Source organism: Rhineura floridana, chromosome 2 (assembly GCF_030035675.1).
Source record: "Rhineura floridana isolate rRhiFlo1 chromosome 2, rRhiFlo1.hap2, whole genome shotgun sequence".
In the NCBI taxonomy this organism is placed as follows: domain Eukaryota; kingdom Metazoa; phylum Chordata; class Lepidosauria; order Squamata; family Rhineuridae; genus Rhineura; species Rhineura floridana.
Genome location: NC_084481.1, coordinates 88,949,803 through 89,238,160, shown reverse-complemented (window position 1 = coordinate 89,238,160; position 288,358 = coordinate 88,949,803). Strand labels below are relative to the sequence as shown.

At 42.4% G+C, this 288,358-nt stretch overlaps 5 protein-coding genes and 1 long non-coding RNA gene across 12 annotated transcripts in view; 3 read left to right on the top strand and 3 right to left on the bottom strand.

Moving 5' to 3' along the window:
• The first annotated feature begins 11,498 nt into the window (after nucleotides 1–11,498).
• LOC133378197 (uncharacterized) lies at nucleotides 11,499–14,176 on the top strand. The gene is made up of 2 exons (XM_061612980.1): nucleotides 11,499–13,375; nucleotides 13,713–14,176. The coding sequence occupies exons 1-2, from the start codon at nucleotides 13,008–13,010 to the stop codon at nucleotides 14,101–14,103; spliced, it is 759 nt and encodes a 252-aa protein (XP_061468964.1). The 5' UTR covers nucleotides 11,499–13,007; the 3' UTR covers nucleotides 14,104–14,176.
• Nucleotides 14,177–45,763: 31,587 nt separating this feature from the next.
• LOC133378196 (uncharacterized) lies at nucleotides 45,764–50,332 on the bottom strand. Of its 2 annotated transcripts, none has more exons than XR_009760914.1 (4): nucleotides 50,286–50,332; nucleotides 48,412–48,662; nucleotides 46,247–46,407; nucleotides 45,764–46,127 (listed from the first exon to the last, which is right to left on the bottom strand). It is a non-coding gene; the product is annotated as an uncharacterized LOC133378196 (long non-coding RNA). The 2 variants fall into 2 exon arrangements; XR_009760913.1 differs by lacking the exon at nucleotides 50,286–50,332 and adding an exon at nucleotides 49,410–49,485.
• A 15,239-nt stretch (nucleotides 50,333–65,571) lies between these two features.
• IGFBP2 (insulin like growth factor binding protein 2) lies at nucleotides 65,572–161,636 on the top strand. 2 transcript variants are annotated; one of them, XM_061609227.1, is made up of 4 exons: nucleotides 65,572–66,076; nucleotides 148,596–148,654; nucleotides 155,619–155,759; nucleotides 158,837–161,636. In XM_061609227.1, exons 1-4 carry the CDS (start codon nucleotides 65,665–65,667, stop codon nucleotides 159,002–159,004), a joined length of 780 nt encoding a protein of 259 aa, XP_061465211.1. In that variant the 5' UTR covers nucleotides 65,572–65,664; the 3' UTR covers nucleotides 159,005–161,636. The 2 variants fall into 2 exon arrangements, with proteins under 2 accessions (XP_061465211.1, XP_061465210.1); XM_061609226.1 differs by having other exon boundaries at nucleotides 65,579–66,076; nucleotides 148,596–148,789.
• A 4,058-nt stretch (nucleotides 161,637–165,694) lies between these two features.
• Nucleotides 165,695–171,345, bottom strand: RPL37A (ribosomal protein L37a). The gene is made up of 4 exons (XM_061609228.1): nucleotides 171,240–171,345; nucleotides 169,213–169,341; nucleotides 166,766–166,848; nucleotides 165,695–165,845 (listed from the first exon to the last, which is right to left on the bottom strand). Exons 1-4 carry the CDS (start codon nucleotides 171,240–171,242, stop codon nucleotides 165,782–165,784), a joined length of 279 nt encoding a protein of 92 aa, XP_061465212.1. The 5' UTR covers nucleotides 171,243–171,345; the 3' UTR covers nucleotides 165,695–165,781.
• Nucleotides 171,346–174,740: 3,395 nt separating this feature from the next.
• SMARCAL1 (SWI/SNF related, matrix associated, actin dependent regulator of chromatin, subfamily a like 1) lies at nucleotides 174,741–236,426 on the bottom strand. Of its 5 annotated transcripts, none has more exons than XM_061609230.1 (17): nucleotides 235,931–236,426; nucleotides 232,802–233,718; nucleotides 230,435–230,485; nucleotides 229,224–229,481; nucleotides 226,468–226,518; nucleotides 224,044–224,227; nucleotides 222,948–223,098; nucleotides 221,078–221,236; nucleotides 216,351–216,416; nucleotides 203,959–204,099; nucleotides 190,147–190,365; nucleotides 188,960–189,030; nucleotides 188,226–188,328; nucleotides 182,827–183,009; nucleotides 178,499–178,599; nucleotides 175,866–175,965; nucleotides 174,741–175,271 (listed from the first exon to the last, which is right to left on the bottom strand). In XM_061609230.1, the coding sequence occupies exons 2-17, from the start codon at nucleotides 233,691–233,693 to the stop codon at nucleotides 175,077–175,079; spliced, it is 2,925 nt and encodes a 974-aa protein (XP_061465214.1). In that variant the 5' UTR covers nucleotides 233,694–233,718; nucleotides 235,931–236,426; the 3' UTR covers nucleotides 174,741–175,076. The 5 variants fall into 5 exon arrangements, with proteins under 5 accessions (XP_061465214.1, XP_061465213.1, XP_061465215.1 ...); XM_061609229.1 differs by having other exon boundaries at nucleotides 232,802–233,696; XM_061609231.1 differs by having other exon boundaries at nucleotides 236,278–236,426.
• A 33,996-nt stretch (nucleotides 236,427–270,422) lies between these two features.
• MARCHF4 (membrane associated ring-CH-type finger 4) overlaps nucleotides 270,423–288,358 on the top strand; it is a 179,408-nt gene continuing 161,472 nt past the window's right edge. The window contains exon 1 of the mRNA XM_061609225.1: nucleotides 270,423–270,929. Within this exon, the coding sequence (XP_061465209.1) occupies nucleotides 270,423–270,929 (507 nt within the window). The remainder of the gene's footprint in view (nucleotides 270,930–288,358) is intronic.

The window sequence follows — 288,358 nt, the reverse complement described above, 5'->3', positions numbered from 1 at the left end:
GAAGTGTAGTCTATTAAGGATGCTGAGAGGTGTTAGGAGATCCCTATTCCCCTCACAGAGCTACAATTCTCAGAGTGGTTTAACTGTCTATCTCTCAGGGAACTTTGGGGACTGTAGCTCTGTAAGGGCAGTAAAGGGCCTCCTAACAACTCTCCGCACCCTTCAAAAATGACAGTTCCCAGGATTCTTTGGAGGAGGCCATGACTGTTTCAAGTAGTATCATCAGTGCTTTAAATGTATAGTGCAGATGTGGCCTTAGTGCCATTCATAGAAACCCCCAGGAGCACATGACAACTACAATAAAAATACGCCATATGACTACAACTAATGTTAAAACAAAATAAAAAATGGCAGCAGCTGCTATACAGTATTACTTTTCACCACATGAGGGAAGCATAGACCAGAGCTACTTTGGGGGGGAAATAACACTTGAAACGTTGGTGCTGGGAAACAGCAAGTTAAAGGGGGGCTCTGTATTGTGCCAGTGCCTCCAGAGCATTATATAAGAGATGGAAACAGCTATTCGATACTCTGAAGGTATCTTTTAAGATCTCGTCTGAAAAACAGCACAAAGGAAGTATGGTATAACGCTCCCTGGACTTTCTTTTATAGTGCAAGGGCATAGTAAGTCTAGCCCAGCCTTTCCCAACCAGTGTGCCTACAGATGTTGTTGGACCACAACTCCCATCAGCCTCAGCCAGCATTGCCAATGGTCAGGAAAGATGGGAATTGTGGTCCAACAACATCTGGAGGCACACTGGTTGGGAAAGGCTGGTCTAGCCCATCTGTAAGTCAGAGTGCTTCCAGATGTGTTTATTGTAGAATCAGTGCTGCTCATGCCCACATTTTTGTAGTGTTCACACGACATTGTCATCATAAAAATGCCAGCCCGCCCCATAGTTACATTTAATTTGGATTTCTCCTTGTGGTAGAAAATCCCATAAGTAAAAATATCCCATTACAAATCTGTAGTTACTGCTGGTGTGGAAGCTTATCAGCACTTTTTTTTTTTTTTTTTTTTGGTAGGCTGTTTGTCACACGTGTGATGACATTTTGATGGGTGGGCTCTATCGCCATACCAACTACTTGTATACATTGGCATTTCAAGAGGAAGCACCACTAGTTTGGGTTAGGACCATCTAAACAACAATATATTTTGTTTTATATCCACAAATGAATCTGAGAACTATTCTTCTCCCTCCATCCAGCTCTGTGAAACCTGTCCATGACCTTGTGGAATTTCTGAGGTCTCCAACAGACCTTTATTGGCCATTAAACCTGGTCAAATGACTCTGATGGGCTAACAATGACCTACAGCCCCCTAGAAGATTCTCCCCTTCAAGGAGGAGATTGAGCCAGACTAAACTAGTAGATACTGCTTGGATTGTCTTCCACATTTGTGGATGAGAGGTACACAAACTTTTTCGCAGTGTTGCTATTATTATTATTATTATTATTATTATTATTATATTGGATCTAGAGTTAGTCCAGCTTAGAGTAACTCTAACTTGGCTAACTTGTTCCATTTATTTCAGTGGGTCTACTCCAAGTATGAGTAAGTCTGGATCCAACTCATTATTTCTTTCTGGCAGCATTTTAAAGTTTTCAATCATCTTATTTAAGAAGTAAATCAACTATTTCTACATCTAGCCTCTTCAGACCACTGCAGCTTAGCTAGCTATCAAATACCATAGTGTACTGGTAATTTCTGAAGAGCAGAGCTCATCCTGGCAGCCCCTATCACCATGCCCCAATGAGTCCATAGCCATGCCCCACCAAAAAAGACCAAAAATACAGGCAGCTGCATTGATTCATTATCACTCTCTCACACACACCAGAGTATAACAGTACATACCATAGGGTTGTATCCAACTAAGTTCTACTATGAGTAAACCCATTGAAATTAATGGGCCTCCATTAGTCATTATGGCTATTAATTTAAATGAGTCTACTCTGTGTATGTTTAACATTGGATACAATTCATGCTAGCCAATTTATCAGGATGAGAATGATTGCAATCCTATGCATAGCTTCCTGGGAGCAAGCTCCAGTGGACTCAGTGATGCCTACTTCTGACAGCATATGTTCAACTTGTATAATACATTGTGCTTTAACAAAAGAATCTAAACCAGCTGAAATCCAGCCTTTAGCTTTCAATTTACAAATGCAATTAATCTTGCAAAGTGCTACCATTTAAATTGCTAGCATGACAGAGGAACCCCATCAAATAAAATGGAAGAAGTATCTAGTCTGTACCTGACTATTTTCTTCATTCTTTGACTTCCTCTACACTAATCTGGCACAAACTAGCATTAAAGCCTCTTTATCATCCTATTCACTTGCCTGGGCATAGAGAATCCATCAATTATGCTGACACTGCAGCAGATGACATCTTCACTCTTGCTTTGAAAAAAGATACACTCGACGGTGTTTCCACAACACAATTAGTTAAATATCACAGATGTACATACAACTTTATAGATCCGGTTTAATATTTCTGTCTTCTCATCAGCGAACTCTGAAATGTTTCGATCTGTGGGAGAATGTCAGATTTCTTAGGGGTTAAGGATGTATGGGGGCAAAAGCAATGTATTGGTACAGCTAGGGAAGGCTTATTTTAAACATATAAAGGCCTGGCAAGATTAAACACAGCTACAGAAACTAGGTGGAGTGGAGAAGTGACAGGGAACAATAGCTTTTGTTGCTCACACTACAGAGAACCAAGGAGGTTTGGGAACTACATGCGAGGAAGTAGACTCCAGTCCTTGGCACTCGAGGGTCCCCTCCTGTTTCAATCTCCAAAGACAGCTTCTAGTAGAAGTACTTGAGGCCAGCTGATGCGGTGGCACAGAAAGTATGAAACTGATGGTGACCAGTTGCAAAGGAAGATTTGGGGCATGCACTTTTGTGTAGAAGAGAGAATTCCAGCAGGTGTGACTTGTCTTGCCCCTGAATTGCAAGCTCTGTCCACTAAAAGACAAAAACAAAACCTTATTCTCCATAATTATCTGGAGCACAAATGGGGACTTAGATCTGCCCAGTGGACCAGACCCTTATCTTTCCCATCAATCATCCAATATCAGAATGATGCCAGGTGACCATCTATGCCCGTGATGACAGAATTGCTTTTTAAAACAAATGAAGCCAATGTTTAAACATAAAGAATTTTATTGGGGAAAAGGGGAGTGAGGGAGAAGGGAAGACAGACAGACTTGCAAATAAAATCAATCTAACTTGACTAATCACATGTTACATGCTTGAGAGACTTGAGTTTCAGAACATGTGCAGAGGTCCTTGCAGAAGAGAGGTTCTGAGAGCAAGCATCTTTGGACTCCTTATCAGATGTTTCGAGGAATACAGACTGAAAGTAAAATTTCATATATTTATGGGAATTTGAGACTAGTAAAAGCCAACTTGGATTGTTTGGCCCATTCATGAAATTTGCTCCATATCTGATGTCAGTGGTCTCTGTGGCCAGTCAGAAAGTTACTATGCACTTTCCTAATGACTCTGAATTTACATTACAGAAGACCTCGCTAGCTCAGACATGAAGCCATTGAACAGAAAGGCTTAACTGGAGCTTGCAAATTCAGAAAAACAATACAACGGACAGCTGTTTATTCAAGGGTACAGAGGTTAAGAAATCCCAAATGCTCTAGGTGGCACTGTTGAGCTACTTCAGAAAATAGTGGTTTGTAAACAGTACTGTATCATAAAATGAAGCTAAGAAGGCCACTCCAGGATAAGGCAAGGGTAGGCATGCACTACCCTTATCTATTGTCTGTACATTTTGTGTAGTCTCCATTCCTTCAGACAAACACAAAAGTTGATACCTGGCATAGAACTTGGTATTCCAAAGCCTCTGCTAAAATTTTAACTCAAAATTTTAAGCTCATGAAAGCTTTAATTAGCTCTCATAGTTATAGAGGAAAAGCATGGAAAACCTATCTGAGCATAGTTCAGAAATCATAGCAAGGTTGAGCTTCCAAGAGTCACTGGACAGGACTTCAATGATCTGCAGAACATAATTTTCCTCTCTAAAGGTTATTATTGCCTCACACATATAATTCCAATTCCCCATCCTGTTGTTATGATTGAGGGCAGATACAGTAACATTTCCTTACTATTATTCCCATTTTACTGATGCAAAATCAAGTCTGAGGACCACAACTAGATGAAGCACAGCAGGGGAAGAGGAAGTTAGCCCTTTGCCGCTATGCATAGTCCCATACAGTGGTAACAGTGTCATATTAGAACTGGGGGAACTTGAGTTCAAAATCCCGCACAGCCAAGAACCCACAGGTTACCTTAGGTCAGTCACTGTCTCCCAACATAACCTATCTTGAAGGGCAGTTGTGACTGATGATAGGAGAATCATAAAATTGTAGAGTTGGAAGAAACTTTGGAGGTCATCTAGTGCTGAATGCAAGGTCTGTAATGCAGGGTGCAACTACAGCATCCCTGAAAGATGGCTCTCTGGCCTGATACCTCCATGGAAGGAGGGCCCACTGCCTCTCAGAGTAATCTGTTCCAGTGTTGCACAGCTCTTACTGATAAGACATTTATCTCCATATTCAGCCAAAATGTGCTTCTCAACCACTTTGCACCCACTGGTTCTAGCCCTGTCGTCTAGAGCAGACTTCTCCAACCTGGTACAGTTCAGATATTTTGGACTACAGCTGCCATCATCCCAGACCTTTGGCCAAGCTGACTGGGCCTGTTGGGAGTTGTAGTCCAAATTGTCTGGAGGGCATCTGGTTGGGGAAGGCCACCCCAGAGCACAAATCTGCTCCATCATCTACATGGCAGATATTTGGGTGGTGGGGAGAGAGAAGCATGCATACTGCCCTAAGCTCCTTAGCACAAAAATGTTAAAATGCTATGTAATGTAAATGACCTCCCTAGCCATGTAAGGAAAAACATTCAGGCACCGGTATGTTTTTCTCCCTGTGCCTTTGCTTCTGGGGGAGCAAGAAGAAATAATTTGTTATCAGGGAGCTTGTGTCCAGCAATGGGGGGAAAGAGTTAGAAATGCCTCCCTCAGCGTCACGGTCCTGGTGCAAATAGTGGGGAGGAAACATGGCTGCTTACAGCGTCGTCAAGAACAACAAAAATAAAAAACATCAAGGGATGCATCCACATACCTCCGGCATGACATCTAGGTTGATTGTAAAGCTTGGCAATTTGTCCAAGTTTACGTAGCGCTGTCGTGGCTTTGCTGTGATGGGCATCCCAGTCTGCTAGATCCAGCTGCCAAGGGTCACGGCCTGCTGATGCAGCATGTGCTTTGAACATATCTGGTCACTGGTCAAATTCTAGATATAAGAGGTCTTAAGGAGCAGGATAGGGAAAGATATCTGCCTGGAGCCCCAGAGAGCTGCTAGCATGGCACCTAAAATTATAGTACTTGACCAGGTAGGCCAGGTCAGCCATCTCTCTGTATATCACAGGAAGCTGCTTTGTACTGAGTAAAGACCACCGGTCCAGCTACCTCAATATTGTCTATACTGATGTAGACATCTGTATGGAAGGGCTGTAGCTCAGTGGCAGAGCATCTGCTTTGCATGCAGAAGGTTCCAGGTTCTATCCCTGGCAACTCCAGGTACAGCTGGGAAAGACTCTTGCTTGAAAACTCTGGAGGGTTGCTCCGGTCATTGTAGACAACACTGAGCTACATAGACCAATTGGTCTGACTATGTATAAGGCAGCTACCGACACTGGCAGGCGGTGGCTCTCCAGGGTATTCCACAGGGGTCTTTCCCAGCCATGCCTGGAGATGCCAAGGATCCTCAAGTCAAGAGTGTCCACTGGACAAGATTTATAACCTGCTGCTGGTCCCCTTCTAGTCATCTACAAAAAAGAAGGCAAAAGCAACAGGTTAAAATGGTGAGCAATTAATAATTATCAGTTGACCCTGAAAATGCTACCAATTAACCCTGGAAATGAGCTGTAGAGCATGGATGGGGAACCTTAGACCTCAAGGCCCTTGAAACTCTCCCCAAGTCATACCACTCCCTGTCCCTGCCTCACACTGAGTGTTTTTGCCTGGCTGGAACGTGTGCTTGAATTCTGATAATACCTCTTGCTTGTCTGCATAAAGGAGAGAGAGAGAGAGAGAGAGAGAGAGAGAGAGAGAGAGAACCTACTGTACAAAGTAAAAATCTGCCTTTGCAGCTGTGCCTGCTGTCACCTCTAGCCCCGCCCACCCTGGCATGTGGTACTCAGAAGGAAATTCAGGCATCAGGCTGAACAGGGTTCCCCACCTGTGCTCTAGAGCCACAGGGAAAACTAAAGGCAATCACAAATTTCTAGTGGAAATTGTATTTCTCCTTCGGATGAAAGAAGGCTACAGCAGCCACATTCTGCTGCAATGAGTGAAACAGTGGTGGCTGGTGTCTATTGGGACTGGTGGGGTAGAAGGCTCTTGCACTCAGGTCCTGCTTGTGGGCTTCCTATAGGCATCTGGTTGGCCACTGTGCGCAGTTGAAACCAGGAGTTCTTTCGTTTCTCTCCCCCTCCCCCCTCCCGTTACTTGGGGAGGGAAGCAGGGGAAGTCTTCTGCTCCTGTGATTGGTGGGCAAAAGACAAGTGCCTCACACTGGGCTTCTGCGCAGCATGGCTCTTCCCTTGTGCTCTGTGTTAGGAGGCACGAGGGAAGAAGTGGAGAGCCAGGCTGTGGGAGACAGAGAGAAAAAATGGACGGTGGAGTGAGAAAGCCGGAGGGCAAGGATGACGGAGAAGAAGGCAGCAGCAGAATGGTGGTGAAGGGCTGTGGAGGTGATTGAAGATGATGTGTGTGTGTGTGCGTGCCCACCCGCCCCGCTTGCTCCTGCTCGTCCACCCGCGTGTCCTGCCACCTTTTTGTCATTCCCTGCCACCCCGCATTATTCAGTGCTCGCCCCCTTGGTCGACCCACCCATCTCTATGCTGTAGCAGCTCTCCTGGCCCCACCCCTCCCTCTCCCTCTCCGACCATCTCATTTCTCTAATTAACGGCCGGGGCGAGGCATCCATCTGCCGTTGCCTTACACCGCAGTTCCCATGCATGCCTTCATTAGCAGCGAGAGTCCCTCTAGTGCAGGTAGCATAATCCCCATTACAACAACACATGCACTGCATCACAGCCCTTTGAGGCTTGCAATCTTGAGCAACCTTAGCTTAAGGAGTGCGCCCCACTGAACTCAGCAGGATGGGCTCAGAATGCCTATGCGCCTCTGAAAAACCAGCACCTCCGCCACCCCCTCTAGTGCAGTCGCCTCCTGCTGCCTAGATAAACACATTCATCTCGCAGACCACACTCCTTCCTACTCCCCCGATCGGAAACTAAAGTACCTTTTAAAAAAGCACCCAGCCTCTCCAAGTTAGAATCAGTTCCACAAAGTGCAATGCCCCCCCGCTCGTCCTGCTACCGCCCCCCCCAACTGTGATAGGGTCTCTACTTCCGGGAGAATGACACATTTCCTGTGCCTGATGTCATATGATGCCATGCATGGGTAAGTTGAAGCTAACTGCACAGGAAGAATAGGGAGCAGTGTTAGACTATCCAAAATCACTCGGAGTGGAGCCAGTCTCCATACCCATATTCAGTTATATTCCTCCCCACAGCCAAAAACCCTGATTGCACCGAATTTCCAACTACAGGGAGGATTCTAAGTGTGTTCAACTTAATGCGATCAGAGTCCTCCTTCAGACCTTCACAGTCAACCCATGAAAAGACCTGTGTGCTCAGAGATGTTGGGAAGTGGGACAAGCATACATGCCCCCTTTCCAGTTTGAGTCCTCACATGCTCCTTTGAATGCCTGAAGGGACTATAATATTAAATTGTTTTATTGGGCAATAAACATAATAATTATCCTAACAGATTATTTTACATGAAGACAAAAGGAAAGGAAGGACATTTCAGGACACTCAGCAAAAGTTACTTCAGCATTTTCTTGTTAATATGGCTTAAAAAGACTTAAATATTTCCATTAATAGTTTCATCCCCCCCACACACAAACACATACAGGTACGTTTGAGAGAGAAAAGCAAAGACTTATTAAGCTAAAACATGTCAAATGCTGGACAAGATGTAAATGAGCTTTTACAGTCCTAACAATCTGTAACTGTTATAAATAAAGAATTATCTTTCATTTGAAGTTTTTATGAAGTAGGATAGTTTCTGAAAATGTCAAAAGAGGATTATTCTAAAATAATATCAACTGGATTTCACTGGCATTGATGGTTCTGCAACATAAGGACTATTCATACATATACTTCCTGCTTCTAGAATGGGACAGATTTGTAGGGAATTTTGACAGCTTAGCTCCATCACTCAATGTAACAATGAACTGGTTTTAGCCAATCAAAGGAGCATGTATTTGAATATTTGTTTATATAGTCAGAACTTAATTTCTTATGTGGAGTAGCCTTCTAAAAACTAAAGTTGTCTCTCATATGTAGCTGTCGCAGTTTTCCCCAACCTGGTGCCCTCTGGATTTTTTGGACTACAACTCCCATCAGCCCCAGCCAGCACTGCTGATGGGTCTTGTAGTCCAAAACACCAGATTGGGGAATTCTGATTTATCACATATTCTGTGAACCACCTCATTACAATTTCCATTACAATTAACCACAACACTTAAATTGGCATAAAGCAGTTCTAAGGGTCTTGGGCATATCCTAAGAAAAACATGGGCGAGTGTTGGAAGTGGGGTAAGACCAACTCCTCTTTTGTTCTTTTGTCTATGTTCCAGAAGGGAGATAGAGTTACGGTCCTCCAGCTGGCTAGGCTTGCCTACCTTTACCTGTGATTCTCTGACTGACTGACTTCCATCACAGACTGATATGCTTAGGGAAGCTTGTCTGCTCCTCCTCCTTCCGCCCTTTCCTCTCTTCTCTTTTTCGACTGTCTGAGAGAGAGGAGACACCTTTGTCTCTGCTCTCTGCCTTCTGAGCCATGAGGGGAACTCCCAAACCTGGGCATTGCTCCTCCAACTTAGTCAGTTAGAACTAGGTATGCCTTTCCTATCTACTATGTATTTCTATAAATAAAATAGCTTTTCTTATTTTACTAAGCGCCCACACACGCAGCGAGAGGACCCGTACTTCTCGCTTTTTCCCAGCTCCGCCCATAACACTCCCCCCTATCAGCCAATTGGTCCGCAAAAATATGACGTATTGTCCTCTCGCCCTTTGCAACAAAGCACAACAAGGCGCATGCGCTTGAACATACGAGTGCGAAAGTTTGAATTTCCTGATGGTTTGGTAGTACTGGCTGTAATGGAGTTTCTTGTTGCTCATCACTCTGGAGCAGCGCCGGCCAGGGGGGTGTCTCCAGGTGCCCCTGACCATCCAGGGGGATTGTGGGCAGTGCAAGGGATCAGCGCTTGTAATCGCCGGGCGAATCCCCCCGTAACCCTTGTGCTCATTCACTGCAGGGTTCAGCCCCAGACCGTTATGTGGCTTGGCGGCAGGAATGCTGCCCCTGAGGGAAGCAAACAGGCCCCCCCCACGGGTGGCCGCTCTTGGCTCGGGCAGGGAATGCAGACAAACAGCCCCACGTGTTGCTGTGTCAATCTGCGCTGAAGCGACCAGCACAGGCTTTGCGGTGTTCCCACTGATAAAAGAAACATGCAAACCACTTATACGCCTATAATTCCTGTATTATTGTTTGTTTATATTTGTGATATTTCGCAAAATCGACTGTATGCTTTCCTACCTTTAACGTTTCTGGAGATACACATGATTGCAATTCCACTTATTTCTCCAGAACAGCGGGTAATGATGTGTCATGTCTAGGAAGGTAGACCACCAGTCTCTATGGTTGCGGGTGGCTGAGACACTCTAGCAAACCACTTATATGCCAATAATTCCTGTGGGTTTTTTGCTTGTATTTGCGATATTTCGCAAAAGTGACTCTATGCTTTTCAGCTCAGCTGGGCTGCAGAGAACCTGCAGGCTGTGGTTGAAATTGACAAGACTCAAAGAGAGTAGCCTTGCAGGCAGGAAAGAAAAATTGACTAAGGGTGCGTGAGTGTCTGTAATCCAAGAGGAAAGCCTCTATTTCTCTTCTCTCTCCCCCCCCCCTCGACTCTGGATGCCTGGACGCAAAGACCAATACGTTCAAGAAGGGCATTTGATGCGGGGGGTGAGGGGTGGGAGGTGGAGGTTAGGCAAAAGTAAATATTTTCTCCCTTGAAAAAGTTTACAAACAACCACAATTGCAGATCTCACCCTGAGCGGCTGCCCAGTTTGCAGGCTGGCTAAAAATTAACCACTGTTGCTGCTTCTGCGCAAATGCACTTTTTTTGCATCTGCGCAGTAGAAGTTGCAGGGGGGGGCCCAACACCACACCATTGCTCTGATAGGTTCCTTTTTCCCAGGCTTTCCCGGGACATTCACACACATGCGCAACAGTGGAAATACGTGATTGGCTGAGAATGAGGGAAGGGGTATGGGGAACCGCCCAAGAACCGCCCATCAACCGCCCACAGCTGTAAAGTCCGCAGTATTGCATCCGAGCGCCTGAAGGTACAGCAGATTATTCCCAGTTTAGAAAAGCAAATCGCATATTGCAGGAGTGGATTTAACCACGCGAAAATGCGCAAAAGCATGCGGCGTCATATGGACAACCGAAAAATAATGAAAACACAAAGCGATCATGTCACACATTTTACAGTCATCTGGATGAGCCCTAAGTCTTAAGTCTCAGTGATCTCAAAAAGCCTGCTATTTAGGTAAACACACACACTGGCACACGCATCTCAGACCGTTGACAATCACTGCTAATATCTATACAGATTTATATAACATGCATCACCTGAACTCACATGATCTAGAGTTACCTTAGATCTTGCAAGATTTGAAAATGAGAAGAGATAGGATTTATTAGTTCTGATTGTCTATTGAGCTACCATAGGGTATGTGTTTTTTGCCTTTTCTATGGCAAAAACTCCAACTTCAGTGGAGTTTATGTGATGTAGTCTAATCATTTGAATTTGGCTAATGAATGCTTTGTTCTTTCATCAGAACTTTAGCAGTAGTACTAAAATAATAATAAAAAAGTAAAGGGAAAGTGAAAAATGCTTTACATACATCATTCAGCTATATTGCTAATTATAGATATAGATATAAAGGATAAATGGCATTTTGTCAAAAGTATTTTTGCCTATGTTTTATGCCTCCTCCTTGGTTTTCCAAGCTTGGCATGGAATGCTTCTCATAAGGAATTAATTTGAAATGCTGCATATTTATTATGATAATCGTCATCTTCAAATCTTACCACAATTCATTGTACGTGGCTCCCCCCACCACACTTTAATTTTATTCTCACAACAACCCTGTGAGCTAGTAGGCAGGCAGGGTTACTCAGTGAGCAAATATTATGCAAATAGGATCTCTTTTAATTGTGCTATCAACCTGCTTACTTCCACTCTGACTGGGGGATCTTCACATGGCATCGCAGCTGAAGTTCACCCATATAGGAGCATTATCTCTTGTTTATTACAGACAAGGCTGTTGCAGTTTTTGCTGCTGAGAGCAGCAGTCAGTTGGTGCAGCCACTTGAGTCACAGCTTGTTGATCCTGAGGAGGCAAAACTAGAAAGTGAGGTTCAGAAAGGAGGCCCTGTGCACGAGGAGGAGGAGGGCATGAAGCAGTGCCAGTTGCCCACAGCCACATCTGCAGAACAGCAAGTACCATGGTTTGGCTTTGAGAAAGCTTGTACATTTGTGAGCCAGAGTGGGAAAAATGTTGTTGTACGATGCAATTACTGCCTTCCAAGGATCAAAAATCTGAGATCAGCTGTTTCCTCCTCATCCAATGTGGAGAAGCATTTCGAGGTCAGCCTTTATCATGCTGGTCCTCAAAGAGTGTCCATTGTCTATTTATGTTTAAATTGTGAAGTGCCTCTTCCATTTTTTCTTGGATTCATGCTTTGTTCTTCTTCCTCAGAGGGCACACCCTGAGAAGCTGAGAGCAATTGAAGAAGCAATAAAGGCAAGGAGACATGGCCATCCTGAACCAATGCATGATGCCCCTCCTTCCAAAATGCTGAAGCAGCAGCAGACAACCCTTGAGAGGTGGGGATCTGGCAGGGAGGCTGTCACCCAGAGCAATCTCGACAGGAAAATCATTGATTTCATTGTAGAGGAGACATTACCACTTCAGACTGTGGACAAACCATCATTCATTAATCTGGTTTGCATTGGACTCCCCAAAGATCTCACCATCATATGTGCCAAGACTCTGAGAGGCAGAATTGAGAAGAGAGCATGCCACATGAGAGAAACTCTTGCAAACCGAATGGGTGCTGTGGCATATATAGCAACCACTGCAGATTGTTGAACCAATGGCAAGAAGAGTTACTTTGGGGTAACAGCCCACTGGATCAACCCAGCTACCCTGAAACGTGAAGTCAGGGCCTTGGCTTGTAAGTGTCTGAAGGGGTGCCATACATATAATGTCCTTTCAAAAGCACTGCATGATGTACATGTGCAGTACAGTATTCACAACAATGTTATGTGCACTACTACAGACAATGGCTCCAACATTATGAAAGCATTCAGAGTTTTCATGGCCAAAGAACCAGCAGAAGCTGCAGGCACCAGTGCAAATGATGGTGATAACCAGGAGGAGGAGACTGAGGTGGAGTTTGTGCCTATCTGTGAGATCCTGGACACAAGACCTGAGGCAGAGGAAGAAGCTGCAGACTCAGATGATTTTGTTTTACCACCACACCAGGGATGTGCTAGCCACACCCTGAACCTTGTGGCAACACAAGACATAGAGGCCATGCTTTCTGACTCCTCCAAAAGTAGTCTTCTTGGTTCTTCAAGAAACAGTTTCGTTTCTTGATGGGAAAGTGCAGCAAGTTGTGGTCCAGGCAGAACCAGTCAGCACAGATTGCTGAGTATATCCATGCATAATGTGGTGTGTATCTGAAGGTACCGAATAAGACCAGGAGGAATTCCACCTTTCATGCGTTGAAGCAACTACATGAGCTCCTGTCAACTGTGCCACTAAAAATGCATGCCATAATGGACCACTGCTCCTTGTCCAGGATCACAGCTGCTGAGATTGAAGTGGTACAGGAATACACAGAGATTATGGGGCCACTAGCCCAGTCCCTAGATATCCTGCAACGGGAGAATGGCATGTTCATGGGGTATTTGCTACCAATTCTCTACAGTCTCGATTGCAAGTCAGAAGGGCTGGAAAACAAACCTGAGAGGTACACATACTGTTTTCAGCTGCTGAGAGGTGTGCACGAAGCCCTGAGAAAGCGGTTTGCAGCTATCTGGGAGGACAAGAGGCTTCTTCTGGTGGCCTGCCTACACCCTTGCTTCAGACTAGAGTGGCTGGAATCGTGCCAGGCAACCACCCATACTAGCAAGTAAGAACATTAGGAAAGCCCTTTGGGTGGATTACTCCAAGGGAAATGTTGTCTCAAGGGAGGCATCAGAGGGCTTAAAGTGGTAGGCAGGGGCTGGGCCTTTTCTACCTGGGGCTCCTCATCATAATCTTGGGTTGCTGCAGGTAATCCTTAAGGGCTTGCTGTGCTGCCCCATGAGTGTGGTGACTTGGTCACCTTCCTACCTTTCATGTCATCACCCACAGGCTCAGGCTGACCGTTGGACCCTGAACCAGGGGACATGACAAGCATCAGGAAATCAAGAGCAGATGGTGGTTTCCTAACATATATGTGTTAACATATCCTCTCTCTTTCTTAGATACACAATGGAAGCCTTGTTGAAAGCTGAAATAAAGATGGGTGCACTTAATGAGGACAGTGATCAGTCTTCAGACAAAGACCAGGAAGGAGATGATTTGGAAAATGACTTCTTTAACTTCCAGCCCCAGGGCAAGACGTCAGCAGTGGACACTGTTGATGAGGAATTGTTGAGGTACCTGAGGTCTCCCAGCTGTGACCTGTCATCACTCTATGGTTTTCCACATGTGCTGCGTTGTTTTTTGCAGCACAACACGGGCATGCCTTCAAGCGCCGCAGTAGAACGCCTGTTCAGTACTGGTGGCAACGTAATGACTGTAAAAAGACATTCCTTGTCTGACGTGCTCTTTGAGCATCTTGTTCTTTTGAAACATAACAGAAATGTATTATAAAAACAGCATTTCAAGTGTAAAATTTGATTTCAAGTGTTGGGGTATCATCATTGCTTGGGGGGGCATGTGAGATTCTGTTATGCCATTCTGTTAATCTTATGGATAAAAACATTTATTCTACTACCCTGTGTGTGTGTGTGTGTTTATTTTTAATATTGTTTTAGGCTACTTAGATGTGCAGTAGCCAAGGCCAGTACGTTGTAGGCATTTCTTTAAAAAAGTAACTGAAATGTAATTGTATTTATTTTATTTATTTATTTATTATACTTGTATACCACCCCATAGCCGAAGCTCTCTGGGTGGTTTACAGTAACTAAAAACAAATACAATTTAAGATACATATTTTAAAAAACAATTTAAAACACAATTCAAAAATTTAAAACAATTGTAGTGATTACTTTTGAGAAAAAGTAATCAGTTACTTTCAGAGCAGTTGTAACTGTAACTGTAATTACTACCTTTTTTGCCAAGTAATTGTAACTGTAATTTATTACTTTTTAAAAGTAATCTTCCAAGCTCTGATCAGCACCCTTCACTAACTACACTTCCCAGGATTCTTAGAGAGAAGCCATTACTGTCCAAAGTGAAATTTTTGTACACCGCCCAGAGAGCCTTCGGGCTTAGGGCGGTATATAAATTAAATTAAATAAATAAATAAATAAAGGCCTGATGTGGATGTAGCCAGGGACAGCTTTGGTTTAAATTTGGATAGGAGGCTACATGTGCCTGCTATAGAATAAAAAGGTGGGGGAAAGGCTGAAAAAGAATTATTCTGTTTACAATGTTTTCCTTTTGGAAAGGAAAGGGGCTTCCCTTCTGCCCAGTGCCCACCCACCCAATCTCCTCCCTTCCCCCTCCCCCTTCCCCTCTCCCTCCCCCAGGTCAGTGTTGGACTATGACCTGGGAGACCAGGGTTTGAATCCCCACACAGCCATGAAGCTCACTGGGTAACCCTGGGCCAGTCACTGCCTCTCAGCATCAGAGGAAGGCAATGGTAAAACCACCTCTGAATACCATTTACCATGAAAACCCTATTCACCATTAGTCCGGTCAACTTGAAGGCAGTCCATTTCCATTTTCAAACATGATTGCACAGAAATAAATCCCATTGAACTAAAAAAGTATGCAAATTATCAAACCCACCCTCCTGTCTCCTCCCTCCTATCCCCTCCCTCTTGGCCCTTCCCTCCCCCTTCCTTTGCTCCTCTCTCCCCATCTCCTTCCAATCCCCTCCTTCCCCTTTCCCCTCCTCCCCCTCCTCTTCCTCCTCCCCATGGTCAGTTTTATCTATGTTAAGCATGATTGCACAGAAGTAAATAACATTGAACTCTATAAGCATGCAAATGATCAAACCTGCCCTTTCCTCCCCCTTCCTTTAAAAAAATGTAAATGTACTGCCTTCAAGTCGATTCCTACTTATGGTGACCCTATGAATAGGGTTTTCGTGGTAAGTGGTATTCAGAGGGGGTTTACCATTGCCCTCCTCTGAGGCTGAGAGGCAGTGACTGGCCCAAGGTCACCCAGTGAGCTTCATGGCTGTGTGGTGATTCGAACCCTGGCCTCCCAGGTTGTAGTCCAACACTCTAACCACTCCGCCACACTGGCTCTCCCCCCTTCCTTTGCCCCCCTCCAATACACTCCTTCCCCCTCCCCCTCCTCCTCCCCCATGGTCAGTTTTTCCTATCCTAACCATGATTGCATAGGAGTAAATCCCACTGAACTCAATAAGCATGCAAATGATCAGACCTGCTTTTCCCCTCCTTCCCCTCTCCTCTCCCTTCTTCCTCCCCTCCCCTCTTCCTCCTTCCTCCTTCCCTGCCCACTCCAGCCCTCCCTCTCCCCCCCATCAGTTTTACCTATCCTAAGCATGATTACATGGGAGTAAATCGCACTGAACTCAATAAACATGCAAATGATCAAACCTGTTCTCCTCCCCTCCCCCTCCTGCCTGCTCCCATCCCAGTCCTCCCTTCCGCCTTTCCTCCCCTCCCTCCTCCTCCTCCCTTCCCATCCCCTGTGGTCAGTTTCACCTATCCTAGGCATGATTGCAGGGGAGTAAATCCCACTGAAATCAATAAGCATGCAAATACTCAATCCATTCTCAGCAGACTTGGACAGGATCCCATTTCTTACCTCCCAGATTAAAAAGCAGGGAAATTAACTAACAAGCAAAAAACCTTGCACTTTAAGTACGTACCTATAGCCCACAGATATTTCTATCAAATTTTTTAAAGTAGGGAAATTGGGCAGCTATAGTGAATGCACCAGGGGAGCAGGAGACCTGACCTCCTCTCTGAGATATTGGACTGTCCTACAAATTTGTCAAAATGCAAACACAATTTGGCTTAGTCTTTCACAGTCCAATCCACTTCCTGTGTGGCTTGGAAGAATTTGGTAACATGTCCCTCTCAGCATATGGTGAGTGGTGGCAACACCTGCAATCAGCCCAAATAATAGAAAGAAGACACGTGCTGTGCTGATCTTGTTTTAGCAGGAAGGAAGCAACATTATTAAGACAGTCGATATAGTTCAGATGGTCACTTTAAATATGTCTGATTTACTTTGCAATTAGGAAATCATTTCCATTTGTTTCTATTTCTGTGAATATGTGAAGTACAGCAACACTGCAAAATTTACACTAAAAAAACTCCAAACATAACTGTGGAATAATTGCAGTGACATCTGCAGAATAGTCTCCAGTGGACCTCAGGAGTGTCTCAATTTGCACAAGATAAAATGGTGGGAGGTGAAATACATTCTAGCAAAATGCTAGGTGTGCTCTGTTTTCAATTCACCATGCCCACCTTGCCTTAAATGAAGTGGTTTAAACATAGCAGGCTGAAAACATGCATCCTCTTTTTTCCAACAGCTAGAATCATTGCTGAAGTAGCAACATAATGTAATCAGTCTGATTTTACATCAAACTGCAGTTTCAGATTCCACTGTTAATGCACCCAAAATAGAATGTGACCTCCAATTTGAAACACAAAAGGCTGTCTTCACCATCATATGACATTGACCAATAAAAAGGCTTTGAAATCAATAAAAATAAATTTGACACAGATTTCTAGGATGAATAATGAGGGAAATAAAATTTTCTAGTTTAGATTCTCTGTAGAAACATTAGTAACACAGGAAAGAAGCAAAGTAAGAACACCAACAAACATACAAAAATATAATTCTCCATCTTAGGAGATGGCAGATGTTGCCACCACTCACCATATGCTCAGAGGTACATGTTACCAAATTCTTCCAAGATACACAAGAAGTGGATTGGACTGTGAAAGACCAACCCAAATTGTCTTTGCATTTTGACAAATATGTAGGGCAGTACAATATCTCAGAGAGGAGGTTAGGTCTCCTGCTCCCCTGGTGCATTCACTATAGCTGCCCAATTTCCCTGCTTGTTAAAGTTTGATAGAAATACCTGTGGGCTATAGGTATGTTCTTAAACCGCAAGGTTTTTTGCCTATTAGTGAATTCTAGTTTTGCCCTCCCTACAGAGTCTACAAGGGCAACACTGAAGTTACATTCACACCATACATTAGAAACACTTAAAGCACATTTTTTTTCTCCCAAAGAATCCTGGGAGTTGTAGTTTACCCTTTACAGAGCTAACAATTCCCAGCACCCTTAACAAACTATAGTTCCCAAGATTCTTTGGTGGAAGCCATGTCTTTTAAAGGCATGGTGTGAATGTGATCCAACACAAAGGAAGACGAAGCTTGCAGCAATGCAAGTGCCTTAATTTGTTGTCAAGCAAGAAGGCAGGCTGTTGGGGGGGGGCTGGCTGAGAGCAGATTGAGGTTGGTGGGGTGGTGCCCCATTTGCCCTAATGGATCAGCCTCCACTGGAGGGAAAGGAAATGCTTCCTAAGGTGTGTTAACATACACATATTTATTTAGTACATTTATATCCTGTTTTTCTTTCATCATGGAACTCCAGGCACTTTCATGTAGTTCTGCTAGTCAACCCCTGATCAGACCCTGCCCTGCATAGCTTTAGCAAGGTGGCTGCTTGCATCATGTGCTACAGTCAAAACAATACGCAGGACCCCATTCCCTCCAAAACAGCTTACATTGCTACCCGCAGGATCTACACTTCTCCATGACAATTAGAACAAAAGGGTAGGTAAGGGCTCTCAAGCAATGCTGTAATTGATGCAGCTTAGCAAAGTGGCACTGTGCTCTTGATAAAATGTACTGCCTTCAAGTCGATTCTGACTTACGGCGACCCTATGACTAGGGTTTTCATGAGGCTGAGAGGCAGTGACTGGCCCAAGGTCACCCAGTGAGCTTCATGGCTGTGTGGGGATTCAAACCCTGTCTCCCAGGTTGTAGTCCAATACCTTAACCCAGCCTTTCCCAACCAGTGTGCCTCCAGATGTTGTTGGACCACAATTCCCATCTTTCCTGACCATTGGCAATGCTGGTCCAACAACATCTGGAGGCACACTGGTTGGGAAAGGCTGCCTTAACCACTACACCACACTGGTTGTTGATAACCAAGCCATTTTATCACAACAGAAGCACAGTGAAGGGATGTAATAATAATAATAATAATAATAATAATAATACAATTTTGGCCCTGTTAAGAAAGCAAGAACAAAAATGTGGGCAATTCCTTCCAGCAGAAATCTCTTTCTACATTCCTGAAGACATTGTTTTGTGTGTCCTGGACTGTGCGTGGGTCTGGGTGTTTGGGTGGGAGGACTCAGCTGTCAAGGCAGACAGTGGAGACAGGACCATGGCAAAGCTTGAGCTCATATATTTCATGTTAATAACAAGGATTTTAAAAAAAATCCAAACGAATGGAATATTTCATTCTGGCCCTGTTAGGCTTTTCCAAAGGTACCTCTGTGCTTGCCAAGGCATATTTATTTATAACTCATGCCTTTGGTTTCAAGAATTTGCTCCATGACCCCTCTCTATTCCTTTGATTAAATTCTAGTATCAAGAGAACAACATTTTCTTTTTCTTAACAGCTGGCCATTAAACAACCTGCTTTACTGCCATTCCGGTGACCCACCTGCATTCTGAATTGTGTCCCCTCTACTACCTCAGGATCCAGAAAATGGACTTTATTTTATTTGTGAAAGGAAATGAATCACTTCCCATGCAACATTCCCAAATGATTACCAATAAAAACATCAACAATAAAAATATATATGACATATATGAACAGGAAAACACCTTTTCCTCAAACCAACATGGATTTTCATAAGACCTCCACTGATTGTTTCAGGAATATGTTTGTTCCACAATATAAATGCCACACAAATTGCTGCCTGTTGATTTGCCTCACCCTTGACCTTCAAGGACTAGCTATAAGTAAGGGTAGAAGAGTGCACACATTCATGGGAATGTGGGGAGGAAGGGGAATATTAAGCCTCCAAGGGTCACCCTGATTTCTCTATGCTGCATGTGGCAGTATGTTGTTGCAGTCGCACTGTTTGATGGGGAAATGTCTGTAGTTCAGTGGTATAGCATCAGCTTTGCATGCAGAAGGTCCCAGGTTCAATCCCAGGCATTTCCATGTAGGACTGGGAAAGACTGCAGCCTGAAACCCTGTGGAATTGCTGCCAGTCTTTGTTAACAGTACTGAGTATAGGGCAGTTTCCTATGCTTTAATGCATTTTATTTTGAGATGGAAAGATTAAATGCTTCTAAGATTACAAAAACAGTGGAGTGACAAATCTACAGTGCTCTGCTTGGGTTAGACAACTCTGAGTTTGTTTGTGCTTATTCAAGAACGTGGGGGCACGGTACCAAAGGAAGATGTGGCTTATTGAAGGAAAGCTACAGGGAGCCCCAGCTGGCAAAGCATCTCTGTCCCAGCTGACAAAACATCAAGGCGAGTTCAGCAGCTGAGTGAATTCAGCAGCAGGATGAGAAGGCCAGGGCATAATACTCTGCCCCTCCTTTCCTTGAGTGAAACAAAACCTAAGCTCTCAATAAACTACAAAAATAGTTCCGCAGGAGAAAAGCCAACAGGGTGTGGGGGCTTTCCAGTGTTTTGCACTGTTTGTCACCTGTGTGACTATCTGCCTTCAGGGATGTTATAGCTATGCTCCACTCCCAGGATGTTGCCTGCTGTCATGGAGAACGAGGGTCTCGGGGAAGGAGGATGTCACTCTGAGGAAGAGGAAAACAATCCCTTAGAAGGGACCCATTCCTTGGGGACAAGCAGCTATCCAGTCATGCTGATGATACTTCTCCGGGGTGGGGGGTGGAGGGATCCTGGTAGTGGATGATTCAGTCATTAGGAACATAGTTGGATGTGCAGTGGGTGTTCAGACTGCAAGGTGAACTGCCAGCATGGCACAATGGTTGCAGTTCTTGCCCATCACCTAGACAGCCTGGTAGACAGCGCTGGGGAGGAATCAATGGTTGTGGTGCATGTTGGCACCAATGACATGGGGAAATGTAGTTGTGAGTTCCTGGAAGAAAACATTAGGATTACTAGGTAAGATGCTGAAAGCCAGGACCTACAAGATAGCTTTCTCTAAAATGCTACTGGTTCAATGTGTAGGGCCAGCTAGACAGGCACAACTTTATAGTGTCAATGCATGGATGAGACAATGGTGTTGGGAGGAGGCATCTGGAATTGTTAGTCATTGGGGAACATTTTGGGACAAGGTGGACCTGTACAAAAGGGGCGGACTTCACTTGAACTAGAAAATTTAAATGGGGAAGGTGTAGAACTGGGCTTTGTGAGTGCAGGGGCCCAGGATAGCAATTCAGAGAGCCCAAACACAATTACCAAAGATGTTTGGAGAGACAGACTGTATGCAAGTGTTCATACACTAATGCTAGAAACCTCTGAGCCAAGATGGGTGAACTTGGTCTTAGAGGACAACACTGATATGGTGGGCGTAATGGAAATCTGGTGAAATGGAGAGAACAAGTGAAACACAGTTATCTCTGGATATAAACTCTATGCGAAGGACAGGGAAGGATTATTAGAGGTGGTGTCACTCTGTACATCAAAGAAGACACTGAGTTCAAGTTTGCTCATGATATTAAATTGTTCAGGATGGTTGAAACAAAAAAGGATTGCAAAGGGCTCCAGGAGGAATTCTCCAAACTGAGTGAATGGGAGGTAAAATGGCAAATGCAATTCAATGTAAACAACTGTAAAGTGATGCACGTCAGGGCAAAAAATTTTTTTAATTTCACAAAAACGTTCATGGGGTCTGAACTGGCAATGGCTGACCAGGAGTGAGACCTTGGGGTCGCAGTGGCTATCTTGGTGAAGATGTCAATCAAGGTTGTGGCAGCTAAAAAAAAAAGCAAATTCCATGCTAAGGAATCATTAGGAAAGGAACTGAAAATAAAACTGCCAATATCATAATGCAGTTATACAAATCTACGATGAGAGCACATCTGGAGTACTATGTACAGTTCTTGTTGCCTCACCTCAAAAAGAGTATTGTAGAAAGGAAAAGATTTCAGAAAAGGGCAACCAAAATAACCAATGGGATGAAGCAATTCCTCTGTGAGGAAAGGTGACAGCATTTGGGCTTTCTGAGTTTAGAGAAAAGATAAAAGATGTGACATGATAGAGGAAACACGCATAAAATTATGCATGGTACGGAGAGAGTAGAGAAAAGTTTTTCCCCCTCTCTCATAAAACTAGAACTCATGAACATCCAGTGAAGCTGAAAGTTGGAAGGTTCAGGACAGACAAGAGAAAGTACTTCTTCACACAGCACATAATTAAATTATGGAATTTGCTTCCACAAGAGGCAGTGATGGCCACCAACTTGGATGGATTTAAAAGAGAATTAGACAAATTAATGGAGGAAAGGGCTATCAATGGCTACTAGCCACGATGGCTATTTTCTGCCTCCATGGTCAAAGGCAGTATGCTTCCAAATACCAGTCGCTGGAAACCGCAGGAAGGGAAAATGCTCTTGCATTCAGGTCATCCTTGTGGGCTTCCTATGGGCATCTGGTTGGCCACTGTGAGAACAGGATGCTGGACTAGATGGGCCACTGGCCTTATCCAGCAAATCTCTTCTTATGTTCTAATGGCCGGCTAAGTGCTACATGGTGCCAGTGTTCATGCACATCCATATACCTTTAGGTGTGTTGTATTGTGTAGGGATGGCATGATGCACTTTTTCAGAGATTTTAAGTAAACCATGGTATAAAATGCTGTTCATTCACAAGTGCAAGTTGTCACTGGATGCTGCACCCATCAGATGATAAACCTGCAAATGTGAACCAGCACTAGCTCCCCTTCTTGCTTCTTCTACCATATACCAAGTCAAAGCCATCAGCAGCCAGGAATCCAGGATGTTTTGCTAATTCTTGGGAAGGAGGAAGGTGGGTCAGTAAGTGAGATGCTATCATTTTGGGTAAAGCAACCAGTTCTTATACCTTGGGTCTGCCTGGTTATGCCCATTTCACTGCAGAGCAGTCCAGAGTAGGAGATGGAACAGAGTGACCTTTAAAATGTTAAGTCCTCTACTTGGGGGAAACATTGGTTCCATTAAAAGTGCCAACTCATCTGTTCTGTTTCAAATACTAGCAATGTTTTCACATCCAGGAAGCAATGGAAGATGAAATGTTCCTTGGTACGTTAGGTCCTCCACCCACAAAAAGATGGAGGGGAATGCCCTTGATAAACATTTTGAGTTAATACATTCTATTTTTTGTCTTATAAATTGAGTGTGCCAAGTCTTGAAGAGGGGAAAATATTTCACATAACTCTGAAATCTGTGTGTCTCAAAGGTTAGCTATGGTCTGAGCTGACAACTCTTTCCATAACCCTGGGCAAGACTGGAGAGAGCCCATCCACCCCAAAACTTGGGTGTTAAGCTTTATTCTCTTTTACTGCTTAATTTAAGTCAGTAGATGTTGTAATATATGTATGTACCTGTTCCAGCAGGCACATGGACAGGAATGTGCATGTGAAAAGTCCAAGTGTTTTCAATCAATTATAACTTTTCTGCAGTGTTACAGGGCAGACTTTTTCTAACGGCTAGACCGTGTTACATTTGCCATTGGATGCCAACAACAGCCTGTATCTGTTGGAGACAACAGAATGCTTTTTTCAACCCTAATGGCAACAGAGGAGGGATGCTTGCAGCTGGGAAGTGAAGAGTAAATCCTTCCCTTCCCAGCTCAACCCATACACCCACAATTGCACCTCCTCTGTTGTAATTAGGCTTTCATTCCTAATTGTGGTGCAGGGAGGGCATTTTCTGCAGGACAGTCAAAGCTGGTCAGGGGAAAGTTAACCTCCCTCTCCCCAGCTGCAATTTCCTCTCTCCCAAATCATCTCCCCCCCCCCCCCGCTGCAATCAGGCTTTTAAAGAGCCTTCTATTGGCTACAAACAAACAGGTATAATATCAGGGCTGAAAAATAACAAATGGCTACCCAGTTGGGGGCTTAAGCAATGGGGGAGATTTCAGGGCAGGAGGGGAAAGGACTGCTCCTGGGGGTACTCTAGGCCCTCTCCCTGATTGTTCCACCTTTAATAATAAAAAAGTCTCTAGCCCTTTTGCTTGTGGAGGAATGAAATGTGCAGGCAATATTTTATCCAATTGCTCACCAAAAAGTAATTAAATAAATTTTAAAATACTATTTATGGTCTGGCTATTCAGCAGTAATTACCCAGCCTCTTAAACCACCCTCACTGACAAAGGATTCTGGCTATCGGGCTGTACTCAGTGAACTCATTGCTGACCTAAAAACAGAATCCAGCTCCAACACTGATAGGACCCCACTGACTCTCTTTAGAAACATCCCTAGAAAGATATGCATTACGTGCTGTAATAGTTACAGCTGAATTGGACATGCTTGCTTTGGAACTTGGCAGACATAATAGCTTTATTTATTTATTTGTTGCATTTGTATACCGCCCTATAGCCGAAGCTCTCTGGGCAGTTTATAACAATTAAAAACATTAAAAACAAATATACAAATTTAAAAACACATTTTTTAAAAAAGCAGTTATCCTGGTTCCTTCACAGGAGCCAAAACACAGATCCTTTCTTCTAGTGTCCAGGTGCTGCGAGGATAGATTTAATGGCCTCTTCCCTTAAGTCTTAATAGATTCAAACAGCAAACATCTTTAAAGGGGGAAAAGTAAGAGGAAAGCCTTGGTGTCTTTTAACTGACTGAACAACTCTTTGATCAATTAGAATTTAAGCTAAGAAGCTGGAGATATTTGCTAAATCATCTTCCTGGGCAACAAACCAGTCACAAGCTGGTTCATGGATTTTGCAGTGTAGTTCACAGGAACCCCCTCACCCTGTGTGTGGCCACACACATACCAGGTGGGATCTAGTTATTAATTTGCAGTTAACTAGTAGTGCAGCACAATTGATGAACAGCAAAATTGAAAAGAAAAAAAGAGTGTAAAAGCAACAATAACTAACCAATGAAGGTTTAAGGTTATAGGGAAAGCCACCCTCCCTGTGGATTACAACTCCTTGTACACTAAACCACGCTACAGAGTTCATTGGCTGGCAATTCCACTATTAAAAGAGCACGGCCTTCTCTTTTCATTTTAAAGGGATCAAAGCCTTTCATTTCCAAACAGTGCTGTTGAGGCTTGATCATTAAGTATGTAAGAACTGACTTGCCAAGCTGAGCATGCTACCATTGTCACTTCATGTGGGCTTCTGGGAAAGTTATCCACAGATTGACTCATCCCCCCCCCCATTCTCTCCTTCGCTACAAATATGGGAGGTGTATTTTGTTCATGCCTTGTTAGTGGGCTTACTGGAGACATCTAGCTGGTTTCTGTAGATAGGCCTTTGGTCTGATCCAGCAGGACAATTCTTATGTTTCCAGGTATAATCATCTTTAGGATTATTATGGGTCTGGATATTGGGGGCTAAAAAAACAAGAACAGCAAAGGTGTTCATGGCGTCTCACCAGCGGCAGGAGTTCCTCTGCTTGTCCAACCTACCTACCAGGGGGTAAATTTGTGAAAACAACACCAACTTACAAAAGTAGGCAAGCTTGTTCCTTTAACTTACATTAACTTACTTCAAAATGTGGCAAGATTCCCCTGCTACATTTGGGGGCTTTCCTGTTCATTCTGCTGAGTGGGGTCTGGACTTCTGCCCAAAGTCCTGGCCCTGATGACACCACGGGGTAACGTTTTTGAGAGAATAAAGTCTTCATTGGCCACAGATGAATTCTACACACCCTGTAGAACACATGGAAGCTTCCTATCCTGTTAAATCTCTGATATGTCCATTTGCCTTCTCTTGAGCCTGGGCACTCCTCACTGTGTTTCAATTTATAAATTGTTTTGAAAAGGGCAAATCTGATAAGTTCGCCTTTAAATGTGAACTGAATAAAATTTCTTCCCCCACCCTTAATTAAAAGCACTTTCCCCCCCAATTGTATCATTTTCAACTAAGCTTATGATGCTGCAGGAAAGCCAGGCAACTGCTGCGCTTTCCTCAGGCAACTGATTTTGTCTGGATAAGATGGAATTTGAGCTGAGAACCTCCTAGTCTGTGTTCAAGTAGCACTCGAAGGTGAGACACTGAAGGCAAATGGCCCTAGCAAAGTTCCACCACCATCTTCACTTTACTCCTGGCAGCCTCCTGGCTCCTTCTGAGTTGATCTTGCTGTTAACTACTTCCAAGTCAAAAGTAGTTGCCTAGGCGACAGACATACACTGGCCTTGCTTCAGTGGCTCCCCAGCCTCGCTCCGTCTATGTCTGCCTTTCGGCACTGAAACAGCAGAAGAATAGGCTGGTTCAAGATGTAAATATTGTCAAACCGAATGGGAGCAGTGACCATCGTGCCATTAAATTAAACATACATGTAAATAGCCAGTTGCCGAGAAAATCCAACACAGCCATATTTGACTTCAAAAGAGGAAATGTCCCAAAAATAAAGAGATTGGTAAAAAGAAAGTTGAAAGGGAAAGTCCGGAAGGTCAGTTCACTCCAAAATGCCTGGGAGTTGTTAAAAAACACAATATTAGAAGCTCAACTGGAGTGTATCCCACAGATCAGGAAAGGTACCTCTAGGGCCAAGAGGATGCTAGCATGATTAACAAGCAGAGGCAAAGAAGCTATTAGAGGTAAGAAGGCTTCCTTCAAAAATTGGAAGTCTTGTCTGAATTTGGAGAATAAAAAGGAACACAAACTCTGATAAAAGAAGTGCAAAAAGATAATAAGGAATGCTAAAAAAGATTTTGTGGAGCACATTGCTAAAAACATAAAAACCACCACCAACAAAAATATTTAAATACATTCAAGGCAGAAGACCATCTAGGGAGGCGGCTGGACTCTTGGATGACAAAGGAGTCAAAGGTGTGCTAAAGCAGGATAAGGAGATTGCAGAGAAGCTAAATGAATTCTTTGAATTTGTCTTCACAGTGGAGGATATAGGGCAGATTCCTGTACCTGAACTAACTTTTGCAGGAAGGGAGTCTGAAGAACTGAGGCAAACAGTGGTATTGAGAAATGAAGTTTTAGGCTAAAAAATGACAAATCACTGGGTCCAGATGGCATCCATCCGAGAGTTCTCAAACAACTCAGAAGTGAGATTGCTAATCTTCTAACAGAACTTTGTAACTTGTCCCTCAGATCCTCCTGTACTGAGAAAACTGGTAGAAAGTATTGTTAAAGGTAAAATAACAAAGCATACAGAAGTGAGAGCCTTGCTGAAACAGAACCAGCATAGCTTCTGCAAGGGTAAGTCCTGTCTCAATAACCTACTAGAGCTTTTTGAGAGTGTCAACAAGTATATAGATAGAGGTGATCTGGTTGACATGGTGCACTTGGATATTCAAAAAAATGTCAAAACGCTACTTCACCAAAGATTCCCAAGTAAGCTTAGCAGTCATGGAATAAGAGGAGAGGTCCTCTTGTGGATCAGGAATTGTTCAAGTAGCAAAAAGCAGCAGACAGTAGGAATAAATGGACTGTTCTCCCAATGGAAGGCTGTAGAAATTGGAGTCCCCCAAGGATTGGTAATGGGATCTGTGCTTTTCAACTTGTTCATTAATTACCTAGAATTAGGAGTGAGCAGTGAGGCGGCCAAGTTTGCTGATGATACTAAATGGTTCAGGGTCGTTAAAACAAAAAGGAATTGCGAAGAGCTCCAAAAGGACCTCTCCAAACTGAGTGAATGGGTGGTAAAATGTCAAATGCAATTCGATGTAAACAAGGGTAAAGTTATACATACTGGAGGGGAAAAAATTAATTTCACATTTATGCTCATGGGGTCTGAACTGGTGGTGACTAACCAGGAACAAGACCTTGGGGGTCATAGTGGATAGCTTGATGAAGATATTGACCCCGTGGGCAGCAGCTGTGAAAAAGGCAAATTCCATGCTAGGGATCATTAGGAAAGGTATTGAAAATAAAACTGCCGTTCATAATGCCCTTATATCAATATATGGTGCAGCTGCATTTGGAACATTGTGTACAGTTCTGGTCACTTCACCTCAAAAAGGATATTGTAGAGCTGGAAATGGTTCAGAAAAGGGCAACAACAATTATTTATTTATTATTTGATTTATACCCCATCCTTCCTCCCAGCAGGAGCCCAGGGTAGCAAACAAAAGTACTAAAAACACTTTAAAACATCATAAAAACAGACATTAAAATACATTAAAACAAAACAACTTTAAAAACATTCTTTAAAAAAGCTTTGAAGATATCTTTAAAAAAGGGTTAAAAAGCATTGTTTTTTAAAAAAAGGTTTAAAAACATATTAAAAAGCAATTCCAACACAGACTGGGATAAGGTCTCAACTTAAAAGGCTTATTGAAATAGGAAGGTCTTCAATTGGCACTGAAAAGATAACGGAGATGGTGCCTGCCTAACATTTAAGGGTAGGGAATTCCACAGAGTAGGTGCCACCACACTAAAGCTCCGTTTCCTATGTTGTGCAGAATGGACCTCCTGATAAGATGGAATCTGCAGAGGCCCTCACATGAAGAGCACGGTGATCGACTGGGTATATAAGGATTAAGACGGTCTTTCAGGTACCCTGGTCCAAAGCTGTATAGGGCTTTGTACACCAAAACTAGAACCTTGAACTTGGCCCGGTAGTAAATGGGCAGCCAGTGCAATTCTTTCAGCAGCAGGGTGACATGTTGGCGATACCCTGCCCCAGTGAGCAGTCTCACCACCACATTTTGCACCAGCTGCAGTTTCTGGACCAATCTCAAGGGCAGCCCCACATAGAGCGCATTACAGTAATCCAGCCTGGAGGTTACAGTGCGTGGACAACAGTTTCAACAACTGAAAATTATCAAGGGTATGGAGCAACTCCCCTGTGAGGAAAGTTGCAGCATTGGGGGCTTTATAGTTTAGAGAAAAGGTGAGTCAGAGGTGACATGATAGAAGTGTATAAAAGTATGCATAGCATGGAGAACATGGATAGAGAAAGGTTTTTCTCCCTCATAACGCTAGAACTCATGGACGTGCAATGCAGCTGAATGTTGGAAGATTTACGACAGATAAAAGACAGTACTTCTTCACACAGTACATAGTTAAACTATGGAATTTGGTCACACAAGAGTTTGCAATAGCCACCAACTTGGATGGATTTAAAAGAGGACTCACTAATAGGCAAAAAAACCCTTGCGGTTTAAGAACGTACCTATAGCCATCAGATATTTCTATCAAACATTAAAAAGCAGGGAAATTGGGCAGCTATAGTGAATGCACCAGGAGAGCAGGAGACCTGACCTCCTCTCTGAGATATTGTACTGCCCTATAAATTTGTCAAAATGCAAATACAATTTGGGTTGGTCTTTCCAATCCACTTCCTGTGTAGCTTGGACGAATTTGGTAACATGTAGCCTCCCACCCAAATTTAAACCAAAGCTGTCCCTGGCCACATCCACACCAGGCCTTTATATCACTTTGGACAGTCATGGCTTCTCTCAAAGAATCCTGGGAAGTGTAGTTAGTGAAGGGTGCTGAGAGTTGCTAGGAGATGCTCTGTTCCCCTCACAGACCTTCAATCAGAGCAGCTGACTTAAACCGCTCTGGCCACTGGAGCTCTCTCAGGAGAATAGGAGTTTCCTCTCAGCACCCTTCACAAACTACTCTTCCCAGGATTCTCTGAGGGAAGCCATGACTGTCTCAAGTGAAATCAAAGTCTGATGTGGGCCCGGGCCCCTGATTAGGCAAGCCAAGCAGTTGTGAGTCTAGCTTTTAGAACACTGACAACTGGTTCTTACTGAGCATGCCCGACACTATCATTCAGTTCAATGCAAAAAAATTTAAATTAATTAAAAATCAGTCAGGCATTTTTTTTTTACTTTTTAACTGCAGAAGATGAAGGTCAGAGTATGGGGCAAGGTCAGCAATAGAATTCCAGGTACTCTGTGAACATGGCTGATTTTTAATTAATTTTAACAGATTATGAGACCTCTGACAGAAAAAAGTCGAAAAGGGCTCTGGGGTTTTTTCCTCTCTTTTTAAACTTTGAACGCTCTGTTCTCTCTGACTGTTTTGTGTATCACCATGAAAATTTAAAGGGTTGTTAAGCAAGCATTTCTGAATTCAGAACTATAAGGTCTGTAAGGTTTTGTTTTGAAATGAGCTTATGGGAAGCATCAGAATGGCATGGGGGGCTATTTTCAATTTAACATTGTGGAATGTGAAAAATCCACTCTGGCTATAGTATACAGCTACTCTTGTGGCTGTATAATTAGGCAAATTCATGGAGCAAAATGCTATCAGTGGGACCTAGCCAACTCAGCCAGAGAACCAACTCCCTTCAGCCCAGCATACACAGCAGTTGTATTGTGCCCTAAGTGAGCTTGAAATGAACTTCTAAAAATTGATTATTTTTAAGAGTTACAGCAAAAGTTACCAAAAGAAGAAGACTTCATTCAAGCACTCCTGGCAAAGTGCCACAGAAGAGATGGTGTCAAGAGACTTTCACAGATATGTTTTATTGTACACACACACACACACACACACAAACACACCATTATTGGGCCTTACATGCTCCATTTACTCCTACCTAAATGGAGATTTATTTTGGTTCAAATTGCAATGGCTCTTGAAAGAGGAAAAAATAATAATAATATTCTAACCTACTTGACGAAATGAAGAAAGAATCTGTGTGTGTGCAACAAGGATTAATTATATACCTTAGAAAACTCCCCTGACTTTCATAATTATTCATCAAAATCATAAAATTGTGGTTGCAAAATTCCAGACTTTTAAGCATATTGTTCTAACCAGTGCCCGCCCCCTACTATCCTGCTGGTGTGAGTCAAGATACAGCATATACCAATAATAGCATTAGAAAAAGCAGACATACTGTACACGAGTGTCAACTAACCTCCATCAATTACCACTTTGACCAGGTCATACTAAAAGGAAATTTTTCCTAATAGGAAAGCATGACTCACAGTAGTACTTTAGTCCTAACAGCACACAACAATGATAGGAATGGTGAGATGGAGTTTTAATAATACAAAGGAAGAAAAACGCTTAAAAAAGAAGAATTAAACTAGTATTTATGTTGATTTAATCAATTTTGGGGGGAATTTTACAAAATACCTAAGCAGAACACAGAAACCACTAACTCAGATATTTTAAAAATCTGAACAGAAAGCCAGTCCCAACGCACAGCCAAACTGACTCAAAGGAAGCCTAGAGTAATAGGAAAACCAACCATTTTCAGGCCAGCCCCAAAAACAGGAGGTATCTTTTCCACCTCTGGCAAAAAGAATGATCCACAAACTAGATTCACTTCCCGCTGCAAAACCACAGTCATCCACAGAAAAGATCCATTCCTCTTCTGGTACACTAGCCTGCCAAAGAGCAGATTATTTTCCCACAAATTGCAATGGATTAAAAGCACTTTTTTAGACATAGTGTTCAAAAACATTCTAGGGTTCAAAAACATTATCCATTCATAGCATGGCACGGCTGGCTAGATCTACAGCATAGACATCTATAGCATAAATATTTATAAATATGGTCCACTATAGCATAGAAAATAGATATTATAGTCAGTTCCCATAATTCTCTTTGTCATACTGTGTTCCCAACATTCTGTCATGCATGTTAACATGATTAACAAGAAAACCCAGAGTGTGGCTATGCAGAGGAAAGGCTGGGGTATGAAAAATAGATGCTGCCTGACCCAGTTCTAGATTGCTCCTGTATACACTACAATGCTCTTTCCAAGCACATGAAGGAGATTTGGGGGAACCCAAAAGTTTGCAGTAGTAGAAATAATCAAGAGTGGGTGGGAGTTCTTAAAGGGGAAACCCACAAAAGAGGCCACTGAGCAGAGAAGGCCAGCTGATTGCTGTGGATGGGGAATGGCAAAGTGTGAAATGGAGCATCCTGAAAGAGGGCATGGCTGGCTGGCCAAAACCCTGGAAGGAGTTCTCCACACTGCATCATTTTGTTGCAAGTCCCGTTGTTGAGTTTCATGCATCAGAGTCATAGGCTTCAATCTAGGACACTGTTGATAGGAGCAACGCCTGTTTTTCATCAACAGAGGCTACCCCAATGGTGACCATGAATGCATGCTTTTGCTTTCTCCCAAATAAACTGCTACTTATTCCTATGTAAAGTAAAACCATAAAACAATGCATTGGGGGAGAGGCAAAACCTGCCCACCATCCCTGACTACACAGCTCAGACACCACCATTTGAGATCCCATGGTTGTGGTGGTAGAAATGTCTGCTCCTAAAGGCCACTTGAGGATTTTAACATGCTTCCAGTGCCTTCTCACTCTCCTCCATAGAAACATGAAAAATGTTCAGGAATGGTAAAGCATACTTAACCTCCTGAGCACAGTATCTGGTCTGGGAGTGGGAGGAAGCTCTCTTTACTTCCTTTCATACGGAGCTGCCTTATATCAGGTCAGCATATTTGTCCATCTTTTCTAGATAGCATCTGGACCACCACTGTTGGTGGTGCTCTCCAGGATCTCAGGTAGAAAACTTTCCAATGCGTGATTCTCTAATACTTTTTTAACTGGAGATGCCGGTGATTGAACCTGGGACCTTCTGCAAACAATGCATGGGATTTACCACTGAGCTCTACCTAGTACCTACCTACTCAGTTTGGAACACTGCAGCATGCTCAGAGATGGCCTTTGTGATGGAATGAAGATATAGCGGAGTGGGCTGATGTGTGTGAATAGAAAGTGAAACTAAGGAAAGGACTGGAACTTGGTGAACTAGTTCAGTGTTTATAGTACTTGTAAAAAGAACAACATTCAGTTCAAAGAAGCTGCTCTCTCCTAGCTTGGTTGCCAAAGAATAGGCTGGTACTCCATTTGGGATTAGGAGGAACTGTTAGAAACAGTTGTTTACATCATTTTTTTTTAAATTAAATTAAATTAAAAGTTTCAGAATGCACACAAGATCCTCATTCAGGCAAGACCAGGTGAGGTCTTCAAAAAAACCAAAAACTTTGGGATTTATATCCCACTCTTCAACAGGTTTCCAGGGCACCTTGAACAAGAACATTAACACACCACAATATAAAAGAGGAGCATAAAAGCAACCAGCAGAATGAAAACCAAACACCAAGCAGAGTAAAAGCAGTGCCGAGGATTAAGGGCATGAGCCCATCACCTGTGTATCAGGTCTAAGTGGATCATATGATTGTGAATGGCCAGAAGGTGGCAGTATTTGCCTGCCCAAATGATCATTTTCTATTAAGATGTCCTGATCTCTTGAGTGACCCTAGGGTTTCCCCCATCTCTTCTTTTTAGGATTTCCACAGAACTTTTAACAACTTGCCCTTCTTAAATAAATTTTGAGGTTTTATTGTGAAAACCATCTTCAAAAGCCAGCTTCAATCTCATTTTATTGTCTCTGCTTCTTTCATGGCTTCTTCCTGCCACCCCTATTGTTAATCTTTATTTGCATTTGGAGTGTGCTTGTTAGAACCCAGCATCGCTGCAGAATCTAATGTTGCATAAGAAGAGCACTGTTGAATCAGATCAAAACTGTCTCATGGCTTGCCAATATGTGGTGCTTTCCAGATGATAATGGATTCCCATCAGCCCCAGTCAGCATGGCCAATGATCAGGGATGATAGAACTTCTACTCCAACTACATCTGGATGGTACTTCTTTGACTATCCCAGACTACCTAGTTCAGTATCATATTTCAGGGAAGCCACATGGAGGGCATGGAAGACTTTTGCCATTGTTTGTCTCACACCCCCCAGCAATTTTTATTCAAAGATGCACAGCCTCTGGACAAAAGAGGCTGCATTTAAATATGTTGGCTAATAGCCTTTGATAGATCTACCATTCATGAATTTCTCTAATCCCCTGTTAAAGCCATCTAAGCCAATGGCCTTGACAACATCTTGTGTCAGTTACCAAACTCAAGTCAAAAAGGAAATAATCTTCCAAGGAGTGCCATGTAGATTCTGCAAAGGCAGCCCTCAGAGCCCCACTGAACTATTTCAGTGGAAACAGTAAAGCAGCAGTGTTTGGTAAACTGCAGTCCAGATTTCTGTTCTCCGGGTTGTTCACAATTCCTCATAATTCTAAATTAGAATAGTATAATTTCTGATCACATGCCATTGACTCCCTTCAGCAAATGTTTCATTTACATTTTATTTTAAGTGCATGACACATCATACCCCAGTATTATTTTATTTGTTGCAATGATTTATTTCTTACCATTCAGGTCTGGAGGCTTCCAGTAAATGAGGGTATGGAAAGGCAGCTAGTACTGCTAGTGCTATTGTTTTAACTTGGGGTGGGGGACAACAATTTCCAGTGGGGCAGCCGTGTTATCCTGTTGCAGCAAAAATGACAAAGAGGTCCCACAATTCATTTGTTTGTTTGTTTGTTTATTTCATCTTTCCTCCAAGGAGCTCACGGAGGCTACATTGTTCTCCTCCCCCCATTTCATCCTTACAACAACCCTGTGAGGTAGGCTAGGCTGAGAAACAGTGGCTGGCCTAAGGACACCCAGTGAGCTTCATGGCTGCATAAGGATTTGAACCCAGATCTCCCAAGTCCCCTAGTCCAACACTGTAACTGCTGTTTTTGCTGCACGAAACTAAAGACTAAGACTTTAATATTAAAGGTTAAGAAATGTATTATTCCATCAGCTTTTGTGGCCTAGAGTCTTGTGTCTGATAAAGTGGATTCAAGCCCACAAATTATGTCACAATAAATTAGTTAATCTTTTAAGGCACAGACAGAGAGACAGATAGAGAGAGAGATTTGAAAATGTCTGGAATCCTGGTTAGTAGCTAATTCTTTTAACGGGTTATACTTTTATTTGAACGATACTGGCTCTGCACTCTGACTGACTCCTCCACTTCTCCATCTGCATCATCATCGCCTTCCCTTTACCAGCAGGTCCCCGGGATTGTTACAACAGTCTAAAATTCAGTATAAAAGCAATTAAAACAAATTACATTCATAAGGATAGGGTGGGTCCTGAAAACATACATCTCAAGTGCCAAAGGCCAAGGTAAAGAGCATTTTTAGCATTTGCCGAAAACTGTAGAGCAAAGATGCTCTGTGGGGAAGGAAATCCACAACTTAGGGACTGCCACAGAGAATGACCTCTCCCGGGCCACCACCACCCAAGCTTTTGAGGGTGGTTGAACTACCAAAAAGGCCCCTCTGCTGATCTTAACACCTGACAGGATCTGTAGGGAAGGAGGCGGTCTCTAAGATATTTGGAGCCTGAGTTGTTTAAGGCTTTATACACATGTGTAAGCACCTTAAATTGGGCCTGGAAATGAACTGGCAACCAATGCAGCTGTTTTAAAATGGGTTGTGTGAGATCTCAAGGGAACCCCAGCTAGTAATCTGGCTGCTGCCTTTTGGACCAGTTGAAATTTCTGAGTAATCTTTAAGGGCAACCTCACATAGAGCGCATTGCAATGATCCAGTTTTGAAGTTACAGAGCATGAAGTACCATGGTGGCCATGTTGTCTCAGTTCAAAAGGGGCCGTAACCGGGGAACTGGCCAGAACTGGAAATAGGCACTCCTAGCTATTGAGGCCACCAGGTCCTCAAGTTATAGAATCATAGAATCATAGAGTTGGAAGGGGCCTTGTAGGCCATCGAGTCCAACCCCCTGCTCACAGCAGGAAATCCACAGCTAGAGCATCTCCCGCAGATAGCTGTCCAGCCTCTGCTTGAAGACATCTAGCGAAGGGGATCCCACCTAGGACTCCCCTAGGCAGTCGGTTCCAATGCCGAACTGCCCTTACTGTCAAGAAGTTCCTTCTAATGTCCAATCTGAATCTACACTCCTGCAACTTAAAACCATTAGACCTAGTCCTACCCTCTGGGGCATCAGAGAACAAATCTGTACCCTCCTCTATGTGACAGCACTTCAGGTACTTAAAGAGTGCAATCATGTCACCCCTCAGCCTTCTCTTCACCAGACTGAACATGCTGAGTTCCTTCAACCTTTCCTCATAAGACTTGTTCTCCATACCGGCTATCATCCTCGTCGCCCTCTTCTGAACCTGCTCCAACTTGTCTATATCTTTCTTAAAATGAGGCGCCCAGAACTGAACGCAGTATTCCAGATGAGGCCTGACTAATGCAGAATATAGTGGGACTATTACTTCCCTCGACCTGGAAACTATAGCTCTGTTTATGCAGCCCAAAACCACGTTTGCCTTTTTTGCCGCAGCATCACACTGCTGGGTCATGTTCAACTTGCGATCCACTACAATTCCAAGGTCCTTCTCACACGCACTACTGCTAAGCCGGGTATTTCCCATCCTGTACCCGTGCATTTTGTTTTTGTGGCCTAAATGCAGAATCTTGCATTTGTCTTTATTGAATTTCATTTTATTAATTTCAGCCCAATTTTCTAGTCTATCCAGGTCCCTTTGGATTTTATTCCTGTCTTCCACTGCGTTAGCTATTCCTCCCAGTTTCGTATCATCCGCAAACTTCATAAGGCTTCCCTCCACCCTGTCATCTAAGTCATTGATAAAAATGTTGAAGAGTATCGGCCCCAGGACAGAACCCTGTGGCACTCCACTCGAAACCTCCTTCCAGTCCAAATCAGAGCCACCGACGACCACTCTTTGAGTACGGTTTTCCAACCAGTTGTGAATCCACCTGACAGTATTTCCATCTAGTCCGCATTTGACCAGTTTGCTAATCAAAAGGTCATGGGGGACTTTGTCAAACGCTTTGCTGAAATCTAGATAGATGACATCTACAGCATTTCCACCATCTACTAAGCTAGTGACCCAATCAAAAAAAGAGATGTGATTAGTTTGACAGGATTTTTTCTTGACAAACCCATGCTGGCTCCTACTAATCACAGCATTGTCATCTAGATAGTTGCCAATGGACTCTTTTATTATCTGTTCTGATATCTTTCCCAGTATTGAAGTCAGACTGACCAGCCTGTAATTCCCCGGATCTTCTTTTTTACCCTTTTTAAAGAGCGGGACGACGTTTGCCCGTCTTCAATCCTCCGGCACCTCTCCCGTTCTCCAGGATTTCTCAAAGATGATGATGGCAAGAGGTTCCGAGAGTACATCAACAAGTTCCTTCAATACTCTGGGATGCAGTTCATCCGGCCCTGGAGATTTGAACTCATTTAGGTTAACTAGGTACTTCCTGACTATCTCCTTATCAATCTTGAACTGCAATCCTGACCCCTTACTGAGATTGCTACTGATGGAAGGTTGCACACTGTTCCCTTTTGGGGAGAAAATGGAGGCAAAATAGGCGTTGAGCAGTTCTGCCTTTTCCTTGTTATTTGTCAACATTTTTCCATCCTCATTGAGCAGCAGTTCCACCATTTCCTTGGTCTTTCTCTTGCTTCGAACATATCTGAAAAACCCCTTTTTGTTGTTCCTCGCTTCCCTCGCCAGCCTCAGCTCATTCTGGGTTTTAGCTTTCCTTACGCTATTCCTGCAAGCCCGAGCCGCTCGTCGGTACTCTTCCTTGGTGATGCGTCCTTCCTTCCATTCTTTATACATGCTCTTTTTTATTTTTACCTCCTCCACCAGTCTTCTGTGTAGCCACAGTGGCTTTTTCCAATGTCTTCCGTTTTTCTTCCTCTTTGGAATTGTTTGTGATTGCGCTTTTTGTAATACCTTCTTCATGAACTCCCACGCTTCTTGGGCTCCTTTTTTCTTTAGTCTATCTAGCCACGGGATCCTACCCATCATTTCCCTGAGCTTGCTAAAATCGGCTTTCCTGAAATCCAAGGTCCATATTTGACTATATTCTTCTTTGGCTTTCCCCAGAATCCCGAATTCCAGCATTACATGGTCACTTTCCCCCAAGGTACCGACCGCTTTAATTCCCGTGACTAATTCGTCCGTGTTAGTTAAGATCAGGTCCAGGATTGCCGATCCCCTTGTTCCTTCTTCTACTTTTTGAAAGAGGAAATTATCAGCAAGGCCCATCAGGAATTTGTTGGAGGTTTTGTGCTTCGCAGAGTTTGTCTCCCAGCAGATATCCGGGTAGTTGAAGTCCCCCATCACTACTACTTCTTGCCTCCTTGAGATTTCAGAGATTTGTTTGAGAAAGGCCTCGTCTACCACCTCTTCTTGGCCAGGGGGTCTGTAGTAGACACCTACTACCATGTCGGTTTTATTTGTTTTTCCATTTATTTTTACCCAAATGGTCTCTACCGGACCACTTCATTCGTTCTCTTGGATTTCCATAGAGGTGTATTTGTCTTTGACGTATAACGCTACTCCCCCTCCTTTTCTGTTGCTTCTATTCTTTCTGTAGAGTTTATATCCTTGAATGGCTATATTCCAATCATGGGAGTCATCCCACCAAGTTTCTGTTATCCCTATGAAGTCATATTTGCCTTGATGCACTAAGACTTCAAGCTCCCCTTCCATGTTTCCCAAGCTCCACGCGTTGGTATATAGACACCAGAAGTCTCTTTTGTCCTGATTGGATTCCTCTGTTAATATAATGTTGGATCCAGGAGTACTCCCAACCTATGGACCAGCTCCTTCCAGGGGAGTGCAACACCACTCAGAATATAGGAAGCTGCCATATACTGAGTCAGACCATTGGTCTATCTAGCTCAGTATTGTCTACACTGACTGGCAGCAACTCTTGAGGATTTCAGCTAGGATTTTCTCCCAGCCCTGTCTGGAGATGCAGGGGATTGAACCTGCATGCAAAACAGATGCTCTGCCACTGAGCTATGGCTCTTCCCCAACAGGCCGCCTTCCCATCTCCTGCACTTGAGAACCTGGAACACATAACATTTCTGTCTTTTCAGGATTCCATTTCAGTTTATTGGCCCACACCTAGCCCATCACTGCTTCCAAACACCTGTCTCCCAATTCAGATGGAACAGAGAGAGAGAGAGCTAGCCAAGACACAAACAAATGAGAGCAGGCAGCAGGTACATAAGTAGGGGAGGCCTCTGACAAAGCCTCTGCTGCTTTTCAGACTGGAGAGGAGGGGGTTAAAGGGCCCTTTGCCTATATATCAAGGGGCATCCAACGTGGTTCCCCTCCAGATGTTGTAGAACATCACACCCAGACAGTGTGGTCAATGATGATTAGGGATGATGGCGTTGTACTCCGGCAGCATTTGGAGGGCACATCTGTGACTTCTCCTCCTGGCCTATATCAGCTCATGTGGGAGAAAGCAGTTGAGACTCATAATAAGTCATTAAGATTAGAGCCTATGCTGGGGCTAGACTGAATACTTTGGTTTAGAGAAAACAACAGGTATACAGATGTGTGGACAAATCTTGTCACAGCTAGCATCAGAGGTTGGCATCATTTGGCATCTGGCAATCTTATAGTCCTCTGATGCTGCAGCTCACTCACCACTCCTTGCTGTTGGCTTCTGTCCAAATGTCCTCTCCAAACAAATGAGCAGTGTGATAAGAGTGAAGAGAGAAAGCAGCAGCCTCTAGTTGTCTTGTCTTCTTCTGAGCAGAGGTGTAGACTGGGCCCAGAGAGACAGAATGAGCAGCAGTGAGGGGTAGGTGGGGCTATTCATGGAGGTGGTGAGGTCTCTGAAGGCAAGATTCCAAGGTGAGCCACCTCCAAAAAAAACCCCAACCCACAGCTGGACATTGCAATGGCAAAAGGCCTTTGGAATAATGTGTAGATGTTCAGTTTCCAGTTCTGTCTAATTCCTGCTTCTGACACACATCCTCTATTAATTTCATTTCTGTGCCACAGGTGTCATAATTGTTACACATTGGTGCTTGAGGTTTGGGTCCAGTCTTAGCAATGTCCATTCATCACTGCCCCTGTTGTCAGCAAGGAGAGTGGAGGTCCTGCTTTCCCTTCTGCCTGATAGATGCCAGTGGGGACTCTGATGCTGGCGACCGGGTCTCTCTCCCCTGACCTTTAACAATAGGAGAGGCAGTAGCAAAAATTGCTGGTTCTCACAAGGACTGGCCCATCTCTCAAGCACTTGCACTGGATCATGTTATCATCATCTGTCTGGGTTAGCGCTAAAGGCTTAGCCCACCAGACATACTGAAACCAAGTTGTCATCACTAGCACAGTGCTGGCTGTCATCATCTCTATCAAAAAAGCTGGGCCCACGCTTAGCCTCTACAGCCACCTACAGGTGGCAGCACATGCCAGTGATGTCACTGACCCACGTGGCTTTGCCGAAAGTCACTTGCATAGTCATGGCCACTAAAAATTGATGGATTCCACTGGGGTGGAACTGAATTCCATTGGTGTAGATTCTTCCATTGGGAAGTATATTCAGCTGCATCCCTACTTCCCGATAGTCTACTTTCTAATTTAAGATTCCTCCTAGCCATCTCCTAAATTCTTTGTAAGGTGAGCTTTGATAGCAACTATAATGTTTACTGATTGTTCAAGAAAAGCCCTGTGAGTAGCTGCAGACATCCTTCACTACCCAAGAACTTCCCAATAACTATCTGTGCTAGATCAGATCAGGGACCCATCAAGTCCAGGACAGTGGACAACCAGATGTCCCTGGACAGCTCACAAGTAGAGGCATAATGGTTCTTGCCATTCCCAAAGATTTTTAATCCCACCCTTTCCTCAAGTAGCACAAAGGAGAGAGACGTAGTGTACCTTATCCCTGGCATTTATCCCTAGAGATTTACTAATAGCTCTTGCTATTAGTGATTTACAGATATTTTAGTTAAACACTATTAGCTTTTAATAATATCTCTTGCTGATTAGCTAATAAACGGATCAGTGTATTAGATGAATAAACATTCTCCTGATTCAGATGGACTAGTGACTTTGTTAGGTATACTGTTCTTATGGCCTTCTTTGTCAACATTTACTGAGTCAACAATGTAAAGCATATCGCTGAATTCATGCACTTTTGCTCCATCATACCTCCTGCTTGTGGCTTGGTTTGATCACAGGATGCATTCATTTGCATTGGCTAATCTCTTTGTTGTGATGGATCTTGCGTCACAGCAGGTTATGCTGTGTGACCTTTGAAGTCATACCCAAACTCTACAGTTCTGTGATTCTATAGTATCAAGGCAGTTTCTTTGATTTTATGCTCAAATGAGACAGAGATGATGGAGCCTCTTAACTAATTGCTCCATATGTGGAATGTGCCTGCTTTGCCTTCTCTGGCTAGTTGTTGGAAGTATTGTGTTTGACTGAATAGCTCTGCTCGAAAAGCCAGTCTTTTCCTAAGGCTGTGACTTAAATCTAATGGGGCAGGGAGGGAGGAGTGGGGAACATTGTGCAGGCTGCTTTTATTATATGTACACAGAGACCCTTAGTTCCTATGCCCACCACATGCTGGGAATAGCTGACCCCCACCCTGATCTGTCCCCTGGAATTAGAAGATGAAGAAGCTATTTATTAGGGGACCTTTCATCATTTGGCAAGGCTGAGTCGGGCAGGCTAACAGGGAGCCAAAGGTTTTGTTTGTGTTTTGGTAAAGAGAGGAGGGAGAAGGCCTCAAAAGTCAGTTTAAATATAAGCTGAAGTCCATGGGGCATGGCTGGAATCCCAAAGCGGCATTAAACATTGCTTTGCACAAATGAGCGGAACAGAGCACGAAAATGTACAGATCATTCAGCAAATGTAGCACAGAGGCTGAGAAAACTGAGCAGAGCATGAGTCACATCCACACCATATATTTAAAGCACATTTATACCACTTTAATGGTCATGGTTTCCCCCAAAGAATCCTGGGAACTGTAGTCTAGCCCCCCCCACAGTGCTACAATTCCCAGCACCCTTAACAAACTACTGTTCCCAGGATTCTTTGGAGGAAGCCATATGCTTTAAATGCATGGTGTGGGTGTAACCTCACTTCTGTCATGTACTCACATAACCTTAGGTGAACCACTGTCTCTTAATATCAGCACTACACCATCTGCAAGATGGGTATAATAATGGGGGAAAGGGGCCTTCAGACACTCATGATGCAGTTGCAAGCCTCAACCACCAATGTCCCTACCAGCCACACATTAGGCAACTGTGAGAAGGGCCCTTTTGCACATATTGATGAAGGAATCTGCATAGAGCTCCTTGATGTAAGGGGGGGATCCTGGACCAATTAGGTCCTTTGTGTGAAGGAGCTCTACCTGCATACACTGATGTGTGTGTATAGGGCCTTTTCTCACAGTTGCTGAACATGTAGATGGGGAGCATGGTTAGCAGATGTATCAGCAGCGGGAGCCAGACTCACCCATGTGACCACCTCATATGAGCTTTTAACACATATGGGGTTCCTCTAAACCCTCCCCCAATACTACCTGACAGGGATATTGAAAAGATTACTGAGAGAGTTTATGTGAAGTGCTTTTAAAAACTTGAACAGTACTCTGTTCTTCACATCTGTCATTCAGATAGTGGGGCAGCATAGGATAAGCACTGAGAAATTCTTAAATGCAATAGGTACATTCAGTTCCTCCACCCTCCAAGCCCCAAACAACTACATCCCTACCAGGGAGAACATGGGGAGCAATTGCATTCCTTTTATGTTTCAACTCAAATGTGCTTTTCCCCTGTGAAGCACCTATATGTCTGAATATAAAGAGCTACAAAAAAAACACCTAATTACAACTATGATTTTAGAATACACTTCTTGTTGATCTTGAATATTAGGACTGGCCTAGAATGACAAACAGGAAAGTGGAAACATTTTATCCACTTTAAAATTTGCACTTTGAATCCACCTTTTCATCTTTTTTATTATTTATTTTTAGGAGAAGAAAAATAACTTTGATAGAATAGAGAGTCAGGGGTCTGACAGTATAAGAAGCTGGCTTTTTTTTTAGTGCACTTTGGAGGAATCAAAATGGCTGCTGCAATGAAAAAACTCCTTTCCCACTCACTGGGACCACCATTATACTGGACAGCAATTAACCACATACATGCAAGGAAACGTTTGACATGCATAAGGAGAACTGGTGGGGCAGGCATGTATAGTATGACTATGATTCCACCCAGATCAGTCACAACATTCCTTCCTAAGCATGTTCAATCATGTTGAAGAGATTGAAAGGACTCTGAACATGCTCAGTGAAACCACAAATATTTACTATATTTAAATTTGTTTATGAAAATATCTCCTTGCTGCACCTTGTAAGCAAGCACAAACCCCCATGTGTGATCAACTAAGGCCTGGAACAGTTCAGTAACACTTTGAAAACTTCATTTTTTAAAAAATGAACATTGTGCTAATGGCCAAGATCTGCAACATGAACCCTGCTGGGGCTCATTCATAAGGAATGCAGTAGGACAGCTTTCCCCAACCCTTTAGGTCCCCAGATGTTGTTGGACTACAACTTCCATCAGCCCCAGCCAGCATGGCAAATTGTCAGGAATGATGGGAATTGTAGTCCAGCAACATCTGGAGACCCAAAGGTTGGGAAAGGGTGCTGTAGGGCCAGTTATGGGGAAGGACCATAGCTCAGTGGTATGGGAACATTCAGCACATGTATAAACCTAGCAATGGCCCAACATGAGGGGTGACAAGATAGCATCATGCCCAAGTAAAAATGCTTTATAATAGCAAAACGTATCCTCATGAATGTTGGAAGGGGTGTGGCAACAGAGGAACATATTTACATATTTCTTGGTGATATCCAAAGGTGATTTGACACTGGGCAAGAATCCTTACCTGCATTACAAGGTATATGGTCACCCTGAACCTACTGACCTTTCTGCTGAGTTCCTTAGGGAATGAGAATATTGCAAGAAAACAGTGTGAACACAGAGCGAAGTTAATAGCCTTTTTGTTAATAGCACCCAAATTTCAAATTTCAACTGGCTTCACAATGGAAATGTCCCCAGGTAGCACCTCTTTAAGAGGTGGATTGACAAAGAATGGGAGTTGGCTATCATGGACAAAATATTTATGAAATGAGGACTGCTTTGCACTCTAAGAAAGGTTCCTATTGCTGTCATGTGTATTGCTCTCTTGTAATGAAAAATCTTCAGTGTGGGAGGAAAGAAAGAAAGAAAGAAAGAAAGAAAGAAAGAAAGAAAGAAAGAAAGAAAGAAAGAAAGAAAACCTGCTCAGTAAAGAGGGAGGTGCTTCTGGTCATTTTCAGAAAAAACAGAGCCTACCACTCAGCTCTTGTTTCTTCGCTTCGCTGGCCCAGACATTTCTGAGAGGAAAAAGTGATTAAAAATACTTCAGAATGATACTCTATACAACTGAGACCTTTGATTATTTTGTTAGGTTACCTTAAAGATGATGTTAGTCCCAGTCATTCAAACTTTGTAAGTAACTTTTTATCAGCAATTAAAATCTTAATTGCATCAACATGGTGTTTATCCAATGTATCCACTGAAAAGGAATGGCTTAATAAGGTTTGGCACTTAGTTAAAAGGACCAAACCCACTGAAAATATTTGTTCAAGAGACGGAAGACAAAAGAGAGAAAAGTTTGAAAACTGGAACCAGTGAATATCATTGATAACTGTAGGGTGATAGCCAAATGTGTCAATCCGTGAGCAGAACGGACTTCTGCACTCAATAACAGGATTTTCCTGGTCCGCTTCTCCCCCCTCCTATCTGCTCCAGAGGGTTTAGAGACCCTTTGGAACCAATTTCAATGGCTGGCAGGAGAGAAGAGGGGATGGGTAAGTCCCTTTCCCTCTTCCCCTACATGTAGCAGAAATATAATTCCCTATGTAATAGAAATATATTTAACCATTATAACATTTATACACCACTTCTCCTCCAAGGAGCTCAAGGTGGCATACACACACAGTTCTCCCCCTCCCTGATTTTATCCTCCCAACAACCCTGAAAAGTATGTTAGGCTGACAGACAGTAAATGGCCCAAGGTCACCCAGTGAGCTTCATGGCTGTCTGGGGACTTGAACCCTGGTATGAATGAGTACAAAGCCTTCTCATTGTGGAAGACTATTTCCTGTGACTCAAAGTCTTAGTATCATGTTAATTAGAAGGAAAGTGGGTAGGTATAGATATAGATACATGCATGCTTATGTTGTACATTATGGAGTCTCCCTCATGTTTTTGTGTTGTGTATTGTATGTAATTTGGATACTTTATATATTTACAAAATGGAGTGCAGGGAGAGAAAATATCTAAGAATGCCACATGAGAGAGGGGGCAATGAGGAAAAGGTTGTCTTATGGGTGAAATCTGTTTCTTATATTTGTTTTAAAGGTTTGGGAATGATAAAGCTTTTAAATGGGAAAGGGAAAATGTATTTTTAAGTACTTTGATTGAGAACAAATGGTCATTTATGAGATATTGCAACCATTACTTTTTCATTCCATCCTATTTTCTTTGGAATCCAAATGCCATTTTTGTTGATATTTCTTTAATTTAATTTTTCCTGCGTTGTCAGACTTGCAACCCAAACAGATGGGCTTTCCAAAGGAAAAGAAAACCCCCTTGATCTTTTATTAGGAGGCTCTCAGAAAGCAATTTGAATGAAGTGAATCATTGTGCTTTCAGGATGATCCAGTTGTGTTAAAGGTTATAGATGTGCCCTTGAATCAAAGACAGGATTGTAGGAAGCCCATCTTGTTTCCCCCCTCCCCCAATGATGTCACCTGAGGCCAGAGGCAAATTTGGCCCCTTCTCAATTGTATTCCAGATTGTAGCCCATTCATCCAGTCTCTATATGCATACATCCACCCCAACCTCTACATGCCTTCATCCAAGTCATATTTCTTGGTCAGAATTAGACCTATGGAAAGACATAGGGAGCTGTGATGATGTGCATTTTCATTTTCAGAGAAATGCAATTGTGGTTCCATTGTTTAAGAACATAAGAAGAACTCAGCTAAAGGTTCATCTCATCAGCATCCTGTTTCCTATGGTAGCTGATGAGATGCCCTTGGAAAGCTAACAAGGTAGGTCATGAACAATAGCCCCCAACAACTGGCATTCAGTAGCATGCTTCCCTCACCTAAAGCAGGGGGAAGGAACCTCAGACCCAGGCCGCAAATATTGCCCTCTACCTGTCTCTATTCATCTCCAGGGGGTCTCCCCAGACAATGCCATCTTCCCAGGCCACACTCCTCACTGCCCCTACTCCGCTCCCTCTTTCAGTGCTTTTGTGTGCCTGGAACGTATATTTGAACTGTAATAATGTCTACTAATTAATGGTGGATGGAAAGAGAGAGACAGAAATAGAGAGTAAACTTCTGACTTTTGCATGGCTAGAATTTATTTATTTATTTATTTATTTTTAAAACTTACATACCGCCCGACTAGCAATAGCTCTCTGGGCGGTGAACATAAATACAATAAAATACAATAAAATACAAAAACATCACAATCTAAAATCAAATTTCACAATCTAAAAAACTGGATAAGCTAAGATCAAATTACAAACATTACAATCATTAACAAAGAATGTAGCATATTGTATAAAAGTAAGAGTCACATCTGTTGCTTCATCCCTTTTTGCCTCTGGTCCACACCCACCACTGACATGTGCCTGTCAGAAGGTTTCACATGAGGGAATGTGGCCCTTGAACTGATCTAGAGGTATTAGCCATTGATAAACTATTCTCAATGAATTTGTCTAATCTTTTTTCAAAGCCACCTGAGTCAGTGGCCATCACTCTATCTTGTTGATTATACATTATGTGAAGAAATACTTCTTGGCAGTCAACTTCATTGGATGATTCATTGGAAATTCTGTGGAAAAGAGAAAAAAATCTCTCAGGCCATTTCCTCTACACCATTATGGTCTCCCTTAAGCTATCTCCTTACGCACCTCCAAAACAAAAACACTAAAAAAGCCCAAATGCTTTAACCTTTCCTTGTAGGGAAGATGCTCCAAGCTCTGCACCTTTTCATGCTCAGTGATATCCTTTTTGGGATGTGGTGGCCAGAACTGTTCACAGAGTTGTTTCAGCTGTGGCCACATGGAAATGGAAATAGATTGTCTTCAAGTTGATCCCGACTTATGGCTACCCTGTGAATAGGGATTTTCATGGTAAGCAGTATTCAGAGGGGGTTTACCATTGCCTCCCTCTGAGGCTAGTCCTCCCCAGCTGGCTAGGGCCTGCTCAGCTTGCCACAGCAGCACAAGCCAACACCTTTCTTGTCCGCAAGTGCCAGCTGGGGGCAACTGGGCTCCTTGGGACTATGCAGCTTGCCCACGGCTGCATAGGTGGCAGGGCACGTAACCCCTGAGGCACTCACTGTGGGGTGATCTTTACCTGGCCCTTGACACCCAGGAGACACAAGCAGGGATATGAACTCACAGACTCTGGACTCCCAGCCAGCCTCCCCACTGTGCTATACCAGCCAAATAAATTTATATAAAGGCACCGAAGGAAGTGCTTGAATCATTCCTGTTGAAATCAATATAATTTTAAAATAATTAACTTTAGCTGGATCATGCCCATATTCCAGTTTCTATGTCCTTCAGGAGAGTTTGTTTAAATCCATTCTTGGTGTCTTGTCTATTTGCCTGGAAACACCAAAACTAGCTTAAAGGAAGAAAAGAACAAGAAGCCTCTATGCTAGACAATTTAACAGTCCACAATATAAGGAAGTTTAAGAATCATCCCTGAACCCTGTTTTCCTGTGTGGTGCTGCTATATCATCATCATCATCATCATCACCACCATCATCACCATCATCACCATCATACAAACTGCTTCACAGCCTGAAGCCATCAAAGCAGTTTACAAGATAAAATTAAATAAAACACAAAAAGTACAAGTTCAAAAAAAACCCCATTAAAAACATTGCTATAAAGTCTAAAAACAATAAACCATTTCTACAGATGTACAGTTAATATTTTATAAATGACTGGGTCACACCTCAGGGAATGTCTTGAACAAAATTGTCTTCAGTAGGTGCCTAAATACCATGATGCTAGTGCCTGTCTAATTTCAGCTGGTAACTGATTCCAGAGGGCTGAAGCTAGAACACTAAAAGTCCAGTTTTGAAGACAAACTAAGTACACATTTGGGATATGTAGTACTCTCAGCAGTGCTCCATCTGAGGAGTATAGTTGCTGGGCAGGGATATATGAGGTTAGCTGGTCCCTTAGGTAATCTGTTTCTAAATTGGTTAGGGCTTTAAAGGCTAAACTTTGAATTGTGCCTGGTAGCATATTGGCAGCCAGTGCAGCTCCCTCAGCGGAGGTGTTGTGGGACACCCCAGCCAATAACTTACCTGCTGCATTCTTCACCAGTAGCATAAGAACATAAGAAGAGCCTGCTGGTTCAGGCCAATGGCCCATCTAGTCCAGCATCCTGTTCTCACAGTGGCTAACCAGATGCCCATGAGCCCACAAGCAGGAGCTGAGTGTAACAGCACTCTCCCCTCCTACAGTTTCCAGCAACTGGTATTTGTAAGCATCCTGCCTCCCCTATGGAAGCAGAGCACAGCCATCATGGCTAGAAGCCATTGATAGCCCTTTGCTCCATGAATTTTTCTAATCCCCTTTTAAATCCATCCAAGTTGGTGGCTATCACTGCCTCTTGTGGGAGCGAATTCCATAGTTTAACTATGTGCTGTGTGAAGAAGTACTTTCTTTCATCTGTCCTGAATCTTCCAACATTCAACTTCATTGGATATCCATATGTTCAAGTTATGAGAGAGAGAAAATTTCTCTATCCACTTTCTTCAGGCCATGAATAATTATATACACGTCCATCATGTCACCTCTTACTTGCCTTTTCTCTAAACTAAAAAGCCCCAAATGCTGCAACCTTTCCTCATAGGGGAGTCGCTTCCAGTTAACTTCCAGGTTAAGCCAAAGGGAAGTCCCACATAGTATGCACTGCAGTAATATACAAAAGCCAACATTACATTAAAATATAATTCAGCCAGTATAGAAACCATTTCCAGAGCCATAACAATACAGCAGCAGCTTGACCTATATACAACAAACCAATTTAAAGCCATTCAAAATATGTGGGTTTTTAAAAGCCTTTTAAAATATGCAACAGAGAGGACTAACCACACATCCTTGGGGAGGGAGTTCCATCATGCAGGGGCCACTGCTGAGAAGGCTCTGTCCTTCTTGCCTCCCAATCTAACTCTGCTTCAATGTGGGTCAATGAGCAGAGTCTCCAATGCTGATCTTAAAGCTGGGGTAGGTTCGTGTGGATGCAGGTGATCCTTAAAACAATCTGGCCCCAAATTGCCAGCTCTTTCAAAGCTAATGCGCTCCAGATGTTTTGGGCCGCAACTCCTATCAGCCCTGCTGCCCTAAATAAATAAACAAATAAACAAATAAATAAAACCTTCTGGAGGACACCAGATTAGGGCTTTAAAGGTTAAAAAAAACTTTGAATTGAGTCCAGACATGCACTGATAACCAGACATGATGATGCCCAAACATATATGGCTACATTTTACAGGGGAGAGGCCCAGAACTTGACAGATGGCATAATATCCAGTCCTGCTTTAAGATGTTGGGGGGGGGCAGTAAAACAAATACGTTCTTTTTGCATTATCCAAGTTCTGTTAAGTTATATCTCCCCCTTTTCAAAAACCAATAATGTAAGGAGCATCTCCCTTCTTGGTGTCTCTCCTTTGCTTTGCCCATTTACATTGTTCAATTCTTCATTGACAAAGCAGAGCCATAAAATAATCAATGGTAGATGTCTGTGGGAAAGTGCTGCTTTGAAAGGGAATACTTTTTTTTCCAGACAATTGCAAGACCTAATGCCTCAGGGAGGAGGTGCAATCACAGTTCCCCCTTTAAAAAAAAAACACCAAAAACCCCCCACACCAAACCTTTTCTTCCCCTAGGAACAAGCCTACTTCTGTTTGGCAATGCCACATTTTCTGGAGTAAAATAAAGACAACTAACAACTCGATTTATATATGGAGGGTAACCACTTAGGAACAGAGGCCCGCTTGTTAAAGCTTAAATCTGTCAGAAATCTGCCATTCTCCTCACCACTGCCCCCCACCACTGCCCCTTGGGAGAAAATGAAGCCTGCTGCTCACATGAATTGTGTCCTACTCTTCACATCCAGGAAGAAAGAAAAAACTCTCAACAGCTGTAACTTTTTTCCTCTTCAAGAATGCATAGGCTTTAGAAAGAGGAGCTTCTTTTTCGTTTTGCATATCTCAGTGAAGCAACACATATGTAATCTGAATCTGTCTAATTTGCTTCCATCATTATGGTTTCAGCTGGAAACAAAAAACACCAAAGGAATAAGAGCAACAGACAATGGCTCAAGCAAGTACCCACCACAGAATGATATTCAATTGCCAAAAAAAGGGAGGGGGGAAGAAAAAATATGCATTGACTCCAAAGTTAAGGCAAAAAGTTAAAACAATGTATAGGAAGGAAATACAAAGCTGTGAGAGCAATTCCTGACCACAGTGAACAAAGCCATCACTATAGCAAGAGTATACAAGTGCAACAGTTGCTGTTAAAAGAACAGGGATTTACAGCCTGTTATAACACTGCACACTGCTGGGTTTAGAATCATAGAGCTGGAAGGGACCTTTGTGGTCATCTAATCCAACCTCCCTGCTCAATGGAAGATCTGCAGTGCAGGATGCAACTACAGCATCTCAACAGTTGGCCATCCAGCCTACTCTTCAATATAGCTCTGGCTGAGTAAAGCCTATCATCCACCACCCAAGGCTGTCTGTTGCACTGCTGAACATCTCTTACCATTAAGAGTTTTCTCTTAATGTTTAGCAGAAATCTGCTTCCTTGCTATTTCCACCCATTAGTTCTAGTACTGCCCTCTGGAGCAGCAAAGTACAAGTCTGTTCCATCTTCTGTGTGACAGCCCCCACCCTATCCTCGGAATCTGAAAACAGCTATCACGCCTCCCTTTAACCTTCTCTTCTCCAGGTTAAACATACCCAGCTCTTTCAGTTGTTCCTAATAGGACTTGTTTCCAAACCCTTGCCGTCCTGGTTATCCCCCTCTAGACATGCTCCAGTTTGTCAGTGTTCTAAAAATGTGACACCCAGGACTGGACATAGTAGTCTAGATATAGCCTGACCTTAGAAAGGGTAAGAGACAGGAGCCCTGAGCTGTGCGTTTATGTGATTATTTCTCAGGATAGCTTGTAACTCTGGCTAATTTTTTATACACATTAGGGCAGTTCAGAATGCTAAATTTCTGTGTGGTTCTGTAGGCATATGGAGAAAGGCTAGTTGTCCAACTGGACTATTCACAAGGAGAGCTGGCACCCATTCTCTTACCTTGGCTTTATTAATTCTTTCCAGCAGCCATTATCATGGAAATAGCTACTAGTACATCAGATGAACATCACACTTTCCATTAATGTTTCCCTGCAAGTTGTATTCCTGTATGTATGACAGCAAGGAGGAGTTAGCAGTATGAAGCAGTTGTTGTTCGTTACAAATAATTAAATGGATCCATGTGTTAAGTGAGCATCCCAAGAGTGCAATTCCCTTTGCTTCAAACCCCTTTTCCTCTCTGCCCTCCATGTGGTGATTGTTTCTCCTGTGTTGGCAATTGTAACAAATGTATGTAAAAATGGTTCTTCCCTGCTCCCTGCATTATTTAACCTTAAATGCATCCAAGAATGAGACCTTGCTAAAACTTACCACCTTACCAAAACTTCTCTCCTCCCACACCCCCATCCTCAGCTGAAATCTGAAATTGACTCTTTATGTCACACTTTAGTGACTCAGGCTGTAATCTTAACCCCACTTTCCTGGGAGCAAGCCCCACTTAATTCAGTAGGGCTTTCTTCTGAGAATGGTTAGGATTGTGCTGTCAATATGTAAAAATATAGGGCTGCATCCAATTAAGTTAGAGCAGATCCACTGAAATCAATGGACTTTACGTTGATTTTTTCCATTGATTTCAATGGATCTCCTCTGAATATGATTGTTGGAGATAATCTAACAATGCTATGGATTACTGGATTATTCAATCCATACAATTTAGTTTCAATTACCTCCTCTCAAAAGTAATTGGATTTATTTCAGCTGAATTTACATGTTTCTTAGAGTTTTTAGACATGTGTCCATTTCTTTTCTTTTTTAAGAGGTTGCACTTCTTGTTCCTACTTAATAATGGAGCACAAAACATAAGTAACAAAGCTGGCTGCTGAGGATAGTGGTACTCAGTATGCATCCTCACATCTTTTTGGCATTTACATTGCCAATATAATTTTGGCATGTGTGTTACCTTGTGCCTTAACATTGCACTTACATAGCTCTGTGTTTCTGGGGTTTTCTTGCCACTGGGTGCTTCTGGCTCAAGAGGATACACATCTATTTCTAGGGTCCTCTTACTGCTGTATTATTATATGCTGGAATGTATTATTGTCAGCTGAAGTATTCCCATCATTTAAGGATCCATTTAGTTGCTTAAGATTATAAATATAATTATATTAATTCTCCCTTTTTAAAAGCATCCATTCCCTGCCTTGTTACTCTTTTTTCGCTTACACTACCTTTCAGAAAATCCATTTTTGAATTATTTTTCATAAGAAAAATATCTGTAAGCCACACTTTATTTTCAAAGACAGCATTGATAGCCCCATCACTATCCAAATAGAAGTCCCTTCCTTTTATCGAAACAGAATATGGACCCATAACTAACTCTGGGGTCAACACCACTGTCCAAAACGAAAGTCGTGTTTATTTTAACTGAACTTATTGTCCATGCTGCTATTACAATTAAGTTTTATCTTACACGTTTTTGTTGAAATCGTCTTTGATATCAGATGCAAGAGTTTCCATGCAATTCTATATGTACCTCCTCAGAAGTAAATCCCACAGAGTTCCATGGGATTTACTTCCAGGAAAGCAGATATCGGATTGTAGCCTTAGTCATGCATGTTCAATAGCCTCTTTGTTTTATTTATTCTTTATCCATTTATCTGGCTCACAGACTCCCATTCCTGTAATATTTGAAGACATCGAGAAGTCTGGCAATTATACAATGGCATAGGAAATTTTTCATAGTATAGGGCTGGTGGGCTGTTTGGTGGACTGGTTCCAGCCTGTGTGTACAATGGTGTGGGCAGGCTTGCATCAGGGGACAGCTAGTGAGGCACCGGGTAGTCACAATGCTAGTGAATACTGCAGTGCTAGTGAATGCTGCGCAATGCAACAGCACTCAGCATGGTGATTACATCATTGGCCCATGACCATTCACCAACTGCATATCCTCATGGTGCCTCCTTACCTGCTCCCTGCCTTCCCCGTCATCAAGCAATTGTCACTGGTAAAGGTGGCTGAGGCTCCATACATACCATACATTTAAAGCACATTGAAAACACATCCCCTCCCTGCAAAGAATCGTAGGAACTGTAGCTTGTTAACAGTGCTGGGAACTGAAAGTCTGTGAGGGGTAAACTACAGTTCCTAGGATTCTTGGGGGTGGGGAACGTGCTTTGAATGTGCTTTTAAGGTATGTTGTGTACGTAGCTTGATTCATTGGCCTCCATCCTACCTCACAGGTCACTGTCTTTCAGCTTCCATTGCCCATTTGAAAAATGAGGATAATACCTCATAAGCACTGACAGTGATAAAACACTTTGCAAATGAGAACTGTTTAAGATATACCACAAGCAACAAGAGTCATCCATTTGTTGGCATTAGAAGGCTCTGAAACTGCTGACTCAATATGTACTGGTCCGCAAGGCATCACTCAACATCTCCTGCTTATAAGACTTAGGAGGACTGCTACCTTAGATCCACCTATTTGGGAGTAAGCCCCATTGAACTCAAAAGGACTTATTTCTGAGTAGACATCTGTAGGATCATTTTAACAAATGATTTAACAGAGGTTGCTCACTGGCATTTCTCTCAATCCCTTTATCGTTCACCCCCCCCCAGCCAAATACTCCCCAGGCATTCTGTGACATCAGGGCAGCAAAGTGAATAGCATCTAAAGAGATGCCACACCCCACTAATTAAAGCCATTCATTGCCTAACAACTCTCACGGTCTGAGAGCTGCGATCATGCCAGTCAAGAACACAACAAAATGGGGAGGGGGGAATACCACTGTGGTTTTGTTTCCAATTATGAAAAAGGAGCACTAGAATTGCTCATCATCCCACCATCTCTTTTCCTGAGTCTGTCCAAGCCTATTCTTCCCTCCTGCATAATGTGAGGTCAAAGCAATGAGCCATTCAAAACTTTCCCACCCCAATTATTTGCAGCACTCTGGGGAAAAAAATCCCTCCATTTAGAACGTCTGATGACTGTCTATAGAATACCTCCTCCACAGAACATAAGCACCTCCTATTTTTGTTATACTTGCGTATGGGAAAGCTGGTCAGTGTCATGGGTTGATATGATGTAAGGAAAAGCCAGGGAACAAGTCGGAGTCAGCTTCTGTCTGTAAGGACGAGGGTAGTCAAGTTTAATTGATTACAGAAAAACTAACCATTTGATTGACTAAAAACCAACCCAAGCCACAGTGACCTTGCTTTGTAAGTGATTGCTCTTTTGTACAGGAAGGAATAGGGCCAGAGTCAAAAACACCATTGGTCCCTGTAGCTCAGTATTGTCTGAGAATGTAGATTGTACACTGACTGGTAGCAATTCTCTAGGGTTTCAAACTGGGGTCTCTCCCAGCCCTACCTGGAGATATCAGGAATTGGACCTGGGGCTTTCTGCAAGCAAAGCAGGTGCTCTACCAATGAGCTTCTGCCCTTCCCCTTTCCTACAATGACGCTGGCTACAAAAACACATATGCACATCATCTAAAAACAAAGGGTGGTACCCAGTGTTAGTCATACTGAAAGTAGACCAACTGAAATAAATGAATTTAAGTAGCATAATCCAAGTGATTTCAACGGTACTAGTCTCTGAGTATATCTTAGCTGGATATCACTCAAAGTATGATTTTTCTTTCAGTGCTATTGTTTTTACTTATATGTATCTTTCTTTCTTTCTTTCTTTCTTTCTTTCTTTCTTTCTTTCTTTCTTTCTTTCTTTCTTTCTTTCTTTCTTTCTTTCTACATTTATATCCTGCCTTTCCTCCCAAAGGAGACCATTAATCAATGACTTTACTAAAAGACATGACCAACAGACACACAATATAATTCCATACATGTCTATTCAGAAGAAAGCCCTATTAAATTCCATAGATCATACTCCCAGGTAAGTATGCATAGGAACGTACTGTCAGTTTGCAATCCTAAGCACACTTACTTAGGGGTAATTCCCATTGAACTCAGTAGAATTTCCTGCTGAGTAAACATGAATAGCACAGAATTATAACAGGGATGGACAATCTGTGTTTCCCCCACCCCATGTTGTTGGACTCTAACTTCCATCATCCATGACAATTTACCATGTTGGCTGGGGCTGAGGAGAGTTGGAATCCAACAACATAGGCTCTCCATTTCTGTACTATAAGGCTGCAGCCCTAAGCATTCTTACGAGGAAGTAAGTCCCATTGAACTCAATGGAATTTACTTCCAAATAAACAAACAGAGGGTTGTACTGTACAATTTCTTTTATCAGGTGACAGCCCCAGTAAGAACTAGTCTTACACAATGGGCTCTAAAATATTGTACACTGCAGCCCTCTGCATATTTGCTCAGAAGTAAGTTCTATGATGTTTAATGGGTTGTACTCCCGATAACACTGCAATCAAACCCCCACTTACCTGGGAGTCAGCCTCATTAAATCAATGGGAATTACTACTGAATAGATATGGTTAGGATTGTACTGTAAGTGCTCATAGGACTGCAGCTTTAATGGGAATTTTAGTGGTTTTTCAAGCAGAACACCAATGCTGGAGGCAAATCATTAAAAAAATTTTTTTTTAAAAAATTGACTTATTACTACCAAGGAAGAAGCAAGGTCCTTAAATCAAAGAAATGAGTGGCACAGAGACAACTGTGTCTTTCTACTGATTGTTCACTTGACTCATATAACTAGATCTACTATTTATACAGCCACAAGAGTGGCTGTATACTATAGCCAGCATGGATTTTTCGCATTCCACAATATTAATTTTAAAATACCCCCATGCCATTCTGATGCTCATTTCAAAACAAAAGCTTACAAAACTTATAGTCCTGGACTCAGAAACGCTTGCTTAAGAACCGTCTCAATTTTCATGGCGATACACAAAACAGTCAGAGGTAATCAAGGGTTCAAAGTGTAAAACAAGAGGGAAAAAACCCAGAGCCCAGTTGGACTTTTTTCTGTGAGAATTCTCATAATGTGTTGAAATTCATTAAAAATCAGCCACAGAGTACCTGCAATCCTATGATTGACCTTGCCCCATACTCTGACCTTCATCTTCTGCAGTTTACAAGTTTTAAAAAAATGCCTCACTGATTTTTAATTAATTTAAGAAATTTAGCATTGAAGTTAATGATAAGCCTGGGCATGTGTTCTAAAAGCCAGACTCACAGCTGTTTGGCTTGGGCCACACTCTTGCCAGACCTTGATATCACTTTAGACAATCTTGGCTTTCCCTAATAAAGAATCCTGGGAAGTGCAGGCTGCTGAGAGGAGACTTCTATTCCCCTGACAGAACTCCAGTGGCCAGAGTGGTTTAACAGTCAGCCACTCTGATTGAAGCTCTGTGAGGGGAACAGGGCCTCTCCTAGCAACTCTCAGCACCCTTCACTAATTACACTTCCCAGGATTATTTGGGGGAAGCCATGACTGTCTAAAGTGAAATAAAGGCCTGGTGTGGATATACCAGAGACAGCTTTAGTTTAAATTCAGGTGGGAGACTACATGTGCCTGCTGTAGAATAAAAAGGTGGGGGAAACGCTGAAAAACAATGATACTGTTCACAATGTATTCCTTTTGGAAAGGAAAGGGGCTTCCCCTCTGCCCAGTGCCCACCCACCCAAACTCCTTCCTCCTCCCCTCCCCGTTCCTCTCTCCCTTTTCCCTGCTCCCTCCCTCTCCCCCAGGTCAGTGTCACCTATCCTAAGCATGATTACACAGAAGTAAATCCCATTGAACTCAAAAAGCATGTTAATGATCAAGCATGCCCTCCCCCACTCCTCCCTCCTATCTTCTCCCTCTTGCCCCTTCCCTCCCCCTTCCTTTGCCTCCCCTCTCCCTTCCAATCCTCTTTTCCCCTCCTCCTCCTCCCCCTCCCCCCTCCCGCTCCCTCCCTCCCTTTCTTCCCCCTCCTTCTCCCCCATGGTCAGTTTTACCTAGCCTAACTGTGACTGCATGGGAGCAAATCCCATTGAATTCAATAAGCATGCAAATGATCAAACCTGCCCTCCTCCTCCCTTCCCCCTCCTTTCTGCTCCCCTCCCCCTCCTCCCCACTGCCCTTCCTCCCTCTCCTTCCTCCTCTCCTACCTCTGCCCTTCCTCCTCTTCCCCTGCCCATCCCCTGTGGTCAGTTTCACCTAAATTAAGCATGATTTTAGGGGAGTAAATCCCATTGAACTCAATAAGCATGCAAATGATCAATCCATTCTCAGCAAACTTGCACAGGACCCCATTTCTCACCTCCCAGATTAAAAAGCAGAGAAATTAACTAATAGGCAAAAAACCTTGTGGTTTAAGAACATACCTATAGCCCACAGCTATTTCTATCAAACTTTAAAAAGCAGGGAAATTGGGCAGCTATAGTGAATGCACCAGGGGAGCAGGAGACCTGACCTCCTCTCTGAGATATTGGACTGCCCTATAAATTTGTTAAAATGCAAACACAATTTGGGTTGGTCTTTCACAGTCCAATCCACTATCTGTGTAGCTTGGAAGAATTTGGTAACATGTGCCTCTGAGCATATGGGGAGTGGTGGCAACACCTGTAATCAGCCCAAATAACAGAAACCAAACAAGTGCTGTGCTGATCTTGTTTTAGCAGGGAGGAACCAGCAACAGTAAGAGAGTTGATATAGTTCAGATAGTCACTTTAAATGTTTGATTTACTTTGCAATTTTAGTGACATTTCCTATAGTAAATCATTTTCTTTTGCTTCTGTTTCTGTGAATATGTGAAGTACAGCAATACTAAAAAATCTCCAAGAACAATTGTGGAATAATGGCACTGACTATTCTGCAGAATAGTTTCCAATGAACATGAGGAGCGTCTCAGTTTGCACAAGACAAAAAAGTGGGAGGTGAAATATATTCTAGCAAAATTCTAGATGTGCTCTATGGTTTCAATTGACCATGCCCACTTTTCCTTAAATGGAGTGGTTTAAGCATAACAGGCTGAACACATGCGTCTTGGGTAGGCCAAGTTTGTTTTTTTCCAACAGCTAGATACGTTGCTTAAGTAGCAACATATTATGATCAGTCTAATTTTATATCAAACTGCAGTTTCAGATCCAACTGTTAATGCGCCCAAAATAGAAATAGAGCATAACCTCCAATTTGAAACACAAAGGGCTATCTTCAGCATCATATGACATTGACCAATAAAAAGGCTTTGAAATCAATAAAAATAAATTTGACACAGATTTCTAGGATGAATAATGAGAGAAATATAATTTTCTATGTTAGATTCTCTGTAGAAATAGTAGTAACGCAGGAAAGAAACAAAGTAAGAAGAACACCAAAATGTACAAAATTCAGTTTTGTACACCAAAATATACAAAATGTAATTCTCCACCTTTGGAGATAGCAGGTGTTGCCACCACTCACCATATGCTCAGAAGCAAGAATGTAAATGTACTGCCTTCAAGTCGATTCCGACTTATGGTGACCCTATGAAGAGGGTTTTCATAAGGCTGAGAGGCAGTGACTGGCCCAAGGTCACCCAGTGAGCTTCATGGCTAGGTGGGGATTCAAATCCTGGTCTCCCAGGTTGTCACGTTACCAAATTCTTCCAAGCTACACAGGAAGTGGATTGGATTGTGAAAGACCAACCCAAATTGTGTTCGTATTTTTACAAATTTGTAGGGCAGCACATAGCACAGCGGGGAGGAGTGCCTGGCTGGGAGTCCAGAGTCTGTGAGTTCAAATCCCTGCTCGTGTCTCCTGGGTGTCAAGGGCCAGCTAAAGATCACCCCCACAGTGAGTGGCTCAGGGGTTACGTGCCCTGCCACCTGTGCAGCTGTGGGCAAGCTGCATAGTCCCAAGGAGCCCAGTTGCCCCCCAGCTGGCACTTGCGGACAAGGAAGGGGCTGGCTTATGCAGCTGTGGCAAGCTGAGCAGGCCCTAGCCAGCTGGAGAGGCCTAGCCTCAGAGGGAGGCAATGGTAAACCCCCTCTGAAAACCCTATTCATAGGGTAGCCATAAGTCGGGATTGACTCGAAGGCATTCCATTTCCATAATATCTCAGAGAGGAGGTCAGGTCTCCTGCTCCCCTGGTGCATTCACTATAGCTGCCCAATTTCCCTGCTTTTTAAAGGTTGATAGAAATATCTGTTGGCTGTAGGTACATTCTTAAACTGCAAAGTTTTTTTTTACCTATTAGTGAATATACTTTTGTTTATCTGCAGGCACATCAAAGGAGGAGAAAAAGAAAGTGTCTTAACATTGACTCTGTGTCTTTCCCTCTGGCATGATGCAAGAAGAGTGGGAGAGAGGTACACAGTACCTTGGACAGAAGAAAAACTAGTATTGTGGGAAGACCCTCATGCCAGTGCTCTTCTGTGCATATGACATTTGCTCTGATGGTGTAAATCCTGCTTGAGCCTCAAGCTGAAACACAACTTGAAATTGAGCACCATTTCAGATTTAAAAATGTGCAAAGTTGCACATTTTACAACTGTCTGAGGCATACTTTAAACAAAAAAATTAAATGTAAGTCTTGGTGAATTTAACATACTAATAGGTATCAACTTGCCAAATCAAATTTAAAAATGGTGCACCTGGTTGTTTTTCTGAAGCCCTTACATCCAAAATAATTCATTTCAGCACTACCTGAGTATCTGTATGCAACTCAGGCCCCGACTAGATGTTACATGACAGACACAAGTCACTGTAATCTCCCGATGGTTCTGAAAAGGAGGGGCTATTTAACACGTTCTCTTCTGGCTGTTTCTTTCTATCCAGGATTGCTCTGTGGGGTATGGGGGGATACGGGTGCCCAAGGCCTCAGACAGGAATGTTTCCTACCTCCTCTGTTGATATAATTTGGCTGGAAATGCCAAGGAGTGAACTAAGGATATTCTGCAGGAAAAGCTTATGCCTTATGCTACAAGCTCTCCCCTCTACCACTAAGAATACTGAATTCATAATCACTTAAATTATTCTCCTCGGGAAATAAGAATTTAAGATTGCATGAGACATTCCAACAATGAAGTGAACCCATGGTATATCAGTATCAGGCAGATCACATGGCTGCATCCTTAAATTAACCTTAACAGTTAAAAAAAAAGCTCACTGACTCTGTATTTCATGGCTGCCTAACTCTGTTTTGCTCATTTTACAATTTCAGTAAAAATGGCCATTTGGCCCTTGGTAGCTGTTTATAAACACATCACAGTGTGACTGCAGCCAGGGGCATAGACTTTCCCATTTCTGGGGGCGATGGGGAGGAAAAGATGGGTCAGATCAGTGGTATCATGGTTTTCCACTATGTCCTGTCTTTGAAATTTGCTTTTAGGATGGTTACTTTAAGATCTGAAAATGTACATGCATGTATGGAGGATAAACTGGTCAGTCTCTACGCAAGAAAATAAATTGACACAAATTTGACATTAAGGAAGGTAACACAGAAAAGCCTTTAGGGGAACATTTTAAACTTCCTGGCCATTCAATTGCAGCACTCCTGTTCTCCTTCATTCAGAATGGTGACTTAGCAATATGAAATTTTATTTCTTTATTCATTCTATTATTTGATTTATATCCCGCCCAAATTGACTAAATTATAGCATCATGGTTTGTAGTATCTGAGCCAGTGCAGAGTGCAAACAGTTGCTGTGCATTAACTCAGTTTCTGAGCAATATACAGAGTTCAAAGTAGTGGCAATCTTCTTTTCAGTTTGACCCTTAATATCCTATAAGTGAATGCAAGCACATTTTGGAGGCAATTCCTAACAATTGTGAAGGGCATCATGACTGCCCCATACCCATGCCTCCAAGGAAAATCCAGCGTTATGCCACCAGGATTTTATACATCTTGCTTTTCTAACACGCTGCTTAAAAACTCCACCTTAAAAACACAGACATTCAGAACAAACAAACTACTAATAAAATCTCATAATTAAGTTTATGGGGCATGACTGCAATTCTCTGCATAGTTACCTGGGAGAGCACTGTTGAACATGCTGTGCAGGCTTTCTCCGTTTACAAAGAATAGGACGTTTTAAATCTAAGTCTTTTGTTGTCATGACAGTCTGTGACCAGAACTGTTCAAAGTTGTTCGGCAGTTGCTTTGTACTCTCCTTTGTAGAAGCAAGAAGCTCTGCTTGATGAAATTGTAGGGTGTTTATTTACAGAGCTGTATTTAATGTGTCTAAATGACCAAACACAAGCAGCAATAACTATAGCATGAAGTAAGAAGCAAAGCTCAACAATTTCGTGCATATCCATTTACTTTTGACCCAGGATCTTCTTTCTCCTCACATGACACATTCTCAAAGGACTCAATCAATGGTAAATCGGTGAGAATAGTGGACTGAACACAATTCAAAGGAAAATATCTGGATTCTGCAGAGGAGAGCCACTGTTGCCACAAGTAGCATGGTGTTAAATTCAGAGGTGCAGGGTCCCTTCATAATAGTCACAGTCACCCACCACCCCCAAGACTATACAACCTTCTAAGATTATAGAATAATCTAGCCAGGCTTGAATGCTGCTTCCTGCTTTTGTCTCACTGTCACCATTTGACTGTCCTTTCTCACTGTCAGAGATATTGCTTGAATTACTGAATTCAATGTCTACACATCTATCTCCTGCTGCTACCAAACTTGATGATGTAGATGGGTGTTATCATCAGGATTCACTGTCTCTTCTTCTGCAGTTACAGAACTCTTACTCTCCACAACTTGGCTTTCTAAAATAGGAACTAATTGCTGGAGACACAGGGACCCTGCAGGGACCTAGCTCCCCCAAAAATAAAGGGTCTAAGGCCCCCTGAGACCCTGCACAACTACACCCCTGGTTGCCACCATTCTAGGCCCTAGTATATTCACTGATTAAAAAAACTGCCAGTTTAAAACCAGTGTTAAGACTATCTCATGTTGGCTCAAGCTGGCCAGCTGAACAAGTTCATGTTAGGTGACAAAAACCGTTTCTCACACTCACTCTTTTAAGAAGTTTGGTGCTTTTTCATTTTTGTCTAAATTGCATATAAAAAACAGGAGAGGGGTAGCCGTGTTAGTCTGTAGTATCAGAAAAAAAACAAAGAGCTTATGGCACTTTAAAGAGCAACTACAGTTATTTTTAAAAAGTCATAAGCCAGTGCCTACTTCCTCAGAAGAATCAGAGGTGGTGGATATATGGCTGCATTCAGACATATTGTGTTAGTTTAACTGGTTATAATGGTAGCGCTTCTGTCCTGATTTCTAACATCCCTTTCACATTGTAGTACAGTATCTGTTGCATTATGGAACCATGGCTTTTTGACAGATATACTGCCATGTCACACTAAATTTCATTCATGCCAGCGGCCATGGTGTGACGCAACAGTGAACAATGGACATGTCGCTACTTCCCCATCCTTTCTGCACATGCACACTTTTGTTTCCCCATGATTCTGCCATGAAAACAGTGAGAAAGAACTGTATGCCAGTATCCCGTCCCAAATTTTGTCAACTTACTCCTGTGATTTTCTGGGTTTATGGGGTTGCAAATGGTTTTTTTCTGGAAGCAATTAACATAGAAATAAGTGCTAAACTTCCACTGTATTCTGCAAATTTCCAGAAGCTACTTTTACATAATGTGAAAAATCAAATAAAATGCAGAAATTATCAGGTAAGGAAATGTCGGAAAATGGAATAAACTGCTGTCTGAATGCAGCCCTGCCCACTCAATTACAGATCTTAAACTCATTAAGATCAGAAACACAAGAGCTTAACTTCAAAACAATCATAGAATCATCGAGTTGGAAGGGGCTATAAGGCCATCGAGCAACCCCCTACTCAATGAAGGAATCCATCATAAAGCAGGTGGCTATCCAGCTGCCTCTTGAACACCTCCAGTGTTGGACAGTCCATCACCTCCCTAGGTAATTGCTTCCGTGGCTGTACCGCTCTGGTGTTCAGCTGAAATCTGGCCCATTATTCTGTGTCCTGAACTCTGGGATGATCGAGAAGAGATCCTGGCCCTCCTCTGTGTGGCAACCTTTCAAGTACTTAAATGAGTGCTATCATATTTCCCCTTAGACTTCTCTCCCCAAGGCTAAACACGTCCACTTCTTTCAGCTTCCCTTCACAGAGCTTTGTTTCTAGTCACTGATCATCCTTGTTGCCTTCCTCTGAACCTCTTCCAGTCTGTCTGCATCCTTCTTAAAATAAAGTATCCAGAACTGGAGGCACCAACTGGAAACAAAACAGTATGCCTGCCCTGAAACCTTTGCAGCTGCTAACAGTCTTGAAAGAGGGATTGCATATAAGTGCCCCCCAATACCATCATAAGAACAAATAATCATGAATGCTCAATAAAGAAGGCACATGGAGAGGTCCCAAGCCTCTCCCCGCCACCCCATTTTCCAGTTGTTTACACCACATGTCTAGAGAATCATCCCTTTTTGTAAACAAATCACTTAGTGATGAATTTTTAAGGGAAAAGTAGTCACTGATTTAAGTCACCCCACAAGGAGTTTGTAAGGGGCCCCACAACACAGGGCAAACAGCCATCTGAATCCACTTATAAAACACTCTTTCTCTGCCAGAATCTACAGCAGTCTGATTTAATGCTAATGTCGACCTCTTGTTCCCACTGAGCTGTGTGTATTGTTGTCTTAGCACTTGACCCAGCTGCTTCAGCACCATTTTTTAAAGTTTTTTTTGTTTTTGTTTTTTGCTTCAGTTGTCCAAAGGTCATTGAACTCAGTTAATATATAGGCATGGATTTTTTCCCCTGGCATTTGAATTAACCCCTTGGTCTACAACTGCTGTGGGCTGCTTTGGCGGAGATGGGACCAGCTCAGTCTTTTCTGCAGACTTAATAGGAGACAGAAGCAAATATCACTTGCTGTGTGTTTCCATTTTGGAAAAAGTTCTCTGTCCCATCAAAAACTTGCTTGCCTGAAGTGGAAAGCCTCTGTGTGTGTGTGTGTGTTCTAATAAGCATACTATTAATTGAAAGGATGCCTCCAAGCCATCACATTCATACCAGTAAAGTGAAACTTATAGAATTAAGCTATCAAAAGTTTTTAGCAGTAGCTTCACTGGTGCATATTTAATCTACGGTTGTAGGGTTTTTTATTTCTCTAATAGGGCTTTAATTAGTCTGCAGGTGTCTGATGTATTAATTATGAGGTTCAGATATATTCATTTTCAGTTGGGTTTTTTCTGTTTCAATTTTTGTTTTTTGGTCATAGAATATTGATGTGTTTTATTTTGGGATTTTTTAAAATCATAGCTATAATATCTGCCAAGTTTGCTTATAGTACCCAGATACTGCAGAGTTCTACAAATTTCTTTCTAATCCTTCATGTTGCTCATAGCATGATTAGGTAATCTATGTGCAGCACATACTGAACTTCTGAGTCATTTACAGACAGTCTTTACTTAGATTTGAATATTTCAAGAGAATGGAAGACTGCTGAGGTATATAGAGTGTCAGCTGAGGACTCACCCCAGTCCCAGGCTATGGTCTGAAGTAACACGAGACTGTTTTCTTGCTGAAGCTAAGCAGGTCTGGGTCTGGTTAGTGCCTGAATGGGGACTTCTTAGAAACCCCATGTATATGAGCTTAGATTCCATGACAGAGGAAAGGACTAAACATGACTTACCATATCAAGGCTTTACAGGCCCATCTGCTGAAGCACCCCCCCCAAAATGTTATGACAAGATATTCCAACTATGCCATGTTCACGAACACAAAATATGACATCATGCTAGTGTTGCATTATGAACACATCAGCGACAAATACAGCATCACAATGTTTAGGATGGGCACATTTATTTATCATTTTCTCCCTGCGTTTGAGGCAACAAGTGCAGCCCAATCTCACCAGTTTTTAATCAGAAGTGATTCCCACTGATTTCAATGTGAGTTACTCAAGCAAGTGTACACAGACTGCAGCCTTAATAAAAATATTTGACTTTATTAGAAAAAATCAATTACAGGAGAGAAATAAATACATCAGCAAACATTTCACACACTCACTTCAAGCACAACCAGTAATTTTACTTACATACTTTCTTTATAGATTACAGATATCCAAAGAGCTACATGCAACATTTCACAAATTGGCATAATCTTTCCCAACGTCTTTAAATCTTGATTTCTAAAATGAAAAATTGAGTCTAGAGGGGCTTTTACATGCCTGCTTTTTGGAATCAACTTGAAAGAAACAGGAAACATTTCCCCAAGAAATGATTCTGGAAATTATGGTGAAACACAGCCCTAATTTGCATAGATATTTTGTCTCATTATAAGCAATTTTCTTACTTTGTCAAACCATCCCTCAATAGAAGAGATGTTTATTTTTATATCATTTTAGTCCAAAGGCCCCCAAAGCAGTATACAAGAATAAAAATACATCAGCAGAAAAACAAAATCCAATCAGAACTCCCCCAAAATAATAGGAAATGGGCGAACATGAGAAATCACATGTTATAGTTGAGGGGTGAATATTATCAGTATTTTGATTCAATTTCAAGTCATATTGTTTTATGAAAGTTGATAAAGTAGGCAGATATTTTCATTCTGTTTTTTCAACAAATGCCTATTACTGGTGGTCTTAGATTCATAGGTTTATATCACTTTATGTTCCTAACAACCTTGTGAGGTAGATTGGAGAGCCTGTGGCTCGTTTTCAGTGCCATCATACATAACCTTGAAGTGTCCCTCTCCCTGAGTTCCTTGGAGAGGAAAGCTGGGATACAGATTACTGCCCGGAGAAAGTTTTACCTGTTGAATTTTTGCCTGTCACGCAACTGAAACAGCTAAGGAAGCTCTCTCATAAGGGCGGGGAGGCGGGTAAGGAGATAGAGATCTTCAGCCGGAGCCGATGCAGTTTTACCCCATTCGGGAAGCTCCAATTCAGTGTGCTTCGGATTTAGCCCAGTAGCAGGCAGGGCGTGAACGTACAAACCTTACACACAGCGCGAGGGGTGGGGTAGAGCACACCACCCGCGTGCCTGCCTTTAGGACCCAGAGGAGTCGGGGCTCCCGCCAATCGCTCGCATAGTAGCACCTGCCCGGCCGGCGGACGCTTGGTCGCTCCCTCAGTGAAGCGGTGCCGTCAGGATGGTGCAGCTGCAGCGGATCGTCGTGAGCTCCTACTTGTGGCTCGGGCTGAGCTTGTGGGCGTCGTTGCCGGCGGCGAGACTGGCGCTGCCCGAGGTGCTGTTCCGTTGCCCGCCGTGCACAGCCGAGCGCCTAGCCGCCTGCTCCCTGCCGCCCGCCTCGTCGGGACCCGACTCTGCCGCCTGCCCGGAGCTGGTGCGGGAGTCCGGCTGTGGCTGCTGCCCGGTTTGCGCCCGCCTCGAGGGGGAGCCCTGCGGAGTCTACACGCAGCATTGCGCCTCAGGGCTGCGCTGCTACCCGCGTCCGGGCGCCGAGTTGCCCCTCCAGGCGCTAATGCAGGGACAGGGTACCTGCGCCAGACGGAGTGACGCCACCGAATACGGCGCCGCCAGCTTCGAGCACCGCGGGACGGGTGAGTGGAGGGAAGAGGCCGCGGGGGAGGAGGCTTTTGGTGGGCTTCGGGGAGGATGTGAGACAAGGAAACGTGGGGGACGAGGGACGTAGGGCTTCAAATGAACACCCGAGCCTGCTTTCAGTCCTAGGACGCTGTCCTCTGAGCATGTGCAGTCCGCCTTTTGCCTTGAACCTTGAATAGACGCAGGACTTGCTTTAAACAAAGGTTCTTCTGCTAGATGGGCTGTCACCTGGATCACAGGGAGTCATTAATGATGTCTTTGAACAGGTGTTTCCTTCGCCACTGAGTATCCCCAACCAGGATGTGGGCAAGTCGGGAGGGGGAGATACCTGTCGGGATAAGAGCGGGCCTTAAAGGAGGTGGGGAGTAAGAGTGGAAGTAGGAAGCAGGCGCAGTGCTGAGCAGGGAAGTGGAAGTGGTGGGGAAATGAATGGATGGCAGTGGGTCAACAAGCACAATGGGGAACTTGAGAGGAGGGAGGATGGGTGCTTTGCTGTCACCTCTCCCAACCTTTGCATCCCCAGGTGTTGTTGGACTACAACTCCCAACAGCCCCAGCCAGCATGGCCAGTGGTCAGGAATGAGGGGAATTGTAGTCCAGCAACATCTGGGGACCAAAAGGTTGGGAAGGGCTGCAGTGTAGAACAACTGCTAGGAAAGCCTTGCGTATAAGGTTCTTTGGGTGGTTTGGCATACCCATGTACATTTGATAGAAGTGGATCTATGGGGCTGGATCTGGGGGATAGGTAAAACAAAGAGATGATCTGCCCATTATGCAGAAGTGAAGTAGTATGCTAGGATGATAGACTTCTGAACTATACCATGAGACTGCAGGTGAAGAGTCTTGTATTTCAGTGCTTTTCTATTTTAAAAGTTACATGCATGCAATTAACGATATCTGTGAAAAGGCTTGATAAAACTTGGCCTCTGACATGCTGGTTAAGTACAACATGGAGGCCTTTGGGAAAAAAGAGTAGAAAGCAGCAGCAGCATTCAAAAATATAGGCCCATCAAATACATTCTGGTGCAGTTTAGAATTCAGTTATTCTGTGTGATTTACGATAATTCAAAGAGCTGTTTTACACTCTTGTGTTGCAGTTGCTGTGAGTTCAGATATTACGCTGGTGTTTCTCACACCCAACATGTGAATAGCAAGTATATATCCCTAAACGCACAGTGAATCTGTATTTAAGAATTATTTCCAGCTGTGGTTTGCTGGCTTCCGTAATCAGGAATGTTTAAGGACATGTTCTGCCATTTAGATGTCTGCTGTATACCTGTGTCAGACCTGATTGCCATATGAAGTGTGAAGCAACTTGGGATGACACTACGTGAGTTATAACTTTCTTTGCTCACCTACTATTGACTTGTCCTATCTAGGCAACTAAAGCTATAGGACAGGAATGGGGAACCATTACATCAGCCCCTGCCAGCATGGCCAATGGTCAGGATCTAGAGATGATGAAAGTTGTAGTCCCGCAACATCTGAAGGGATGCAGGCTGTCCATCTTTGCTATAGCGTGAAATCCAGTCTTCAGAGTAGACCCTTTGAAATAATGGAATACCAGTAATATAAATCTGTTGATTTCAGTGGGTCTACTCTGAGTGACTTAGTTCAGTATTGCCCATTATGCCCTGAGAGTATGGCAATTTATTGCTTAAAATGCATATCTAGGCAGCAGTAGCTAAAGCCACTTGGCATGAGCAGCCAATCACAATGATATGAAAACTGACTCTGGCTGATGTAGAGAAAGAAGGATATGTGTGGGTCTGTATCAGTCACATTATGATTTGGGGTGCCCTAAAATCCAGTGTCCAAACAATATGGATAAACAAATACAGCTTCTCACTTGCATGATACTTATTTTAAGTGAGGGTAGCCTTTGTCATGATTTGTCCCTGTAACGAGTTATTGACCATATAATCTCCCATCAAACTCTGCTGAATATATAAATGCAAACGTACATAACTGTACATATGGATGCAACAAAGTCCTAAACATGTTTGCTGAAGAGTAGGCTCATTTAAATTCAGTGTTGCTCACTGAGGGGTAGAACTGTAGTTCAGTGGTAGAGCATCTGCCTTGGATGCAGAAGGTTGCAGGTTCAGTCCCTGGTGTCTCCAAGTAGAGCTGGGAAAAGTTCCTGACTAAAACCCTGGAGAGCCTCTGCCAGTCAGAGTAGACAGCACTGAACTAGAAGGATGGGCCAATGGTCTGACTTGGTATAAGGCAGCTTCCTGTGTTCCTATGTACTTTTCAGTAAATGTATTTAGGATAGATTTAGGATAGCAGCCTGAAACAAAATGAAAGTTCTTTACCTGAGTAGTGTACTGCATAGCACTCAGAAAACCATGAGCATTATGGAATATATGGAGTGTGGAAACAGGGCAGAGGAATGTCAGATGAATATGGACTCTGGTTGAAATTATCTTTCAGCTATAGTAAATAGTTTGCCTCAGCCCTTTATTTCATCAGTATTGCTTGAATATAATGTTTAAAAGCTTTTGTAGCAACTTTCCTGATAACACTTTAAAACACACACACACAACTTTCTGCATATTTTCTCTGTGTTGCTCAATATGGTACCAAGAGATGGTAGATAGAAATATAGTGCGTAACCACACTAGTATAACCATAAAAGTGTGAAGTGAGGAATGGTGATATTTTAAAACCAGGGATGTCCATGGAAAAATAGCAGAACAAGCTCAAACAGCTGAGCCAAGGAACGTAGGACTCCATCAGATAAGGTAAGATTGTAGTGAGTTACTGGAAATGGTTTTACTCAAATGAAGAGTAGCTCTTCAATAGAAAAAATAAGTTTATCTTTACTTAATATTCTTTGTTTTGGTATTACACTCCAACTGCAAAACATGAATGGGTGAGATGGAAGATTTTCCATTATAAGCAGAGATGGATAACTGAAGGAATTGGCATTTGCTAGATTCAAGTGTGAGGAGTTGGGGGGGGGAGTGGCTTAAGATCTTTCTCAAATTGATGTGAAATTGGTTTGAAACACACTTTGGCAAGAACAGTTCTCGTATGTCAAAGAGGCAGGTGCTGATTTTTATTGTTCTATGTGTAAGTTTCATGAACTGCATTTATTTGCAAATCCTTTTCTTGATTGGGGATTGGAATGCTAAATTTGTATGCAATTCCCAAATTAAGAGGTTGGCAAGGTTATTTTGTCCCTGATGAGAGTCAGGAAGGTTGCCCAAGTGAAACAATGAATAAGACAGAGAATTCTCCTGCTGAGGGCTTCGGTATTGTTTAATCTTCCACTGAGGTCTGTGCTGCCAATCCAGAACGAAATACAAATAATCCACAGCAAGAAATGGGTGCCATTGCTGATTGCAAAAAAGGCTGTGGGTATTCTGGGGAAAGTTGGGATGAAAATATCAACTCTGCACAAATCAGACTGATGGCCCTAATAGAGTTCCTCCCTTCTGGGGTTCTGTTTTATAAAGTCTTCAATGTTCACTTCTCTCCATGAAGCTGCTCAGTATAGATTAGGTTGACTGAAGTAGTGTCTTGATGCTATTTGAGTAGATTTCCTTTGTCACTTCAGTTAACTCAACAAGCAACCTCATTCCATGTATTGCAGGCATGGATAGGTGCAACCAAAAGTCACTGTCAACTGTTTTCAGTATATTCTTCCAAATTCTATGTGTAATGAGTCTACGGGTTTCATTCCAAGCTCCTGAATGATAAATATCCATTTGGCAATTGACCCCAGACCTCAAAGGGCGGTCTGTAACTTTCATCCCTACAGACATAAACAAAACTTGCTGATTGAGGATCAGCAATCTTTTATTTGTACTTTCAGAGGTTAAAGTCTGCTGCCTGCTTATTATGTTAACTTATCAACACAAGAGTGCCCTTTTTAAAAAAAAACCCTTGAAAATATGTTGTGAAAACCAGGATACATGCATCTCATATGCGTCAGGTTCCTAAAGAGAGCACACAAATGTTGGACCTATATTTGTCATTCTCAGTGGAATGCTCTTTAGTAAGCAGACATGATAGACCAGGGGTGGGGAATGTTTTTGAGACCCGAGGGCCACATTCCTTCCTGGGCAATCTTTTGGGGGCCACGTGCCAGTGGTGAGCAGGCCATAGGCAAAAGTGGGCAGAGCAACAAATGTGATTTTTACCTGTGTACAGTAGGCTAGTTTCTAAACACACTTGTACACCCCTCCATCTAGGCAAGCAAGAGGCATTATTAGAGTTCCAGGACACCTTCCAGCCAGGCAAAAACACTCAGAGATGGTGCAAAGTAGGCTTGGTGAGTGGTACCCTCTGGAAAGAGGCCGGGTGGCGTGGAGGAGGTGTAGCTTGGGGAAAGAATCCCATGGGCCAGATGGAGGGGCCTGGAGGGCTGTATTTGGCCCCTGGGCCTGAGGTTCCCTGTTGTGATAGACCTTTAGTGAGGAGACAGTCAGGGGATCAGGGATATTTTTGCCATGCATATCATGAATAAGCAAGATATTATCCTCAAATTGCTTTGAAGATTCATGTGTGCAGTGGAGTTATATTTTATTTATTTATTTATTTATTTGATTTATATCCCGCCCTTCCTCCCAGCAGGAGCCCAGGGTGGCAAACAGAAATGCTAAAAACACTTTAAAATCATAAAAAGACCTTAAAATACATTAAAACAAAATGTTTTGTTGTTCCCATTGCTTTCATGCATTGGTCTCATGCATTGACGTGTATCTTCAAATCACAATGATAAGTGACTGTGATGGTCTATGTAGCATTAACAAAGATGAATGCTGCAGTCCTGCGCTCACTTACCTGGGAGTTAGCCCCATTGAACTTAGAAAATCTTACTTCTGAGTAAGCATGCCTAAGATAGGGCCCCTTAACTATGCCAGCTTGAAAGTGGTATAGTTTATATCCCTCTCACTGGCTTCAATAGAAGGGAAAAAATTAAACTTGCCTGAAAGGGAAGGGATAAAAAGTACCCCCCACCTCCTGCCCTGGCCAGAGCATGCTTGCAGGCCTTTGGAAGTGGTGGATGATATACCACTTAAATCTCCATCTCACTTAGGATTGCTTTGTAAGACAGCTTGGTGAGACTCAAGTTAACATGGTTTACACAGGCCAGTTCCCACAAAAGATGATCAGTAGACATAATTTGGATAGACATAATTTGGATATTGAAAATGGGGAATGAGCAAATTAGCAGGGGAGTATTTCAGGGGTCCCAAACACTTTAGTTATTAGTCCTAAAGTCAGAGCTAAACAAAACCTACCAACATTGATATCCGATATTACATAATTGGAATTCATAAATATATTTGATAGAATTATTCAAGGTCTTGAATATAAGGATTGTATGTGGCAATTTTACTGCAAACCTTCTCTCCTCTACCCCATTCCCCCAAACCCCTTTCTTCCATTTGGTGCAACAGTATTCTTGTTACGTTTTTCCCATTCCTCTTATCTTTTAGTCTCGCCTTGTTAACTTGATTGATCACTCACTGTTCATATACACCTTCTTAGTGTGCTTTTATGTATCTGATGCAATAAACTGTTACTACAAGTGTTCATGCAACAATAAATTAGCTAGTTCCTAAGGGGTCCTGGGACTGTAACTTCCCAGTGAAATTCCTAATGTTGAGTTCTGTAACTAACTGGTTGAGATTCTGGCAATATTTTATCACTGAACCATTGCTGGAACTGTTACTAAAATTGTCCCTACCACAGCCTGTTTTGCACCTTTCCAGGGCTAGTGCTGGTTAAATTGAATTTAGGAATGACTGAAAGATCTAGCAATGTATCTGACTAGCCTTACTACAGAAACTAGCCTTAAAAAGACAGTGCAGATGTTCTTCAGTTTTCAGAGGCTGAAAAAATAACTCTGGTTATTTACGACGACTAGTGCAACTAATAAATATCAAACTGAAATAAATAGAAGCTTTTGATCTGTATGGCTTTCTGTATGGGTGCTATATGTCTGTGGACTGCAGGGAAAGTATTGTAGAAGACTTTTGCCTTAATTGTTCTACTTCTGCCTTATCCTTTCATAGAGATTCTGCTCTCTCATTGTTTCAAACATGCCATTTCCATTTCTTCTAGTTTGCGCTGCAGGTTTGTGCTAACTGAACCTGATATTTGCTAAAGGGGGTTGTTGGAACCTGTGGCTGTGGGAAACCTCAAGCAGTTTGATGGGGCTTGAGTACACGTAAACAGATTGGAGGGGTGTGGGGCATGAGATATAGAAATTAAATTTTAAATGGTGTGTGTAGTACGACTCCCATCATTCCTGCCCATGGGTCATGCAATGTCTGGAGGACTCCTGCTATAAGGGATGGTGAGTTGACCAAGGTTACCCAGTTCTTCCATTACTATGCTGGGATATGAATCCAAGTCTGTTAGATCCAACTGCTGGATGGAAGGGTCACAGCTTACCGATAGTTGACCTGCAGAGCTCAGCCCTAGACAGGATGATTGTCCTAGGCACTTTTAAAATCTGACTTGAGCAATTTAATCAAGGTGAGGCATTTTTACAGAAATGTTATAAAATGGAGTTTCTTTGCAGCTTTTTTACTCTCCACTGGTATGAAGAAGAGTTAAAGAGACTTGTGACCTTGCCTGGAATTTAGTTGTTGGCCTGATGCTACATTAGCTCTCAGTACAGAAGTTTTTACAACTTTTGCTAATGGAGACTTCAGTAATTGTCATGTCCTGTTCTATTGGATTCATGTTACAAAAGCATGTTTGGGCTAGGAAGAGGCAAAGGATCGTCCCTCTCTTTGAAACTAGAATGACTTTAAGTATGACAGAAAATCTCAGAAGTGAAGTTCCTTTAAAAAAAATTAAACTACAATTTTGAAATTGATGCTGAAATGCAATGTTAGAAAAAATATTTAGAATGGATATTGATTCATCTTTATAATGCCCTGCTCTGATTTAGTACACGTGGCACCTCAGAGGCCAGTACCTTGTTATCTTGGAGTACAGTTGCAAAAGGAATGGATGTTTTTGTTGTGCCAAGACATGGAATACATGCAGATAGAAACTACTTGTAGTGATCTGTATCCTTTCTTGTTAAATTTTTAATTTTTCTGAACTTACTCATAGTAAGACAAAATTATGCATCTTGGGTTTCCCCATCTAAGTTTTATAGTATTTGAGGAACATCATTCTGTTGTTCCAGAAGCTCTCACTGGAACCTTATGTGTCCTTATTTGGCTTTGCAAGTTTCCATTCATACAAAATCTCTAGAAATATTGCAGAAATGTAGTGGTTTCCTCTTTTTCTTAGAATCTAACTATATCTGAGCCATCCATTCTAGCTAGAGACAGGTTTTCATTATTTTGTATTTTGTGTTATATACTGGATCATTCAGCTGGCTGTTGAAGAATAATGATATATTCTTGCACATAAAGTAACCTTTGGGGACTTCCTTCTCATAAGTACATTGCATAGACCACTTTCTGTAAGGCAGCACTTCTGGGTATGCAGTCCTGAATCTTTATTTACTTTGATGGAGATAGATTGCAGTCCTGGTCACAAAAGTGCAGTCCATTGGTATTCTAGATAAAAGGGAGAGATGCCTGCAGCATCTACTCAATGACATGATATAGTGGGCCAGTTCTAATTATAGCCTTGAGTTTGCAGCAGTCTCTCACAATCGCATGCAAGTTTGTTCCTGTGCTGATGCATTTCTAAACCGATCTGACGTTCAGTTCAGTTAGGCTTTCTTTATATAACTGCTACTATGAGCAGAAATATTTTGATATTGGGAAAGTTGAAGCAAATGCCAACTTCATGGCATTTTTTAAAAAGAAACTTACACTGAACTCCTGTATGTAAGCTGCACTCTGACATCTAGAGATAGTTCTAGTTACTTCCTCTGACTGGTGGTGCTTGTTCTTAGCATTCAAACAAATCCTGTGTATGAGGAATAATTTATGACTATAACTCGGCAAATATTTCTGTCTTATGACTCACAAATTATGACATTAGTATACTCAATCTTGCACTGTTGTTATAAATGATATAAATGATTCTATCAACACAACAGAGCAAGATTTGAACTGAAATTATTATTTGTACGTATTTCAGAAGGCACTGATTCCAAAGCAATGTGAGCTTGTAGAGCTGAGTTGGAGCACATCTGTCTATCTCGGGGATGGCAAACTCACCTGGGGTTTTATTTGGCCAACAAAGCCATTTTCTCCCAGCCACGTCTACCTGCTCCACACCTGATGTCAGATGTGGAGCAGGTAAAGCTATGGCTATAAAGGCACAATCAGTGCTGCATGCAATTTCCACTTGCAGTAGGGATCTTCCTTTACATACGAAGCTTGATTCAAGCTGCTCCTGTAAAAGAAGGAAATATATGGGAGTGCACTTCTGATTTTTCTTCTGAAGTTACCCGATGACCCTGCTCACCTGTCAAAGAGATCAGGATTCAGTCCACCAGCTGGATCCTTTTTCTCTGCTTTGGTTCTATCTTCGTGCCTCAAACTCAAATGAGTGAGGAAGGAAAGTGACTTTGCATTTATGAAACACATGCCCCCTCCTCCTCCAAGATGTGCTCACACCTTACTCTGTTTAGTTGGCTTTTCACTGTTCCCCTCCATCTGGTGCCTTCTATTCTGAGTTTGGCACAGGGCCACTTAAATACAAAAAGGCAACCCATAGCAACAGAAAAGGAATGTATAAAAAGACAGTTTTAACACCCCCAAATTGTCCTTGTAAAATAGGCACTCCAGACAAGTATAACATCTTCCCTCTTTGCACATCCTCCCCTTCACTTCTCTTCTCTTCCTGTCTTTAGTTAACCACTAGCCTTTAGTTCCTTGGTCTACCCCAAGTTGCTTCCCATTTAGAGGACATGTATGTGCATGCCCTTGTGTTAAAATGCATGAGAGTATCAAGAGGATCATGTGCCTATTTTCCAAGTGAAGACCGTCTGAGCCAAGCATAACTCTGGAGAGGGATGTCCCATATCTTCTCTTAGAAATAGTTCTCTGTGTTATCCTTCACTTGTTCCTTTTCATGCATCTTGAAGAAAAGTTCTGTAAGTAGCATGTATGCTTATAGTAACTGGATGTGTGTACATGTATCTAGCCAATGTATAATGTTTTTACAACACTGAATATAATATCTAAAAGAAGAGACATGCTACAGTGGTCACCCTTAGCCTTTTGATGGGATATACTATTACACCTATGCCCAAGGATACTGTTCCTGCTCCACCCAAGTATACTGTTCCTGCTCCACCTATGAGATCCTTTCTGCAAGTAAGCTTTATCTTATTGAAGATAAACAAGATAAATGAATCCATTGCTGAGGCTGTAAGGTATATCTCTCTAACCTTTTGTTTGATGAAAAACAGAATTGCTTGCAAGTGTGTGTGGCATGGGTCTAGTTAAGGTGGTTAATACCATGGCATGAGAGGTAGGAAGAGGTGGTCATCCTTTTCTTATCTATTTACTTGTGATGGTCATAAGAACATAAGAAGAGCTTGCTGGATCAGGTCAGTGGCCCATCTAGTCCAGCATCCTGTTCTCACAGTGGCCAACCAGGTGCCTGGGGGAAGCCCGCAAGCAGGACCTGAGTGTAAGAACACTCTCCCCTCCTGAGGCTTCCGGCAACTGGTTTTCAGAAGCATGTTGTCTCTGACTAGGGTGGCAGAGCACAGCCATCATGGCTAGTAGCCATTGATAGGCCTGTCCTCCATGAATTTGTCTAATCTTCTTCTAAAGCCATCCAAGCTGGTGGCCATTACTGCATCTTGTGGGAGCAAATTCCATAGTTTAACTATGCGCTGAGAAGAAGTACTTCCTTTTGTCTGTCCTGAATCTTCCAACATTCAGCTTCTTTGAATGTCCACAAGTTCTAGTATTATGAGAGAGGGAGAAAAACTTTTCTGTATCCACTTTCTCAATGCCATGCATAATTTTATACACTTCTATCATGTCTCCTCTGACCCGCCTTTTCTCTAAACTAAAAAGCCTCAAATGCTGCAACCTTTCCTCATAAGGGAGTTGCTCCATCCCCCTGATCATTCTGGTTGCCCTCTTCTGAACCTTTTCCAACTCTATAATATCCTTTTTGAGATGAGGCGACCAGAACTGTACACAGTATTCCAAATGCGGCCACACCATAGATTTATACAACGGCATTATGATGTCGGCTGTTTTATTTTCAATACCTTTCCTAATTATCCCTAGCATGGAACTTGCCTTTTTCACAGCTGCCGCACACTGGGTCAACATTTTCATTCTGCTGTCCACTACAACCCCAAGGTCTCTCTCCTGGTCGGTCACCACCAGTTCAGACCCCATGAGCGTATATGTGAAATTAAATTTTTTGCTCCAATATGCATAATTTACACTTGTTTATATTGAATTGCATTTGCCTTTTTTCCGCCCATTCACTCAGTTTGGAGAGGTCTTTTTGGAGCTCTTCGCAATCCCTTTTTGTTTTAACGACCCTGAACAATTTAGTATCGTCAGCAAACTTGGCCACTTGACTGCTCACTCCTAATTCTAGGGCATTAATGAATAAGTTGAAAAGTACAGGTCCCAATACCGATCCTTGAGGGACTCCACTTTCTACAGCCCTCCATTGGGAGAACTGTCCATTTATTCCTACTCTCTGCTTTCTGCTTCTTAACCAATTCCTTAACCACAAGAGGACCTCTCCTCTTATTCCATGACTGGTAAGCCTCCTCAGAAGTCTTTGGTGAGGTACCTTGTCAAACGCTTTTTGAAAGTCTAAGTACACTATGTCCACTGGATCACCTCTATCTATATGCTTGTTGACACTCTCAAAGAATTCTAATAGGTTACTGAGACAGGGCTTTCCCTTGCAGAAGCCATGCTGGCTCTGCTTCAGCAAGGCTTGTTCTTCTATGTGCTTAGTTAATCTAGCTTTAATAATACTTTCTACCAGTTTTCCAGGGACAGAAGTTAAGCTAACTGGACTGTAATTTCCAGGATCCCCTCTGGATCCCTTTTTGAATATTGGCGTTACATTTGCCAAACAGGCCATAGCATCCATAGCTATTGTATCAAGCTTTGGCATGGTCCTATGGACTTTTAGTCAGAAGAATGTTCCACTGTGTTCAGATATAGTTTAATCTCAAATCAGTGTGCCTATTTGCTACCAGGCCAGGTTCAAGGTACTTGTGTTAATTCACAAAGCCCTAAACAACTTGGGCCCAAAGTACCTTAAGAACTGCTTGACTTCCTGTGTTCCATTTTGATCTCTGAGATCTTCTGATGGGGCACTTTTGATGGTTCCGCACCCCCGGGTCTTGGTTGGCCTCCACCAGGGATGGAGCTTTTAGTGCAGCAGGCCCTGCCCTGTGGAATGCCCTGACCTGTGGAACTCCCTACCAATAGAGGTTCAGCAGGAACCATGCCTTTTTTCTCTTGGGCATCTCTTGAAAAGTGAACTCTTTAGACAGGCCTTTTAACATGAGTTTTTTTCTTCCAACCAGTGCAGTATCTGTTGATGCTTTTTGTTATTTTTAATAATGACTTTATTGGTTTTTAATTTTATAGTGTTTTTATATATTGTAAGCCACTTCAATGTACTTTTATGAAAGTGCATCTTATAAATACTTTATATATAAATAAATAGGACTGCAGCATTAAGCTCTTAAATTGATGTGGAGTGCTAGGAAACTGACCGGGACTGTTGCTCCAGAGGGCATGAAAAGAGCTCATATAAGGGTTTTTTGTTGCCCATCTTTCTAATGCATATGTGTTCCTCAAGGTGGCTTCCAACAATTAAAATTGCCAAACAACAATAAAATAGTAATATTAAACAAAACACATGGCAAAGGGAGGCACAGCAGATAAAACACAATATTCTGATACTGTACCCAGTAAACTAAAAGTGATGGGCACAATCCAGCTCTCCATAAAGTGCCTAGGCCTTATGTGCAACTGAGCATATTAGGAGCTGGAGAAAGTAGTTGCTGTAAGTGTCTGCCCTAATCCAGAGTCAGAGTGAAAGTTGTGGAACCTGTGCCCCTATGTTACCACTGTGCCAGGGTTGTGTCCGGTGTGCTAAAGTAAGAACTTATGACTCTGCATACCACTATTCATGCCTGGGCTCTTGCACCTATTGTGCCTAGGCACAGAGTTTCAAGATTGCATCTGGCTATAAGGTGGAAAAGAAGCACAAGGGGGAGTGACAACTACGGGGTTCTCGCTGTGTAGTGCTCCACCTAGCCACTTCTTTGTTGTCTCCCAAAGATTAGGCATGATAAGGCCTTAGAGCCGAGGACCACCACCCCTCATGTTAGCTGTGCTAACGAGAAGTTGGGTTGTAAAGTCTTGCTTCCAAGCCCTTGCATGTAATTGCTACATGATGCCTGGCTGGGAGTCCAGAGTCTGTGAGTTCAAATCCCCGGTCGTGTCTCCTGGGTGTCAAGGGCCAGCTAAAGATCACCCCCACAGTGAGTGGCTCAGGGGTTACATGCCCTGCCACCTGTGCAGCAGTGGGCAAGCTGCATAGTCCCAAGGAGCCCAGTTGCCCCCCAGCTGGCACCTGCGGACAAGCAGCTGTGGCAAGCTGAGCAGGCCCTAGCCAGCTGGGGAGGCCTAGCCTCAGAGGGAGGCAATGGTAAACCCCCTCTGAATACCGCTTACCATGAAAACCCTATTCATAGGGTAGCCATACGTCGGGATCGACTTGAAAGCAGTCCATCTCCATTTCCATTCCTGTCTACTGTGCGTTCTTTCTTTTGTTGCACTCTCTCCATTAGATGCAATATAAAAAAAGCTTGTGTTACTGTGTGTGTGTGCATACATGTGTTTTTGCTTTTAAGAACTTGGAATGCTGCCTGATCACAGTTAACAAAGATCAATCCGATAAGTAAACACCTTAACCTACTATTATTTTCATTGTATGCATTTTCAGAAGACAAACATAGCCACAAATAAGGTTGGATGCTACTTTATTTCGTAAGACACATGTCTTGAGCAGAATTCTTATTCTCATGTAGGCTTTCTATATTTCAGTTCTCCAAAACTGAGCAACATAACTGGCATGTCTTGAGAAACTGCTTGCTAATTAAACAAGTCAAGCACATAGCAATTTGAGCATTTTCCACCAGAGCTTGGAAGTAACCATTCACAAGTAACGAATTACTTGTAATTCATTACTTTTTTTGAGTAATAAGTGGGTAATTCCTTTACATTTTGATTGTAATAGAATTAGGAGTAATTTTACTACATTTTTGGAGTAATTGTAACATGGCTACTGTGCTGCATTTGCAGTATTTTAACTTTTTTGCTTGAGTGAGTGTCCCTTAGTTGGTGGCAGGGCAGGGTCTGGGAGGTGGTTAAGTGAGAGAGATTATGTTGGCTGGCTGGCTGGGGGCGCTGCACTTGGTTTGACGTGCAAAGATCTGAGTAGTGGCCTCTGCCTCCCTCCCCACCCCCCTTAACAGCGGAGAGACCACCATTGCTATCTTATGAATAAAAATACTTATTCTACTACCTCTGTATGTGTTTGTTTATTTTTAATGTTTTAGGCTACTTAGATGTGCAGCAGCCAAGGCCAGCACCCTGTAGGCGGTTTTTTTAAGTAACTGAAATGTAATTGTAGCGATTACTTCGGAGGAAAAGCACAGTAATCAGTTACTTTCAGAGCAATTGTAATTGCAACAGTAATTACTACTTTTTGGGCCATGTAACTGTAATTTATTACTTTTTAAAAGTAATCTTCCAAGCTCTGTTTTCCACCAAATGAGTTATGTATTTGCTCCTGATACATCTTGCAAACATTGGGAAAAGAGCAATGGCAAGATACTTAACTATTTTGCTTTTGTCATGAGTGGCCTGATTTTATTTACATCAAAAGGGGTGTGCAGGCTGAGGAGAACTGAACCCCTCTCCCCTTCCTTGCCTCCTTGCAGTCCATTGCACCAACTACTTTCCTCCCAGTTTAACTGACTTCCAGTATTGAAGCCATCCTGGGTAAAATGTTTTTTTCCCCAAATCTTGAATCCTTGGCAGGTGATTGACTAAAATACACCCCTTTGCAAGTCAAATGTTAGCCTTGATGAAATAGAAAGTGGAATGGTCTTGTTATTGGAATATTTAGGGTCAAAACATATTAAAATGCATGATTGCATGGGGGGGCATAAGGATTGGGGTGGTGAGGAGGGAGCTGAATTATTTCCCCACCCCCTCCAATGCTGCAATCCCAACAAAAATTGCTTTCCCGATTGCTGCCATTCCCTTCCCTCCGAGGACCATTTTCATCAGTACTGCAGCATGTAGTGGTGAGGAGGTTAACCTTTTCTCCATGTCCCACAGTGCTGACTGGCCACCCTGTGGCTGCCATTTTTAAAGGAAAAACATATGTATGTTAAATGCGACAGCATTTTATATCTTCTGTTTGGACCTTTAGTCTGTATTCCATTGCCTGCTTTTTGACAAGGCTCCTGTGTCTTAAAACTGTGTGACTTAGCTGAAATCTAGGATGGTATGGAGCCACGAAAAGCTTCATCTACTAAACGTCATCTGCGTAACAAGTGACTGTCAAAATCTTAACACACAGGACTCTTACAAAGGGGGAAAAATCCTATGAGGAACTCCATGTGGAGACTTCCACTATATGTAGGAAAGGATTGGGACACCTTTTCTTTTCATGAAGGCATGGGAGCAGGAAATGGCAGATTCCTCTAGTGCATGCCTCATCAAGGTTGTTTGCAGAATAATGTCAAACCAATAATATCTTAAGAGTCCTGCTGAGTCAGACCAAAGGCACATCTAATCCCACCCTGCATTAGGGCCATAGCTCAGTGGCAGAGTCTATGCTTTGTATGCAGAAGGTCCCAGGTTCAATCTCGAATATCTCCAGGTAGGACTGGGAATGTCCCTTTCCTGAAACCCTGCATTGCTTCTGGTAGAGACGCTTACTCTTCTTCTGGTTCCAGTGCATCTTCACATCTTTTCTGAAAATGGGGGCACATGACAGTTAAACCGCACTCCTTTTTAGTCTAAAACCTGGTCAGATCAGCTTGAGTGCATTTTTTAAAATTCAGCTTCAAACAAATTTTGCAACTGATTGGCAGATCACCCTGTTGCCTCTCCAGGTGTGGCCAGTGGAAATGCTTTGCTGTAGGCAACTAGTGTGTTTACAGCCTTGGTGTCAACAATACTAAACTAAAACTGAATGGATCAATTCTCTGACTTAGTACAAACCAACTTTCTTTGTTCCTATGTTGTCACAAGGGGCCATTCAGGAGCCTCAAGCAGAACACGAGGACTACAGCGCTCTACTCTTTTTGTACTGAGTCAGTTAACATCACAGTAATATTTCCAGTAACAAAGTAGATGTGTTCCTGGACATTACTTCTTTAAAAGAAATGTTGGTACAAGAGGTAGGAATAACTTAGAAAGAATAGGGATAGATTGTCTTCCTGCTCATAGATTGTGGGGGCAGCTTCAACAGGGACTTTAAAGGGTGCCCACCCAGCACCCTCCCCCCTCCCCCTTTGAATTGTATTGGATCCTTCCTTCCCCAGTCCTGAGAGAAAGCAAAAGGTCTGTTTAATGCAAAACAAACACACAGGGTTGTCAGTTTCACTTTAGCAAAGCAAAGGCACAGGCTTTTCCCTTTATTGATAGCAAAAACACAGGCTTTTCAGTTTCACCTTAAAGCAAAGGCATAGGCTTGAACATTTATCCACAGCAAGGCAAAGCTGGTCAGACTCACCTTTAAAAAGCCTTCATTAAAAGGAGCTTTGTTCCTGGAGGATTCGTTAACTGAAGTATTACTGTACTTCAGAACTGGACCAAGTGAATAGCAGACAGCAGTTTCTAGGGTGACCAGAGGCCTAAGAACAAATACCAGGAATTTAACAGGCCCAGAGATGAGGATGTCTACAGTTCTTCCTGGCAGGGATCCTGTGCATGGAACATGGCAATGGTGTGGTGGGTCATGGGCTGGGCAGCCAGGCTACTGTGCATGATATTTTGACCTGGCCATGTTGTCTGAAATGTGGGGACTTTTGCAAGAGATGTGTGTTTCATTCAGATAGGAGTGGAGCAACACATGCTGCCTCTGGTTTGGTTGGGGTCCCATGCAAAATGAGAGCGTGAGCCAAACCAACCTGATTTTCTTGTCCTTTAACACTTAGTGAAGAACTGGCATAAAGAAAGGAAAAGGCTACAGCTGCAATTCTGTTAGTTTTGATGTCAGAATGGTGTCAACTGAAGAACAGGTTGACCAGACCTTTTTAGGTTAGTCTGAGCTTGTTGAGACTAGAGTTTGGTGTCAAGATCAACAGAAATCTGTAAAAAGTATATATGACTAGCTAGCTGTGTCATGGAAAGGCTAGATGACACAGCAGTCAGGAAGCTAGACAGGAATTTGATTGTATCTCTTCAATAAGAACAGAACAGAAAACTCCGGACTCCACCCCAATACATCTATGTCCAGTGCCATCTGGTGACTGAACAATATAATGATATCATCCACACAGGTTTTCCATAGAAAGGAATATGTTCCTTTTATCCCATTCCCCCCCCTTTTTTTTTCTAAGCTGTGAGGAAGCTTCTTCACTCCCAGTGCAGCAGACTAAACTTCTGGAAGCTGCATGCTGATGTGGGGACAAAGAAAAAGAAAAGAAAAGGTCAAAGCAAAGTGGGTGATCTTGCATGCAGACATTCATACTGCCACTCTCTCCTTCCCACCCCAGCTGCAGTCTTCGTGAAGTATAACCCCTACCCCACCCCTTGGTGTGCAAATACTAGACTTGAAAAAGATTGTATGTTGATGCCTGCTGGAGGTTTCCCCCCCCCCTCAAGCCTAAATGCTGCATGTCAAAGAGTTGATGACAAGAGGAGAGGCCACATACTGGATGGGGAGGAACTCCAGAGACCACATCTAGCCCATGGACCAGAGCTTCCTCACCTCTGCCTTAGATGCAGGATAAGGCCACTGTGGGGTTAGTTAGCAAAAAAGCAGCGAGTGCCTGTTTGGAGTAGACAGTATGGCATGAAAGGAGAGTGAAAAGAGCAGATCAGCTCTTTTCTGTGCAGATGTACTATAAAGCACTACATCTGTATAGATTTTAGCCAGAATGCTGGACTAGCCATAATTCTTACCTTTTTCGACCAGTTGCGAGAACAGAAAGGCACAAATTGGTGATGGTGGTAGGGGAGAAAATCCGGGTGAATTATTCTAGCCATTCTTACTGTTAGTTGCTTATTTGAGCTGACCTAGTGCATGTCTGTGAACTAAAAAATCACATGGAGATGCTTGCTGAATTTGTTGTGTAGTGAGCATGCCTATGCTGTGAAGGCTGTGTTGCAAGTACAAATGCTTGAACACAGCACTGCTATAGAAAGTCCTTTGTTAAGAGGATTGTGGAACTGGCTACACTATTATAACTATAAGAATCTGCAGAGAAGAGGAGAGTGTGCAAACACAAAGCTTGTTCATGACTGCCAAGCCCCCATTTAGTCTGGTTCAGATGAAACTGCCAAAGTTGCACAATCCAGGGACCACAAGGTGTCATCATAAATGAATAGTAAATGCACCATGGCAAGGGTCTTGCAGAGAAAACAGTTTCAAATTCTACATCATAATTTTTGAGGGTTTATCTTTAGTTATGACAAGACATCCAATACACATTTAAAGCACATGACTTCTCCCAAAGAATCATGGGTACTGTAGTTTAAGGGTGCTGGGAAGTTGTAGCTCTGTGAAGGGGAAAACCACAGCTGCCAGAATTCTTTAGGGGAAGTCATGTGCTTCAAATGTGCTAATAGTTGTTCCTTCTTCATTGGTCAACTTCATACATCAAATACAACAGTGGTTCCCAGTAATCTGCTAGAACACAGGAAGGCAAAAGCAGGTTTGCTTCTTACTGAACAATTGGACAGAGAACTGCTCATTTCTTCTACTATCTCTAGAACTACAGACTTGTATGCATTCTTTTCCCCACCCCTATAAAGAGAGCTAGGTATTAGTGAGCCAGCAAATGCCCTCAATGGCTGTTCGGTGGCATGTCTAGAATCTGGGCAAAACCTGGCTATCTGAAGAATATGGCAGTTCTGCTTTTTGCAGATCTTTCTTCAATTATAAGAGAACTGTGCATACTTCTGACTCATTCATCCAATTCCTCTGTATGCTTACTTAATAGTAAGTCCTACTTATTCAGTGGGGCTTACTTTTAAGTAAGAAGGTTCTGCTGGATCAGGCCAATGGCCCATTTAGTCCAGCATCCTGTTCTCACAGTGGCCAAGAGTGCCTATGGGAAGCCCACAAGCAGGACCTAAGCACAAGAGTACAGTATTCTCTCCTCTTGCAGCCTCCAGCAACTGATAATCAGAAGCGTGCTGCCTCTGACCATGGAAGCAGAGCATGGCCTTCATGGCTAGTAGCCACTATTAGCCTTATCTTCTATAAATTTGACTAATTCTCTTTTAAAGCCATCCAAATTGATGGCCTCTTGTGGGACTGAATTCCATAGTTTAACTGTTTGAAGAACTACTTTTTTTGTTTGTCTTGAATCTTCCAACATTCAGCTTCATTAGAAGTCCACAAGTTCTAGTGTTATGAGAGAAAAATTTCTGTCCGCTTTCATCATGCCATGCATACTTTTATACACTTCTAATATATCACTTCTTACTTGCCTTTTCTCTAAACTAAAAAGTAACTGTTACAGATCCAGCAAAAGATATTTTATTTAAATTTACCCACAGTATTTTAAAATTAAATAATGGGTTTAGGGAATAGAGAGGAGCATTGATGATTTCCCTGACTTGTCTGGATGGGTGACCAAGTGACATGTCATCAGTCGGATTTGTGTGAAAATTGACTTCACTTCAGACCACAGAAGTTGTTCTAGTCATGGTCACCTATATTTGTGGGTGTTTCTTTAAGTAAAAAGAAGACTTTTCTCCTTTGCTTTCCCTCATCCCTCCCTTTCCAGGCAATTTAAAATTACAAGCCCTTCAAATTTTACCACTCCTGTTGTATCCTAGGGAATCTTTCGTTAGATGTTCCTGACCGTGGTTGCAGGCATGCTAAAAAAAGAAAGAAATTGCCCTCCCGTAAACCTTTAATTGATCCCTTTATTCTCCCAGCACATGTTGGAACAGGACTTTAAAAGGGTTTAGTCAGTACTGTGTGACTGCCCCATGCTGCGTGAAGATATGATCGGTGAAGCTCTTCTTTTCTATGTGCTTAATTTATAGCAAGGGTGAGCAGCTTCACCTACCCTTCAGGCCACATCCCTCCTTGATGTAGATGAGAAAGCTGAGTGTATCCACCGTAAATCTGGAGCTCAGAGCCATGATTCAGTATACAGTTATGCCTCTAATAAAAGATTTTTATCTTGGAGGTGCAACTACTTTAGAGGTTGGTGGGAGTGAAAAAAAGCCCAAAGGTAGTGGTGTATGCATGCTACTGTTGAGTCCTACAACCTAACAGGAAGTGTGTCGCATCCAGTCACTTTATCTGCTTTGCTTGCAGAATGAGGCAATCTCCAGGCAGGGCTGGGAATGTCGTCTGCCTGAAAAGCTGGAGAGCTGATGCCAGTCAGGGCAGACAAGCAGAGCTTGGAAAAGTTACTTTTTTGAACTACAACTCCCATCAGCCCAATCCAGTGGCCATGCTGGCTGGGGCTGATGGGAGTTGTAGTTTAAAAAAGTAACTTTTCCAAGCTCTGAACTATGCTAGGTGGACCAATGATCTGCCACTCTGTATAGCAACTCCCTCTGTTCTTTGGACTCTAGTTGGTAGTAACTGCATGATGCAGCTCCTCCAACACAACACGTTGAATCGCAGTTGCTTTCAGATCATACAGTGGGTTGCAGGGAATTACTTTCTGCCTTATATTGCCCTCATTCTTACGTGGTGTAGAGGTAAATTCTGAAGTTCAGGCACTCTTCATGAAAACCTCAGTCACTATGCCTCTTCTAAGACTATACAGTACCACAAAAATAAATCTTTTACCAGTGTAGACATGGCTTCAGTGCCAAGCCAGCTTGATCTCTCTTCTCCCCCGCCCTGCCCTGTCCTGCCCTGTCCTGCCCCACCCCACATGGCGCACACTTTCTTTCTCTAACACCCAGCCTGATGGAGAACTCTGGTGGACTCAAAAGCTTGCTCCCTATTTTGTGACGTTTTTGTTGGTCATAATGAAGGGATCTTGGATTTTTTTCAAAAATTAAAAGGGGAAATTTGACTCCTTAGTCAAGCTTGCTACTATAGCCTACCTCTTCCTCTGCTTAGTTTATTTGGTGGGTTTCTCTTGTAGAAAAGTTTGTTTGGCATGCAGAGAATTGGCAAACAGCATCCCTGGAGATGTTTCACAGCAAGGACAATGCTATAATGTGGAGGCACTTCCTTTATGCCTGACTCTGCTCCACTCCACTGCTCCGCTTAAGGCTGATTTGTGTGTTGCCTTTCAGTAATCCCCTCAGGTTTAACGTGTAAATAGACTCAGTGTTAATGGAAGGAGGTCACATGGTGCCTACTTAGAAATATTACAGCCAGGCTAGAGGCTGCTTTTTGACAACATCCCTGTGCTAATAGTAATGAGTACTTCTGAGTTCTTGGGATCTAAAAAATCTTAGACCTATACCATCTAGTGCTTTGAGATCTAAGATATGGAGGAAAACATATATTGGAAGTTGCTGTCCTGGAAAAGAGGTGGGGAATCTCTGACCCATGGGGCATATGTGGCCCTCCAGGCCTCTGTTTGGCCCCTAAGGCTGTCCCAAGGCCACACCCCTCATCAGCCCCATTCTGTGCCCTCCTTTTACCTGCTGGAATGCGTTCTTGAATTGTAATAATGGCTCCTACTTGCCTGGATGGAGAGAGGTGCTTGTAGAAATCTCTGACCACATTCCACAATTCAAATGTAGCCTACTGTACAAAGGAAAGAGTTGCACCCATTTCTCCTTCCACTCTTGCCTCCGGCCCAGCCCACCACTGGCATGACTAACCTGGAAGGTTCCTCCTGAAGAAATGTTAACCCTTGGGCTGAAGAAGTTTCACCACTCCTGTTTTAGAAATGTGTAGAGCAGGGTTCCTGATCCAGAGGAACATCATTAGCTTTCAAATACTTCTCAAAGCTGTTAAATGCTGAGGAAGTTGCTATTCTTGGTTGACATTATTGTTGTTCTGCTATGATAGTGCTGTTATGAGACTCGAAAAAAGAGAGGGGATGTCCCCAGAATGTCAAGGAGGGAAGTTCCAAACTGTATAGATTTATTTATTTTCTTTAAAAGAGAAAAAAAATCTTCTTAAAATACCCAACGCGTTTCAGCCTTATAACTAGGCTTTCATCAGGGGCTACAAATCAAATATAAAGAACATCAATTTGACAGACATATGTAGGTATAAATTTTCGTTAAAATATCTTGAAAAAACATTTTTCATTTGATACACTTATAATCTTTATATATGCACAAATAATTTTTTTGTTGTTTTAAACAACTCCTTAAAAATATCATTTTGTTTACCTATAGACTATATATATATCTAGGTGCACAAATCCATATAAGATACCTTATCTTTCTATACAGTATCTAAAAGATTTTATATTATCAGAAACATTTACATTTATGTTGTTGAAATGCTTTATTCAATAGAGTACTTTTCACTTTCACTATGGATGGCTTCAATATCTTTATGACTATTTCAAATCAGTGAAAACCCTTTAAATCTTTTTTTCATTGAACTACCATATGACCAGAAGGATAATTTCCTTAACCTTTTAGAAGTGTTATGAGACTGCCAAGTAAGCTGTCAACTGGGATATTTTGACTTTTTGCTTCAATATGGAAGGTTTGATCTGTATCTGCAGTAAAATATCATGCTGGGTACTCCACCAAATGGTAGTTTGAACCTAAAACAGGGGAAGGGGAGTGGTATTGAATTAAGATTCTTAGATGACATTCTCAACACCACCACCTTATGTGTGGCCAGGTATAGTAAGAGTTAATCTGATTTAGCTTTAATGATTTCATGGACCAATGTGGGGTTCCCAGTCTTGTCAATTGTTGAAACATTTGAATGATCCGCTCTGGGGGAGGGGCGGTGAGGGTGTTTGTTTAAATTGTGAGACTTCTTCCCCTCCACCCCTCAGCAACAGCTTGTCTTTGAAAAGCAAATATGTTCCAGCTAACATTGAAAACAGCATGGAGGTACACACAGAGAGAAGATGAATGTTTGACTTTCATTTTTGAACAACTCTTTCTTCATTGGCAAAACAGGGTAGGACATTACACTATAGCCTTTCCCCTTCTCTCATATAATGAACTTTTTGCAGTGAGATGTCACTTAAATTAAAATAAACACTGCTTCTCCCCATGGAAACGCTGAAAAGACATCTGAGTAATATAAGCTTCTGGTGCAGACACTGCTATTCAAAACATTTATATCAAACTCCCACAAAATACTAAGAATTGGGTTTATTGTAAATGTAAACGACGTTCATCTAGCATTAAACAGAAAGTTAAGGGAAGCTCAAGGGATTTTGACAGGTGGGTGCTCCTGTCTACCTGTCAATCATGTGATGTAATGACACCATGTGACTGTCAAATGGGTGGCTCCACCCACCTGTCAAATTTGACCTGTGAGGCAGATCCTGACAAGGATTTTGCCTGTGGAGCCAAAAAGGTTCCCCACTCCTGCTCTATTTATTAAAGAACCTGATTGAGCATGGGTGAACAGTGGGACAAAAGCAATGTGACACACAGATAGAAAGCATGGGGAAATAATGCCCCTTTTAAATCATTTTCAGGTTTAAAACTATTGTTGGTTTCCAACCTCTTCAAACCATAATTTCCAAACTTCAGTTATTTGAAATGTCATGATCCATGAATTTCTTGAGCCAGTATAAGCTTATGTATATTGTAGCATTCTTGTTTTTTATCTTCATTTTCTATTATTCAAGTTTATTGAATGATTAACTTTGGGATCATGAGATTGTGCTACATATGGTTCAGCTTTCTTATGCTGCAAATAAATTTTATGCACTTTCCAAAAGTATTCTGATGGGGGTGATGATCAGAGAAGGTTTTATCTATGTTTTTGAAACAGGAGCCTTCCCTGAGTGAGTTTTCATAATCGGCCTTGATGAAAATATGTATGAACTTTAAATGCTGTGGCAATATGCTTCCTTTGGAAGTACATTCCATAAAACCTTTTGGACTTAGGACCACTTCACAGAGTCTGAAAATTTATGTGCTGTACCCTGCAATGTGTGTAAAGCAAACTTGTTCATTCTTTAATTGCATGTACATCATGGGTACAGGTTTTTAAAAACTAGCTTGTAATTGGCCTCTGTTCTCTTTTGGTGTGTATGCTCAGTGCAAAAGTACGCTGTGTCATTTTATTTGCAGTATACCTACTGGGTATGCTATGTGTATAAGCAATATACCTGCTAGTTTTGACGCATGATGTAAGGCTGAACTGGCAGCATCAGTGGATATCTTTTAATATCTAGAAAGCCAAGTTAGCTACATATCTGCACTTTAGAGAGACGGTCTTATTTTTAATTTCACTGAGCTCAATATGGTGGTGGATTTCCAAGAAAATCTGACAGGGACATGAGAATCCTTCTGAATCCAATCTGGATTAGTCCAGAGACTTTTGTTTTGTCCTGATAGCAAGCATATTCCACAGCTGTTGTTTGGAGATGAGTGGAATCCCTCTAAACTGCTAATACACTGTGTAATGAAAACTCATCATATGGTTTGCATAACGCAATAAACCAACTGTGGCTTACCCAGCCTGCACTGGGAGGTTGTAATTCCTCCCTGGTCTTTTTTACTCCTACACTGTGCTGAGCTTGGCTTGGCAGGTTGCCTGAACCAGGACTCTTTATTAAGCTCTCTCGTCACTACCCCCAATGCGTGTGGTTAAGCTCTGTCATCACTAATGACAAGCTATAGCCAAGAACAACCTTTGACTACAGCTTGTGGATAGCAAGGAGAAAGCTTAATCACGAGCCCCAGTTCAGATGACATGCTAAGCCAAATCTTGGCAATATAAAGGAGCAAAGTGGCTGCGAGCAGCTCTCTGGGAGCCTGCATGTCCATGCTAAGCCATAGTTTGGTTTACTATGCTGTGCAAACTAGGCCATACTGCAAGTGTTCAGGAGAGATCTTGAGCTGTCCTGCTCTGTTCACTTTTCTATGTTATATAGGTCACGTCTGTTTTTTATATCTCAAAAGAATCTTGACTTCTGTGAACCTGCATAGTGTAGTGAATTGAGTGGTGGACTCAAGGGGGGGGAGGGATCTGGATTCAAATCTCTACCTATGTTTGACACACAGATCATTCACTATTATTGCTTAGCCTAACCTAGCACACAAGAGTTGTTAAGATAAAGGGGAAGGGGTCAAACCTTGAACTCTCTAGAGGGAAGATATTAAAATGTCATAAAATGGTGCAAATAATATTTTCTCGTTTATCGGCCCTTCTCTGGTTCACTTGGCTTTGTAATAATGTCTAAGTGGCACATGCCTGTGCCAGATAAGACTCCAACCTTTTGTGTTTAGGTTGTTTAAAATCCTGTTTGTGTTGCTTTCCTGTTCCAAGTCTTTTGTCTGGCAAAATTGTGCCCTTTTACTGGTGGCGAGGGATTTAGGGGAGTGGGAGTGATGATGGTTTTCTTGTGCTTGAAAATAGATCGATGAATTTTTCCTTGTGCTGAACAAAACCAGGAAATAGTAAAAAAGAAAAAATTAAGGAGGAAATGAGAAAGCTTCTCCTACTTCCATATGGGTACATGATGCACAGTATTTGGAAGAGCTGTTCTTGGGGGGAGGGGGGAGGACACATTCACAATTCTCCCCCCTGCAAAAGAACACATGGGACAAAAAGTGAAAATTAGGGAGCCCCAGACTGGTGTCGTGTTTATGGGTGCATTTTGCAACAAGTTGTTGCTGCAGTGGTGCACTAGTGATGGATTTATACTAGGCTATCTGCACATCATTCCACTTTACTAGCTGTCCTGTGATGTTTCCCCCAGTTTTGCTTCAATATTGCTGTCTGGAGGGGCACTCTTGCACTGGAGACCAACAAAAGTGGGACAAAAAAATAAACCAGAACATTTGTGGCATAAGTTACAGGATTTCAGCAGGAAGTTACAGGACATGCCCTAATTGGAAATGAAGCGGTATGTCTGCCCTGAAACGTTTGCAGGAGCAAACAGTATTGAAAGTGGGATCACATATAGCTACCCCTGGGGCCAGGGCCAGCCATGCTGGGGCCGTTGGGCACCAGCCTGCCCCAGGCCCTGGCACCCGCAGGCACTACCTTTCCCTTGAAGTGAATGCTGGCCACACTGTGCGTGTATGCCTGCCATCAACCAAGATGGCAGCCGAGGCTTCCTTAAGGGGCTGATGCCCCTGCTGCCATCTTGGTTGATGGCAGGCATGGGCTTGTAGCACAGCCAGCATTTACTTCAAGGGAAAGGTAGGTGGGGCATCGCGGGCCTGCAAGGTAGTAGGAGGGTGCCTGGGAGCTCCCTCTCTGTGATCTGTAGCAGGGTTGGGAGGCGATGCTGCCATAGATTGCGGAAGGGAGCACTACCCACCCACCCTAAGAAGGGGCCCTTCAGGGGACCCTCGGCCAGGGCCTGACCTGGTCACCCTCTGGCACCGGCCATGACTGCCACAATACCAACATGAGTACAACTCATCGTGAATGCACAGTAAAAAGGACATCTGGAGAGGACCTGTGTACATGTAATATCCCCTTTATGTGTGTATAGACATGGCATTCCTCTTCTCTGTGGTGTAGATTATCTTTTGTGTGTACTTTCCCCCTAATTCCAGGATGTAAATGGTAGTTAGAGGAGAAAGGGGGGTGGGAAAAAGAGCAGCAGGGAAGGGGGGTGGTTGTTAAAATTTCTATCCCGCCCTTCCTTCCGGAAGGAGCCTGGGCTGCTAATGGAACAAAATATTAAAAACATCTTAAAAGCATGTCTGTTTAAATAAAAAAAATCTTTAAAAACATCTTAAAAAGCAATTCCCAAACAGATGCAGCCTGGGATATGTTTTTATCCATTCTTCCCTGTCGCCCCCCACACACACACACACACTGTGTTGCTGGCTGCTATTTGCTTTGGGAGGGAATGTAGGATAAGGGCATGTTCTACCTTTACCATCAGAGGCAGTATGCCTCTGAAATACTAGTTGCTGGGAATCACATGGGGAGTGCTATTGCACTCAGATTTTGCATGTGGGCTTCCCATAGGCATCTGGTTGTTGACTATGAGAACAAGATGCTGGATGAGATGGGCCATCGGCCTGATCCAGCAGGGCTCTTCTTACATTATCATGTTTCATTTGTACCAAGCCCTTGTAAATCTCAAAGGCGTTCTTCAGCTGGAAATTCTGCTGATTCCAGTAGAATTATTTTACTGAACCTCATCTTCCTTTTTTGTAGTATAAGTAGCTTCAACAAAGTGGTATGTTAAAGCAGCTGCATGGTGTATACTCAGAAAAAAAATGACCTGATCCTGTTATCTGGAGATGCCTGGGATTGAACTGGAACCATCTGCATACAAACTAAGTGATTTACAACTGAGCTATGATCTTTCGGCAAATTATAGATAGAGACAAGCCACAATTGCCATAGGTTCCAAGTTGTGCTTAACAATGAAAAACGTTTGGGGAAATGAAGAAGGGCATACATGTTTCTATACATTTTGAAATCTATAGGGTGTATACGTTGTATAGAAACCATTTGAGTTCCATGACACCACACTAAGTGTTTTGTCCTGTAGTTTCTCATGTTTTATGTGTGTCTGCTGTAACACCTCATGTCAATTAAATGTGGTATCTCAAAGTAATCAAAAGAACAACCAAAGGGCAGAATGTACATTCTGGAAGAAATATGAAGCTGCTGCTGAAAAGGAGGGCTCATCCAAATGGAAGTTTAATATGGATTTAAAGCTGCATGTGCCTTGCTTTTTGGGGTCGTCATCCGCATGACGTTCTCCCCATCTAACTAGCAGCCTACAGTTTTTCCAACAGTAAACTTGGATGTTTTCCAATCCACAGAAAATCCAAAAAGGGGAAGTAAATCCAATATAAAATTCCTAGTTATCAAACACATTGAAGAGCATCATGTGAGCAACTTCTGGTAGCATTTCCGTGGTGCCTTCTATTGCCACACCACATATTTCCATTTTGCTTCTGTCACCTGATATGGAAGGATGCAGGTTCCTGGCATTTTTTAAAAAAATTAAGTGACCCATTTGTGCATAAGAGATCTTGCACAAAACAACTGTTTTAAACATAAAAATAAAACTTGCCCTTGCAACTACAGGAGGCAGAGAAGGAGAGGAAAGGAAGTGGCAACATTTCCTGCAAATGACTCCAAAATCTTGCCTCGCTTGGAGCAACCCACACATTTTTTTATTATTGCATTTTTGTGCAAATCTGGAATATTGGAAGATGTGTATATTTCAAAAATGAAAAAAAATGCTTCTATACAATTAAATAATTGCACACATGGCCATAATGTACCTCAGGTTTCTGGAACCTATGGTGGGTGGGTGGATAGGGTTGCCAGGTCAGAAGCATCCCAAACCCTGAGATTTCAGGGCTGGGCCTGAGTGATGTCATTAACCATGATACACTAAGCATCAACCACAGTTGCTTAGAGCATACAATTCAAACAAAAACATTTCTCTGATTGGGAATTAAAATAGAAATCTTAGCTAAAAGATAGAGCCTGGGTAGGGAACATTTAATGTAGCCTACTTGCTTCTTGCAAGAATGGTGTAAGTGCCCTCAGGCCAGCCCAGTCACCAGAAGGCCACTGTAGGAAGAAAGGAGCCTATTGTTGTGGAGATGTTAGATAGGAGCACTCAGGAGTAAAGATGGATGCCTCTGAAGGCTGCAATGCTAAACACACTTACCAAGCCCCATAGAACTCAATAGGACTTACTTCTGAGTAGATATAGTTTCGATTGTGCTGTTGGTAAAGCTTGACTAGGGATCCTCTGCAGAGATGTCCATATCCAAGCAAGGTTGGCAACCCCCTGGATGGAATGCCCTGCCCCTACCTTTTTACATGGCTGCTCAAAAACGTCTTTACAGGTTTGACCCTTCGCTTCAGAAAGAGGTCTGAGAAATGAGTAAGAAGATTCTCTACCTTTTTCTATCTACCCTGTGGGCTGCTATAAACTCACTTTGACAGCCAACCCAATTCCAGTGAGTAATAATTGACAGAGAAAAAACACACATGGTTTGATCTACCTTCACAAACAGCAGCTTGGGAACAACAACAATTGCAGCCACACGTCCCAGATGTGAATTTTCTTTTACCACTATTGGGCAAGAAACAATCATGCAACCAACAAGGTGCATCATCAATGGGTTTAAGGGAGTTGAGCTGAGCTCATGGAACCACTGTTGTAGATTCTATGGCTGTAAGGAAGTTAGGTTAAGGGTAAATAAATGGAAATGTACTCTTTTCAGCACCTGCTAAACACATTTTTGTTTAGGCAAGCCTACCCAGGCAGGTAGAGGCTATTGTGTTTTTTATCTGTTTTTAACTCATTGTTCATTTTATTATTTCGAATGTTTTTAAATACCCGTCTTTAACTGTTTTTGCCAATAATTTTATTGTTTCAATTCCTTCTGTAAAACACTTAGAGATTTTTTACAATAAAGTGGTATATAAATATTGTAAATAAAATACATAAATAAATTTTGGAGTCGCTGTGGCCCTTGGGTCTCTTTCCACTTTTAGGAATAAAGGAATCTGCCTTATACTAACTCAAGCCATTGGATACCATCTAGCTCAGTACTGATGACATGGATTAGCATTGGCTCTCCAGGATTCCAGGCAATAGTCTTTTCCAGAAATTGGATTTTGGACCTTTGCATGCAAAGCATATGCCCCGTCACTGAGCTACAGCCCTTCCCCTGTTTAAAAAATATCTTTTAACATTGTTTTTTCCAATTCACTAATGAGTGCACAGCATACCTAGAGCAGATCTGCATCCTTCATTTAACATTCAACACACATTTGAAGCACATGAATCCCATTACAGAATTATGGGAATTGTAGTTCAAGGGTAGTGGGAATAATAACATGAGGGGGAAACTATACTTCCCAGGATTCTTTAGGGAATGTCATGTGCTTTAAACATGCGTTGGATGTGCTTTAAATATATTTTGTGGATCTACTTAATAAACTTTGCCTGCATGGAAATCATTTTACTTTTTTAAAATAGAAATGAGCTATGAAGTTTATTGGGTGACTATGGGCTACTCGCCATCTCTCAGCCTAATCTGCCCCTCAGGATGAAAACAGCAGAGGGGAACCATGAAGACCCTAAGGAAGAAGGGCACACTTAAAATGTAGAGGAAGTAATAATGTACAACCATAGTTGAAATCAAATACTTATTGGGACATAGTATGAAGAAATATTTATATAAACATGACTGTCAAAGATGTTTATTATTTACATAACCTGTAAAGACGTTTGTAGTGCAATCCTATGATTGTTTACTCAGAAGCAAGTCCCAATGTATTCAGTGGGGCTTACTCAGACTGGGAAGCATGCACAGAACTGCAGCCTCAAGTGATAAGGAACACTCACCCAACCCAAAAATTATTTATTTATTATTTGGTTTATATCCCACCCTTCCTCCCAGCAGGAGCCCAGAATCATGCTACTTTAAGCTGTTTTGCAACTGTTTATACTTTTTGTGGTTATTGGATTTTAAAGGGATTTATTCTTGCCTTAATATCCCATGTGAGTAATGTAATGCTCACGATTCTGCAACAAAAGTTCTTACCATATATGCAGTGAGAAATGCCAGATGTCCAAGCTGGATTTAGAAAGGGAAGAGGTACCAGAGATCATATCGCAAACATACGTTGGATAATGGAACAGACCAAGGAATTTCAGAAGGAAATCACCCTGTGCTCTGTAGATTACAGCAAAGCCTTTGATTGTGTAGATCATAAAAAACTATGGAATGCTTTAAAAGAAATGAGATTGCCACAGCATCTGATTGTTCTGATGCACAACCTATACTCTGCACAAGAGGCTACTGTAAGGACAGAATATGGAGAAACTGACTGGTTCCCCATCAGAAAGGGTGTGAGACAGGGGTGTATTTTATCACATAAGAACATAAGAAGAGCCTGCTGGATCAGGCCAGTGGCCCATCTAGTCCAGCATCCTGTTCTCACAGTGGCCAACCAGGTGCCTGGGGGAAGCCCGCAAGCAGGACCCGAGTGCAAGAACACTCTCCCCTCCTGAGGCTTCCGGCAACTGGTTTTCAGAAGCATGCTGCCTCTGACTAGGGTGGCACAGCACAGCCATCATGGCTAGTAGCCATTGATAGCCCTGTCCTCCATGAATTTGTCTAATCTTCTTTTAAAGCCGTCCAAGCTGGTGGCCATTACTGCATCTTATGGGAGCAAATTCCATAGTTTAACTATGCGCTGAGTAAAGAAGTTCTTCCTTTTGTCTGTCCTGAATCTTCCAACATTCAGCTTCTTTGAATGTCCACGAGTTCTAGTATTATGAGAGAGGGAGAAGAACTTTTCTGTATCCACTTTCTCAATGCCATGCATAATTTTACACACTTCTATCATGTCTCCTCTGACCCGCCTTTTCTCTAAACTAAAACAAATCACCCTATTTGTTTAGTCTGTATGCAGAACATATCATACAGAAAGCGGGATTGGACCAAGATGAAGGAGGTGTGAAAACTGGAGGGAGAAATATCAATAATTTAAGATATGCAGACGATACCATACTACTAGCAGAAACCAGTAATGATTTGAAATGAATGCTGATATAAGTTAGAGGAAAGCACAAAAGCAGGACTACATCTTAACGTCAAGAAGACTAAAGTAATGACAACAGAAGATTGATGTAACTTTACAGTTGACAATGAGGACATTGAACTTGTCAAGGATTATCAATATCTTGGCACAGTCATTAACCAAAATGGAGACAATAGTCAAGAAATCAGAAGAAGGCTAGGACTGGGGAGGGCAGCTATGAGAGAACTAGAAAAGGTCCTCAAATGCAAAGATGTATCACTGAACAGTAAACTCAGGATCATTCAGACCACGGTATTCCCGACCTCTGTGTATGGATGTGAAAGTTGGACAGTGAAAAAAGCAGATAAGAGAAAAATCAACTCATTTGAAATGTGGTGTTGGAGGAGAGCTTTGCGCATTCCATGGACTGCAAAAAAGACAAATAATTGGGTGTTAGAACAAATTAAACCAGAACTGTCACTAGAAGCCAAAATAATGCAACTGTGGTTATCATACTTTGGACAGATAATGAGAAGACATGATTCACTAGAAAAGACAATAATGCTGGGAAAAACAGAAGGGAGTAGAAAAAGAGGAAGGCCAAACAAGAGATGGGTTGATTCCATAAAGGAAGCCACAAACCTGAACTTACAAGATCTGAACAAGATGGTTCATGACAGATGCTCTTGGAGGTCACTGATTCATAGGGTCGCCATAGGCTGTAATCGACTTGAAGGCACACAACAAATTTCTTGTTGTGAACTGCCTTGGTTTCCAATTGGCAATGCTACCTCACAGGGTTGTTGGGAAAACCACACACACACACACAGTTTTACAGATTTGACCCTTCACTTCAGAAAGAGGTCTGAGAAATGAGAAGAGAAAGATGATTTTCTACCCTTTTCTGTCTACCCTGTGGGCTGCTATAAATTTACTTTGACAGCCAACCCAATTCCAGTGAGTAATAATTGACAGAGAGAAAACACACATGGTTTGGTCTACCTTTATAGGCAGCAGATTGGGAACAACAACAGTTGCAGCCACGCTGCCCAGTGTGTGAATTCTCTTTTACCACTATTGGGCAAGAAACAAACCATCATGCAACCAACAAGGTGCATCATCGGGGTTTAAAGGGGTTGAGCTGAGCACATGGAAACACTGTTGTTGCTTCTATGGATGTAAGGGAGTGAGGTTAAAGGTAAATGAAATGCAAATAGAAAAAGAAAAGACTGATGATTTCCTAATGCCATACCATACCAACCACAACAAGATTCCTACGAGTAAGGCAGAAAACTCCCACAACCAGTCAGGATTCCTAACTAAAACTAAACAAATCCTGGCAGGCAGTCACCCAAGGTCACAGAAATCCCCATGCAGCACAACCTGACCCGGGGGCTATAGTTAATGCAGAATGTTGTGGCATGATTGCTGACATGAATGAGACCCTATCAGCACATAATACCTCTGCTCTGAAATCTGCATTGGTTGCTGATTTGCTACCAGGCCAAGTTCAAGGTGTGCTTTTCATGTTGCAAGTGCCACATAGTACTTGTTTTGTTCTTGTAAGAAATCAGTCCTTTAGTGTGGCAGCACCTACGCTTTGGAACTCCCTGCCTATTGACATTAGGTAGTTGCCTTCATTATACTCTTTTCAGCACCTGCTAAATACATGTTTGTTTAGGCAAGCCTACCCAGGCATGTAGACTCTATTGTCTAGTTTGTTTGTAACTCATTGTAGGTTTTATTATTTTGAATGTTTTAGAATACCTGTCTTTAACTGTTTTTGCCAATAAATTTGTTTTAATTCCTTCTGTAAATCACTTTGAGATTTTTTAAAATGAAGCGGTATATAAATGTTGTAAATAAAATGCATAAATTTTGGAGTCACTGTGGTCCTTGGGTCTCTTTCCACTTTTAGGAATAAAGGAATCTGTATTATAACAACTCAGGCCATTTGATACCATCTAGCTCAGTACTGATGACATGGACTAGCATTGGCTCTCCAGGATTCCCAGCAATAGTCTTTTCCAGAGATTGGCTTTTGGACCTTTGCATGCAAAACATATGCCCTGTCACTGAGCTACAGCCCTTCCCCTGTTTAAAAAAGTATCTATTAAAATTGTTCTTTTCAATTCACTAATGAATGCACATCTTACCTAGAGCAGATGCACACCATTCATTTAAAGCACATTCAACACACATTTGAAGCACATGAATCCCACCACAGAATCATGGGAACTGTAGATTGTTAAGGGTGGTGGGAACTATAACTGTGAGGGGGAAACTACACTTCCCAGGATTCTTTGAGGGAAATCATGCATTTTAAATGCGAGTTAGATGTGCTTTATTGCTTTAGATGTATTGTGTGGATCTACTTAATAAACTTTGCCTGCATGGAAATTGTTTTAATTAATTTTTAAAATGAAAATAAGCTATACCGTTTACTGGGTGACTATGGGCTCCTCACCATCTCTCAGCCTAATCTGCCCCTCAGAATGAAAACAACAGAAGGGAACCATGACCACCCCAAGGTGGAAGGGCACACTTAAAATGTAGTGAAAATAATAATGTACAACCATTGAGTGAAATCAGATACTTATCGGGACATAGTATGAAGAAATATTTATACAGGCATGCCTGTCAAAGAGGTTTATTATTTACACAACCTGTAAAGATATTTATAGTGCAATGCTATGTTTGTTTACTCAGAAACAAGTCCCAATGTATTCAGTGGGGCTTACTCAAACAGGGAAGCATGAACAGAACTACAGCCTCACGTGATAAGGAACTTTATTCACCTAACCCAAAATTCTGAATCATGCCAGTTTTAGCTGTTTTGCAATTGTTTATACTTGTTTTTATGCTTATTGGATTTTAAAGCGATTTATTCCTTAGTGTGAGCTTCCTTGGTTTCCAGTTGGCAACCCTACCCACAGGGTTGTTGGAACGACTCCATATACATATACTGGAGATATAAAAATACGTATACCCCATATAATAGTTCATTGTCAAAACCAGTTGGCCATTGCAGAACTTTTTTTATTTAAATCAGTATTAGTTTCCTACATAATTAAAACTGTGATACTTAAGTAAGCCCTGCCTAATTGCTTTAAAAATAGGATTGGAGAGGGAGAGAAAGATTTACAAGACAAACATAATTCTTTGCTGTGTTCACTCAAAAGTCATTAATTTACAGCACAGTCCTAACCATGTCTACTCAAAAGTAAGTCCTGTTGAATTCAGTGGGGTTTCCTCCAGGTACTTGGGATTAACATTGCAACTTTACTCCCAGAAAAACAAGTATTGGATTAAAGCTTCATCTTGGGAAGGTTTTCAAAACACTGCCCTCTTCAGCAGCCCAGGAAAATTTAAACTTGTTTGACTCCTGCACACAAGAGAGTACTGAAAGCTATATATACTTACTCAGTTTATAAGATTTTCAGATAAGCAGGAAAAAACAACAGTTTTCTGGCCTTGCAGTAGGATCTAAGTACTGCCTGGAGGTCAACAAATCACAATCCTGACTGCACATATTGGCTACAAACCTGAAAGGGCGGGGTTAGAACAGCCAGCTATGAGCTCCTTTAACAGAAGTTGTGGGGGTATGGGGTGGCTGATGTTTTGGTGTGTATCTCATGGACCAGATTACCTAGAAACTTTTAAAAAATTAAATGAAAGCTGAGAGTGCAGAGATTAAGGTGCGCCACCCAGAGACCTGGAGAGGACCCCAAAAACCAAGATTCCCCAGGCAAAAACCAGAGACCTGGCAACCCTATGGGTGAAGTATTATAATGGAGTGACAACAACTATGTGGTTCCCTATTGCTCTGCTCTGTATTTGTTGGGCATTGCTAGGAAGGAATGGAAAGCACAATGACTTCAGGACATGAAGTAAGTAATGGTGTGAGGGGGAGGGACTCAAAATAGGGCCACTACCTCTTGGTGAGGAGCCTTAGGTTTCTTGTAATATGTAAAATGTAAATGTACTGCCTTCAAGTCAATTCTGACTTATGGTGACCCTATGAATAGGGTTTTCATGAGGCTGAGAGGCAGTGACTGGCCCAAAGTCACCCAGTGAGCTTCATGGCTATGTGGGGATTTGAACCCTGGTCTCCCAGGTCATAGTCCAACACCTTAACCCAGCCTTTCCCAACCAGTGTGCCTCCAGATGTTGTTGGACCACAACTTCCATCTTTCCTGACCATTGGCAATGCTGGCTGAGGCTGATGGGAGTTGTGGTCCAACAATATCTGGAGGCACACTGGTTGAGAAAGGCTGCCTTAACCGCTACACCTAAAGCTATCATTGTCCATGAAACAAGCACTGACCTGAGAATAGAATGGAAGGAGAGAATTGGAAGCATTTTCATGTAATGGGGGCATATTGGGCTGATTGTATAGAACAAGGAGATGCGGTCCTGATCCTCTACAAGGGGACTAATTCCTTCAAAGGACTTGGAGGAGGCTGCTGGGGACTTGAGATGAACGCCATAAGACACACATGTTCTAGATGAAGCGGATGTGGCTTATAGCTCTCTGAAACTTTTGGTAGGCTGCAGTGTTCTCTTCATTACTGTATTTCTTGATTTACCTTGGGCATAAACTTTTGTTGTTGTTGTTGTTAATAATAATAATAATAATAGTGCATGAATTACCTTGCATATAAATTTCAAAGTGATTTACAGCCATGCAGTAAGTCAACTAAAGATAGGTCTAAAAACAATACGAATAAATGCCCAAGTCAGGGATCTAAAAATCCTGTAGGGCATAACAGATCACTGTTTACCTCTTCAGGTACAGTCTACGCAGAGCTTGGAAGATTACTTTTTGAAAGGAATAGATGACAATTACTGTTAATATTAGACAGGCACCATCTGTATTATCTTTTTGGTATTATCCTACTGAAGATCTTCCTCTTTCAACAAGCCTTTTAAGTAGAGACTTTATCCCAGTGTGCGTCGGAGTTGGAATTGCTTTTAAAGATACTTTTAAAGTTTTTTTAAAAGATGTTTCTAAAGATGTTTTGTTTTAATATGTTTTAAAGTCTGTTTACATGATGTTTTAGAGTGTTTTCAGTGTTCTTGTTTGCTGCTCTGGGCTCCTACTGGGACGAAAGGTAGGATATATATTTAATAAATAAAATAAATAAATGATGGCCCCAAAAAAGAATAAATTGCCATTACAATTACAATAGTTCTGAAAGGAATTGATTATTTTATTGTTACTCAAAAGTAATCACAATTACTGTTAAGTTACTTTACAAAAAACTAGAATGCCTACAAGGAGCTGGCTTTGGCTGCTGCACACCTAAGTAGCCTGAAACAATCTTAAAAATAAACACACACACTCAGAGGGTCGTAGAATAATTGTTTTTATCATAAGATAGCAGTGGTGGTCTCTCTACTGATAAGGGAGGTGGGCAGGTAGGCAGAGGCCACCTCTCAGAGCTTCGCATGTCAAACCAAATGCATCGTGTCCCCCCCACACACACACACACTCAGTCAGCAAGCATCGTCTCTCACTCAATCACCTCCAGAACCTGCCCTACCCTGGCCTGCCTTGCCCTGCCCTGCCCCGCCCCCAACTAAGGCACACCTGCCCAAGCAAACATTTTCCTCTTGGGTGCAAAAAAGTTAAAACACTGCAAATGCAGCAAGGTAGCCAGAGAGGTCAGCAGAGGCCAGTTCAATTGCCAAGTGCAAATACAGTATTAACATACATACACATCGTCATTTGTCACCTCCACAGTTCTTCATCTCCATTCTGCTCCTGCCTCCTTCTCCTTTTCCACATCGTTGTTCTTTGGCTCCTTTCCCCTCCACTCCGTTCTTTACCACCACCATCCATTTTTTTAAACAATTGTTTTGTCCACCGTGTCTCACTCTCCACCTCTTCCCTCGTTGCCTCCTACCCACCCACAGAACATGAGGGAAGAGTGACGCTGCACAGAAGCCCACTTTGAGGCACATAATTTTCATCCACAAATCAGAGGAGCAGAAGGCTTCCCCTGCTCTCCCCCCCCCAAGTAATGCCCAAAAGTAACATTGGAAATGTTAAAATTACACCTCAAAAGAAATAAAATTACTCCTTGTTCTATTATAGTGAGAATGTAAAGAAATTACCCACTTGTTCCTCAAAAAAGTAATAAATTGCAAGTAATTTGTTTTTCCTGTCAAATTACTTCCAAGCTCTGAATCTATGCATGAAGTTGTTAATGGGCAGTAAGTGACCTCTATATGCCTCCTTCATCTCAGTCCACTTGGTCAAAAATTTGAGCTAAGATCTACCATTCTCTGTAATGCCCTGGCACAAGGTTTTGCGCACATGCCAAGCAGATAGGGGAATATCCTTCATATAGACATTCAAGAGGCAGCTGGACATCAATTGACACTTCTAGTAATTTAGAATGTTTTTCAGGTTTCTTAGGACCTTTGTACATGATCTTTTTGAAGTCATATTCAGTTGTGGAACATTCTGAGATCTTCTCTTAAAGAAGCAATTCTGTTTGACTTCACATTTATCCAACCATTCAAATGATAGCATTTTTTTTTTGTAACTGGGGCGAAATACTCATTTATTTACTCATTCACATTAAAAGCATTTGTAGTCCACTCTTCACCCAAAGGTCCCAGGGTGGAACTATACAAACAACAAAATCTAATAATATAAAAGTCAACAAAATGCAATAAAACAAAATCCACAATAAAACTGCGCGTCAGTAAAACAGCAAAAGGAGCATTTAGGCAAGAGCTAGCTCTGTGAAATTCGTGAGGGTCACAGATGCCTGTTGGATGGTGCCTGCGATGTCATTAGTGATGAGAGAGACAAATGTCTACATGTCCCTCCTTTCCAACGCAAGTGCTTGCAGGATCTTTAGTTGAAACATCTTTAGGGGCCAAGCAATTCCTCCCGCAATAGCAAAGTATTGGAACACTTTTTTAGTTATTTTGTAGATAAAGCAGTAAATGCCAACTAGAAACAGTGCTTTCTCCCAACCATCTTCAGCTTGTCTGAGCTATACTTTGGTTTCTTTCTAAAAGTGGTGAATATGATGCCCCACCTCCTCCATAGGCAAAAGTTTTAAGTCACTGGGAGTGTCTGAGGGGGCACTCTGTAGATTTTCCTTCCCTGTCTGTCTATAGGATTGTATAAAATCCCACGCCTTCAGATCTCCTGGCTGATGTGTTTCGTTTGCATAAGACTTTGTAAGTTCAAGGGCAATAGTAGCATTGCCTTTGGGGTTTATAACATTTCCTGGGATTGTGTGGTTTTTGGAAGACAGCAAACTTGCACAATCTCTGTAGCAGTTGTGTCGGTGACCGAGAACATGCTAATATTATTCTGCTATTGCCCTTGTACCCAGTTAATGTTTGTTCATTCATTCAGCACTTTCTTGGGGTGCTGTGGTGCACTTTGAAAAATATTGTGTGTTGTTAAGCCTGCTCCTTTAGTTATGTCAGAATTTCAGATTCCATAATGTTTGTATATCATGGTTGGGGATAAATAGTAAAAGCCATGTCCACAAACTCAGAGCAAATTAGTGATGGCGTAAACAGAATGTAATCACCTCTTGGTACTGCATATCAACTTAAAAAAAAAACGTTAAAAAATAAATAGCAACTTTAACATTATGCATAAAATTAAAAAATCAGTTTTATTGTGAACTTAGCTTGCTGTGAAGGGTGTATTTTTAAACTAAGATTCACTAAAGCTATTGCATGTAAATTTAAACTATCAGTTACTTGTGTGATAATCTGTTGTATGTGACAAACCATCACTGGTAGGGATGGTGCTTTTGTCCACATATAGACACTCACCGGACTGGCAGATAAATCTTACTTCAACACTGGCAATGGGAGAGCACACTTTAGGACAGCAGGCTTGCTTAGGGGACTTGGGTTAGGCTGCGTGGCACACACACTTCTGTCCTCTAATACCTTTCTGCTGCTCCTGCTTCCCAGCAACAACTGTCCGAGGCAGCTGCTTCACTCTGCCTAATGAACAGGGCTGACCCTAGCCTCAGAGCTTAACTACAAGTTACAGTGAATGTCTCTGCTAATCATGTGTGTGTGTGTGTATGTGGGACGTTGTTTAAGTGTGGGGGACAAATTTTATTGGGAAGTGTGGAAAATGTTATATATGTGTATGACTTCTGTGACTAGAGTTGCCAGGTCAGAAGCATCCCAAAACCTGAGATTTTAGGGGCGGGCCCGAGTGATGTCATGGGGCAGGCCCGAGTGATGTCATGGGGTGGGCCCGAGTGATGTCATTAAGCACGATACATTAAGCATCAATCACAATTGCTTGGAGCATACAATTAAAAAAATATCTGATTGGAAATTAAGCTAGGAGCCTGGGTAGGGAACATTTAATCTAGCCTACTTGCTTTGAGCAAGAAGGCTTTAAGTGCCTCCAGGCCAGTCACCAGAAGGACACTGTAGGAAGAAAGGAGCCTAGTGTGGTGGAGATGTTAGTTGGGAGCATTCAGGAGTAAAGATGGATGCCCCTGGAGGCTTCATTTCTAAACACATTTCTAAGGGACTAAGCCCCATAGAACTCAACAGGACTTACTTCTGAGTAGATATAGTTTGGATTGTGCTGTTGGTAAAGTTTGACTAGGGATCCTCTGCAAATACATCTATATCCAAGCAGGGTTGGCAACCCCCTGCATGGAATGCCCTGCCGTTATCTTTTAATGTGGCTGCTTCAAACTTCTTTACAGATTTGACACTTCACTTCAGAAAGAGGTCTGAGAGATGAGTAACAGTAAGAAGATTCTCTACCCTTTCTGTCTACCCTGTGGGCTGCTATAAACTCACTTTGACATACAATCCCATTCCACTGAGTAATAATTGACAGAGAGAAAACACACATGGTTTGATCTATCTTCACAGGCAGCAGATTGGGAACAACGACTGCAGCTACACTTTCAAATATGTGAATTCTCTTTTACCACTATTGGGCAAGAAACAAACTGCCATGCAACCAACAAGGTGCATCATCAGTGGGTTTTAGGGGGTTGAGCTGAGCACATGCAACCACTGCTGTTGCTTCTATGGATGTAAGGGATTGAGGTTAAAGGTAAATGAAATGCAAACAGAAAATGAAAAACAAAATACAGTGATGCTTTCCTAAATTCCTATGAGTAAGGTAGATAACTTAGAATCCCACAACCAGTCAGGATTTATAACCGAAAACGAAAACTAAAAAAATCCTGGCATCCAGTCAGTTAATGCAGAATGCTGTGGCATGATTTCTGACATGAATGAGACCCTATCAGCACATACCTCTGCTCTGAAATCTGCACTGGTTGCTGATTTGCTACCAGGCCAAGTTCAAGCTGTGCTTTCCATGTTATGAGTGCCACATAGTACTTGTTCTGCTCTTGTAAGAAATCCGTCCGGTAAAGTGGCAGCATTTTGGATACTCTGTTCATGGGGATTTTGTGGTAAGAGGTATTCAGAGGCGGTTTACCATTGCCTTCCTCTGACTTTGAACACATACCATACTTTGGACACATAATGAGAGGACATGATTCACTAGAAAAGACAATACAGAAAAACAGAAGGGAGTAGAAAAAGAGGAAGACCAAACAAGAGATGGATTGATTCCATAAAGGAAGCCACAGACCTGAATTTACAATATTTGAGCAGGGTGGTTCATGACAGATGCTACTGGAGTTCACTGATTCATAGATTCGCCATAAGTCAAAATTGACATGAAGGCACATAACAACGAAGTGGCAGCACCTACGCTTTGGAACTCCTTGCCTGTTGACATTAGGCAGACGCCTCTTTTCAGCACCTGCTGAAATCATTTTTGTTTAGGAAAGCCTGTCCAGGCATGTAGAAGCTATTGTGTTTTTATTTCTGTTTTTAACTCATTGTTTTATTATTTTGAATGTTTTTAAATACATGTCTTGACCAGTTTTTGCCAATAATTTTATTGTTTTAATTCTTTCTGTAAACCGCTTTGAGATTTTTTACAATAAAGCAGTATATAACTGTTGTAAATAAAATACATAAATACATTTTGGAGTCACTGTGGCCCTTGAGTTTCTTCCCGCTTTTAGGAACAAAGGAATCTGCCTTATACTGAGTCAGGCCGTTTGGTACCACATAGCTCAGTATTGATGACATGGACTAGCATTGGCTCTCCAGGATTCCAGGCAATAGTCTTTTCCAGAAATTGAATTCTGGACCTTTCCATGCAAAACATATGCCCTACCAATGAGCTACAACCCTTCCCCTGTTTAAAAAAGTATTTATTAAAATTGTTCTTTTCAATTCACTCTTGAATGCACAACATACCTAGGGCAGATCCACAGCATTCATTTAAAGCACGCTAAACACCCATTTGAAGCACATGAATCCCACCTCAGAATCGGAACTGTAACTGTGAGAGACAAACGACACTTCCCAGGATTCTTTAGGGGAAGTCATGCGCTTTAAATGCGAGTTGGATGTGCTTTAAATGTATTGTGTGGATCCACTTAATAAATTTTGCCTGCATGTAAATTGTTTTAATTAATTTTTCAAAATGCAAATAAGCTATAAAGTGTAGTGGGTGACCATGGGCTACTCACCATCTTTCAGCCTATCTGCCCCTCAGGATGAAAACAATGGAGAACCATGACCTCCTCCAGGAAGAAAAGCATACTTAAAATGTAGAGGAAGTATTGTACAACCATAGTGTGAAATCGGATACTTATTGGGACACTGTATAACAGAATATTTATATAAGCATGACTATCAAATATGTTTATTATTTACACAACCTGTAAAGATATCTATAGTGCAATTCTATGTTCATTTACTCAGAAGCAAGTCCCAATGTATTCAATGTGGCTTATTCAACCAGGGAAAACTGCAGCCTCAAGTGATAAGGAACTTGTTCTTTTAACAAGCCTTTTAAGTTGAGACCTTATCCCAGTCTGTGTCTGTGTTGGAATTGCTTTTTAATATGTTTTTAAACCTTTTTTTTAATGTTTTTAAAGCTTTTAAAAATGTTTTTAAAGATGTTTTGTTTTAATATATTTTAAAGTTTGTTTTTATTATTTTTAAATTGTTTTAGTGCTTTTGTTTGCTGCCCTGGGCTCCTACTGAGAGGAAGGGAGGGATATAAATCAAATAATAAATAAGAACAAATAAATAATGCCTTCTCCGAGGCATTTTAATTTTTTGTTTAATGATGGTAATGTTTGTAATTTGATCTTAGTTATGCAGTTTTTAGATTGTGAAATTTGATTTTAGATTGTGATGCTTTTGTATTTTCCTGTATTTTATTGTATTTATGTTCACCGCCCAGAGAGCTGTTGCTAGTCGGGCGGTATATAAGTTTTAAAAATAAATAAATAAATAAATAAATAAACTTAATTCACCCAACCCAAAATTCAGAATCATGCCACTTTAAGCTGTTTTGCAACTGTTTATACTTGTTTTATGGTGACTGGTTTTTAAAGGGATTTATTTCTTATTGTGAGCTGCCTTGGTTTCCACCAACCCTACCTCACAGGGTTGTTGGTAAGACTCCATACATGCGCACGCGCGCGCGCGCACACACACACACACACACAAATACACCCCATATAATAGTTTATTGTCAAACCAGTTGGTCATTGCAGAACATTTTTTTCAAAAATCAGTATTAGTTTCCTACATAATAAAAAATGTGATACCTAGGTAAACCCTGCCTAATTGCTTTAAAAATAGGATTGGAAGGGGAGGGAAAGATTTACAACACAAACACAATTCTTTGCTATGTTTACTCAAAAGTCCCATTAATTTACAGCACAGTCCTCACCATGTCTACTCAAAAGTAAGTCCTAATTAATTCAATGGGGTTTACTCCAGGTACATGGGATTAGCATTGGTTTACTCTCAGAAAAGCAAGTATTGGATTAAATACTTTCATATTGCCAGGGTTTTCAAAGCACTGCCCTGTCCAACAGCCCAGGGTCTGACTCTTGCACACAGGAGAACAAAAACTTTAAGCCATATTCTTACTTACTCAAACTGAAGATCTCAAAGCCACCATTTCCTGATGTTGCAATGAAGTCTAGGCACTGCCTGGGTCAACAAATCACAACCCTGGCTTCACTTATTGTCTACAATCCTGAAAGGGCGGGGTTAGAGCCAGAGCTTGGAAAAGTTATTTTTTTGAACTACAACTCCCATCAGCCCAGTCAAGTGGCCATGCTGGCTGGGGCTGATGGGAGTTGTAGTTTGAAAAAAGTAACTTTTCCAAGCTCTGGAGCTAGGAGCTGCTATAACAGATCCATTAAACAGATTTAACAGTTGTGGGGGGCGGCTGACGTTTTGGTGTATATCTCGGGAACCAGACCACCTAGAAACTTAATTTTTTTTTTAGTTGAAGCTGAGAGTCCAGAGATTAAGGTGAATTACCCGGAGACCCGGAGGGGACCCCCAAAAGCCAGAAACTCTGGCTGAAAACCGGACACCTGGTAACCCTATCTGTGACTGCCATGAGACCTAGTTGTGGTACACTGTTGCAAGCCTTCTTGGCAGTGGTTTCTTGGTGATAGGTTGTGAGAGGAGAGAGACATGATCTTTTTATGATTCTAGTAGATGGGACCTGATCAGGTAAATTCTTTCTGATTGCCTGGATATTCCAGGCAGTAGGGAGTTAACGGTTAGTCAGGAATTAGCAGTTGGAGTTGGTGATAGTTGGGGTGAAGTGTCGGTATGTGTGTGTGTGTGTGTGTGTCATTCCTAGCTGTCTGGGGAAGATCAGAAGGGGGGCAGTGCCTGAGTTAGTCTGAGGTGCTGCCGTGAAGAAAGGTCTTGCTAGAGAAAAGTGACACAAGGGGGGGTATAACAGTGGCAAAACAGTCCAACAAGCAGGAGCACAACTAGAGGAACTTTGAGAGCACAGTGGCAGATTGGCCGCAGTAGCTGGACTGGGTTGTGGAGATAATTGGCTGGGGTGGAGGTTTAGGAAAATTGGCCTGAAAGAAGAGCCTTTTAGAGGCTGGTGGCAACAACCATGTCTCTGGAGTCTTCAGAACCTGTCAGCAAGCACCTCTAAAGACTTAAAATAAACATCAGTATTCCCCTTTTGTAAATAATATCCTTTTAATAAACCTACAGGGTAGTTCAAGATTTATACTGTCTCTCATTGGTGGTGTCATCTCACGCCTAAAGCCTTCCAATATGCTACTAGGAGGGTTTAAAGAAGTATTCTGTGTGAATTGGTGGCAACGAAAGGGTTAAGGAAGCCTGTTTCTCCTAAAGTGATGCTGAGGAACCAGGGAATCCCTGACAGGAGGATTCCTTCCCCAGCCATGATCTCCTCCACTAAATCCCTCACATGGCAATTAGTCATAGGAAAAAAGTTCTATTAGCACTGGGGTTATGCTGTTTCCTTCTTTCTAGCAGAGAAAAACATAAGGCCCACACTTGTCTTCATCATCCCCACCCTTCCCCTTTGAATTGCTATTTCAACAAAAGGGAAGATTTCCAGAAAGTGTTGGGGGGTGGGGTTACCCCCTCTCCATACACACTTAAAAAAAAAAAAAGGCCAGGGGGTATACCTGTTGTTGACAGAGGCCCTTTCAAAGCCTGACCTCCCCCAGTTTCCAGCATTAGATATTAACACATGGATTAATCAGTGTTGGAAATGGAATGTAGATTCCATACTAAAATATTTCAGTTCTCTTACTAGACATAGTAAGGGGTTCTTTTTGTCAGAACTGGCTTTTAATATGTATAAATATCCATTTTCCGTATGTAAATTCTAATTTAAAATTTAAATTAAAAATATCCTTCTGTACCATACATACCTACAGCAATGTACAAGCAATGAACATATAAGTTTATTAAAAACCCTACAATAAATGTATACCACAATTAAATTACTATTGATAAATAAACTTTTAATTGCCGTACTGACTTTCTGCATATATCTGTGGATGTTCATTGTGAGATGTTACCAAACTCATACTAAATACTATAGTCTCAATCCTATTTTATGAGCAGCCTCTAAAGGAGACAGAATGGAGAGGCAGTGTGGAACAGCTTTTTTTTATCCTGCGTTTTAGGAGAATCTGGTCACAAAGCAGGAAAGAGTGCAACGATTTCTGGTTCCAATGCTCCTTCAACCAGTTGATCTGATAATGACAACCATCCCCTTATTTTGTAAAATTCATTTATACCTATGTGTAGCCCATTTATATTGTGTCTCTTACATAGGTAATAGAGAGCCAGTCTAGCATAGTGGTTAGAGTGTTGGACTAGGGTTTGAATCCCCACACAGCCATGAAGGTCACTGGGTGACCTTGCACCAGTCACTGCCTCTCATCCTCAGAGGAAGGCAATAGTAAACCACCTCTGAATACCGCTTACCATGAAAACCCTATTGACAGGGTCACCATAAGTCGGGATCAACTTGAAGGCAGTCCATTTCCATTTTTTACATAGTAATAAGGTTGCACTTGTACCAAACTCATTTGACATGTTAAACAGTTCACATGGTTTAGAACAAGCCCTTTTAACAAGTTACGGCAAACTGTTAAACCATCACCTTATTTAAACCTTACTAGTGAACAATGTTTAGATAAATAGCATTTATTTTGAGTACAGCTTGTGCTCCTCCACTACCATCCAAGCTAACTGTAAGGAGGGGGGAAGGTGAAAATCAACCTTCACTGGCAAAGGAAATGCATGCTGACCTATTTTGCACACTTATTTATATTCAAGGTACTTCTCTCCCTCTGTATAAGAACTGCTGTGACACAAGATATTTAAAAATTCTCTCTGCTGTCTTGATTTGTACTGATATTTTACTGTAGAATAAGCCTGAAAATAAAAGGTTTCAGTATTCTAATTCTTGTTTATCTAGAATGAATCTGCAATTTATTTTTAAGGACACAAAAGTAATTTATTGAAATTTTCTCTCTAAAATAACCTGACTTTTTCTAGATTCATTTGCAAGACCGTTTATATTTCTTTTGTAGAACAACTACAAACAGTAAGTTAGACCCAGAGCTTGGAAGTAACTAGCTACAAGCAATGAATTACAAGTAATGAATTACTTTTTTGAGTAACAAGTGGGCAATTCCTTTACATTTTGATTGTAACTGAACTAGGAGTAATTTTACTACTTTTGTGGAGTAATTGTAACATTTCCAGAATTACGTTTGGGCATTACTTGGGGAGGGGAGCAGGGGAAGTCTTCTGCTCCTCTGATTTGTGGATGAAAATCACGTGCCTCAAACTGGGCTTCTGTGCAGTGTCACACTTTCCTCATGCTCTGTGGATGGGTAGGAGGCAACGAGGGAGGAGGCGGAGAGTGAGGAGGGAGGAGGCGGAGAGTGAGACGGGGTGGAATGGAGAAAACAATTATTTAAAAAAACGGATAGTGGTGGTGAAGAATGGAGGGAAAAAGGATCCGGAGGTCAAGAGCATGGATGAAGGAGTAGAAGGAGGCAGCAGCAGAAAGGAGATAAAGAACTGTGGAGGTGAAAGATGACAACACGCGTGTATGTGTGTGTGTGTTTGCACTTGGCACACAAAGTGGCCTCCACCACCCTCTCTGGCTACTGTGCTGCATTTGCAGTATTTTAACTTTCTTGCATTTCAGGGGGAAATGTTTGTTTGAGTGAGTGTCCCTTAGTTGGTGGCGGGGCAGGGTCTGGGAGGTGGTTAAGTGAGAGAGATTATGCTGGCTGGCAGAGTGGGGGTGAGGTTGCACTTTGTTTGATGTGCAAAGATCTAAGTAGTGGCCTCAGCCTCCCTCCCCACCTCCCTTACCAGCGGAGAGACCACCATTGCTATCTTATGAATAAAAATAATTATTCTACTATCTCTGTATGTGCGTGTTTATTTTTAATGTTGTTTTAGGCTACTTAGATGTGCAGCAGCCAAGGCCAGCACCTTGTAGGCATTTTTTTAAAGTAACTGAAATGCAATTGTAGTGATTACTTTGGAGGAAAAGTAAAACAATCAGTTACTTTCAGAGCAATTGTAATTGTAACGGTAATTACTACTTTTTTGGGCGATGTAACTGTAACCGTAATTTATTACTTTTAAAAAGTAATCTTCCAAGCTCTGGTTAGACCTGACAGTGTACGCAAAATTTACCTTAACATGTCTCACCACTAATCTCAAATAGTAAATATGAGTAGTAACAATGAAAAAATTGTTACATTTTTTAGGCAGGCATCATATATTTGTAAACCTTTTGTACAGTACTTCCATGCTACATCAAGCTTATACCATCTTTTTGTTAGCTTAGAATCGTGCACATTACATCTTATATAAAACCTAACTGATGTCTTATTCTTAAGCCCAAGTGAATAAATGTGAAAATGGAGAATCACAGAAGTGCTTGGGGTGGGGGGAGTGACTAAAAGTAAAGCAGATGGACCCTCTTAAAGCATTGGAGTAAGTTTTCAACCAGGAGGCTATATGTGTTTCAGTACACTAGCTAGAGAAAATGGGATGAAGCAGAGCTCTTCCCTCACTACCACTAGGGATGGACAAATATGTCAATTTTTCCAATTTTAAATGTGGTTCTTCACATTTCCATAGTAGTTTGCATTTTCTGTAATAGTTCTCATGAAAATCATTAGCATTTTAGTGCGATTTCTCCTAATATACACATGTTTGTATACACTTTTGCCTAATATACACGTTTTTGCAAAGGAATTTGCCATTATACAGTGTATGTTATTTTCAGTATTATATGCATTTTCACTACTAGTGTATGCATTTTTGTGCACATTATTTGGTTGGACAACTGCACTGAAAAACTTGGAGAAGTGCAGAGTTTGAAGGATGGCTGCATTTTCATTCACATATTGTTTGGAAAGTGCAAATTTGGTAGGTTTTACTTTTAAATGCAAAGTGAATAGAAATTCTCACCCATCCCTAACCACCACCCATACCTTCTGTTTCCAGGTACGTCTGGATGTAGCTTTAGAGATTTCTATTGCATATTGTTTGTTAGTTAGTTAAATTTACATCCCGCCCTTCCTCCTAGTAGGAACCCAGGGTAGCAAACAAATGCTAAAAACACTCTAAAACATCATAAAAACCTATTAAAACATCTTTAAAAACATTTTTTTTAAAAGCTTTTAAAACAACTTAAAAAGCAGTTCCAACACAAATGCAGACTGGGATAAGGTCTCTACTTAAAAGGCTTGTTGAAAGAGGAAAATTTTGAATAGGTGCCGAAAAGATAGCAGAGATGATGCCTGTCTAATATTTAAGGGGAGGGAATTCAAAAGGGTAGGTACCACTACATTAAAGGTCCACTTCCTATGTTGTGCGGAACGGACCTCCTGATGGTATCTGCAGGAGGCCCTCACTTGCAGAGCACAGTGACTGACTGGGTATATAAGGGGTGAAATGATCTTTCAGGTATCCTGGCCCCAAACTGTATAGGGCTTTGCACACCAAAACCAGAACCTTGAACTTAACCTAGTAGGCAACCTCTTGAAGGTTGTGGGTATAGTCTACACTGAAACCCCCTCCATTTGTGAGGTATCTCTAGTGGTATTTTTCATAAATGCAACTGCTGCTCAGGGGTCACACTGTGTTTCTTTATCATGCAGTTCAGTGACATACATCACTTGTAATTGCATGGGAAGGGGTAGTGTTTGAAAAAGTCACATTTTGTTTACTATGTGCAGTGATTTGCATATAGAATGTGGTGTACCTCTCCCTTTTTTTCTTAACGGTGATCACATTTCTACCTGTGTGTAACTGTTACATACGTAAATGAATATTAAGGTTCTTAAATTGAAACCTCAATATTTTTGCTTAATCTAAGGATATGATTTGTGTTGGTTTTCCAGGGAGTGGGGGTGGGAAACCATGATGCACTATAGTGTTCCTTGGCTCAGTTTTTGCTGTTGGGCAAAGGACATGTATGTAGCTACCGCTACCAAAGTGTCAGTATGGTTACTTTAAAAATTTGGTACTCAATGCATGGTTAAATGTTGCACATTAAATGAACACTCACCACTCACATAATCTATAGCACCAGCAGCATTTTCCGTTTGTGACTGCTGACTGCAGAAAGCTGTGCACTACAGAGTGCATTCAAAAGGAACCTCCCCAACAGGAGGAGGAAAATGGGAGAGTATAGTTTTTAGTAAGATTTTATTAATAATAATCCAGATACAGCAGAAAGAGGGTGGGAAAAACAAAAACAGCAGTGTGAAGAGAAAACAATAAACTCAACCTAGAACTTCTGGGAGGTTATAGAAGGTTGTATGCATACAGTAAATGAATTAAGTGAAGGTTAATAAAGGATTCCATAATAGAAAGAAAAGAATAAAATAGAAAGAATAGAAAGTAAAGCTAAAGAACAACAACAAAGCAATCATAAAGCCAAAATATAGTTGAAATAACAACCCAAAAGAATATAAAGATCAAATAAGGAACAGATTTGAGGCTTTAAACTTAGTTGACAGAGAACCAGAAGAACTATGGATTGACATCAGAGACATTATCAGGGAAGAATGCAAAATGACAATACCTCTAGTTAAAAAGAGAGAAAGACCTTAATGGATGACTGACAAAACTCTTAAAATGGTTAAAGATAGAAGGAAAGCAAAAGCAAAAGGAGATAGAAACACGGTCAGAACCCTCAATGCAATAATACAGCGACTAGTAAGTACAGACAAATAACTATTATGCGTAGTATAATAGTTATTGTATAGAAATAGAAGAGGACAACAAAAAAGGGTAGAACACGAGCCCTATTCCAAAAGATTAGAGAAATTAAAGGGAAATTTAAACCAAGAGTAGGGATGTTGAATAATCAAGAGGGGAACACTGACTGACCAAGATAAAATAAAAGGAAGATGGAAGCAATGCACTGAAGAACTAAGAGATGCAAGGATGACAGATTCATTCATGGAGGAACCATATGAAGAAGAACCAGAAATGTTAGAATGTGAGGTGAAAGCTGCTCTTAAAATACTTGGAAGAAAGAAATCACCAGGAACAGATGGCATACCAATAGAATTGCTACAAGTTACTGAGACTGAATCTATCCAAATTTTGACAAAAATTTGTCAACACACAGACTGGAAGCATTCAATATCCCAATTCCAAAGAAAGGGGATCCCAGAGAATGCAGTAATTATCGAACTATTGTCTTAATATCCCATGCAAGTAAAGTAATGCTCAAGATTCTACAACAAAGGCTCTTACCATATATGGAGCGAGAAATGTCCAAGCTGGATTTAGAAAGGGAAGAGGTATTAGAGATCATATCGCAAACATACGTCGGATAATGGAACGGACCAAGGAATTCACCCTGTGCTTTATAGATTACAGCAAAGCTTTTGATTGTGTAGAATAGATCATGAGAAACTATGGGATGCTTTAAAAGAAATGGGGGTGCGACAGCATCTGATTGTCCTGATACACAACCTATACTCTGGACAACAGGCTTACAAGAATTTACAATAAACCGCAGACCTGAACTTTCAAGGTCTGAACAGGGTGGTTTATAACAGATGATATTGGAGGTCGCTGGTTCATAGGATCGCCATAAGTCAAAATTGACTTGAAGGCACATAACAACCACAATAGAAAGATATACATTCCAGATTTCAGTAGCCAATGTTGGCATGTGAGTGTGTAAATTGTTCTTGGATGGCCTTGCCTCAGTAACATTAGACTCAATGCTGAGAGAAAGTCCTACTATAGTAAAAATAAAAGAACTTTATTCTGACTGGTGCATGAAGCATGAATGCTACTAGAATGTCATTGAACAGCTCAGGCGATTCTGTGTGTGCTTTGTTCTTTATCCATTTAGTATCCTCACCCTTTACTCCCACTCAGTTAACCCGAGAGGACTGTCAGTTGAATTGAGTTTGTTTTTGACTTTCTTTATCTATCAGATTTGTAGTGGGGCCTTTTTTGTCCATGGCATGGGTCACTATAACAATGCCAGGAGAATCACAATGGCATTCCAAAAGCCTTGGGGGAGGAGGCGGAGAAGCAGTTGTTTCATCAGGGCAATTGGCCATTTCAGCAAGACTCTCTTAAAAATTAACCTTTTGTTTTGGATAGGGCAATAGTAAGTCAAGCTCCAAGACATACCAAGGTGAACATGCCTAGACAGATCAGACAGCTAAGCCTTCCTACTGAAGGCATGGCTACACCTCTAATTAGGATCTCTGTCTGTAATTTTCCCTCTTTCTTTGGTGACTGGTGGGTCAAGTAAAAACTTGTATGATGTGTTTTGTGATTCATTCTGACATATTATGTTTTCAGCTAAGCCAGAAATAAATGCGTACAGTTTTATTTGGGCTTGGTAGCTAAGAGAGAAAATCCTTGGGTTGGAAATGACCGCCAATATATCTAGTCCAACCTATGTGGTGCCTTCCAGGCATTGCTAGACTACAGCTTGCATCATCCCTGATTTGAGCATGCTAGCTACGGGTGGTGGTAGTTGTAGCCCCAACAACATCTGGAGAGCACCACATTGGCTACCCTTGATCTAGTCTAATCCAACCAGATTAGATTAGTTGCCAGTTCTGCCAACTACTCTTTGTGGAATTCAAATAGTTAAATCTTGATGCAGTTCTTTTGAATACGTGGAAACTATCTTTTCTAAAGAAACCAAGTTGTATCACATCCTTCTTCCCACAGTTAAGGCAGTATACACTGAGTTATCCCATTATCAGGGTAGTAGTGTAGTTGTCCAGGGTCTCAGGGTGTCTTAGACCCTTTACTTTTTTGGGAGCAGAGTTCCACTAGGGTCCCTATGTTTCCAGCACCCTACAAGCCAATCAGCATGAAAGAGGGAGTGTGTTAGTCACTGAGAAGCGTCTTCTAATGTGTGTCCTTGTCCTTTCCTGCTGATTGGAGCCAATTGGAATGAAAGGAGGTGAATTAGTCACTGAGAAGACCCTTTTCAGGAGCTAACAATTTCATGCTGATTGGCCCCCTAGGGACATCTGCTGTTGTGGGAGAAGGCTACAACTCAGTAGCCAAAAAGTGTGTGCGTGGCTGTGACTATCATGAAGGGATCTTGCATTTCTAAATTTGCAACTACACTACTGCCCATTATATCCCAATAAGGCTGAGAGGTAGAAATTTGCACAAGCAAGTTACATAATTGAGTGGGGTCTTCCCATCTCAACTACAGCATTCTGTCCACTGCATACACAGCAGTGACTCGCAGCCTGCTTTCTAAGGATAGTTCCTGAACTTCTGTTCATCTTGGAATGTTAATACAAAACCTGGGAAGGCATTTTATAAGGAAGAATGAAGATAATGGGCCACTGTAACTCTTCTGTTGCCTGCTGGTTCTCCCCTAACTGTATTTGGTCTTCCTCGTCTTTCATTCCCCCACCTAATCCCCATGCAGAGACTTTTTGCATCAGTATCTACATTGGGGTGAGAAACCTATGGTTCTCCAGATGTTGTTGGGCTACAGATCCTATCAGCTCCATCTAGGATGGTCAGGGATGATTGGAGCTGTAGTCCAGTAAACATGGAAGGGGCACAGGTTTCCCCATCCCTGATCTACATGCAACCGGTGCATTTCCCCTTTGCAGTCATACCCCTGCTACACTTTTAACATGTACCCAGCATAGTTCTCATGCTGTGCTTCTGCTTATCCATGTCAGCAGAGCTTGTGTTGCTTTAGGGGGCAACACAAAGTTGATGTATACAAGTCAAGTGGGGTGGCGGCACCGTGAATATTAAATGGTTTATTGTGGCATAAGATTTTTCAAGTAAGTGTTAAGTTGATTGGAAGCATGAAATCATCTAAGAAGGTTGTATGTAAGATAGATAATCAAATTAACAAGACAAGAAGCAATGATATAATGCAAAGAATATATGTTGGTTGCCTAATATTCATTCCCAAGATAATCTGCCTATGCATTTTCCCCCAGTCCTGTACCTGGTGCTTTAATTATGGTTTCCTGGGATGAAATTCTGCAATTTGTGTGAGGTGAAGCACTGAATTTCATAGTTATGTCAGTATTCCCTCCGTTAATCTATCAATCTGAATGACAACCACCTAAACAAATGCAGCACTGTCATCTCTTGCTCCTTGAACAGGGAACAGGATAAGATTTGGGGAGAGGGTAAAGAGAATGGGAAGGCTTTTTTAAAATGTTGCCATCAGGGCTTGGAGAGGAAAACTGCAACGTATGTAATCTGATTTGGGCGCAGGAGTAATGTGGCGTGGGGTTTTAGGACAGTTGCTGAAATGTCTACAGGGATGGGTGAGAGGAATATGACTCACAAAAGATTGTTTTGAAAGTAATGTTTAATAAATGTTTTCTTTTGGGATGAAGGAGACTGCATTATGAACTGTGCTAACAATTGCACCAGAATGCTCCCCCCCCCCAAATTTGAAGCGGGCTCTAATCTTTCTGCCTGCTACTCCACTAATACCTCTATGCTGTCCACTCAGATAGGCCCTTCTCTCCTAGTTGTTGGTGTAGATCTGCCCATCTGTAGCGTTTTTACCTTTACCTTGTTACTCTAAGCTTCTGTATTTAAATTTGCAATTGGGGATTTTAAAGGGCATGTTTGTATCGATAGCCCAGCTCAGAGAGAGAGAATGTGTGAGTGCCACTGTAGTTTGCAGTGTACATTCCTTAGCTGCATTAGGTGCTGCTGCAGCTACCTGAACTATACCATATTCAGGATCATCAGTTTGAAGGGAATTGATGGATGATCTCCTTCCCCACTGTTCCTGAAAGTACAGATGCTCAGCCTGTAATGCAGAAGAGCCATAGCTCAATAGCAGAGCACGTACTTTGCATGCAGAAGATCCTGGGGCAGGGGAGGGGAACCTTTGGCTTTCCAGATGTTGAACTACTGTTCCCATCATCCCTAACCACTAGCCATGCTTGCTGGGGCTGATGGGAGTTGTAGCTCAGCAATATCCAGAGGGCAAAAGGTTCCCCACAGCAGCCATGGGGTCTCCAAGAAGGGCGGGGAAAAACCCTGTCTGAAAGCCTGGAGAGTCACTGCCAGTTGGTGTAGGCCAGCCTTCTCCAACCTGGTGCCTTCCAAATGTTGTTGGACTCCAACACCATAATTCCTTCCCATTGACCATGCAAGCTAGAGCTTATGTGAGCTGTAGTCTAATGACATCTGGAAGGTATTGCATTGGGAAAGGTTCGTATAGGTGATACTGAACTAGATGGACCAATACCCTGACTTTTTTGTATAAGGCAGCTTCCTATGGTGCTAGTGACTTTACGGCAGATAGCACAGGACTGTTGGCATCTGATTGCGCACCATTCTCATTGATCTACACTGGTGTAGGCACAGCCTCGGAAAGAAAAAGACAGTAATCAAATTTTGATCAGAGAGCAGCACATCTTCCTGTCTTGGGTATTTGCATTTCCTTACACAGGTAAGTCTGGTTCTCTCAGCACTAAAGTTTGTTTGGAATGTGGACATAGTAACTTCCATGGGGACAGGGCTGCCCCTACCATTTGAAGGAGTTAGGTGACAGTCTCAGGCAGCAAATGTTGGGTGGAAGGTGGCAATGAGGAATTGGGGAACAGAGCAACATGGCCTGTCCTGTGTCCCCTAAGCTAACCTGCTATCCTGTTGCCAGTGGTGTTGGAATAAGATTCAGTGGCCAGACAGGCTAGTTTCTGTATGCAGAATGAGAAAAGCTATCTCGTTTTTTGCCTCTGGTAGTGAAATGTCTTAGGCCTGCAATTTGTTGAAGGGATTTTAGGAGGCAAATTGGAGGGATGCCTAAATACTCATTCTGCCTCAAATCAACCTCAACCTTTTTGCTAACTATTGCAGCTTTCCAAAGGTACTAGCTGTGGGGGAAAAGACTCTGAATTCCATGTGGCATTAGGTTTGGTCCTAGAAAACAGACCTCCTACTAGGAACAGAAGGGAAGGAGAGAGCCTGTCATCTTTACCCTAGTGTTTTCACCCACTTTCCTGCGAGTTTAACTCCCTGTCTCCCAAATTCCTTTGAATGGCAGATTGAGGCAAGTTTGTATGGCCAATGGGAAGTCAGTAAAGCATCAGATGGAAAGGAGAAATGGGCCTGATTTGGCCTCCTCGGTCTCTTGAACTTTCTCCACATTAATTTATCAGAAATCTCTCCTCTACTGTAGCCTCTGTTTCAAACTTAATGACATATGTTTATGTTTTTTTAATTGGGTGGCAGTTAAATATTACATTGATGATTTTATCCAAAGAAAACAATTTCTTCCCCAGAACTACAGACAAAAGTCACAGATAAGTGGGCAATTCAGTCTTTTATAGATTTCCATTGTGAGATCTTAACAGTTAGGAAGTATTTCATTCAAAATAGTGTCTAAGGGCTCCTGTTTCTTAGCTGAGGTCTTGAGGATTGAAGCAAGCTATGGCTCTTTTGCAGAAACCTCTTTAGTGTAAAAAGAATTATTCATGCCATTACGCAATCCATGCTGAATGTTTAATTTGTCACAGTTTCCTTTTACCTTTTGTTTGCCAGATCAAGTAGACTTCTACTGAGTCACTTGTCCTATTGACAGGCTTTAGAAACAATAATGATCTATGGGCACGATTCGTCTGCTTGGGTTTGATTGGGAATTCTCCATGTGAGCAACAACTACAGTGGCAAATCAGAGGTCTTCCAGAAAGCAAATGTTAGCCAAACTGAAATTGCTTTCTGTCGCGAATTCTTGTCCCAGTTCACACGGTTGCCTGGCATCACAGCCTCCCCCCCCCCCCGTCTCTCTTTCCTGAGTCTGTGCACAGAAACCAGCATCATCATTAATAAGAAGTGGACCTTATTTCCTGCTTCAAGATAGTTTTTGAAACATAGTGGACATCTGGGGAGGGTGGGGGAAAAGGCTCTAGGAAAAAATATATCTGCAGTCTTTTCTGCTCCAACAATGATGATGACTAAAACTGATTTGGTGATGAGGAAGGTCTTGTTGGCATAAATATTGCCACAGTCTAAGCTTTACATGTTAGCATAGAATATATCCCTACCTAAGAGACTTCTCTCCACCCCCCATCTCTGTAGGTATTTCTCTTTCTCTTGTCTTCCCGCACTCTCAACCTTTTATTCTTTTTCTTACTTTTTCCACTTTTTAAAGAAGGAAAAAAAGGGGGGTGGCCACCATGGCATGGCCCAGTTGTGGGTCAGTTCTCACCGGCTCAAGACTAGTGAATCTGACCATCTGCGCTTAAAGTGCTCCTGAATGATATGTTTGCATAACAATGGACTAGCCGCTCCTAACCTGAGGCTGTCCTTGAGTTTCCTTGGTGTCTCTTTCTACCCCTACAAAAAATAAAATTACACACCCTTTCAAAATGATGCTTCTTCATCTACATGGACATCATCTACATCATCTGTTGCCTACACCAGTTTTCGGTGTAGATGCTGCAGGTAGACTACTACTAAAAATGAACCTGAATCCTGCACGTATTTGGGGTAAAACTAATAATGTAGGGAACAAGGCGGTATATTGGGGCAAAAGATGTGTAGTTTTTTAGGTAGTGGGAAGCTTATGAAACACTCTTATGCCAATTCGATTTGGTCTTAGTGGTTTTGTTATAAACATAAGGATTCTGTGGTTCTTGCTTTAATATAGATATATGCCAGAAGGGTGCATAAATATGGACATTGGTCCAGGGCTGTGGAGTCGGAGTCGTGGAGTCGGAGTCGGTAGCAATTTTGGGTGGAGTTGGCGTCAGAGTCGGTAGAAATGTACCGACTCCGACTCTGGCTTCAAAATAAATTTTGATTGACAATTTTTTTTAAATATAAATTCAAAATGTCAAAGAAGCTTCCCATGAAGTCAGCTGTAGTTGAGCATTTCACCATAACTCAAGATGGAAAACATTTTGTGTGTCAGTGTATGACACAGGACCCAGATGAAGACAAATGCTGTGATGCCAAGATCAGCGCATATTCAGGCAGCGATAAAAATGCTCCTATGAGAGCTTCCAATTTAAAAAGACATTTACAGCCCTTTCCAGGGCTGTGGAGTCGGAAGCAATTTTGGGTGGAGTTGGAGTCGGACAGTAGAAAAATGGAGGAGTCGGAGTCGAAGGTTTGGTGTACCGACTCCACAGCGCTGCATTGGTTGGGAGGTATAAAAAGTATATTTGGTAGAATGTGCAAATGCCTCCGAGTAAGTAGATTGATGGTTCATTGTAACTGTGTGGAAAAATAATCAGAATGTTGTTATGATACCATCCACAATGAAAGAATTACCGTCTATGATTTGATAATGAATGAATAAGCCAGGTTGCCCTCTGTTACTGAGACCTGGATGGACAAAACCGAGAAGAATGGATCTGTCGCTGCTGTAGTCTATAGGGATTCCATTTTCCTGTCTAGGCAGGTACCACTTTTGAGTGCTTATATGTTGTGTTAGACACATTGGTGATTCTGCTAGTGTACCACCTACTATGTCATCTAATAACCTTCCTACCTGAGCTGACAGAGGTAGCCTCACATTTGATGTTGAGGACTCCTGGGATAGTGGTTCTGGGGGGCCTCAGCATGCATGCCAAGGCTAGCTCATCTGGAGTGGTACAGAATTTCACTGTCACCATGGCACCTATGTAGATGTTCCAATATGTTATTGGACCAACACATTCAGCGGTGCACACGTCTGACTTGGGTTACGTGACAACAGGAGGATGCAAACTGTGTGTGGAGGGGTGGTCCTTTTAGTCACCCCTCATGGTCAGACTGCTTCCTATTGAGGTCTAGATGGTGGAATCATTTCCTTCCTTAGGGCTGAGAGATGTATTTGAATGATCTCCCTTTTAGAGACTAATGGATTCCAGGGAACTGGTGAGATTATATGGGAAGCTTCTAGTTTGTGTAGTTGGTGCTCCTGTTAGGATTCTAGTTGCTCTGTGGAATATGGGGTCAACTTGGGTTGTTGACACAATAGCTCTGAAGCGCCTTTCCCATTTGGCAGACTTAACTGGATTGTATCCAACATTGCAGGAGTGGTGTTCCACTTGCACAACAGGATTTCCTTTTCCTCTCTTTCCCCTGTTACTCCCCCAAAACTGCTCCAGTGGGTTCCCTAATCCTCTACAGCCAATCTGTACACAGGGGGGCTACAAAGGAGAGGCGAGAATGGGAAATTCTGTTGCACAAGCAGAAGTCTATTGCATGAGCAGAATGGCAGTGTTGGATACAACTCTCCGTATGCTTTGAACTCTTAAAAAAACTGTAAAAGGCTTATGAATCAGGATATACTTTTGCAGAAGCCATGCTTCTTTAGCAAGACCTGTTCTTCTATATGTTTGCTAATTTAACCTGTAATAATTCTTTCCATCTGGAACAGACACTTAACTAGCTGGCCTGTGATTTCCTGGATTCCTCCCCCACCCCTGCTATGCCTTCTTAAACATCAATGTTAACATTGGTTATTTTCTAGATCTCTGGTATGGAGGCTGATTTTTAGGAGCAGGTTATATGATCTTTGTTAAATTAGCAATTTCACATTTGAGTTCTTAAAGAATTCTTAAGCAGATACCATTTAGTCCTATCAATTTGTTAATTTTAATTATTGATTATTAAAATAATAACCTTCGCCTTCCCCCAAAGGAGAAAGTGTAATGTGTAGATAAGACCTAGAACCAGGGCTGGCCCCAGGCATGCTGGGAACCTTGGGCACCAGCCTGCCCTGGGCCCTGGCACCCACCCACACACACGCACGCCCCACCTACCTACCAGGCGGGTGGAGGAGCAGGAGGTTGGGCGGGTGAGTGAGCAGGCAGGGGGCAGGATGGTGGGCGAGTGAGTGGGGGGAGAGGGTGAGCGAGCAGGTGGGGGAGGGCAAGGGGGTGGGAGGAGGGCGAGCAAGGGTGTGGGTGGGATGGCAGGTGAATGAGCGTGGGGGTGGGAGGAGGGTGAGGGAGCGGGGGAGAGAGGGCGAGAGAGCGGGGGAGAGAGGGAGAGAGAGCGGGTGGAGGCAGAGAGTGAGCGAGTGGGAGTGGGGGAGAGCGAACAGGCAGGCCGGAGAACAGGCGGGCAGCTCCCTCCCTGCGATCCGCGGCAGGGAGCCTGCTGCGGAAGGGAAGTGCTACTCCCCCACCATAACGTGGGGTCCATCAGGGGCCCCTGTGGACCATGGGGCCCTCAGCCAGGGCCTCACCTGACCGCCCTTTGGAGACGGCCCTGCCTAGAACTTAATCTCTATTTCACGTTCTGCATGATATAGTGAATACCAGTCCAGAAATACTGTTTTGATGGATCCCTTTGGAGCATTTCCAGCTTCAGAAATCCTTCTGTAAGAATTTGATTATCTGTGTTAGACTTCTGTTATAGCAAATAGGTAGGTAGGTAGGGCAAAGATATTCCTAATCTGAAGTACATGAAAAGGTATTTATTTACATAAATTGCTGCCCTGGGCTCCTACTGGGAGAAAGGGCGGGATATAAATCTAATGAAACAAATAAATAAATAAATTCCATAATCGGCAAATAGAAAAGACAACCAATTGAGATATTTAACCTACGCGAGATCAATCCCTGCAGGCCAGGGAAAAACTGCAGAGGAAGCAGATGTTTTAGTAACTATTTAAAATGGGCTTTCAAGGGGGGAAAAGTATCCCCTTTGAAGTATAGAGAACGTATTTAACTGGTTTTGTATAGCTTTATTAAACTCTGCTACCTGGTAACTTTAATAGCCCAATCCTATGTAGAGTTACATTTATCCAGGCCTATTGTTTGTAGGGGTTATTGCATGCCTCATTTAGCATAAGAATGTGCTGCACAACATCCACCAGTCATACCCACCCATTTTTTCTCTATATCATATGCCCTATTTTAACCAAGTCCAGTCGACTCAGTATTAAAATCCTAGTTGCTAAGCATCATTCAGGCTGTGTTGCAACCTCTCTGCTCCCTGCACAAGGGCTGCTGACATGCCTCTCCTTGTGTCTTGTGTGTTGTCCTTATCCTGACACAGCTCTTTTCTTTCTTTCTTCTCTTTTATAAGGGTTCAGGCTGGAGCATGATAGATTTTTAGGCCTGTCAACCTTGATGGTGTCTCTTGGAAATTGCCCTGACAATAGACTGGAAAACTTCTTGGAACATTAGATATGCCACCCAGCTTGACAGCCTCCTGGGTAAATGTGTCTGGACAGAGCAATATTTGCCCTTGTCACAAGAGCTTGATTGGAGGTAGCAACTCCTTACATGCAGAGACTATCCCCAGATTACATCATTCTGTCCAAGGCATCAAGTGGGCCTCGTCAGCATTCCGCTTTGAATTAGTTTTTTGTTTTGTTAATGAACTCACACACAGATTTATTCATGAGAAACAGAATTATTTCATTTCACATCCCCTCCCTGTTGTTGCTGCCAAGCTGGTGGGGATTCCCTACGTGAGCACTGACACGATTGTGCAAAATGTGGAAAAGCTTTTGGAAAGAGCTGGGAGGACATATCTTTGTGAGGCCCGCGTTATGTGGGAAAGTACAAATGTTGCCCTTGGAATATAGTTCTGAGGATAACTCAAATCTTCCCACTTTTTTCCTGCTACATAGTTTGGTGGATAGACGATGTGCTTTTCACGAAGGAAGGTCCCATGTCCAGTCTCCAGTTACAAGGATCAAGTAGCAAGTGATGCTGAGACCCTAGAGAGCCAGTGCCAGTCAGATGAGGCAATACAAGGCTAGATGGCAAAACAATCTCCGGATAGAAGACTGCTTCCTTTGTTCTGTATATTTGATAGCCTGGATCCTTGAAGTGGGTAAGACCTGAAGGATCCATAGTATCCTGTCTTTACACGCAGAGGTGCTATGACCTCATGATTCCGAGCACCTGGTATTCAAAGTGTAGTGTAATGCTGTTGCACTCGGGTCCTGCTTGTGGGCTTCCCATATGCACTTGGTTACTGGACTAGATGAAGCTTTGGCCTGATCCAGTAGGGCTGCTTTCAATTTTCTTAACAGAGTAATAACAAATAGGTGGGCAACGCTATTCTTAAAAAAAAAACACTGTATAACATCTTGCCTTATCTCCGTGGTTCTGTATTTATTTTTCCTTTCTCAAAGGTTAAGGATTGATCTTCAGGCCAACATTTGCTGTCCTTTCCAAGCTTTATGGTCCTTGTGTGAATGAAGAGTAAATATGTATATACACAAACATGGGGTTCTGCCCCCACAAGTTGCTAGCACTCCCACCTACGGGCCAACTGACCGAGGGCCAGGCCTAGCCGGTACAGCTGCTGCCACCAGACACCTCACTCGCCTCCGCCCCTCTCTCCCTTGCTCGCCACTGGGTACCTCATGCACTGCCATTGCTGTGGCAGCCACTGCTGCCACCGAGCACCTTGCACACCACCACCACCGCCTCACCTCACAGTGTCACGCTACTCATGAATGCTTCTGCACAGGAAAGGGAAGGAGGAAGAGAAACCCTGCTCTGGTCATTGGAGAAGACTTGGGGGAGGGAAGGGCTGCAGAGATTGAGAACCTATGGCCCTTCAGATGTTGCTGGATTAGGAAAAAATCACATTAAAGTTCTAAAGAATTTTCTTGAGGATTTTTTAAAAACATTAGCTCATTGCTGCAGAACTGAATTCAAGATTGGAAAAATTAGAAACAGAAAAGTGAAACTGACAGATCCTTCCATCCCTAAATCCAAGTCCCATTATATTTGACCACTGGCCATTCTGGCTGTGGCTGATGGGATTTGGAGTCCAGCAACATGGGGAGGGGTCCCATCCATGCTTTATTGTGTCCCTGTCCTCTCTTCTGCAGATTGCTAGAGATCTTGCCGTAGTCACAAGAGAAGAATGCACTAGAGCAATTTTGTCAATCCCTTTGAAAGCTGTGGCCAGCATTTATTCCACAGCCTCAGTCTGTTGACAGGAGAAGCGGGTTTGTAGGTGGATGGGAGGAATAAGACAGCATTTAAACTGCCTTATGCTGTGTTGGACCAATGGTCCATCTGACCCAGTACTGTCCTCTCTAATTGGCAAGGGTTTTCCAAGGTCTTGGACAAGGGGCTTTCCTGGTTGTCCTACCTAAGTTATTTTTTTTTTAATCCAAAAACTTGAATTTCCTTTTGTATAATTTTGGCAAAATCAGATGCTGTTATGGGGAGGGGAGTAGGATTGCTTTTATTCACTATCTTTCATTAAAAGACCTTTAGTACTGGGTACTTTCTCTCTAGGGAGCTAGTCAGTGTGTTAAAGGTATTACTAACTTGGAGCATACACTGCCAGTTTATTTAGGATCTATTTTGGAGCTTAGATGGGGAGAAGGACTTGCTTTTAATGCCTGGTTTAAGGCACACAAATGATCACAGTTTGAGCTTTTCATTCCTGCCTTGGGTGGAGTTTTCTACCAGAAAAGAAAAATAATTGACCTGTCTACAAGATGGAAATAAAGCAGCTATAAACCCAGGAGTACAATTGAACCAGACTAGTAGTAGCTGTAACACAATACAGCGTTTTTATTAACTGAGGGCAATAGTAGCTGCTGAGTGTGTTAGAGCATAGATTTATTTTTAGGAGCTATGAAATTTTATATAGTAGCTGCAGGCGCTTGTACATCAACTTTTGCTTCTACTGCCTAGAGCAGAGCAGCCAGCTTTATTCAGCAATTTTGCTGTTAAACAGTTTGTTCTTGCTCAGCTGATATGATTTATCTTTAGACTTAGGGATAGGGAAGATTGTCTTGTGAGGGTCTCGGAGGGAATTAAATGAGTCTTTAAATTCTGTTGATGAGGCCCATAGGGATGCATCACTTCCTATCTCAAAGATAGGTATCTGTAAAGAATTTCCAGATGTTTCAGGTTGAAGTTCACATGGCCTGAAATGAGGAATCATTCATCCTTTACCTAGCAGTTTTTAATGTGCAGTGGATTATAAAACCGTTTTACATTCTTGCTCTTTCTAAAACATTATAATGGAGGGCAATATATTTCCTGGCTTAGTTGAAGGAGTGGAAACCAAATGGACCTGGTGGTGCTGGGTGTGATGTGCCAGCCTTTCATAGTGAATTTGCAGAAGGATGCATCCTAGGTGTCTCTTTCCCTGCCTCCATTGTCTTCCTTTTCATTATCCCTTGTCTTTTGTTGCTGGACCACGGCTCCCATCATCACTGACCAGGATAAAATGGGGAGGGGGAGAACCTTGTATAACACCTTGAGCTCTTCAGAGAAAAGGTGGGATATAAGTAAATTTAAATGGATGGAATAACTGGAAATGTGAGCTGAAGTTAGATCCACTCTAAGGCAAGACTGTCCTTCTTAGCATCTGTCAGTAGATAGCTCAGTTGGTGATAGTTCTCAGTCTAAACCGAGGCTAAATCTAGACATTATGGCAAACACCTAAAACAGCCCCATGTTTCCTTCTGGCCCATAACCCATTGTAATGTGTTGAGTATTTCTAAATATTATAGAGGACGACAGACAGGATTCCTTTTTTAAGTGGCGGCCTCATTAAGAGCCAGTATGGTGTAGTGGGACCTAGAAGACCAGGATTCAAATCCTCGCTTGACCATGAAGCTCACTGGGTGATCTTGGGCCAGTCACTATATCTCTTAGCCTAATCTACCTCACAAAGTTGTTGTGAGGATAAAATCAGGAGGGGAAGAACCTTGTAAGCCACATTCAGCTCCTTGGAGGCAAAGTGGGATATAAATGTAATAAATAAATAAATTTGCCTTAAGCCTTAGTTCCAGCTTGAGGGCATTAGCCACAGGAAGGATTTGCTTTCTATACTTACTCATGCATTAGCAGGTGGCTGAATATGTATTTATTATTATTTATTACTGGCATTTGTTAGTCGCTTTTTTTCAACAGTAGAACTCAAAGCAACTTACAACAAGAAAAAACACAATAATTGAAATAACATAACGAGCAAACAGTTGCAAAACAATTTCAAACAAAATAATACAACCATAATAATAATAAAAAATAGCAAATATTACAACAATACAAGAATTAATACCACACTATAAATATAATATAACATATAATAGAAGGCCACATTACACATCCAGTCAGTACTGCAAAAGTAGAAAGAGAATTAAAGAAGCTTCAACTTAGCTTCCACCAGTCTCCATCAGCCACCACCCTAGTTCTTCCCGGCGGCCCAATCTCAGGCAGCGGCGTCAAGTAACATCGAATGGCCGACTGTCCAGGCTCCTCTCTCTTGGGTGGCAGCGGGGCGCTGCAAGGAGGGACGGCCGAAGCGCAGGGCTCCTCTCATGTGGGGGTGCCAGTGGGGGCAGCAGTGGGGCGCTGCACGGGGACTCCTCCTCAGACGGGGAGGCCTTGAAGCCGGACAGAGCGAAAGGAGAGGAGGATGGAGTGGAGGAGGAAGAGACGGTAGGGTGGCTAGTCCAGGCCAGCTGAAAGGCAGGCGGGGGCCTGCTCGCCCAAGTCCACCAGAGGAGGGGTGGAGGCAGGCACCGGGAAGGGAGCCTATATTGAAGGTATATTTTGCTCAGTCTATGTGGAGTGAGATATTACTGAAAATTGATTTTAAACAGTTTTCCTTCAAGTTAGCACTTATAAATTATAGGAAGTAGTGGCAACAGGAGAGCTGTGCATTCTCACACTGTGGACTGCACAGCCTGTTGTTTTGCCATATTGTGAAACATGGGGGGGATCTAAATGAGAACACCCAAGACTAAAATAAAGCTGAGCAAATGTGACATAAAAGGAAGGGGTGAAAGTACAATGTGGAAATTCAGTATGCAGTCTGAAGTCCAGAAGGTGAAGGAAGCAGTGCCTTGAAAAATAGATGATGTCCCGTTGGCCCTTATCCATCACCAGCAGGACGCATGAAACAGCTGCTCACAAGGAACGCACACAAAATAGCAAGCGGGGGGGGGAGTGGTGGGAGGGCGACAGGAGGAGCTTTTGCTTCTGATAGCAGCTGCCTGTGCCCTTTAGGGATATCCCAGTCCCTCAAACTTGGAAAGTAATTAGGGTTGCCATATTGCCCAGTTAGCTGGGCTTTACCCAGATTCTAGCCATGCTACCCGGTGCCCACTTAGCCCATTAGGTGGGATTCCCAGCTTTCATTAAAAAAAAGCAAGTCTCTAGCCCTTGTGGATCCAGGGATACAAGGCAAAATGTGGAGGCAGTTTTCTGCCCATTTTGTGAGAAATAAGCCTGTTCCCGCCTTCAATTTTTCCAATAAGGGACACTACAGCTGTCCTGGGAAAATCAAGAATTTTAGTCTACCTGCCTGCAGCGTATGTCGAATCTATCAGTTTAGAAAATTGCACATGCCCACTTGATCTTTTTTTTTTTTTTTTTTTTACAATAATTTTTATTCAGATTTTCATAAAACATACAAAACAAAACCATAAAACATTCAAAGACAAAAAACAAAATCAAAAATAGTTAGACAAAAAAAAAAATAAAAAGTAAAATATTGACTTCCCATTTGTCACAGATCAAATCAGTTATAGGTCTACAATGTATAACAATCCTGTCTCTTAAATCATATTATAAAATCACTTTCCTCCAGTAGTTATCTTACTTAATCATCAAATCTCATAAACATTACTTTATTCTTTCCACAAAAAGTCAAAGAGAGGTTTCAATTCTTTAAGAAATATATCTATCAATTTTTCTCCAGAAAAGCATATCGATTAATCCATCTCATTAATAATTATAATAATCTTATTGTCATAACCATAGTCAAAATAAACATTTCGATTAATCCATCTCATCAGAATCTGTTAGGTTCAATAATTTCAATAGCCATTATTCTATTATCCCTATTAGTTCCATCTTCCATCTTCCATCTTCAATAGTCTTGTTAAGTCCAGTAATTTCAGTGTCCAATCTTCCATTATCAGTATTCCGTAATAATCCTGCTGTCATAACCATAGAAATATTAACTTCCCATTTGTCACAGATCACATCAGTTATAGGTCTACAATGTATAACAATCCTGTCTCTTAAATCATATTATAAAATCACTTTCCTCCAGTAGTTATCTTACTTAATCATCAAATCTCATAAACATTACTTTATTCTTTCCACAAAAAGTCAAAGAGAGGTTTCAATTCTTTAAGAAATATATCTATCAATTTTTCTCCAGATAAGCATGTCGATTAATCCATCTCATTAATAATTATAATAATCTTATTGTCATAACCATAGTCAAAATAAACATTTCGATTAATCCATCTCATCAGAATCTGTTAGGTTCAATAATTTCAATAGCCATTATTCTATTATCCCTATTAGTTCCATCTTCCATCTTCCATCTTCAATAGTCTTGTTAACTCCAGTAATTTCAGTGTCCAATCTTCCATTATCAGTATTCCGTAATAATCTTGCTGTCATAACCATAGTCATATAGTAAGAGTCTAATGGGAATTTCCTCTATCCCAAATATTTTCTTGCCATCCATTCTGAATAGGTTGCTGGAATACTGCAGTAAAATCATATCTCTGTTCTTTTTTACAAAATGTACTGGCTCATCTCTTGAAAGTTTTTCCCTTGTCACATGGCTGCAATTAATTCCATAGGTTTTCTCTATATTAGGCTCCATCACATCATTCCAGTCCAGAAGATTGTCCATGCCATTGATAACTTTATCTCTAATATCTTCATTAATTTCTTCAGAGATAACATTGAATTCCAAACAGTAGATTTTATTTCTAAAATCCATAAATTCCAAATCTTTTTCCTGTTCCACGTTTGTTCCAGGCTCCAGGGTCTCCTCTCTCACAGGGACCCCTATTTCTTTAAACTCCTGGATCATTTTGCACAATTCAATTTTCAGCTCCTTACAACCCTGTCGCAGGGTTCGTTTCGTTATCTCAATCTCATCCATTATTTTCTGAAACCTAGTTACTTTCAGATTCTCAGCCACTTTCTTGATTGCCATTTTAAAAGAAAAATATAAGAGATCCACTTCTTATTTCAGCAACAATTGGGTTAATACTCCAAACTTGATGACATCACAGTATAAATAGAGCAGCCAGCCTTATCTCACTATGCTTAGGAAAACAGAATGTAGTTCCCAGGATCGAAACAATTAATGGCGTCGTCAGGAAACAGATTCGTCAAAATAAAATAAACCAAAAAGAGAGTAGTCTCAGACAATATAATATTCTTCAGAATAGAAATCAGGAATAGAAATCTCTCTTCTGTGTATATCTTTAGAATGCAAATCCAGGACAGCTTTTTGCAACAAAAACAGAGATAAGCTGTTAATTAGTGCATAGCAGAGAAGAGTTATAGCTCACCGAAAAGATGTCCAAAGCCGATCAATCTGGCAAATCTCCTTTTACTGCAACAGTTTAAGTCAAGTAAAAAAATATAGAAAGAAGGGTGCTTGCCTGTTAGTCCGTTCTCTCTCTAAAGAAAAGATGAACGTGTCGCTTTATCAGATAGAGCTTGTTGAAAATCCGTCCTTCTTGTCGGCTGGACCTCGTCTCATAAATCAATGAAATCTAGTCCTCCCAACAAAAATAGGCTTTGAGGTTAATCTCTTCGTTTCTCCCTGCCCGGGAGAAGTTTCATCAGTCAAAAAAAAAAAAAGTTTTGACTGATTTATATCTGAATAAGCTTCTTTTGCGGCGGGAGCCCGTCCCAAAAGCAGGCACAGGCTAAGTCACCCTTCCCGGAAGTCGCACATGCCCACTTGATCAACACATGCAGCTCCACCCCTTATCCACAGACTTTCTGGTTAAGTCAGCAAGGAGAAGCAGCCTTCATCTCAATTGCCTCTGTGTCTCAGGGTATATGTCTTAAGTGGTGAATGCAATGGGAGGGTCTCCCTGCCATCATGGAGGATGGAATAAAGGGGTTTGAATCTACCAAATGCTCTTTTCCCTGAACAAATACAAGATATAAAAGCAAGCGACAGCTGGTATAGCACAGTGGGGAGGAGAGCCTGGCTGGGAGTCCAGAGTCTGTGAGTTCAAATCCCCGCTCATGTCTCCTGGGTGTCAAGGGCCAGCTAAAGATCACCCCCACAGTGAGTGGCTCAGGGGTTACGTGCCCTGCCACCTGTGCAGCCGTGGGCAAGCTGCATAGTCCAAGGAGCCCAGTTGCCCCCAGCTGACAGTTGTGGACAAGGAAGGGGCTGGCTTGTGCAGCTGTGGCAAGCTGAGCAGGCCCTAGCCAGCTGGGGAGGCCTAGCCTCAGAGGGAGGCAATGGTAAACCCCCTCTGAATACCACTTACCATGAAAACCCTATTCATAGGGTAGCCATAAGTCGGGATCGACTTGAAGGCAGTCCATAAAAGCAAGCCTCTCTGTAGAAAAGGCTGAGGTATTAGCATTTGCATTTTTCAACCCTGCCCTCATCCTGTTAGTTGGTGCTTACTCCCAAGTAAAGCTGTGTTGGAATGCAGCCTCATTCATCCTGTTTCCCGGCCAAGCCTCTGTTCAGCAATTCAGAAAAGGCTAAAAAGTATTTTTAATACATATCCTTCTGCAGAATGACTGGCAGGCATCTCCCCACCAAAGATCACTCTACTTCATTTCCTCCCCACTCTGCACATACACACAGAATCTATATATATTCAGTGCTGTGGGAAACCTTTCCTCCCCTTAAGACCAATAGGAATGGAACAATCTACCCCACATTCACCAGCTTGGGAAAAGTTATTTGCTTACTATTTGGCATATTTTGCTCTTGGTGCTACATGTCTGCCCCCTGGCAGTGGCTGAAAGCACCTATTCCTAATGCCAAATTAATAGAGACAAGCTTAGAATTTAATGCTGTAGAATGCACTCAGTACATATTCAGATTATCCATTTTCTTTATTACTACTTCACATAGTCAAAGCCCAATTCTTGTTTTTGCAAGGACTGGAGAAAATTTCCTTTTTAAAAAAATTTGGAATCAAAAAGTTTGGTTTGTAGCTATCCTCTTTTATACAGCCAAAGTTCATGCATTATATATTTTGCTATGTAAACCATTTTGAGAACTTTTTGTTGAAAAGCCGTATATAAATATGTTTACTACTACTACTATTCTTGGAAGGCCTCCATATACATTGTATACTCAAAATATTCTGAAGTTCAGGCAAGCCCTGCTGCACACCAAGGTTTTGTTCTTTCTAGTGGCATATTAAATGCTCTAAATAGAAAATACAACGTTCCTGTTTACTTGCTGATCTTCAATTTACTGCTCAGCATAAGCTTAGGTATCTTCAGGTACTTCAAACTTGTGCAGGAGTATAGTCTGGTGTTGGAAAGGATTCTATGACAGCACTGCTTGCTTTGAAGCTAATTAGGTAAAATTATTAACTGAACTGATAATATTGAAATCTTGATTTTTATGGGTGTTACAGTTTGTAGTGTTCATTTCATATTTCCTAATTGTTTCTTAGACAACCTCTCAGTCACAATATTGCTTTTAATTGACTGATTGTGTATTTGTTTTGTTTTTGTAAGCTGCCTTGAGGGCAGGATGTCAATCCTCTAAATAAATAAATATTCCAAAGTGTTGGAAACTAGAGTCTAGGTATTTAAGGCTGAAAATGTAAGTTACAAAAAAAATTCCTCACATTCTCCCCCAGTTTTTGGTGGTAATTACTAGGTACAAAACAAAACAACTGGACAATGCAACCATTAATATGCTTAATTTGCATAATTAGCAAATGATTTGCATATTATGAAAATTAGCCTGCCCAGATTTGTGGAACTGAAATATGTCAACTCTAAAAGTAATGGATGCAAGGTTATTCTTATAACTCCATGGTTTTGTTGGTAGTGATAGTCCTGCTGTCTCTTGGCCATAAGCACTGGGATGTCTTGTTTTCTTTATCCAAGCCCAAATTCTTTGTCCTGTGCACGTACTGGATGAACTCATTAAGAGTTCTAGCTTTTTTTAAAAAAAGTGAGGAAACTATTGGGGTGACTTTGTTCTTTCTGAATAAACCACGAAAAGGAAATGATTATGGTTACAGAACATTCTTTCCACTCTGTATCACATTACTGGTTTCATTGATGTTTTGAGTAAGGAAAATGAAGGAATGAAAGAAAGGAAAGATGTATTAGTAACTTACTTTGTTTTTAGTGGTCCAAATGCTTCAGTTTTGATCCTGTGTGGAAGGTCCTTATTCACATTTATAGAGACTACGAGATGGTAACTTCTCTACCATGACTAAAGACGGGTTTGGACAAGCTATGTGGGGCTACACTGGTTTTCTTGAACATGAATTGCAAGGCATTTTGGTTTTTGTGTCTGATGCTGCTCAGATAGATATTTTCCTGTAAGCTCTGATAAAGTGTCTTTGTCCAACTGAAATACAAGCCTGCTTTCCTCAGGCACCATCTACGCTATACATTTAAAGCAGTACTGTACCACTTTAAATAGTCATGGCTTCTTCAAAAGAATCCTGAGAATCATAGTGTGTAAAAGGTGCTGAGAGTTGTTAGAAGACCCCTATTCTCCTCACAGAGCTACAGTTCTCAGAGTGGTTCAACCATCAATCCTTTTTCCAGGTAACTTTGGGAATTGTAGCTTTGTGAGGGGAACAGGCGTCTCCTCACAACTCTCCACACCCTTAACAAACTACAGTTTCCAGGATTCCTTGAGGGAAGCCATGACTGTTTAAAGTGGTATAATACTTCTTTAAATGTGTAGAGCGGATGGGGCCTAGGTGTGGAAATCATCTGTAGATTAACCACAAATGATTTTTCAGGGAATTGGGGCAATGTTGAGATAGGAAGCTAAGAGACAGAGGGAAGAGTTGTGATGATGTTAAAGGAATAAAGCAGGACATAGTACAGTGTTTCTCAACCGGTGTGCCTCCAGATGTTGTTGGACCACAATTCCCATCTTTCTTGACCATTGGCAGTGCTGGCTGAGGCTGATGGGAGTTGTGGTCCAACAACATCTGGAGGCACACCGGTTGAGAAACACTGACATAGTAAGTAGTTTTAAGTGGTTTGTTATGAACCTAATCCAAGGCTCTTTGTGTCCTCAAGGCAATGAAGCCAGCAACAGTCAAAGGGGTCCAGGAGAATTCTTACCTGTAGAACCCCACTGCAACATCAAGAGCAGCAGAGCAGGTGGAAAGGCCAGCAAGCTGAGGGCACTTCCAGATGACCTGTTCTTTGAGCATTCATCCTGATCTGTTTGCAGGAAGGTCAGATGACACTATATTAAAGCCAGTGTTATTCCCCACTTTCCAGTGCATTTCCCCATCGCTCTCCTTATCACAAAAAATCCAAACTTTTAGGGAAACGGGTTTGTTCTGCAAGACCTCCAAATCAACTGTAATTGCACAACCTGAATTTGCCAGTATGATTGAATCCCATCTGAAAATAGCAACACTCTGGAGCACCCTTAGTCTCCTTCCTCTACCACCCATTGTTAATTTGAGCAACAGGTAGAAGAGGCTGTGTGCCCACCCACTGTGCATCAGTGTGACAAATACTAAGGATTGTATTCAACTAACATGCCCCATCAGTGCAAGGATTACTGCTAGCACAATGGGACTGCCCTGCCCCACCCCTGTACATGCCCTGTACCCTCCCCAAATCTCTGGAGGGTTGGGAGAACCTTTAGAGCAGATTTAGGGGCACACAGAGAGATGGAAAATCCTGTAGTGCTAGCAGTAATCCTTGTACTGATGGGATGCTTACTTTGTTCTGTTGGATACAATCCCAACTGGACACCACTTTATCAACTTCTTGCTTTTCATGTGTGATGCTTCCCTTGTGGGCCTGGACCATTCTGTGGGCCTGGACCATTCTGTGGGCCTGCATGCTCTTTCTACATTTCCTTGTAATGTGCATGACCTCTGTGATAACTGTGGAACCCATGAGGTTCTCTCATCTTTCCACATTCTGTTTAACCTTGGGAATGTTTTGAATAGCTTTCTCTTGACTTAGGGTAAAGGTTTGAAGATTCCTGATATATGACAGACGGATGAGGAGGATGCATCGTGATTGTTGCTCATTCTTTGCCCAGTAGCTCAGACTTGAGGAATGCTCCTGAAGTCACATTTTTTAATTGCTAGGATCAGGATGTGGGTCTGGAGCATCTTAAATGTTGGGATTCTCTCATGATTTTAGCAGGTCTGGCTGTGATTAACAACTGAATAAAGCCTCATACAGTAGAATTCCAGAGTTTAAATGGGGCATTGCTGCAAGATCTTGTACCCATTTGCTGCCTGTGGCAAGATCTAAAGCAGGGATGGGGAACCCATGACCCTTCTGATGTTGTTGGACTCCAGCTCCCATCAGCCCAGGCAACGTGGCCAATAGTCAGTGATTATGGGAGATTCAGTCCAACAGCATCTGGAGGGCAACAGGTTCCCCACACCAGGTCTAAAGGTCCTTTTATAGAGCATGGTTCAAAATGTAGCAGAATGCTGAAAATAGCCATTACAATTTGGTACAATAATTCATTTGGATGCTAATTATGATATTTCAAAATGATGGGGTGTTGGAGAGTTACCTGAATAGAATGAATAGCAAACCAGTTTAGCAACAAGAGACTTGAAAAGCTCTAGTGGGCTAATCTTGTAGGAACAACTTACAGCCAGTGGTTTAAAGATGGCAGTCAATGCTACGAATTGCCCAAAGCACTTCATCTACTCACCTTCTGATTGCCAAGTCCAGACTGAGAACAAATGCTCACAGCCATTCCTACATGGCAAAGCTAATGCTAGTCAGGGCTGGCTGAAGACCTTTTGCTGCCTGAGGCAAAGGACAAGATGGTGCCCCCTCCATTCCATGTGCAGAAGCCAACCACACTGACAGTTGAATCTTAGCTTATTGCAGTGCTAGTAATGGGGCAGCTAGCTTAGGGGGTGCACTGTAGGGCATGTAGCACGGCTCTGCCCTCCAACAGATTGCCACTACTCCTGAGCATCCACCACCCGAGACAGCTTCCTTATTCTGCCTAATGGTAGGGCTGGCTCTGCTGTTAGCTAATTTTTATATTATTCTTTTGGCACAGTGAGTCTTCTATGTGCCAGAATTATGGGTTGCATAAGTTGGAAAGCTTTGCAAAAGTTAGGTTGAGCCAAAATGGGGCAAATCATGAACCCCTTTTCAAGCATCCTAAAATTATGGAAGTTCCACTCTAATCTCTGAATCTTCACCAGACGCTGTCTAGATGTTTCCAAGTCTTTAATTATTAATTTATTTATTGACTGCTTATATTTATATATCACCTTTACCTCTAAGTAGCTCAAGGTGGTATACATGGTTCTCCTCCTCCCCCATGTTTATCCTCAAAGCAATCCTGTGAGATAGGTTAGGCTGAGAGAGAGTGACTGGCCCAGGGTCGCCCAGTAAGCTTCATGGCTGAGTGGGGATTCAAACCCTGGTCTCCCAGGTCACAGTCCAACACTCTAACCATTATACCACACTGGCTGTCTTTGACCTAATGTCAAAGACACAAGAACTTGCTGTTATTTTTTTTTTAAATAAGTGACATTCTCATGATAACAAATTTTTCACTAGTGGCCAGAGATCATTTTATATAAGTTATTTCGACAGCATAAGTAATGGAAGTGCAGAACACACATAGTCTACTTAACTTTATCAGAAGCAGCAAATAGATATTTTCTTTCTTTTTTTAGTAGTCCAACATCGGTAACTGTTGCTTTGGCTTGATGCAAGTGATATAAATGGAGTGTCCTGCAAGTGGGTAGAATCCAGTTTGATCCAATCTATATGGGACAGAGAATCAGTGATAAATAGTTGCTTGTGACTTTTTTTTTTTTAAAAAAAGGCAGCCTGAGAAAATGCAAAGTGAAATGGGGGAAGGAAAAAGAGGGGAGGTAACGCTCTGGGCAGAACCACTGTCTGGAAAATAGACATTGGAAAAGTGAGATGTGGTTTCAAAGCTAATAATATTTAAATATATTAAGTTGAAGCCAGTGTGACAGGGAAGGTAATGTAGACAAAATCAAAGATGGACATGTAGACCGCCCTTAAGGGTAGGGTGGAGCTGCTCTTTGGCTTTGTGCCTGTGCATTTCTTTCTTGAAAAAAATGTATTGCATGTGGCATTTTTTCCTCTCTGGCTTCAGTTTCTTGAGGGGAAAGTCAGACTTCTGGCTATACTGCATACTCTCCTTCCCAAAACCTATACTAAAATATTCAATTGTGGGTTCTTGAGGTCAAATTATATCGCTGAAGACATGGGAACCTCTCTGTTCCTAGTTTTCATGGAAGCACATAGCTCTTAATGTGTTTATTCCAAGAGCTGGCCATCCTCTCTCATCATGGGTTAGAGATACACCAAATGTATGTAATTTGGATATGGATATTGGAAGCCATACCCTCTGGCCGTGAAATCCATCTCTCTCTCTTTTTTGCTCTAATCTCCAGAATGAGGGGTGGGGGTAGTTGTGCTTATTTATGGCCACTTCACACTTGATTACTAGGAAATCCATGATCAGACACAGCTTGTGTGTGTGTGCGTGTGTGTGTATGTACACACTGTATACATACTGGGGAAAAACACTGCTGGCTTGGATCCAGGGAAATGTGAGTGTGACTCCTTACTAAGGATGGGCAAACCTTTTAATTTTGCTGTCTCTCAGTTTCCCATTTTTCTAATCTTAAATTCACTTCTGCACATTTCCACATCGGTTTGCAATTAAAAAAAAAAGTCTTCATGAAAACAGCAGCATTTTAGTGCAGATTTATCCTAAGAAACTCATCTTTATATGCAATATTGTCTAATATACACATTTTTGCAAAGCAGTTTTCCCTTACACAATGCATTTTTGTGTACTATTTCCACTAATATATGTATTATTGTGCACACTTTACCATAATACATAGCGTCTTGTACACATTACTTGACTGGAGAATTGCACTGCAAAATTTGGAGAAGTGTGAATTTAGAAGGATGGCTGTGTTTCAGTTTATGTGTTATGTCGGAAAGGGCAAATTAAGTACGTTCACCTGTAAACCCACTCTTATTCACTGTAGCCCTCAAAAAGCCTTCATGAGAGTTGCAGAACTTTCCAGAACAGCATAGCATGCCGTGTGATGGGGAATCCATCTCCAGAGGGCATTGGTGGAAATCAAGCTGGGCTGAGCACTGATGTTTGAAATAATTTATGCTTGTGTGCTTCCCACAGGCATCTGATTGGCCACTGTGAAAACAGCATGCTAGACTGGATAGGCCACTGGCCTGATCCAGCAAGCTCTACTTATGTTTAGTTTCCAGGACTAAGCTTCAGTTAAACTATGTTTAAAGTGAGAGATTCCTACTTCCTGCCTGCCAGGAGTAGAACCAATCTAACTTGAAGTTATGCGATGCCTGAGCAGTCTCAAAAAGGATGTGTGTATTTGTTTGCTTATGGGGTGTGTGTCTTAATATGACAAGATTTGAGAACAACTGTGAGGCACCGGAAGATTGTTTGCTTAAAGGTGCCCACTGGACTGGACTAAAACAGAAGTTGCAAAAAGAGGGGGGAGGATCTTTCTCTCTGCAAGCACACAATACTTTTTCTGCTCATGGATTCTAGCAGAAGTTCAAAAACGTTGATGCGGGAATGCTGCCATAACAAGGCCATAATACTTTGGGCTGGAACATGTATTCTGGACTATAAATTGAATGAATGGAGAGACTGCATCACACCAGCTCAGGGGAAGGACAGAAAGAATGAGTGCATTGTTCAGCCCCCAATATGTACCTTCAGTGATGGAAAGCAAGTGAAGTGGGCAAGTAGGGCATGCTGCTAAAGCTGAAGTTGCTCGTGCTGAAGGGGGGATTGTCAAGCAGCCGTTTCCGTGTGCTTTTGAAGTTCTTGAAAGCACTTCCTGGGGGAGGTTACAGCCAAAGGAGGCCACTGGATGCCCATTTGGATCATCCCCGTGCCAACAGCAGTCCAGGACAATAAGAGGAGCTTGCTAAGCAACCACCCATCGGAACATACTGTTCATTCTCCTGCTTAGCAATCCCTTCGCTCCTCTCACAGTTAGGCTGAAAAGAGCGGACAACACTAGAAGATAATGCATGGTGATGTGGCGGAATGAGGCTAATATTGCACCACTTACCTGAAAGGCTTTTGGACCAGCCTTGAGATCCAGGTCTCCAGCTTTTACAAAGTTCTCAATGCTTGAAAAAGTCCTAAGCAGAAAACCAACCATGCAACAGTCATCAGCTGATTCCTCCCCCTACCCCCAATGCCAATGTCATGTATTAGTAGGAAAATATCATCTACCATTGATGATCACAATAGAGCAAGTTAAATGGTAACTTGATCCTATAGATCAGGGTTAGGGATTTCTAGCCTTCTGGATCTTATTGAACTCCACCTTCCATCAACCCCATCCAGCATGACCAATAGTCAGGGATAATGGCGCTGTAGTCCATTTATATCTGGAAGGCCACAGGTTGCCCAACCCTGATGCAGATCTAGGTAGCAGGGCAAGCAGTGGTTTTTTAAAAAAGTGATACAGGATTGACCATTAAATCACTGTTTGCCTTGCTGCCAAGATCTACAATAGGGTTGGGCAACCTGTGGCCCTCCAGACAGGGCCGGCCGCAAAGGGCGGCCAGGTCAGACCCTGGCTCAGGGCTCCACAGTCCACAGGGGCCCTGTAGGGCCTCTTGTTAGGGTGGGGAAGTAGCATTCTCCTGCCACAGATCACAGGGAGGGAGCTTCTAGGCCGCCTGCCCGTTCTCTTGCTCCACCTTCCTCTCTCCTGTCTGCTGCTTCAGTGCGTGCTGTGCACGCAGGGCTGCCATCAACTAAGGCGGTAGAGGCTTCTTTAACAAGCCTTTTAAGTTGAGACCTTATCCCAGTCTGTGTTGGAATTGCTTTTTAATAAGTTTTTAAAGTTTTCTTAAAAATACGTTTTTGTTTTAATATATTTTAAAATCTGTTTTTTTAAAAGATGTTTTAGAGTGTTTTTAGTGCTTTTGTTTGCTGCCCTGGGCTCCTACTGGGAGGAAGGGCAGGATATAAATTTTATAAATAATAATAATTTGTTTAATTTGTTTTTGAATTGCTTCCCATAAAACACTCCAGAATGATTTAACAATAAAAACATCAGCAATGGAAACATATATATTCAACAAGGAGCGTCATGGTCTCAGGTGGGAAGAGAAAGTAGCTTGAGAAGTACCCAGGTCTTGTGTGCTCAGTGGACTCTTTAGGCCAGAAGGTGGTAATAATGTGTCACTTTGAGACCCCTCTGATTAGTGGATAGGTGGGCCATATGAGGTTATTGGATAGACCAGGTATAAAGACCAAACAAAACGAGTAGCCTGGTCTTCAGACATGATTTGATCAAAAGAGCCATGTCAGCTTCAAGCCAATCTCCAAATTCCAGCAACAGACTGCAGGGACTCTGGGCTGAAGAACACATGCGCCAGCTCTGATTCTTGGCATGGCAGCTTCTGGCCCCAGCCCAGTCTTGGGGGAAATGTGACAATGTCAATGTTTTCATTCTATTTGTGAAAAACTGGACAGGACTGCCTAGCTCTGCACTGCTTGACAGACCCTTTGCTGTTACATCTGTATCATACAGGGTGGTCATGTGGGACTAGGGTTGCCAGGTCAGAAGCAACCCAAAGCCTGAGATTTGAGGGGCGGGCCCGAGTGATGTCATGGGGTGGGCCCTAGCAATGTCATGGGGCAGGCCCTAGTGATATCATTAAGCATGATACATTAAGGATCAATCACAGTTGCTTGGAGCATACAATTTAAAAAAATCTGACTGGAAATTAAGATAGAAGTCTTAGCTAAAAGATGGAGCCTGGGTAGCGAACATTTAATCTAGCCTACTTGCTTTCAGCAAGAAGGGTTAAGTGCCTTCAGGCCAGGCCAGTCATCAGAAGGTCACTGTAGGGACAAAGGAGCTTGGTGCTGTGGAGATATTAAATGGGAGCTTTGGGGAGTAAAGATGGATGCTCCTGAAGGCTGCAATTCTAAACACACTTACTAATAAGGGATTAAGCTCCATAGAACTCAACAAGACTGACTTCTAGTAGATATAGTTTGGATTGTGCTGTTGGTAAAGCTTGACTAGGGTTCTTCTGCAAAGACATCCATATCCAAGCAGGGTTGGCAACCCCCTGCCTGGAATGCCCTGCCCTTATCTTTTAATGTGGCTGCTCCAAACTTCTTTACAGATCTGACCCTTCACTTCAGAAAGAGGTCTGAGAAATGAGTATGAGTAAGAAGTATCTTTTAAAATTGTTCTTTTCAATTCACTCTTGAATGCACATCATACCTAGGGCAGATCCACACCATTCATTTAAAGCACATTCAACACCCATTTGAAGCACATGAATCCCACCACAGAATCGTGGGAACTGCAGTTTGTTAAGAGTTGTGAGAACTGTAACTGTGAAGGGGAAACGACACTTCCCAGGATTCTTTAGGGGACGTCATGCGCTTTAAATGCGGGTTGGATGTGCTTTAAATGTATTGTGTGAATCCACTTAATAAATTTTGCCTGCATGTAAATTGTTTTAATTAATTTTTCAAAATGGAAATGAGCTATAAAATGTAGTGGGTGACCATGGGCTACTCACCATTTCTCAGCCTATCTGCCCCTCAGGATGAAAACAATGGAGAACCATGACTACCCCAAGGCATACTTAAAATGTAAAGGAAGTATTGTACAACCATAGTGTGAAATCGGATACTTATTGGGACACTGTATAACAGAATATTTATATAAGCATGACTATCAAATATGTTTATTATTTATACAACCTGTAAAGATATTTATATTGCAATCCTATGTTTGTTTACTCAGAAGCAAGTCCCAATGTATTCAATGGGGCTTACTTAACCAAGGAAAACTGTACCCTAAAGTGATAAGGAACTTGTTCTTTTAACAAGCCTTTTAAGTTGAGACCTTATCCCAGTCTGTGTCTGTGTTAGAATTGCTTTTTAATATGTTTTTAAACCTTTTCTTTTAAAAGAAATGTTTTTAAAGCTTTTAAAAATGTTTTTAAAGATGTTTTGTTTTAATATATTTTAAAGTCTGTTTTTATGATTTTTAAAGTGTTTTTAGTGCTTTTGTTTGCCGCCCTGAGCTCCTACTGGGAGGAAGGGTGGGATATAAATCAAATAATAAATAAATAAAAATAAATAAATAAACTTCATTCACTCAACCCAAAATTCAGAATCATGCCACTTTAAGCTGTTTTGCAACTGTTTATACTTGTTTTATGGTTATTGGTTTTTAAAGTGATTTATTTCTTACTGTGAGCTGCCTTGGTTTCCAATCACCAACCCTACCTCACAGGGTTGTTGGAAAGGACACACACACACAGAGAGGTGTAAAAATACACCCCATATAATCCTAACCATGTCTACTCAAAAGTAAGTCCTAATGGAGTATTGGATTAAATACTTTCATATTTCATAGCCCAGGGTCTGACTCTTGCACAGAAGAGGGAAAAAAACCTTTAAGCCATATTACTTACACAAATTGCAAAATCTGAAAGCCTCCATTTTCTGACGTTAAAATTAAGTTTAGGCATGCCTGGATCAAGAAGTCACAACCTGGCTTCATTTTGGCTACAATCCTGAAAGGGCGGGGTTAGAGCCAGAGCTTGAACAAGTTACTTTTATACACTACAATTCCCATCAGCCCCAGCCAGCATGGCCACTGGATTGGGCTGATGGGAGTTGTAGTTAGAGCTAGGAGCTGGTCTGAACATCTGTAAAACAGATTTAACAGTTGCGTGGGGGGGCGGTTGACATTTTGGTGTATATCTTGGGAACCAGACCACCTAGAAACTTAATTTTTTTTAAAATTAAAGCTGAGAGTCTGGAGATTAAGGGGCGCCAGCTGGAGAGCCGAAGGGGGGCCCCAAACCCCGGAGACTCCAGCCAAAACCCAGAGACGTGGTAACCCTATATGGGACAGAAAGACAATTGAAGATTTGCATAAGGGGGTTAGGATGTCTAGGGCCACACTCACACCATTCATTTCCCCCCACAATTATTTCACTTTGAACAGTCATGGCTTCCCCCTAAGGATCCTGGGAAGTGTAGTTTGTGAAGGGTGTTGAGAGTTGTTAGGAGACAACCCCTCACATTGCTACAACTGTCAGAGTTGCCTGGGAAGAGGGACTGACAACTCTAAGAATTGTAGCTCTGTGAGGGGAATTGTCTCCTAACAATTCTCAATACCCTTAACAAGCTGCTGTTCCCAGGATCCTTTGGTGGAAACCATGACTATTTAAAGTGGAATAATAGTGGAATAAATGTGGTCTGAGGCTTTGCCACCTCACACAAACCAGCTATCAATGAATTTTTGACATTAACATGCTAATTCCTATGCCAGCCAGATGAGGTTAGGCTTTGGCACAAATTTGTACTGAACCTCACCATAGAAATGGCCTGTAAAAAAAGTCTGGTTTTCAGCTGGCAACATTCAAACAGCTAAAAGTCTAAATTAAATTTACTTCTGTTACAATCAGACCTAGATGCCAATTATTGCTGCATGGCCTCACATCCTTGAGGTTAAATGACTGAAATGAGGATTAGGCCAAATCAGAGCTCGGAAGTAATTAGCTACAAGCAACAAATTACTTGTAATTTATTACTTTTTTGAGGAACGAGTGGGTAATTCCTTTACATTTTGATTGTAATAGAACTAGGAGTAATTTTACTACTTTTGTGGAGTAATTGTAACGTTTCCAGAATTACCTTTGGGCATTACTTGGGGGGGGAGCAGGGGAAGTCTTCTGCTCCTCTGATTTGTGGATGAAAATCATGTGCCTCAAACTGGGCTTCTGTGCAGCGTCGCTCTTCCCTCATGCTCTGTGGGCGGGGAGGAGGCGACAAGTGACAATGTAGAGAGTGAGAGGGGGTGGAGTGGAGAAAACAATTGTTTAAAAAATGGATGGTGGTGGTGAAGAATGGAGTGGAGGGGAAAAGGAGCCGGAGGACAAGAACAGTGATAAAGGAGGAGAAGGAGGCAGCAGCAGGATGGAGATAAAGAACTGTGGAAGTGAAAGGTGGCACAGAGAGAGAAAGAGAGAGAGAATACTGTGTTTGCACTTGGCACACAAAGTGGCCTCCACCACCCTCTCTGGCTACTGTGCTGCATTTGCAGTATTTTAACTTTTTTGCACCTCAGGGGAAAATGTTTGCTTGGGTGAGTGTCCCTTAGTTGGTGGCAGGGCAGGGTCCGGGAGGTGGTTAAGTGAGAGAGAGTATGCTTGCTGGCAGTGGGGGGGGTTGCACTTGATTTGACGTGCAAAGATCTGAGTCGTGGCCTCTGCCTCCCTCCCCGCCTCCCTTACCAGCGGAGAGACCACCATTGCTATCTTATGGATAAAAAGAATTATTCTACTACCTCTGTATGTGTATGCTTATTTTTAATGTTGTTTTAGGCTACTTAGATGTGCAGCAGCCAAGGCCAGCACCTTGTAGGCATTTTTTTAAAGTAACCGAAATGTAATTGTAGTGATTACTTTTGAGAAAAAGTAAGCCGTTACTTTCAGAGCAGTTGTAATTGTAACCGTAATCACTACTTTTTGGGCCATGTAATTGTAACTGTAATTTATTACTTTTTAAAAGTAATATTCCAAGCTCTGGGCCAAATATTCACTAGTTTTGACCTTTCTGGATCAAAACTAGTATCTTAAAAAATAGCAACTTCAGTGAAATGGAAATGGCTCCTGAAAAATGAAGTAGCCAATCAGATTTGATTGTTTGATACCACTAGGGCAACTGAAAGTGCACATTTTGTCAACTTTATGAAATAATTGAATTTTTTGCTTGGAGTGTTGATAAAATTACCAAAAAGGAAAGACATGTTTTCCACACTGCCAATTCCACCACCCCCTAAAAATGGTGAATAGATTCAGCTCAGCCCTGACTTGAATAATGACCTGCCCACCTCCTCTCCCAGGCCTTTAATATAATCTTGCGGAAGAGCTGAAGCAAGGCTTTGCTAAGCTTTGCTAAGCTTATCCTTTGTGCGTTGGAGCTTGGCATTGAAGAGCTCTTGCAGAGAGAATGGGTTCCTTTCTGTACATTTGTTAGCTAAGTCTAGTGGTGTGTGTGTTTTTATAAAAAACAACACAACCGTGTATATTTAGTTTCAGTTACATGATGACTGAGATAATGAGCTTGTTTATAAACAATACAGAGCTTGCTTTGTTATGTTGCATTTTTTTGTATTCTTTCCTTGGCGTGATTTCTTTTCTTGTCTAGTTGCTTTCTCCCTCTTTTGGTTCTCTTTACTTATTTTCCAAAATGGGCCTTTTTATTGGAGCCCTTGGGGGTAATTACCTGTTCCCTTAATCCCCCCCCTTTGCCCCAGTTGGTCCTGTTAAGCTCAGATTTTGCTTTGAACCCTCATGAAAGCCTGCGGGTGATAGGTCAGGAATGAACTTGGCCCACGATATCTGAGCTGCTAGTTAAAGGGAGGAAGGAAAATGGATAATCAAAGGATGGTGGGCTGCTCAGTGGCCAAGACACTTCGCTTTTCCTTTTTTCTTTCTTTCTTTTTTAGATACTTTCCTTGCTCTTTATAGTGCAAATGGGACATGAAGTCCTGCATGGTTAGGCAAATTTTCTCCTGTGGTTCAGACATGTGTGGCTTCTAATTTAAAATGAATGTGTTATTAAATACTTTGTCAATTTGCATAACCAAGCATTTAAAGATTGAATCACATGGGGGAGGGGTGTTTCCTCAAAACAGAAATACCCCCTCACCTTGGCATCTCTGCATGGGGATTTTTGAATCCTGATATAGTTGGTATGCTCCTTAACTGTAGTTGCACCTGGAGCTGATACTCTTCATAATAGATCTGTGAGAATGCTTTTCTCTGGTCCATCATGGGCATACGTATTCTGCGGCCGGCATAACTAATAGCCCTTTTCCTTCATTACCCCTTTTTTGTCTGTGTAGATGAGGAACATACTGAAGGATCTATTGCAGAAAACGTCGTGGATGGTACCACCAGTGTGGTGAGTGGCAGTGGGCGGGTAAAGCTCTCGAAAAACGGGAAGGAGTTGGCTGTAATTCGCGAGAAGGTGAATGAGCAGCAAAAGCAGATGGTCAAGCCTACCAAGCACCACCACCACCACCCACCATCAATCAGGGTGAGTTGGTAAAAAAACAAAGTGAGGTAAACAGTTAGGGGTCCTCAAGTATCCATGCGGGGCTCTTTGTAATATGTTGTTCTTTTTCAAGGGTGGTTAGAAGATGATCATTTGACAGGAGCTTTGTTTAAATGTGTCAGAGGTCCCCTCCATCATTCTGGTAGCAGCTTGAGATAATAGAAACTTAAAGAGGAGGAGGCAGATAAAAGCCTTTCTTTCATTTCTTTTTTCAACTGCCTTTTAGTATTCAAACTCAGCCTTCCCCAACTTAGTGCCCTCCAGATGTTATGGAAGGCAACTACCGTCAGCCCCAGCCAGCACAGCCATGCTGGGGAAAGCTATTTGAGGGAATTCGTTCAGGAAACTGAGTGAGTGAATGTTCAAAGAAAGCAAGTCAGCGGGAGGGGAGTGAACGTGAGGACTAGGTCCAGAAAGCTCTGGCCTGCCTTTTTCCTCCTGTCTTGAGCAACGATTATCCAAAGACATCTCATTCACTTGGCAGCTTGGCTGTGGGAATGTTTAATTCTGGTTAGGTTGGCCATGTGTCCTCCTTTGTAGAGGACAGTTTAAAGAGAGAGAACCCTAAAAAGGGAGAGCAGCAGAGGCCTTGAAGTTGCCCATCAACAGTGAACTGCACCTGGCCAGCAGGCTGGGTGGGCAACACAGGGCACCTGGTCATGGTCATCCCTGATATGGTGAGGTGTATTGTATTTCTGCTTTAATTATAGTATTTATTTCAAAATGTTCATCTACACATGTAAATCAGCACAGGCAAACTCTGTGCAAATTTGTGTCATCTTTTGTCCTCTCTTTTTGCTAGTAAGTGGCCACCCTAGTTCTGGTGGACCATAAAGATGAGAGTTCCCTTCATGTTCAACACTTCCTCAACATGGCAACTATTTAGGAAAATTGTCCTGTTTGGCTTTTAACCTAGGCTAGCCCTTCTCCTTGACATCTACATTGCTATGTGCAGGGTTGTTGTGGTGCTGTTGTGTGTGTGTTTTTAAATGTATGTGACCTCTTCACTCGCAGATGGCAACAGGGCAGTCCAGAAACAGAGTATCCTTCTCATCCCGTTTGTGAGAGCTTGGAATGTTATGATTTGGCCCATGCATCCAGCAGTCCAAATTCCCTTCATCTCTTAGTTACAGCCTCAGTTGTCTGAGGGTAAGAGTGAACTGGGGAGGGAGGGGCTCTGCTTACTCATATCTGTGGCTGTGGGTGGACCACTCTTAAATTACAGGCACAGATAAGCAACACGTACTTTGATGATACTAAAGTGTGCTTATGAATAGGGCCAGAAACTAGCTTAGTTGACAGTGCCATGTGGTGGCGATAAACAAAAGTTGTTGAAAGATGGTAACAGGGTGGTGTTGGTTTTTATTTAGATTGTTTTCTCTTTTAGACTTGGGTTAAGAATTGCAGTAGGACTTTGTATTAATGAGAAGCCAACCACACTTTTAGTGGTAGATTTAAGGGCAAAATCATTCACAGAGATACTGGAGTTTAAACAGAGTTCTAAAGCGGTAGGAAAAGCTTTACCTGGCAAATTTCTGTGTCGGCAAATACCAGGCAAATTTCCACTGCTAAAAGCACAGGAGTGAGGCTAGTAAAAAGAAAAAAGAAAGGCAATCCTGTATATCTGTATATCTAAGGGGGTGGGGAGATTGTGTCCCACTGAACAGTTTGCAGGCCACCTAGTTCAACAAGGGGGTTGGGGTTATGACTACCGGCAATCCTGACCATCGGCCATGCTGGCTGGGGTTGATGGGAGATGAAATCCAACAACATCTGGACTGCCATAGTTTCCCCATTTCTGACCTGGTGACTGCTTGTTGCTGGGATTCTTTCAGAAAATGATTACCTTGGCCTAATTCTGCCAGGCAGTTCTGCGTGAAGCGGTCAGCAGCATCATAATAGTTATGGCTGATTACTGTTAAGAGATCCTAACTGTGCATCTGCTTTTGCAAATTTCACACACACACTTGTGCATCAGTGGAGATTCTGGTTTTAAAAAGAATAAAGTTGATCAGGCAAAAGTGAAGTCTACCCACCCCTGTTGTATACAGTATTGAAGGTTACATCGGGGTCAAGGGAAGAGATGAGACAGCCAAACAAGCAGAACACAAGATACCTCGTCATGAGATTAATGGATTTTGGCAGGGCCTTGGAGGCGAGCTTTGACATGGAATTGTCAGTCAGGATTGCAGTTGGCATAATCAACCAGAGTGCAGGGATAATTCCTATCAATAGCTTTTCTAATTCAGCTTTTGATCCTCATCCCCCACTTGTCAGGTGGAATTGATACCCATTACTTGCAGTTCCTACAGTCACTACTCCAGGATGCCCCCAGAGCAGACTTGCTGCTGCTGGGGCTTTCCTTTCTCCCACTCCATCCTTTTAATTGCCACACACACACCCTGGTCTAGTTGGCTTCACTCTTTCCTGGCGGGCCTGGTTCCAGGGAGAGTTTGAGTGGCTGAAAGGTATTCAGGATGCTTTCTAGAACAGAAACTAGTGGACTTGAGTGTTAAAACTGGTTTTTAGAGTCTCTTCAAAGCAGTTGCGGGCTCTGTGTGTGCATTAGGGACCTGGCATGCTGTTGGCTTGTGGGTGGCATTTGCATTCTTACAAATCAAAAGAGACGGGAAAAGGAATGCTGGTGGCCAGATCAGATAAGACACATAGCTTTGATTATAACTTATGGGATAGTGTGGAGTCTAAGCCACCCAGTCACCAGAATAGGAAAAAGAACTGGCAAATAATCCTCAGGGGATCTTGAAAGATTCCTAGTCCACCTTGTTCTCCAGAACAGAATCTGCCATAGATTTCAAGAAGGCTGGAGTATTAGGGGGTAAGCCTCATTGAACACATCTGAGCGTGTGCTGTAAGACTGGATCTCTATCTAGGCTGTAGCATTTTCAGCCATGTACTATGTAGACCTCAACCATCGCATTGTGTGTTTCCTGGTCTCAGGACCGTTCATGGCATTATGGAGTCTCTCAGTATGATGATGGCATTCTGTGTCCTAGGTAGTTTCAAACATTGCATCTGAGGCAGCAACTGCCTGCCATGTGAAAATTGTAACCCTAAGAGCGCCCTGGTGGGTGAGGAGGATCAAATACCAATGCATGACCAGATACCACTGGGAATTAGAAGGTACCATCAGTGGAGATCAGTCTCTCAATGATTGTTTATTGACTGCCAGAACAATAAATCAAGACTTATGTAACATCTATGCCAAGAAGAGCTGAATTCTGCAATCTGTGTCTCACTGAAGCAGAAGAGGGACATGCTGCATGCATTTTCTTTTTCTGCAGCTTTGATTCTATGACTGCCACTTGCCATGGGGAGGAGCAAAGAGTTACGCACGGGGCTGAAAGTCTGCTTTGTAACCACTGGAAATTCTTTTCAGCCCCCTCTTCCTTTGATTTCATCAGTCATTGCCCAACCACTTCCAGGCCTATTTTTGTGCAGCCTTCAGAGTCAGGAGCATGCTTTTTTATTATTCTAAAGAAAACAAAAGTTGAGAAATCTCAGGATGCTGAACTCTGTGGCAAATACCAAATTCCATGAACACAAGAAGAGCCAATGGCCCATCTAATCCAACATCCTGTTCTCACAGTGGTCAACCAGATGCCTATGGGAAGCCTGCAAGCAGGACCTGAGCACAAGAGCACACTTCCCACTCCTGTGGCTTCCAGCGACTGATATTCAGAAGCATACTGCTTCTAACTGTGGAGGCAGAGCATAGCCAGCGTGGCTGGTAGACTTTGATACCGTTATCTTCCATGAATTTGTCTAATCCTCTTTTAAAGCTGTCAAAGTTGATGGCTATCACTGCCTCCTGTGGGAATGAGTTCCATAGCTTAACTGTGCAGTGTGAAGAAAATGTTTTTTAATCTGTTCTGAATCTTCCAGCATTCAGCTTCATTGGATGTTCATGAATTCTAGTGTTACGAGACAGAGAAAAATGTCTCTCTATCCACTCTCTCCATGCTATGCATAATTTTGTATACTTCTACTACAGCCTTTCCCAACCAGTGTGCCTCCAGGTGTTGTTGGGCCACAATTCCCATCTTTCCTGACCATTGGCAATGCTGGCTGAGGCTGATGGGAGTTGTAGTCCAACAACATCTGGAGGCACACTGGTTGGGAAAGGCTGTTCTACTATGTCACCTCTTACTCACCTTTTCTCTAAACTAAAAAGCCTCAAAATGTTGCGACCTTTCCTCATACGGGAGTCGCTCCATCCACTTGATCATCTTGGTTGCCCTTTTCTTGAACCTTTTCCAACTCTACAATATATATTTTGAGATGAGGCAACCAGAACAGTACACAGTATTCCAAGGGTGATCACACCATAGATTTGTATAACTGCATGATGATATTGTCAATTTTATTTTCAAAATCTTTCCTAATGATCCCTTGCATGGAATTTGACTTTTTCACAGCTGCCACACAATGGTGTTGTATTATTTGTGTAGTTTGATCACAAAAACCCTAGAGTACAATGCTGCCCTTTTAAAAACTTTACGGGAGTGCTGTGGGAGGTGCTTTATCAAGGGTTCACCCCATGTGCTGCTTACCATTTAAAGGCCTGCAGCCATATATGATCAGCCATCCCCATGTGGTTGCAAGCATTAAAAACGTTACACGGCAATTGCTCAGTATTGGTAAGAGATAAATCCCCCAAAATTGGACAACTGGATTACAAAATCATGACAGAATATCTCAATGGTGAAACTGACTAACATAGAATGAGAGAGAGATGCAAACTGGATAATTTTTTTATTGAGAGATGGTCTCCTTTTGTTATGTTCTAGTCTAATAAAATACAGGGTGGAGCCACAGATACTATTAGGAACACTGTAACAATAGTTCATACTATTTCTTCTCTTTTCTCCTCTTTATCTCTTTTGTTTTTGTTCTATTTTTTATTATTTTTTTGGGTCAGTGTTTTATTTTAAATCAATAAATAAGTTAAGCATATGTTTTGTTTATATTGACTTTTTATGTATAATTTATATTAGTTTGTATGCGTATTTATATCTTATTGGAATTGTATGTTACTAGTTTCTCTGTTGAATATTTTCTAATTAAAACTCTTTAAAGAAAAAAAAATCACAGAGCATCATAGAAGGTTCTCTACTATGGATACATCCTACTTGGCGCTGTAATGTTTGAAGGGCACCATATTCACATGCACCACTGTGATTTTAATAACTATTTTAGTCCTTCATAATGTATACAGGTGATTCATGGATTAACAGCACCAATGGTATCATAGAATCATAGAATCGTAGAGTTGGAAGGGGCCTATAAGGCCATCTGGTCCAACCCCCTGCTCAATGCAGGAATCCATGTTAAAGCATACCCGACAGGTGGCTGTCCAGCTGCCTCTTGAATGCCTCCAGCGTTGGAGAGCCCTCCACCTCCCTAGGTAATTGGCTCCATTGTTGTACTGCTCGAACAGTTAGGAATTTTTTTCTGATGTTAGCCAAAATGTGGCTTCCTGTAACTTGATTATTCCGTGTCCTGCACTTTAGGATGATCGAGAAGAGATCCTGGTCTACCTTTCAAGTACTTGAGGAGGGCTGTCATATTCTCCCCTCAGTGTTCTCAAGGCTAAACGTGTCCAGTTCTTTCAGTCTCTCCTCATACAGCTTTGTTTTCAGTCCCCTGATCATCCTTGTTGTCCTTCTCTGAACCTGTCCCAGTTTGTCTGCATCCTTCTTAAACTGTGGTGTCCAAAACTGGAGGCATATTCTCTGTAGTACAGCCAAAACATAGGCATTTTATATGAAGCTATGGGCTTTCTGCCTCTTTTCACACCAGCTGCTGCTCAGTATAGTGCTTGAATCACTGCGGGAGAGTCCTGGCCTCCTTACCTTTTGTGACTGATCTCTTAGCTACTGTTTTTAGAAGAACACAACGAGGCCATGATTTGTATACAATTAGTGAAAGCTGAGGTTTTGTGGATTTCATTAAAAAAAACCACCCGTCTTTTTAACCCCATAATGTTAGCGCTCCCTCATTGGTAGTCTTTGATGAATTAGAGGGGGTAGATTTCTGTCCAGTTTTGGAACTTAGTTTTAAAGCCATCAGTCAAAGTGCCCCTAACAAGAGGCTGAATTTGATCAACTTAGTTTGCAACTTTACTTGGGGGGGAGGGGGGATCTCCATGGAAATTGAGCATGTAACTAACCCCCTTCTAAGATTAAGAAAGAAATGACAGAAAACAGCCCTAAAGCACAAATATTTGCAAAGAGCTTTCAGTAGTTTCTTCCCAGCCCAGACCTGTCTAAAGAAGTATATTTAGAAGACAAAGAAATCTCATTTCATTATCCCATGCACAGGTTTGTTTTCAAATCCATTAATCAAAGATGATGCAAGCCAGTATTTCAAACCATTTGATACTGCGTATAGTGAGCTGCATATATGCTAATCATGTTGTGTCTCTGGGTCTTAGGCAAATCGCCAGGTGGATCTTTTTCTGAAAAACATTCAACACCTTGAGACATTGTGACTGTAGGTAAAGTGAGGTGTGCTAGGACACCTTTTCAGATGCTTTGGGGTAAGAAGTCAGGAGGGGTTTTTGTTTGTTTGTTTTTGCACAGGAGGGAAGTGAGAATGTTGTTGGGCAGAATCTGCAAAGCTACATTAAGCAAGAACTGTGCGAGCAGCTTGTATTCTTGCTTTGTGACAGAGGGATCCCTTGACTTTTACCCCACATGTGTTAAAAGGTGAAAGCAGTTGTTGTCTCTGTTTTGTTCACTGGATCCTGGTATCCTAATTTATTTCTCTTTTGCTTTCTTGGCCTTTTCAGACCCCCTGCCAGCAGGAATTGGATCAGGTCTTGGAACGCATCTCAACCATGCGCCTGCCAGATGAGCGTGGTCCATTAGAGCACCTCTATTCCCTGAATATCCCGAACTGTGACAAGCAAGGCCTTTACAATCTCAAACAGGCAAGTGAGGAGGGAGCTTAGGGGCTCCTTCAGACAAGTGTAATTTGAGGGAGCAAGAGTGCTGATCCAGGTATGTGGGGTGGTTCAGCCAGTTCTGGTTCCTGCAGATCAGCATAGCTGAACAAGGATCAGCATGGACAGTTCAGTACTCTTGGCAGGCTTGAAGACCGTATGAGTGTCCTTTTGGAATGCGGCCAAGGGGCCATCTGGTTGTGTCTAGCTAGATACTCTCTAGAGCAGGAGCAGCCAACATGTTGCTCCCCAGGTATCACAACTGTCATACATGACCATTGGCAATGCTGGCTAAGGCTAATGGGAGCTGCAGTCCAACATCATCTGGATGGCACTACATTGGCTACCCAAACTATCAGAGTTCACAGGGAAATCCTAATGGGGAGAGAACTGCCCAGTCTTCCTGTTTGTTTACCAAGTGGCAGAAATTGTCTGCTTTTCTCCAACCATTCTTAGGCACCCCGAGGATGTACTATACCTGGAATACAGAAAGGCCAAATAAGTCTGCTCAAGATACATCTGCTAGTCTCCCTTAAGTAGTCATAGGTGTTAAGGCAGAAAGGACTGTCTACCAACATGTATATGGCAAGCTGCAAAGCTGCAATTCCAAAACTGTGTGCTGGGGAATACTGGTGTGTCATACGAGTGCTATCTACATGCTGCAAGAAATAAATAAGATTCTGTAATTAACTAAAGGCTCCTGTACCCACTGCTCTGGTCTTGACTTCTAGTCAGCCTCTGCTGGGCGACCAGTAATTCTGCTGGTTCTCTGTATTAGGTGATTGGATCAGGTGCCTTGATAGGAGCCTGCCCACACTGTGTCTCTGTATTTCACTGCTTTGGGCTTGCTGCTTCTAATTAGGAAGCATGCCCAGATCTAACCCCTGAGGTAGGGTCATACTTGCTGTTGCACATGCTGGAAAGTACACCTTTTCGGCTATAAGAATAACATTTTAATTCAGGGGGGAAATGTACCTTTCCCATCATAAAATTCAGGAACACTCTGAATTATGGATGTGTGGTGTGTTTGGGTGTTTTCTTTTAACAGCCCTTGTTGTGCATTCATGCCAATGCTGGGTCCTTGCTGTCCCTTTGAGTGGTTGTGCTCGTGCAGTAGGAAAAAGCCAACAGCCACTGACCAACAAGCATATTTTGTCTGTAAACATTGTTCTGTATCCACTCATGAGCAGGAATAAAATAAAAATTTAGTGGTCATCTTGGTTGAAGTCCATAGTGGGAAAAACCATACAGAATGTGAGGATGTACAGCAGTTCCCAGGAAGCATTGTGGCAGTGAGTCTCTTTAATCACGTGGGGATGTGAATATGACCACCATGGTGATCTTCTGAAGGAAATGAGACTCTTCTGGTCAGCGGGCAGGAGCTGTGCTTCCACTTTAGCAGATGACATGTACACCGCACATTTGATTGTCTGGTTGGAGAAAAGCAATACACCAATTCTAAGAAAGAAAATGCTCCCAAGGGCATCAGAGAGATTCCATTTATTGTCAAAGGGCACCCTGATTTTTAAGTCTGCAAACAGAAAACAGAAACCTAGTGCACAACAACAAGGCTAGGTGGATCAAGCCCCAAGGGAGAAAAAAGTTGGCCAGCTGACCCAAGCATCAAGGCAGAAGGGCAGCAACATCTTTTAGGATCATGGAGTTTTCTTCTGGCCCCTTCAGCTGTCCTGTAGTGGTAGCACCTGCCATTCTCTAAAAATTTACTAGGAAGATGTATCCTTATGCTGGCATAATTCGCTTTTCTTAGCAACTCCGCTGCTGGACATGCTGGGTGTGAGCATAAAGGCAGGGTGTGGCTGCTTTGATGCAACTTTTCTCCTTGGGGGGATGAAAGAGGCAACCCTGATTCCCCCAAGGTTCTAATTGCCTTAGAAGGCCCACACCCCACAGCTGTGGCTAATCCCCCGTAAATGGATTAGTTCCCTACAGGGATTTAGCTGTGCTGAGTGAAGCCTGCTCTACGCACTGCCTTGTCTTGCACCAGCATTTTCTGTCATCTCAGTGCTGCAGGCAGGTACATACAGAGTTTGGACCTGTACAGCCATTGCCCTTTATGTATGTGCCTGCTGCAAAGAGAGAGAAAAAAGGGTTGCCCATAGCTTGGTTGCTTACATTAGTATTACATAACCAGTAATTGCACACTCCTGGGAGTATAGATGCTCATGGAGGGTTGCCTTGCTCATTTGACTGCTATGAGATCTTTCAGTGGCCTCAGCCTTTTTACTTATGCATTGACTCTGCTGCTAAATACTCACTGCTGAATTTTCTTTGAAAGTGGGATACTAATGACATGACTGCACACTATTGTCACGTTATAGTTGATGCATAGTAGTAGGTAAAAACAGTGATCTTTGCCAGAATATACTGTTGGTGGAGTTTTTCCATTATAGATCACTCTTTCCTACCACTTCTGTGGAGCTCCCCCTTGCTCCCCCTTTTACCACATTTGTTCCTCTTCTGTTGACCACTGGGATTGTAGTTGCTGCTTATAAGAGCTAATTTAAACCTTACATGTGGTGAAATCTGTGAGCTCTGCATGATCCCTGAAGATTACGGATCTTACTACAAGTGAAATCTGCTGCTCCAGAAGTAAAATGGGGTGGGGGGGGAGAGAGAGAGAAGAAGCATGTCATATTTGTGCACCTGTTCCTATGTACCATTTGCCCCAGGTATGAGAAAACCCCTACTCTATAAAATTAGAACATTGGCACCTTCACAGACATTTCTCTTAGTATGATGATGGTTCCTTTTTTAAAAACAAGGGAGAGGTGGCCGTGTATTTTGATTGATGCATAATGGTGTGCTAAGGAAACATCAACACTTTAGTTTTGTGTTCTAAATGCTGCGTGCAACAGTTGCAAGCAGTGGTTTCCTTTTGAGTACTTGCAACACCTCCTGCCCGCTATATGTAGCTTGATGTAGCTTTCCCTACCCAGTGGCTGAATAATGAAAGCGAAGCAGTGTGTTTTCCATGTACTGTCATGTAGAGTCTGCCTAGTCAATTGCATTTTCTTCTTCCTTCCCTTTCCCCTCTCTGTCTGTAGTGTAAGATGTCGGTGAATGGCCAGCGAGGAGAATGCTGGTGTGTTAATCCTAACACTGGAAAAATCATCCAGGGGGCACCCACCATCCGTGGAGATCCTGAATGCCATCTCTTCTACCATGAGAATGAGCAAGAGGCCCAGGGAGCACTTTCCCTGCATGTGCAGTAGATGGACGTGTTCTCACGCACTGGCAGGCAGCTTGGCCTAGTCTCAGTGCTGGATTTTACATAGGTTTCAAAGCATCTTGTTTTTTTTATCTTTTTCTTGTACTGCAGAAGATCCCAGTTTTTGGTGGGCTTCATGTGCCTCTCAGTTGCTTGCCTTTAAACCCTTGTTGGGGAAGAATTACAAAGGGGCATGTGGTGGAGGTGGAAACTGGTTTCTTAGTCTTTTTTGCCTGAGAGCTAGCGCTTTTGTTAGATCACTTAATAGCCTTGCTACAAACAAGCAGGGAACAGAGCTCATGTTAGAGGGAGTTAGACTGCCCTCTTGGCTGTAGAACTTCTTACCCAGGCCTCTCCAAAGACCCAGGGTGAACATGCTGTCAGAGAGAATCTTTGCCCCAGCCCCTTCCCTCCCCCCCTACACACGCACCAAAGACCAAAGATTGTAAATACTGCATGTTGCCTGCTACACACAGCCCTGACAACCTGCCCGTTGGTCCCATTTGGTTATGATGTGGGTTGTAGCATATGTGAGGAGGTAAGGGGAATCCTTCCCCAGGACCTCTTCAGCTGGATTGCTGCTTTCACTTCTTGGAAGTCATAGGATGGGAGGGAGTGACTCCCTGGCACCAGCATGTCCCACAAGGCATTGCACATACAAGTGCAAACCTCTCCCCCCACATTAAGTCCTTAAAACCATGAACTGGAGATTTATTCATTAACAATTTAATCCCATGAGCCATTGGGCAACATTAAGCTCTTTTAGATAAGACTTTGTATCGCATTCAGCCTGTATATGGACCTAATCCTCAGAAACACTAATATACAGAAAAAGTTTAATGCCAGTGGGTTACTCTTTTCCAGATTACGTATAACACAAGTTAACATCAAAAGGAGGAGAGGGGTCAGATATTTGGGGAAGAGCCTTAGAATTCTGTCCCCTACCCAAGAAGCAAAAACCCATTTAAAACCCACATTTAAGCTGCTGCCAATGTCCCTTCCTCCTTTTGCATAGGACAGAAATGAGCCATGCATTATGTAAACTATACTATATATATAGTGCGCTATAAACCCCCTGTAATGCAGACTGACAAGATTATGCACACACACACACACACACACATATGCATATACATACACACATGCATAGATTAATAAATAATATCTGGGAGCTGGGAGAGATGTGGGTTGAATATGCAGTTCCCAAGAATGGATTATGCTTCACCGATACTGTTTCACAAACTCTTGATTTTGTTTTTGTGTACATCATGCAAATGCTGAAAGCTGACTTAGCAGCTGCATGAATGACAAGTTTTTCTTGTATTATATATACACCAATTTATATTTACAGGACAATTGCTAGGTTCATATACTTAGTGTAATCACTGGAGGTTGGGTGTTTCTGTTTTTTGAAATACAGTACGTGAGAAAAACCCAAGCAAGCATGGTTTCCTCCTTTTCCGTAAATGACATAAGTAAATGGACAGCAGGAGGATAAGTGTTTGGGGTTCTGAAGTAGTAAAGTCCTCATCAGGCCTGGGCTAGTCATTTTACCACCACATTTTCACAAGTGGAGTGGTTTCCTTGTCATGGTTGTCATTTTGGAAGAGTAGCCTCTTGAAAAACTTTGTGCCAATTAGTAGCTGGAGGTGGTTTTACCCACTTTTCCCAACCCCCCGTGTGAAAATGAGGTGGTAAATTAAGATCATAAAGACTTACCACCTCGGATATAAATATACACACACCTGTCCTAAGAGAAAGGGCTTGTGGGGGTTAACCTTTAGTTTGATTTTTTTTCCCCAAGGCAGACATAAGCTGGAAGAAATGAAGTGAGATTTAAATGTTATGGCAAACACGTGAGCAGCCATTGAGAAGTCTGCTGGGGTTAAAAAAATAGGTGTGGCAGAATGCTAGATAAGTGTTTTTGGAATAAGGGTACCTGCTCTGTGAGAAGTACAGAAAAAAGGCAATTGATGCAAGTAGTTATGATGGAAGCAGATCCCAAGTGCATTGGAGACCTTCTAGTAGTGGACACTGTCCAGTGACCATACAATTAGACCATTTGGATAAAAGGTGGCACATTCTAACCTGCTGCAATAGTTAATGGATATGAGGATCGCTCATGTGGTGATGAGAATACCTTTATCATATCAGGCAATTTTTGCCTCTACAGCCGTATCAAACATAAACTGGTGTTATGTTTTTGGGATCCCCCACCTCCTCAGCAAAACAATTCTCATTATACTTTTCCATTTCCAATCAATTTTGCACCCAAAAACATTAGTATTAGTGCCTTGATGGGGAACTTTTAGTTCTAGATTCTTCCTAAGTACAAACCTAGAACTGTGGTGGTTTTATAACCTTTGGGGAAATCAAAATACATCCAAGATCTGGGTTGCTGTTTTCCCCCCAGAGCCAACCAGAATCCATACTGCAGCATCTAGTAATTGTAAGGGGGTGAAATGGTGCTCTTTTCTGTGGACATCAATCAAAGAAGAATTTAAACATCACAGTCATCAGCTCTCAGCTGAAATTTGTACTTCTGTTTAGAAATTACAATGCTTCCTTTTTCTATTTTGTTCTGATTGCTAAATTGTGAGAAAGTTGGAATAAATTAAATGGGATGCCAAACAAAATTTGTGTTGTCCTACAGTTTAATTTAACATGTACAGCCCAGTGGAAGAACATCAGCATCCTCCCCGTTGGCTGTCTTAATGATAAAATTACAAATGCAGATCTCATTAGGCGCCACTACCCATCCTCAGTTTTGATCCTATTTGTCTGCTCAGAATAGAGGGGGATATGATATTCATGACCAATTTTTATGTGGCTTGTATAAATATCTGCACAATCCTAAATATTCACTTAAATGGGGCATGTTTTTTCGTTCCCAGGTACACACTTTGAGAAGCTAGTACATGTAGGACAGTACACTTACTCTGTGGTTGACATGCTTTCACACTCCCCCCCCCCCAGGACTGTCAGAGGCAGTCTTAGAAGGTAAATTTCCTTTGAAAGAGAAAGCAGTAAATGTTTGTCTATGTAATCTTTGTTTACAAGAAGTGTGGAGGAAACAAGAGCTTTGCTCAAGGCTCAGAAGCAGCTCTGGCCCCAAAACGCAAGTCCAGCAATCCAAATACAAGTAGTATTGGCCTAGAAAAGATCCAGTCTAGATGCATGCATTTGAAACTGCATCACAAAAATGCAGAAAGGTAAATAAAATGAGGGAGGTTGCAGTTCATGGTAAACATTAAAATATCACTGTATAACCTGCAAGTGACTTGTCTGTATAGTCAAAGGTTCTGTGGAAGCCCTATACAGCTTTCCACAATTAAAAAACAAACCAACCAACCTAAGGTTACAGACGAAAAACACTTTGATCCTCTTTAGCATCTTTCCCAGAAGCTTCCAACCCCAGGGCTAAGGACTACTAAAGTGCAGAGAGCTGAGTATGTTTGAAGAAAGTTATCGCAGCTCAGTTATAAGATAAAAAGGCAAGATCAAATATAACTGTACCCAGAAAGGGGCGGGGAGGAATTAGTGGAACTGTAGCTCCCACGTGAGGCCATTTGCAAAATTGAAGCTAGAGTATCGCAGCAACCCAGCAGAAAAGAGATGCATGTGTTCTCCATAAAAATTCAATGTGCTCAAAGCATGCTTCTAATTTGGTCCTCCCAAACTAATTATTGATGTATCTCTACTGTGTGCACAGTGACAGGACTACATGTAATTTGTGCCAAAACATCCTCACCAAATTATGCAAATATTTTATTTTGGCAGAAAATATGGCAATCAGAAAAATACCAACTGAAATAGAAAAGATAGGAAGGCATGATAAAGTTGACTCCTAGAGCAAGGCTACCACCCAGACCCCCAAACTTTCTCATCTAAAGCCTTATCTCGCCCTGTAGTGGTTATACAGCTAGGGTGGGTTAGATCCCAGAAAATAAACTTTTTATTTTCCTGCAACAGAGGGGATTCATGAATGAGATATACAACAGCAGTACCCAGATAGGCTGGGATCCTGCTGTGAGAACGTCATACCCTGGGCACCAGCTGCTGAAGCACCCTCCTTGGCAGAATCAAACTTATTCAGCTTGTTATGCCTGACAGATGTGGAGATGGTCAAGTTGCAGATATCTACCTTGGGAGCTAGAAAAAATGACAGTAAGACTATCTCCTGGGTCTTGTAAAACATAGATTTCACCTTATGTATGAGTGTGGGATCCAGACTTAAAAGACCTGTAAATCTCAGTGGAGAATGCTGAGGTCATTTCAGTTTGACAAGGATCCCTAGCTCAGAGATCCTTTAAACTCAGGTGACAGCCACCCTGCTCTTAATTAAGAGAATTCTCTTCTTGTCCTTTATTCTAGTAAAATAGCTTCAAAGCCTCTAGTAAAAGCAAATTAGCCTCATCATTATACACGCTTCGTTACTGGACATCCCAGATGGAGGCAAAAAACCAGTAACCCCAAGTTTGCATCAGACGCCTTAGCTAACTTACACAAACTGTAAACAAAAAACGGAGCCAATGGTTCCCATACTTTCCCCCCCTTGGACTACTTTCAAAGTCACCAAGGATCTTGGTTGACCTCTTAATGAACCTTTTGCCTGTTGTAGCAATTGTAATATGCCATGCTAAATGCTGTATGAGTTCCAGTTGTATTTACAGCCATGCCACAGACCACCTCACTGAAACTCAATGATCACAGTTTGGAAACCCCTAAACTAAGCCCTATGGAGGTGCATGGTTCAGGAGTTCCTTGAGCCAATGAAATTGAACCTTGATAAAAAATTAGAGGTCCAAGGGTGACACCTCGTGAGATCTGAACTCATCTTTTCATTTTATCCACTAGGGTAGCTACAGGGCCATCCTTTCAAACTCCTCATGCACTCATTAAGGTAATTCTAATAATTATTTGACGCATATCTTTTTAGAACTAACACGGGCTCTTTGCTGTTGCCCTTGAAAAAACTTTTGAACTCCATCTGAGCTGCTGAGGTAATTATTTATTAAACTGTGGCCCTCTCTAGGGGAGTCAACAGGCTGATCTGCTGTTGCCTTTGGAAACACTCCCCTGGTCTTTCCGGGCTTTGGAGATAAAGAGGCAGCATTTAGAAAAACATTTTGATCCTGCTAGTCTAGTGACTTCAGGAAAAAAAGTGGGGAATTCCACTGCCCACTGGTGCACTTTGACTCTGAGAAGATAGTACACCATAGAGTGGGTTCACTTCGCTCCCTGGGCTCTGGATTCCATGCAGGTTTGTGCCTGCCTAAGCCCCTTTCATTGTCTATTGATGGCCTGACTTCCCTTCCCTGGAAAAGGAAACTTCACAAGTGTGGTGTTCATGGTCAACCCTCCCTGCCCAGGAAACTGAAGAGGACAGAAATGGGTAATTTGAAATATTCAGCACCTACCCCCCCCCCCCAAAAAAACCCTGCTGGTTATATAAAAGCTGCCAGAGCTCTGAAGGTCCTGAAAGAGAGGCTACTCTCCCACTCAGCCCACCACATGTTCAAATCTGATTGGTCCTACCTTGTGTGACAGGTGGAGGAGCAACCCATCCACTGCAGGAAAAAAGGTAGAGTAAACCTACTTTTTCTTGGGTTACCTTCCCTGACGAAATGCAGAATATAGCACCCCTAGCGCTCAGAACCAGATGGAGGCAGTAAGTAGATAGAAATATGGGCTGCGCAGAGTTTGCCCTGATTTATTTAATATACTTTGTACCTTACTAAACTTGGCAAAGATTAGAAATCTAATCTATGCAGAGAAAGCTGGAAAAGGTGAGGCAGAGGGCAGGATACATGTGAGAGGTCATAGCTATTTGCTATGGGAATCAAATGTTTTTGAGAGTTTTTGCAGTCTCCAACATCGATACTACTCCACTGCCACCAGTCGCTGCATGCTGAGCTGCCTTCTTCCCTCATAGTAGCAGAAAGAGAAGTGTGTAATGTGCTGGTAGAGCAACCCTAATTCCCAATTTGAACTGCTAGTGAGGATTAGAATTTGGCAGAGGTGTTCCTCTGCCAGCACAGAGGCCCCTGGTATGCCCACCAAAAGTGCAGTGAACACCAATTACCACTGACAACATAAGGCCCCAAAAACAGAGCTTTTGAGGGACAGAGCAAGGCCGGTGATAGATCCACTGGATCCAGAAGTAGCCCATCTCCAGGAGAAAGGGAAGATTTGAGCCCCAGTGCTGTGGCAGCCTGGAGCTGGTGCAGCTAAATAAGTGCACAACCCTCCCCCCCTTCTGCCCTAGTCCATTAGGATTGTTCCATTTCCTGATAATAGAATTCTACAACTATTTCTTAGCTACAACTTTTGCTTCATTTAGAAGAAACCTTTGGTTTAAAGATTTACAAATACAGATTGCATATTAGCAGCACTATCAGTTAAGTGATAGATTTCAATGGGAGAATTATGTATTTAACTCTTCCACTGAAATTAGCATAACTTACAAGTACTTCATTACGCATTTTTTAAGATTGTTATTCTTTTATTGGGATGTTATTTCTTCCACATTTATTTGGCAAATATGCCTATGTTCTATTTCAGTTTGAACTGATTTGGAATCCACACATGTAGCACACTATTGCTACTATTACAGAAACAAATACAGATTTTATACAAAGCAAGATCAAGGAGGTACCCTGCCTGATGGAACTGTTTTTACAAAAAAATAGGCTTCAAGGTTCACAACCACCTTTAATTGACAATCATGACATGAACTGAGACACTGGAAGAAGGTTAACAATGGAGCAAAAATATGCTTCTACTGGTCTTTTAACTCCTTCAGTCTCCTAATAGCAGATTTCACTGTCACTGCTGAAGTGGTGCTGGGAAAAAACAAAAATATCACTATTATATCAAATGGGACAAACAATTAGCAGTTTATGTAGAAGCTTTTAATTTTTTTTTAGAATTGACCAGGAGCCAAGCTAAATGAAATGTTAAAGAAATCCATGCAACATGTCTTGTTTTTGCTTCAGCCAGGAGAGAGAAGAGGTCAAAGTCACCTGTGTCTAGATCCCAACAAGAATTGTTTTACCCTGGAAGCAGCAGCATTTTGGGGAAGGAGACTGTCCATTGGGACCACAGCATACGGGGGAAATGTAAAAACACTCTTCCTGAAGCAAATACAAAACGTTCAATGCATGCATATCTTTAAAGCTAAGTCTAGCCCCTACTTAAGTATGCAACCCTTTGTGCCTAGTGTTACATTTTTAAACACCTACAACATGATTGCTAATCACATTGTTAATGTCACATATAGCTTTTAGAGGGTGTGTGGTCCATTGAAATAATTTCTACCTTCCCTTTCACTTCCACAGACTGCTATTATTGATCATTATGCAGCTGGGGAGAAAATATTCAGCATATAATCATGAACAGCTTTACAAATTCATGGAGAAGGCTATCAATGGCTATTAGTCACAACAGCTATGTACTACCAGGTATATCAGAGCAAGTATGCCTCTGAATTCCAGTTACAGGGGATCATGGGCAGCAGCGCACTACTGCATTCATGTCAGCTGCTGTGAGAACAGAATGCTGGACTAGATGGGCCTTTGATCTGATTCAGTAGGGCTCTTTCCAATTTTCTTCCCATCAGCATTCCAAATCATAGAAAATCCAGCTGCACATCTCAACTGCATGTTTACCTCACAGGAAGACTCTACCCAGCATAGATGAAAACAGAACATTCCCTCAAGCGCACACACATCCCTCAACTCTGTACTGATAGAATTTTTCTTACTTGTATGTCCAGGCACCACCAGCTACTGTTTTCATACAAGAGCCACAGTGCCAGATACCCACAGCTTTCCTTTTCATTTTGGTCTGTAAGGAAAACGCAAAAGCTATTTACTTCCTAAAGAACATTCATCATACTACACAACTTCATCAACATGTATCTCAGCATTGGACATATAACACATCTAGTATGAATTTTAAAAAAATTAAATGGCTGAGTGGAGTCATTTGGAATTTTGGAGTGTGCTGTCATCAGTACCCTGATGCCATGCAGCTCTATTCTCTTTTTCATCTTCAGCAGGTAAGGCTGTGGATGTCCTGAATCAGCGCTTGGCTTCAATAATGGATTGGTTGGGGGACAATGTAGTGAAGCACAAGACAGAACTCTTAATGGGCAACTCCTCTGACTAGACAAGTGGTGCTCAAGCTGTTCTGCACTCCCCGATGGAAAAGGTCCATAGCTTGGTGGTCCTCCCCAATCCAATACAGTCACCCTGAGGCACAAATGGTCTCAGTGGCACAGAGTGCTTTCTATCAGCTCTGGCTGGTGGCCCAGCTATGCCCCTAGTTGATAACCGGATAAACTCGCCTCAGCGTCTACATTCTGGTAACCTATAGGTTAGGTAACTGCAATGCTCTTACATCAGTCTACCTTAAACAGCAGCTACAGCAGAATGCAGTGGCCAGATTGGTAACAAGGACCAAGTTGGATCATATAACTATTCTGGCCCAGCTGCCTATACATTTCTAGGCTCAATTCAAAGTGGTAGTTCTAACCTATTAAGTCCTACACTGCTCAGGATCTCAATATTTGACTGAACAACTGTCCTGCTATGAACCTGCCCAACCCCTTCGGTCAACTTCTGAGGCCCTTCTCTGGGTATCCCCTCAGAGGGAGGTTTGGAGGGTGGTGACAAAGGAAAGGGGTGTTTCAGTAGTAACCCCCCCTTCTGTGGAATTCTCTTCCCAGTGAGATCTGCCTGGCATTGACTTTGTCAAAATCCTACATCTGGAGGGCCAGATTCCTCATACCCACTCTACTCCCAGTCATTTGAATGGGTATGATTGTTACTTTTATGCCTTTTTAAGTTGATTATCCCCAATGCTTTGTCTGCTGAAGTAGTGCTATTATATTATTATATATAATATTATTGTTGTGTTTTATTGTTTGGTATTGTTGTCTTGTTTTAATTCTCTTATACTTTATAAGAAAATATTTCAACTCTTTTTTAGAAATAGGTGTTTAAGAAATTTAATCATCTAAAACTAATATGCCCAATGCTGCCAAGTCCAGTAAGTTATATCACATTATATATAAAGATCACTTAATGCTGATTTATGTCTTGGGCAAAGGAAGAACCAGCCATGGTGGCAGGAAGAGAGATAAATCAAGCAGGGGCCAATCACCTTAGTAACTGTGCAACTATCTTACATCACAGAATACTGGTCTAACAAATGACACCTTTCCCATCTTGTATCTCTTTCTTTGGGAACAAGATGGCCACAATAATCACAGCTCAGAAAGGTAAGAGCCTCTTGCCTTTCTGAACTTGAATTAGTAAGGACAAATTATGAAGCCCACATAAACAAGGCAGAAATGATCTCGTTGAACCAACATTTAGAAAAGCAAGTAAGTGTTCTTCAGATTGAGATAGCTACATGAAAAATACAAAACACTAATATACTTGACCCAGTTAGCTCAAGAGGAAAAAGAAAACTTGATTTTTAACCATACGATTTTGAAACAATGAAATTAGAAGCAATGGACTGGGGTCATTTTAAATATTTTCCTCTGTTCCCTACAGCAGTAAAAATCCAACAAAAGAATATCTTAGTTATGTAGTAAATACAAAATTGGTAACACCTTATCTGCACGTGTTTATTCACAATTTAAATATCATTACAACACACTGCTTCTGGAACCATGGAGGCACATTTCACAACACCACATAAAGCACAGGACTTCAAAGACTAGTTCTGGTGTGGTCTCTTAACTAGCATGGGTGTACTTGGTACAGTGATCAGCTATAGCGCGGGGAGCTTCAGGGGCAAAGCGCTGTCAGCTGTAGCTCGCGATCAGCTGTAACGTGCAATCAGCTGTACTGTACAGCTGATCGCACACTATGTCCCACTTTCTGGCGGGTTTCGCTTTTCCACAGGTGCCTGGAAAGTAACCTGCCATATGAGTGGAGCCCTACTGTATATACCTCACTGGAAAAATTAAAGTTTTCAATAGTGTCCTGTGCTAACATAGATAACACATTTATGAAAATCTCAGCATAAACTCAAGGACTGACTTATCACACCATCACCCCAATCCCACAACTTCCAAGTGCAAGGCATAACTGTTCTTGCTCATGGATGCCTAAAACCTGAAGCCAAAGAGGCAATCCCTGCTTAGGCACACCACAGGTTCAGGGGAGATGCGCAGCAACAAAAGGAGGCTCTTACCTTGCCACAGAAGGAGCAGGTATACTTAGCATGCTGGCTAATTTCAATTTTCTTCACCATTTTCCTCAGGGAAGCTCCATAACGGGTACCATATTTACCCACGATCCCAACCTTCTTGGTGCGCTTGGCCTAGCACCATAAGACAAAGCATATTAATTTTTCAGTTCTGGGAAAGTTACAAGCAACTATACTACAACAGATAAGGAACTAAACACATGTAGATCTTATGCATGTTTACTCAGAAAACCCATGGAACTCAATGGGTTTACTCAAGGGAAAACAGATTCCAGCATAAAACCATTTATTTCCAGTGCTCCAACACAGTCATGATTACCAACTTCTCACAAGTAGTGAACTAACACAGTTAGCAAGACTAGGTAGATTGCCTAATAGGCTCTATACCACCAGTTTCAATACATTCACTTTTTGGTGTATCATCCTAACAGTGATGGACACGAAACCCACCGTGCGTTGGACTGCTTCAGTCAGCTATGCTCTGCAAGATTATCTTACTTGCAAAGTAACTACAGAAGGAAATACTTAGGGGTAAGGGGAGATGTTCTTCAAATCAACTGCCTCTGTTTTAATTAATTTTTGCCTATTATTATTAACAACAACAACTCATCCATATATATATATGGCACTATACAAAGAATGAGGGTCTGGTCCCTAGTCAACCATATTTGCATTCTGCTCTTTTTTCAAGGACCTCAGAGCATGGGGTTTTCCCATTTTATCCTCACAAGCTCTGCTGACAGATAGCAGTGGGCAGAGGCCACCCAGCTTTACAGTTTGAGGTCTCCTCAGGTCAAGTTCAATAATGCACTATGCATGAAACTACAAATAGTACTCTCACCGAGATCCTTTCAGTACAAGTAGCAGAAAAACTCCATCCCCTATTTAGACAAGGCAATCCCCCACAACCGGATGCCCTATAGTTGCGATGAGGAACCTTGGGCCCTCCAGATATTGACCACTGGCAATGTTGGCTGGGGCTGATCTGAGTCCAACAGCATCTGGAGGGCCACAGATTTCCTACGCCTGACCTAAAGCAATAATGGAAACAGAAGACAAGACTATACTCGGCTGCCCAAACCCCCATACTCCCAATGCAACTACAGAACCTCCCTCCTTCCAAAAAAATCCACAAGGTTCTTAACTGCTACAAGACAAATGGATTTTTTCAAGCCAAGTGACACACAGAGTGAATGTGATGCATATGGCATCTTTTTATTCTAAAATTAAGATCACAGGCTGGGGAGCCCCACACGGTAATGAAAATTCCATCTGAAGCATAGGCATTTCAAATATATCTTTATCTTAGCTTAGAGAAAGACACATCAGTAATTTGTCCTAACTATTCATACAATTTAGTTAAGCGCTCTTGAATCTTGGAAAGGGGACAACCGACATAGTAGAAACGGGGAAGGAGCGGAACAACTAACGAAGGATTGACAAAGATTGGTTTAAAGAACCGGTTAAGCTTTGATCACAGATAACTAGAGAGCAATATATAGTTTCTACAAGGTTTTAAAAAGTTCCCTAAGGTCAGCGATAACCCACCTCTTGCAACAAACGCTAAAACAAACGTAAAAAACTATGTACTTCTCTTAATTAGACAAGTAAAACATTCCATCGTTTTAATTTCAATTGGCGGAGGAGGAAAATCCTCCCAAGTTGGCCGCACCTACAAGTCAAGCGAGGCCTCGCGGCAGAAGACAAATAAGAGCCCACCGCCATCTCGGCCCCCAAAGCGCTCATCATCTTCCCTCCCCCCGCTCCAATTCACAGGCAGCGCGCAATCCTCCTCCAAGCCGGCTTTATCAGGCCGGAGCCTCAAGAGGGCACAGCCGCCCGTGCTCGCCTCCGCTGACAAGGCACCCAGCCAGAAACGCTCCTAATACTCGGCTGCCCGGATAGTCTGCCTCCATATTTTCCCCTGCCGGCAGCGCCCGTGAGGGAGACGTGAGCTCCGGAGAGGATGGTAGCGGATAAAACAGAGTATAAATAAAAGGACCTGCGCTCACCATCTTGCTGCTCCTCCAGGAGGCAGAGAAGAAAAAGGAAGCGCTCACTGCGCAAGCGCAAGGTCAGCTACCTTGCCCAACCGGGAGAGGAAGGAAACCATAGAGACGAGGAAGTGATAACAGAATTGTCTGCACTCCAGAATTGTCTGGAGGTATTCCGACTCTATGGTCGGTCTTCGTCGTTGGTCCATGGAAGCTGCTTTAGAATACACAGCGTCACGTATCATGGTGCTTACAGCGCAGTACCTCCTTTTTGCTGCTTATCTTGCATTCTAGCCCAAGTATAATACAAAATAAGAAACTGTGCAAGGGGAAGTCAGAATAAAAATGTATGATGGATGGAATGAAAAATGAAATGGACTGCCTTCAAGTCGATTCCGACTTATGGGCGACCCTATGAATAGGGTTTTCATGGTAAGAGGGGGTTTAGCATTGCCTTCCTCTGAGGCTGAGAGGCAGTGACTGGCTCACGGTCACCCAGTAAGCTTCATGATTTGAACCCTGGTCTCCCAGGCTGTAGTCCAACACCTTAACCACTACACCACACTGCCACAATAGTTAAATAGAAAAATGCAACATGCTATACATTTGTAATATAAATGTATACCTTGCAGGATCCACAAGGCAGCTTAAGATCAATGTAAAGGGATGCCTTTGGGCAGCTTAGGCTGGTACGCCAACTGCACTTTTTTCTGGAAATGGCAGATGTAGCCACACACACAAATTTGTCACAGCCAGACTAGACAGAATGGACTACTGTAATGAGCTCCATGTGGAGCTGCCTTCAAAGAACATCTGGAAACTTCTGTTGGTACACAATAAAGCTGTGATCATGCTAACCAGAGCCACATTTATGGAGTGTTATTATTAGACTTGCTAGTTGCTTGTTAGCTGAAGGTCTGCAAGTGACTTAACACTATTTCAAAACAAATATACCATAAAAACAACAAAACAATTATCATTCCACTTTTATACCAACTTCACTGGGTACCAGTCTATTTCCAAGCACAATTCTAAGAGCCAATTATTTGTTTGTCTATTATTAGATTTATATCCCGCCCTTCCTCCCAGTAGGAGCCCGTTAAGCAAACAAAAGCACTAAAAACACTCTAAAACATCATAAAAACGGACTTTAAAATATATTAAAACAAAACATCTTTAAAAAAACCTTTTTTTAACAAACAAAGCTTGACAAACACATTGAAAAGTAATTCCAACACAGGCACAGACTGAGATAAGGTCTCCAATTAAAAGGCTTCTTGAAAGAGGAAGGTCTTCAGTAGATGCCAAAAAGATAACAGAGATAGCGCCTGGCTAATATTTAAGGAGAGGGAATTCCAAAGGGTAGGTGCCACTACACTAAAAGTCCGCTTCCTAAATTGTGCGGAATGGACCTCCTGATACGATGGTATCTGCAAGGAGGCCCTTACCTGCAGAATGCAGTGATCGACTGGGTATATAAGGGGTGAGACGTCTTTCAGGTATTCTAGTCCCAAGCTGTATAGGGCTTTGTAGATCAAAACCAGCACCTTGAACTTAGCCTGGTAGCTAATAGGTAGCCAGTGCAATTCATTCAGCAGCAGGGTGACATGTTGGCAATACCCTGCCCCAGTGAGCAGTCTCAGCGCCACATTTTGCTCCAGCTGCAGCTTCCAGACCATCCTCAAGGGCAGCCCCACATAGAGTGTGTTACAGTAATCCAGCCTGAAGGTTACCAAGTTCATGGACAACGGTGGTCAGGCTATGTTGATTATCACCATTATAGCCCTAAACAGTTTAAGATACTTAAATGGATGATGTCCATACTATCCTGAGATTAGCAAGATGGTATCCTGCCACCCTCTGATGCAGAGATGGTGGGAAATGGTAAAGGGCCTTTACTTTGGCAGCACAAAGAATCAGGAACTATTCACTGTCCTACAAAGAACAATTTTACTCCTTTTTTGATCTTGGGTGTAGGTTGAAGTCATCTGGTTTAACTTGTGTCATTTTATTTTGCTCCTGGCAAATGGCATCTGTTTAATTTTTTGCTTTTCCCCATTGTTGCTTGATTTAAAATCGTTTTATTTGTGGATTTTTTAAAAAAATGTTAGCCAACTTGAGAACTCTTTTTTTAGAGTGGAAAGGTGGTAGCAAAATACATAAACCTATGCATGGACAGACACAAATCAGGAGCAATAAAAAAGCAGAATAACCATTAATTAGCTTCTATAATCCCAAATGCCTTCCAGAACAACAGCCTTACCCTGAAACCATAATGAAAGGGCCAAGGAAGTCTCCTTTAGAAGGCAGTTCCGTAATTCAGACATCATTTACCAAAAAGGTCCTGCCTACAGAACATCATATGGTGGAAGGTGTGGGAGGGATAGGGAATTGGGCCTCAGAGAATTAGCTGTGAGCAGAAAGATATGAGAAGAGGTCCTAATATCTTGGTCTCACACCATGTGGTTTTTACATTTATTTTATGTTATTTAAATGTAAGTAAATTTCAAAATGTTTTGCAATTGTGTTTCTTTCAATCAAAATGAAACTGTCTGAAAAAAATTGAACACAATCCAGCCGCTTTAAGTTAGAGCAATTTTATAGATCCATTGAGTCCTGTCTCTATAGGGAAGCTGGTTCTGCAACTGACTCAATTAAATGAATGGTAAAGGGCTGTAACCTGGCAACAGAGTACACACGCTGCATGCGAAAGATCCCAGTTTAGTTTTCACCACCTCCAGGTAGTGCTAGGAAACTTGTCAATCACTAGAGAGCTGTTTTCAAGTCAGTGGAGACAATATAGTGAGCTAAATTTATTAGACCAATGGTCTGATTCTGTATAAGGCAGTTTCCTATTTACTAATCAAGTCATACAGGAAGGCTGAAATGGACATGGATTCACTATACAAATTGGCCAGTGTGGAAGCTGCATCCTGACCCCAAGTGTGAACGAATTTCATACCCTATGAAGATGTGGCCTGGACTTGTGCTTTGGTGCCTGTAGAAAAAGGCTTGCTGGGCCTGGGTAAAATCAAGTTTAGTAAATGGCAGAAAGTAGGTGGAAGAGTAAAGTATACTCTCTTAACCTGATGCAGACAATGGCAGGCTGAAAGTTGCCAAGGTGTTTTTTTTAAGGAATTACTTACCATCTATGGCAAGGGTGGAGAACTGCCCTTCCAGATGTTATTCAACTCCAACACCCATCAGAACCAGCATGGTCAATGGCAGGGATGATGGAACTTGCAATCTAGCCACATCTGGAAAGCCACAGGTTCCTCACCCCTAATCGATGGCAATTCTTATATCCTTTTCTAGTTTGTTATAACCTATGGATGAATGCATCCTTTTTGGACACCACTGCACAAATACTCTATTTCAGAAAATGTAACCAGAATTTCCTCTTCTCATAGAATTTTACAGGCCTTCTCACAAAAAGGCATCCTGTAGTTCTTTCTAACTGTTTCTTGCTTAATTATTTAAATCTGTCCCACAAGAATAGAATTGTTGAAAGCATCTAAATTTGGAGAATGGGATTTATTTGCTGCATGAGGAGAATATTCCATCTCCCGAGGAATCCTGTGGAGAGGCATTAAATGCAGAGATACAGCAAAGATTCAAGTAGTAAAACCCATCTGCATCACTGCAGATTTTATTGGATTGGGGGTATAGCCGCAAAATGCAGATTCTTGATTTCCTAGCCAGAGAAGCAATAAAGAGTAACAGCTAACAGCAAACAGGCTAGCCCACCTTAAAAATAGATATTACGTTTATTTTAACAATCAAACAATTTACACTGATTTTTTCCACCTTAAATAATACAACCTTAGATAATAAAAAGCAACATTTTCTACAACATTACTGTCTGCAAAAAAAGTCATCGATACGCTGTTTCTTGCATGGACTTGCTTCTGTTTCACTTGATGGAGTCTGTGGTCCAGAATCTTCACAAGCATCGACAGCTTCCACCAGCAGGGCTTCGTCCACATCATCTGCATCCTCAGAGAAGGTCCTCTGGAAAAGGTTTAAGATGGTCTGCTGCTTTGGGTCCGGCTATTAAATTAAAGGGGGAAATCTTTGTCAAACTCTTGTTATAAAGGAGCAGGCAAACAAAACAGCTCTGCTAGTCAATAGAGAATAGACTAAGAGAGATGAAGGCAGTCCTCAAGATAATTTGCATGCAGACAGGGCCCTCAGCCGATCTTCCTCTCCCTGTTGTTTGAGTGGCAAAGAGAAACTGGACACACTGAAATAGCAAGAAGACTTCTCAAAAGTAAAGGATGGAGCTTCTCCATCGAAGTCATTGCAGTGACACCATCTAATAGGTACAATTAATCTAGGTATGGCCACTGTCCCCAGTGGGAAACTGCACATGATAACCCATGTTTGGAGAGGCCAGAATAATTGCTTTCTTCTTCCTTTATTGCAAAGGTGGGGAATCTGTGGCCCTCCAGAAGCTGTTGGACTTCAGCTCCCTTCAGACCCAGCCAGAGTGGCCAATCGCAGGGATGATGGGATAGTCCAACAACATCTGGAGGACTACATCTTCCCCACCCTACTTGATTGAACAAAACTGCATACACCTTGAGAAGAAAAAGGGAGAAAAATTAAGTGCCTTCAGGAATTAAATTAATGCTAACACGTTACCTTGCAGAAGAAGTAATCTGTGGCTTCAGCTGTCTCAGAGAACTTGGCTTCAGACAGGCCAGCTTCTCCTAAGACTCTAATCTTCTCTTGAATCATAGGCCTAGTGGAGGATTTAGATACTGCAATTACCAAAAAAGTCTTTCAAGCAAGAATTTTTCTTAGTGAAGGTTTTGAACTACAACACAGTAGGCTGAGGACATCGCATGACTGATAACTGATGGTTACCACAGATGATACAGATGAGAATTTTTTCATTAGTGAGGAGAGTGTGCAGCAAAGACTAACTTCAACACTAGTTATGCAAAGTCTTTCGAAGATTACTATGTGAAGAGCTCCCAAACTCTGCATTTGAAATCATGCCCCATTCTCATCCCAATCAATTCCTTCCCCACGAATTTCAGATATTTTGCTTGGAAGTGGATGAATGTGGGGAACCCTAAAGAGTAACAGGAATATTAGGAAAGGATATCCTTTCCTAGGATAAGGAAGGAAATAGACACAGGCATTTGTGCAACACATAGAAACCCATTCTCTGCCTCTGCAGTTTCAAAATGTTGCTATATAGAAAGGCCCCCACATACACAAGCACATATATACAGTAACTAAGAGAACTAGAAATGCCCACCTCTTAAAATTCCTCAGAGTTTTTGAAAAACTGTAGTTCACTATGTAACCAGCTGTGCATATCCCTAAAACTCCTACAAAACTGTAATTATAATTCCCACATGTAGACAAGTTGGGTTCCAAACTGGGCTTATGGATGAGGGTAGGAATGGATCCCTGCTCTGGGGGATGGGTGGGAGAGGGGAGAACCTCACAGGGAAAATCTTGGTTTGAAAACTAACAAAACCCCACACCATTTTAAAATACCCCCCCCAAAAAAACTAGGAAAACTGTTGGGGTCTATTTGGACAACCATCAGTGCTAAACGATGTGCACAATGATGAAAAGCATGACCAACAGTGGCAGTTACACTGCGTGGAACAAGCTTGGTTTGCACTCCACTCAGCCTCAATACACAACATGGAGGTGAGGGAATAGTTGGAAGGTAGGGACAAGGAACCTATGGTCCTCTAGATGTTGTTGGACTCCAACTCCTATCAGTCCCAGCCAGTATGGCCAATGGCGAGGGATAATGCGAGTTGTCGTCCACCAACATTTGGTTCTTTACTCCTGTTGTAAAGAATGCAAGCAAAGAAAGCATTCTGTTTAGTCAACTCCAGAAACTAATTTCATGCAAGTCAGGCTGAGATATAATATAACTTGAAATGTTTTCTGATGAGAGAGAAAGAATGAATGAAACAATATGATCTGAAAAGATGCAGCATGAAAACAACATTATCTGAAAAGATGAAGTGTACATGTCTGAAGTTTTGAATGCACAGACTGAGAACTAGGAGTAGAGAAAGGAAATATGAGGACATGCTCAGAAGAAAAAGAGATAGTGGGCTGAGTTCCCCATACCTGGAATAGGAGGATGACAAAGCTGACTTGCTTTACAGTGCTGTTGCAAGAATTCCCGAGATAATACTGCATATATGATGTATTCTGAATATTTGAAAATGCCCCATACACACACTTATCACCAAGTTGAGGTGGTGACTTATCAAAAGGCCAACGGACACCATCAGCCAATATGCCACAAGGTATATTCACCACTCAATAAACTTGCTCCCATTGGTAAGTTTGACCTGATCTGTGACAGCTGCAGTTACTATGCAACAAATACGGTCATGCACATCAGCCTCAAGATAAAAACAGAACATCACTTATGTGCAACAGAAGACAACACGTCAGAGGGAAACAGAAACTTTCCACTAACCAACTGTACTGATTGCTAGGAAAAGACAGGGAAACACCACTGCCCCTTCAACAGCACATTTTCTTTAACCATTTGTGGATGGTGATTTACAAGTAAAATGGGGAAATGACTGTCATTAACTTTCTTTCATGTGTGGGTGATGTCAGCTCCTAGTTTCTTCTTGGGAGAGGATGTAATTATTTGCAAAGGACTCTAGAGTGAACAAAACATCTGATGGATGAGTCTGTTGCACTGACTGTGGACCACTTTCCCACTTCTAGAGCCCAGATATACCACTCCCCACAAGCCTACAGGCATGCCTGGCTGCATCCTATCGTCCTTCTCAGTCATGAATGTGGATTGCTGAAGAGGTGTAAGTTACAGAAGAGAGATTCGCTAAGCATAGGTGGACCCAACATAACTATTTGCTCTGGTCATCAGATCCTCCACACCAAAAACACTCTGAGAGCTTTGCAAGATCAGACTGAGCAATAACCTGGGGTTTCTGCACTAATCCCTGAAAAATGCTGCAAACCGAAAACCAAGGAACAATAAAGTATTCATGATTGTGCACTTTAATGACGCTTGCAATAGATAGGGAAAATGCCGATTTCTCAAATATTCTGATTGTAAAAGCAGAGTTTTTTCCAGAATGCAGGTGTCTTTATCATGGTGAAGGAAACAGGATATGGGAAGGGTCAGGAAGCAGTGCTGACATAATGTCTGGCTGCTCACTGCCCAACTGGGTGACCTTCAGTCTCTCAGGATCAAAGTTATAAACCACAGCATGGACACAACCACCACCAAAGTGGAAACCCTTTCCACTTCTTACCATAAGTAATCATCAGCTGTGCCTTTTGCTACCAAGTAATGGATATTCACAGAATTTGTTTGCCCAATTCGATGTGCCCGATCTTCTGCTTGGATCAAAACCTGCATTTAAAACCAAATATGAAAATTAGAATAGAAAAAAGAAGTAAGGGGAGAATAATTATGGCTGCAACAATCTCCAACAATAAACCAATGCTTCATTCACTAATAGGCAAAAAACCTTGCAGTTTAAGAACATACCTATAGCTCACAGATATTTCTATCAAACTTTAAAAAGCAGGGAAATTGGACAGCTATAGTAAATGCATCAAGGGAGCAGGAGACCTGACCTCCTCTCTGAGATATTGTAGTGCCCTACAAATTTGTAAAAATGCAAAAACAATTTGGGTTGGTCTTTCACAGTCCAATCCACTTCCTGTGTAGCTTGGAAAAAATTGGTAACATGTGCCTCTCAGCACATGGTGAGTAGTGGTAACACCTGCAATCAGCCCAAATAATAGAAACAAGACATGTGCTGTGCTGATCTTTTAGCAGGGAGGAAGCAACATTATTAAGACAGTTGATATAGTTTAGATGGTCACTTTAAATATGTCTGATTTACTTTGCAATTTTAGTGAAGTTTCCTATAGGAAATCATTCAGTTCAATGCAAAATTTCTTAAATTAATTAAAAATCAGTCAGGCTTTTTTTTTTAACTTTTAAACTGCAGAAGATGAAGGTCAGAGTATGGGGCAAGGTCAGTAGTAGGATTACAGGTACCCTTTGAACATGGCTAATTTTTAATGAATTTCAACAGATTATGAGAACTCTCACAGAAAAAAGTCCAAAAGGGGTCTGGGTTTTTTTCTCTCTCTTTGTAGACTTTGAACTCTCGATTGTCTCTGACTGTTTTATGTATCGCCATGAAAATTTAGAATGTTGTTAAGCAAGTATTTCCAAGTTCAGGACTATAAATTTTGTAAGGTTTTGTTTTGAAATGAGTTTATGGGAAGATTCAGAATGGTATGGGGGAGTATTTGCAATTTAACATTGCAGAATGTGAAAAATCCACGCTGGCTATAGTATACAGCCTCTCTTGTGGCTGTATAATTACACTTGGCACAGAGCTGATGGTCTTCCCCTGCTGACAAGTTGCTGACAGGAATTATGAAAATTAAAATAATGTACGGCTAAAAAGAAAGCATGAGCATTCCCTTTTTACAAAAAGCAAACACTCATGCTCAGAGAGCAAGCTGACATCCACAAGATCACTAAAATGGATTAGCTGGCCACTTCATATACTTCTGTATTCACAGTTTTAAGAACATATTAAGAGCCCTGCTGGATCATGCAAAATTCCCACCTAGGATTCTGTTCCCACAGTGGCCAACTAGATACCTGCATCTGAGTGCAATAACTGGCTCCCACCAGCTGCAGCACTGGGGGACTGGAGAATACCTGTCTTGGGAGTGAGCATCAGAGCATCTGGGTGCTTGCTGCTCGCTCCTCTGAGATTCTGTCTTTTAAAACAGCTGAAGTCCCTGGTAAGTACTGCAATGACTGGGACCCCCTGCCTGAGCCTGGCTCCAGAGAGAGGCTGCAGTTAATCTTGCAGCCCCTTGCATCAGCTCCTGACTGGGTCAGGAGGCATAAAAGCCCAGCTGCCCTTGGGCAGCGGGTCTGCTACCAGCGGGGTTGCCACCAAAGGGATGACACCAAAGGGGTTCACCCCTTAGGTAGTCCTGAGGGTGAGGGTGCTACCCCTTCTACTTAAAAAAAAAAACAATCTAGAAGAGATTGGTAGTGGGGAGGGCATATGGCACATGTGTAGTTCCTGCGCAGGGTGAGAGCCTGTGCAGTGAACTGAATGATAGGAGAAAGTTGCCAGATGCCTTCAGAGTGACAGTCTGTAACTGGCAAAAGGCTGGCCCTCCATGGGTGTTACACGGGGGGGAGTAGATGTGACCCATGTGAAAAATATTGAGTGGGTCTGACTGTTCCCAATTTTCTCAGAGGCCTACTGGGATAACTGGTTCAAGTAAGTTTTGTTGGCGGGCTCTTGTTGGGTCCATATCAGGTGTTTAGGAGGAGTCTTAGTAAGGAGGAACATGGGTGATGCCACCCCAATTTCAGTGATCACAGCTAGAGGGAAGTATAGCCATGGGGATGTGGTGAACCACCACAGAAGACGAGGGCAAGGCTATCTACGCATTGTTCCTCACAGCCACTCCTCTCATGGATGGGTTCCTTGTTGGTCATATGCTGCGCCAACTAGCCTTTGTGTGCTGTTGTTTAATGCTAGATCGGTAGACAATAAGACCACACCCATCCATGATTTGATCATGGATGAAGGTGCCAATTTGGTGTGCATTATGAAGACCTGGGTGGGTGAGCTGGGGTGGGTGAGCTGGGAGGAGTTGATCTGACCCAGCTTTGCCCACCTGGATACTCAGTGCAACACTATGCTGCAGATATGGTGGGGGAGGGGAGGAGTTGCTGTGGTCTACAGAACTTCCATCTCTTGTCACCAGGAAACCACTCTGTCTTGAAACTGGCTGTGAGGGCCGGCACAGGTGTCCGGCCAAGGAGACAGGAAACTAGGGTTGCTGTTGGTGTGCTGTCCTCCCTGCTGCCCAGCAGCTTCTCTGACTGAGTTGGCGGAGGCCATCTCGTCTGTGGTATTGGAGGAGCCCAAAACAATAGTCCTGGGTGATCTCAATGTCCATGGTGTGGCTGCCTCTAGTGTTCCAGCTCAGGATTTCATGGTGTTCATGATGACCATTGGGCTGACTGGGACTAGGATACCTGAAAGACCATATTATCCCTTATATACCCAGTCGATCACTGTGCTCTGCAGGTAGGGGCCTCCTGCAGATACCATCTTATCAGGAGGTCTGTTCCATGCAACATAGGAAACAGACCTTTAGTGTGGTGGCACCTACCCTGTGGAATTCCCTCCCTTTAAATATTAGACAGGTGTCACCTCTGCTATCTTTTTTGGCACCTACTGAAGACTTTCCTCTTTCAACAAGCCTTTTAAGTAAAGACCTTATCCCTGTCTGCATCAGTGTTGGAATTGCTTTTAAAGATGTTTTTAGAGCTGTTTTGTTTTAATGTTTTAGAGCGTTTTCAGTGTTTTTGTTTGCCGCCCTGGGCTCCTTCTGAGAGGAAGGGCAGCATATAAATTTAATAAATACATAAATAAATAATAAATGTAAGCTCAAACCTTACTATTCTTATGGGAGAATGCTGTTATGCTCAGGCCCTGCTTGTGGTCTTCCCATTCACATCTGGTTGGCCACTGTAAGAAGAGTACGGTGAACTAGATGGGCCACTGGCTTGATCCAGCAGGGCTCTTCTTATATTATTATTAATTAAATTTATATACCGCCCCTTCTCCCAGAAGAAGCCCAGGGCAGCAAACAAAAGCGCTAAAAACATATTTAAAAATAAAATTTTAAAACTTTTTTTTTTTAATCTAAAAGCAATTCCAACACAGATGCAGACTGGGATATATCCAGTCGATCACTGTGCTCTGCAGATGAGGGCCTCCTGCAGATACCATCTCATCAGTAGGTCTGTTCCACACAACACAGGAAATGGACCTTTGGTGTGGTGGCACCTACCCTGTGGAATTCCCTCCTCAAATATCAGACAGGTGCCATCTCTGTTATCTTTTTGGCACCTACTGAAGACCTTCCTCTTTCAACAAGCCTTTTAAGTTGAGACCTTATCTCAGTCTGCATCTGTGTTGGAATTGCTTTTTAATATGTTTTTAAACCTTTTTTTTAAAAAATATGTTTTTAAGCCTTTTTAAAAGAAGATGTTTCTTTAAAATGTTTTTAAAGATGTTTTGTTTTAATATATTTTAGGGTCTGCTCTTATGATATTTAAAAGTGTTTAAATAGAGCTTTAGTTTGCTGCTCTGGGCTCCTACTGAGAGGAAGGGTGGGATATAAATCAAATAATAAATAAATAAATAAATAAATAAATAAATAAATGTCTCACCTGAAGCAATGTTTATTTGTTCTGGGAGCTGATTATCAGCAGTGGCATTAAACACTACGCACAAATCATATAATACTACCAAACAGACACTTCATTTTTGTAAGTTTCATCTAACAACTATTGCTACAATGCCTTGTACTAGAAGCCTAACAACAGTCTAAAAGGATTATTTCTGGATTACACAGGAAGTGGGCACGACAAACATACATTTTTGGTGCTAAACACTTCCCTCGAGGTGCACAACGCAGTTTCCCCACAAGCAGCCTCTATATTTTATCTTAAACTCTATGAACAGCCTCCTTTTGGTAAGAGCATTCTCAGGCTCCTACCAAGATTTCTTACCCCAGGGTTCCAGAACAGCTCTGCAAACACAACCAAATCAGCAGATGACAGGGTAAGCCCCATGTTAGCTGCTGTTAAGGAGAGGATAGCCACAGAGTGCTTCTCAGAGAACTGGAATTCTTGGCAGAGGGACTGACGCTCTGCTGAGGGCGTGGAACCGTCAATGCGAATGTACCCAATGTGCTGAAAAGGAAAGTTAGAAAACAAGGGGTCACCTATCAACAGGGCTTCCTCCTCTCTTAACATTTAGCTGAAAACTGGAGCCTTGGGGCAGCATCCAATTAATGTGTTCCATAAGCAAAAGGATTTCCACTTGCTCAATGGAGCTTCCCCTCTTTCCCCTGCACACAGCCTCCTCAAATCTGCTCCACAGGATGGAGGGAACCCCTAGAATAGATTGGGGGAGAGAGGGGGAATGTCCCATTACACAAACCAGAGCTCCTTGCGCTGACAGGACTGTGACTTAGCACTACTTCTGATACAACCCTGAGACTTTACGATGCCAAACTGAGCTTTGGGATCCCACAGCTTTACTAGTCACCTTGCAAAGCTGACAATGTAACTTGAATTTGTTACATATGCAATCTGCCCTTGCTCTAAGCAGCTTAAAATTCCGAGTGGTCTCATATCCAGTGGTTAGATTTGCCAAGACTTGCGATTATTTCACACCCCTGCCAGCCAATCCCAATACAGTAGTGCCCCGCTTTTTGGTGCCCTGCTTTTTGGCATTCCGCTAATATGGCACCAGCAGGGTGATCAGGTGTAGTGCGGGAAGCTTCAGGGGCCAAGCGCTGTCAGCTGTAGCGCAGCGGCTGTAGCTCCCCACGCTACAGCTGATCGTGCGCTACAGCTGATCAGCTGTAGCACACAATCAGCTGTAGTGCGGGAAGCTTCAGCTGTAGTGCGCAATCAGCTGTAGCGCGCAATCAGCTGTACTGTACAGCTGATCACGCGCTATGTCCCACTTTATGGCGGGTTTTTCAGTGGGGGTCTGGAACGTAACCCGCCATATAAGTGGGGCCCTACTGTAAAGTGGGAGTCTGTTGGCTCATTAACAAATTTACCCTAGGCTTTTCCTCATGTCAGATGCATCTTTATGGCTCCTACATCCTGATGCTCTGGCCTTCTCCTAACATAGCCTCATCTGACCCTCCTCTTCACTACATGCAACTGATAATATAGTTCTCATCCTGGCCCAAACCCTAACAGACATCTTGGCTGATTTCAGACAAACATTGTCACCCAATTCAGTAACAGTATATCTGAACAGCAAGACTGTTATCGAGGTAGAATTATTTTAAATTTCCCTAGTGCATTTTTAAGGCAGCCCGGACTTGAAGGCCATTGATGCCATAGACACTGAGTTGAACTTGGATCGGGGAGAGCTGGATTAAACCTTGGCTAAATACAAATGCCACAGATGAGGGAGGTAATTTCCTTCCTGGAATCAAATGCTTCCCCTTACTACAAAGGGTTATACAGTACAGGAAGGGCTCATGAGGTGTTGCATTGATAAGGGACGAGGTGTCACTAATGTAACTACCAGGTTGCCAGTGGTGACCACTGTGATGTTCCTATATTAATGTATATATGGTAAGTGTTGGTTGTTTAGAAGATACATGGTAAGTGGAGTGAAAGAGGGGGAGTGAATGGGCAGTAGAATGAGAGATGATTGGCTGAGTGTTTAAAATGGCTGAATGTATAAAAGGAAGAGTAAGAGTGGAATCTGGGGGGGAGAAGAGAACTGAGTGAGTTGCTTGGTGGGGTTTAGAGAGTTGTTTACCAGGAGGAAGGTGGAGTTCGGATTAGTATTGAGTAAAACCATATGCTTATGTGCCTTAAGAAGAAATCTTGTTGATCTTGTTAGCTTTGTTATCTGTAATAAATACTTAATTTGGTTTACCAAAGGCCTGATCCTTGGCTGGGGTTTCACAGACCAGAAGGGAGGGTAAGGTAATGACCAAGGCTGAAGGGGAACTGTAACAAATGGTGGCAGCGGTGAAGAGAATAACAATACCAGTATTCAGAGTCTCTGGGAATACTAGTATTAGGACGTGACTGGTGGTTGCCTAGCAGGGGGATCTGTTGAGATCTGTGCTAGAGCGGGGAGAGAAACCATAAGAGAGAGCGGTCCGGACTGGTGGAGTCCCTGGTGGTGCCTAGTGACAGGCAGTAGCCACGCGCAGGTAGGAACCTGACAGGGAGAACCAGGGAAAGGGCATCACATGTGGTGGCAGCAGCGGTGGGATACAAACAACAGAGAATCCAGATACGAACCAAAGAGAGTCCCAAAGACACGTGGTGACAAAGGAGACTACGTCACAGGTGTTGGCTGTAGCAGTGAGATACGAATACTAGACAATCCCTAATAGTTGTGTGGCAAACAGAAATAACAAAACAAGATTACTTGTGAGAGTGACTGGCAAAGAGTGTGTGGCAAAGAGTGAGTGAACTCAAACACCATGGCTGAATACATAAAAATGAAAAGAGAGGAGCTGGTGGAGAAGTGCATAACATTCAATTTACCTCACGAGGGTAAAGGGGTAGATGAATTGAGGGTAGCACTTATAGGATTTGCTACTGCCCAGCAAAAACAACCTGTCAGAGAAGAGACCCCAGAAGGATATTTCAGCAATCCCGCTTATATAGAGTACTTGAGAGAGAAGTTAAGATGGGAGGCTGAGGAAAAAGACAAGCAGAGGGAGTTGGAAGCTGAGAGATTGAGGGTGGAAGCTGAGAAGTTGAAGATGGAAACTGAGAGAATGAGAATGGGGTTTGAGGAGAGGGAGAAGCAACGAGCAGTGGATGCCGAATTACAAGTAGAAAAGTTAAAATTTGAAAGAGAGAAGTTTCATTCTGATGAAACAAGAAAGGACAGAGATGGAGCAAAAATAAAAATTACTCCAAAGGACTTTGCTGTCTATGAGCCTGGTCAAGATCCTCAAATTTACCTCAGCACCTTTGAAAAAGCAGCTCAGTTGTGGGGGCTACCTGAAGATAAATACATGCAGTATTTATCAAACCTGATTAAAGGGGAATTGGCTGAGGTATACCAATATTTCCCCTCAGACAGGCCCGTCACCTATGCTGAATTCAAAGAAGCAGTGTTTAAAAGATTCAGACTGGGGCCTGATCATTTTAGAAAGCTTTTCAGAAACTGCCAGATACAGACAGGGAGGTCTTTCGTGGAGCTGGGGGCAAAACTGATGGACATATTTGGGAAATGGCTGACAAGTGCAAAAGCTCAGTCTGTGGAGGAGGTGAAAAACCTCATGATATTGGATCAATTATACCATCAGTTACCACCAGAAATAAGGCTCCTGGTCAAAGACCGTTCCCCTACATTGGTGCAGGAGGCCACGGAGATGGCGGATCACTTCGCCTCCAACAGAACTGGCTGGGTAGGGAAAACATCAAGAGATTTTAAACCCAGACCATATAATGCTGGCAGAAGGGATGTGGTACCACAGAGAGTGAATCCTCCAGTAAAATCTGAAGGGCACAGGACACCCCAGAGTGGATCTGTGTACCCTAAAAGTGAGGAGAAATTATGCTACAAATGTGGTAGACCGGGGCACCTACGTTTTCAATGTGAGGTTGCCAACCCCATTAGTAATCCTGCTCAGACAAGGGCAGTGAAAACAGAGCCCAAGGCTTTAGAAGCAGCGAAAAAGGTTCAGTTCTGCCAGATAAACTGGACAGAAGTAACAGACCTTGATTCAAGTCTGAGAGAGGAAGTGAGTGTACAAGGGGCAAATTATTGGGCATTGCTTGATACTGGTGCCGCTCAGACATTACTGAGGCCAGATTTAATAAAATCTGAGGTAATATTACCTCAGGAAACTGTGACTATCCAAGGAGTGAGGGGTCAACCAGAAAGTTTGCCTGTGGCCCTGGTGGATATGACTTGGAGAGGCCGAGAGGGCCAATATAAAGTAGGCATTAATGCCCAGCAACAAGAACCAGTAATACTGGGAAGGGATGTAATGGGCGCCCAAGGAAAGATCTATGTAGTGACCAGACAGCAAATTGGCAGAGAAAAAGAAGCCATATTAAGGGGGGCTGAAACAAACAGGGTGGAATCTGTTAACCAGCCTCAGGTCACCATAGCAACCACTAGCAGGCCTGCTGAAGAAGACAAACTGTATCAAGTGGTCTCTGGGGAAGAAGCAGATCAATTCAGGGAACAGCTGCATAAAGATATAAGTTTGAAGCAGATAAAGGAACAAGCCCTGACCCAACAGATTCCTTTCACTGACAAACTGAGGAATCAAGTTGTGTGTGAGAATGGGATTTTATATAGACTGTGGATGCCTGCTGAGAGAAAGGATGAATGTGAACCAGTGAAACAAATGATGGAAGTGGTGAAAGAGAATCTCAGTCAAGCTCAGCAGAAGCAAAGTTACTGGTATGACAGAACAGCCAGGGAACGTGTGTATGATGTGGGAGATATGGTTATGGCGTTCATACCCAGGAAACATGACAAATTACAGGCTAACTGGGAAGGACCATATACCATACTAGTATTAGGACGTGACTGGTGGTTGCCTAGCAGGGGGATCTGTTGAGATCTGTGCTAGAAAGGGGAGAGAAACCATAAGAGAAAGCGGTCCGGACTGGTGGAGTCCCTGGTGGTGCCTAGTGACAGGCAGTAGCCACGCGCAGGTAGGAACCTAACAGGGAGAGCCAGGGAAGGACGCATCACAACCACACCTTTTAATTTCATGAGCATCTTTCCAGCACAATTTAAGGAACAGGAAGGGGTTCATTTGTGGTCCAGTTTTGGGACTTGGGAGGCACCCAGAGCGAGTTACATTTCTCTGAAGCTCATTGGGATTTCAGAGACAAAACTCTAAGTCGGGGAGTTGCAGGGTCAAAGGCAAACACAAATTTCAGCTAGCCAAAATTTATGGACCCCTGATGAGGGAGTTTTGCTACAGAAACAATGTTAGATGGTTATTTGGGGTGGGGGAGAATACTGATGCATCAGTTTTACATGTAATTATTGATACTCTTCATACTTCTTTGCACCCATTACATTAAAGGTTTATACAGGTCAGCTTTTCATACCTGCTCTATTTTAACAAGTCAGATTTTAAAAACCTTAGTTCATGACATGGCACTGACTTGCGATATGGAAACTGACAGCTGGAAGATTATCTTTAATGTGCTTAATCCCGCCTGATGTTGATTGGTGCAATCCCAATGGCCAAGTTTGCATTTTGTGAATTCAGGAAAACACTAGACAAGAGGGCAATCGGAAGACATTTTGAATGGGGTTTTACACACTACTGAAAATATGTGCCAGGCACCTTTGTATTATGTCAATGACAGAAAAGAGTACAAGGATTTCCAGCATCCTGGAGAAGGAGTAATAATAAGTGTAGGAGATCATTTACCTTTTTCTCCAGTTCCTCACTGATTGTGTCCAGAATGAGTTTGTGATGAGCAAACACAAGAAATTTTTCTCTTCCACTTTCCAATAGATCTAGAATATACTCTCTATATTGAGAGAGAAGGGGGGATGGCTCAGAAAATACAATATGATCCTTGTTCCAGAAGCAATCAGTGTGTCATGCTAGATCAGTGGTTCTTTTTATTTGGGAAACTGGCAATTCAGCCAAACGCCAATTCCCTGGGCTTACTTCTCACATGCACTTGAAATCATACCAATTTCAGATCTCTTCAGTTTTGAAGAATTCAAAAACCAGGACTTTTGACAAGTGGAACAAACATATTACATATCAAAATGCCTGGGTCAAAATTATCTGAACAATCTATTATTTTCTATGGAAGAGCTGTATATTACTTTGTAGAAAGATGTTAAAATCCTTTTAAATGCAAATAACTGAAAACAATTAGGACATTTTGCTTATTTTCAGCAGAACCAGAAAATCGTACCTCAGGTTGGATAACATTAAGGTACTAATCTTAACATATCACTCTGAGCATATCTATAACAGATTTGCCAGGCTGATTCGGTACAGAAGCCAATGCTACACTCTCTAAATATTGTAATTAACATTTGCCTAAGCTTGATTTTGCTGCAATATTATCTTGCAGTTTTCTTTCCACTGTATTAAGAATTTCCTGGTCAGATGTGTTTGCATACTACTATGAAACAGCAACTTACATGATGCACCGGATTTTGGCTTCTGCTGTCCTGTTGTAAAATAGAATAAGAGCTTCCTTCTGTTCTTTTTTCTGCAAACAGGTATTTGAAAAATCCATCAGTGATGTTTGGAAGGTTGTTGCTGGTAGCTTCGATTATGAGTGGCAGATTTTTACACCCACAATTCTATAAGATATCCTGCTTGAGTAATTTCTATTATACTAGTATCAACATTTCCCCCATGTGTTTTGCTAAACCTGGATAATTAGTTCTGGTGTGGGCCATAATTAAAGATGAAGTAAGAAATAAGCATCACATGGAAACCAAAAGAGGTGCTAAGAACTTTCAGCAGTTCTAGCAGAAAGGAGAATTACCTCTTTAGCTCAATGTGATGTACTTTGATTAACCTTTTATCCTAAATCTAGCAGAGGCCCAAGTGTACGCTTGATGGCAAACCCAGGTTTCTCTTTGCATAATGTGTGAAATGGACCTAACCTGAAGTCTTCTTTTGTTGCTGTTGTTGAAGAACTTACTATAGAATATACAAATTTTATCCTGAGGTAGCTGCCATTTCCCCGTTACGGCTTAATGGAAGATATCCCAGCAGATTCTAAGTTGATGCCTTTCCCTCTGCTCCCTGAGGACATGCCCATATTCAGAATGGGAAGCCAAAAATAGAGACAGCACAACCAACACATGTTCCAAAGTGGTCCCTGCCAACTACCTGGGCCAGCAGCAAAGAAGTGCAAACGGAACCACCCTCGCCCTGTCTATCATAACTAGAACCATGCAGAGATAGGTTCAATTTAAGCATCACAGCAAACCAGTTTCTGCTAACCAGTTAAGAACCTGTAATATGGTCTGAATTTCCAAAGGTACAACAGGCAAACCCCAGTTTAGAGCCAATTGCCTGTTTTTTGTTTTCTCTCTTCAGCATATAGCTTCAGAAATTCACTGTTTGCCCCCATCCCCACGATGCAGCAGTGTCTTGAGGCAGAGCAACAGCCATAACTGACTTTTGTCAATGGTTTGTGAATTCAGATGTAATAGCAAACCAAAGCACAACTGTGGTTTGATGTTCAGGCTTAGCAGCCCCTCAAAAATCCAGGTTTGTAAACTGGCATAGTTTTAGATGTACACAGCAAACCATGGTTCCACAGTATGACTGAATGTAGCCATATTCCTTCCCAGCAATATTTCTGACTCACACTCTTATAACCCTTGGCCATTTCCATTGCAGCCGCTGCCAGCTCAGCCTTTGTCCTTGCATTAATGCCTTCAGGAGCTACCACCACCATTTTGCGCTGCTTTGCAGGGAGCTGTGAAAGCACGTCAGACTTCAGGCGACGGATCATGATGGATTCTTCCAGCAGAAGTTTCAGCTCACCAAGGTTCGATGATCCAGAATAATCCCACCCCCAAGGCCGCTGAGTGAAATCAACATATAAAGGGAAGTATCAACTTTAAAACCTCATCATTAGCACCATTATTAAAGCAAGAGCTGTAGTTATAATGTACATCTACACACTGGAAATTAATACAGAACAGAACTTGGATTTTAAAAGGCACCATCTCTGTTGTCTTTTCTGCACCTTTTGAAGACCTTCCTCTTTCAACAAGCCTTTTAAGTAGAGACCTTATCCCAGTCTGTATCTGTGATGGAATTGCTTTTAGATTTTTTAAAAAAAGATGTTTTAAAAAATTATTGTTAAATATGTTTTTAGCGTTTTTGTTTGCTGCGCTGGGCTTCTTCCGGGAGAAGGGGCGGTATATAAATTTAATTAATAATAATAATATAAGAAGAGCCTTGCTGGATCAAGCCAGTGGCCCATCTAGTTCACCGTACTCTTCTTACAGTGGCCAACCAGATGTGAATGGGAAGACCACAAGCAGGGCCTGAGCATAACAGCATTCTCCCATAAGAATAGTAAGGTTTGAGCTTACATTTACTATTTATTTATGTATTTATTAAATTTATATGCTGCCCTTCCTCTCAGAAGGAGCCCAGGGCGGCAACCAAACCCATCAAAACACTCTAAAACATATTAGAACGAAACAGCTTTAAAAACATAATTAAACAAAACAGCTTTAAAAACATATTTAAAAGCAATTCCAACACTGTTGCAGAATGGGATAAGGTCTCTGTGATGTTCCTATATTAATGTATATATGGTAAGTGTTGTTGTTTAGAAGATACATGGTAAGTGGAGTGAAAGAGGAGGGGGAGTGAATGGGCAGTAGAATGCGAGATGATTGGCTGAGTGTTTAAAATGGCTGAGCGTATAAAAGGAAGAGTGAGAGAGGTGGTGGTGGTGGATGAGGTGAACTGAGTGGGTTGCTTGGTGGGGTTTAGAGAGTTGTTTGCCAGGAGAGAGTGGAGAAGGAGGGGGGTGGAGTTCGGATTAGTATTGAGTAAAACCATATGCTTATGTGCCTTAAGAAGAAATCTTGTTAATCTTGTTAGCGTTGTTATCTTTAATAAATACTTAATTTGGTTTACCAAAGGCCTGATCCTTGGCTGGGGTTTCACAGACCAGAAGGGAGGGTAAGGTAATGACCAAGGCTGAAGGGGAACTGTAACAAATGGTGGCAGCGGTGAAGAGAATAACAATACCAGTATTCAGAGTCTCTGGGAATACTAGTATTAGGACGTGACTGGTGGCTGCCTAGCAGGGGGATCTGTTGAGATCTGTGCTAGAGCGGGGAGAGAAAAAATAAAAAAGGACAGTCCGGACTGGTGGAGTCCCTGGTGGTGCCTAGTGACAGGCAGTAGCCACGAGCAGGTAGGAACCTGACAGGGAGAGCCAGGGAAGGGCGTCACATGTGGTGGCAGTAGCGGTGGGATACGAACAAAGGAGACTACGTCACAGGTGTTGGCTGTAGCGGTGGTACGGATACTAGAGAATCCCTAACAGTGGTGTGGCAAACAGAAATAACAAAACAAGATTTCTTGTGAGAGTGACTGGCAAAGAGTGTGTGGCAAAGAGTGAGTGAACTCAAACACCATGGCTGAATACATAAAAATGAAAAGAGAGGAGCTGGTGGAGAAGTGCATAACATTCAATCTACCTCACGAGGGTAAAGGGGTAGATGAATTGAGGGTAGCACTTATAGGATTTGCTACTGCCCAGCAAAAACAACCTGTCAGAGAAGAGACCCCAGAAGGATATTTCAGCAATCCCGCTTATATAGAGTACTTGAGAGAGAAGTTAAGATGGGAGGCTGAGGAAAAAGACAAGCAGAGGGAGTTGGAAACTGAGAAGTTGAAGATGGAAACTGAGAGAATGAGAATGGGGTTTGAGGAGAGGGAGAAGCAACGAGCAGTGGATGCCGAATTACAAGTAGAAAAGTTAAAATTTGAAAGAGAGAAGTTTCATTCTGATGAAACAAGAAAGGACAGAGATGGAGCAAAAATAAAAATTACTCCAAAGGACTTTGCTGTCTATGAGCCTGGTCAAGATCCTCAAATTTACCTCAGCACCTTTGAAAAAGCAGCTCAGTTGTGGGGGCTACCTGAAGATAAATACATGCAGTATTTATCAAACCTGATTAAAGGGGAATTGGCTGACGTATACCAATATTTCCCCTCAGACAGGCCCGTCACCTATGCTGAATTCAAAGAAGCAGTGTTTAAAAGATTCAGACTGGGGCCTGATTATTTTAGAAAGCTTTTCAGAAACTGCCAGATACAGACAGGGAGGTCTTTCGTGGAGCTGGGGGCAAAACTGATGGACATATTTGGGAAATGGCTGACAAGTGCAAAAGCTCAGTCTGTGGAGGAGGTGAAAAACCTCATGATATTGGATCAATTATACCATCAGTTACCACCAGAAATAAGGCTCCTGGTCAAAGACCGTTCCCCTACATCTGTGCAGGAGGCCGCAGAGATGGCGGATCACTTCGCCTCCAACAGAACTGGCTGGGTGGGGAAAACATCAAGAGATTTTAAACCCAGACCATATAATGCTGGCAGAAGGGATGTGGTGCCACAGAGAGTGAGTCCTCCAGTAAAATCTGAAGGGCACAGGACACCCCAGAGTGGATCTGTGTACCCTAAAACAGAGGAGAAATTATGCTACAAATGTGGTAGACCGGGGCAACAACGTTTTCAATGTGAGGTTGCCAACCCCATTAGTAATCCTGCTCAGACAAGGGCAGTGAAAACAGAGCCCAAGGCTTTAGAAACAGCGAAAAAGGTTCAGTTCTGCCAGATAAACTGGACAGAAGTAACAGACCTTGATTCAAGTCTGAGAGAGGAAGTGAGTGTACAAGGGGCAAATTATTGGGCATTGCTTGATACTGGTGCCGCTCAGACATTACTGAGGCCAGATTTAATAAAATCTGAGGTAATATTACCTCAGGAAACTGTGACTATCCAAGGAGTGAGGGGTCAACCAGAAAGTTTGCCTGTGGCCCTGGTGGAAATGACTTGGAGAGGCCGAGAGGGCCGATATAAAGTAGGCATTAATGCCCAGCAACAAGAACCAGTAATACTGGGAAGAGATGTAATGGGAGCCTAAGGAAAGATATATGTAGTGACCAGACAGCAACTTGGCAGAGAAAAAGAAGCCATATTAAGAAGGGCTGAAACAAACAGGGTGGAATCTGTTAACCAGCCTCAGGTCACCACAGCAACCACTAGCAGGCCTGCTGAAGGAGACAAACTGTATCAAGTAGTCTCTGATAAGAAAGACGCAGAGCAATTCAGGGAAGAGCTGCATAAAGATATAAGTTTGAAGCAGATAAAGGAACAAGCTCTGACGCAACAGATTCCTTTCACTGACAAACTGAGGAATCAAGTTGTGTGTGAGAATGGGATTTTATATAGACTGTGGATGCCCGCTGAGAGAAAGGATGAATGTGAACCAGTGAAGCAATTGATAGTACCTAGCAAATACAGAACCAGATTGCTAGAGGTAGCCCACGATGTCCCATGTGCAGGACATCTGGGAATAAAAAAGACCAAGAGGAGATTGGCAGCACACTATTATTGGCCAAACATCTCCAAAGATGTAAAACAACATTGTCTATCTTGTGGAATATGCCAAAAGGTGGGAAAAAGTGGAGTAAAGACTAAGGCACCCTTAAAGCCCCTTCCTATAATTGGACAACCCTTTTATAGAGTGGGAATAGATTTGGTGGGCCCTTTTTCCAAACCCACAAGGCATGGCAAGAAATATCTATTGGTGGTGGTGGATTTTGCCACCAGGTACCCAGACGCAGAAGCACTAACATCTGTAGAAGCCCCTGTAGTGGCAGAGGCTTTATTAAAACTCTTTATGAGGCTGGGTTTCCCTCATGAAGTGCTGATGGATCAAGGCAGTGTATTCATGGGAGAAGTGATGCAATGTATGTGGAAATGTTGTGGTCTAAAACATCTAAAGACCACTACTTACCATCCCGCCACTAATGGGTTAACAGAGAGATTCAATGGCGTTTTGAAGGGCATGATCAGAAGCTATGTTCAAGATCACCCACAAGACTGGGATGAACGGTTGGGATGCTTCTTATTTGCATACAGAGAAGTCCCTCAGGAGTCAACAGGCTTCTCACCCTTTGAACTCATGTTCACTAGAAAAGTGAGGGGACCTTTGGAACTATTAAAAAATTCATGGGAAGGAACCCTGGGAGAGTACAAAACATCTGTAGTAGATTTTGTATTGGAATTCCGCAATAAATTAACATCAATGATGGAGGTGGTGGAAAAGAATTTGAGTCAAGCACAGGAGAAGCAACGTTACTGGTATGACAGAACAGCCAGGGAACGTGTGTATAATGTGGGAGATATGGTTATGGCGTTCATACCCAGGAAACATGACAAATTACAGGCTAACTGGGAAGGACCATATACCATCAGAGAAAGGCTTGACACAGTGACGTATGTAATCACCACAGACCAATTAAACAAAAGCAAAGTGGTTCATGTAAATATGTTGAAGCCTTACCATACCAGGGATGCACAGGTGTTGCAAGTTACCTTATTCCCTGAGGGAAGTGGGCCTGAACTTCCAGATTTGGTACAGGAAAGCAAAGACAAAGGAGGGGTAGATCAAGTGGAATGGTCAGAGGAGGTGAAGGAGGAAGTAAAAGAAGAGATTCTGAGAGTTTTGAAAACCTATAGGAATCTCTTTAGCAACAAACCTGGCCGAACCAGTATAGTTATACATTCCATTGATACTGGAGATCATGCCCCAATCAGATCTGTTCCGTACCGTGTGAATGGGAAAGTTTTGAATGAGATCAAAAAGGAGGTGGAAGAGATGCTGGAATTAGGAGTGATCAGGGAATCCATCAGTCCCTGGGCCTCAAGTATTGTCCTGGTTCCGAAAAAAGATGGAACGACAAGGTTTTGCATTGATTATCGGCTAATCAATAAAATTACTGTCCCAGATGCGTATCCTATGCCTAGGGTAGACGCAATGTTAGAGTTATTGGGGGCAGCAACCATTATCTCTACACTAGATCTCTGTAAAGGATTTTGGCAAATGGAACTAGACGAGCAATCCAGAGCCAAAACTGCCTTCAGTACACCAGATGGGTTATATGAGTTTGTGACCTTACCCATGGGACTAAGGAACTCACCAAGTTCATTTCAGAGGCTAATCAATACTGTGTTGCGAGGCATGTCAGATTTTGCAGTGGCCTATATCGATGACGTGGCCATTTTTAGCAAGTTGGTGCCTGAGCATGTCCAACACCTGACAACAGTATTGGAGGCCTTAAGAAAAGCAGGCCTCACAAGAAAAGCTAAGAAATGCCAGTTTGGACTAAAGGAAGTAATCTATTTAGGACATAAGGTGGGGAGTGGGAAAATCACCCCCTTATGGAGCAACGTGGAGGCAATACAAGCGTGGCTGATCCCCTTAACCAAAAAACAAGTAAGGGCATTTTTGGGTGTGGCTGGATTTTATAGGAAGTTTGTGAGAAATTTTGGGGAAATAGCAACCCCCTTGCATGAATTAACAAAGAAGAAGTGTTCTGAGCGTGTGGTATGGACGGATGAATGTCAGAAGGCTTTTGGTCTACTGAAGCAAGCCTTGTGCCAAGGACCCATATTAATAGCACCAGACTATGAGAAACCATTCATCGTGGCTACAGATGCGTCGGACCTGGCGCTGGGAGTCGTCTTGCTACAGGAGAGAGAAGGCACCAGACATCCAGTGGCGTACCTGAGTCGCAAGCTGACGCCGAGGGAGAAAAACTATTCGTCGGTCCAGAAGGAGTACCTAGCGGTCATGTGGGGACTGAACAAGTTGCGCCCATACGTGTGGGGACGAAGATTCACGGTGACTACGGATCATCGGGCCTTGTTATGGTTGCAGACTATGAAAAACCATAACACTATGCTGCAGAGGTGGTCCTGGGCCCTACAGGACTATCAAGTGGACTTCCAGTTCATCAAAGGCAAGGACAATGTACTGGCCGATGGACTTTCCAGGCAAGTGGCTGGGACTGCAGTGACGTGACCAGACGGAGGAACAAAGAAAGACATTTTCCCCATAGAGACTTTTATTTGTTAACGCAACGTATAAATCCTGGAACAGGAATAATACTGTGCTGTTGTTTAAGGGGGGGGGAATGTGATGTTCCTATATTAATGTATATATGGTAAGTGTTGGTTGTTTAGAAGATACATGGTAAGTGGAGTGAAAGAGGGGGAGTGAATGGGCAGTAGAATGCGAGATGATTGGCTGAGTGTTTAAAATGGCTGAATGTATAAAAGGAAGAGTGAGAGTGGAATCTGGGGGGGAGAAGAGAACTGAGTGGGTTGCTTGGTGGGGTTTAGAGAGTTGTTTACCAGGAGGAAGGTGGAGTTCGGATTAGTATTGAGTAAAACCATATGCTTATGTGCCTTAAGAAGAAATCTTGTTAATCTTGTTAGCGTTGTTATCTGTAATAAATACTTAATTTGGTTTACCAAAGGCCTGATCCTTGGCTGGGGTTTCACAGACCAGAAGGGAGGGTAAGGTAATGACCAAGGCTGAAGGGAAACTGTAACAAATGGTGGCAGCGGTGAAGAGAATAACAATACCAGTATTCAGAGTCTCTGGGAATACTAGTATTAGGACGTGACTGGTGGTTGCCTAGCAGGGGGATCTGTTGAGATCTGTGCTAGAGCGGGGAGAGAAAAAATAAAAAAGGACAGTCCGGACTGGTGGAGTCCCTGGTGGTGCCTAGTGACAGGCAGTAGCCACGAGCAGGTAGGAACCTGACAGGGAGAGCCAGGGAAGGGCATCACAGTCTCCACTTAAAAGGCTTGTTGAAAGAGGAAAGTCTTCAGTAGGTGCCAAAAAGATAACAGAGATGGCATCTGTCTAATATTTAAGGGGAGGGAATTCCACAGGGTAGGTGCCACTACACTAAAGGTCCGTTTCCTCTGTTGTGCGGAGTGGACCTCCTGATAAGATGGTATCTGCAGGAGGCCCTCACCTGCAGAACACAGTGATTGACTTGGTAAGATGGTCTTTTAGGTATAAGTGGCGAGGAACATTTGGAGAAGCCTGCTAGTGATCCAAAAAATCAAATGGTGCTCTAGGCTTAGCTTTTGTGTGATAACCAATATGCAAGGGAAATTCCCCACACATCTGTCTATCCCCAGATTTTAGTCCTTGTTGCCCTTTCCTACTGTAATCATGCCCTGCCCAATCCATTCCTCATGCGCTCCTTGCCCTCTTTACTCTCTAAGGTGTCAGTATCCAAAATCTATAGCTCAAAGCTATGATGTTCCAAGTTTTCTTCTGCCATCTCAAGTATTGCTCTCATAAAAATTACATAAATTATGTTTGTGCCTACTTGGACTCACTCTTCCAAATACAGAAATACAGTGCCTTTGTTTCAGGGTTTTCTTTTTTGGAGCACAGGAATTTCCTTGCTTAGCCTGAAGACAAGGAAATATTGAGCTATATTTTTAGCAGAGGAAGGTATCTGGGCTGAAGATACTGCCTCCTAGCGGCTTGGAGTAGTAAAGCAAATAGACACCAGTGTGTGACATTTAGGGGCACACCATCTGTCTGCTTCTCAGGTATGCTAGTAATAAACAGCTCATCAGCACAAGCACCACAATTCAGTGGAATTTAGGATCATGAAAATTGTATCACCTCTCTTTCTAGTGTATGTTGCAATGGAACTTCAAGTGTATAACTTCTCAGGATTGCAATTTAGGATTGCAATTTGTTGCAAGTTGCCCACGTGACAACTTTGGGGAATGATGTTTTCCTTGTTATCGATTGCTGGTGAATGAACATCTTTTGTACTATGTATAGTTTTATTTTGACTGTTCTATGGGATCTTTGCATTTTTAATGTTGGTTACTTTTTTCAGTTAAAAGATATGAATTGACAACAACGACTTTCCTGAATTTCTAATACCCCAAGAGGGCTTTAATATGCACTTTTTGCTTGTTGCAAGTCACCAGGCAGGGAGCTATGCAGGGTTCTGCTCCAACCATTAGTTCACTCCAGTTTCTGGCTTTTGAGATTTCAGCAGGCCTGGCTCATGCACTTCCAAGGATATCTTCACATCCATAAGAATGTGGCAGTTAAATGAAAGTTGAGATCCTCAGAAAATGGAATTCCACGCCCAGGAGCACATTCTCTGCTTTTTCTGCACTCCCACAGAATTAGCTTATTCACAACCCTATTGGCAATTCTAGCTTAAATTGAACCTCAAAGCATAATCATATCAGCAAGACTCAGAGGCCTTATAAAACTGCATCTGCTAAAAACACATACATACCCTGGATCCTAGGATATCAAACATTTAAGTTTTGATACTGCTTTTTTTACTTGGGCCAAAGAAGTTACTTAGTTCCATCTTTAAGTAAATCTCCTGAACCTTTCCTAGTTGAGCATCTGTGCCAATCTATGTGCACTTTTTTGTCTTTTAATGCTCACTATTAATATCACCTGCTTGGGAAAATGGCTCCAGTACATCTATTTTTGCAAAAATTGGCTTATAAATAAGAGGTGACATTACATTTGTTGCACTTTTTATGAGCAAAAAGTACCAAGAAGTTGTGGATGGTAAACCAATAAATTAATTTCATCTTTGCTTCTTGCATCTACCAGAGATTTGTGGTTTTCTGCCATGAACCTAAATCAATTCATTTTAAAATGGAGTATTTTCTGTAGCCTTGTTTTTAAAACTGAGGTGTTCAGGTTTGAAATTTTATGTTTTGTTTAACCCAGACAATACAATTTATATTAAGAATATCTCACTTTTATTATGGCAGTTTCTACCCTTATGGATCCCAGAACAAGTTTCATCATCTTTTTGAGCAACTCAGGGCAGAATTACATATTTAAAAGAAAACACATAGTTCCAAGCATGGTATCTGCCTTGTAATGCTAATACAAAACAAGGAACATAGGTGAGGGGGAAAATCAGCAGGTGGGAAGGGAATTTTAATCCTCCCATTATCAACCAATTCTCCCATGTCATTCCTGTCCCCTCACCCCACCATCAGCAAAGCCTAGCAGTGGGAGAAACAGCTGGGAAAGAGTTTGGGGAAAGAGTTGGTGGGTGTGGAAAGCATTAAGGGCCCCCAGATGCTGAACCATGAAAGGATGGCATGGAACAAGAGAACGTACAATAGAAAGAATATAGGGAAAAGGTTAAATGAAGAAAGAACAGTAGAGAAGAGACAGTGATAACCACAATTCATGAATGGGAAGGTCACAAACTGGGGAGAGTCAATGCCCTTCCATTATAAGACTGCATCCAAGCCTGAATAAAAGAAAGATTTGAAACAAAATTAAGGACAAAATTAAAATTGTTAAGTTTGAATGTAATGGGACTTAATTCCTCAACAAAAAGTACCACCACAATTTCTGAAAAAAGAACAGGGAGATAGTATGCATATGCAGGAAATGCACTTCAAGGAGAAACGTCAACAATATCTGATAACATTATCCATTTATTTCAGTGGGTCTAAGTAAGATGAATATTACCCTTTCAGACTGAGCCAAATGTTTAAGTAAAAAATGAAAGGAACACTTTTTTATATAAAGACTTCACTTGGTTTTGAAGTTAGAACAGGAAAGACAAAGAAGGTCAATATATTATGTTTAAAAATAAAATAAAAGAAAGCTTGACATATGAGTTTAACATTAGGGAATATTTGCACATCACACATTAACCAAATGGTTAATCAGATGTTTTGATCAGATAATTAAAGATTTGTGCAGTTTTGAGGAAACTGAAAAAGTAAATGGAGGGGATGCAAGAAAAGAAACAAACATAACGTAATTATGAATGCATTGCCAAAGCAAGTATTACCCCTTGAGATGTTATAGCTTGTTGATATTTGAAGACATTATAATAATGAGCAACAAAATTAGAAGGATTATACCTTCTCTTCCATACCATACAGCTGTTATTCATAGATTTCTTTCTTTCTTGGAACATCTAATTTAGTGGCAAGTACAAAGAAAATAATAATAGCAGTGAGATCAGTATTTGACTATGCTCACGTGTTTCAGTTATTGAACCTTCTCTTAATCAGAAAGCATATTGGAGACTGAATCCTTTGTCATTTAGGAATACAGAATTAATGCGGTCATTGATATGTCCAATTCAAGAATTTTTCCTTTTGAATATTACACTTCATGTTACCTATCCAGTTATTTGGGATGCTGCAAAGGCATATTTTAAAGGAATGGATTGTTAATAAAGAAGCTTACAATAAGAAGAATAAAAACAAACTTGAAATTAGTGATTTAGGGGGAAATGCATAAAGAAATTCTAGATAATGAAATATTTGAGAAGTCAGAAAGAAGAAATTTCTTGATTTACTAATACCTTGTTATATGCCAAGCAATTTTTTTTGAAAAATCAAATTAATATAATAATAATTATTATTAAAATTCATTTATAACAGTAAGAAAGATTCCTCAGAATTCTTCAGGTTTCTCAGAAGACATAATTAATGAATTTATGAAGCATTATAACATACCAACAACAGCCATATTTAAGAATTTTTGGAGAATACATATATTCTGAAATTAACTGAAAGAAAAATATATAAAAACTGAACATTTTACAGCAGAAGTGTAGCAAGTAATTAAATCACAGATTATCACACCATATCCAAATAGCCTCAAAACTGATTTTATAAATATTTCTTTAAATGATTCTCATTAGTTCCACTAATTAATTACTGTCAAAGAACATCTGATTCATGGAACGAAGCAAGTGTGATACTGATTCCTAAGAAAGATCAAGATCCACCTCTTAGATCATTATATAGATCTATATAATAGATGTCAACACTACTGATGACATTGGGTGGTACTGAATGCTAGTCCTACTGAGTGTAGACCCACTGAAGTTAATAAACATGACTAACTTTGAACCTAAGTAGGTCTACTCTTGAGTAAGACTTCATTAAATACAACCCATGTATGCTAATCAATTTAATAAGTTAATTGGTAAGATGAACAATCCTCAACAGTACAAGGAAGATACTCAGTTTATTGAATTACTGTGAAACATAGAACATATCAACTGTCTTGTGTGTTTTTGGATGCAGAAAAAGCATGGACTGCACGGAAATAATTTTTTTTTAAATCAAGATTTGGAACAATGTTACATAAAAATATTTACAGATAACTTTAAAACGTTATATGATAAAGCCACAGTGAATATTAAAGGTCAGACGTCATAAGTTATGCATTAGAATATGGCATGCATCAAGATTTCTGCATAGTTTTAGAATCCCAGAAACCTTTACAAGCCTTCTACAAATTAATATTTTTTGTAATATCGCAAAATATATAGTAAAAAGGTAAAGGTGTCCCCGCACTTATAGCGCAAGTCGTTTCCGATTCTTAGGGTGACGTCTTGCGACGTTTACTAGGCAGACTGTTTATATGGGGTGGGATTGCCAGTTCCTCCCCCGGGCTTTCTTTACCCCCCCAGTATATGCCGGGTACTCATTTTACCGACAACGGATGGGTGGAAGGCTAAGTGGACCTCAACCCCTTTTATATAGTAAATATACAGTAATGTAATATATAGTAAAGGTATCTAAATCAGAATTCATGGACATTAATTGAGAAAAGGAGAGTAAGATTCAATTATAACAACTGGAAATTAAATAGTCAGAACATCTGATCAAATATTTGGGAATTTTTATAACTAAGAAGATGGATGATTTATTTGAAGCAAACTTTCCTCTACTAGTTGAAAGAAACTTATATACAATTCTCAACATCATAGCAGAGACATTTAGCAATGTTAGAAATGAACATATTATCTAGGTTGTTATATTTATTTTACCATTTTATATTTTGACATTTTATATACCACTTAATTACAATTGTCTTTAATACATATGATGAGAAATGTAGCAATACCAATTCCTGCAGATATTGTTAAAAGATGCCAGAAGATTATTTTTTTATAGGCAGATAAACAGCAGCTACAGCCACCATTCAAAATAAGATACAAGAAAGGAGGGGTTAAGATTTCCTAATGTACTTTATTATTGGGCAGTACAATTAAATTGTGATTAAATTGTATGACTGTTCTGATATGGTTATTCAGAAAATTGTTGAGCAGAGTGTCACGAGGATCTTGTTTAAAATGCGTTCCTTGGGCGTATACAGGGACTCATACGTGTGCAACCTTTTTAACAAAAAAGGTAATTGGTGCATCTCTGCATATGAGATAAAGTGAAAAGGCACATTAGCCCTACAGTATCATTGTTAATGTCATTATTTATAATGAAAAAGGAAAGAAAAAACATATGCAATGACTGTATGGTGTATTAGCACAAGTATATTTCCTATAAGAGCATTTAGCTATCCACACAGATTGCTGCAGAGGATTTTTTTGGCAGCAGGTAGGGGAGGCAAGGCAGGACAGCGAAGTGTGTAATAAAGGTACTCAACAGTTGCAGAAAAAGTGGGGAGCAAGTGATCCTTAGCACAGCACCATAGTGTCTTTTTTTGCTCAACTTCAGCCAAAAAAAGTTAGGGAGGAAGAGGCAAGTCTAAACTGGAGCATCCTTCCTCCTTTCTACCCATGTCTATAAACAAACAGGAAACTCGCAGCTAATCTTTTGGTGAGATGTTAGGACACTTTTCACAAATGATGTCAAACTGAAGCATTAAATCTACACATTTGAAAAAATAGCCCATGACAGATGCTATTTCCATTCAATAGCTTAATTAACTACAGCAAAACAGTCTCAAGGGATTCTGGCAAAGACCTGTGACATTCCACAGCCTACAGTCAAGAGGGGCCAGTAGCAATGAAACAAAATTGCAGGACCTTTTAAGGGCACTATTAAAGGTTAGAGTTGTGATGTTGGCCAGGATCCTTCCTGCCTCCCTAAAGGTTAAAGCCCATTTATATGTACAACAATGAACAAAAGAACTCACTTTCTGCTTTGAAGCCTAAGGCACAAATTCTGAGCAGCTGATCACGAAGCTCTAGTGCAATACTTTTGTATCTTTACAAGTTACATGAGAATTATAGGAGCGTACCTTGTTCAAGAGAAAACATGGGAATTCCAGAGCCGCTTTCCAATACCATCCTGGAAATAAATTTTACAGGTCGAGTATTGCCACCCTATGATGAATGACCATTCATTCCATTTGAAAGTATAAAGTCCCCACTGGACAAGATCACCTACGACCATGAAAAGATATGCCTTACACCAATTCAGACCCTTGCCCATCCAGCCTACTAGTGCTGCCTATAGACTAGACAGAAGCTATCCAAGGACTCAGGCAAAAGCTTGTTCCAGCGCTAATGTCTGACTAGGAGCCTTTTACCTGGCGATGCTGGAGAATTAGCACAGGATCTTACTGTCTGCAAAGTACGTGTTCTGCCCCAAGCTATGGTCAATTGTTGCAGAAATTTGCCCTTTCAAATGCAAGACTTCACTGAGAGATTGTACATTGAGTGATTTTGCTTCCCCAAGACCTATGTGATGCACAGAATGCTTTACAGCATGCAAGATGATTATTCTTAGTTCCCTGGTTCCTGCTCTGCCAGGAATATACCCAAGTTACCTGCTTAGCATCACAGTAGCGGAGCCCGAAGGCACGGAACTGAGAGAAGAAGGACGGTCTGACAGCTGCAATCTGCGTATACAGCTCTGCGGGGCGTGACATAGCAGGGGTTCCTGACAGCAAGATTACTCGTCTGGCAGCCTGGGGGAGTAAATGATGCAAAAGGTTAATTACATGGCCACCATCCCAAGCAGAGATAAGAAAACCACCTCTCTGGTTCCAAAAAGGTAGACACAGTTGACAAAACACAGCACAGCGGGTGAACCAGAGCCAGCCCTACCATTAGGCAGAGTGACACAGCTGCCTCAGGCAGCAGGTTTTGAGTGCTGTGAAAGGGCAACTAAGTGCTACCATTGCACTTTTTTCTGCCAGGGAGAGGGGGGAGAGGTGCTTCTGAGACCTTCAGGTGCCAAAATACCTCGACTGGCCTTTGGTGCTATACACCTTGACTTGATGCTGCTGCGGGTAGTGGACCCCATTTGCTGCTCCATCTCAGACAGCAAAATGTCTTGGGCTGGCCCTGGGGTGAGGTGTGAGCCAAGAAGTCCCTTGTTCAACTCTTGCCTCTGCTGTCAATTCACTAGGTAGCCTTAGGCATGCCATGCTCAACCTAAGCTCCTGCTTCTGCAATACAGAGATAATAATACTGACCTATTTAAAAGAGTTGTTGTAAGGATCACCAAAATGGCATATTTTGAGCACTCAAATAAAGTACTGCCTAAATGCTAAAACATCTTGTGAACACTTTAAAAAGACTAACAGGTTTATTGTGGCATTAGCTTTTATGGACTAGAGCCCATTTCATCAGATGGATGTAATAATATCCTCAGCTGGCAGGTATGCATATAGATATAAGGGGCGGGGGAGATGAGGCCAAATGGCCACAAAATGCAAGACGCACAGCCTATGTCTATTTTATGTGAAATATATTTTAAGTAAAATGACAAATCACAACAGCAGTAACTGGCGATAATATAATTATTTCAGTTTTGCTATATTAATTGACACTTGTAGTGATACAAGAAACCATTGTCTTGACTCAAGCCTAAATTAATAGAATCAAAACTATTAAGGTTGACAAGTCCTAATTCAGCACACTGGAGTCTCTCTTTTAAATCCTTTGATAGGGAATGGCAACTTTCAGGTTACCAGCAGAGAGTTCTGGAAGACTGAGATGTTCTCCCACTGGTTTCTGAATGTCGCCATTTCCATGTTTGCTTATTCTTTGGCACCGAGACTGACCCGTTTAACCTATGTAGAAAGAAGGAGGGTATCTGATAGCATCTATCATATCAGTAGATGAGCTCATGAGCAAAATCAGGCTAGATACCAGGAGAGCAAAAATTAGAGAAGAAAAATGCAATACCGCGAGACCAGGGAAACTGCAGAATCACTGGTTCTGAACCTCTTCCATGGATGCTTGAGCCCAGGGAACCATGCCATTGATGGGGAGTTGGAGTAGATGTCCACTGAAGTATTGAACTAGTCTTAATTCAAATCTCAAGGGACAGGATTATATCGAACAGGTCAATGCTACTAGCAGAAGTAAGGGTGCCAGTAGCAGTCAGCAGGGCAGGGCTGCGGTTTTTACCTGGCTTTCCAACGTGGAGGTTGCTGCCAGTGAACCAGAAGGAAGAGGAACAAGGAGACAGGGAAGTCGGAATGGTGAAGGTGCAGCGGCAAGAGTGTTGGATTGGCTCTGCTGATGCATCCACACCACACTACACCACCGTATCCCTATCCCTCTCGGTAACCAACAGCAACCCAGGCATTGTGTAAGAAGCCAGGTAAGCTGTGCAGCTGCACCTCGCCAACCACTACTGGGTGCCAAGAGTATCAGTGGCACAATTTCTTCAAGAAGAATGTTTGATTACAATAAAAGGTAATACTGACAAGCCACTTCAGAAAAGAGAAATTCAAGAATTAGATACATATTCAAATGCAGATCTAGTGATACAACAGTCTAACCTTTGCACAAGATATCCAACAGCTTCAAAGTGGACGAGAAAGGATGGAGAACATACCAGAAAATAAAAATGATTTAACATGCAGAAGTGCCTAATTTTCATACAATGATTTACTGGATTTTTAATGATTTTCACAGCATGTGATCTCCGGTACACTGTCTGACGTGTTTTGCATTAGGGCTATTATTTAAATGCTCATTGGGCTGGATATACAATTATAACCATCCTCCCGATTCCTTCTTATTCTGCCCTTGTCGGCTATTTAACATTTAAAGTGTGTGTTGCCCTGCCTGACACAAAATGGAAATATCTGGTGGTAATTTCAATGTAGAAGCCTTTGCTTCTGAACGAAATGGGACTGGAGGGGACACAGCACCTGTAAGTTTTTGCAAATTTCATTCTGTCATAAAACAGCATTACAACTCATGCCCATTCTAACATTGGAATAAGCCTAAGGTTAGGATCTAACTAAATACTGTATCACTGCTGCAAATAATCTAAAGCATACCCATCAATCCTGGGGCATTCAAACTACATCCAAAAGTGAACTGTTTCAAAATGGCAATGTTTTGACTTTAGGCAGTAGCAGACTTCCACCCTTTAGGAAAACAAAGGTTTCATAAGCTCTTAAGCAGAAAGGAAGAAGCCTAGAAGACCTTAAGCACTAGAAGATTTTTACAATTATTTATTCCTCAAAAGCAAGCTGATGCATATAGCATCCCAATTTCCAGAGAATTAAAAAAAGGAGGGGGTGGGGAGATACTGCCAGATCATTATTGCAGAAGCTGCAGTTCCAACTCATACCTGATCTTAAGGGTCCACTCAGGCTAATCTGAAAATTTTGTAGCTCATATTTCTTGATCCATATTATGGATTCAAAAAGTGCCAAAGATGCAACCCCAACACAAGCAGCAACAGCCTTTTCGCCCTATTTCGAATTTACCATTCTTGGGCAAGATCATTGAGCGAGTGGTGGCAAATCAGCTGTCAGCACACTTGGAGGAAGTGGATTATTTGGATCCATACCAATCGGGTTTCAGGACTGGACATGGTACTGAAACAGCCTTGGTCGCTTTGGTTGATGATATGAGGAGGGCTATGGATAGGGGAGAATTCACCTTCCTTGTCCTCCTGGATCTCTCAGCGGCTTTTGATACCGTTGACCACGGTATCCTGTTAGATCGCCTGGGAGGGTTGGGAATAGGAGGCACTGTTTTACAGTGGTTCCGTTCCTTTCTCTCTGACAGGCATCAACAGGTAGCATTGGGGGATGAGATTTCAGACCCTTGGCCTCTCACTTGTGGAGTGCCACAGGGTTCTATTCTCTCTCCCATGCTATTTAACATCTATTTAAAACCGCTGGATGGTATCATCAGGAGATTTGGGCTGCGGTGTCACCAATATGCTGATGACACGCAGCTCTATCTCTCGTTTAAATCTTCACCGGAGTTGGCTGTAGAGACCTTGTCCAAGTGCCTGGAATCCGTGAGTGGATGGATGGGAAGAAACAGGCTGAAGCTCAATCCTGATAAAACCGAGGTACTGCTTGTGGGTGACAGGGGAAAGTTGGGTATTGTTGACCTGGAACTCAATGGGGTAAGATTGCCCCTGAAGGATCAGGTCCGCAGCCTCGGGGTTATTCTTGACTCCAAGCTGTCCATGGAGGCTCAGATTTCGGCAGTGAGCCGGGCAGCTTGGTATCAGTTACACCTGATACGGAGGCTGCAACCCTACCTCCCTGCTCATCAGCTCCCACTGGTAGTGCATGCACTGGTCACCTCTCGACTGGACTACTGCAATGCGCTCTACGTGGGGCTACCCTTGAAAACGACCCGGAAACTACAGCTGGTACAAAATGCGGCGGCCCGTTTACTTACAAATAGCCGCCGCCATGATCACATTACGCCAGTGTTAGTTCATCTACACTGGCTTCCAGTTGCTTTCCGGGCCCAATTCAAGGTGTTGGTATTAACCTTTAAAGCCCTATACGGTCTCGGCCCAGTTTACCTGAAGGAGCACCTCCAGTACCACCAACTTAGCCGCCTGACTAGATCAGCCACGCAAGGCCTTCTCTCAGTACCACCAACGAAAACAGCTAGGTTGGTGGGAACTAGGGAGAGGGCATTTTCAGTGGCGGCCCCCACTCTCTGGAACTCCCTCCCGTTCGATCTTCGACATGCCCCTTCCCTGGATGCATTCCGCCGAGCATCAAAAACCTGGCTCTTTGGACAGGCCTTCGGGACCTCCGGGGTGGGCTAAGCTTTTATCACTATTACTGAACGCCCGTTGTTTACATACTGTTTTATGCTGTAATTTAATCCTTTATTGTCGACTGTATTGTATTGCTATGTATTTTAAATCGTATTTTAAATTGTATTTTACTGGAATTTAATTGTGTACGTCGCCTAGAGTGGCCTTGGCCAGATAGGCGACACAAAAATTAAATTATTATTATTATTATTATTATTATTATTATTTTGTGCAGAATTGAGGTTACCAAATTAGATATGCAAGGTACGTTTCTATGAATAACTACTTTTGAAAACTCACAGAATTTCAAACTTCACCTCCATGTTTTATACATGGGCCTACTTGAAGATTCCATACATTACTAGCTTAAAGTCATTTCCTCAAGAATTTGTATTATGAGCAAAAAATGGATTTTAAGAAATGCTACTTTATCTTAAGAAGCGATCAATGTGTGATATTAAAGATTAAGGCAAATCTTTTAATATTATAATGATGCCTTCTTTTTTCTCAAATATATTATATTCAGACATGCTCTTCAACAGAATTATACAGCCACAAGAGTGGCTGTATACTATAGCCCATGATGATTTTTCACATTCCGCAATGTTAAATTGAAAATATCCCCCATGCCATTCTGCTGCTTCCCATAAGCTCATTTCAAAACAAAACCTTACAAAACGTATGGTCCTGAACTCAGAAACGCTTCCTTAACAACCGTCTAAGGATTCACAGTGATACACAAAACACTCAGAGAGAATTGAGAGTTCAAAGTGTAAAACAAGAGACAAAAAATTCAGACCCTTGTTGGACTTTTTTCTGTTGGTGGTCTCATAATTTGCTGAAATTAATTAAAAATCAGGATGTACATAGAGTATCTGGAATCCTATTACTGACCTTGTCCCTTATTCGTGACAGTCATCTTCTACAGTTTAAAAATTAAAAAAATGCCTGGCTGATTTTTAATTAATTTAAGAAATTTAACATTGAAGTCAATGATAAGCACAGGCATGCTCAGTAAGAACCAACTGTCTGTGTTCTAAAAGCCTGGCTCACAACTGTTTGGCTTGGCTAATCGGGACCACACCCACGCCAGACCTTTATTTCGCTTTAGACAGTCATGACTTCCCCCAAAGAATCCTGGAAAGTGTAGCTTGTGAAGGGTGCTGAGAGTTGTTAGGAGACTCCTATTCCCCTGACATAAGTCCATGGGCCAGAGTGATTTAACAGTCAGCCCCTCTTCATGAGATTGTAGCTCTGTGAGGGGAAGAGGATGTCTCCTAGCAACTCTCAGCACCCTTCACTAACTACACTTCCCAGGATTGTTTGAGGGAAGCCATGACTATCTAAAGTGAAATAAAGGTCTGGTGGGGATGTGGCCAGGGACAGCTCTGGTTTAAATTTGGGTGGGAGACTACATATGCTGTAGAATAAAAAGGTGGGGGAACCCTGAAAAACAATGTTATTGTTCACAATGTTTTCCTATTGGAAAGGGGCTTTCCCTATGCCCAGTTCCTACCCACCCAGTCTCCTCCCCTCCCCCTCCCCCTTTCTCCCAACCCAACCCTACTCCACTTCTCTCCCCCTTCTCCCTTCCTGTCCCTCCCCCAGGTCAGTTTCACCTATCCTAAGTATTATTGTACAGGAGTAAATACCACTGAACTCAAAAAGCATGCAAATGATCAAACCTGCCCTCCTGTCCTCCACCCTCTTATCCCCTTCCTCTTGCCCCTCCACTCCCCTTCTATCACCCATCCTGCCCTTTCCCCTCCCCCTTCCCTCTCCTCTCCCTCCCCCCCCACGGTCAGTTTTACCTATCCTAAGCATGATTGCATGGGAGTAAATCCCATTGAACTCAGTAAGCATGCAAATGATCAAACCTGCCCTCCCCTCCTCCTCCCTCCTGCTCCTCCCCTTCCCTTCCCATTCCCCCCACCCCCTCCAATACCCTCCCCCTCCTTCCTCTCTTCTCTCCTCTCCTATCCACCCTTCCCTGTGGTCAGTTTCACCTATGCTAAGCATGACTGCAGAGGAGTAAATCCCACTGAACTCAATAAGCATGTAAATGATCAATCTATTCTCAGTAAACTTGCACAGCATCCCATTTCTTACCTTCCGGATTAAAAAGCAGAGGAATTCACTAATAGGCAAAAAAACCACCCTGAGATGTTGTACTGCCCTACAAATTTGTCAAATTACCAACACAATTTGGGTTGGTCTTGCACAGTCCAATCCACTTCCTGCGTAGCTTGGAAGAATTTGGTAATATCTGCCTCTGAGCATATGGTGAGTGGTGGCAACGCCTGCAATCAGCCCAAATAACGGAAACAAGACATGTGCTGTGCTGATCTTGTTTTAGCAGGAAGGAAGCAACAATATTAAGACAGATGATATAATTCACTTTAAATAAGTTTGATTTACTTTGCAATTTTAGTGAAGCATTTTCTTTTGCTTCTGTTTCTGTGAATATGTGAAATACAATACCACGTTGCATAATTTACACTAAAAAAACTCCAAAAACAATTGTGGAATAATAGCATATTCTACAGAATAGTCGCCAATGGACATGAGCAGTGTCTCAGTCTGCACAAGATCAAACAGTGGGAGGTGAAAAATAATCTAGCAAATTCTAGGTGTGCTCTATGCTTTTAATTGACCATGTCCACCCTTCCTTAAGTGAGTAGTTTAAGCATAGCAGGCTGAACACTTGGGCAGGCCAAGTTTGTTTTTTCCAACAGCTAGATTCATTGCTTAAGTAGCAATATACTGTAATCAGTCTGCTTTTACATCAAACTCCAATTTCATATTCAATTATTATAATATTTTTGTATTTTACATTTAATATTTGTATTTTAGTATATTGTATTTTAACATTTAGCATTTTTGGTGTGTTTTGAATCCTATATGTGGTTTAATTGTATATTGATGTTTTATTCTGTTGTGAACCGCCCAGAGAGCTTCGGCTATGGGGCGGTATAGAAATTTAATAAATAAATAAACTGTTAATGCACCCAACATATAAATAGAACATAACCTCCACTCTGAAACACAAAAGGCTGTCTTCACCATCATATAACATTGTCCAATAAAAAGGCTTTGAAATTAATAAATAATAAATTTGACACAGATTTCTGGGATGAATAATGAAATATAATTTTCTAGGTTAGACTCTCTGTAGAAACAGTAGTAACACAGGAAAGAAGCAAAGCAAGAAGAACATCAACAAACATACAAAAATGTGATTCTCCATCTTTGGAGATGTAGTCCTGATTGCAGGTGTTGCCACCACTCACCATATGCTCAGAGGCACGTTACCAAATTCTTCCAAGCTACGCAGGAAGTGGATTGGACTGTGAAAGACCAACCCAAATTGTATTTGCATTTTTACAAATTTGTAGGGTAGTACAATATCTCAGAGAGGAGGTCAGATCTCCTGCTCCCCTGGTGCATTCACTATAGCTGCCCAATTTCCCTGATTTTTAAAGTTTGATAGAAATATCTGTGGGCTATATGTATGTTCTTAAACTGCAAGGTTTTTTTTGCCTATTAGTGAATATTAACTAAAGGGTTCCTTTTTAATCCATTATTGATTATATATCCTTCATCCAAGCCACCTTAAGGATTTTCACAATACATATCAGAAAAACAAATTTATGAGGTATGTGTTAAACACTCATGGAAGAGTAACTATCAGCTTTGGGATAAATCAGTTTAACTGGTGGCTACTAACATATCAATTTTTATAACAAATAAAGACAGATCATTATTCTTCAAGGCAACTTCATTTGGAAATATTACTCTGATTCTGTGATTGGAATTTATTTATATCCTAAGATGCTCAAAATATCAAACACTTTGGAACAATTAATTATGTATTCATTTTGTTTTTATTCAGCAAAGCACTTAAATGCTCAAATGTGTATTACGGTTAACCTTTTTGAACTTATTTCATACATGCTGCTGTAAAGTGAACATGTACTAGGAAATCAAAAGTGCCCAATTTTGTCCAAAAGTGAGAAAATACAGTCAATCTGCATCATAGGTCAGTAAAAAGTGCACAATTAAAAAAGAGCACAATTAAAAACTCAACATATATGTTCCACATGGCAGCCTGGTGTCGAGTCAACTGAAGACATTTTCTTTTTGGCCCACTCTTTTTTCATGCAAAAACTGGAAATGCTACAACACAAAACACCAACAAGCCTGTAATATTGTGACATTTACAGCTGTCGGAAGTGTCCACCCAGGTGCCTTGAGTATTAACATTCAAATAGTTTAATAAAAGAATATTACAGCACTCTTTTTAAAGAAGGGTTCCAAGTTTAGAATGCACGAAAGTTGGATTAGAGTAAGTAATGCCTACGAGAACCCTATTGCATGCTTTGCTGGGTGATAACAGCACAGCACGGGACTGGGGGCAACACTGGCACAATGGCCTGGAGTGGGCGGGGAAAAGGTAAGAAGAGTCCTGCTGAATCAGGCCAATGGCCCATCTTGTCCAGCATGCCCAGGGGAAGCCCCCCAGAAGGACCTCAGTGAGACCAACAGCACTGTCCCCACATGTGATTCCCAGCAACTGGCATTCAGAGGTTTACCACCTCTGACAGTGGAGGTAGAACATAGCCATCATGGCTAGTAGCCACTGATTGCCTTATCCTCCATGAATTTGTCTAATTCTCTTTTAAAGCCATCATGTTGGCGGCCATCACTGCCTCTTGTGGGAGCAAATTTCACAGTTTAACTATGTGTTGTGTGAAGTACTTTCTTTTCTGCTCTAGTGCTTGGAAGTGTTCTTCTCTACTTGACTACAGCAATAGCCACTGTCATATTACTACAATGCTAACAAGCAAGAGCTGTAGCACAATAGTAGATAATATGCTCCACTCCAGCTAAAAGAATCTCAGGTGGCACAGACGGGGAACCTGAGAGTGCTGCTATCTATCATTGGCATAGACCAGGGCCGGTGAACTTCTGGCCCATGGGCCACTTGGCCTGCCAGACCTTCCCATTTGGCCCGTGAAACCATTTTGGGGAAGCCCTGCCCACCTGCCCTACATCCGACATCATACATGATGTCAGGTGGGAGCAGGTAAGGGCAGGGCTTCATAGAAACATTCAGGAGCTTAAAGTAAGCCTCCAATTGTTCCGTTGCACAAGGCATGCTCCTACTGCCCATCAGCTGATGAGCAGTGGGAGCACACTATGCTCCAGGAGAAGGAAGCAGTTTCCGTTGTAGCCACTATTATAATGGAGGGGGGGATCTCCATTTTAGTAGTGGTTCCAATGGAAACTGCTTCTCCCTCCCAGTGCTGTTCTTTGAACTGGAGGTTTAAAGAGCAGTGTTGGGCTGTTTGCAAAAGGGCTTTCAAGCAGCTCCACTCTATGCTTTAAAGTTCTGACAATCAGGGCTTGAAAGCACCGCATGACCTGACATCATATTGTTACCAGTTTTGGCCTACCAGGGGTGGGGAGAAAAAGATCTGGCCCACCGGTCAAACAAAGGTTTCCCACCCTTGGCCTACACAAACCAAGGTTTCAACTGCATATAAGGAAGCTTCATATGTTTGTGGGGGGGGGGTTTAGAAGTGAGAAGGATAGGTCTATCTGTCTGCCAGGATGCCTAACATGAACCTCCATGTTCAGAGGCATTGTACTTATGAATGATGGGTGCTGGAGATGAACTTCAGAGAAGAGCTGTTGCCTTCATACCCTACTTGGTAACTGTCCCAGAATGATCTGGTTGGCCACTCCAGGAAGTGAAATGCTGAATCTGATGGGTGTCGGTCCTATCCAGCAGGGGTCATCTCATGCTCTTATGAGTCCTGTTCAAGTACAGGTTAGGAGTATTCTCAACCACTTAACACTAGCACAATCCTGGAGCAGCAAGAAGGCATAGAAAGAGTGCAGAGAGGGGAATTAAGAGTGATAAGGTGCTATACCATTTGCAACAAAGGTTCCAAGTGAACTGCCCATCCCACAATTTCAGGGGGAAATTCTAAAAGGTGGTAGAAAATCACAAGGATTGTGCAACTGGAACAGCCTTTCTGCATGATGACACAAAGCAAGCCCTAGCTCCTTTGTGCAACTCTCTTGACAAAGCCCAATCAAGTACCATGACCATGACACACCAATGGCCACATAATAGACGGGGGTGGAGGTTAGATTTGTTACAAGGAGTTCTTGTTTTTCCACTTTTTAAATGTGAGAAGCACACAACCACACAGTAAAAGTCTCACAAACTCATTGTGCAGCAGAATTGCTGTTTGCACAATGAGGGAATGCACAGCCAGCAAATAAATAAGCAATGTCCACAAATTACAGTATGGGCATGGAGGAAGGAGTTGTGTTGCTCATCATGAATGATATCAGACAACAGGTGCACCTCTACTTTCCAGAAAGTGTTCACAATTGCAGAGACAAGCATTGTCTGGGGAAGGATTGCCCCCTTGTCAGTTACAGAGTATTGCAAGTTGAAGTGCTGAGAAACACAGTACTCCTGAAACAGAAGCACAAGAGGAGATGTGTGGAGTGGCCACAACGAACTTGCATTTACTGCACAAAATCATCTAAGTTGGAAAACATGACTGGGGATAACTTTGCACTGCAATGCCACATCTGTGAGGTTACCTTTTTGATTAATAATCTGATTGTCAGAATGTACTGTCATATTTGGAAGTGCCAATCACACCAAATGTCTATGTAACCTCTCACCCCAGATACTTCAGACAGAATACACCCATCTCTGATCATTAAACTCACTTTCAGGAAGCAACAACTGGAAGAATATTTGATACAGCTTGCTCCCAGATAACAATCTTGGGCTCCTTTCCACTTGGCCATAGCACCATAATGGAACAGGGACTAGAGATGTGAAGGCCCATAAAAAAACAGGAATGAACATGTTCCTCCCCTCCCCCAGATTTCTTTTTTTTAATTTTACCAAAAAAAAATGAAATTTTTGGAACACTGAGAAAGCTCTTATGAAATATTTTCTCTTTTGGAATGAATGAAATGCTTTTTAAAGACAAGGCTTTACTCACTCAAAATGTGCGATATGAAGATTTTTTATGTAAGACAATCTACGGCATTAGATAACGATAATTCCTGTCTATACTGTAGACATATACTAATTTAAGTCCAAGATGCATTTCTGCACCTCAAGGGTGTTGCCATCTTCATGAGAGGAACACAAAAGGCCTTTGTAGCTTGTATGAACTGCTGCTTCTCTTCTTCTGGTGAACTTTGATCTTGTTTGGAGATTTTAGAAGCAGTATCCTATGTCTGCTGACCTTCTGACCTGTCCTCTCCCTTCTGCTTGATCTTTTCAGCTGTCCTCTCAAACAACTTTGACATGGACAGCATGCTATAGACTATACTATTTAACAGTTCAATGTTGTGATGAAGTTTAACATTCAAATATGCTGCTAGTCCTTAATATTGTGGCTATATGGGACTGTTTCTATCCAAATTACTACTACTACAACATTTGCAATCTTTTTTCCCCTTCTTAGGTGGCAAAAATTAAGACATATGCCCTTAGGTAGCACACAGAGTTTACAGCTCTCCTCCTCTCTCTAGTATTGGATACATTTGCTATTTTGCTTATACAAAAACTAAGGCAGTTATACTTTTGAGGCTGAAATCCTAACTGTGCTTACCTAGGAAAAAGCTCCACAAAACAGAGTAGATCTTACTTCTGAGTAAACATGCATAGGATTGCTCAGTAAATATCATCAATATGACAAATAGTACACTTTTATATTCCAACTAATGAGTTTAGGTTTGATAAAAAAGAAAGTACTGCATGTATTTTAACACACACAAATCCCAAACTCCAGATTTTTTTCCATGGCTCCAAAATGTCCGAAAATTGTATATCTCTGGCACATCAATCAACTGGGAATTAGGAAAAAAACTATTTATGTATACACTGCTTTGACTGTGGCAGAACTGACAGGGTTTGACTGTAGGAGATTTAAGAGCAGGGTCCATTTCATTATGTCTCTCATTATGGGATTTCTTATGACTCCCAGCTTGTCATTACAGCTCTAGTAGTGGCCTAGCAAAATTCTTTTGGCCTTCCAATCAGTTTCTACCACTCTTGCCATACTCCAGGCATCTTGAATACATGGCACCTAAAAGTCAAACACCCCTTTTTGAAAACCCTGGCACACTCACCTTCAGAAGAGGCATTGCAGCCTGGCATCGAGCAGTTTTCCCATTCTTAAGAAAATGGGATTCATCCTGAAATAGGAGCAGTGGAGAGAATGTGAAATCTTGAGCCACAGCCAAGCAACCAAAAGCAATTAAATAGCATTCCTCCAATCTTGGGTCCCCAGATATTGTAGGACTACAAGCCCCATCAACCCCAGACAGCATGGCCAATGGTCAAGGATTATAGGAGTTGTAGTCCGACAACATCTGAGGACCTAAAGGTTTAAGTAGCCCTGATATTTTGCATGTATTATCCTTGATAAGGTTGTTAAGCAGAGGAACAGGACATTGATAGGCACAGCAACAGCAACAGCAACAACATGGATACCAAACCTGCACAACACAGGATAGGATTGCTTGCTTGAAATGGAACATGACTGAGAAAGATCATAACAAGGTTGTGTTTTCCTATCAACAATCATAGCCAAGCAAATGGAGGGTGGATGGGGAAGAAACAATTTCACTATTAATATTCTTTTGCCATTACATATCCTCCTCTTAAACACAGATAATTGTGCATCTGCACGGTGCTGACTCCCCCAAACAGAAGGGTTAATGAAAACTATCAGAAAGGAAGAAATCTAATTAGGAACCAACTGGTTTGCTGTTACAGGCTCACCAGGTAGATAATAAACCTTCCATTTGAGATTTCCTTTCCTGGAATGAGCTATATCTCCATTGCTATTACAACACTGAGCTTCAGGACATTGAAGGAACTGGCACCCTCCCAGGGAATATGCTCATCTTGTTGTACTTGGGCGAATAAGCAGCCATGCACAGAGAGGATAATATGACCCCCTTCAACAGTAAGACACTGCTTTCTCAATTGCGGTTAGCAATAAGGTTATGCTAATAACAGCCACCAGCAGCGGGAGGATTGAAGAAAGAAGTGGGGAATCACAATACCCTGTGGGAGCTATTTGATATAAAACACAGGACCTGAATTCTACAATATACCCAGGGGAAGAACATGAACAAGGACCAGACATCACATTACGTGGGAGATCCATGATCACTTTGTCCCCATTATTTTTTATTGAAATACAGCCACCAGGGCTGGGGGGCAGGATGACATGGGAGTTTTGCCCTTCCCACCACACCATTTTTATCAATCAAAATTACACACGTACACACAGAGCTGTTGTTTGCCCCAATGGACGAAACACTAAAGGTGTCTTTTACCCTATAGAGCAAACAGCAGCCTGGAAGAGCCAATGCACTTAGGACAAATGACCCACTCATACTGGTGCTTCCAAGAAACTGATAACTTCACTGCTGCGTAATCATCATCATCAGGGAATCCAGCCACAGATCTCCCACAAAAAGCACAGTATAGTTAGTACCTGTGACGTGGGGAAGAAAATTTTCCAAACTGAAACTTTTTCCAGAAAAAAAATTCCAGTGCTTTATTTTTCCATGGAAAATAATGTTCCATTTCATAAGTTCATTAGTAGTTAATGAACTAAGGTGAGCTTGACAGTTTCAAAGGGTGGCATTCAACTAAATAATTGCATGAGTAGAATAACTTCTGCTTGCTTTCCCCACCATGCGCACCCTGCACCATCTCCAAATCTGCTCCAAAGGGTTGGGGAAAGGGGCAGGGGAGAAAGGAGAGAACATTCCATTGTGCAAGGAGAAAACCTTGCTCTGACCAAACTTTTGCCTTAGCACTATGCTGAATACAACCCAAAGGTTTTAGCTGTGTTTACTAAATAGAGGTAAAATAAATATGCTAAATTAAATCACTCTCTAGAGCATCAGAAAATTTCTAATGCAAATGACCCTAATTTGCATAGGATTTCCTCCCTCAATTCAAAGTTTTCTGGAAAACCCACATTACTTGCTATGGCTAATGAAAGATTGCCTCACAAACTGAAGCTAGTTGAAAATGGAAACAGATGCTTCTGATTTCTTCCTTGCAGCTGCACCAGAGGGAGGAAGTAGAATGGAGAGTGATTTAAAATTACATCCAGCCCATGTCTTCCACTCCAAATCAGATATGCTACCCAAAGCAACAGGGAAAGGGAAAGAGATCATTCCTAAGTTCCACACACAAAATGAAAACTAAACAATCCATGATTATTGCACAACTTCACCTTGTCACAACTTCCCACCTCAATGCCATTTATCTTTGTTCCACCCTTTCCCCCATTTTATCCTCACAACAACCTTGAGAGGTAGACTAGGTTGAGATATAGTGGTTGGGCCCCAAGTCACCCAGCATGCCTCAAAGCCAAGTGAGGATTTGAACTGGGGTTTCCTAGTCTTAGTCCATGTCCACTCTAACCACTACACCACTCTCTCTACATGAATACCCCCAGCAGACCTTTTTAGACTTTGCAGGCCAGTCACCATATAGACAACCAAGTGTTAGATTAACCTCTAACACCCTGACAAGCAATTCAACACCAGTACAAAGGATTCCTCAGGGACACTGTTCCTGAAGAGTAAAAGCTAACAACTTGATATCTACATTTTTAACTGTGACGATGAGATTTAAGAAGCTGCTTGAATTCTGGACCTTAACTGATGCAGGTGCTTTGGGTATCTACTGACCTCTCTCTACATCAGATGCATTTAACTATGCAGAAAAATCCTTGGCAGTGATTCAGTATGCATTTACTTGAAAGTGAAAACGTCAAAATAAATGTAGAGAGTTGAAATGTCAGAAATGTGAGCCATAATGACTTCAATACGGGACTCTAAAAAATAATAATAAAAACTGGGTCTCTAGAGCAGGCTTAAAGAAATGTAGCTATACTGGCCCAGTTCAGGCATAATGTTAAACTTTGATTTAGGGTTATGAGAAAGAGCTGCACTGAGTCTCACACTCTCCCTTTCCTTTGTGTATAAGAGTACAGGAAGATTGAAAGCTTCCACTTTTGGGTTTGAATAAACCATAGTTTCCTGTTACATGCCTGGTCTGAGAAAACTGCTGTTTGTTCTAGAGCTGCGCGCAAATGGCCTCTTCAAATTCTCCACTGTCTTTGTGTGCAGAGAAATTAGGGAGATGATCTCACTGAATATCTCCAGGGAGAGAAGAAAGTCTCCAACAGCTTATCAAGGATGAAGCTCACCACTAGCAGTGGCTGTAGCACAGCTCCTTTCTTCCCCCCCCCAAGCTTTTCCTCCCAGCAATTGTGTTAGCAGCCTGGCCACTATTATGCAACCTCCACAATGCCACTCTGGGCCATGGGGGTGGGGAGATTGCAACGTCTGAGAATTTTGAGAACTATGATTCTGGGATATGTTTGCTCATCTCTACTTTATGCTAAGTGTATTTAGCTAACAAAACAGGATTTGAACCCCCAGTCTGATCATGGCTTGTTTGAACCAACTACAGTGATGCTACATCCGCACCATACATTTATCATTTACCATACAAGTATCATATCACTTTAAATAGTCATGGGTTCCCCCAAAGAACCCTGGGTGCTGATTTCCAGAGTGGTTTAATCAATCAATCCCTCTTCCAAAGGAGCTCTGGGAATTGTAGCTCTGTGAGGAGAATAGGTATTTCCAAGCAACTCTCAGTATCTGAAACCACAATTCCCAGGATTCTTTGGGGGAAACCATGACTGATAGCATTATAGTAGTACTTTAAATGTACAATGCAGATGTGGCCTTAGAGAAAGTCACAGTTTCCTGCAGAGCTTGGAAAAGTTACTTTTTTGAACTACAACTCCCATCAGCCCAATCCAGTGGCCATGCTGGCTGGGGCTGATGGGAGTTGTAGTTAAAAAAATTAACTTTTCCAAGCTCTGGTTTCCTGAGTTTGGGCATAAAATGAATCTGCAGTTTATTGAAAACCAGCAGCTTCAATCTCCTCTCCCCACCTACTTGAAGCACAAGGGGAGAGGAACACACAAGCCCAAGGGTCTCCAGAGTTAATTTCATAATCCTGAATCATAGTGTAGAATTACCATTCCATGTACAAATTCCAGCAACTAAACAGTTATATACCCCCAAGCAAAGTTGAACAATATGTGGCCACCGGAGTCTTTTGTAAGATCTTAAAGCAATCAGGAGTAAAGATTTCATTAAAAATATTCAAGTCCCTAGACCTCATTGTTGCCAAGAAAGGCATCAGAAAACAATGACAGCCTGTCCTAAACTTTTAAAACAAAACAAAAAAACAAAAAGCAGAAGTCGTGAGTTGGTCCTTCCAGACCATGAGATGGGTACAGAAGTCATATTTGAAAACATGATTTCTATGCCCTTCCTTGGCCACGAAGGGCGACTCATTACTTTGAATACTGGGATCAGAAATATAACAGCAGAACTCTTGGCCACCCTCCACTATAGCTGCCTAGACAAGAACATTTGTACTTTCAAAAATACAAAAAGAGAGAGAGAGAGAATATCTCTTCCAACTGACTGCTGCCCAAACCAATACATTTAGTAAGCAAATGTCTGCTATAATTGTCAAACAGTGTAAACAGAAATACTGGTTAACAGGAGATAATCACCCTTAGAAAAGCAGCCACTTCTAATTTCATACTGTGCAGATGGTAGCATAACATGACCTACAACCATTCAACTCAGACAAGTTTTATTTACAAACTGAGCCTTCGGTTTTATGAAACTGACTAATATGCCTCCTTTGCACTGAACAAGTTTCCCATCTCTGCCTCTGCCTGGCCCATCGAAAACTGTACCCCCTACCTTCCCCAATAGGATGCCCTACTTACAACAATCACAACTTGGAAGGTGGTTTTCAGCTGCTTCTCCATCTTGCTGAGAAGGTCAAAACTGACAATGTTTATCAATCTTGCTGAGAGGCAGTCCTTGCCCGTTGCTATGACACTGATGGTATCTGAGCACAAGGAAGGAAGCCATCTGTGGAAAGCCTAAAGCAGCAAAAAGGAAGACAAAGTCATGAGCAGAAAACATTATTTTTACATCTAAATAGCCTAAAGCTTATAGCTACCTTTCAAAAATAGTTGCCATTGTTCATGCAGCACTTTAAAAAAAGTTTACAAAGTGCTAGGCAATCCTTAACTGTATTCACCTCCACAGCATACACCAATATTATTTCCAATGTTTTTATGTAGAAACTGAAGATAACACTGTATCTGCGCCTGCTGGTTTTCACAAAGTGTGTTCCATGAAGAAACAGTTCAGTCTGCATCATGTCTCAATTTGGGACTCAATTCCAGATTACCTATCCACCGACCCAGTAGCAACTATCTCTTTCAAAGGTAGCCATGATATTCCTCACAATAGCCTAATTCTCACCAGAGTGGTCAGCCTGCCTGGGCTGAAACACTTCAGACTGCAGGTGGGGGCTCTCTGTTCTTTCATTTAAAAAAATCCCAGCATATTGCAGGGTAAAGGGTTCTGGCTTTGCCTTGTTTCCGACATGCCAGTTTTCCATTTATAGGAATCTTTTTCTTTTCTTTTTTTAAGGAAGCAGTCCATGATGCGAACCATCCCTGCAGTCTGAGGTAGTACAACCAAGACACAAGGCTGACCACCTCATTGAGAACTAGGCTGATGTTTGGACAGATGTCAAGCTAGGAATGTTCCCCCTTATGAGACAGCTGTCTCATTATATCAGAACAAGGAGCAAATCTGAGAGTAAACCCATTCACAGATAGAGCCCCCCCCCCCAAATGTTATTTCAGATAATAAGCTGGCTGGAACACAGCCTGCCACAGTATCTAAAGTGGTAGGAGTCCAGTCAGCTTGGCTATAGTTCTCACTCACAAACAGTGGTCACACAGGATGGTGGGGAGAGTTTCTGCCTGTTATGGCAAGCTAGAATCCTTCTTTTCAAGTAGTCATGTTCTGGTCTATTCAGTTTCACTCCTAAGGTAAAAACAGCTATGTTGGAATTAGAAATGGGCATTAGTATTAGCCTGCTTCGTAGGCCTGAGATATCTCATGAAGCTGTTGGCCTCCCCAAACTCCTGCTTGGATTATGAATCATAACACTTATCTAGTTCAGCACTTATAAACCATGTTCTCTGCTAAAAAAAAAAATCCAAAGCAGAGGGTTGTATTCAACTAAGTCCTACTCAGAGTAGACCCACTGAAATTAATGACCCTAAGTTAGTCATATCTATTATCTGCACTGAGTCTACTCTGAAGATACACACATTTTGGTTTTTACCCAACCTGCTGCTGCATGACAGAGTAGGACAGGGCAATTATTTGAAAGCAATTCCTATGCTGTTATTTTTATGAATGAGGAAGAGGGAAGTTTGCCCCCTGTATTCGGTGAGTAAAGAGTTTTATGCAATGGTCAAAGATTAAGAGACTACAGAATTTCCATCTACTTCTGTATGCCCATTTTCATCCCTAAACTGGAGCTGCTCTGGGCTTCATGATCTCCGTTCTTAAGATTCCTTTTAGAATTATGAGAATCACAAAGAGCAATAATGGAACGCTGCTAAGTGACAGAGCTGCTGTAGTTCTTCAAGGCTGAGAGCCAATATGAAGCACAGTTCTCACTTGCCTTGTTTCTGCCGGCATCAAATATTGCAGTGCCTCTCTCAAAACATATCAGCCAAATCATGACAGAAGACTAAAAAGAAGTTCAGAAAATACAGACATTACCTCTGCCCATGTATATCTCACTGAGGAAGGAGCTATCACCAGCAGTGGCCACTCTTTTCTATAATATGCAGCAATGCAGATTGCCTGGATTGTTTTCCCTAAGCCCATATCATCTGCAAGAAGCAATCGGCCTTCTTTGGAGATGGCAAAACTGAAGGAGGGAGAAAGGAAGAGATCAACGTATTATTGCTTCCATTTCCACAATTAATTCAATTGTTCTAAGGCAGGGATGGGGAAGCTGTGGTTTTCTGGATGTTATTGGCCTCTAACTCCAATCAGCACCATCCAGCATGATCATTGGTCAGGAAAGATGAGAGCTGTAGTCTGCAACATCTAGAGGGCCACCGCTTTCCCCTCCCTGTTCTAAGGACTAAAATCTACTTGCAAGTTCAATACCACCTCCATCACCCCCAAAACCCCACTTATTCAAATCATATCAAAAATTGAGATTTCCTTTTCCATTCCAGATTCTTGATTCACATATGACAACTGAACAAAGACTGGGCAACCAGAAAGGAAGCTTCTGTGTAAATGTATTTCAGCCTGGTTAGCAAAAGCTTTTGCACCAAAGGAGTTCACTACTCAGGGACAGTGAAATCTCTGCCTTTTCCAAGAGTGCGTTGAAAAAAGCCCCAATTACTACTGCAGTTTCTAATAAGTTATTCAAGCAATAGAAAAGGCAGCAAACACAATTCTCTCTACACAGGGAAAGGCGTAGCTAGCAGGAATAGTTAGCAATCAAGATTAAGTGAATTCCACACATCTACATGCAAATTACACTTTGCAATATCTTGAAACTGACAAAGGATTCTATTTCCTGACAATGTCAACTTTCAACCTCTCAAAGGGTCATCTTCAAGTAATAGCAGCAGGGATGAATTATCCACCAGACATTCATGGCTTTGTGTTCATGTGCCATGTTACTAAACCTGGGAGCCCCCTATTGGGCCAATCTGGGACCAATAGCATAAGGTACAAGTCACTTTTACAAGATAGAACAAGAGTCAACAACACTCAAATTAAATATGAATGCAAGTGCCAACACTTTAGTACTTGTAGTTTTTCCCCCCAAAAAAGGTCTAAGGGCTTGACTTACTTCACACCTTCTCTCTGAAACGGCATGAGGCTGGCCACAACTTTAGGATCCACTCCCGAAAGGTCCACTTCAAGGATGTCTCCAGCCTTTGCGATGGACTTCTCAAACTGCGCAGCAAAGGCTTGTACTACTGGCTTAGGCAATGGTTCTACCTCCACTGCTGGTAAGTTCCTTACCAGTTCAACTGAAAAGAACACACAAGAGGAATTTATGTGTCTAGGTATAGTTGTAAATGACATTCACTTAACAAATGTGAATTAGCACACCAAAAGAGTGTGTATTTGTTTGGATTCCTAGCCCACGCTAGCCCACCACATTTGTGTATTTTATAGTTCTGAAGCGTTCATTTTGAGACAAAAAAAGAGATTACCTTCCCTAAGAATGGCTTTATCGATCAATAAATTGGTAAAGAACAACTTTATGAAAAATGCCAACCTAATCAAGGCACATAAACATATGTGCAAATACATAATATATACACAGAGCTAGCAGAAGAAAGAAGGCCTTTCAGTACTTCCAGAAAATACCCAGGTTTGGAATAGGGCAAGTTTTCTGAGAGAAGAAATTATATAATTGGACCAAATAATTCTCTCCAAAAATACTGAATACAATGATTATGGATTAAGCACTGTCTGTTCATTTTAAGCTGAGCACTGACACTAATTTTTTGTTGACACGGTAATCAGAATGTTGCTGAACTGTATTAGACATTGCAACAAATTTAAAAACCCACAGTCCTGCAAGCAGCCCTTTCTTTCAAAGGAAAAATCACTAAAATACAGAAATCTAGAAACTGGAACTTAATTCTGACAGTGAAAAAAAACACTCAGTAGTTCAAACAGGCACTTGTTCACATTATAGGAACCTGCGTATTGACTGCAAACTACAGTTACTTTTAGTTATCTCTAGAATGATTAGACCCCTGCTACCTAGGCAAAATACTTCATTCTGAAAGCATATAAATATATGAAAGGATTTCTATTTGTACTTGTATGATAGGCTGTTCAGTATATACCCCTAGGTTTAATCTGTGCTCCTCCAGCAAGGAAAGAAGTCTCTCCCTGCTGAAACAGAGCCCTACACTGTTATTACACCAAAAAAAGTTGCACGCTAGAATTATAAACTAGCAAATTGCAGCAATTATGCTGTCGTTGCTGTTTTGCAGACAAGTTGGAAAAATTAGGATGTCTCAGTAGCTTGAATGATTCATCCGAAGTTTTTCCCCCCTCTCTTGTCCCCAAGTGACCTTTTATCTTAAGATGATTGAGCTAGTGGGTAAACAGGTAAAATGGTTAAGATGAACGTAGCAGGCCCTTTTTAAAAATCAATGTTGTTAGGGTATAATATTCCATATTAGAGGATTGCAGACTACCCCAGACATTCATACCAATGAAACTAAGAGGCATACACATGAAATCGACCTTCTGCATTTGCACCCCTAGTTGAATTAGAAAATGATTGCCCAGATGGGTGCTGTACACTCACTTTCACAGCACAACCCAGCAGCTGAAGTAGCGTGTGCATAGTCATGTAAATAAAGTAAGTAACTGTAAGTAATTGCACAGAGAAGCTGTTCAGGAGAGAGAGAGAGTGCAGAGATGAAGTGTAGAGTTGGATTTAGTCTCCCACACAATTGTGACTGTATGTTATTTCACAGGGCTACACTTGCACAGGCCCAGCTGCACGCTTACACTCTTTTGGATCAGGGCTCAGCAGCATGTCCTACAAGAACATCTACCAAGACCTCTTTGTCATTTCCTTGCAACCAATCCATTAAGATCTTGAAACTAATATCTGACTGCATTCTCTATTTCCAGACTTGTTTCAGAGTGATGTATGGCTTCCCATTATTTTGGGCCAGGAGAAAACCCTAAACACACAGAGAGGGAGGGGGAGAGGGAGGGGGGAGGGAGAGGGGGGGGGCTGGAAGCTTTCCTATCTCTGAATAACTCTTGGCCAAAATACCCATTAGAGCTACTATAGAGGAGCAACAGCTGCTCTATTAGATGCAACTGCCTTCAATACTAAAGTAGTACAGCAAGGATGGGGAAACTGTAGTCCTCCAGATGTTGCTATCCCTGACCAGTGGTTATGCTGGTTGGGGCTGATAGGAGTTGGGAGTCCAGCAACATCTGAAGGGCCACAGGTTTTCCTATCCCTAATGTAGAATACAGTCACAGATTAGTCTACAGATAAATAATACTTCTAGTTTTCACACAGATAATACTGGGTGATGTAGATTGTAATGCCATTCTATTAGTATGTGAAATGTGTAAACATTGTCCCCTTTGTAAAGCATCAAAAGAGGCAAAAGTGAAATTCATGGCCATTTCAACTAACTCTAAGAGAATTTTTAAGAAATTAGTTTTAAGTGAGTAAGTGTCTCAAAAGAATAGAGCCTGCTAAGGAAAGGCAGCTCCTTACTTAGTCTTAGGTAGTCTTCCAGCAGAAAATTCCATTTTCTGGTCTTCATATCTGTAAGAATCATAATAAGGAAATAAACATGTAAGAAGTACCGCCACCTCATATGAGAACTTAACATTTCACAACTCCTTACAAGTACAGCAAAGCTTCATTTATATGAGCAACATCTAAAATGTTTGGTCAATTTGAGATTCAGATTAAATGAGCCAATTACAATTGCACAGGACACTCATGCAGACCACAAACTGATTTAGTTTTACCATATGCTCAGAGGCACATTTTACCAAATTCTTCCAAGCTACACAGGAAGTGGATTGGACTGTGAAAGACCAACCCAAATGGTGTTTGCATTTTGACATATTTGTAGGGCAGTACAGTATCTCAAAGAGGAGTTCAGGTCTCCTGCTCCCCTGGTGCATTCACTATAGCTGTCCAATTTCCCTGCTTTTTAAAGTATGATAGAATAACTGGGGGCTATAGGTATGTTCTTAAACCGCAAGGTTTTTTGCCTATTAGTGAATTTCCCTGCTTTTTAATCCGGGAGGTAAGAAATGGGATCCTGTCCAAGTTTGCTGAGAATGGATGGATCATTTGCATGCTTATTGAGTTCAGTGGGATTTACTCCCCAGCAATCATGCTTAGGATAGGTGAAACTGACCACAGAGGATGGGGAGGGGAGGAGGGGGAGGGGAGGAGGAGGGAGGGAAGGAAATGCAGAGGGGAGGACTGGGAGGGGAGCAGGCAGGATGGGGAGGGGAGGAGGACAGGTTTGATCATTTGCATGTTTATTAAATTCAGTGTGATTTACTCCCGTGCAATCATGCTTAGGATAGGTAAAACTGACTGGAGGGGGGGGAGGGACGGAGGGCTGGAGTGGGCAGGGGAGGAGGAAGGGAGAGGAGAGGAGAGGGGAAAAAGCAGGTCTGATCATTTGCATGCTCATTTTCAATGGGATTTACTCCTATGCAATCTTGGTTATGATAGGAAACACTGACCATGGGGGAGGAGGAGGGGGAGTGGGAAGGAGTGTATTGGAGGAGGGCAAAGGAAGGGGGGAGGGCAGGTTTGATCATTTGCATGCTTATAGAGTTCAATGGTATTTACTTCCGTGCAATCATGTTTAAGATAGGTAAAACTGACCATGGGGAGGAGGAAGGGGAGGAGGGGGAAGGGGAAAGAGGGGATTGGAAGGGGATGGGGAGTGAGGGGCAAAGGAAGGTGGAGGGAAGGGGCAAGAGGAGGGGATAGGAGGAAGGAGAAGGGAGGGTGGGTTTGATCATTTGCATATTTTTTTAGTTCAGTGGGATTTATTTCTATGCAATCATGTTTGAAAATGAAAATGGACTGCCTTCAAGTCAATCCCCACCTATTGCGAGCCTTTGAATGGGGTTTTCATGGTAAACAGTATTCAGAGGTGATTTCACCACTGCCTTCCTCTGAGGCTAAGAGGCAGTGACTGCCCCAAGGTCACCCAGTCAGTTTCATGGCTGTGTGGGAATTCGAACCCTGGTCTCCCAGGTCGTAGTCCAACACTGACCCAGGGAAGGGGCAGGGAGTGGGAGGGGAGGAGATTGGGTGGGTGGGCACTGGGCAGAAGGGAAGCCCCTTTCCTTTCCAAAAGGAAAACATCGTAAACAGAATCATTCTTTTTCAGGCTTTCCCCCACCTTTTTATTCTACAGCAGACACATGTAGCCTCCCACCCAAATTTAAACCAAAGCTTTCCCTGGCCACATCCACACCAGGCCTTTATTTCACTTTGGACAGTCATGGCTTCTCTCAAAGAATCCTGGGAAGTGTAGTTAGTGAAGGGTGCTGAGAGTTGCTAGGAGACGCCCTGTTCCCCTCACAGACCTTCAATCAGAGTGGCTGACTGTTAAACCATTCTCTCAGGGGAATAGGAGTCTCTTAGCACCCTTCACAAACTACACTTCCCAGGATTCTTTGAGGGAAGCCATGACTGTCTCACATGAAATCAAAGTCTGGTGTGGGTGTGGCCCCCTGATTAGCCAAGGCCAGCAACTGTGAGGCTTTTAGAACACTGACAGTTGGTTCTTACTGAGCATGCTCCGCGTTATCATTGGGTACCAGCCAAAATTTATTAAATTAATTAAAAATCAGCCAGGCATTTTTTAAACTTTTAAACTGCAGCAGATGAAGGTCAGAGTATGGGGCAACGTCAGTATTAGGATTACAGGTACTCTGTGAACATGGCTGATTTTTAATGAATTTCAACAGATTATGAGAACTTTCAGAGAAAAAAGTCCAAAAGGGCTCTGAGGTTTTTCTCTCTCTTTTTACAATTTGAACTGTCTATTCTCTCTGACTGTTTTGTGTATCGCCATGAAAATTGACAGGGTTGTTAAGCAAGCATTTCTGAGTTCAGGACTATAAGTTTTGTAAGGTTTTGTCTTGAAATGAGCTTATGGGAAGCATCAGAATGGCATGGGGGGTATTTTCAATTTAACATTGTGGAATGTGAAAAATCCCTGCTGGCTATAGTATACAGCCACTCTCGTGGCTGTATAATAAAAAAATCAAGTGTAAAATTTTAACACTTCTTGTCTAATAGTTCCATATGGCTTTAATTAAATCCAGTATCTAACAAAAGGCTATCAACTCTTTGTTCTTTATTACAAGCATTACATAGAACATATGAGGTAGGGAAGGAAACAAGAGGGAAAATAACAACTGCATCGACTAGGTCCAGGTTACAGCAACCACTGCTGCAGTGAAGACATCAGCTATATCACTCACCATAATTCCTAGAATTCAACTGCTTGAACACCCCTATGATGTCAGCGGCATAGCCAATGTCTACTTCAAACCGAGAGTATGAAATCAGCACACATTTCCCTCTGATAGTTGCCAACGGTTTCTGCCAGCCAATGCACATCTGCAAGAGGGACCTCAACTGAGGGCTTCTACCAACAGAAGACTCAGTGGCCCTCGTGGTTGCTTCCATTCCTTCCAGAGGTGTCAAAGTCACAGAAGGAAGCTGTTCTGCTGCTCCCACTATGGGTAAAAACAGGTTTGCAAAAGAAAAGAAAAGAAAAAAGAACAAATGGAACCTGGGGGAAAAACAATCAACTCCCTAGGGCAATGTAAAATTGAAGAGAACAGAGAGAAAAAGCACGAGAGACTTTCAGATGCAGAAGAAAAGCAGAACAACATGAGTGCCTAGAGATGCCCACTAAGCAAGCTCAGAAGATGCATCTTAATTACTTATTCTCCCCATTCCTAACTCAGCAGGGACTGTTCCCTTTGTGAGTTGAGCTACATTCAGAAAGTAATGATTTTGCTGGCAATCAGAACTTTAAATTATTGATGACAAGTTACAAAAACCTTTTTTTTAAAAAAAAAAAAACACCCTCAAACTGCAGACTCTATTCTCTCCCACAAACCCACTGATAAACTCCAAAATGTTGAAATAGCATTAAAAACCATTTACTATTTTTTTCAAAATAATCTTCTTCAAACACACCTTGAACAACTTTTGTAACAGCAAGATCTAGTATTCTTGTTGTAAGCCTGAATTCCAACTTTTGAATATAAACTACTTTTTCCTCTGCTATGAATTAAACAAATTATTATTATTATTATTTATTACATTTGTATACTACCCCATAGCAGAAGCTCTCTGGGCGGTTTACAACAATTTCATATTAATCATATTAATAAAGATCTCACAGGCTCTGTAGTCCACATTTCTGTGCCAAATCATTCTGTTCCTAAACGGGAAGGGCCATAGCTTAGAGGCAGAGCAGATGCCTTATGTGCAGAAAATCCCAGGTTCAATCCCCAACATCTTCGGGTAAGGCTGGGAATGTTCTTCACATGAAACCCTGCAGAGCTGCTGCCAGTCAGTGTATACAATACTGAGCTAGATAGTCTGACTCAGTATAAGGCAGGTGCCTATGTTCTTATGTTTGACTCCCAAGAAAAATGTCAACTGTCCAATTACTTACTGAGATGACTATAGTCTTCCAGACTGAAATTCCACATCCTTGTTGCAGGATCTGAAGCAGAGTAAAATTTGGAGAGTAATTTGGGAGCAGAAAGGGTCCGTTTAATATATTCAGTAATGTAAGTTGCACCTGCACAAGGAATTTCTATGACAGCATGTAGGACGTGCTGCTGCGACCCACGTAGCACTCCCACTAATACCATCAGGTGATTTTAGATTCTGGACTTAATGGTCTTATAGGGGCCCTCTATAGATGGCAATGTATATTTCTTCATTTATTTCAAAATGTGGTAAGCCAGTCTGCTGCATATGGGGTCTCTTCTGCTAGTTCTGCTGAGTAAGATGCTAGACCTCTGCTCCCAAATCCTACCTTGACATCCCCACAGAGCCATTCCTTGTTTGCCACCATTGGCAGTGCTGGCATAGTGGAATTTCAGCACAGACTCAAAACCACGTGTGGAGAAGGAGGCTGCATCTATATAGGATCTCCATGCAAAAAATAATTTTAGTAAATCGTGGTTTATTTGTGGAGGCCCTTTACCCATGCCAAAGCCAGAAAGGAGATTTAAACACATGCATAACACAGTGCAGAAAGACAGCCTATGCATGCCTGTGTCAGCCAAAGAACAGATGGGATTTCAAATGCAATGAGAAGCAAAATCTCATGTTGAAATACGAGCTCTAATCAAGGGCAGCCTAAGAATTTTACTGCCTGAGGAAGAGCAGCAAAAGGTGCCCTCCCCATCCCCATCGCAACCACAGTACCAACATCTGGTTATTATTTTGGCACCTGGGGCACAAAATCTCACAAGCCACTCTCCCCTTCCCTGGCAGCAAAAAGGCAATAATAATAAATTAAACACTGAACAGTTTGCTTTTCATGACATTCAAAATTAGTGGCCTGAGATGGTCATGTCACTCTGCCAGCTCTGGTTCTCAGCGGTAATGGAACAAGTTAAGAGGTTAAGAATATTTTTAAATCCATGTCAAATTCACCTGCACAACAGCCTGAGTAGATAATCACAAAGTCATACTCGGAGTAGACTCACTGAAATCAACAGACATGTCATGTCCCTTGGTTTCAGTGGATCTATTCCAAATATGACAAATATGATACATCCCAATAATATTTTTTAATTAAAAAAAAATTTTAGCTCTTCTACTAAAAGTACTCAGGGTGATGCACAACATAATGAAAAAACCCTATCTTATATAATCAATACAAGTACAACTTATAAACCTGTTACAGGAGGAAAGACAGATATAAATTTAAAATAAAAATAAAATCAGCAACAAAGAACATACAATCAACACTTAACAACAACAACAACCTGATGGCAGCAGCAAAGATAAACAATGTTACATGTTAAAACTGGCAGCAGTAAAACTTGGTGTCACACATTGCAAGCCAGGTGAAATAAAAGCATCTTCAATTTCTGGCAAAATAAGCCCACTGAGGGACCTGCTGAACTGCATGGCCAAGACTGGAATTGAACCCAGGATTCCATGGTTTCCAACACTCTAGGCCAGGGGTTCCCAAACCGTGGTCCGTGGACTACTAATGGTCTACAAGCTTCACTCAGGTGGTCTGCAGAATGTCCACATTCAATACAGTATTTATATTGATTTTAAATTTTTATTGCTTCTTCTTTTCTTATATTTTATTTGATTCTATTACAATTTGAATTCTATGGAATATATACAATAAAATACAATATAAGAAATAAAAGAAGCAATAAATATAGTATCTAGCACAGGGCATTTCAATTGGTGAAGCAGACAGAAAAATGGTCCACCAAAACTCACAACAATTTCCAAATGGTCCATGGGAAAAAAAGTTTGGGAACCACTGTTCTAGGCTGATGGCAGAGTCTGGGTTCATACCCATCATCTGAAGGGGCTGCTGCATCCTCCACCAGCACCACTAGCTGTCTGCCTCTCCCACAGTGAAGAAAAGGTTTGGGAGAGAGGCAGGCAAGATGAAAAGGCTCCAGTTTCAGTTTGCCTCCCTCCATTCTTTTCACAGTTGGCATGCAAGGAAAGGGACCAAGCTCCTACTCTACTCTTCCCTACTCCACTGGGGGGGGGGGAGATGTCCAGCAGCATATCAGGGTCAGATAAGGAGCTCATGACAAATTCAAAAGCAGCAGGCATACCGAGGAGAGCCAGAGATGCAACCCGAACCTCATGTCTCCCTAATTATTATTATTTGTTCAGGTTTTTCTACAAACTCATAGTTACTTGCTCTTTTTAAAGCTACCCAATTCTGCATTATCTATGAGGTCTAGCAGAATCATAGCTATGACAAATCTCTAAACGCACTGCCTATTGCACTACAAGAGGTACAATAAATCATCAGTTGTCTTACCATAATTTTTGCTTGGTAAGCTCCTGAACATTTCAATAAGTTCAGCATTGTATCCTATTTCAACCCGAAATCGGTCATTGGAGTGCTTCACACATTTCCCTTTGAGGACACTGTGTGCGTTTTTCTGTATGGGCATCTCGGATATGTTGCCTGCAGTCCCAGGAACTGGTGGTTTCTGTTGCTTGCCTCCTGTTATAGGCACTGGACATTTTTTTGTGCCATAGAACTGCAATATGCTACTACCTTCTTTTTTGGCAAAAAGTTCACAGGTTGAATTTCTGGGACTTGCCTGCTTTTCACAATCATTAAAGGCAGTGCTGCTGGTGTCCATTGGTGGCATACATTTAATGCCACCAAACCCACTGGTAGTTACATTCCAAATCTTTGAGTCTTCAATATTGTGAGGGGTTCTATTACCATCCAGTTTAGACGGATGCTTTTCTGCACAACATTTAGTTAGGTGCAGCGTGTTAGAATCACATTGGATTGCTTTACCTTGCTCCTGAGCACTCAGATCAGAATAACACCCACGAGAGTGACTCAAAGAGTCTTGTGTCACTGGCGATGGCTCCAAATCATTCTTCCATAGGGCACCACACAAAATGGCCACCTGTTGGTTTGAGCCAAAGCAACTGTGGGGCACTTGAAGGCCCTCCTGCAACACATGGTTGTCCAAGACCTGGAGGTTACAGCTGCTGAGGTTGGTATGATGGTTCTCCCTCTTCAAAGGCTGTGGCAGTTTTCCTTGACAGCTAGCAAGATTCTGCAGGTCAGACTGCTTCTTTGCAAAGCCACCCTGCTGAGCTGCTAGTCGTTCTGCTCTCCTTGCCAAAGCCTTCTGCCTATTCTGCTCAATCTTCCTTTTCTGTTCTTCTGTGAGTCCAGATGACATCTTCTGTTAAGAGTTCATTGAAAGTCTACACAGGTGAAAAGCAAAGAAAGAACGAGGCCTAACACCTGATTACAGAAATCTTAGTCAATCAGTTAGAGGAGTCAAGTTGCTTCATTGTTTAAATTTTGCACTGGAATAAACACTTATTTCTCTCTCTTTTTGGTTAATAATATGTATGTGTCATCATAGTAGACATAATCTTAGAAGAGGCATTCTCTCCTGGCTATGTGAGATGCTCTACAGATCAATCAATTGCTAGCTGATGAAAAATGGGTTTTTTAAAAATTGATTAATCTAAAAACAATTAAACACTAGTTCTACCAAAGCTACACATACTGTATAGGATGCACTTCAGGCCATGTTCATGAATGACTTTTTCAAGAGATTTTATCACACATATCCATTTCTTCACTTTCCAATTTCAACAGCTTAAGATGAACACCAGTATTTCTTTCTTTTAATATATCTCACAAGTACAATTGAGATAGTTACCACTGGCATAACCTGAGTAAATACCACAAGCAGTTTTCACATGACCCTGAGATTAGAAGAAAGGCCTCTAGTTCAGAGGATTCCATTTCTGAGAAGGTTTGAACTCCCATTATAGAACTCAAACACTGGATTGCACTATGTGCCAGGAGTGTTACTGGTGTGATGTTTTCATTACAGGATTAACACTAGTTTAAGGAGTTTGTCCCACCAGGTCTGCACACTTGAATATGAATCTAAACTGCGATAACCTGCATTGACAATCTACATGAACAGGGACAGATACAGCATTATTATACCGAACTCTATACCGGGTTATTTATGGGAGGGAGTGAGAAGTACCCAATTCATAGTATGCAGCAGAAAGCAATATGAGCAGAAATCACACCAACCAGATACTTCAACAATCATGCTTTTTCTCAGAAAAATAAGGTTTGTGCTTTCTGAGTTGTGTTTTAAGGACCTAGTTATCCTTTGCACAATTTCATGAATTTCATTTCCAAATGCAGGGCTGAGTCCTGCAATGTTGTTGGGAGGTTTTCTGGACTGGTGTCAAACCTGGTTAATTTTCCCTTGCCAAACCCAATCTGGATTGTCTCTCATAATGATAGGATATGTGAATCTACCAACATACTCATCAATGTTCATACCTTTCCAAAGACAACCACTGACACAGTGCAATAAGTGGATGTGTGACTGACAAACCTCTTCACACCAACTTGTCAACAGATGCCAAATCAAATGAAGCAGGTCTTTAAACCCCCCACAAACAATCTTCACATTTTGAAACAAATCCAAAGAGAGTATCTGAACCAAACTTCTACCCTACAATGACAAACAAGATAAAACACACAAGAAGCACTTAGGATCCATATGCTTCTTAAACAAGAGTACTAGATAGAACAGAGAACCAGAGGCAAAGGCACTAGTAACACCAATCACCACTCTAAATAGAAGCAAACTTTAATATAGATGGGGACCTTACCATACATTACCATCAGCTTCAAGTAGAGCACAAAAATAATGCCAGCCACAACTTTTTATGCATAAGAACAACAAAGTATCCAGTTCAGAGAACATAAAGCATAAGGTTTTCATAATGCACAGGGACCTATATGAGGTTCAATATGTCATGTGCACACACCTTTCTTCTACTCCCACCCCCCCAGCGTCACATGCGGTCTATCTAACAGATTGTGTAGGTTTTTGAAGTGATACAAATCTTACAGTCTGTTTACCAGAAACTAAAGTGGAACAAAGGTATGCAGCACAAGCAGCTACTGTATATCCCTCTTTCAAACCACTTCATCTCTCTCTGGATGGAAGAACAAAACATCTGTCTCCAGCCTAAATTACAAGCCTTTAAAAGTCAGAACATTTCATCCATTTAAGTGCACAGCTTACTGACACAAATGCAACCTGACTTTACAAAACATAGTACTGAACACAGCTAATTGACTCGGCAACCCAACCCAACAAATCCCAAAGGGATTAAACTATGGCAGCAAAAGCCATCCAGGGTCATGTGAAAACGAGTGCCACTGTGTTAGCCTTTAAGGTGCCACGGGACTCTCTCTGTTGCTTTTTGCTGCAAGACACTTGACGCAACTCCCCTTCTGCAAACTGCTTATGTCTTGTGGCTTATTATGTTGCCTATACTTTTCTGAGCGACCGCGCACCAAAGCTCCTACCATAACAAATCCGTCAAGTCTTTACGGTGCCACAAGACTCTTGGCTGGTTTTCCTACCTTGCAAAGTGGGGTGTAGTCTCTGACCATTGCTCAGTCCTCTTTTAATTCCTCAGGTGACTCTTCACCCCCTCACTCAAACAAAGGCGGGACACAACCCACTCCTCTCTAGCCCCACGGCTCTCAAACCCTCTCCCCGTTGTCTCAACCTAAACGAAAATTCCCACCCGCTCCTATAGTCGTGCCGCTGCCTTTCCCCAAATACTCCTTAACGAGACTACTCCCTAAAGTGAGCATCAGTCGCTTTATGCAATTAAACGATGCTTCGTTCTATCCACAACCCCACGAAGCCAAAAACAAAGTCCTTTTCCAGGAAACTTTGCTGCCGTATTGGTTTTCCGCATTACCCAAACTCGGCCGGTATCCAGAGGCCCGCACCATAGCCTCAAAGAGTTTGCCCCTTCAAGGCCTCTTCCCACCTGCCCCTCCTGACTACAACTCCCAGCAGGCAACGCACACCACAAAGCGCCGGTCCCCTCGCGACTCTCATTGTGGGAATTGTAGTCTAGAGAAAAGAGCCTCAGTGCACTATGGGAAATTAAGTTTTTCCCGGGCTCGTTGGCTGCGAAGTCTGCTGGAGACGATTTCCAGTTCCGCTTTGATCTTATTACCGAGCAGTCCTGAGCAAGTCAATTCTGAATTACGTTCCGCTATCTTCAGTGGCGCTTCCTCCTTAGTAAGTGTTTAAGATTATTGCATCTTATGTTTGCAATTCATTTGCACACTTACTTGCAAGGAAGTTCCGTTAAAATCAGTGAGTTGTACGTTCGAGTAAACGTGGATATCATTGGGCTGCAGGTAATTTTCTCTCTCTCTCTGATGATAGTAACTAAATGTTTCCAGGGGCCCGTAGAAGTTGGACACTCATAGGTTGGATATGTTCTCAGTAAAATGACACTTTTTTATATATAAAAAAAGTTAAAGGTTCGAAAAAAAATGTCTTGTTTCTGGTAGGAGATCCACAATTGCACAAAATCGCATATATTCTGCTTTTTGTAAACCCCGCCCTCTCCATTATGAAAAATATTGTGAGTGATTTGTACGATGATACTAAATATAATGGGGGGTTGATAATAAGCAGATTTTAAGATTGTGCCTTCTTTTCAGGGTTTTTTTTAACCTTAGGAGAAACAGCAGTGTAATCTTATCTATGCATTTCTATTCAAAAGTAAGTCTCATTAAATTCCTTGGGACTTACTTCCAGCTGTTTTTGCAAACAAAGGAAAAAACCAAGATGCCTAATAATAAAGCACCTTTTGTAGTGAAAGAGGCGGAAGTAGAGAATTTCCCCCATATTCAGCCCATATGATTGACATCTGATATCAGTGTAAGAATGTAAGAAGAGCCCTGCTGGATGAGACCAAAGGCACATCTAGTCCGTTCTCCTAGTGGCCAGCCAGATGCCAGTGGGAAGCCTGCAAGAAGGATATGAGCGCAATAGTATTCGCCTCTTGGCCCCTAGCAACTGGTACTCTGAGACATATTGCTTCTGTGATACTGGAAGCAATATATAGCCATCGTGATTAGTATCCATTGATAGTCTTGTCCTCCATGAATTTGTCTAAGCCCCTTTCACAGCCATTTAAACTGGCGACCAACATCATATCTTCTTGAGCAAATTCCATAGTTTAACTATGTGATGAGAGAAAAAGTACTTTCTTTTGTCTGTCCTGAATCTTCTACCATTCTGCTTCATTGGATGACCCTGGCTTTTAGTATTTTGAGAGGCCTATCTGCACTCTACACCATGCATAATTTTATACATCTCTATCATATCCCCACCCTGCTTTCTTGCCTTTTTTTGAACTAAAAAGCATTCAGTCATGTCAGCCCCTACTTTTCAACTGAAGTGATGTAAGCCAGATACAACTTTGCCATTTCAATGTGAACTATGTGGGAGGCCCCTGAAAGTAACAGGTCAAAAGCATGTTCCAGGGGGCTTTGCTTCACTCCTCCTTGCCAGAAAGAACACTCAGTTGTTCTCAGCCTGGAACATGTCCAGAGGAGAGCAACGGAGATGGTGAGGGGCCTGGAGACCAAATCCTATGAGAAAATATTGAAGGTGTTGGGTGTGTTTAGCCAGAAGAAGAAGATGATTAAGAGGCGATATCCAGACATCTCCAAACACTGGAAGGGCCGTCAAATAGAAGATAGATCATATTTGTTTTCCGTTTCTCCAGAGAACCTGAACCACTGTTATTATTTATGTTTATGTGTTATATTTATTTTTTAGTTGCTTTTTTTACTGAAGTGCCTTAAAGCGACTTACAGAAACAAACATTAAAACCAAGTATCAAAACAAGAATAAAAAGGAACCTAAAATACTCAGCCATATTATGTATAAAAGGGATGATCCAGCTCAGCCCACCCCACTAAAAAGATGAGCAAAAGAAGAGTCTACAAACATACTTCAGTACCCTCCAAATTAAGGGGAATAGCCTGGGTGACTAAAAACATTTTTGCCTGGGGCCTACAAGCAGATAAGAATGGCGTCAGGCATGTCTCCATGGAAAGAGCATTCCACAAAGCAGAAGTCACCACTGAGAGGACCCATTCTCGTGTGGCCCCCTTCGCACCTTCCTCACAGAGAGCACACAAAGAAGGGCCTCAGATGACGAGTGCAGGGTCCAGTTATAATTATAAGAAATTACAGTGGGTTCAAATTAGAAGAAAAAAAGGATTTAGACAAAACATTAAAAAGAACTTCCTGATGGTACAAGCTGTGACAGTAGAACAGATTGCCTCAGAAGGTGGTGGGCTCTCCTTCATTAGAGGCTTTGAAGCTGGGGCTAGAGAGGGTCACCTATCAGGTATGCTGCAGTAGCAGGTTTCCTGCATTGGCAGGGGGCTGGACTAGGTGACATTTGAGGTCCAACTCTTATGATCATAAGTGAAGAGAAGCACACTCAGGCCTCTGCCACAAGTCAGAAGAGAAGGGCTGCTGGATCCAAGAATGAGCACCAGCAAGAGCAGACCAGCCTAGCCCTAACTGGTTATAAGTGCCTTTTTACACCTCCCCCCTTTGTTCTGGCACTGTCAAACTGATCCCCTCCTCCTCTACTTTCCCCCTCTCTTCTTTTGTGTGTCTTTTTTTTTTTTTTTTATAAGCCTGAAGGCAGGGCCGGGCATAGGTTTTAAAAAAAAAATTATGAGAGTCACTTTGGGAGACAATATTTGACTAAAAAGCAAGACAAAATAATTAAATCAATAAATAGAATGCTCCAGTTGTCTCCAATGGGTGCTGACTAACAACATTCATGCATTGCACACAAGTACTAAAAGAAGCCTTCAAGGCCACTTCAAACAGTACCTTATAATCAGAACAGCTGATACTTACTGCCTTAAATGGGTGGGGAACCTCAATACCATAGACCAAATTTTGCTTGGAAACGGTCTTAGTTTGGCCCATGAGGCTGTTCCTCACAAACCCCACCTACCTGTCCCACACCTGACATTGTATGTGATGTCAGGTGTGGGGCAAGTACCGACGTGGCTACAAAGGAACAGTTTAGTGCTTAAAGTGAGCTCCTGATGGTTCCTTTGCGGAAGTAAGGTGCGCTCCCACCACTCATCAGCTGAGGAGCAGTGGGAGCGCATGCCTTTCTCCAATAGCACTAAGGTTTGAATTGAAACTGCTGCTAAAACAGCTCCCCCACCACTGCTCAGTTTCAGCTGTTTCAGTACTGATCCCTACAGAAAGCAGGCTTGAGCTCACCTCCCACCAACTGATGAGCAGTGAGTTTGAGCCCGCTGGAAAGCCCTTTGCCGGCCCTGTGGTCAGGTCTTCCCAAGCACCAGACAGGGCTGACAAAATCCCTTGCACTGCAGTTCTCATGTGCCTGACAACCAGCTGGCTGTCGGACCCTTGGAAAGCACTGTGCAAGAGACTTGGACAGGTGGGTGGGACAACCTACCTGTGAGTCATCCGATGTTATTTAAAACTCTTACGTAAGGAATTTAATTACCCAGATTTTTTTGCCACATTTTGATGGCATGTAGCAGAGGGAGCAAAGAGAGACAGGGCCATATTCAGCTATGCTGACAGGCCAGTGTTATGGGTGTCCTCCCTCCATCAGCCACCACCTGACAGCACCCATTACATCAGGCTGAAGCAGAGGAAGGAAAAGAAGGGAAGCAGAGCCACTCCAGCGGCTCATCTGAGAGACCAGCAACTTTTAACTCCTCTCCTTGGATAGTTTTCCATTCCAGTTGTTTGTTGCAAACACTTTGCAACTAAGAACTAGTGCCTGTTTGCTTTTTCCCCCTTCTCGCTCCCTAATCACTTTTCCTTTTGTGTCATGCTTTTTAGATGGTAAGCGGGGGGGGGGGGGGGGCTGTCTTATTTTATCAATCTGTGTAATCCATTCTGGGAGGGTTTGGGGGGGGTTGTTTTTTGTTTGCTGAAAAGTGGGGTAAAATTTCTTCAAATAAATACTGAATCTTTATAAAATGGTAATAGGGACAAGAGCAATTCTAGCCCTCTAAAAAATGAGAAGCGTCAAGTTATAATAGCCCTCCTCCTCCTCCTGATTGTGTCAGCTGGATTCAGAGATCAGACATGACATTAAAATGGACAAGGCTTAGGAAAATGAGTAGCTAAGAGGGTAAATTTAATGGTGAGGAAGGAAGAAGACAGATTGATAGATGTTAGATGTATTGGGACCACATTAATGGAATTATTTATTTAAGAGCAGACAACCTTTGTGCATTGGGCATTGACAAAGATACACTCACATCCTTTTCTCCACAACATGTTGCAGAGTGGCTGCAAATTTATTATTTATTTTATTTATTTAAAATATTTCTATCCCACCCTTCTACCCTATAATAGGGCACTCAAGGTGGCTTACAAAAATAAAATCAAACATGTACATAATAAAATTATAAACAGTAAAATCACAAAAACATTAAAGAAATTTAAAATACATAAAATACAATATGTGTATTTGTGTGTGTACACACACACACACACACACACACACATACTAGGGACTACAAAGGTAAAATTTAATGCAGAAGGCAAATGGGATGTAAACATGGGACGTACCTCCTGGACTCCCTTTCATAGCATGCACATTAAGTTTTTTTCCCCTACTGCTGTAGGCCATCGCGTGTTGCTAATCATAAAAGAACCATCTGCTCCATATTTTCTTTTGTTGCCCTTTCTGTAGGCAGAGAGAAGGTTAGGAGCAACTGAGCAGCTTGAATAATCTTGATGTAATGGCCCACTTAGCATGTCGTGGTAAATAATAGTTAATGACTTACCGTGAATGTGCCAAGCTGGGCTGTTTGTCCATGCTTACGCTGGAGAGAAAAAAACAATCCCTGGCATAGCATTGCATCCAAACCCAGGGTTATGGTTTGATTTGCTCCAACAAATCACAATTGATGATCCAAGAAAAAACCTTGCCTACAGATTATGGTTTGTTGGGAGCGAAACAAACCATACTGCCTGATTTGAACATGATGCTAAACCAGGGATTGTGGTTTGTTTCTTCTCAACGCAAGCCAGTGAATCCCAAACTAGCTAGCTTCTCCCCACCACCAGCAGTACTTCTGTCCACCCACCCTTTGGGCAGGCAGAATGGGAAGCTCCATGCCAGAAGAGTGATGCATGTGTCACTCTGTGGGTAGAGGCTAACAGAGCTGTTTTGGGCTAGGCCTCATCCAATCCCCCTCCCATCACAGTAGCCAGCCTTAATCTGGATAGCAGCCTTAATCTGTAGATCTGTATCATCATATCTACACATCTAGCTTTATTGTGGTAATAAAACTACATAGAGAAGTTGCAATCCTGTGTACACTGACCTTGGAGTAATCCCTGTTGAGCACAATGATATGCTTCCAAATAAATATGCACCAGAGTGTGTAACACAGTGAGGCAAAGGAAATACTGGATGAGGGAGAGGGGAAATAAACAACAGTCAGTTGAAGGGATCAGTCATGTTAATAACCCTTCCTCTTTCTGGTTCCAAGATACCACTAAATCAGTGATGCATGTTGTCCAGTGAGGCATTGTTGTAAGTAATATGCTGTGAAATTGAGGGCTCATGTACGTTAGCATAACTAAATTGGTATACGCTAGCATAGGTTAAGGATGCAATATAAATGTATAGAAGGCATGAATGCAAAATACCTCATGGGATTTCATATTAAATGTATTTCTCTCTGCACCCTCTTCCTACTTTCTTTCCCAGAATCCTTTGCCATTTTTCTGCATGTACTTCCATATGAGGGACACAATAAAACTTCTCATTTATTTTAGAGTTATGCCTTTCCTCCCCACCCCTTACGTTCTTATAGCTTAAACCCAGGACATTACCAACAAATGCCAAACATTGAATTAATCTAACAAACAGAACTGTCAGTTTCCATGCTGTACTTCCCCATCAGACCCAGAAACCCAGGAAACAGCAGACAGCAAGGCTGTTGGGAAGAGGACTCTGTCAACGCCTTTGTCTTAGGTTGTGAGCACACTAGTCACTTACAAAAAAGGGCTTCCATCGGCCACACCTGGAGGGGGAATGGGTTGATGTGCTGATCACTTGCAGAATTTCTTTGAGGTGAATTAAAACACACACACACACAAACTGATCCCACCAGATTTTATAGTAAAAGGGGGCAGGGTTTGACTAGTGTTGTGTGCCCCTGTTTTCAGAAGAGAGAGGTGGAGACTCACTGGAACCAAAAGAACAGTAAGTGTGTCTCTACCCCCAGTCCCAAAATGCTGCAAGTCTCCCCTGTCAGATTCTGGACATTGCATGGAGGGAAGGCTCATCAAAAGAAGAATTCTGGAGCAATTCCTGAATTATATCTTCGGAATATCACATGTTGCAGCCATTCCTAGACTCTACCACTTAAGGAAAGTTGTGAATCATGTAATTGGGTGCTTCCCATGTTGTGTTGTGTTGTGTTTTAAACCCACGATATACATTAAAAAAAACCTGAAGTCTAGGTAGAAACCCTTTTGCTTATATTGTGCCCTAATTTTATACAGGTAAGAAATATTTGATGTGGACAAATAGTCAAACATGGAATCCCCTCCTACATTTTGAAGTGGCATAGTCTAGGAAGGGGCATATCATGATATTTCTGAATGGGAAGTTTGGCTGTTCCAAACAATGGATTTGATTTTCCTAAACTATGGATAGTTGTGAGTAGACATCCATTTTATTTATTTTATTTATTTATGTTGACATTTCAGTCCCGCCATTCTAGCATGTATGTCCCATTCATGACAAATTAAAATCACAGTATCACCTATAAATTCAATAAAAAATAAAATAAAAATACTACAGAGGCAGGGGCCATAAATAAAGCACAACATTCAATTAAAATATCAGGTACTTAGCAAGGCAAAAGCCTGTCAGAATAAAAATGCCTTTATCAGCCAGTAAAAAGCAACCAGAAAGGAGGCCACAGGAGGTTCCTGGGACCATCTTGCACCATCAGCTCTGTCCCCACCCTCAGTGAATTGGCATCAGTGCTTGTTCATGGGAGTTGCCAGACCACATGTATGTGCATGCACACACTGATGACGGTGTACCATCAGCATCCAGCCAATATGAATGTGAGGGCCACACATGAATGTGTGATCCTTATCTGGTGAAAAGGTACAACAGACAGGTAGGATGATGTAATTTATTTGTGATTGTTTCATCAGTTTCTGTGCCAGCCTACGCCACTTGTTCCAAGGACAGTACTTTGGATATGAAACACTATTTCCACTCCACTTCCATTTTGTCCAAGTGGCTGACATGCTATCTGCTGTCCCTGTTCTTCTACAAAGGGTTGCTCTGGGATCAGAACATGTTACATTTCCATTTAAATGAGAAGAACATAGCTAGCATACAGCAGATTGAAATATTGACAGAGCCTAAACAACGTTCATTCCAGGAAAAAAAGCTCAGCAAGCGGTAACAGGAGTGCTCATAAAAGCAGTGCACTTTGCATGTGTGCTGTTATTTTTTCCAAAGAGGTGTCACTGGCATGGCAGGGGGTGAGTTGCCAAGGTTTAGTCCCTGGGGCAAGAAAAGGATTGCTTTGTAAAGCATTTGATCCTGCAACGAGAATAGAAAGCAAGAGCCTGAGATGGAATTTATTTGAATGATTACATCCAAGAAGGGCTGCTTTCTATGACTAGAAATGGAGCTGTAAAGAACTATTAGATGGAAGAGCACTTCACTTCTAGAGACTGTCATCTATATCTTCAACCCCACCTAGCAAGAAGCAGTGAGGAGTTGAATGCTTTTATACCTGATTTTGATATATAATTTTCTTTACTGTCATCTGCATGCAAATAAACTCGGCATGCTTCAGAATTTTAGATATATGAAAGTTTATAATTCAAAACGAAATCTGGAACTAAATTTACCCTAAATCCAAAATTCACTAATTTCCTCAAATTCAAAATCTGCTATTTGCTGCTGCTGTTGTTTTTCAACTTCACATTTTTATTCTGAATAATAATAATCTTTTGTATTCAACTTCACTTTTTTATTATGAAATCTAATATTTATCAACCATCCTATAACTAAACCCCCAAATTTGGTGCTGGATTCTAAGATCTTTCCAAAATCCAAACTTTCAAAATTCAGATACATGCTCTGGAATTTTGCCTCTAAAATCAATTTTTGCATATTTGGATTCAGATTGGATTATTCTGATTCAGTTCAGCTCTGGTCAAAAGACCCCACTGTTTTCATCTCTGATGAACTGGTTTACAGGCAGAAATAGCACAAGCTGGCTGAATCCCATGACTTCCCATTGGGGCTTCTTCTCAGGTGACGTTGTCTCCACTTAAGTGAATCCAGGATGGTGTTTACCATTTGAGGAAAAGAACTTCTGCTACACTTTGCCAGACTAGATCTGTTCAATAGGATGTGACTGTTGGGAAATAAGGCTTAACAGGTCACGAACATGATATGCTTCGTACAATCAATGGCAATAGCAGTACAATCAGTGATGACTTTCAGTTTAACTGTAGAACAGGCTGCATGAAAGGCCACTTTAAATTGTTTCCTGTGTTGCAGCAGTTTATTAATCTGCAGAAATTAGCCATGGAGTGAAGCCTCCTGACTATGCCACTGCCAGCTCACATTTTGTTATTTTTTAAATTGACAGACTGGCAGAACATTGCAGAAAACTGGCTTGCCATGTGGAGGCAACCACCACAGGGAGCAATTTAAAGCTGTCCCCACAGAGATACTGGTTTGTGTGTATCAGCACTGAGGATATATGACTTATGCCGGCTTAACAGTCATTCCTTATCTCACAAAGAACCTTGGGAATTGTTCTATGAGCCAGGATAGGCTCTTCACTTTCTCATAACAATTCTTAGTTCCCCAGATGTTTATTATTATTTATTAAATTTATATCCCGCCCTTCCTCCCAGTAGGAGCCCAAGGCGGCAAACAAAAACACTAAAAATACTTTAAAACATCATTAAAACAGACTTTAAAATACATTAAAACAAAACATCTTTAAAAACATGTTAAAACAAAACATCTTTAAAAATATCTTTTTTAAACAAGCTTTAAAACATCTTAAAAAGCAATTCCAACACAGAGACAGGCTGGGATAAGATCTCTACTGAAAAGGCTTGTTGAAAGAAGAAGGTCTTCAGTAGGACACTGAAAAGATAACAGAGATGGTGCCTGTCTAATATTTAAGGGGAGGGAATTCCAAAGAGCAGGTGCCACCATAGGAAAGGTCCATTTCCTATGTTGTGCAGAACAGACCTCCTAATAAGATCTGCAGGAGCCCCTCACCTGCAGAGTGTGGTGATTGACTGGGTATATAAGGGGTAAGATGATCTTTCATGTATCCTGGTCCCAAGCTGTACAGGGCTTTGTACACCAAAACCAGAACCTTGAACTTACCCAGTAGCTAATGGGCAGCCAATGTTGTTGGGGTAGTTAATGGACTACAACTCCCATTAACTTATTTATTTATTTATTATTTTATTTATATCACGCCCTTCCTCCCAGCAGGAGCCCAGGGTAGCAAACAAAAGCGCTAAAAACACTTAAAAACATCGTAAAAACAGATTTTAAAATACATTAAAACAAAACATGTTTAAAAACATTTTTTAAACCATTCAAAACAACTAAAAAAAAGATTAAAACATTTTTTTTAAAAAAAGAAGGTTTAAAAACATTAAAAAGCAATTCCAACACAGCTGCAGACTGGGATAAGGTCTCAACTTAACAGGTTTGTTGAAAGAGGAAGGTCTTCAATAGGCGCCGAAAAGATAGCAGAGATGGTGCCTGCCTAATATTTAAGGGGAGAGAATTCCACAGGGTAGGTGCCGCTACACTAAAGGTCCATTTCCTATGTTGTGCAGAATGGACCTCCTGATAAGATGGTATCTGCATGAGGTCCTCACCTGCAGAGCGCAATGATCGACTGGGTATATAAGGGATAAGACAGTCTTTCGGGTATCCTGGTCCCAGGCTGTAGAGGGCTTTGTACACCAAAAGCAGAACTTTGAACTTTGCCCAGTAACAAATGGGCAGACAGTGCAATTCTTTCAGCAGTGGGGTAACATGTTGGCAATACCCTGCTCCAGTGAGCAGTCTCTCCGCCACATTTTGCACCAACTGCAGCTTCCAGACCAACCTGAAGGGCAGCCCCACATAAAGCACATTACAGTAACCCAGCCTGGAGGTTAACCAGAGGTTAACAGTCGGGCTATCCCAGTTCAGAAACGGCTGCAGCTGCCTTACCAGCAGAAGTGTCATGGCCCCATCAGAGGACTCATCAGATGAGGATGACTCGGGAGTAACAGCAGCAGACCCAGAAGCAGCAGACCCAGAAGGAGAAATGGAGGAAACTCCTGAAAACCCAGCTCCTTCTCCCCCTCAGCTGCAGAGCACCCCAGACACAGCTGAAGTCCTTCAGCCAGACGCAGTCAGTGAACAGGATACTCCCCCCTCACCTGCAGAATGTAGACAACAGAAGGTCAGGCAGAAGAGGGGCAGGCCTGTCCACTTAAGGCCAAAACACTGATGGCTCACACCTGCTGACAAACCTGCTCCTTAAAAGTCAAACCTTGGCTTCAGCTTGTTGCTGACTACAACGTCAGGCATGACCACTGTGTGTCTTCCTATCCCCTGAACCTTGACTTGGACTGATCTCTCGGCAAACTAGACCCGGACCTTCACTGATGTCTCTTCTGGATTTCTGGCTTGGCACATAAGCTTTGAACGGCCTCTGCCCTTATCTTGCTTCCTCCTTGCTAGCCTGGCAGATTTATAGCCAAGCTGCCGGCTGAGGACTTACGGCCTGGCAATTACCAAGGAATCTCCAGCCCTGCCTGCACCCCCACCGACACTGCTGTCTCAGTGAAGAGCTGACAAGAAGCTGGTAAAAGGCACTCCTAGCCACTGAGGTCACCTGGGCCTCTACTGACAAAGATGGATCTAAGAGCACCCCCAGACTATGGACCTGCTTTTTCAGAGGGAGTACGACCCCATCCAATGCAGGCAACTAACCAATGATCTGAACCCAGGAACCACAATGCCAGAGAGGGCACTTGGAGGCAACTGTATCAAGAACCTGATGTACTTCGCTGTTCTACAGTGTGACAAGGGCTTCAATAGGGTCACCTACTCTATCTACTGGGAACTCCCCCACAGCATTCAGGAATCCAGTGGATTCCATTAGTCTCCAGGGGCTGACCATCTTAATCTGTCCACCACCCCTGGAGGGAAGGATCGGAACCATAAGTCTAGACTTCACCAGGAAGTGGTGTAACCATGACAATGGGGTGACATCTAGCCCCCCATCTCCAGACCACCCCTTCCTCCATCTGGAGCAAAAACCAAGTTGAGGGTGTGGCCTGCCCTATGTGTCAGGCTGGTGACAACTTGAGACAACCCCATGGTTGTCATGGAGGCCATGAAGTCCTGAGTCAGAATACTAGTGGCAGCCTCAGCATGGACACTGAAATCACCCAGGACTATCGTTCTGGGCTCCTCCAATACCACAGACAAGATGGCCTCCACCAGCTCAGTCAGAGAAGCTGCTGGGCAGCAGGGTGGATGATACACCAGCAGCAACCCTAGTTTCCTGTCTCCTTGGCCTGACACCAGGTGCAGGCCCTCACAGCCAGCTCCAACACAGAATGGTTTCCTGGTGACAGAGATGGAAGTTCTGTGGACCACAGCAACTACTTCCCCTCCCCCCCGTCCCTGCAGCCTTTGCTGGTGTTGCACTGAGTATCCAAGTGGGCAAAGCTGGGTCAGATCAGCTCCTCCCAGCTCACCCACCCAGGTTTCAGTAATGCACACCAAATCAGCACCTTCATCCACAACCAAATCATGGGTGTGTGGTCTTATTGTGTACCGATCTGGCCATTTGACCATTGAATAAGCTGACTGGAGATGCTGGGAATTGTAGGCCAACAACCTCTGGGGACTCAAGGTTGAAAAACAGAGACCTGCACCCTGATACTTTGTTAAGTATTAGAAGCCCAAAGTTGTCCAAAACAGGACAGGATTACCACCTTCTCTTCCATCAGGGCTTCTAGCCCTCCCTCTCTGCTTTGTAACAGGAAGAAAACCTGGAAGCCCAAGTTTTGGATTTGAATGATGTCACCTTAGCCCTGTACACCAAAGATGGGGAACTTCATGCCCAAGGGCTGGCCCTCCCGGTCTCTCTATCTGGCCCTCAGGACTCACCCCCAAGCCACTCCACTCACCAGCCCCACTCTGTGCCTTCAAGTGCTTTTGGGTGGCTAGAATGAGTCCTTGAACTATAATAATGCCTCTTGCTTGCTTGCTTGCTTGGATGGAGAGATGTATGTGTGTGTATGTACAATTCAGATGGGGGGGTCCCTTACCATCAACAGTGAATGACCTGGTGGAGGGGAAAGAATGTAAAGCACCCATGTGATCTGGAAAATGCAATGCAATGTGGGACTTCAGTTGTTACCAATACCACATGGGTGAGCCACCATAACTTGGTTGGTTCTTAACATGATTTGGGTCCAGATAAAAATCTCTGGAGACACTTGATGATCCAAATAGTTGATTGGCAGCAGCCAATATCTAGACAACTCCTTAATTCCCATAAAATCCAGCAGCACCTATTTCATTCATATTGGCTTTAACTAAACAAAGAGGTGTGAAACTCCCTTGATAAATTTCACTAATCTTGTCAGAACTCTTCATTTTACTCAAGGTTCCTATAGATGTTTACTAAGGGGAAGGGATCTTTCAAATTAACATCACTTGGGTGAAATCCAGTACCCATGCCAAATGCTTGCAAATAGATTGGCCACCTTTTTTTCCTGCCTGATGGAATAAACTCAGTAACAGTCCAAGAAGCTTTCCTCCATAGGAAGGACTCCGAGCTCTGTTCTGCAAGCAATTGGTGCCTCTGCCAATCAGGAAAATTCCTCTATTGTTATGATGAAGTTAAGACGATTATCTGGCTTATAAGCAACTAGAGCTGCCCTCATTGTATTTATGCAAAGTTGGGCATGTTTAAAATGAGATGCTACAGCTCAGGAGGCAATATGGGCTGCCCAGGATATTAAATCCCAGGACAGGGATATTTGAGGATTTTGGAAGGAAATATCTCATATGCTAATTCTCCTGGCCCAGGCGTTTTCCTACAGCAATTGGGGATAGCTCAGGTTGCCTGCTTCTTGTGCATGTCAGGAGGCAAAGGAAGCAGGAGTGTGAGCTGGATGCAGATTTTCATCTTGGATTTGGCCTGTTGTCAGGCAGCCTGGGATTCTTTGGAATAAGAATCTGGATGCATAACAAGTGTAACAGATGTAGTTAAAGCAAGCATGAGGAGACTCCTATTCGTTCTAGAATCTTCCTTTATTTTCCAGTCTAGTATAAGTCCTGGGATGGACTACCCAGGGCATCCTGAAATTCTGGCTTGGATCAAGGAATGGATCTGTCACACATACATCACATCTTTCTCCCCACATTACAACCATAAACATAAGCATAAACTTAGAACATTTGAAACATTTATACAACTATATAAAAGTAACTTCTACTGATACAGACAGATCATAGAATTGTAGATTTGAAAGGGGCCTATAAGCCATTAAGTCTAACTCCCTGCTCAATGCAGGAATCCAAGTTAAAGCATACTGTCAGGCCCAGGATGTGACTCAGGAACCAGACCAATGACTGTAGTTAATTCGTGTTTTATTAGGGTAATGTCCAAACAAAGACTGCATTTTCTCATGAAGCAATACAGGGATACAGGTCCTGCGGCATTGGGAGAAAGTTGACAGAGCAAGGGACTTCTTCCCGCCTGTTCTTTAAGAAGGGGCCAAACGGGCACGCAATCTTTCGCTCCTCCTTAACTGCCCCTCAGGTACTGCCCGCCTTCCCCCCCTTCTCTCCTGTCTTTTCAGCTGTCTGCGTGTGCACGGTGAGGGGGGAAGCATCACCCCCTCTTCTGAAGTTTCCGATTCCAGGATGGGGGATAGGGGAGGGGCTGATGGTAAACTGCCTCCCCGCTTTTCGGCTGTGAGCAGCCCTCCCTCTTTCCCCTCTTGCTCTGAGCCTGAAAGAGGGGGAGGCGTGAGAATGTCCAGGGAGGACTCAGGCTCCCCATTGCTAAGCGACCTTATCACTGGCAGTTCCTCTGTTTCGTCTTCGCTCCAAAGGGGGGAAGTTCCTCCCCCTTCCCTCTGCCATCCATCCGAATACTCTTCTCCCAACTCTCCGGGATCCAGCTCCCCGGGATTGGGACCCCAGCTCTGCCTTCCGACACCATCCCCCCTCCCAGGCTGTGCCCCCCTCCCCTTGTCTGGCTTGGGACGGTGGGGAAAACGTTGATGGAAAAGTTTTACCAATTCTGGAGCATGCACATCAGCTGCATCTTCCCATGATCTGTCAGCCACCCCATAGCCTTTCCAGTGAATCAAGTACTGCAGCTTGTGGCGTCTGATCCTGGAATCTAAGATCTCCTCAACTTCAAACTCAAGCTGCTCATTTACCAGGAGTGGAGCTCCGAGGTTCCTACGGCCGTAACTCTCTGGGAGGGGCGGCTTTCGTTAAGAGGGATCGATGGAACACAGGATGTATTTTAAACGTGTCAGGCAGCTTCAGTCGGTACGCCACGGGATTGATTTGAGTTTCTATTTTGAAAGGACCCACCCTCTGGTCTTGTAATTTTCTACATTTGCCCGGCATCTGGAGGAAGCGGGTGGACAGCCATACCTGGTCTCCCGGTTGAAGGGGGGGCCCTCCTTCCTGTGCAGGTCAGCAACTCGCTTGTACTCCGTTTTGGCTTCGTTTAACTGCTGTTTCAGTGTCTGTTGCGCCGCTTGCAATTCCTTAAGGAAGTTCTCAGCTGCCGGTACCAGCATTCCTTCTGAGCTGCTTGGAAAGACTTCAGGATGGAATCCATAATTAGCAAAGAACGGGGTTTGTTGAGTGCTGGAGTGCAGAGAATTGTTGTAGGCGAACTCTGCAAAATGCAAATATGATACCCAGTCAGTCTGTTGATAGGACACATAACTTCGTAAATATCTTTCCAAAACGGCGTTCAAGCGTTCTGTCTGCCCATCTGTCTGGGGGTGATGGGCGGAGGAGAGTTTTAATTCCGTCTGCAACTGTTTCCACATTGCTCTCCAAAATTTGGCTGTGAACTGAGTTCCTCGGTCTGAGACTACGCTGTTTGGCAATCCATGCAGCCGGTAGACTTCTTTTATGAATAACTTGGCCGTTTCTTTAGCCTCTAAGGCCCCTGCACAAGGAAGAAAGTGTGCCATTTTGGTAAGTAGATCCACCACTACTAAGATGGCTGTCATTCCTTGGGACTTGGGTAGATCAGTTATAAAATCCATGGAGAGGTCCTTCCAGGGTTCGTGTGGGACAGGCAACGGTTGTAACAGTCCTGCTGGTGTCCCTGTTTGTGTTTTTGTCCGCAGACAGACAGAGCAGGACTTTACATAACTCTCAATATCCCGACGCATTTTAGGCCACCAGAAGTCCTTGGCCACGTTCTGAATGGTCTTGTAAATCCCAAAGTGTCCCGCTGTGATGGAATCATGACGCTGGCGTAGGATTCTGAGCCTTAATTCCCCTTCTGGCACATATCTGGCGGTTTTGAACCATAACAGTCCATTTCTCCAGTGAAAGGTTACTTCTGAGTCTTGACCTTGTCCCGTCTCCTGCTGATATTTTAGCATGTCTGCATCTTCTTGTTATGCCTTTTTGAGTTCCTCTTCCCATGAAGGCTGGCATACTCCCAACGTTAATTTCTCTGGCGGGATTACGTACTGAGGCTGGTCCTCGGATTCACTTTCTTTGTATTGTGGCTGTCTGGATAAGGCATCCGCTCTCTGGTTTTTGGCTTGGGCATGGTAAGTAATCTGGAAGTTAAACCTAGTGAAGAACTGGGACCATCTTATCTGTCTCTGGTTCAGCTTTCTGGCGGTTTGGAGGCTTTCAAGATTCTTGTGGTCGGAGCGCACTTCAATTCGATGAGAGGTCCCCTCTAGGTATTGTCTCCAGTTTTCAAAAGAGTCCTTGATGGCCAGCAACTCCTCCCAAACTGTGTAGTTCTTCTCTGCAGGCTTTAACTTCCGAGAGAAGTACGCACAGGGGTGCAGCTCCTTCCCTTCTTGGTCTAATTGTAGCAGGACCCCCCCAATGGCAAAATCTGAAGCATCTGCTTCCACTACGAAAGGGCGGTTCGGATCAGCAAAGCGCAGAATGGGCTCAGTAGCAAACCTTCTCTTCAGCTCCTCAAAGGCCTCGGTGGCGTTCTCTGTCCATTGAAACTTCTTCTTCCCCCTTAAACAGTCAGTCAGAGGAGCTGTTAATTTGGAAAACCCTGGAATGAACTTTCTGTAATAATTGGCAAACCCCAAAAACCGTTGTACATCCTTTTTGGTGACAGGTTGGCCCCAGTCCAATATGCAGCTTACTTTCCCTGGGTCCATCTCCACGCCTTCCGCTGAGATTCGATATCCAAGGAAGTCTAGAGACTTGAGGTCAAATCCACATTTCTCTAATTTAGCATACAGGTGATTTTCTCTCAGTCTCTTCAACACCGTCTTCACATGCTGGTCGTGGTCTTCCTGGTTCTTTGAGAACACCAGGATATCATCTAAGTAACAGATTACATACGTGTCCAACAAGTCTCTAAACACGTCGTTCATGAATTTTTGAAAAATTCCTGAACTTCCACAAAGCCCGAACGGCATGACCAGGTATTCATACTGTCCGTAAGCGGTCAAGAATCCTGTTTTCCATTCATCTCCCTCCTTCATTCTGATCAGATTGTACGCTCCTCTCAAATCCAACTTCGTGAAGATTTTTGCAGAGCGCAGTCGGTCCAGCAACTCTGAGATCAGGGGCAGCGGGTAGCTGTTGGGGATGGTGATCTGGTTCAATGCGCGATAGTCGTTACAGGGTCTGAGTTCCCCCCCTTCTTTTTCACAAACAATAGTGGCGCTCCAGCAGGGGATTGTGAGGGGCGTATGAATCCTCGCCTCAGGTTTTTATCCAGGAATTCCTTCAGGGCCTCCCTCTCATTCTCTGTGAGAGAGTAGATTCTCCCTGATGGGATGCTGGCTCCTGGCACTAGGTCAATCGCACAGTCATAAGGGCGGTGGGGGGGTAAAGTCTCTGCCTCTTTTTCATCAAACACATCTTTGAATTCTTCATACTTTGGCGGCAGGGTCACTTGCTCGATCTCTTGCACTGCCCCTGCTAGGGTGTTCTTGATTCCTTCAGGTTGACAGTTCTCCTGGCAATACTGTGAGGTGAACCACACCACCGCCTCCTTCCAACTTATTTTGGGTTCATGCTTTGCTAGCCAGGGCATTCCCAGAATCACCTCAAAGTTCGAGAGATCTGACACGTATAGCGAAATGAACTCTTCGTGCCCAGGGATTTGAAGTTTCACTTCCTCCGTGGCTTGTGTCATCCCTCCTGACTTCAGGGGTCTCCCATCGATAGTCTCCACAGCTAGGGGAGCGTCCAGTTTCCACCGGGAAATTCCATGACGCTTGACTAACTTTGCATCAATAAAATTTGTGGAGGCTCCACTGTCAATTAAGGCAGTGGAATTAAACACCACTCCTCTGGAAGTTGTAATCCGAATAGGCAAGACCAACACCCCCTTTGAGGGAGGTTGGATCGTTGGGGGGCATTTATACAACGCTGCCCCCAGTCCACCGGCCTGCACGTGGACTGGGTGTTCTAGTTTCCCGACGGCTCGGCTTTCTCCCCTTTCAGTCCATAGTCTCTGGCCACATGGCCCGGCTTTGAACAATAAAAGCATAAACGTTCCCGGCGTCGTCTTTCCTTTTCTTCTTCCAACAGTCTTGGCCTAGCCCCTCCCTGTCCCTCAGTTGCATTACCTGCCATCCCTGCAGTGGGAAGGGTCTTGTTGCGGGATGCCGAGGCTGAGTATCTCGGGACCTCCTGCTTCCTTTCCAGGCGCCTTCCTTCCATCCGGTGATCTATCTGTAGGCATAGCCGGATGAGCCCTGGTAGGTCAGCGGGGGGGGAGGTCCTGGCCAACTCATCCAGGATTTCAGCATTTAATCCACTCCGGTACATAAACATCAGGGCGGCGTCATTGTAACCAGTTTCCTGGGACAGAATTTTAAAAGCGTTAGTGTACTCGGAAACAGTCCCTTTAGTTTGCTTCAGAGCGCCTAGTTGCCGCGCTACTGTTTCAGCCCTTTGCGGGTCTTGAAACATCTTGGTCATCTCCTGTATAAATCCTCTGTACCTTCCTAAGACAGTATCCTTTCTCACGAGATACGGAGTCACCCATTTTGCAGCTTCTCCCTCCAGGAGGCTAATCACGAAAGCTACTTCAGCCCCATCGTCTGGAAATTCCGTGTGCCTGACATCCAGATATAACTCACATTGAGCCACGAAGGTTGCCAACTGATCACTTTGTCCCGCGTATTTTGGGGGCAATCCAATGGGAACCTTTACTACGGCAGCTGGAGGGGCTGTTCACATCTGGTCTATCGTGGCCTTCAAGGTTTGATTATCCGTCTTCAGCGCCTTGACTGCTGCTAGCAGGGCTTGAACATCTGTCTGCAAATCAGCTACCTTAGTCCTCAAGAGTTCCACTTCTTCCGTCTCAGAAGTGGGGTTCGTCCCCCCCGCTGCTCCCTTTGACATCTTGTCCCAGTCAAGTGAAGAGAGCGTTGAGGGTGATTTAGGTGGCTCTGTCAAGCTGTCAGGCCCAGGATGTGACTCAGGAACCAGACCAACGGCTGTAGTTAATTCGTGTTTTATTAGGGTAATGTCCAAACAAAGACTGCATTTTCTCATGAAGCAATACAGGGATACAGGTCCTGCGGCATTGGGAGAAAGTTGACAGAGCAAGGGACTTCTTCCCGCCTGTTCTTTAAGAAGGGGCCAAACGGGCGCGCAATCTTTCGCTCCTCCTTAACTGCCCCTCAGGTACTGCCCGCCTTCCCCCCCTTCTCTCCTGTCTTTTCAGCTGTCTGCGTGTGCGCGGTGAGGGGGGAAGCATCACCCCCTCCTCTTCTGAAGTTTCCGATTCCAGGATGGGGGATAGGGGAGGGGCTGATGGTAAACTGCCTCCCCGCTTTTCGGCTGTGAGCAGCCCTCCCTCTTTCCCCTCTTGCTCTGAGCCTGAAAGAGGGGGAGGCGTGAGAATGTCCAGGGAGGGCTCAGGCTCCCCGTTGCTAAGCGACCTTATCACTGGCAGTTCCTCTGTTTCGTCTTCGCTCCAAAGGGGGGAAGTTCCTCCCCCTTCCCTCTGCCATCCATCCGAATACTCTTCTCCCAACTCTCCGGGATCCAGCTCCCCGGGATTGGGACCCCAGCTCTGCCTTCCGACACATACCCAACAGATGGCTGCCTCCTGAATGGCCCCAGTGTTGGAGAGCCCACCACCTCCCTAGGTCATTGGTGAAGATGATGAAGAGAACAAAACTGTGCGGATAAACAGTAGACAGAAAACTTTTTGTTGTTTTTTTTTGCAAAGTCAAGTGGGAACGTCAAGTGGGAAAGGCCTTAAAAGTGTGGGGAGAGGGTGCTTTGTTTTGGGCAGGGATAGGGAACCTTTGGTCCTCCAGATGTTGTTGAACTACACTTCCCATCAGCCATGGCCGCTGACCATAATGGCTGGGGCTGATGTGAGTTAGATTCCAGCTACAATATCTGGAGGGCCACAGGTTCCTCATCCCTGGTTTAGGGATGTGAAATGCCTTTAAGTTGCTCTAGTTGTACTAATAAAGTGAAAAGAAGGAAAAGACTGTTTGGTTTGAGAGTCAGTTGGTTGCACTGCAAGAATCAGAGGACTGGAAGGCAATGTGTGGTCTGAGAAACTCACTGTCTCACAGGCTTTGTACACACCATACCTTTAAAGCACATTCAAAGCACAAAGCCCCCCCCCCACATCCTGGAAACTGTAGTTTTCTCCTCACAGAGCTACAACTTCCAGCACCCTTAACATACTACAATTCTCAGGATTCGGGGGCAGGGGAATGTGCTTAATTTGCCTCACAGGGTCGCTATAAAGGTAAATTCCAAGGGGTAGCTGTGTTAGTTGGCACCTTAGGAACTAATAAATTCATTATAAGCTTTTATGGCCTGGAGACCAGTGACCAAATGGGCTTATACCCATGAAAGCTTATACCATAAGAAATGTGTTAGTCTTTAAGAAGCCACAGAATTCGTTGTTTTGAGGAGAGAATGGAGTAATAAAAGGAAATAATCTCAAAAGGAAAAAGAATAGAGTCTGCCCTGAGTCCTAATAAATACATTTTTTAAAGTTTATGGAGTCTCCCTAGCTCCCACTGGTTTTCTTTGCAAAAGATGCACCAACCATCCTGCTTGTTGTCCTGAGTGATAACAAAATGAGCTCTTCTTAACTCTGTTATTGCCCTCTCACAGGTCTGGTCCATGATGTTTTTGCTGCCTGAGGTAAAGAACAAATTGGCTAAAAAAAGAAGAAGCCTAACTAGACTGGCAGTTGAATATGAGTTCCACATTAGTGATGGGACAGTGACTTCTACTGTGCCTGAGGACAGCAGAGTAGCTTAGGGAGGTGTAGGGCAGGCTTTGTGGCACATGCAGCTCTGTACCCCTTCGCCATCACTGTGCTCTCCCCACCATCTGCCACCTGAGGTAGCCATCTTACCCTGCCTAATGGTGGAGCTGGGCCCTGCCCTCATGCAGTTGGGATCCACTCATTGATCTTGCCCTCTCTGCCACATACATATGTACTATTATCACACATGCAGAGCTGTGTGTACTTAAGAACTAAAACTAAAATTATCAGGGTCAGGTCAGCCACACCTTATAATAGGAAGCATCCAAGTTCTCAGTGTTTTCTGTCTACTTAATGCCTAAATTCTAGGTCCCTTGAGGACCAGCCTTTTAAGATAATTACTGCATTGCTTGGGTAGTTACAAGCATTTGGCCTTTGGCTTGCTGCCGTTGGAGTCAACCTGAGGCCTTTTATAATGACATACTTGGTTATGTTGGATGGCTTAATTAAAAAGTCACATTTTGCCATGACTCCCTGATCCTCTTCAGCGCAGTGGGCAAACCTCTAGTACAAATATTTGCTTAGGTCTTGAAAACTAGAAGTGAAGGGATAGGGGCACAATTATTTGGGAAGAAGGCACTTAGGGCAGATTCTCATCAGACTGCACTTTTACATGTTAAAGGAAAAGGAAAAGAGACTGCTTTTTTAAGGAACAGTCTTACAGGCATTTGGCTGATGTGGAACAATCACAGAGTTGGAAAACATAGGAGGGCCATTCAGTTCACTCTCTTGCAACAAAGTATTAGCATTTATTGCCTGCCCGTCACCCAGAGTTCCCAGGGAGGGTTACAACAACCTTAAAATACAGTGTTAAAAACAAATTAAAACAACTAGAATCACAAACTAGGGTGGGTCCTAAAAATATACATCTCAGGTCGGAGTAAAGTAGAAGATACGTAAGTATCTTCCACAGAACAGGGATGTACAACCTCTGGCCCTTCAGATGTCGTTGGATATCAACTCTCATCACTCCCAGCAACATGGTCAGTGTTCAGATATGAGAGCTGTAGTCCAAGCACAGCTGGAGAGCCACAGGTTCTCATGCCCTGCCACAGAACATCCTACACAATCCACAACATTTATGCTACGAGAAAACACAAGAAAGTGCCTGCAGAGCTGTAACTCAAGATGATTCAAGGTAGTGAGCTAAGCTGTAAACTTCAAGTGAAGGGCCCGTGCTCTAGAGTTACTAGCCTGTCTTGTGAGCCACTTAGAGCACACTTTTTGGTGTGGAAATGGCATATATTAAAATATAATCTAAATCTCATTGTATCTCATCAAACTAATCACTCCTAGGGAAAAATTCCTTCCTCATATCATGCTCATACATATTTGCACGTCTTTACTTTTTTTAACCTTAAGGAATTGAGAACAAGACCACCTGGGACAATTTCTATACCTCTCCCCCACCTCACTGCACCATTTTCTCAAAGGATACCCCTCCCACAGCTGTTCTTTGTCCCAAGAGGGAAACTGTTATTAGTGCAAATAACAAAGAGCAGTTTCCCTTCAGGGACAAACAGCAACTTAATGGGGGGGAGGGGTGAAATCCATTGGGGAAACTGTGCTGGGGGGGAATTAAAGCCTCGTTCGCTTGCCCCACAGTCCTGCTGAAGGTCAGGGTCCCTCACAGTTGCTTTTATTTATTAAAATTATGCTAATGCAATAATTGGCCCTCAAACCCTGGTTATGAACAAAATCCATTCACTGAACCTTTTCCTGGAGAAATTGGATTGTGTTACATCCACAGACAAGCCAACTTCCTGTCTCTCAGTGTGGCAACCTTAAAATGGAGGGAAATAAAAATTGCTTCTAGGGTGGGAAATCCTTCCTGAAAGCACTGGAAAACACACCAAAAGAGAGAATCACAAGATATCCTTACAAATGTATCTGGTTGAATCTGGTGAGGCCCCCCCCCCTTTTCTGCTCACATCACTGCTCCTGTGGATCAAAAAAGAAACCAACTCTTAGAAATGCAGCCACATTCAGCTACATGTATGCAGGTCTAGCTAGCCATAAGTACATGAACAGACATTCTTAACTGGATTCTGCTTCCATTTGCACAATACAATGGAAAGCAGTTACTCTTCTACCTCCCATGGTTGAGCTTGTTAACAAAGATGACCTCTATCCTCAAGAAGAGCATAAAAGCCACCAGTTCATGCAGTCTCAAAACTAGAAATATTGTCCACATTGTGAGGTTGTAGGCCTATGAATATGTCCCCCAAGGAGCATAGGGAGCTGCCTTACATCAGGTTAGGCTACCTGTCCATCTAGCCTGTTATTGACTGTGGCTCTGCAGGGAATAGCCTTTTCCCCCACCTGCTACCTGATTGGTTTAACTAGAGATGCCAGGGATTGAACCTGGGGCCTTCTGCATGCAAAGTGCATGTTTTCCCACTGAGCTATGGTCCCATACACTCACATACAATGAGTTGTGCTCAACAAAGTTCTATTTAGTCAGAGTAGGCCCCCTGAAATGAATGCACCTAAGTTCGTCATGTCCAGTGGGTCTATTACGAGTAGGACTAGCATTGAATATTACCCAGTGTTGCAAGCAATGTGGGTATATGTATTTACTTCATTTGATTTGTGAATTGTCCATTTGGACTGATAAAATGTTCCTAAAGCCATACCACCCTTTATATGTGCACAAGGGGCACATGATGTGTAGGCCTGCTGCCCCCACCACCACCATCACACATAACTCTATTTTCACTTTTGAGGTTGCAGCAAGCTGATTCTGATATCATGGTGAGTAGTCAATCCATTCTCCCACTTCATCAATACATTCTTGTAGGCAGCTTTATACTTCTATTAAGTGTTCAGGAGTATATTTGCTTGTGAAGATCCTGCTAAACTAAAGCATTCTGTTCTGCCTTTCTTACCATCCCTCCTTTCCAGCCAACTAACGACACAAATCTTCCTACAGCAGACAAAATACCTCAAGGGGAGCCATATGCATCCCAAAACCTTTTTCACTACTAGTGAAATGCTAGACATGCTCCCTCCCTGATAGGTTTTCGCCAAGCCTTAAAAACCTGGCTATTCAGGCGGGCCTATGGAATTGGGGAGGATTAATTTTTATGAGGTTTTAACTGGAATTGTTTTTAAATTGATTATGATTATGTTTGCAGGCTTGTTATGTTGTATATTATGTACTGCTTTTATTATTGTAAGTCGCCTAGAGTGTCCACTAACCTGGACAGATAGGCGACCAACAAATAAAATTTATTATTATTTATTATTATTATTAGTTTCGTTAGAGATGCTGTTTAATTGTATCACACTCAGGGTTTCCCCCCCCCCCCCTTAATTGCATCCTCATCCAGGAAAGACACAGGAAGTCTCACTACCTGCGACACAACACTCACAGGGGCACAAGACTCCTGATCATGAAGAGTTCAGTCAGGAGCCTTCAGTGAACTATCTTTAAGTGATGGCTTGCCAGGGGGATGTGGCTGAGAACAAAGCAATCAGGTCAGCCTCTGTCCCATTAAAGGAAGCTGAAGTGGAACAGGAAGCTCTCTGCCATTATTGACAGAAGAGTAGGTAGCAAAATGGGGTGAAGAAAGTGTTTGCTTTGTGCGTGAAGGAAAGTTCAAGAAGAGACTTTTAAAAAGTAATAATAATAAAGTATGACTGCCTCTTAGCCCTCTGCTTCTGAAGGGTAAAATTAGAATGTTATTTATGTATCCTGCACCAGTACTCTCTCTTTCTCAGGACTGGTTTAAACACAATGGTGACTATGTAGAGGCCACTACGGCTGTGTGTTCACAACATTTTACTCTAGAATCGATGGAGACTGAGTTCTTGGTTTTTTTCTACATTGTCTGCACACAATCTTGACATATTGCACATTTTCTTGCTCCTGAAAAGCACTTCTTGACAAACTGGTTTCATCCTAAAAATAAAAGCTCTTTGCAGATTAATTCTGCATAACTTCATGGGGTGTCCTTTCGAAAATAGGTGTAGGCAGTCCCAGCAGTGGGGGGCAGGGTGCTTATATCCACGCCGGCCCAATGACGTTGTGGGTGGGTATATAACAAGATGACAAGAGGAGGATTTTCAAACATGATCTAAACAAGGGGAACGATTTTCAAACACATATCAAATAACTACACCCACCCATCTAGATGGAAGGATCTACAATTCTAGGCTGAAAGCAGCACATTAAAGTCGAGAATGAATGATTCAGCGTTCAGAAAAACTACATTTTTTGTGCTACAAGCAGGTAAGTGTGTACGCAGCCTAAGATTCACTTGCCCATGGTGCTTCATGCAGCTAGTGTAACATTTAAAAGGTAGTTAGTCCATGCACCAAGTATGCACATACAGCATTGCATGCCAGTACAGATGCTAGCTGGGCATCACATTGCTGGTGTGCAAGGGTTAAGATCCTTTGTGTTGACCAAATGAAGCACTAATACAGCCTCCAGATGGTCACTCCTGGACAAAAGGTGGCTGAAAAGTTTTCAGCTAAAACAGGATGGAGTTGTGTTTGGGTTGAGGCGGACAACATTACACATACTCACACCCATGTGCACAAAAACCAGGTCATGCTCTTACGAACTTCCCTCTGGTGTGATTTTTATTATGAACCAAACAGGTTTGGGGGCTATAAATTGAACTGCATTCCTGTCAGTTTTGGTGAACAATGGGACTTCTTTGAGGCCCGGGCATTAAAAGGTCTATCGGAGTTTGTCCACACAAACCTATAAGCACAGTGCTTGAAGAGACCAGGAAGTCATACAGTCTATTCTCTCAGTATTGCAGCAGGATTTCTTTACCCAACTCAGCTTGTGGGACAGGTCAAGCCGCCCCCAATTCATGTACATGTGTGGCCCAACAGAAGGTGGCATGGGGTACTGCCCATAGCCAGCAGAGGGTACTAAAAGTGAGCTTGCATTTTAAAAGAGCATGAGTCTCTAGTCATCCAATCCACTTAGTTTTTCCTTCCTGATTCTGTCCACTTCCCTGCCTCCTGAAAAGAAAACAGGGCATTTTTTTAAAGTAACAGTTGTGTGTCCAAATGAACACCCCATCTGTCCTGGCCCAACCAGAGAAGCAAACTCGGGACTCAAAGACTGGGTTTTGTAATAAACTTTATTCCAGAAGTCAGTACAAGAACACAGCATCTCACTCTGTAGGCATGATTCAGAATACAGAACAGGAGCAGACTGGGTATATCTCATGGTACAGAACAGGAACAGACTAGGCATATCTCAGGATACAGAACAGGAACAGAGTAGGCATGTTTCAGAAACAGACTAGGTACGTGGAGGCAACAGCAGACATTGTCTGACCTTATCACGTCCAGCCACTCTAAATATAAGAGAGGTGGGCAGGCACTCTTCTTGCACTAGTTACTCTGGCACGTTCTAGCTTGTGCTGCAAGACGGAGGCTCCTTCTAGGAGCAGAAAGAAATCTGTCTAAGTGTAAATGTCTTTTCTCCAGCCGGCGTGACCTTGAAAAGATTGCCAGCTCTCCCTCGGAACTCATCACTCTGACCTGGCTCTACTTGCTCATTGTCAAGGTCTGGGCTGAGTGCCAGGGAAGATTCCTCTTAAGATATCAGAGATTTGGGGGGGGGCAACTGGCAACATTAACCTCATTGGACATGGAGCTGCCAGAGAGTTCTGGAAGCCTCTCACTCAGGACTTCCTCAGTACCTTTCCCAACATCTGCAACCCCCTCTCCATCCTCCCAATCTTGCCTTGGGATCCATGACACAGTCCTAGCTTTTGGGCACCCAGTGGACACAAATGTACACATAAAAGATAATCCATGAACCAAGAACACAGTTTCAGATTGGAAGCCACTGAAACACTGGCTAGAGGTGTGACATTTTAGTGAACTTGAATAGAAAGAGTAGAACATAAGGGCGCATTGCACAATAATTCTTAGGGTTGTTAGAAAACAAGTCTTTTTGAAAACTTCTTAGCAAAATCTCTCCCCCTGTACACTGTGATGTCTGGTTCTCTATATATACATTTTTCCCTGTAAGAATTCTGTGTTTTTAAATTTAAATTTGTTTTTTAATTCATGTGGGCAGGCTAGTAAGAATTTTGCTAGGCTAGTAACTTGTGTTAATGTGTTTGTAATGCTGCATTCACTGTGTGTGTGTGTGTGTTGAACCACTTTTGCCTCAATCCAGAATGTCAAGGCTTCTACATAGTAGAGAGGGTTCCACATGCAAGTGCTTGAATGAAAAAATGGACAGCCAGGAACCATTCTTTTAAAATTGCCCTGGAGAAAAAAGTCCCTTCAGTGTTCCTTTATGTTTTGTTTTTTGCTTGTTTCTTCTTTTGTTTTAATCAAATGATTTTATTAAGAGTAGAGAAATGAACAGAATTCTTAATATATTTCTGGAGGTTTTTTATCTATTGTGAAAGAAAAAAACTTGATTTTCCACAGCACAGCAGCTTACAGTGATAAAATATTTAACACTTTACAGCAGTTTGATGTGTAACTTATTTGTGACAAATTAATTGCAAGTGCTGTTTTCATTTGGCTGTGCTGAGTAATTGGTTTCCCCCCCTCTGTTCTATCCTTAATTAGGTAAGAATGAAGAAATCTCAGCTGTACTTCATGCTGCTTCTCACCAAAGCCCATTGATTATTTGTATCACAAAGGAAGACCTGGCCAAGTACAACCTTTGAGTGACATTTGAATCTTGCCTGTGTTGCTCATTGATGATAGGATGTTTACTTTTAAGGCAGAAGACAAAGGACCAAGCCCTAAACCGCTGAGACTTTCTCAAGCATGTCTAAATTCTTATACATGGACAATTATTCTCTTGTGGTATTCAGGCCTGGGGTATTATGGTAGCCCATGATATCACATGAACAGACACATAGTTGAAAGGTAAGTAGGTGTATACAGGCAAGTATTTGCCTGGACACTCTTTATACAAAAGAACTATAATAGAGGGGGGAGGCTCAAATGAGGGCTCATTTAGTCCCAGTGTTAGTTTCACACAGTGGCCAACTAGGTGCCTATGGGAAGCCCACAAGCAGGACTAGCGTGCAAAATAGCACTCTCCCCACTTGTGTATCTGTGAGTGTGCTTTACATGTATATGATCATTCTCTGTAGGATTATCTGTGTACAGATGAGTGGCATTGCTTATCTATTTTTGATGGATATAAAACACCAATATAGAACAGCATATTAACACACACACACACACCAGTTTAAACCCATCAGTGACTGTAGCAGCAGCAGTGATACTAAAGAAAGTCCTGACAAAGTCTTTGCAGGAAGAACATTCTGTGGGCCTAGTGCTACTGCTGAAAAGGACTGGTTCCGAGTTCCCATGATGTAGTCTTCTAAAAAGGTTTGAACCAAAGCAAAGTCATATCCTGTGATGCAAGCCTACAACCAGCTGCGTGTGAATAGCAGAACCGGGGGGGGGCTAAACAATATCCAAGGACAATCCAAAAAACGTAATTTACATTGCTATACATAGAGCCACAGAATAACTCCATTGATGGGAAAGTGATGGGGAGATTGTTGCAGCCAGCTCTTTGGTTCAATCAGATGAACGTGCATTTGTTTACTTTCAAATAACTCCACCTCTCTGCTCCTGCTGACCCTCTTACTGATGTGGGCCCTGCTGGGAGGGGGTGGATGGACAAGGATGAAGAAGAGGAGGGGGAGGACACAGTGGAATGTTCAAGCCAGGAAGGGGCCGAGCAAGGAATTGGACTGGGGGGGCACCCAGGCTCCAGACTTTGACAGCTCAACCTCCACAGCTCCAGACATCCCTGTGGGGAGCCAACCTGACCAGTTAGTTGGCTCCCAGCCAGATGCTTCCCCTCTGCCCACGCCACCAGCAAGCAGTCCCTCTCCTTCAGTGGGGGAAGATGGAATGGAGACAGAGTCGCCACTCTCACCTCACACCAGGAGGTGGATGCGGCGGGAGATTCAACAGACAGTTGAGGTGGAGTCTTCACCTACGGGGGGAGCTCCCAACAGTGACAGTTGGCTCAAGCAAGCAGGGTGCCTGCCCAGCTTTACTTAAGCCGAGTCAGGAGGGGGAAATAGTTGCTGAGTCAATGTCTTAATACCACGACGTAGTGCCTAGTTAATCCTAGAGAGATGCTGAGTACTGAGTAAGCCGCAGTCAGATTCATGAAGCGCACTGAATTACTACAATAAAAGAAAAAACCACAGCCATGTCTGAATCTGAGTTCTTCGAGTTTGGGCAGGACACTTACGCTGTTTCTTCTTCTTACTATTCCAGTCATGACTACTGGTTGTCCCTCTAATCCCCTATTATAATCTTTTTTGCCTTCAACCATCTTGTTTCATATGCCCATGCCTATGTTTTCCTCTACCTGTCAACCCTCCCATGCAGTGGTGCTGCTAGCCACAGATTCGGGGTGAATATCTGGATACCTACCTCACTCTCAACAGAGAGGCCAGTTTTGCCTGTGGGCTTTGGCTCCCTATTCAATGTTCACTCCGCAGCAAACATAGGTTTGCTACTATATGATGAAGTGGACCAAAGAGAGCAGCTAAAAGGCAACACTTTTAGAACTGGCAAAGAAAACAATGGATGTTCTGAATCAGTGCTTGGCAGCTGTGCTGGACTGGATAAGGGTAAACAAGCCAAAACATACTCCAGACAAAACAGAAGTGCTATTGGTTGGAAGTTCTGCTGATTCTAAATTAAGTATTCAACATGTTCTAGATGGGATTACACACACACCCAAAGCATCAATATTGCATTTTGAGAGTACTTCTGGACCCACATGTGTGTTGGAATTCTCTATTGAGATGCGTAGCGGAGTTGCGTAGCGCTGCAGAACGGAGAGTATTGAGCGAGCTTAGTCTGTGTGTTTTTGAATCTTTGCTAAGATTCTACCTTCCCTGCAAATTAGTCAGACAGAGACTTTACGCTTTAAAATAAGAAACAACTACTTTATTCTGGAAGTACATGCTTGATAGGAAAGTGTTCTATATCTAGCTAACTGGCTATGCTGGAGCAGCCTGCACTGGTCCCAGTGCTGGCCCTCATCCTGGTTGAGAGGAGAGACAAAGAGAAGATGTCTGCTCCCCTCTCGAGAGAAAGAGAACACTGAGAAAGGCAGGAAGGAACTGGGATTCAACATTCCTTTGCTTATCAGCCTAGCAGGAAGGGGAGAGATGGCAGAGGATCAAAGAGATAGGTATAGCCTCAACCAGCAAGAGGTCTAGCTCTCTAGCTACCCTTATTAACCCCATGCAACCTCAACCCACCAAGTTGGAGTTGAACATCATACATTCCAACAATGTGCACCTCAATGCCCAGGTGAGGACAGTAGCCAAGAGCGCCCTTCACAAACTCTTTCTAATACATCAGCTGTGCCCTTTTCTGGAAGATCAGATTTGTCCTCAGTAATTCAGATTAGATTACTATTATACACTTTACACAGGGCTGCCGTGGATGCAGAATGCTTCTGCAAAGATTCTGTCAATAGCTGCCCAATCAGACTACATTACCAATCTTCTGTTGGTTTCAGTGGTTACCAGTTTACTTCCAATCCCACTTTAAGGATCTAGCTTTGAATGGTTTGGGCCAAAGTATCTCAGGAACTATACCCCCTTCATATGAGCTTGCCTGGGGCCTACATTTCATTTCAGAGTCTCTCCCTTAGGATTCACAGCTGGGAAAAGAACATAAGAAGAGCTTGCTGGATCAGGCTAGTGGCCCATCTAGTCCAGCATCCTGTTCTCACAGCCGCCAATCAGTTGCCCATGGAAAGCTTGCAAGCAGGACCTGAGTGCAAAGAGCACTCTCCTCTCCTGTGGTATCCAGCTTGCTCATTATAGTGCCCAAATTATGGAATGGAGAGAGGTATGCCCCACACCACCCCTCACTGCCTGCTTTCAAGTGTGTGGTAATTATGAATTTATTTAAGTGGATTTTGTTAGAATCTTGATTTTATTGTGTATTCTGCTACTTGGTTTTGCCTGTTAGCTTCTTTCTGTGTTTTTGTAGGTTGTATTTTTGTTTCTTAATTTGTGTTATATTAATTTTATGTAAGCTGCCTTGTGTTCCTTCTGTAAAATATTACAGACAGACAGACAGACTTTGTTGCCATGATGCTTTAATTAGATCCCAACTAAGAAGATATATCTGTCTCCTGTGTATTTGCACTGTCACAACCATAAAGGGACAAGACCTGTGATACTGAGATATATTTAAAATACCTTAAAATTACCACACACTATTTCACAGGTCTCAATGAAGCCTGTTAGAAGTAACAACAAAACTTAAGCAATAAAATGGATCACTTAATGTGCTAAAACACATGTTAATATATTTATTGGATAATCTCATTCTAAGCTGCCTTAAGTCATTCATGGGAAAAATGCAATAATAGTTTCTGTTTACAGAAAAGTTTTCATGGAGATGTTCAATGGATGTTTTCCTTGGAGGCAGTGCTAGTGTCTGTGTGTGTATGATTGCATGTGTGTATGTTTTATGAGAAAACATGATAAAAATACTGCCACTTGAGAATAGCAAACACGAAGTCACATACTTCAGGGCCATGAGTAGGCAATTTGTAATACGCTCATTCTGACAGGGAAAGAAGAAGAGCCCTCATATTATGCAGAGAAACAGACATACACATTCTCCACTAAGCACACACACAAATAAATAAACAAAAATAGAATATGGAGACTTATCATCAGAGTTTAACACATCAACACTGACATAACACAGTTTCCCAAAGACACTTAACACAGTTCAGTTACCATCCATCAGATATCTGCACAGTGCGACTGCATAGTTAAGCAGACAAACTACTTTTTAAAAACTTCCCCAAACAGTCAAGCACAGATAAAAAGGATACTAGACTATCTTATATACATACAGATATGCAGGTGAGAGAGCAGCTCCTACTTTCACAATTTCCCAGAGACACACATAAAGAAAATGTGTTCCTAATACTCACAAATGCACACATAGTTCCCAGAAAATAGAGAAGCACTCCCACAAACACTCATCTATACCCAGAAAACCACATGGAGGTCGTTATTGGACATGTAAGGCACACTCGGAACCACCTTTGCTTTCCAACGAAACGCAGAAAATCACCCGTCTTTCTACATTCACGCTGAAACGTGAAAGATGGGCAACTCCCACGCACAAACATACGGAGACACACACTCGGTATAGCTTGAACACAGCCACAGACACAGTCTCTTTCGCAAAACTACGGACAGGACACAGATAGGCAGTATGGAAACAGCAACATCATCATATCAACACAGTACTCGCAGGACCTAATAGTGTATTGCTATGTAGGATGGAAGCTAACACGAGGCGGCTCACAGTACAGTAGCGTTTAGTTTCTCTCTCTCTCTCTCTCTCTCTCTCTCTCTCTCTCACACACACACACACACACACACACACACACACACACACAATCCCCCTTTCTCGCCTTGCCCCACCCCTTACTCTTCCGAACCCTGTGCTAGTTGCGTCAGTTTCCAAGGAGCCTGACGTGCCAAGCAGGGAAAGGGAGCTGTCCAGCGGCTTTTGGTGCTGAAACTGCAGCAGCTCTGCCCGGCTCCCCTCCATCGCTGCTGCTAGCTTTCCTGGCACATTTTCTACCTAAGCAAGACCTTTCCTTCCCCCACACCCTCAAATGGTTTATTGACAGCGACTGTCGGCATTGGAGGCGGAGAGAAGCAAAGCTGGGCAACAACCTGAATTTCTCCTCCTCCTCCCTCGCAGCCGCTGCCGCCGCTTTTCTATCTTGGCTTTATTTATTTAAGGACTGAGCAGGAGGAGGAGGAGAGAGAATCACGTTCCACCCATCCTCCCTCGCCTCCGCCCTTCCTCAACATCCCCATTTGCACTGCAAAACTAGCCTTCGTTCCCATTGCATCCCAAGGAGGTAGCAACAGCCACATCATCACTGAAAGCCGGATGGGAGAACTGAGGGGAGGCTGATGAAAGGGAGAAGCCGAACGCTGCCCAGACGGTGGGAGCTGCAAGCAAAATACACCCTCCCCTCTTTTTTATCGCCTGGCTTTCGATCGCGCGCATCCTATTTCTAGAAAGCCTGCTTCTTTTTTCCTTCTTTTTTAAACCCAAAGGTGAGGATCCTATATTCATGTGGGTTTTCCCACCACCACCTCCTTTTCTTTTAAAGGCTTGCAATGGTTGAGCGTCAATGCCATTGAGCGAAAACAACCGTCAGAGAAATAGGACAGGGGAAGAGGAAGATGAACCTGGAGATGGTTGTAGTGGCGAAAAGGAAGGAGCCGTATGCATCAAAAGGAGATCCCTGCATCTGCTGAACGCACCTTTTCTTCCGCTTCAGCCACAATGGTCTGTACAGGCTGTCAATGCGTTTGATGATGACGTCCCTGTTTTGTGAAAGGGGAAAGGAAACGTGACAATGTAAGATCCACGTTCTCTTAATCAAAAAAGATAGAACCGATTTCTACGGATTATTTTTTTTTTTGCAAAGTCTAGGAGGAAAACAATTTGAGGAATAACTGAGATCCACGTTCCCTCCTCAATAACCCCTCCTTTTAAAAAATGCTTGTGTGTGTGGTCCAGACAGTTCCTAGAACGGGAGAGGGAAAACAAAATCCACTGAATTTGTTTATAAAAAAATAACCTCATTTAATACTCACTTCCTTTCAGAACTTTCTGTTCTGTTTCAACCTTTCTATTGAGAATATTTTAATAAAGTACCATTTAAAGTAATCTTTGAGGATTTAACATTGAGGGAGTGTTTTCCCTTCTCCCCCAAGAAATATGTGCATCTTTTTGTCAATGAAATCAATTTTGATATTACTGTTAATAATGATGATGACGATAGCAACAAGAACTCATTTTGCATTTTATTAATGATCTGCGCTGCTGATATTCCGTCAGAAGCACATTTTTAAAACGTTCCAACTAAATAAAAATAGTAATAAGGAGAAATACTTGACATGCCAAATACTGTTGAAAAAACTATATCTATATCTATATATCTTCACACCTTCTGGTGACCTGAATTTTCCCTTCCTCTCCCACTTCCTCCTGTTTTGGAGTTTCCAGTTGTTAGAAATTCCCACCACATTGTTTCTCTGAACTAACCTACCCAGCACTTTGGGTGGATAAGGCTTCTTTCCATTATTATTTCATTTCGTTTTTGTTTTTTTAAAAGAATTAATTGTGAGATTATTCATTTGAAAAAAAAGATGTCAGGAGGAGGAGCTTGGAAATTGAATACTTTGTTGTGTATGTGTGTTTTTAAACGGGTTTGCTGTGAAATATCCAAAAGATCTTCCTGCGCTTCCACTTGTTATTTAACAAGATCTTATAGAGAGAGAGATCGGTGAGTTTGGATAGGAGCAAGTAAAGGGAAACGGAAATTAAACAATCTAGTCCTCTTGTTCTTGGGCGCCCCCTGCCGACCCGATTTTTCCCACCCGTGCCTGTCTGAAAGGGAAGGCACATGTTAATACCAACCAGCGCGATCGTTTTATGGTACTGTTGCTACGGACTGCTGATCCCCAGACAGATGTTGCGCCATCAGGGTCTCCTCAAGTGCCGCTGCCGCATGTTGTTCAATGACCTGAAGTTCTTCCTCCTGCGGAGACCCCCTGCGCCCCCTCCGCCCTCGCCACCACCTCTCCTTCCCATGAACAGTGGAGACCAAACCTTGAGTTTGCAGGCTTCCAATAACAACACGCTGACCACACTCTATGGAGGGCGAAGGGGACCTTGGAGAGTGCCGGCTGCCGGGGGTGGTGGCGGAGGCGGAGGAGTGGGGGCAACAAGCCCTCAAGAAGAAGAGTGGGGAAATCCTGGAGAGGAAGAGCAGCCCGTGCTTATGATGAGCAGCGCCTCCTCCGAGGACTTGTGTAAAGGGAAAGCCGAGGATCGGTATTCGCTGGGGAGCAGCTTGGATAGTGGAATGAGGACCCCTCTCTGCAGGATCTGCTTTCAGGGCCCAGAGCAGGTGAGTGTGCCCGTGAGTGCATACAGTTGTTTAGGTGTGTGTATATATGTGTGTGTGAGAGAGAGAGCCAGAGAGACTGCCAAGTAGGTAAGTCTCTGCCCTTGCCCCCAAACGCACACAGAGTACTTCCCCCACTTCCCCGCCCCACACGTGTCCAAATTGGAAAGGCCCGTGACATTAGTTTACCAAGACTCATCTTACCCCCACCCCTCAGAGTGTTCCATTTATTTTTGGCTGTAGTGAAGTTTGGAGAGTAAAGAGGGAGAGGAGGACTCAGGGAGTGCAATGTTCCAACTTGGTAACTTTTGAAAATAAAACACAGCAGCTCCAGAACAAAACGCATACAGGTGCAGGTGCAGACACAGATGACAGAGGTGAGTAGAGAACACCCGCAAAGCATCACAAGGGCCCAGGGCTAATCCTCCCCTCTTCTCTGGCTAACCAGTAGTAACAGAGATAAAGTACAGGTAAAACACGCAACACCCCCCAAATTAAGGTCCACATGCATAGTTGTTCTACTGATGGAGTTTAATTACAGTTGTGCTAGTTCATGCCAAACCAAGGCTTACACTTCCCTACAACAGAGAAGTGAAAGAAGTGGTGAATGAAATTAAGTCTCATGAGCTGCGTTAAGTTCATGGACATGAACTGTGTGTCACTAATGTCATACTAAGATGCAAAACACAGACAAGTGTCATGCAGAGTTAAACTTTGCTGTTATTGCTTTCTTACTACTGATTTGGTGTTTTGTTTTATTCCTTGGTTTTCAAAACAGCGGGCACAGATTTTGTTTAACTGATGGTTTGTAGCTTGCTGGAGAAAGGCGGACTATACAGTTTCTCCTACATAGTATTTCATTTCAGGTGTATTGAAAAACTTCCAAACACCATGGGTTGTATCCAGATTTAGTCCAATAAATGAGACTGAATCCCCATTTATTTGAATGGGTCTGTTCTAACCCATCCAACCCCTTGATATTTCACATGTTGGAGAATATTGTCCCTGATGAATGTTCAGCATCTGAATTATCTCTGTGTGTCCAATTAATTAATTAATCAACACTGTCTCAGAATGGCTAACTTTTCAAATGCTAAAACATGCATGAACATCTTAATCAAAACCCTGAATCTCAGCACGGCTCAATCACCAAACATCTAAAGATTACAAATAAAGCAAAAATAAACAAAACAGCCAAACAAGTTAAAGAAATTAGATTTTAGAAAAATACTTTTCTAAGAAGTGTATTTAGAAACCATGACTACATAATGGTTTGTTAAAAATTAGCAATTGATATTGTACAACTGGACTTCCAAACTTTCATTTTTGGCATGAGAGATCACCCATCACAATCAGTGACACAGGTTGCATTCTAGATACAGTTTCTCTTACATAGTCTACAGGCATATGTAACTATGTTATTGTGCAACTCCTGTTTGATTTCACTGTATTCAGAGCAGGAGTGGTTTCTGTTATGGAAAGAAGAAAAAACAAAGGAAAGGAGGGGCAGATAAGCTTCCCTGAGTATATCAGTTTACAACAGAGGAAGTTAGGTAGAGAAGAGCACAGGTAAACGTAGGCAAGCCTAGCCAGCTGGAGGACTCTAACTCTATCTTCCTTCTGGAATACAAACAAAAGAACCCAAACAGGAGTTGCTCTTGCCCCACTTCCAACAGTTTCTATCTGGTTGTGTTCATTGACCACATTCTGGTGCACAGTGTATACATTTCAGTATTATTGAAATTACTGGAGCTGAGGTACTCTTTATTCCTTGCTGTATCATCATGGGCATTGCTTTTACATAGATATTCTCCAGCCCTGCTAGTGAATAATGCTATCTTAAGCTTTTATGAAGGGAAAGTGATGTTAGAGTGGCAGTATCTGTAGTGTATTATCAGAATATAAGGTTTATCTCTGTTGAGTCAGGGAGTCCCCTGGATTTGGACAATAAGGGTCCTACATTTGCCTGTTATATTTCATGGGCTGAGCTTGGACATCATGATCATTAAGCCTCAGTTTTGTGTCAGCAAAATGTGACTGTATAGAACTTCCCACAGCAAATCAAAATGATGAACAAGTTGAGGATGGTAAAACCCACTCAGTGCTAAAGATTTATGGAAAGAATAGTGGTGCTACTGTTTTTAAAAATCCATGTAACAGTTGAAAAGAAGAGCAAGAAACATGCTTCTGCAAGTAGCCCTTTGAAAAGTTGTTTGTGCTCTGTGAAATACCAGTGTCAAAGCAGTACTGTTTTAGAACCACAATCGTATACAGACGGCTGTCTTATATTCTGATTATAGCGGCCCACTGCAGTTTTGATTGTAAGGTTTCAGCTGCAAGGCAGTAGTGAGTGGATGCTTCAGCCTTGCAACAGACAGTATGTGTAACTGCATGTGTCTATGGGTAAGAGGATGAGGACTAAATGTTCTTTCATCTCTTCCAGAAATGGAGTAACTCCCCTAAGAGGAAAGGTTGCAGCATTTGGGACTTTTTTGTTTAGAGAAAAGGCGAGTCAGGCAACATGATATAAGTGTATAAAATTATGCACGGCATGGAAAAAGTGGATAGAGAAAAGTTTTTCTAACTCTTACATAACACTAGAACTTGTGGACATTCAGTGAAGCTGAATGTTGGAAGATTCAGGACAGACAAAACAAAGTACTTCTTCAGACAGAACATAGTTAAACTATGGAATTTGCTCCCACAAGAGGCAGTGAAGGCAATTTGGATGGCTTTAAAAGAGGATTAGACAAATCCATGGAGGCTATCAATGGCTATTAGCCATGATGACTGTCCTCTGCCACCATAGTCAGAGGCAGTATGCTTCTGAAAACCAGTTGCTGGAAGCTGCAGGAGGGAAGAGTGCTCTTGCACTCAGGTCCTACTTGCAGGCTTCCCATGGGCGTCTGCTTGGCCATTGTGAGAACAGGATGCTGGACTAGATGGGCCACTGGTCTGATTCAGCAGCCTTTTCTTATGTTCTTATAGTAAATAAAGCAGGTGTAAAACAATATTCCATGCATACATCTACTAGAGATTAAAGCCTTACCTGCACTATTTGCAGGCATAAATCCAACGTTGCAGGAAAGGTTGATGGATGCAGTGTGTCACCCAGAACTGGTACCTGACCTGACCTGATGCAGGCACCCATATAGCAAGCACTCTTATCATTACACTTCTGTCACCCAGACTTTATGGGCTCATTTGCCCACTGATGCACACCCGGGGGACCAACTAATTTGTACATCATGCAACAAACCAGTGGCTCAGTGCAGATCAACTGCACAATTGGCTACTAATACCAAACTGCAGATCTACGCTAATATAGGCACAACCTTATATGGAGGACAAAAATACTTTTTCTCCAGCAAATACAAATATAAGAAGGATACAGGATAATACATAACACGTTAAAACAACTGACAAAGCTTAACTACAATTCTGCACACAGAATGCACAGGGACTGCATCAACTAGGCAGAATACCAGTACTGGGAGAGGGGATGGAATTACACCTTTATCAAAGAGATTCAGAATCTGCTGAAAGACCTCTTTAGTACCCCAGCCACTATCCTGCCCTTTTACTGGAATGAGAGTTGGTTTGAGTGAAAATGCTTTATCTTAACTGGGTTGTTAGTACCATGGGCAAACCCCATCCTTAGCACAGCATATGTAGTTTTTGGTAGTAAAGATTCCATTCAGCATCCCAAACTCATGAAATTAGCCTTTACTTGCCAGGGGTTATCCTGCTTATGTTTCATGTAAAAGGCTGCTCATGCAGATTTTTATAGGAGATGACTTCTTTGCCTGGAGTTTGTGAAGTTGTATATAAAATTAATAAAAATCAGGATTTGCAGCAGTTTCTCCTTCTTCACAGTATGGAGCCTAGAGCTGATGTTATCCTATGAGTCTAAATGTTGTGGTCACCGTCTCCCTAGGATGAAAGAAGGAGGCAGCATTTTAGTAGTGCCTTGAGTCTAATGTAATGGCATGGGATGGAGCATGTTTTGAGGCCAAATAAGTACAATAGAAAAGTTCAGTACCTAGGAGGGGCAGTGAAGGGAGCTGATGTTCATGTAGTATCCAGAACATAGCTTAGTAAAGAGCTTCAGAATGGGGAATGGAAACTGAAGGGATCCTGCATGGCTTAACTTTGTTCAGGCATGGGAATGGTATCTGGAAAAACTGAAGTGGCCAGAGCCAAAATCTGAGTATCTGAACGCCTGGTCACACTTGGGAGGGCTTTGCAGGGTCTATACATAGGCTTTAACATGAAGGAATGTGGGTCATTCTGGCCCCTCCAGACTGATGTTTTTCTGCATTCTGCAACATGTCACTGATGCAATAATAGTGTGGTGGATTTATACTGGATTGTCCACACATCATTCAATTTTATAAGCTGTTCTGCAATGCTTCCCCTATGTTTCTGCATTATTGCTGTCGGGGGGGGGGCACTCTTGCATTTATAGTACAACAAATGTGGGACAAAAAAATTAACCGGAACATGCATGGTATAAAAAGCTTCAGGATTTCAGCAGGACATTATGGGACATGCACAGGCTGGAAATGTAGTAGTATAACTGCCCTGAAACCTTTGCAGGCACAAGTAGTATTGAAAATGGGATCACATAACTGCCCTGATACCATCATAAGCCCAAATCACCATGACTGAACAATAAAAAGGACATTTGGAGGGGACCCCATAACTCACTAGCAGAATGCATGTTCTGCATGAAGAAGGTCCCAGGTTCAATCCCTCATATCACCAGGTAAAAAAAGATCTGATAGTAGGTGATAGGAAAACCTTCTGCCTGAGAACCCAGGGAGCTACTACCAGCCAGAATAGGCAATACTGGGCTAGATGGGCAAATAGGCTGACCTGGTATAAGGCAGATTCCTATGGAAACAGGAGCTGAGCCAAGATCAAGCCTGAGGTTCCTTGGAAAGAAGAGGGGAACTGGGCAAGGAAACTGAGCAACAGAGGACAGACATCACAGTCACTGTGATGCTACCTCATCAGTGTTGACTCCAGAAAATACAGGAAGAGTCAGGGAGGTGTAGTGGATGTACTGTGTTGCTGGACCAAGGAGATGCAGGTTCAAATGTCCACTCAGCTATGGCATTCACTGAGTGACCTAAGGCCATTCATTCACTGTCAGCTTATCTTACCTCACAGGGTTGTTATGGGGGCAACACATAAACAGGTTAAGAAATCTGCATGCACACCATCCTGAGTTCCTTAGAGAAAGAATAGGATAAAATAATAAGATTTGAACATTCTGAGTATCACTTGTAGTCCTTAGTACATTAGCTTAGAAGTTTCAGTGGATTCCTTTTTCAGCATGTCAGTCTCTGAGTAATATTGCAACCAGAGAAGCAAGGCAGTGCCTTGGAAGTGAGATACAATTGACTGGATCTGCCCTGCTTCCTAGAAAAAGTACAGTAATTATTGCCCATTATTTGTTTTGACCAGCTGTCAGTATATATCAGTGCTATAGCTGGAAACAGCTCTCTGGCAGCTGCCCCATTTGCAGTTTGGAGCATCACTCTGGGCAATTCAACATTGTCAGACTCTGGACTGGTCTCATCCACCTTCGTTGATCATTGAAAGCTCTTCTAGATAGAAAGAGCTATTAAAGGCTTCCTGTTTGGGCTGAGAATTCACCTGCTGAAAAAACTGCCTTCTAGGCTCTAGGATGCTCTTTGGCTCTGACTCCTGGCTCAGCTGCTGGCTCCCCTCTGACAGCTGACACCAGACCTGACACCAGCACACATTTGTAAAAGACTCTGTGGTATTGGCAAGTCACAAATCTCTTAGAAGATATCACATAAAAGCACAGCTATGGCATGCAGGGCCCTGGGTGGGAGCGCCAGAGGCAGCGGTTGCTGTCCTGGGGCTAGGACCTAGTGCTGAAGAGTCCATACCTCAATGGTAGTACAGAAGGTCCCAGGTTCAATCCCTGGTGACTCCAGGTAGGGCTGGAACAGTGAAATCCTGGAGAGCTACTTCACAGATGATACTGAGCCAGTCTGTGTAGATGATACGGAGCTAGCTGTGCCAATGATCCTATTCAGCATAAGGCAGAGTCCTATGTTCCTGGTACCTGCTTAGTGTTCCTCCTGTACCTGTGCACACAACCAGAGTGCTGATTGGCAGGATCAGACAGTTAGCCAGAGGATAAATTACCCCTGAGACACAGTCTTTGTTGACAGCTTCTGTAATTGATGGTTTTAGCAAAATGCCTTAAGATGATTTAAAAACAACCCCCCCTCTTTGTTTAAATACACCTTTTTTCCCGCCATCAGAAAAATTATACCTCCTCACAAAATTTTATTTCTTTTTTACACTTTAAGAAAGCCACGCTTTGGAAGATACATGCAATTATTCCTCTTGTTTATCTTGCATAATTCATCTTTACAGAGGTACACAAACTGTTTATCTTTCTGCAGTAGTCCAGGAAAGATGAAATCTATCAACCGTGTCTTTTGGTGTGTGTATGCAGAAAATGCAATCAGTGTTAAAGCAAATAGTCTGTTTTAGAGAACACCGGAGCTTTAAGATAATTACAGCACAATCCTATGCATGTCTGCCAAAATTGTGGACCAGGAGCTCCCAGGCACCCCCCACTACAGGCAGCATGGGCTTAAATAAGCCTGCCTGCCTCATGTACCTGTCATATTAGCATGTCAGTAAGCACACCCCATGCAATGCACTTGCATGCCTGCCATCAACCAAAATGGCAGTGGGGGCGTCCCTAAATGGCTGACGCCCCCACTGCCATCTTGGGTGATGACAGGCATGCACACACAGCACACAAGGTGTGCACACTCACACCACAGGAATTTGGGGTAGGCCTATATAAGCCCCGCATTGCCTGTATCAGGAATGGGTGTTGGGGTGAACAATTATGCAGGCCCAGGCAGGCATAGCTTTGTAGTCTCAATGTTTGGATGAGATGATGGTGTCAGGAGGAGAGGTCTGGATTTGTTAGGCACTGCGGAACATTTTGGGACAAGCCAGGTCTGTACAAAAAGGATGGGCTCCACTTGAACTGGGATGGAACCAGACTGCTGGCACTTGAAATCGAAAAGGTAGAAGAGCAGCTTTTAAATGGATTGATGGGAAAAGCTGACAGGACCTGAGGAGAGTCCGGTTCAGAACAAATGTTCCCACTGGGATAAAGACTAAAAGATGATGACATTTTAAATGGGGTAGGCCCAGAACTAGGCACTGTGAGTGTAGAGGCAACAGATAGCAATCCAGAGAGGCAAAAATGCTACAGACCAAATGAAAAGTGCCTAAGATATTTGAAGAGAGAGACTATATACGGGTGTCTATATGCTAATGCTAGAAGCCTCCAAGCCATGATGGGAGAACTAGAGTACTTGGTCTTAGAGGACAGCATTGATATAGTCAGCATAACGGAAACCTGGTGGAATGGAGAAAACCAGTGGGACACTGTTATCCCTGGATATAAACTATATCAGAAGGATAGGGAAGGAGGTGTTGGAGGTCGTATTTTACTCTATATGTAAAAAAGGACACTGAATCCAGCAAGCTAGAAACCCCAAAAGAAGCAGACTCCTCCACAGAATCATTGTGGGTGGTGATATGGTGTCTCAAGAGTAATTAAGTGCTGGAGACATTCTACTGTCCCCCCGACCAAATGCTGAGGGAGATCTTGAGATGAAAAATGAAACTGAGAAAACATCCAAACTAGGAAATATTGTAGTAATGGGTGACTCCAACTACTCTGGCATAGACTGTCTACATACATGTTCCAGTCATGACAAAGAATTAAAATTTCAAGATACCCTAAATGACTGTGCCCTAGAATACAGTCCAGAAATGACCAGAGGGATGGTAACCTTGGATTTAATCTGAAGTAATAGCTGGGGCCTGGTGCTAGATGTAAATGTTGTCAAACCAACTGACAGTGACCATAGTGCTATTAAAGTAAACATACATGTAGATGGACAATTGCCAAGAAAAGTGAAGATGGTCACATTTGACTTCAAAAGAGGAAACTTCCACAAAATGAAGGGGATTGGCAAAAAGAAAATTGAAAGGTAAAGTCCAGAGGATCAAATCCTCCAAAATGCTTGGGAGTTGTTTAAAAACACAATTTCAGAAGCTCAACTGTAGTGATTACCACAGATCAGGAAAGGTATCACCAGGGTCTAGAGGATGCCAACATGGTTAATGAGCAGAGTCAAAGAAACCATTAGAGGCAGGAAGGCTTCCTTCAAAAGTGGAAGTTTTGTCTGAATGACGAGAATAAAAAGAAACACATACTCTGGCAAAAGAAATGCAAGAAGACAATAAGGGATGGTAAAAAGGAATTTGAGGAGCACCTTGCTAAAAATATAAAAACCAACAACAAAAATTCTTTAAATACATTCAAAGCTGAAGACCAGCTAGTGAGATAGTTGGACCCTTGGGTGACAAGGGAGTCAAAGATGTGCTAAAGCAGGACAAGGAGACTGAGAAGAAGGACTGAGTGAATGAGTAGTAAAATGGCAAATGCAATTCAGTATAAACAAGTGTAAAGTTATGTATATTAGAGCAAAGAAAAGCTTAATTTCACATATATGCTCATGCGGTCTGAACTGACCAGGAACAAGACCTTGGGGTTATACAGTGGATAGCTCAATGAAGATGCTGTACCAGTATGTGGCAAATTCCATGCTAGGGATCATTAGGGGAAAGTATTGAAAATAAAACTGCCAATATAATGCTGCATTTTAAATATGGGGTACAGTTCTGGTCACCTCACCTCAAAAAGGATATTGTAGAGCTGGAAAAGGTTCAGAAAAGGGCAACCAAAATGACCAAGGGGATGGATCAACTCCCCTATGTGAAAAGGTTGCAGCATTTGGGGCTTTTTAGTGTAGAGAAAAAGTGAGTCAGAGGTGACATAATAAAAGTGTATAAAATTATGCATGGCATAGAGGAAGTGGATACAGAAAAGCTTTTCTTCCTCTCACATAATACTAGAACTTGTGGGCATCCAATGAAGCTGGAGATTGGAAGATTCAGTGTTACACTAGAATTTCAGGTTCATTTCCTGCTGGTTGAGAAAACCCAATCACTCAAACAACAGAGACTCAGAATAGCCAACCAAGGCCCTTTTATTATACGTTTTGCAAAGCGGAGATCTCACAGTGACTCGTGTCAGTCTATGAGATCTGACGCATACATGATTTTACAGGCAGTTATACACTTTGGTTCCAAGAAGTTGGCAGTACACACAAATTCTGAAGGTGGGGGTTAGTCATGCTCTGTACTTTTGCACTGTAGCTACAAGATAAGCAAATTGCAACGTCTAAATCTCTCATTGTATTCTTCACAGTTTTGCTGACTTCTAGCAAATGGTCAATGGCCTCATGTTGCCAACTTACCAAAGATCATTGTCATCTTTCTAACGTGTTGTCAGCATTTCTATAGGTACAGGAAAGTTTTTAATTCAAACTTCAGTGTAACAGTCCTCCCCCAAAAGCATTTAGGGCAGGGAAACCGTTAATTTCCTCTTGTAGAGAACTCTGTTACACTAAATGCTTGAACCACCTTTTAGCTTAAATGGCTAACTTCCCTAGGTTTTCTAACACAAGAAGGTTTCACTGTCCTGAATGCTTTTTCCATTAATTCAGGCCAGAAAACTTCATATGCGTGCGTGTGTATCTGCAGGTATGCTTTTAATTGGCATTAAAGACAACTAGGGTTCTTTCTAACGAATAATGGAATTCACTGTAGGTGAGGGAAATTTGCCAAAGGACAAAATAACAATTATGCAGAATATTTATGCTGTAGCTTTAATTTTGTATCTTAATTTCTGCCCTTGTTTTCCTTTGCACAAAACCTCTGGAACGCATTACCAGTCATATTATCAAGCGGGGGTATATGTGAGAGTTGGGGTGGAAGCTATAGCTCTTGGCCTTGCACCTCCTAGATTCCACTTGAACCAAAATAGAGTTAGCCAAGCTATTACACTTCCCCCGGCGAAGGGCATCATACAGATGTTCTTTCACCTCTCAGCCACTGTCTTGCCCCCAGACTCCAATGCTGACTTCCAGTGGTGTCACTGTGCCTTTTGAGTTTAAATCCATTTTACAAGGGCCATTAAGACAAAGACTAGAATTAAAATATCAGAATCACCACAATGGGGTGCACTATAAGAATTAAACCTCCTTTGACGTCTTCACCCCCAACCAAAGAGAAAATTCCACCATCTGTGTGTCTCTATCTATAATGTAAATGTCTATATAGCAATCATGTGCTATCTGACGTGTAGCTTGTTCTCTCATTTGTTTAACTGCCTCTAATTGTTTCTGTAACATAGGATGAGAAAGTAACTTCTAGAAATCAACTAGGCCGTAACCTAATGCAATGGGTTTGAGGTGTTGAAACAGATCTATTCTCTGGATGGTCCATACAGGGACTTTAAATGAAAAATCACATCCTGCTATTTCCTCAATACCACAAAAGCATCCATTGATATATCTTGGCATAGGTTGTATATAACACTTATCAATAACAACATAATCACAATGCATAAATGATTACATTCAACATTACAATTGAAATAAAACAAGTATTATGGCCTTAAAATACACTGCAGGTTTGTACAAAATTCATCTTCAAAAAATCAGATAGTCAGTTTAATTGATCAGTCTGTGGGTTGCTAATGCTAATCAGAAATTCAAATGATGGGAAAAACAGTTTATTGCAGCAGCTTTCTTTCTGGAAGGAAAAAGTACGAAGACTGTATTTCTCAGAACCCACCTTCCCCCATGTGACTTTTAGAAATGCCTTTTCTCCCACTGGCATGTCGGGGTGGGAATTCATCAAATCCTTTAAAAACAGTCTTTCTGAAGAAAACAAAGCATCAGGGTCCAATAGTTGAAAAGGCATCTGTGTTTCTTTGCCTTAACTGCTTACAATGCTATTCATAAAGTTCATGAAATATAATACAATGCACAATATAAATAAAAAATAACCTTGATATCTTTCCCTGAGGACCTTTTTCTTTAGCCTCAGAGATTTACATATCCATTTGGTCATAATTAAAGACAAACCCTATTTCAAACACTCTTTTATATGGCATCTGTAACATTCTCTCACATTATAAGACCCAATATAGAATCACCCATTATTTGAATGAGGCATGGAAACATGTGTATGATTCATGCATGTTCTCACATAGATAGCCAAACACTAAGTTGTAATGTTGTTTTTCCACATCATTATTATTGTACACATCTGTACATCTTGGCCTTCAACATTTAGAAACAGATCTCTACTAAAAGAAAAGGAGGGTAAAACCCTCATGCACCTTTATATTTACACCTTTTGCAGCCTTGTATACAGGCCATTAGTAGTGAAAAAGATACAATTTAGAAAGGTTTCTGACAGACAGACACACAACATGTTTCCCTAGCTTCTGATCATATGCAGAGGTTGTTAGAAAGATACAAAAATACTGGGAGAAACAGGAAAAGGAGCCCCAGAGAGGAAGGCCTTTTACAATTTCCCAAATTCTTCTCGTTGGTCATGACTTGGCTGAAAAGAATTAGCATGATTAAAACAAAATATGCATATCACACCCTTTTAAACTGTGCCCATTGAAGAATACCATATTACTGTACATCCTGGGCAATGAAGTCCTGAATTAGGATGCATGCACACAACTAGGACTGGAGGGAGAAAACACATCAAGCAGTTTGTCCTTCCACTGCTTGACTACAAAACTTGTACCTTCAATGAGGCCCAAAGAAAATACTTAGTTCTACAAGCATCTTTTTGTGTAATGCATTTGAATCTAAAATTCCATTCCCCAATTTTGTGCTTCCATTTGTACCATGTTAGGGAATTTTCACCAGTGAACACCCTGTTTGCAGATCAACTGCTCTGAGTTCCTTGTTACTCAACTTATCAAGGACTGCATGCAATAACACATTTACATCAGTGCCAAAATTTTGTACACACAAAGTGTGACAATTAAGAAAGCAACTCCCTGTTGGAATCAGAGCTTTGCAACTTATCCATTTGCATACAGATGGTATCAGAAACCAGCTGTTATTTTGGAAGCCTAATTATATTAATTTTCAAAGTAAATTAAAGGTCTGGATAGACTCTTCCTGAAGCTAGAAGCTCTATACTTTGAGTCTTGTTTTGATTCAAAGGCTGTTTGCCAGCAAGAGATTGTTCCTTTGGAAAAGAATGTTCTTACACAGATTGGAGAAAACAGCTTTATGAAACTTTCTTAAATTACCAAAATATACTTATACTTTAAACCAAACAATAAAAAAACTTCTTGATCATTTACAAATGCATACAAAAGATATAACAAATTATATCAAGTTGCATAGAGCTGCTTTGCTCTTTTGGCTGCATGCCCACCAAATGGGGGGAAAAGGAGGGGTTATAGACACATACAAGAGGACGAGCTTCAGTGTGAGAACTAAACCCCGTACTAGATCAGAGGGAAAAAACTCTTAACATTATTTTTTCTTCTTCTCCCTTAAAAACAACTCACTAATTTGCTCAAAACATTCCTTATCCATCACAAACTGACTTTTGAACCTGTTCACTGTCTTTCTATGTATCTCAAGACCTTATGTCTACATCCTGTATGCCTAAATCTTTAAAGGGGTGATGTCACTATGCTTTTGCCTGCTTTAAGGAAGTTCAAAACTTCCAGAACCATTTCTCTATACTCCCTTTCTTCAGCCTCAGTCAAATGGAGGCGCTCTATTTCAAAGGCTTCCTCTACCTGAGTCCTGACTTTTCTTGCATTATAAGTCTCCAGACAGCTGCAGCACTTTTGCCATAGCTTAAAAATCTCCAACACAAAAAGTCAAATGCAGAAAATACAACAGTGCATCAAAATAAATTCAAGCATGAGCCACCTTCAAATGCCATGAAACACACCTTCTTAAGAGGAAGGGATCTCTTGCTAGAGACAAAACAAACGCTTTTGCCCTGAAATTTGCTCAAATGGTGCATATATTCAACCCAAGAAATGCAGGTCCAAAACAAAATAAAGCAAAACCTAGGAGAAAGAGCAAGAAAGCACCACAAAATTACTTGGGTGCATGACAGCATCTATCATTAACATCCTGACTCATTCATAACCTTAAAGTTAAAAAAGCAAAGGACCTTATTACTATAAGAGGTGAAAGGCAAATAAGATTACCTATCCTGTGCCCAGAATGAGCAGTTGTATACAGCCAAAGCTATGTGGAAGAGCTCTAATCCAAAACCAGGAAGAAATCTCTTGGTCTCAAGGTTTTACACCGAGACCCAGAGTCTCCTCGGCTCTCCCTGCAGCTTTTCATGCATTCCTTGAGAGCATAGTACATGTGTGGGAGCTCTGGTGTTCCTCAGCCTCCCTCCTTTTTCTACCTTCAAGCCTCGGTTTTAAAATACTTTCCCCCCCTCTTCTTCTCCTACCAAGGAGGGCATGAAAGTCTGGCAAATATCTCTTGTTCCTTTTCTTCTCTTCAAGTTTTGCTTTAAATGAACAAAGCAAATCTCTTCATACCAACTTAAAAGATTACTAAACGCAAATTAAATTCTTTGAATCTTGTACCAAACAAGGGCATCAAACAAAAATAGAACACCTGAACGGCACAGCCGATCCACGCAGCAAGAAAAACAACAACAACATATTTTAGGAAGTGACAATACAGGGAGGAAACTTTTCCCTTCTACCATTCCCACAGACACTCAGGGAAACCTTCACACGTTCACACATGAGTACTTAATTCATACACGTCTGTTTAAACAAAATCATTCTCACTTCCCTGGAAAATACTACACATACAGGAGCCAAACAACCGAATTCATTCCACATCTTATGCCCAACCATCCTTTTTCTTCTTCGCGACGCCTGCTCTCAATTTCCGGGTTTTTCACCTGTTTCCCTAAGAAAAATCTAACTCATCTTGTGTTCACCACTCAGAGTTAATTGGGAGTTTCCACATTCCCCAGGATCCCTTGAGCTTTTCAGCAGGCCGTCATCCACACCTCCCTCTCCCACATACATTGGTAATGCTTCTAACAGGGGAAAATAATGAGCGTTGGTTCATCTGAGTCTTTATGGGAGCCCTCGATTAATACTCACGTAGTGCTTGCTCTCCGTCTGCCCGGCCCTAGGGACAGGTCAAAACGACCTGAAGCGCTTTTACCCTAGTTCTCCGGCGCGGCCCAAGCACTCGCAAGGTTAACCAGAAGAAGGTCCACCCAGGGACGCCAAAACTGTTACACTAGAATTTCAGGTTCGTTTCCTGCTGGTTGAGAAAACCCAATCACTCAAACAACAGAGACTCAGAATAGCCAACCAAGGCCTTTTATTATACATTTTGCAAAGCGGAGATCTCACAGTGACTCGTGTCAGTCTATGAGATCTGAAGCATACATGATTTTACAGGCAGTTATACACTTTGGTTCCAAGAAGTTGGCAGTACACACAAATTCCGAAGGTGGGGGTTAGTCATGCTCTGTACTTTTGCACTGTAGCTACAAGATAAGCAAATTGCAACGTCTAAATCACTCATTGTATTCTTCACAGTTTTGCTGACTTCTAGCAAATGGTCAATGGCCTCATGTTGCCAACTTACCAAAGATCATTGTCATCTTTCTAACGTGTTGTCAGCATTTCTATAGGTACAGGAAAGTTTTTAATTCAAACTTCAGTGTAACATCAGGACAGACAAAAGAAAGTACTTCTTAATGCAGAGCATAGTTCAACTATGGAATTCCCTCCCACAAGAAGCAGTGATGTCCACCAACTTGGATGGATTTAAAAGAGGATTAGACAAATTCATGGAGAAAAAGTCTTTCAGTGGCTGCTAGCATGATGGCTACACTTGGCCTCCATAGGCTGAGGGAGTATGATTCAAAATACCAGTTGCTGGAAAGTGCAGGAGCGGAGAGTGTCCTTTGCACTCATGTACTGCTTGTGGGTTTCCCATGGGCGACTCGTTGGCCTCTGTGAGAACAAGATGCTGGACCAAATGGCCAACGGCCTGATCCAGCAGGCTGTTCCTATGTTCTTTCTTGTTTTTATATGCCTTTATATTATTGTTTTACACCACATTTTTGTTTTAATTATACTGTCTATTGCTTTTATGTTGCACACTTAGAGATTTTTAAAATATTAAGTTGTTTATAAGTGCTACTGTCATGTGGACCCTAAAAAGTTACCTCCAAGGGAATGGGCCCTCAACAGGAAAAAACATACAAACCTATTCATTAAACAAAGATAGCAGAAGGGACAATGTTTTGGAGCATGGTGGAAAAGGCCTGGTGTAGGCCATGTTGTAATTTCTAGCATGTAGACAATTTAATTTCAGAATATAGGAACTTTTTTTTCATGACTGATGATATGGGATGAGATGGTAGTTTGTGTGTAGGACAGGGCTTTGGCTGCAACTATGTATTGGGGCCCTCAAATGATGCTTTAGCCCCGACCTACTTACACCCAAGAGAACATGCACAGAGTTGCACTGTGAGTAGTTAGAATCATAGATGCATAGAGTTGGAAGGGGCCTACAAGGCCATCGAGTCCAACCCATAGAATCATAGAATAGTAGAGGTTATTCTGGTGTCATTATGCTTAATGGTCTCTTTCAGCTGCAATTCTGAGCAAGCTAATCCAAAGTGGCTTACAGCATTAAAAAAAAAAAAAAGCACAACGGGTGCTTATTCAATGGTTGAACAATATAGACTATCTATAAACAAGCCACTAAAAACCACAGGAACACAGTATTAATAATGTGGCCCATATAACAGCCGTAGCCAATGTGATGCTCCCCAGCTGCTTTGAACTGCCACTATGCTGGCTAGGGCTGATGGGAGTTGTAGTCCCAAACAACTGGAGGGAATCAGGATGGCAAAGGCGATTATATAATAATAAAACAATGTCATGCCTAGAAAGATCTTTTTTCAGAAATCCCTGTAGCACATGAACACAAGGCAGCTCTGAAGGGAGAGCATTCCAACCCTGTAGGGCCACCACAGAGAACGCCTGATCACTTATAGTCCCCCCAACCTCACTGACCTTGAAATCAGTGCATGGGCAGAATGATGAAGGTGCAGCTGGTTATGTTTCAATTCATGGTTAGAACAGAGCATAAATGACTGCATATTAATATGAGCATATACGTAGAGTATCCTGTGTTTGTAGAACATTTTACTGGTAATGTCCACATGATACAAAAGGCAGCAGTTTCTTTTTACCCTGTGGCTATGAAATGGAAATGGACTGCCTTCAAGTCAATCCCGACTCATGGTGACCCTACGAATAGGGTTTTCATGGTAAGCGGTATTCAGAGGAGGTTTACCATTGCCTCCCTCTGAGGCTGAGAGGCAGTGACTGGCCCAAGGTCACCCAGTGAGTTTCATGGCTGTGTGGGGATTTGAACCCTGGTCTCCCAGGTTGTAGTCCAATACTCTAACCACTATGCCACACTGACTCTCTCCCAATGGCTGTAATCAACAACAAATCAAAAAGGCTGTCACCCATGAGTTTTATAGCAAATGAAGGTAACATGGAAATATCTTACCCTGAGGCTGTTTCTACTATAAATACAATGTATTAGCTGCTCCAATGAGTACTTCTTTCCTGTTGTCATGAGACAGACATGGAGCAGCCTCTCTTGGCGAAGGCATATGCAAGCTTCTGAGTTCCACATGTGTCTTTAACAGAATATGCATACTGAGATCGAATGTATCTGCTTCCTCATCCTCTGTCCACTTACAAAATGTGGGATGGGGGGGGAGAGACATTTTAAAGAATGCTGTAAAACCAGAGCTTGGAAGATTATTTTTTAAAAGTAATAAATTACAGTTACAATTACATGGCCCAAAAAAGTAGTAATTACCATTACAATTACAATTGCTCTGAAAGTAACTGATTACTTTTTCTCAAAAGAAATCACTACAATTACATTTCTGTTACTTAAAAAAAACACTACAGGGTGCTGGCCTTGGCTGCTGCGCATCTAAGTAGCCTAAAACATTAAAAATAAACACACACGTACAGAGGTAGTAGAATAATTTCTTTATCCATAAGATAGCAATGGTGGTCTCTCCGCTGGTAAGGGAGGTGGGGGGGAGGGAGGCAGAGGCCACTACTCAGATCTTTGCACGTCAAACCAAGTGCAACCCCCCTCAGCTAGCAAGCATAATCTCTCTCACTTAACCACCTTCCAGACCCTGCCCTGCCACCAACTAAGGGACACTCACCCAAGCAAACATTTTCCCGTGAGTTGCAAAAAAGTTAAAATACTGCAAATGCAGCACAGTAGCCAGACAGGGTGGTGGGGGGCACTTTGTGTGCCAAGTGCAAACACAGTATTCACACACACACTCACGTTGTCATCTTTTACTTCCACAGTTCTTTATCTCCATTCTGCTGCTGATTCCTT

Excerpts from the sequence above, each read along its gene's own strand:
- LOC133378197 (XM_061612980.1), top strand. The coding sequence starts at position 13,008 with ATGCATGCCATAATGGACCACTGCTCCTTGTCCAGGATCACAGCTGCT. Across the intron at positions 13,376-13,712 it reads GCAACCACCCATACTAGCAA|ATACACAATGGAAGCCTTGT; the intron begins GTAAGAACATTA and ends TCTCTTTCTTAG.
- IGFBP2 (XM_061609226.1), top strand. The coding sequence starts at position 65,665 with ATGGTGCAGCTGCAGCGGATCGTCGTGAGCTCCTACTTGTGGCTCGGG. Across the intron at positions 66,077-148,595 it reads CTTCGAGCACCGCGGGACGG|ATGAGGAACATACTGAAGGA; the intron begins GTGAGTGGAGGG and ends TTGTCTGTGTAG. Across the intron at positions 148,790-155,618 it reads ACCACCCACCATCAATCAGG|ACCCCCTGCCAGCAGGAATT; the intron begins GTGAGTTGGTAA and ends TGGCCTTTTCAG.
- RPL37A (XM_061609228.1), bottom strand. Across the intron at positions 166,849-169,212 it reads CCTGCTCCTTCTGTGGCAAG|ACCAAAATGAAAAGGAAAGC; the intron begins GTAAGAGCCTCC and ends TTTTCCTTACAG. Across the intron at positions 165,846-166,765 it reads GGTGGTGCCTGGACATACAA|CACCACTTCAGCAGTGACAG; the intron begins GTAAGAAAAATT and ends GTTTTTTCCCAG.
- SMARCAL1 (XM_061609229.1), bottom strand. The coding sequence starts at position 235,960 with ATGGTCAGAGACTACACCCCACTTTGCAAG. Across the intron at positions 190,366-203,958 it reads GCTACTGTGATGCTAAGCAG|CGGCCTTGGGGGTGGGATTA; the intron begins GTAACTTGGGTA and ends GATTTCACTCAG. Across the intron at positions 175,272-175,865 it reads CAGATTACTTCTTCTGCAAG|CCGGACCCAAAGCAGCAGAC; the intron begins GTAACGTGTTAG and ends TTAATTTAATAG.